A 264,171-nucleotide genomic window follows, 5' to 3' on the forward strand; every position below is an offset into this window, starting at 1 on the left:
TTTTGTAAGTAAAATAGCCAATGTAGGGCTACAGAGATAGTACAGGAGTTAAGACTCTTCCTGGGGGTATGGTGCTGCCAGCAGGTCAACCTCTACCTGCAGGGCAAGTGTATCAGAAGCCTGATGGTACCTTCAGGCTTTCTGATACCTCATTTTGCTGCTGTGCTTTTGGCCAGATCCCAATAACTTGGAACCAAGTTTACTAAGAAATTAAACCGCCAAAAATTAGGTATGTGGGAGATCTCAAAAGAAATCAAAGGCTGCAGATAATCTCAGACCCATGCAAGGCTGAAGAGACCCAGGTAAATCAGAGGGGGGCAGGTTAGTCTGATGCCCACCCAAGCAGAGCCCCTGTCAGCTGCTTGCTTCCACAATCCAAAATCTGCTACCATACCCGGTCTGACTCCACCATTTTAGGACAGACCTCACCAAGATATAATCTGTTGAAAATTCGGTTATGTGAGTTTTGTGACTGAAATCTCCAGGCTTTCTCAAGATTGGGATGGGCTAGCTTCCCCCACTTACCTGTACTTCCAGAAGCCTTGGGAGTCACAACCACACCCCCAAAGCTGCCACCCAGTTAAAAAGCTACTCCAGGGGCTGGAGAGATAGCACAGCGGGTAAGGCACACAGCCAACCCAGGTTTGATTCCCAGCATCCCATATGGTCCTCTGAGCACCGCCAGGAGTAACTGCTGAGTGCAGAGCCAGGAGTAAGCCCTGTGCATCACCAGGTATGACCCAAAAAGAAAAAAAAAAAAAGCTATTCCAACCTTACTGTCCTGATAAAAATACCGAATGCCCTGAACAAACCATGACCTCTTAGCACCAATGTTGCAAATCATAATGCACAAAAGGAAAAGGAGAGAAAGAGCAAGAAAGTGCCACCCATAGAGAGAGAGGTTGGGGGTGGGGCGTGTTGGGGGATGGTGGGGGGAAATAGGGGACATTGTTGGTGGGAAATGTACACTGGTGGAGTACTGGTGGGTGCTGTATCATTATATGACTGAAACCCAATTATGAACAGTTTTGTAATTGTTTATCTCACAGATATTCCATTTTAAAAACATTTTTAAAAGGAAATTGTGGAGTTCATGCACTCTCCAATCAGCTTAATCAATGACTAAATAAATAGCAGTATTCCTACATTTTATTTTATTTTTATTTATTTATTTATTTATTTTTGCTTTTTGGGTCATACCCGGCAATGCACAGGGGTTACTCCTGGCTCTGAGCTCAGGAATTACCCCTGGCGGTGCTCAGGGGACCATATGGGATGCTGGGAATCGAACCCGGGTTGGCTGCGCGCAAGGCAAAAGCCCTACCCGCAGTGCTATTGCTCCAGCCCCAGTATTCCTACATTTAAAAAAAAATAAATAAATAGGACTTCCTTAGGTCACTAGTTTGAATTTTCCCAATCAAAAAAATTAATCTAAGCACCTTTACATTCTTATGCTTTGCTTTTTACTTGGAGCATTTTGGCTTAATTATAATCATTTATAAATTTGTTATTTCCCTGAATAGACACCCATTCCTTGGAGCTATGTGCCATTTCCCTATTCCACCCTGGGTTCCTCATTCCCAAATGCAGAGCTGTATACAAAATAAATACTCCATGGATGTTTGCAGAGTGGAAGAATGAGTAAGCACTATAAGCACTGCACTATGACGACCACATATGGCAAATCAAGAGAAAATCTGTCTCAGGATTTTCCCCTCTACATAATAGTTGATAAATATTTGTTTTCAGTCCCAACTAAACTTATAATAGAATTGTTGCAAAAACTACTGACAGAAAGTAGGACCAACGTATGCTGTAACGCCTGCCTGTGTTTTCTGACTTAGATTTTGGCGGAAACTAGATAGTGGATCACTGTATCACTGTCATCCCGTTGTTCGTCCATTTACTCGAGCAGACACCAGTAACGTCTTTATTCATCCCAGCCCTGAGATTTTAACAGCCTCTCATTACTCATCCTTCCCAATGATTGGAAGCTGTTTCATGGTCAGGGGACTGAGACCCATTATAGTTACTGGTTTTGGCATATTGAATATGACACGGTAGCTTCCCAGGCTCTATCCGTGTGGGTGGGATACTCTCAGTTGCTTGCCAGGCTCTCCAAGAGGCATATATATAGATATATATTTCTCTCTATGATCTGTTGCCTGGGCTGGAGCAATAGCACAGCGGGTAGGGTGTTTGCCTTGCACGCAGCCGACATGGCCTACCCGAGTTCAATTCCTCCGCCCCTCTCGGAGAGCCCAGCAAGCTACCGAGAGTATCTTCCCTGCACGGCAAAGCCTGGCAAACTACCCGTGACATATTTGATATGCCAAACACAGTAACAAGTGTCGGCCCGCTCGAGCAAATTGATGAACAACGGGAGGAGAGTGACAGTGATCTCTTGCCTGCTGTCTGAAATCCATTAAACATGGTGTGGTAATTATGGACAAGAGTAGGAAGTGTTCCGTGATGTGTGGTCTGGAAAGTGGTCTGGAGCATGGCGGCGGTTGGGTAGTGGAGGCCGGCTGCCGGGGCTGGGTCCCTTGGGGTGGGGAGGGCTCTCGCCCGCCCCCCTCTGGGCACCCTGAGTGGAAACAGCCTGGCGTGGAGTCCAGATAGTGGATACTGTTACTATTATCATCAGACTATTATCAGGGGCCTGAGGGATAGTACAGGAAGTAGAGCACTTGCCTTGTGCCCAGAAACCCACGATTTGATCCCCAGCACCCATATGTTACCCCAGGACCAAAAACTAACAAAAATAATTAAGGTTTGCTCGAGCGGGCCCAGTAACGTCTCCATTGGAGACTTTGTTGTTACTGTGTCTGGCATATCGAATACTCTCGGTAGCTTGCCGGGCTCTCCGAGAGGGGCAGAGGAATCGAACTCAGGTCGGCCATGTTGGCCGCGTGTAAGGCGAACGCCCTACCCGCTGTGCTATCGCTCCAGCCCAGGTAAAGGCCCTCCCATTGATCGTCGATTTGCTCGAGCGGGCCCAGTAACGTCTCCATTGGAGACTTTGTTATTACTGTGTCTGGCATATTGAATACTCTCGGTAGCTTGCCGGGCTCTCCGAGAGACAAGCAAAAATAATTGAGGACAGGAATTTAGGCACTTGAGGCTGGAGCAGTAGCACAGCGGGTAGGGTGTTTGCCTTGCACTAGGCCAACCCCACCTGAGCACCGCCAGGAGTAATTCCTGAGTACATGAGCCAGGAGTAACGTCTGTGCATTGCTGGGTATAAGCCAAAAAGAAAAATAACAAAAGAAATTTAGTCACTTGCCTTGCATGTTGCCAGCCCCTTCTGAAGTCCCCAGCATCATATGTGGTCCCCTGAGCACAGTCCGGAGTCACATCTGAGCAGAGCCAGAAATAGACACCACTGCTGGGTTCACCAACTCCCATCCACAAAAGGAAAAATTGAAATATGCAGCTGGGAAGCGTGGGACATAGAGCCATAGTACTTCAGGTAGGGCTCTTGCCTTGCACTCACCAAACTGGGCTTATTCCCCATCACCCCATATGGTTCCCAGAATTCTGTCAGGAGTGATTCCTGAGCACATAATGAGGAGTCATCCCTGAGCACTGTTGGATGTAGCCCCAAAACAAACAAAATGTGGAGCCAGGGCACTAATTTAAAGGACTGGAACGTGTGTCTGGTGTGCACCGAGCCCCAGCTCAAACCCTGCACTCAGAACTTCCATAGCACCACCAGCCATAGCTCTGAGGAGGTCCAAAATCAAAAGGAAAATAAACGTGATTGAAATTTGCTGAGAATAGATCTTAAAGCTCTCACCCTACACTCAGAAAACATAAATATTTTGTGAGGTGATGGGTATATTAATTGCTTGTGCTGATCATTTCGTAGATACATCTATATGTACAGTCTTGTCAATTTTAGCTCAGTAAAACCAGGAAGAAAAATTAGAAAAAAATAGTTAAATTATCATGGAAGAAGCAAAATAATGGGCCCAAGTGATAGTACAGAGTGTAGGGAGCTTGCCTTGGACAAAGCCAACCAAGGTTTGATCCACACCCCATATGGTTCCCTCAAGCCACGCCAGGAGTAATCCCAGAGCACAAAGCCAGGAGTGAGCCCTGAGCACCACCAGGTGTGGCCCAAGAAGAAGAAAACCAAAAAAAAAGTAGGGTCCTCAGCAGTACCACTTCTAGGAATATATCCTGGAGATGCAAAAAAAGTATAGTAGAAATGACATCTGCACTTACAAGTTCATTACAGCACTGTTTACAATAGCCAATATCTGGAAAAAACCCGAGTGTCCAAGAACGGATGATTGGTTAAAGGAACTTTGGTATGGTACATCTACACAATGGAATACTATGCAATACTCTGCAGCTATTAAGAAAGATGAAGTCATGAAATTTTTATATTGGTGGATCAACATGGAGAGTATGAGTCAACATTAAGTGAAATGAGTCAGAAAGAGAGGGACAGACATAGAAAGATTGTACTCATTTGTGGAATATAAAGTAACAGAATGGGAAACTAACACCCAAGAATAGTAGGGATAAGTACCAGGAGGATTACTCCACCGCTTAGAAGCCGGCCTCACATGCTGGGGGAAAAGGCATCTCAGATAGAGAAGGGACCATCAAGTAAAGGGTGCTAGAAGAACCTGCTAGGGATGGGAGATGCAGGCTGAAAGTAGACTATATACTAAACATGATGGCCACTTAATACCTCTATTGCAAACCACAACATCCAGAGAGAGAGAGAGAGAGCAAAAAGGGAATGCCCTGCCACAGAGGCAGGGTTGGAGGGTTGGGTGGAGGGGACGGGGTGGGGATGGTGGGAGGGATGCTGGGACTATTGGTGATGGAAAATGGGCACTGGTGGAGGGATGAGTACTTGATCATTATATGATTGAAATGCAAGCATGAAAGTTTGTAAGCCTGTAACTGTACCTCACGGTGATTCAATCGATTCAATTTTTAAATAAAAAATTTAAAAATTTTAAAAATTAATAAATTAATTAATTTAAAAAGTAGGGTCCTAGGTCAAGGGAATAGCTCAAAGAACTCGTGCAGGAGACCAAATCTGGTTCCAGTGACTGCATGGTTCCCTAAGCACAGTTAGGTTCAACCACTGAGAACCAAGTCAGGAAGAATCATCCTGACTTGAATCATCCTGACTATGAATCATCAACTCCACACACACACACACACACACACACACACACACACACGAGAGATGCACAACACATACACACACGAGACAGCACATATCTCCCTATGTGCCAGGGAGATCACAGACTAGAGCGCATATGTGCCTAGCATCACAGACTCCAGATTCTTTCCTGGATACCACATAATCATCCTAAGTACTACAAGATACAATGCTAATGGCCACCAGCACCATGGGGGAGGGCTCCCCTGACACACATGCCCAATACCATAGAATCCTGGAATACAAAGGAATGATGGCATAGTCTAAGTACAGGTACCTTACAGTCTCTGGGACAAATATTCGGTGAAAAGTGAGTGCATGATATATTGTCACTACTATAAATATATAGGGAGAGAATGTTTGTGAGACAATTATGAGAGACAAATGCGTGTGTTTTATCACTTTCACTTGAAATATCTCTGAAAATATTTCAAGTATAAGTAATAAAACAAACTTACCATTGGGGTGGGAGTGATAGCACAGCGGGTAGGGCGTTTGCCTTGCACACAGCCAACCCGGGTTCGATCCCTGGCATCCCATTTGGTCCCCCAAGCACCGCCAGGAGTAATTCCTGAGTGCAAAGCCAGGAGTAACCCCTGAGCATTGCTGGGTGTGACCCAAAAAGCAAAAAAAAAAAAAAACTTACCACTAATTGTCTTTGAGAAAGGGTAACTAGAGGAAAGATGTTAGAAGACTTTTCACAATTGGTTTTTTGGTAATTTGTTTGTTTGGTTTTGGTTTTGGGTTCACATCCAAAACTGACTCTGTGCTCAGGGGTTACTCCTGGCAGTGTTCACGAGAACATATGGGATGTCAGGGCTTGAACCTGAGCCGACCATGTGTAAGGCAAATGCCCTACCCTCTGTACTATTGCTATTGCAACATTTGAACCAAAAGACTCCATTAACTGTTATTTGAAGATCATTTAAATAAAACAAAATATGGGGCTAGAGGATGGTGTATATGTGTGTGAATGTACATATAAATATGTATATGTATGTGTCTGTGTATCACTGTTATCCCGTTGTTCATCGATTTACTCAAGTGGGCGCCAGTAACTTCTCCATCCGTCTCAGCCCTGAGATTTTAGCAGCCTATCCTTATTCGTCTTTCCCAATGAAACTGCTGTATTGGAGGCTCTTTCAGGGTCAGGGGAATGAGACCCATTATTGTTACTGTTTTTGGCATATCAAATACGCCACAGGGAGCTTGCCAGACTCAGCCATGCAGGCAGGGTACTCTCGGTAACTTGCCGGGCACCCCAAGAGGCATATAGATATATTTCCCTCTATGATTTGTTGCCTACTGTCTGAGCCCCATCAACCCATCAAATATGGTGTGGTAATTATGGAAAATAGGTAGGGAGTGTCTTATGATGTGTTCAGGAATATGTTCACTCATATGTGAGACTCGGCCCGAGCGTGTGGAAAGCGGCCTGAAGTGTGGCAGCAGTTGAGTAGTGGAGGTCGGCTACCGGAGCTGGGTGCCTTGGGGCGGGAAGGGCTCTCACCCATCCCCCTTGGGGACCCCCAGTGAAAACAGCCTGACCTGGAGTCCAGATTAGGCATAACCCCTGAGCACTGCCAAGTATGTCCCCAAAACAAAAGAGAAGAACAAAATATCAAAATATGTGAAATTCTAGAGGGATTTGGTTTCTCTGTGCAACCAAGATATATGGGGTTAACTCCGTAGTTAGCTGCCACAATATTCTGTATGAGATCTGAGTAGCAAAACAGGCTGTCCTAGAGATAAGAATGAAGCTACAAGAGGAGAGATTGGAGAGATAGAGAGAAAATGTTGTCTGAGTTCCCAACAATTTGAATTCCTAGAGCCAGTTACATCCCTCACTTTGGCTTCTTTGTTTTGGGTCTTGAAGAAGATTGAATGCAGGACCTCATTTCCTCTTGGTTCCTTTGTTTCTAGGCTACACCTGGCAATGCCCTGGGACTTGGTGGTATTGGGGACCAAACCCCAGCCTCAGCTTGCAAAGCCTGTTCTCCATGCTGTCCTCAGATCCTTGAATGATTTTCCAACCCTCCCCTTAGTTTCTTTTTTGCTCATTTTTTGTTTGTTTGGTTTTGGTTTGGGGACTACACCCAGTGATGCTCAGGGGTTATTTCTGGCTCTACACTCAGGAATTATGCCTGGAGGTGCTCAAGGTACTATAATGAGATCCTAGGGATTGAACTAGGTAGGCCACTTAAAAGGCATGTTCAGTTTTTTGTTTGAAGACCACATCCAGCTGCACCCAGGGCTTGCTTCTGGTTCTGCATGCAGGATTTATGCCTGCAGAATTATTTGGTAACAGTGATTGAGCCCGGGTTCCATGCTTGCAAGAACCTTTCCCTTTTGGTTATTTTTGGGTTTGGGTTTGGGTTTTGTACTATTTGCTCTTTCCTTGGTTTCTTTATAGCATTCACTGATAAAAGGATTATGTTGAAACTGCCTGAACCTCAATCATGAATAACTTTGTAACTTTGTCATTCATGGTGATTCAATTAAAAAATTAAGGTAAAGGTAAAGGCCCTCCCGTTGATCGTCGATTTGCTCGAGCGGGCCCAGTAACGTCTCCATTGGAGACTTTGTTGTTACTGTGTCTGGCATATCGAATACTCTCGGTAGCTTGCCGGGCTCTCCGAGAGGGGCGGAGGAATCGAACTCGGGTCGGCCATGTTGGCCGCTTGTAAGGCGAACGCCCTACCCGCTGTGCTATCGCTCCAGCCCAAAAAATTAATTTTTTTAAAATAAGGGCTAAGAGATAATATAGCAGGTGGGGCACTTGCCTTGCACACAGCCAACCTAGGTTCAATTCTGGGCTTCCCGTATGTTCCCCCGAGCATTGCCCGGTGTAATTCTTGAGTGCATAGCCAGGAGTAACCCCTGAGCATTGCCAGGTGTGCGCCCCCCGCCCCCACCGAAGATAAATAAATAAAACACATGCATAGGGTTCTAAGAGTTGGTACAGCAGGAACGGGTCTTGCCTTACAAGCAGTTGGCCTGGGTTCACTCTCCAGTGCCACATGTAGTCTCCAGAGCACTACCAGGAGTGAGCTCTGTGTAAGAACCAGGAGTAAGCCCTAAGTATCGTCAGGTGCAGCCAAAATCAACACTCCCCCCAATAAGATAAAATAAAATTCACCGATAGAGATAGAGATAATAGGCTGAGCTCATGTTTTAACCCTAGCATTGAATGCTCCTCACCAAAACAGAGTGGGGAGCCACCCTTAAGCACCACTGGTGTCCCAAGGGAAAAAAATAATGAAATAGGGGATCAGAGATAAAGTGCAATGGGCAGAGTGCTTGCCTTGCACACAGCTGACCCAGGTTCAATCCACAGTATACCATATGGTCCCTTGAACCCCACTAGCAGTGATCCCTGAGCACAGAGCCAGGAATAAGCCCTGAGCAAGTCTAGGTGTGTCCCCCCCAAAAAGTAATTTACTAAAAAGTCTCCCCTCTTTTGGTTCTGTGTTAACTGAAGTTTTTTCCGTGTGTGTGTGTGTGTGTGTGTGTGTGTGTGTGTGTGTGTTTGAGCTATACTCAGTGATACCCAGGGGTTATTCCTGACTGCACTCAAGAATCATTCCTGGTGGGTTTGGAGGAGCACAGGGGATGCTGGAGATCAAACCCTGGTGGCCACACGCAAGGCAAGCACCTTACCTGCTGTACTCTCACTCTGGTCCCTGGAGTTGTTTTCTTTTCTTTTTTTTTCTTCTTTTTGGGTCACACCCGGCGATGCACAGGAGTTACTCCTGGTTCATGCACTCAGGAATTACTCCTGGTGGTGCTCGGGGGACCATATGGGTTGCTGGGAATCGAACCTAGGTCGACTGCGTGCAAGGCAAATGCCCTACCTGCTGTGCTGTTGCTCCAGCCCCAGGAGTTGTTTTCTGATACTGGCATTCAAAAGAGTTTATGACTATAGGCTTTCTTTTTTGTTTTTTTAGGCCCAACCTGGTGGTGCTCAGGTGCTCAGGAGTAACTCCTGGTTCTGCATTCAGGAATTATTCCTGGCAGGCTAATGGGACCATATGGGATCAAACCCAGGTCAGTCATGTGCAACGCAAATGCCTTACCTGCTGTACTCTCTCTCCAGCCTCTTAATCATACATTTAAAAGTAGCACTGTAGCACTGTCCTCCCATTGTACATCGATTTGCTTGAGCAGGCACCAGTAACATCTCCATTATGAGACTTGTTACTGTTTTTGGCATGTTGAATACGTCACAGGGAGCTTGCCAGGCTCTGCCGTACGGGCCGGATACTCTCGGTAGCTTGCCGGGCTCTTCAAGAGGGACAGAGGAATCGAACCCGGGCCGGCCTCGTGCAAGGCAAATGCCCTACCTGCTGTGCTATCACTCCAGAAAAAAAAAATCACTCATGTTGAGAAAGGGCAAGTGGAAAGGTCATTTACAGATATTCACCCTGATCTACAGTGATGCCTGCTCATGGAAAATAATATAAACTGGGCCCTAGGCCCAGCTGCACATTCCACTTAAGAGTCTTTCCTCTCGGCCCTGCTTCAGAACGGAGACAGTCGCCAACTTCTGTCTGCTGATGGCTGGCCGGAGACTCAGATTTCTAAATCTTGCTAATGCGGGTGGGGTTTGAAGGTTGTAGGATATTTTTTGGTTTGGACTGGTTTGTATTGAAGAGGAAAGGCATTTGGGAACAGAGAAAGAGCCCCAGTTCAGGGGTTAAGAGGTCTTGGGAGATAATCCTTGGAACATGCAAATAGAGGGTCCCTAGACCTTGGGATAGTTAACTCTTGGGGCTAGCCTCTCCGGAAGGCAGTGTCCGTTTTCCAATGTTATTAATAGAGTTCGCCTGCTATTTCTTTCCTATCATTCTCCCCAGTACTGAAAAGAGAGAAAATACTTAGTAAAATTCCACAGAGCCCCTAAATAGTATTTACAAAACAACATCTAGAATTGAACAGACAGATAGCAAATGACGTTAGATATATTCTGTTTGAGCATGATACTTATGCACATCTGGAGAAGTGCAGCATACGGTGTGCTTATCAACCTTCTCTATAGGGTGAATTTAAATGGGATGATGAAATTATCTCTGATATGAAATAAGCCAGAATGAGTACATATAAGTTTTAGCAAGAATGCAATTTATTTCTACCCTGGCAGTTCCACTGAAAAATTAAATAACATTATGCAAATACCAGGAGCTATTTTTTTCTCCATTCAAATAATTTTGTTATGCTTGTTTGGTGGTACTCAGGGTTTTCTCATGGATCTGAGCTCAGGAGTCACTCCTAGTGGAGCTCAGGGGACAACATGTGCCATGTGCGCCCAGGATTGAGCCTGGTACCCTCCCGCTGCACTACCATCAAGCCCTGTCAGTAATTGTCATCTTAGGTTCAGATATCAAAGACTAACAGGCCATGGAGAAGAACTAGGAATAAATTTGATAAGTCAGTCCTGCATTGAAAGCCATGCACAGTGATTTGGCAGAGAAGACTGATTCCTCTTCATTCAAAAGCTATTAAATAGATAAAATAGTGATGTGAGGTTTGGAACAAAAAATTGAAAAATTGCTCATACAGTGGGTAAAGCACTTACCTTGCATGCAATTGACCCCAGTTCAATCCTCAGCATCCCGTGTGGTTTCCACAGCCCTGCCTGGAGTGATCCCTGAGTGCAGAGCCAGGAGTAAGGCCGTAGCATCGCTAGATGTGGCCTCCAAACAAACCACAAACATTGATTCTATCCCTTCTGTATTATCTCTATGACCCTAGCTCTGCACTCTTTAGCATCCTTATTTTTCCTCTTTGCGCAGATATTATTTAGTCATTTATTTCTTTTGGGGAGAGGGGGCACACCAAATGGTGCCAGAGGCTACTCTAGACTGAATGCTTGACAGTCATTCTTCTCAGTGCTAAAGGAACCATATGGTTCCAGAGATAGAACCCAGCTGTTCTGCATGAATAGCATGTGCTCAGTCCTTTGTTTTTTGTTTTGTTTTATTTTGTTTTGTTTAATTTTTATTAGTGAAACGCCAGGAGGTACAGTTGTAGACTTAAAAGTTTTGTGCTTGGTTTTCAGTTATACAATGATCGAGTACCCATCCCTCCACTAGTACCCATTCTCCACCACCAATGATCCCAGTACCCCTCCCATCCCCCTATCCCCCCATCCCATCCCACCCCTGTTGCAGGGCATTCCCTTTTGTTCTCTCTCTCCTTTTGGGTGTTGTGGTTTGCAAAGGAGGCATTGAGTCGCAATCATGTTCGGTCTATAGTCTACTTTTAGCAAGCATCTCCCATCCTGGGAGGATTCTACCAACATCCTTAATTTGATGCTCCCTTCTGTATCTGATGTGCTCAGTCCTTTGAACTTAACTTAAAGAACTGGCCCTGAACTTAACTTAAAGAACTTTAATGTACACTTTTATCACTTTTCATTATTCCTCTCACCTATTTTTGAATGCAGAAAGCCCTGGTTGGTGACCCCAGGACCATCTAGAGCAATGTCCTAGCAGTGTGCTAGGAGTAATATCTGAGCACCTCTGGAAGTGGCACAAAACCAAAATCAAAAGGTCAACCTTTTTATTTATGTTTTATTTGGGAGGGTTAATATTTTATTTTATTTTTTATAAAAGTAGTTCACAATAAACTAGAGAAACAGCACAGCGGATAGGGCGTTTACCTTGCATGTGGCTGACCCAGGTTCGATTCCTCCGCCCTTCTTGGAGAGCCCAGAAAGCTACCGAGAGTATCCTGCCCGCACGGCAGAGCCTGGCAAGCTCCCCGTGGCGTATTCAACATGCCAAAAACAATAACAAGTCTCACAATGGAGGCGTTACTGGTGCCCACTTGAGCAAATCGATGAACAACAGGAGGACAATGACAGTTCACAATATTTGATTACATTTAATATTTGAATACTAATCCCACCACCATTACACATTCCCACCACCATATTTCGGATGTTTCCATCCTGAACCCCAACCCCTGTCCCAAAGCAAAACCAAAATAATTTATTTTGTACTGTTTGTTATCAATAAACCACTGAAAATAATCAAAAAAAGTTTCTTTAGAGGAAAGTGTGTGAAGATTGTGGTATTTCACCCAGGGGTCGTTAAGCCCTTGTATAAGAGATTAATAACATGCTAAAGGTTGAGCTTTGTGTGCTTATATATGATATATGGAGCGATAGCACAGCGGGTAGGGCGTTCGCCTTACAAGCGGCCAACATGGCCGACCCGAGTTCGATTCCTCCGCCCCTCTCGGAGAGCCCGGCAAGCTACCGAGAGTATTCAATATGCCAGACACAGTAACAACAAAGTCTCCAATGGAGACGTTACTGGGCCCGCTCGAGCAAATCGACGATCAACGGGAGGGCCTTTACCTTTATATATATTTTTATATATGTATATATGTAAAAATATGTTTCCCTCTAAGATTGCCTTCTACTTTAAACCCCATCAAATGTGGTATGCTACTCATGGAACATTAGTGGTGTGAAGTATAATCGTGGCCGAGCAGTCCAGGAATAGATTTCTTATGGTTGAGGCTCGGCCCGAACATGTGGAGAGCAGCATGAGCATGGTGATGGTTGAGTTCTGGAAGTTTTTGGCTACCTGGGCTGGGTCCTTGGGGTGGGGAGGGGAACTCACCTGCCCCTTTCCAGTTTTCCCTGAATGAAACAGCCTGGCGCAAGGTCTAGTGGCATGGTGCCAACCTTTTAAAAGACCAATAAAAGGATTAAATGAAACACTATGGATGAAATTTCTAAGTAAATGCAAGAGGCAGAAGTGCTTGATTAGTAGCCGGAGAGATTGTACAGTGGGTAGGGCACCTGCCATGCACCCAGCTGACCTGGGTTCAATTCCTAGCACCCAATATGGTTTCCCAACACTGTCAGGAGTGATCCCTGAGCACAGAGCCAGGAGTAAGCTCTGTGCACAGCTGGGTGTTGTCAAAATACACCCCCCCAAAACAATTTATAACATTTTCAGCACACATTACTTTTTGTTGCAGTGAACTCTGTACCGAAGAACATTACCTTGTGTTTTCATTAAATTCCAGAAATTTTTAAAAATTATCTATTTATATCTCACACAGCAGTAGGGCGTTTGCCTTGCACGCAGCCAACACGGCCGACCCGAGTTCGATTCCTCTGCCCCTCTTGGAGAGCCCGGCAAGCTACTGAGAGTATCTCACCCGCACGGCAGAGCCTGGCAAGCTACCCGTGATGTATTCGATATGCCAAACACAGTAACAACAAAGTCTCCAATGGAGACGTTACTGGGCCCACTCGAGCAAATTGATGAACAACGGGAGGACCATGACAGACAGTGACAGTATTTATTTCAATTTCATAAACTAAAAAGTTATATCAGGGGCTGGAGCAATAGCAGAGTAGGTAGGTAGGGTGTTTGCCTTGCATGCGGCTGATCCGGGTTCAATTCGCAGCATCCAAATGGTACCCCTAGCACTGCCAGGAATAATTCCTGAGGGCAGAACCAGGAATACCCCTGAGCATCACCGGGTATGACCTAAAAAGCAAAAAGAGAAGAAAAAAAAGAATGAAAGAAAGAAAGGAAAAAAAATTATAGCCAAGATAGGAAGATAGTACTCTAGTATAAGAGACTTACAAGCAGACACTTTCAATAACCCTGGTTTGCATCCCTGAGCTTGTATGGTCCCCCAAGCACTGCCAGGGGTCTCTCCTGAATAGAGTCAGGAATAACCCATGAGCAGAGCAGAGTAGGACCCGTCTATGCACAAATTTTAGCCCATCAGTTTCAATCCCCAGCATCACACAAAGTCCCCCAAACGCTACCCAGGCACAGACTCCAAGTCTCAATGACTCCTGAGCACAGAGCCTAGAACAGTTCCTGGGCACCTCCGGGTAAGACCCCCAGCTCCTCTCCCCTTCCCTGCCAATTACATACTTAAATTTCATTTGGAGTCCCAAATATCTCTAAGAGGAAATTTTGCCGTGTTCCTTTTATGACTCTTGCAAAGTGTACTGAAGCTGCCCAAGCCAAAGTAACATGCATCACCTTTGCTCTTTGTAGCCATCAATAGAAATTTCATTTCATTTTTTTTTCTTTTTGGGTTACACCCGACGATGCACAGGAATTACTCCTGGTGGTGCTCAGGGGATCATATGGGATGCTGGGGATCGAACCCGGGTCAGCCACGTACAAGGCAAATGCCCTATCCACTGTACTATAGCTCCAGCCCCAGAAATTTTATTTCTAACAGGGAGAATTTACAGCTCCTATTCAATCTATTTATTCTTGTTCTGCTTCCTTTTTGGTGGGGGTAGGGGGAGAGTGAACAGGAGGGGGGTTGGAGGGGGTAACACACCCTCAGTACTCCTGGGATCAAACTGGAGTGAGCTGCATGCAAGACCAGCATCTTAACCTCTCAACCTGTTACTGCTTTCTTCAAGTCTCTTTTACACGTTTCCCACAATATTTAAAAATAAAACATAGTATAGTGGGTAGGGCATTTGCCTGACATGCAGCAAATCCAGGTTCAATCCCCAGCACGTCATTTGATCTCCAAGGAGCACAGAGCCAGGAATAAGTCCTGAGCACTGTTAGATGTCACCCAAAATAAATAGATAGATTTGTTCATCGATTTGCTTGAGCAGGCCCAGTAACGTCTCCATTATGAGGCTTCTTGTTACTGTGTTTGGCATATTGAATACTCTCGGTAGCTTGCCAGGCTCTCCGAGAGGGGCAGAGGAATCAAACCTGGCTCGGCCGGGCTGGCTGCGCGCAAGGCAAACGCCCTACCGCTGTGCTATGATTATAAAACATTCCTGTTGGGTATGCTTCGAAAGGCTATTGAGAGTCTGGGAATATTCAATTTCTTCCATATAAATTAATGATAATATTAATTTATATTTTAAAACTTCCTTTTCAGGTTTTTGGGCCACACTTAGTGGTGTTCAGGGTTCACTCCCGAAGATGCTGGGGGACCATATGTGGTCCCAAGCACTGCTGTTTGGCTCCAAAGGCCCTGTGCACTACTGGGGAAGGAGACCCCCACACACACATACCAAAAAAAGAAAAAAAAAAGACAACCCAACTTAAAGGTGGGCGATGGGTTTGAGCAGACACGTCTTTAACATAAATACACAAACTGACAAAAAGCACAGAGAAAAACATGTTCAATCTCCATAACCAACAAATGTTTTTGTTGCTCTGAGGGCCAAGTAGCTCAAAAGCAACTGTGCCTCCCAGGGCTAGCCTATTCTTAGGAAACTCCGAGTAAATGACTTGCAGAGAGCATGGCTTTCACATGCAAACCACTTAATCCTACTTCTCATTTCCAAACACAGCTTCCTACACTCTAGGTCCTATCTTCTTTCAACTGTGGGTCAGGACCCCACAGAGCATTCCTAACTAAAGGAGAGACTGGCTGAGAGGGTGAAGTGAAAAATTTGACAAGAGGAAAAGCTTTTCACTTTCTTTCTTTAAAAAATTTAAGTAGCCAATTACATACTTAAACTTTATTTGGAGTCCCAAATAGTTTCTTTCTTTCTTTCTTTCTTCCTTTCTTTCTTTCTTTCTTTCTTTCTTTCTTTCTTTCTTTCTTTCTTTCTTTCTTTCCTTCTTTCTTTCTTTCTTTCCCATACTTGGAGGTGCTCAAGGCTTACTCCTGGCACTGAACTCAGGAATCACTCCTGGTGAGGTTTTGGGGACCATATGGGGTGTCAGGGATCTAACCCTGGTTGGCTGCATGTAAAGCAAGCGCCTTACCCACTACACCATCAATCTGGTGGGGAAAATTGGAAATGAGTTTCCTGAATGAGTTTGTAATGAATCAGAAGTGTTTCTAGCAGCTTTGGCTCCTGTTGCATTTCGTAAATAAGAAGTCCTGGAGGAGCTGGAGAGAGATGAATGGAAAGAAATCAATGTTTTGCTTGAAAGAGACCAGGGGCCCATCCTAGCACCGTGGGTTCTCCCTAAGCACTGCCAATCACAAGCCTTAGCACAGCTAGGTGTGACACCAAGACCCCCTACCTACCACCCCCCCAGAAAAGGAATCTCAAGTGAAAAAAGTTCAGAAGTCTGCTATGGGCTATTGTTTGTTTTCCTAAGAACCCTATGACCAGGTACCAGAGGCAGCCTCTGAAACCCCCAAACCTGAGGAAATTATTTAGCCTACCTAATCCTAAACCTCTTAGCTCGCTTGCCCTGCTCATTTGCAGAAGCCAGATCGGAGTGTGTACAGACACTAGATTTAGGGCTTCCCTCATGGCTCCCTCTAAGCGTGGCCATTCCCCTTTGAGAATCTGTGAGTATAATAGCTGTCTTTTCAGAGGCAATGTGGGCCAGGGATGTGCTTAGATTTTATGTATGTATTTATTTATTTATTTATTGCGGGGACCGGAGGGCGGGGGGTGGGGAGGTTGGTAGCATACCCAAAGATGCTCAGAATTTACTCCTGGCTCTGCACTCAGGAATTACTCTTGGTGGTGCTTAGGGCACCATAAGGGATACCGGAGATCTAATCTGGGTAAGTCAAGTGTAAAGCAAATGAATGCCCTTTCTGCTGTGCTATCACTCCAGGGGCCACCTTGAATTATTATTAATTAATTAATTAACTAATTAATTAATTTTGGCTTTTGGGCCACACTGACTATGCTCAGGGCCTTTCCTGGTGGGCTCAGGGGACTAAATGGGATGCCAGGGATCAAACTGGGAACAGTCATGGTGTTTTTACAAGATAAAAAAAAAATACAGGTATTTTCTTTACAAGGTAAAAAAAAAAACCTTGTTTTTACAAGATTAAAACACGCAGGGATGTAGCTTTGACATGGAGCATTTGTCTTGTATGTATGAGGCCATGAGTTCATCCACATGTTGCCCAAAATAAAGGGGGGAAAAAATCAAGTATCTGTAATCTAATCTGTAGATCTGGTCAGACCTGAATGACCACTCTCAATTAATAAACTATTTCTGGGGATAGTACAGCAGGCAAGGCATTTGCCTTGCTCCCAGCTGACCCAAATTTGATCCCCCACCACGTTTGGTTCCCAAGCTCTAGAAGGAACTATCCCTGAGTGCAGAACCAGGAGTAAGCCTGGAGCGCTGCTGGGTATGGCCCTCTCAGCAAAAAAAGGAAAAGAAAATGGCAGGGAAATGTCACTGGGAAAGCATAGGGTAGTCTGGTAATGAAGAACAAGGAAACCAGAGCTTGAAATGGGTGCTGTTTCACAGTCCCCAGTAGTAGTAGGTGCTGTCAGACCAGATCCCTCAGGAGCCTTAGCATCAAAGTGTTCTTAAGATTTTGCTTTCAGGGGCTGGAGCAACAGCACAGCAGGTAGGGTGTTTGCCTTGCACGCGGCCAACCCGGGTTAGATTCCCATATGGTCCACTAAGCACCGCCAGGATAATTCCTGAGTGCATGAGCCAGGAATAACCCCTGTGTATTGCCAGTTGTGACCCAAAAAGAAAAAGAAAAGATTTTGCTTTCAGAGCCAATTAGAGCCAAGACATTTGTATAATGGAAAGTTTCTCTTAGGGAGAGGTTGTCACACCCTCCTAACTGTAAGCCTCGGTTTAGTCAGTTAGAGCTTTTCCTAACCCTAGAGAATCCTTCTAAAAATTTTTGGGGAGGAGAGCTGGGGAAGGATTGGGCAAAGTCTCAAAGAAAAAACAATCTTGGACACCTTCATCAGAAGAGAAATTTGCATCAGAAATAAATTAAGAAGAGACAAAATATTTCTCTTGTGCAGGGAACCTGAACCACTAGCATCCTGGCTATTCAAAGACTGAGTTCACATTTGGGGGTTTGAGGTAGGATGTTCCCTCCAGGTGAGATCTTTGAGATAAGAATTTCACATTCATAAAATATATTAAGATTAATGCCAGGCCCCATGGTTTTCTTGTTAAAAGGAACCTATTTAACAAAAGAGGTTGGGTGGGGGAGGGTGGGGAGGAAAACTTAGCTGTTCCTCTACCCAAAGGAAAAGTTTGTTCCCCTTTAAAAGTTCCTGAGAGGGGCCAAAGAGATAATACAGCAAGTAGGGCACTTGCCTTGCACCTGGCTGGCCCAGATTTGATCTCTGGTATCTCTTATAGCACCCTGAGCACCACCAGGAGTGATTCCATTCCTAAGTGCAGAGCCAGGAGTAATCTCTGAGCATTGCCCGATGTGGCCCAGAAATAAACCAAAGAAAATGCCCCTCTCACCCACTCCCCAAATCTTTTGTTTTTGGGCCATACCTAGTGGTGCTCAGGACTTACTCCTGGCTCTGTGCTCAGGGGTAACTCCTGGCATGCTTGGGGGACCATGTGGGGTGCTGAGGATGGAACCCAGGTCGGCCACATGCAAGGCAAGAGCCCTATCCACTGTACTGTGTTTGCAGACCCAAATATTTTTTCTTTGTTTTGCTTTATTGGGTGGGGAGGACACCAAGCCTGTTCAGGGCTTATTTCTAGCTCTGTGTTCAGGGATCATCTCTCCTGGCAGTGCCTGGGGTGCTGGAGATGGGATGGGGGCAAGGCAAGGCAAGTACTAAGCCCTAAGTGCATAGCCAGAAGTAACCCCTGAGCATCACCAGATGTATTATCTCGCCCAGTATTATCTCTGCAGCCCGAGATTAAAACCCACTTTTGAAAAAACAACAAAACCTACTTATGAAAATAGAAAGTGCTGGGACCAGTGGGAGGTATAAAGTGCTTGGCTAGCATGTGCTAAGTCCTGAGCACAGGAATTACCACTGCATGGCTGCAGAGGAGCAAGCGCTGCTGGGTCTAGCTCATGGCCCAGGGTCCTCAAGCACTCTTCACACTTCTGAGTTGGGTCACTATAAAAATAAATTGTAAAGCCAAAGGGATAGCACAGCAGGTAAAGTACTTGCCTTGCATGCAGGCGATCCTCACTCTATCCTCAGCACCATATGTGGCCCCTAGCACTGCCAGGGGTCACTCCTGAGTACAGAGCCAAGAAAAACCACTCAGCACTGCCAGGTGTGACCCCAAAATACAACAAGCAAACACACAAAAAACAGAAGTACAATTTTTTTTCTTTTTGGGTCACACCTGGCGATGCACAGGGGTTACTCCTGGCTCATGCACTCAGGAATTACTCCTGGCAGTGCTTGGGGAACCATATGGGATGCTGGGAATCGAACCTGGGTTGGCTGCGTGCAAGGCAAATGCCTTACCCACTGTGCTATCACTCCAGCCCCTAGAAGTACAAATTTTAAAGAACAACAATAAATTGTCACAATAGTCCTAAGAAAGCTGTAAAAAAAAACAAGACAAGAGAAGGGCCCAAGCAATAGCACAATAACTGGGGCATTTGCTTTGCTCATGGCTGACCTGCATTTGATCCCCAGCATCCCATATAGTCCCCCAATTAAAGACAAGGTCACCAGAGAGATATGATAGGACAGCAGGGCAGGCTCTTGTCTTGCTTGCTGCTGATCTGGGTTCAAACCTATATGGTCCCCTAATCCCCTCCAGAAGTGATCCCTGAGCACAGAGCTAGGAGTAAGCCCTGAGTACCACCAAACGCAGCCCAAACAAAAGAACAAGAACCCAAGGCCTGCCAGAGTGTGAGCTGAGTTGGGGCGGGATCTGTGGGCTTTTTTCCGGGTGGTTTTTTCCACAGTTGGGCATTTTCAGCCATGCAAGGTCATCAGTTTTCCCTCAGCTCAGAGCAAGGAGGGAGAGTGATCCCTAAGGAGGTCCGGAGTTTGGACTTTGAACTTGGGGTTGGCCATGCAACACAATCTCAATTGTACTCACCTGAAGATTTGGTGTGTCTGATCTTTGAAGTCTAGACATTATAGGGAAAAAACGGGGCGGGGGCAGGGAAAGGAGTCCTGGAACTGGAGCGATAGTACAGTGGGTAGGGCATTTGCCATGCATGTGGTTGACCTGGGTTCGATCCCTGGCAATCCCTTGTAGTTCTCTGATCACTGCCAGGAGTAATTCCTGAGTGCAGAGTAACCCCGAGCACCATCGACCCCCAAAATTTCACAAACAAACAAACAAACAAACGAACAACAACAACAAAAAAACCCAGATTTTTTAGGTGCATTTGTTTTCTCTGATGGGATAGGGGTGGAATCCCTCTTCCAGAATGGGGCTTGCATAGGCGCTCAGGTGCACCCCAGCCAGGTGTGAGGGATGGCCCAGGAGCTGGCCCTGGGGAGCCAGTTCACTCCCCTGCAAGAGGCAGCAAATAGCACTCTAAAGTATACGGTTTTGTAGCTTCTTTTTTATCCCCCCTATGCAGACACTCCTACCCTGAAGCCAGTGTTTCTCTTGAGAAAATGTCAGGTGTGGGGAGGAATTTCAGCTGCCTGTTCCCAGGGGTCACAGCCTGAACTGCAGACCTCACCCTGGACAAGGAATCCTCCCAAGGCCTCTGGCAGCCCCAGCAGCAGAGGGTGGGGCATCTTCCCCTTCAGTCCGGGCACCCCAGCTGCTTGCCAGCTGTCTGGTGTCTGCAGTTGTTGGTGTCTATCTGCTTCCTCAGCTCCACTTCCTACTATCATGCCCCTCAAGAATCCCCCCACCACCCCCGCATTCTGGGGGAAAGGATCTGTTTGGCGCCTAGCCCAGCTCCAAGTCTGCACCTCCCTCCAAGCACCCACCTTCCTCCAAGCCCCAGCCTCCCGCCAAGTTTCAGCCTTCCTCCAAGCCTCACCCAACCTCCGGCCAAACCCCAGACTCCTGCCAATTCCAGCCTCCCTCTAAGCCCCAGCCTCCTGCCAAGTCCCAGCCTTCCTTCAAGGCCCAGCCTCTTCCAAGTCCCAGCCTCCTCCTAGTCCCAACCTCCTCCAAATCCCAGCCTCCTGCCAAGTCCCAGCCTTCCTCCAAGGCCCAGCCTCCTCCAAGCCCCAGCCTCTTCCAAGTTCCAGCCTCCTCCAAGTCCCAGCCTCCTGCCAAGTCCCAGCCTTCCTCCAAGCCCCAGCCTCCTCCAAGCCCCAGCCTCTTCCAAGTCCCAGCCTCCCACCAAGTCCCAGACTCCTCCAAGCCCCTGTCTCCTGCCAAGTCCCAGCCTCCCACCAAGTCCCAGCCTCCAGCCAAGTCCCAGTCTCCCTGATCAAGTCTCCCCAGTCCAGGGATCCTGCAGGCACTCTACAATCTTAGTTATTCCCATCTGCTCGACTATCTCCCACCAGCTATCTCTGCAATATAGGAGACTTCTCCTCCAGTCTTCTGGGGCCTTTGTGAAGGCTTTTAACTCACATTTTTGATCATTTCATTCAAAATGCGGAGGGGGTCAAGGAAGGGGCCCAAGAGCTGGAGCTCATGTGCTGCGCATGCAGGAAACCTGGGTTCCATCCTTGGCACCTCACGGTGCCCTGAACACTGCCCAGAGCAACCCCTGAGCACAAAAACAGTAAGTAAATCCTGACCACCACTAGGTGTGGCTTCAACACTAAAGCAGGATAGTACAGCGGGTAGGGTGTTTGCCTTGCATACGGCCGACCCGGGTTCGATTCCCAGCATCCCATATGGTCCCTGAGCACCACCAGGAGTAATTCCTGAGTGCAGAGCCAGGAGTAAGCCCTAAGATCTTGCAGTTTGGCCAAAAAAAGAAAAAAAACAAAAGATAACAAATACAGTGTGACATGAGACCCATCATCACCAGCTCTAACTTCAGACATCTCTGCTATCACCAGGCCTTCTAATCAGCCACATTTCCCCAGGATTCCCAGGATTCCTTCCATACTGCAGGGAGCCCAGCTCCTTGTTACCATAGCACATATTTGTGTCAAGGGCTTGTCTGATCACTCACTAGTTCTTAGGTTTAATGAGTCTAAGATGGGACAGGCCTGTCTTGTTTTTTTGGTTTTGGGGCCAAACAAAAATTTTGGTTCATTACCCATTGTCAGGTACATGATTCGTAAATGTTACCTACCATTTGATAGAGCTGCTTTTTGACTCTCTTGACTGTGTGCTCTGAGGATTAAGTTTTCATTTGAAGTCATCGCATTTGCCTATTTTTGCATTTCTTGTTTTCAGTGTCATAGTCAAGAGATCACTGCCAAGATTTGTGTCATAAAGCATTTCTCTCCAGACCCACATCTTACAAATTATCCATGATGAAAGTCCAGTCTTTGCCTTCCAAAGGATTGACAATTAGAACTTTGGTAAAAGACAGTAAAATTGCTAGAAAATGGAAGAAACAATCAACAACACAAGTTAACATTTTTTTTTATGAACGTAGGAGAACTACTATTTAGTCAGCCATTGATTAAGCTGATTGAAGTGGGCATGAACTCCACATTACTTTTTAAAAAAAAATTTTTAGGGGCTGGAGAGATAGCACAGCAGGTAGGGCGTTTGCTTTGCACACGGCCAACCCGGGTTGAATTCCCAGCATTCCATATGGTCCCCTGAGCACCACCAGTACTAACTCCTGAGTGCAGAGCCAGGAGTAACACCTGTGCATCGCCGGGTGTAACCCAAAAAGCAAAAAGAAAAATTTTTTTTTAAATTGAATATCTGTCAGGTAGACAACTACAAAGTTGTTCATAATTGGGTTTCAGTCATACAATGATCCAGCACCCATCTTTTTACCAGTGTACTTTTTTTTTCTTTTTTCTTTTTGGGTCACACCTGGCGATGCACAAGGGTTACTCCTGGCTCATGCACTCAGGAATCACTTCTGGCAGTGCTTGGGGGACCATATGGGATGCTGGGAATCAAACCTGGGTCAACAGCGTGCAAGGCAAATGCCCTACCCGCTGTGCTATGGCTCCAGCCCCACCAGTGTACCTTCCCCACCAACAATGTCCCGTTTCCCTCCCACCATCCCCCAACACCCCACCTCTCCCACCCCCAGCCTCCCTCTATGGGAGGCACTTTTTTGCTCTCTCTCTCTCCTTTTCCTTTTGTGCATTATGGTTTGCAATACAGATGCTAAGAGGTCATGGTGTTTGTTCAGGGCATTTGGTATTTTTATCAGAACGGGAAGGCTGGAGTAGTTTTTTAACTGGTGGCATCTTTGGGGTGTGGATGTGACTGGAGATTTCAGTCACAAAACCCGCATACCAGAATTTTCAACAGATATATCTCAGTGAGATCTGTCCTGAAACAATGGAGTCAGGCCAGGGGTATGGCTAGAATTTGGATTGTGGAAGCAAGAGGCTGCCAGGGTCTCTGCTTGAGTGGGTACCAGGCCAACACGACCCCCTCTGATTTATTCCAGTCTGTTCAGTCATGCACGGGTCCAAGATTAACTGCAGCTTTTGATCTCTTTCAAGATTTATGGGTCTCTGAAGCAAGATCGGCAGTAGAGTTTACATAGTGGAGCTGGAGTTGGTTTGTGGGGGTGACTGCCAGTGCTTCCAGGAATATTCCAGGAAGTTGGGGAAGGTAGCCCATCCCAACTCCAAGAAAGCCTGGAGATTTCAGTCACAAAATTCATAGTTGAATTTTCAGCAGATTATATCTTAGTGAGGTCCATCCTGAGATGGTGGAGTCAGGCCAGGGGTATAGCAGCAATTTTGGATTGTGGAAGCAAGCAGCTGCCGGGGCTCTGCTTGGGTGGGCATCAGATTAACCCACTACACCCCCTCCCCCGATTTACTCGGGTCTTTCAGCCATGCTTGGATCTGAGATTAACTGCAATCTTTTCTCTCTTTTGAGATTTATTTATGGGATCTCTAAACTAAGGCCAATAAATGGGCTCATATAGCTGAGCCAGAGGTGGTTTGTGGGCATGGCTCCCTCATACCTAATTTTGGCCATTTAGTTTCTTAGTAAACTTGGTCCCAAGTTTTTTGGGGTCTGGTCAAAAGCACAACAACAATTTTGGGGTTTCAGGAAGCCTGAGTGCACCAACAGGCTGCTGAAGCACTTGCCCTGCAGGTACAGGTTGACCTGCTGACAGTACATATCCCCACAAGTTAACATTCTTTTTTTTTTTTTTAATATGGAACACTTCAAGAATTTGTGTGTCATCCTTGCGCAGGGGCCATGCTAATCTTCTCTGTATCGTTCCAATTTTAGTATATGTGCTGCCGAAGCGAGCACTAACATTCTTAAGTGTATTATTTAAATTGAAATTTAATTGACAAAAGCCAATATTTCAATGATTACATCCCATCAATTATTTTGTCAAATTTCCACAAAAGGTTCTAAGTGTTTATTTGCAATTACCATGATTATCAAGACATAGAGGGGAATATTAATGCCGGAATTGACCATCACTAGCAGCACTTACTGAGGCTTTGAGTCCCATTCTTCTTTTTTTGGTTTTGGGGCCACATCCACTGATGCTCAGGAGTTACTTCTGGCTCTGCACTCAGGAATCACTCCTGGCAATGCTCAGGGGACCATATGAGATGCTGGGATTAAACCTGGGTCAGCTGCATGCAAGGCAAATGGCCTACCCATTGTGTCTCACTGACCCCTGAGTACCAGTCTTCTACATCATTCTCAAGAGTATAATATGCAAAGTAGGCTGAGATCAAGACATAATCACGTCTTTACTTAACCATGATGCCTCTTTGGCTGAGTATCTCAAATAGTTAAGATTTTGGACAAACATATATAACCTGAAAATGCCTTCACAGTGACTACCCTACAATGTTCCACTGCACAGTGGTCGGAGAACTGTCCACCATCCCCATAGATAGTTAACAAGAATCCAAAAGTATTTGTAGGCACAGGGAGATGGCTCAGTGACTAAGCCAGTTGCAAGCATGAAGCTTCAAGTTTGATCCCGATGCCTCCCACAGGTGACACCCCGGAAGCTCTGCTCTCTTCAGTCCTCTGCACACAAATGATTTCTGATCACATCACAGACAGGTGTGTCTAAACACTACAACCTGACCTCCAGGCCTCCAGTCAGCCCCACGGCCTAATGCTCCAGCAAGAGAGCCAAGTATGTGTACAATCCCCTCTCAGTCAGATAGCCAGTGCAAAGCACCAACAGAGAGAAGGGAAGAGAGAATCAAAGAACTGTTTCTATTTTATTTATTCAGTTTGTTTGGGGGCCACACCTAGCTCGGTTCAAGGCTGAATTACTCCCAGCAGGCTGCAGAGGGCCATACAGGGTTCAAACCTGGTCAGCCACATGTGAAGCAAGCACCTTACTGGCTATACTATCCTTCCAGCCCAAAGAATTATTTTTAAATACTCTCCTTGCATCATGGGGCTTCCAAGCAGCCTAAACACCTCCTCCTCCATCTCTTCACTGACAAAAGCCGTATAATTACTATGTGTTGGATGGTTTTCTGACTCTACCTTCTATGTAGGAGTGGGCGGTTACGGGCCCAAAGAATCTTTAGGATCTTTAATGTCGCCTCAAGGTTTTTGTGTTTTGTTTTTCTTTTTTGCAGTGCTGAGATGAGATGTAACTCCCCCCCCACCCCAACACACACACACACACACACACACACACACACACACACACACACACACACGAGTTCTACTGCTGAGCATAATCCTTGGCACTTGCTTCAGACTTCCAGATTGACAATAGAAAATCATCAGCAAAAGAATGGCAAGGAAATGCATGTAATTTCCTCATTTTACTGTAAGAAAAGCTGTGGAACAGACTATTAGGGAAGTGTCACCCTCAGCTTTTGCCCTTTGTCACATGAATCAATAAAGTTCTGGCACCTCAATCATATGGGTAGAAACTCAACTTGGACTCAAATTTGTATTTCTAGAATAGATCATCTCTTGCTATGATTGATCAGAAGAGCAGACGCTTGCATACCTATACTGTGAGCTCACAGCAAGCCAAACTTATCAGAAGGGGAGACTGGGGGACTTGTCTTGAAGTTTGCCGGGTTGCATGGCGCCAGCAAGGTCTGACCCAGGCACCACACATTGGCCCCGAGCCCTGAACATAGAGTCAGCAGTAAGCACTGTTCAAAACAAAACTAAAAGCAAGTTTGCATGGCAAGCAAGCTGCTTTGACTCAGATTGGGCATATTTATTTATAGTGGCTTATGGAGGAATCGCTGATGAAGAGATTGATACGCCCCACCCCCAGTCAGAATTAAAGCAAAGGAGGAAAATCACTCATAGAGGGTGTAAGTGGAAGGGTTGGTCCCCAAAACTCAGTAATAAAGATAACAATACTTAAATGTTGCAGCTGAAAATATTGGGTAAGGAGCTTGCCTATCCAGGTTCCATCCCTGGTACATCTGGTTCCCTGAGCAGCTCCAGGAGTGATTCCTGACCACAGAGCCAGGAACAAGCCTTGAGTACACCTGGGTGTGGCCCAACAACAAATATAATTTTAATGCAATATTAAAAAAATAATCTAAATAGGGGCAAACTCCTCATAATTTACCAAAAAAATGCAATTTTAAACAGTATGGTACAGCAGCTAAGGCACTTGCTCTTCTTGCTTCAGATGAGGCTCAATCCCGGCAATGCATCTGGTTCCCTGCACAGAGCCAGAAGCAGGCCCAAGCACAGCTGGGCACGGCCTAAAAAGCAAGAACATAAAAAACTGATACATACTTTTTTAAACAAACAGGATCATCGTAATAAAATTTCTCTCTTAATAGGCTAGGGAGAGCCTGGACCCACTGGCTCAGTCAAGAGCAGGAGCACACAGCAGCTTTAAGAAAACTCTTGGGGAAGGAGCGATTGCACAGTGGGTAGGGTGTTTGCTTTGTACGCAGCCAACCCAGGTTCGCATCCCATATGATCCCCTGAGCACCGCCAGGAGTAACTCCTGAGCATCGCTGGGTGTGACAGAAAGAAAGAAAGAAAGAAAGAAAGAAAGAAAGAAAGAAAGAAAGAAAGAAGGAAGGAAGGAAGGAAGGAAGGAAGGAAGGAAGGAAGGAAGGAAGGAAGGAAGAAAGGAAGGAAGAGGGAGGAAGGAAGGAAGGAAGGAAGAACTCTTGTGTGTAGAGAGAAAGTAAGAAGGATTTTACCTGCCACAGAGGCTGGGTAGGATGGGGTGGCAGATGGGACACTGGAAACAATGGTGGTGAAAATGTGCACTGGTGGAGGTATGTGTGCTCAAGCATAGTTTGACTAGTACGCACAGTGCAAGTTTGTAACTGTATCTCACGGTGATCCAAAAAAAAAAACTTCTTTAAAAAACAAAACAAAACAAACAAAAAAAAAACTCTTGTGTATATGTTTTCCCAGAAAGCTGAGATTGTGGCTCTCAAGGCAAATGCTCAATGTCACGTCCACAATCTTCAGGAAGAGGAGGGTAGCACCAATCCTGATAGGACGACTTTCTTTTGGAAGTCTCAACCCACCCCAACACGGAAGCAGAGCACAACCCCCAGGCCCGGCACCTGGGAAGACACAGGCAGCTAGTAATCAAGTGCAGACACGTCCGAACGGAGCTAGGCGGAGGCCCGCTCACCCCAGCGAGGCGGAGCACTGGAAACCGAGCACCCTGGCAGGTGGGAGGGGGGAAGGGGGTGCAGCACCCGGGCGCAGATAGCAGCGGAAGGAACCGCAGAAAGGCCTACCAGGCCCTCCCCCAAACCTCCCCGACTTCCACGCCTCCGGGATCTGGAAGAAGCCCCGCCCCACCAGGACAGGCCCGAAGCGGCGGGCAGGAGGCACGGAGGGGTGCGGCCCCCGAGGCCAGTCTAACCAGCTCCACCGGGGTCGTCCAGCGCCCCGCAGCGCCCGCAGCCAGCCTTAGCTAGCAGGAGATGGGGAAAACGCGTACCTTACGGACACGGGCCCGCATCCGCACCTGCGCCGGTTCCCGCATCCGCTCCCGCGCACGCACCGTCGCCGCCTGCAACCTGAGCCTGAAAAATAACCCCGCCCGCGCGCTGGCCAGGCCTGTCCGCCCAGCCCGAGTTCCAGTCCACCCGCAGGGCCGCGAGTTCTCTGAAAAAGTTCCCAACCCCCAACACACCCAGAGATCCCGGGATCTGTGAGAAGAGCTTCCAACGGGAAAGGCCAAGGTGGAAACAAACAAACAGAGGAGGAGCGGGTTTGGGGGTGTTGACACAACGAAAGGGGACTTTGCATTCAAGGAGAGCCAGAGGGAGGAGGATGAAAAGGGGTGGGGGTGGGGGAGGAAGAGAAAAGAGCTTTGGGGAAAGAAGAAAATGGGAGTGAAGAGGAAGATGAGAAAGTTAAAGGGTCCACGGAGCAGGTTCAGTAGAACTGAGAGAGAATCACGGGGAAACAATTATCAAGCACAAGAACTTTTTATTTGGCGGGGTGCAAACTCCGTGTTTACGGGGGTACTCTTTTTTTTTCTTTTTGGGTCACATCCAGCGATGCGTAGGGCTTACTCCCGGGTGCTGCACTCAGTAATTACCCCTGGCCATGCTCGGGGGACCATATGGGATGCTGGGAATCGAACCCGGGTCGCGCCGAGTGCAAGGCAAACCCCTACACGCTGTGCTATCACTCCAGCCCCCAGGGGGCACTACTACTCTTGGTAGTACTGGCAGATCATATGGGATGATGGGTATCCAACCCCAGCCAGCGCTTTACCCGCTTCCTATACCTCCAGTCCCAAGCACAAGAGTGCCTCACAGAATAAAAAGAATATGTTTCCACAGTGTTTTGATGGGTGGGGAGAGGCACACCAGCGATGCTCTGTGGTCACTTTTAGCGGTTGCAGGGAAACCAACCCAAGGAGTCCGGAGCTTAGCTTGCATTCCAGTGCTCCAGCTCGTCTGGTCATCTATCTCCCCCAAGGCTTTACTAACGGTTGAGGACTCCTCCTGACAGTGCTCCTGGCTCTGTGCTGAAGGCTTGCCATGGTGGAATGGTGGAGATGTGATGTTGGAGGACCATGAAGTGTCAAACACTGAACCTGGGAGACCTGAGCAATAGTACAGTGGGTGGGGCTGGAGCGATACCACAGCTGGTAGGGCGTTTGCCTTGCACACGGCTGACAGGGGTTTGATTCCCAGCATCCCATATGGTCACCCTATCACCACCAGGTAGCCTGCCAGGTTACTGAATGTAACCTGCCCACAAGGCAGAGTCTGGCAAACTCCCCGTGGTGTACCCAATATGTCAAATACCAGTAACAATGATGGGTCTCATTCTCCTAACCCTGAAAGAGCCTTGAATATGGCACTTTTTAAAATCTCAGGGCTAGGGCGAAGGAGACGACCTTACTGGTGCCTGCTCAAGGTAATCGACGAACAACAGGATGATCCTGATTGTGATTGCGATCATGATCACCACCAGGAGTAATTCCTGAGTACATGATTCAGGACTAACCCCTATGCATAGCCAGGTGTGACCCAAAAAGCAAAAAAAATAAAATAGTACAGTGGATAAGGAGTTTGCCTTGCATGGCCCACCTGGGTACCATATATGGTTCCCAAACATGGTCATGAGCAATTCCTGAGTTCAGAGCCAGGAGTAATCCCTGAGCATTGCTGGGTGTGACCCCCAAACAAAAAACTTCCAAAAAATAAATAAAAGGACTGAACCTGGGGGATGGAGTGATAGCATAGCGGGTAGGGCGTTTGCCTTGCACGCACCGACCCAAGTTCAATTTCCAGCATCCCATATGGTCCCCCGAGCACCACCAGGGGTAATTCCTGAGTGCATGAGCCAGGAGTAACCCCTGTGCATTGCTGGGTGTGACTCCCCCCCCCCAAAAAAAAGAATTGAACCTGGGCTGCTTCTTTGTTACCTTTTGGGTCTCATCCAGGGATGATCAGGGGTTACTCCTGGCTCTGCACTCAGAAAAGAGAGCAATTTAGGCCACTCCTGGCAGTACTCAGGGACTAGTCCTGAGCTCAAGGGTCACTCTTGGCAGTTTTCAGGGAACCATGTGTGGTGCCAGGAATCAAACCAGGATGTGCTACATGCAAGGCAAGTGCAAATCTATACTAAATCCCTGGCCCTTAACAATTTGGTATTTTGTTTGTCTTCCTTTGGAGCCACACCCAGCAGTGCTCAGTGCTCAGAACCACTGTATGTGGTGTGGTTCAAAATAAATAAACTTTAATTTAAAAAATTAAAGTTATCAGGGCCAGAGTGATAGTACAGTGGGTAGGGCGTTTGCCTTGTACGCAGCCGACTTGGGTTCAATTTCCAGCATCCCATATGGTCCCCTGAGCACCACCAGGTGTGATTCCTGAGTGCAAAGTCAGGCCACTCCTGGCAGTACTCAGGGTACTAGTACTATGCAAAGCCAGGAGTAACCCCTGTGTAATACTGGGTGTGACCCCAAAAGCAAAAAAAAAAAAAAAAGGTATCGCTCCAGCCCCTAAACAAAAAATAATTGAATAAATAAAATTTGGGAGCTGATTGTGGCAGGAAGGTGTAATGGTGATGGGATTGGTGTTGGAATATTGACTGCCTGTAACAAATCATTATGAACAACTTTGTTAACCACAGTGTTTGAATAAAGTGCAGGGTTAAAAAATTAAATATAGGGCTGGAGCAATAGCACAGCGGGTAGGGCGTTTGCCTTGCATGCGGCCAACCCGAGTTCGATTCCCAGCATCCCATATGGTTCTCTGAGCACCGCCAGGGGTGATCCCTGAGTGCAAAGCCAGAAGTAACCCCTGTGCATCGCCAGGTGTGACCCAAAAAAGCAAAAACAAAAAAAAATTTTAAACAATAAGTGAAAAATAAGAAATAAAATTTGGGGGCTAGAGAGATAGTACAGAGGGTAGGGTACTAGTTTTGCATGCCACTTCCATTTTCAGCTCTCCATATCCCATAAGGTCCCCCAAGCTCCACCAGGAGTGATCCCTGGGCACAAATCCAGGAATAAGTCCTAAATACTGTCAGGTGTGGCTGAAAAAACAATAAAATAAAATTTGGAAACCCAAGGGTCCAAAAGCACAATAAAGGAAAGTAATTTGCACCCCTATGTTCCTTACAGCACTATTCACAGTAACCAAAATCTGGAACTAACCCAATGTCCAAGAACAGATATTGAATAAAGAAACTATGATTTGGGGCCAGAGAGATAATACAGTAGAGAGTTTGCCTTGTACCCAGCCAACTCGAATTCAGTCCCTGGCACCCCAAATAGTCCCCTGAGATCTCCAGTAGTGATCCCTGAGTGCAGTGCTAGGAGTGGTCCAGAAACCAAAAAGAAAGAAAGAAAGAAAAAACTGAATGGTATAACACAATGGTATAACAAAAGATAAAGTGTAGCAATTTGCTACTAAGTGGTTGGAACTTCAGAATATCAGCTGACTAAAGTTAGTTAGAGGAGAGAAACAGACACAGACTGATCTCTCTCATATTCAGGATATAAAGAAACATAATAGTGGAATAACAAATGCCCAAAGGCAACAAATGAAGACGTGGTCTTCAGCAGAAAACATGCCATATGGGGGCTGTGGGGGTATAGAACAGGAAAGGAAGGGATGTGTTCAGCCAGGAGGAAGAGGGAGAGCTGAAAAGTTATAGATTTTTTTTTTTTTTTTTTGGTTTTTGGTCACACCCAGCGATGCACAGGGTTACTCCTGGCTCAGGCTCATGCACTCAGGACTTACTCCTGGCGGTGCTCAGGGGACCATATGGGAGGCTGGGAATGGAACCCAGGTGGGTCATATGCAAGGCAAATGCCCTACCCGCTGTACTATCGCTCCAGCCCCTCAAAGTTATAGAATTTTTTTTGGGGGGTGGGGAGGGTGTCACACCTGGTTGCTCAGGGGTTACTCTTGACTCTGTAACTCATTACTCCTGGCAGTGTTCAGGGGAGTATATGGGATGCTGGAAATCAAACTCAGGTCAACCACATGCAAGGCAAATGCCCTAACCATTGTATTATAGCTCCGGCCCCGCAAACTTATACATTAAAAAAATAAGTGCCTTTCAGAGAGTCACTATGGGTACGAGGATAACAAGATAGGGCATTGGTTGAAGGATTCTGGTGAAGAGATTGGTGTCAAAATATTGCATTCCTGAAACCCATTCATCAATAACTTTGTAATTCACGATGACTTAATTTACAAAAGAATAACCCCACACCACTAAAATATGGAGTCAGAGAAGTAGCTCAATGGCAGAGACCATGCTATATATATTTGTGAATCCCTGTGTTCCATCCCCAGCTGCAGTAACTAGATGAATGGATACAACGAAGTTTTTTATTTTTTCTTTTTGGGTCACACCCTGTGATGCACAGGGGTTACTCCTGGCTCTGCACTCCCTGGCGGTGCTCAGGGAACCATATGGGATGCAGAGAATTGAACCTGGGTTGGCTATGTGCAAGGCAAACACTCTACCTGCTGTGCTATCGCTCCAGCCCCAATACAACAAAGTTTAATGTTTAGCTTCAGTATATTTGGGCACGTATCCTATTATGATGTAGCACTGTAGCACTGTCCTCTCATTGTTCATTGATTTGCTCAAGTGGGCCCAGTAACGTCTCCATTGTGAGACTCGTCGTTACAGTGTTTGGCATATTGAATACGTCATGGGTAGCTTGCCAGGCTTTGCCGTGCTCTCTGAAAGGGGCAGAGGAATCGAACTTGGGTTGGTCAGGTCGCCTCATGCAAGGCAAACGCCCTACCGGCTGTTCTATCGCTCCAGCCCACTTGAACAAAATCTTCAAAATAAGGGTCAGAGAGATTGTACAAGGATTAAGGCACCCATATTGCAGGCAGCTGGCCCTGGGCCAATCCTTGGCCCTGCACCCGGTTCCCTGAACAAAGCTACAAGTGACTCCTGAGCAGAGTCAGAAGTAGCCCCTGAGCCTTGCTTGGTGGGGGTTGGAAGGTAAACCAGGTGTAGGTCCTGATGCACCCACCTCCCACGCCAACACTGCTGGGTGCTGGCCCCGATTTTAAAAAGAGAACCAAACTCTTCCCGCAGGTGATGGATTGCAAAGGAGTAAGCGCCCATTCACAATGGCTCTTTTAGAGCCAAGGGTCAAACCGAGTCTGGCTAATATCCGAGCAGACTAGCATTATACCTTCGGAGTACTCTTGCCCACTATTTTTCAACCTAAATCTAATCAAGCCTTTTAGCATCATTTACTCGTGTACCAAATTACCAAGAATTAAGGAACAGGCCAGGCTCATTTCTGAAACACGGGACATTCTCTGAAACTGGCCTGGTCGCCTGAGTTACGGGAACGGGGTCAGAAGGGTGGAAAGGTGGCTATGATTGAAAGGGAGGGAATATCTCAGAATATCTGACCCTGCAGGAATGCGGACTGGGCCACAGGACACACCTCTCAGCTGCAGGAATAGCACGATGGCTACAGAGTATCCTAATAAAAGAGATGCAGTGCTACAGCGCCAACTCCACGGGGCTCATATTTAGGAGCCCTGGCTTGGTTCTGCTCACTCCATGGTCCCCCAGCACCACTGGGAGCAACCACTGAGTACCGAGCCAGAAACTCTCTCAGCATCACTGGGCATAGGCCAGAAACCAAAGCAAATTTTCAAGTAAAATTTAACAGGGTGGGGCTGGAGTGATAGCACAGCGGGTAGGCAGTTTGCCTTGCACGCGGCCAAACTGGGTTCGATTCCCAGCGTTCCATATGCACCGCGCCGGGAGTAATTCCTGGGTGTATGAACCAGGAGTAACCACTGTACATTTCCAGGTGTGACCCAAAAAGCAGAAAAAAAAAATTAGAACAAGGGCCGAATAGATAGCACGGTGGGCAAGGCACACCTGGCCGGGGTTCGCTCCCCAGCATCGAATATGCCCCCCCCACCCCACCCCCCAGCCCCAGCAGGAGACATCCCTGAGCACAGACCCTGGAGAAAGCCCTGAGCACAGCCAGGCGTGGCCCCAAACAACAAAATAAGATAGAACAAAACAGAGAGGCCTGCTGAAATGCTTTGGGGTTAAGAGCCCTGACCCACAGCTGAACCTCCCGTGCCCGGGCTACGGCCAGACGCTTCCTATGTGCCCGATATTATCTCACTTCTGATAGCGTGGATGACATGGAGTTAAGGCAGAAGGGCAATGACTGTTGACTGGACAGATGGTGACCTAGTTGGGGTGACATTCCTTGGACCATAAGTCCGGATTTCTAAAACCATGTTGGAGAGGAACTTAGATTTTGGATGTATAAAAAATCGTCAACTAGAGCGAAATTTATGTATGTTTAGTACCGGGCCAGGAAGTGCAGCATTTGCCTGGCACAAGCCTGGTGCAAGTCCCTGACACTACGTATGGTCCCCTGGAGCACTGCCAGGGGCCACTCCCGAGCACAGAGTCTGGGGCTAACCCCCAAGCCCCCCCCGAAAGCGGCACAAAAGCAACAACAGCAAAATAGGTCAATGCGAAGAATTCTGTAAATGGTGAAAAAAATCACACTACAATGAGCGAACACCCTGACCGAGTTTGCCTGCAGTGGGTGGGCCGCTCACCCTGCCCACACCTGACCTGGTTCCATCTCCAGCCCGGTTCCCAGTACGAGACCCTGAGCACTGACAGGTGTGGCCCCAAACTCAGAGACCACCACCAGTACATTCCTTCGTTTCCTATTATGATATCTTTTTTTTTTTTTTCCCTCCTGGCTCTGCACTCAGGAATTACATTTGGCGGCGCTCAGGGGACCATATGGGAAGCTGGGAATCGAACCTGGGTCAGCCACGTGCAAGGCAAATGCCCTCGCTGTGCTATCGCTCCATCCCCTATAATACTGTCCTTTGCTGCTTTTATGTTGGTCACATCAGCAGTGCTCTGGGATCACTCCTGGCATTTCATGTGGACCCCTATCTGGTGCCAGGCTTCAAACCTTGCTCCTGCAGTTGCATGCTAGGCAAGCAGATTATCCTTTGTGACTCTAACTCCAATAGAGTCTTCTTTGCACCTGGTGTCAGGGTGCTGTCAGAGGAAATACTGCAGCAAGGAAGAGAGTTAACTTAGAGAACATCAGGTCTGGAACACTGGAGTCCATAAATGACAACCATGGATCTGGGGCACATCAGTGCAAATCCTACTGCGTGCTGCCTGTGGGGTGAGTGCGGAGCTGCAGCACCAGAGACATCCCCACAAAAAAGCGTTTTCCCCCTCTCCTGCTCAGCTCACCACACACAACCTTGCAGTTCCATGCCCAGACAGACCAGAACTCACAAAGATCTGCACTACCTCCTCCACAGTAAGGACGCTGAAGTCCTGCTCGCCTCTCCAGGGCAGCTTTCCAACTGCACCTGAGACTTAATCTTAGTGACTGAGGAACTGGTCCCTGTCACCTGGATTTTGCAGGAACCTGCTCTCAGGTGGAGATCATTCCCAGGAGCGAGGAGCCAGAGATAGGACAGCGGTAAGGCTGCCACCTGGCTGACACTGATTCGATCACTTATACCACATTGGGCCTCCCCGGAAAGATCTCTGAGCAGAGGAGTAAGCCTTGACCAGAGTCAGTGGAGCCTCAAAACAAACAAAAATAAATAAATAAACAAAATCTCCCAAACCAGAGGTAGGGAGGGGCCTGGGAGTTGGCTCTATGGACTGAAGCACCTGCTTTTTATTTTGGGGGGCTTATGTTTGATCCCTGGTACTGCATAGGCTCCAAGCAGCACCAGGATACAGCGGGTAGGGCATTTGCCTTACAGGCAGCCAAACTGAATTCAATCCTTGGCATCCCATATGGTCCTCCAAGCACTGCCAGAAGTAACTCCTGAGTGCTGAGCCAGGAGTAACTCCAGGGCACCGCCGGGTGTGACCCAAAAAGACAAATATAAATTTAAACATTAGTTAATTAATTAAAAATATTGAGGACATTGGGGCTGGAGAGATAGTACAGCAGATAAAGTGCTTGCCTTGCACATGTTCAACCCGGGCTCAATCCCTGGCATCCCATATGGTGCCCCTTGCACTGTCAGAAGTAATTCCTGAGTGCACAGCCAGGAATAACCCCTGAACATTGCAGGGTGTGTTCCCCTGCACCCCAAAAATTGAGGACAAAAAACAGTTCTGATAATGGACACAGGCTTCTTCAGAGAAGAAAGAGTCCTAAAAGGGAAAATAATAAATGTGTTATGGAGAATCATGGATCACGGGCGCCTGGGATGTAGCATATAGCAGCTGACTTTGACAAAGCTGTTTTTTTCCCAAGCTGCCCAGACTTGGAACTTTTGGTGCAGATAAGAGTCTGTTGCTGGATGGCTGGAATCAACAAGTGTGTGTGGGACGGAGGATTGGAAAGATAGACAAGAGACTAGTATGACAGTAATAGCTGGGAATGATCACACTGGACAAGAACTGAAAAGTAGGTAAAGAGATATTTCTGATAACCTTTAAAAGTAGATATTTAAAAGTAGGTAAAGAGATATTTCTGATAATCTTTCAGTTTCAATATTGCAAACCACAATGTCCGAAAGGAGAGAGAGAGAGAGAGAGAGAGAGAGAGACTGGGAGAGAGACAGAGACAGAAAGACAAGGCAGAGAGAGACAGAGACAAAGACAGCAACAGGAGAGAGAAAAAGAGGCAGGCAGGGGGCGGGGTGTGGGGGTGGGGGCAATGGGAGGGAACCTGAGGACATTGGTGCGGGGAAATGTACACTGGTGGAGGGATGGGTGTTGGAACACTGTATGACTGAAACCTAATCATGAACAGCTTTGTAAGGATCTATCTCACAGTGATTCAATAAAAAAAAGTTTAAAAATATTGAAAGAGTCTGTTGCCAGAGTGATTGCACATTATAGAGTGGGTAGGAAGCTTACCTTGCACGAAGTAGAACTGGGTTCGATCTTCAGCATCCCTTATGGTCCCCAGAGCACAGTCAGGAGTAATTTCTGAGTGCAGAGTCAGGAGTAACCCCTGAGCACCATTGGGTGTGGCCCAAAAAACTTAGCAAAAAAAGTTTGTTGCAAGGGCAGGAAAAAGAAAAGGAAAAAGATAGGAGTTCTTCATTCAGTGTCTTATCAAGCCCTTTGTTCCTGTTGAATTATTTTCCCTGGTAGGGTCTCAAGATGAGTCCTGGCCTTGAGCTTCTTGTTTTTGTTATTGGGCCACATTGTGTGATACTCAAGACTTACTCCTGATCTGGTACAAAGCAAGCTTCAAATTGTCTTTGGGGTGGGGGGTGGGGGCAGAATAATAGTACAGTGGGTACAGTGGGCAGGGTGTTTGCCTTGCACGTGGATGACCCAGGTTTGAGCCCAGATATCCCATAGGGTCCCCTGAACCCTGCCAGGTGTAATTCCTGAGTGCATAGCCAGGAATAACCCAAGCATTGCTGAATGCTACCCAAAAAGCAAAAACAAACAAATGAACAAACAAACAAAAAACCACATTGTTTTGGTTGGGAGTTTCCTACATTCATAAAGTTTATCTGGGACTGGAGAGATAATACAGCAAGTAAGGTATATTACCTTCCTTGCATGTGGCTGACCCACGTTCCATCCACGGCACCCCATATAGTCCCTCCAGCCCTGCCAGGAGAGGAGTGATCCCTGAGCCAAAGCCCAGAAGTAATCCTGAGTACATCTGGGTGCGGGGGGAAAAAATTTAATCTGGATGTTGTCACAGGGAAAGCCTTGGACTCTGATCATCCTTTCATATTCTTTCCCTTTGTTTTGTTTTGGGACCATAGCCAGTGGTGCTCAGGGCTTACTGCTGGCAGTGTTGTGGGGGGATGGAGGGAACATGCACCGCAGAGAGCGGCCAGGGATTGAACCTGAGTCAGTTGCTTGAAGGCCAGTGTCCTATCTACTTGCTGTACTATTTCTTCAGCCTTAGTTTTTATTTTGGCCACAGTTGGTGGTACTTGGAGACCTCTCCCATGCTTGGAGTCATTCCTAGCAGTGCTCACAAACCATGTGGGGCCAGTGATGAAGACTGGTTATGGAACCTGGCCTTCCACATGTAAAGCATGCACTCAGTTCTGTGAGCTGCTATCTCTACAGTCTCTTTTTTACACGCTTCTAATACCCCTAAGCCGCTGCACATCCTAAAATCAACCCTGTCTACCTTCAAGCTCTAAATATGTGTACACACAGCGGCGTTCTGAAAATTGGATGTTGACCTTTGAGATTCAGTAGCTAATTGGGAGCTTAGGCTGGGAAACTATTATCAAAGCCTCAAAGAAAATCAGTGAATTCGGGGCTGGAGAGATAGCACAGCGGGTAGGGCATTTGCCTTGCACGTGGCCGACCCAGGTTCAATTCCCAGCATTTCATATGGTTCCCTGAGCACTGCCAGGAGTAATTCCTGAGTGCAGAGCCAGGGGTACCCTTGAGCATCGGTCGGTGTGACCCAAGAAGCAAAAAACAAAACAAGAAAATCAGTGAATTCTAAATTTAAGTAAGCCAGGGTCAGGTGTTCAAGGAAATATGGGCTATGTTTGAGAAACCTGCAGGTGACTCTGGGTCCCAGAAACTAAAGTCATCCACCAATGGGCTTGAATGATAGTACAGTGGGTAGGCACTTGCCTTGCACATGGCCAACTCAGGTTTGATCCCTGGTATCACATATGGTCCCCTGACCATATGTTTAGTGATCTCTAAACTCAGAGAGCTGGAGTTAAATCCTGTGCACCAGGTATGGTCCAAAATCAACAACAACAACAAATTTTAAATAAAAACATCTACCAGAACTCTTAGTCTCATACAAAAACTGTTAAATGGTTTTAACAGAAACATCCTAAACGTTTGAAAAATTGCTTTGGTCCCTCTTGCCAGTGGGTTTGCTTTAGTTATTCATATTCCAGACAGAACTAAAAGCATCTGGTAACTGTCTTTCACATCTTTATTTTGTTTAGTGTAATACCTAAACCTTCAAAACAGGACATATAAAAATAAAATACAAGTGTATGAGGTACCATATTCTGTTTGTCCTAGTGAAGACTCAGTAGAAACAATGATTTCTTCAATTCCCTTTAGCCAACAAAATTAAAAATTCACTCTAAGGATATATAGAAATCACTTTTTTTTTTGGTTTTGTTCTGTTTGGGGGCCACATCCAGTGGTTCTTGGGGGTTACTCTTGACTCTAGACTCAGTGGTTCCTTCAGAGGACCACATGGGGTGGTGGGGATTGAACCTGGGTCAGCTATGTGAAGGGCAAATGTCCTACCCACTATACCATCTCTCTAGCCTCATTGAGTACCACTGGGTGTAGCCTCTAAAGTAAAACTAAATAAGCATTATAAGAGAATGCAGTAAATTCAACCAAGGTTGGATATACTATGGCCAGACCAGTAATGTGACCATTCCTTGTGTATGTTTCACCAGTCTTTCTGCCTCCTGTCTCAGGCTCTTCTTCACGCATGAAAATCTATTCAAATTTCAGCTCTCTCCTTCCAAGCTAATGTGAAATTTCTCACTTCCCTCATGAAACAGCTGCCCAAAGAACAATTGATTATAATGAGTCTATTTATATTTCCGTTATAAAATTTCTCTCTCTCTCTCTCTCTCTCTCTCTCTCTCTCTCTCTCTCACACACACACACACACACACACACACACACACTTTTCTCTTAAAAGCAATGTGTGCTTGTGTCCGTTAGGAGTCTATAACTGCAAGCAACACAACACAGATTTGGCTAATTTAAAGAAATAAAATATCAGAAGGACACTGGAGTCATTCCCTAAATGAAAGGACCTACCGAAGACTTGGTATTTGAAAAATGAAAGTGAATGCAGCCCCAGGAGCTGAGAACTAGGGACCAATCTTTCAGAGGCTGCCCCTTCCTATAGAAGCTCCCAGACTCCCAGCTACATTCCCAGCCCTGCCCCAGGCGCAGAGCAATCAGACATGATGCTCATTTTTCCGGGGAGGGAAAGGGTGAGAGTAATGTGCAGTTCTCAGAGAAGGAGCACTTGAAACCGATCTCAGTTAGGCTGCCAGCCAGATAAGAGATCTTCAGCCTGCACAAGTCAATAAATGTGTGAGAAAGGGTAACGGGCATGGAAGGCAAGGGACAGCAATGTGAATAAATCAGGGAAGGACACTGAGAACTTTGCTGTCCTGGGCTTAACAAGGCTCCAAGGAAGACTGGGAGTTAGGAGAATGGAGAGACAGTCTAGAATTGTTTGGAGGGTTTGTTTTGTTACGTTTTGTTTTTTGGGAGGTCACATACAGCAATACTCCTGGCTTACTCCTGGCTCTAAACTCAGGGATCACCCCTGGCAGAGATCCAGGGATCATATCTGGTGACGGGAATGAAGCCTAGGTTGGCCACGTGCAAGGCAAGCACCCTCCCAGTTATACTACGAACTGAGATAGTCTAGATGTTGTCCCATGTTGACTGATAAAAATGCATCCAACCAAAGCTTTGAGTGCATGCAGAAACCACTAAAATGTTGAAACTAAAATCAAGTGGCTTTGTTTAGCCTGAGAGGGTTTGAATGATTGAAACCCTTTTCAGGAAGACTTAAAATCCGTTACATGAATATGATGTAAAAGACATCAAAGGTACCCAAGGCTAGAGAGAGTTAGTATTGTGGGTTAGAATGCTTATCTTGCATTTGGCACACCCAGGTTTAAGCCCTACCACTACCTAAAGTTCCTGAGTCTGACCACGAGTAATCCCTGAGCACTTCCGGGAGTGACCCAAAAGCAAACATCTAAACAAAAAGAAGTCAGAAGAGTCTAGAAGCCTGGAGCACAGGGCGAGAATCATCTGGGTGAATACCAGGGAGACAAGCTAAGACTCCCAGCAGACTGTATGAGTGAGTGAGCCAGGGACGTTGTTGAACCAGGGATATTGCAGGCATCTCTCATGTCATGAAGAGAAGAGGGGAAAAGGAGACTGAGAGTTTTAGTGTTTACTAACACTAGACACTGTGCTATGAACACATTAGATAATTTAATCCTTAGAATAACCTTAGGAGATAGATATTATTGTTTATCTCTGTTTTACAGGAGAGGCAACACAGAACAGAAATGAAAGCTCGGGCTCTTTCTAGCTCAGGATAATACAACTTTATTTCCATTTTAAAAAATTTTGTAGTTGGGGGAGGGTTGGGGCAACACTCAGTGAAACTCAGGGGCTATTTCTGGTTCTGTGCTCATTTTTTTTTTAGTGTTTAATTTTTATAACATAACTGCTGCATTTGGAGATGTTCGTTCTGTTGAGAGTGAATGGCACGTCAGGAACAAGTCCATTTCTCATGAACATTGTTTTCATGAGATTCAGCTGCAGACCTTTCCACACTCACGGTCAAAGTTGGCCAGCATTTGTGCTGCTTGGCTGATGTTTGGTGTTATTAAAATAATGTCATCAGCAAAGCGGAGGTGGTGTAGTTGCCGACCATCTATCTTCACTCCCATTCCTTCCCATTCCAGTCGTCGCATGACATTCTTGAGGGTGGCACTGAAGAGTTTCGGTGAAATGGTATCACCCTGCCGAACCCCTCTCTTGACATCGATGATAACTTCTTTGTAGAATGGTGAGATCCTGGTAGTGAATTCATAATACAGCTCAAGAAGGATCCTGATGTATTGAGTTTAAACGCCCTGCTTGGCTCTCAACAGAACGAACATCTACAAATGCAGCAGTTATGTGTACCTAGGTCGAGAACTCAACATGACGAATGACCTGGCACCTGATTTGCACAAGAGGAAGAGAGCGGCATGGAACACCTTCAAGAATGTGAAGAAATAGCTATGAGGACGAAGAACCTTCGGCTCCAGGCACATCTCTTCGACTCCACCGTACTCCCTGCACTGACATACACCTCAGAGACCTGGACACTACGAAAAACAGAATGAGAACGCTATTTGGGTCTCCCAAAGAGGAATCAAAAGTCCTATGCTTGGAGTATCACAGTTCACTCAAGTGAAAGAAGGAATCCGAAGTTCCGACCTCCGTCGATGATCGAGAATCAGGGACAATGTCTCATTTGCCAACGCATCGAAAATCAGATGGGCTGGACATGTAATGAGATTTGGAGACTACCGCTGGACTAGACCCATTACCGACTGGATTACATGGGACATCAAAAGATTGTGTGGCCACCCACCTACGAGATAGTAAGACTTCTTCATCAAGACTCTGAATGACCCCGGGAGGGAAAGGGTGTTGCTCCCTTCCGCCCCCCCCCACCCCAAGCAAGGTGGTCACCGCCTCAGAGCTTATAGGAAAGCCAGGTATGAGCCGGCGGTGACGGGGCAACTGCAGTCTCATGGGAAGGGGAGTGGTACCGGCTTGTCCTTCACGCCCTACCATGGTCACGAGTTGCCCCCCATGAGCGGCTCTCCGGCACAGTCATTAACACCAGACGCACAGAAACCAATCTCATAATTATCTGGCTCTTTGCAGAAATCCAAAATCACGGCCACCTGACATTATATGATTCTCATAACCAGCTATAGAAAATAAAGTATTTCAAAATGCCAAAAAAAAAAAAAGATTCTGAATGAATGGTTTGAGGCTCTTTGTGTTCCTGGAGCAAGCAGATGCCATTGTGCTACACCAGCACGTGACAGGAACGAATGGAGACGTTACTGGTGCCCACTCGAGCAAATCAATGAGTAATGGGATGTCAAGTGATCAAGTTAATTTTAATTTTTTATTTATTTAATTAATTAATTTTGCTTTTTGGGTCACACCCGGCGATGCACAGGGGTTACTCCTGGCTCTGCACTCAGGAATTACCCTTGGCGATGCTCAGGGGACCATATGGGATGCTGGGAATAAACCCGGGTTGGTCACGTGTGAGGCAAACGCCCTACCTGCTGTGCTATCGCTCCAGCGCCCAAGTTAATTTTAATTTTTAATTTTTAATTTTTTTTTTTTTTTTTTTTTGCTTTTTGAGTCTCACTCGGCGATGTACAGAGGTTACTCCTGGCTCATGCACTCAGGAATTACCCCTGGCGGTGCTCAGGGGACCATATGGGATGCTGGGAATCGAACCCGGGTCAGCCGCATGCAAGGCAAATGCCCTACCCACTGTGCTATTGCTCCAGTCCCCAAGTTAATTTTTATAAGTAACTTTTTTTAAAAAAATTGAAACACCGTAAGAGCAGTTACAAAGTTTTCGGTTTAAGTCTCAGTCATACAATGATGAAACACCTGATCCTTCACCAATGTACATTTTCCACCACCAAAAACCCCAGTATCCCCCCATCCCATACCCTCCCCCTCCCTGTGTGGCAGGCGATTTCCATGTTACTCTCTATTTTGATTGCATTCAAAATTTTGACACCAAACCCACCGCTATTATTTGAGATTTTACCCCTATACTCAGATCTGCCAAAAAGGCAACATTAGTCAATTTGTTTCCTATTGCTGATTATGAATTGCATATGATGACACGTGGCCACGATTTTTGAATTCTGAGGTTTTAATAATTAAGTCTGGAGGGACTTCTGCCAAAAGCCGTTGTGTTCTGAGTTTTGTTTCTGAGTCTCTGGGATCATAGCCCATAAGCAGCTCAATCAGCAGTCAGAGGGCGTTTGTGGGCGGCACTTGGGGTCTCTAGGGGCGGGGGCGGCCCCTATCCCCTGAGGCCCCTCATTCAACTGAGTCTGTGCTCTTGAGTGACCCCTAGGAGTGCGGGGGCGGAGGGGGGGGTATTCTGTGGTGCTTGAGTTGGAATTTGAACCCTGGTTGCTGTCTACAAGGCAAGGCCTTACCCACTGTGCTTTCTCTCTGGCCCATGATGTGGCTATAGTTGAGAGAAAGACATCATGTATTTTACAATTTGGAGAGATGCATCCGGTGTCTGTGTGAAGGGAACTCAGGAAAGGAAGGGGAGCCTGGTGACAAGAGGTGAGCAGAGCAGGGTGAATGAAGATTGAAAGGAGGGAGGCCAATTTGGAGATTCTTGTGGTGGTCTAGGTAAGGGAGGCTTGAGAGCTAGAGAGATAACACAGAGGGTAGGGTACTTGCCTTGCACCAGCCAATCCAGGTTCAATCCCTGGCATCACATATGGTCCCCCAAGCACCACCAGGAATTATCTAAGTGTAGAATGAGGATTAAGCCCTGAGCACCACTGGATGTGACCCCCCATGAAAAAAATTATAAAGGACAGTTAGGATCAGAGATTAGGTGGTTGCAAAAAAGAATGGAAAATAGCTTAAAAATTTTTAAAGAAATAGAATTATCTATATTATGATCTTCCTATCCAGGACTGGAGTGATAACACAGAGGTAGGGCGTTTGCCTTGCACGCAGTCAACATGTCCGACCCGAGTTCGATTCCTCCACCCCTCTCGGAGAGCCTGGCAAGCTACTGAGAGTATCTCGCCTGCACGGCAAAGCCTGGCAAGCTGTCCGTGATGTATTCAATATGCCAAACACTGTAACAACAAGTCTCACGATGGAGACATTACTGGGCCCACTCGAGCAAATAGATGAACAACGGGAGGACCGTGCTCTCATGCTCCTATCCAGGCCTTGGGAGCAGGCCATGGAGATATTCTGTAGTGTGTGTGTTTTGTGTGTGGTATATGTGTATGCATATGTGTGTGGAGGCGTGTAGTGTGTGGAGTACATACATGTGTGTATGTGTGATAGTGTAGGGTGTGTGTATGTGTGTGGATACTGGTACATATCTGATCCATATGTATATGTGGTGGTATGATGTATGTGTGTGGTGTGTTTATGGGGTGGTGTGTGGGGTGATATGGATTGGAGCATATATGTATATATGGTGGTATGGTGTATGTGTGTATGGTGGGTTGTATGTGGTGTGTGTGATAGTGTGGGGGTTGTGATGGGTATATGTGGAGTGTATGCGTGTGTGATTGTGTATGTGTATTTATTGTGTGTGGTATATGTGTGTGGTGGTGTGGTGGGGTGTATGCGTGTGAGGTTGTGTGTGAGGTTGTGTTTGTGTATGGTTGTGTATGTGTGTGTTGTGTATATGGTAGTGACGTGTGTGTATGGTAGTAGTGTGTGTGGTGCTGGTGTGTGTGTTTATGTGTGTGTGTTGGGATTCCAGTCCTTGGTAACTTGGGCCAACTATAGTGAGGCATAAAAGAGATTTCTCATCTTCTTACATCCTAGAACACACACAATCAGGCAGGAAATGCAGAGGAAGTGGTGGGCACAACCTCTAACAATACAGGGGGACAGTCAGGGTGACAAGCCCTTGGAGACATACCCAGCTAAGCACGTGCTGAGCTTCTGGTGTCTTCCATCTTGCCACAGAGAACTATGAGCATGAGATATTTGTGCTTCAGCCCACGAGGATCCTTGGGAAGCAGGTAAAGGTCCTTCCGAAACAGACCGCTGACCCACAAAGAGCAAGTGGAGGGACTAGAGAGATAAGTTCAGGGGTTAAGGCACTTGCCTTGAATGAAGCCGCCTTCTGTTTGATCCGCAGCACTGCATAAGGTCCCCTGAGCCCTGATCACAGAGCCAGGAGTAATCCTCAGCATGCATGTGTGTTGTCTCAAACCCTCCCTCCCCTAAAAAAGCAGTTGTCGGACCAGAGAGATAGTAGAATGGATAGGGAACTTGTCTTGTATGAAGCAAGCCCTGATTGAATCCCTGGCACCCTATAAGGTCCTGTCAGAAGTGATCCTTGAGCATAAAGCCAGGAGTAAGCCCTGAATACAGTTGGGTGTGGCCTAAAAACAAAAACAATTCAAACAATTCAAAAACAAAAGCAATTCACCATTAAAAAGCAAATAGGTTATCTGGTTTCTCAGGCTTTAGATAAGCCCCTAACTTCTTTGGCTTTAACAAAAAGAAACTCTTGGGTGAAAATAAACCATCTCTTAACCACAAGCTAGAGGATCTTTCACTGGCATAGTAAAGTGAGTAAAGTAAAGGCCCTCCCGTTGTTCGTCGATTTGCTCGAGCGGGCCCAGTAGCGTCTCCATTGGAGACTTTGTTGTTACTGTGTCTGGCATATCGAATACGTCACGGGGAGCTTGCCAGGCTCTGCCGTGCGGGCGAGATACTCTCGGTAGCTTGCCGGGCTCTCCGAAAGGGGCGGAGGAATCGAACTCGGGTCGGCCATGTTGGCTGCGTGCAAGGCAAACGCCCTACCGCTGTGCTATCGCTCCAGCACAGCGGGTAGGGCGTTTGCCTTGCACGCTGCTGACCCGGGTTCGATTCACTGGCATACAGTGAGAAAAAAGCGATCAGTGTATTGGCACATTAGGAAAATATATTGGTGGTGGAGTGTATGTGTGCTGGAGCAATAATACAACAGGCAGGGTTCTTGCCTTGCACACAGCTGACCTGGGTTCAATCCCTAGCATCCATACAGTTTCCTGAGCTCATCAGGACTGATCCCTGGGTGTGGAGCCAGGAAAAACCCTGAGCATAGTTGGGTGTGGCCAAGAAACCAAGAGCCAAAATAAAGTAAAATATATTTTAAGACTTTTTTAACTCTGGAGAAGTCATGTTCTCTCTTGAACAAGTATCTCTCTCTTTCTTCTCATATTTCTCTAATTTCTTTCCATAAAATCATATATATATATCTGTTTAAGACGAGAGATATAGTAATATATACATATACAATACATATACATATAAATATTTTAAAACATTTTTTTAAGTCAGAGGGATAGTACAACAGCTAAGGCTTTTGCTTTGCTTTTGTTTTTTGTTGTTATTTTTGGAGATCTCATCTGGCTGTGCTCAGGGCTTCACTGTATCACAGTGATACAGTATCACTGTCATCCCGTTGTTCATCGATTTCCTCAAGCAGGCACCAGTAACATCTCCATTCCTCCTAACCCTGAAATTTTAGTAAGTTTTACATTGGAGGCTCTTTCAGGGTCAGGGGAATGAGACCCATCATAGTTACTGGATTTTGGCATATCGAATATGCCACGGGGAGCTTGCTAGACTCTGCCGTGCGGGCAGGCTACTCTTCGTAGCCTGCCGGGTTCTCCAAGAATGAGAACTAGAACTAGCAAATGTGGCCACGCGCTTCCGGGAGCTTGGTTTTATAGTCTCTGGGTCTTGGCCGTTAATGGAATTACACCGTGCTGGGGCCAGTTGGTGGGTGTAACGCCTAGCTACTGAAAGATGGGAGATCTGGGTGGAGGAGGCCCAGTCCCGATCTGAGCAGGCTTGGAGATCTCGTCTTCAGGTCCCACACACCTGGGTTCCTCTGCCGCTTCCTTCATGCATGAGGCTCGTGTGGAGAGTGGTCTTAAGCATGGCTGTGGCTGGTTCCAGAGGTCTTCAGCTGCCTGGGCTCTGCTCAGGGCTTACTCCTAGTATTTTGCTCAGGGATGACACCTGGTAGGCTCAGGGGACTATATGAGGTGCATGGTCAGCCGTGTGAAAGCAAAGTGCCTTATCTGATGTACTATTCTGCCAGCCCCAAGAGTTGTTGCTTGTCTTACGTGCAGTCAATCTGGGTTGGATTGCCAACATACTTTATGGTCCCCACCAAGAGTAATCTCTGAGCAAAGAACCAGGAGTAAGCTCTAAGTACAGATAGGTATGACACAAAAAGCAAAAAAAAAAAAAAGGGGCCAGGGGCCAGAGCAATAGCACAGCGGGTAGGGCGTTTGCCTTGCATGCAGCCAACATGGCCGACACAGGTTCGATTCCCAGCATTCCATATGGTCCCCCGAGCACCACCAGGAGCAATTCCTGAGTGCATGAGCCAGGAGTAACTCCTGAGCATCGTTGGGTGTGACCCAAAAAGCAAAAAAAAAAAAAAACAAAAACGGGGGCCAGAGTGATAGTACAGCGGGAAGCGCTCTTGCCTTGCATACAGTGGACCCCAGTTTGATCCCCAGCATCCCATATGGTCACTCAAACACCTCCACGAGTGATCCCTGAGTGCAGAGCCAGGAGAAACCTCTGGGCACCACTAGGTGGTCCAAAAACGAAACAAAACAAAACAGAATTCAAAAGGAAAATAAAGGAAAAGATTGTAGGCAGAAGAGAAAGAATGCACAAAATTCTATCTTGATTTGAAATGATTGCCTGCACAATATCCTACTACTCCATAATCAAGATGTACAGTGTAATTTTACCCTAGCCAAAAAGTGGAAAGTTGTGGATGTAAGGACTGGGGGAAAAAATACCAACAAAAAATGCTAAAATCAGCTATTATTCAAGATCTTGCAATCCACATTAAAATGTCTTCTCTCTCTCTCTCTCTCTCTCTCTCTCTCTCTCTCTCTCTCTCTCTCTCTCTCTCTTTCATTTTGGGTCACAACCGGCAATGCTCAGGGGTTACTCCTGGCTCTGCACTCAGGAGTTACTCCTGGCGGTGCTCGGGGAACCATATGGGATGCTGGGAATCGAGCCTGGGTCAGTAGCGTGTAAGGCAAACGCCCTACCTGCTGTGCTATCACTCCAGCCCTGTCTTCTCTTTTTTTCATCCATTAACTCTGGAAAATTCTGTGTAATTATCTCCAAATATTATATATTATTCTGGTCTCTGCTTCTGATTCAAATATATTATACATTCTTGCTATGTTCCATCTCTTCTTTGGGGGGAAGGGGGCAGACCTGGCTGAGCTCAGGGGTTACACCTGGCTGTGGCTTAAGAAGTACTCCTGGCAGTGCTCAAGGGACTATATAGGATGCTGGACATCAAACTGGGGTCGACCACTTTCAAGGCAATAACCCTACCTGCTGTACTATTTCTCCAGTCCCTTTTCAGTCTCTTATCGTTTTTTTTTAATTTATTTTTGTTTGTTCGTTTGTTGTGGGAGCTACTGCCAGTGATGCTCAGGGTCCATGCAGGGCCTAGATCGAACCCAGAGCCTCAAAAGTGTAACGTATGCACCACTCTTCTTAACTCGCATCCCTGGTCCTGTTCCTGGTGGGATCCATGGACTATATGGGATGCCCTGGATGGGATCTGGGGAAGCCAAATAAAAGGTAAACGGCCTACTCTCTGTATTGTCATGCCAGCTCCCATATATTCTATTCTACTAGTCTACTAGCAATATGTTCATTTTGCTAATATGCCACAATTAGCTTAACTAGTTGCCAGTTGATGAAAATTGAGGTTCTTTCCAGTTTTTCACAATATGATGATTAAAACTGCTATCAACATTTGTATAGGAGTCTTTGTGTGGGTATTGCTATAAATTTCTCATGGGCAAATACTTTGAAGTAGAATTGCTGGGCTGTATAATAAATGTATGTTTGCTCTTGTATTATCTGCCAAATTTTTTTTTCAATGTGGTTATTTGAAAACTACAAATTTGGACCATTCTAGTGAAATGGTATCTCATTGTGATTTTAATCATCCCCTTTTCCCTAATAGCTAGTGATATTGAGCATATATTTTGAGGGGGTTGGAGGGTGAGGGTTTGGACCACATCTAGTGCTTCTGACTCAATGCTCAGGGATCATTCCTGATGGTGCTCAGTGGACCCTATATGGTGTCAGAAATCAAAGCGAGTTCAGAGCATGCAAGACAGGTACCTTAACCCCTGTCCTATCTCTCCATATTTGCTATATATATATATTTTTTTTAAATCACTCTTACCTTATATTTTTTGGTGAGGGATATACCCAGTGGTGCTGTGGGCTACTGCTTGCAAGATGCTGGGGGACCATGTGGCATCAGGGATTAAAACCTGGGTTCCTGCATGCAAGCACACACACACCAGCCCATTGAGCTTATTCCTCCATCCTTTATTCAATGGTAACGGTTCTTAAGCAAATATTATTTTGGGGGGCATGGAGGGGCACATCTGGCTCTGTGCTCAGGTGGGCTCAGAGGACCATATGGGTGCCAGACACTGAACCCAGGTCAGCCCTGTGCAATGCTATTGCCTTACCCACTGTACTCTTGCTCCAGCCTCAAACACATTCTGTGGGGCTAGAGACATATTTCAACAGGCTGGAGCTCATGCTTTATTTCGTTTTTTTTTTTTTTTTTTTTTTTTTGCTTTTTGGGTCACACTTGGCGATGCCCAGAGGTTACTCCAGGCTCTGTACTTAGGAGTTACTCCGGGCGGTGCTCAGGGGACCATATGGGATGCTGGGAACCAAACCTGGGTTGGTTGCATGCAAGGCAAACGCCCTACCGGCTGTGCTATCTCTCCAGCCCCAGGAGCTCCTACTTTAAATGAAGAAGGTCCAGTTTTGATTCTTGGTGCTTCATAGTCCTCTGAGCACTGCTGGGAGCGACACCTGAGAACTAAGTTGGGAATAATTCCTGAGCACCACTGAGCATGGTGCCTGACCCTCAAATATATATACTCTAAGGGCAGGGGATGTGACGAAAGTGGTAGAGCACATGCCCTGCGTTGATTCCTAGTCCCCCCTGCAACAAGCCATACCCACCCAAAAAAAGAAATGCGTATACGTATATGTATATGTCTAATATATACATACATGGTCTAGATATACATTTTGGGGAGGTTTGGTTCAGGGGCTTCACTTGGTGTTGTTTAGGTGCTACCCCAGCTCTGTTGCCCAATGGTCTTGGCTGTGCAGTGCCAGGGATAGGATTTAAGCCATCTACAAACAGCCCATTGAGGGGGCTGGAGTAATAGCACAGCAGATAGGGCATTTGCCTTGCACGCAGCCAACCCGGGTTCGATTTCCAGCATCCCATATGGTCCCCTGAGCATTGCCAGGAGTAATTCCTGAGTGCAGAGCCAGGAGTAACTCCTGAACATTGCCGGTGTGACCCAAAAAACGCAAAAAAAAACCCCAGCCCATTGAAAGTGGGGTGGGGGAAAGAGAGAGAGAGAGAGAGAGAGAGAGAGAGAGAGAGAGAGAGAGAGAGAAAGAGAAAGAAAGAGAGAGAGAGAGAGAGAGAGAGAGAGAGGAGAGAAGAGGAGGTGTCTGCCATAGAGGCAGGCTGTAGGGCTGTGGGGGAGGGAGCTGAGGGGGGAGGGAAACTGGGAACATTGGTGGTGGGAAATTACACTAGTGGAGGGATGGGTGTTGGGACATTGTATGACTGAAACCCAGTCATGAACAGTTTTGTAATGCTCTATCTCACAGTGACTCAATTAAAAAGAGAGAGAGAGAGAGAGAGAGAGAGAGAGAGAGAGAGAAAGCAAAAAAACAAACCCAAAAAAAGACCACAATCTATTGACTGTTTGCCTCTGGCTCAAGATAACTCTGTATTTTAATTCTTTAAAATCAAATATACGGTTTACAATTATTTTCTCTCCATGTGTCATGGTTCCTTTATTTTGTTTATGGCGTTCTTCAAAGAGCAGACATTCATCCCCGCCCGCCCACCCTGCAGGTCACTGAGCAGGGGCTGCAGATACCCACTTGTAGTTGCCCAGCAGGAGGCCGTGGTTCATTCCCAGACCTGGCTGCTGAGCTCACACACTCCAGTTACGGTGCTTGCTGGGAGTCACACACACACACACACACACACACACACACACACACACACACACACACACGATTGCAGAGCTCAGAAATCTCACACACTTTAAGGCGACTTCAGGCACCTTGGTACGTGGGGTCATTCCAAGACCTAACTCAGAGCCAGTCAGAAGAACAGTCGTTAACCATTGAGCTACACCCCCAGATCCATTTATTATTGTTATTAATTTTGGCTTTGGAATCACACATGGAAGTGCTCAGGTCTCACAGATCACTCACGGTGGTGCAAGAGGTCATTTTTAGTGTCAGGGATCCAAATGGGGTCTTCAACAAGCAAGTCAAGAACCTTAATGTCTCGGGCCGGAGCGATAGCACAGCAGGTAGGGTGTTTGCCTTGCATGCGGCTGACCTGGGTTTGAGCCCTGGCATCCCATATGGTCCCCCAAGCACGCCAGGAGTAATTTTTGAGTGCAGAGCCAGGAGTGACCCCTGAGCATTGCTGGGTGTGACCCAAAAAGAAAAAAAAAAAAAAAGAAATTTAGTGTCTGTACTCCCTGGCCTTTCATTTATGATTTTTACCACTATAGCCATGTCCTTGGCCTACACATTACTTTTTTTTCTTTTTGGGTCACATCCGGCAATGCACAGGGGTTACTCCTGGCTCTGCACTCAGGAATTGCTCCTGGCAGTGCTCGGGGGACCATATGGAATACTGGGAATCGAATCCGACTAGGCCACGTGCAAGGCCCTACCCGCTGTGCTGTTGCTCCAGCCCTGGCCTGCACATTACTTTTGAAAATTCCTATTTTATCACCTTTTTCCTTTCATGGGCTGTGGGGTTTTTGGTCTGTGTCCTATATAAGTAATATTTTTCTAAGCCAACTATTTTCTTTTTGAAAAATTTAGCCTTAGCTATGTTTCATTTCAAATTAAAATTTTTATTGATATGAGGGAAGGTCTTGGTTATTCAACTGTTCAGAAACATTTGTTGAATCATTTCTGAAGCTGGGGAGATAGAACAGGGATTCAGCTGTGAATATTCTCTCTGTTCTGGTTTTGTAATAATCAGGACAGACTGAACATTCTCTATAATAATAAGACTATGCTTGTGTTCACAGACCTAGATCTTTATCCACCTAAGTCTGATCTTCGAAATGCTAGTGATAATTTAAAAGAGAAAGAGAGAGAAGAGGGGTTCAGACACTTGCCTTGCATGCGGCCTACCCCAGTAGAATAACTAGCACCACATATGGGTCACTCATGAGCAGTCAGGAACAGCCTCTGATCACCAGGGGTGTGTCCCCCCCACCCCCTACAAAGGACAGTACTATCCTTTCTTCCATTAAATCATGTTGGAAAGTTGACCACGTAAATATTGCTGCAGTGACCAGGGTTGCAGGCAGGAATGGCTGTGGTACTTGCATATTTGTAGCTGTGGTGCTCTCTGAGTCTTACACAGCAGGCTGTACATAGCACACCTGGCCACGGTGCTGGTGCTCACTGAGGTTTGTACTTCTTTAGTTTCACTGTTAGCACATGTGCTTTTTTTTTTACATGCATGCTCTCATTTATTTCTTTCAAAATCCCTCTAAAGTGGATATTATTTCTTAGTCTCCATTTTATATCTATTAAGCTGAACTTTTAAAAATATTTTAATTGAATCGTCAGATACAGTTACAAAGCTTTCAAGATTGAATTTCAGTCATACAATGTTCCAACACCCATCCTCTTCACCAGTGTACATATCAATATCCCCCCATCCCTCCTGCCACCCCCCTCCACCCAAGAGGCAGGCACTTCTCTCTCTCTCTCTCTCTCTCTCTCTCTCTCTCTCTCTCTTTCTCTCTCTCTCTCTCTCTCTCCTTCTCTCTCCCTCTTCTTTCGGGCATTATGGTTTGCAATACGGATACCATCATGTTTGTTCCTTTACTCACTTTCAGCACACATCTCTCATCTAGAGCAATCCCTCCAGCCTCATTGTCATCATGGTCCCTTCTCTATCCCAACTGCTCTCTCCCCCAACCCTTGAGACAGGTTTCCAACAGTGGACCATTTGTCCTGACCCTTGTTTCTGCTATCTTTGGGTGTCCTTTTACTGTCTCGTAATATGTTTTTTTTATATAGCCCACAAATTCTATGTCTGTCCTTCTTCTTCTGACTTATTACACTTAGCATGATACTCTCCATGTCCATCCATTTATAAGCAAATCTCATGACTTCATTTTTCTAACAACTGTATAGTATTCTACTGCGTAAATATACCATAGTTTCTTTTACCAGTTGTCTGTTCTTGGGCACTCAGGTTGTTTCCAGATTCTGGTTACTGTGAATAGAGCTGTGAACATACAAGTGCAGATGGCATTTCTGCTGTGTTGCACACGTGCTTGCAGGGAGTTGCACTCTCAGTTGAAGCACACAAGGGAGCTGTGGCTGTGCTTGCTATGGTGCTCTCTCTTACACACACACACACACACACACACACACACACATGCACGCATGCGCGCGCGCACACATACACATGCTAGAGACTGCATTCCTGGTAATGCACCTGTGCATCATTTTTAGTTTCAGTGGTCACCAGCGGTGGCAGCCCTTTTCTTGTGGTGCTTATACAAATACCTGGTAGGTAATCACTAGCAGTACTGAGGGATCTCAGACAGCAGAATTACTAGGATGGTGCTGTGTGCATGTGGGACACCAGAGATTTGAACTCATGACCATACATTTGTGAGGCAGGTGCCCTTAATCATTGTGTTACTCTTCCTGTCATAGACAAATATCTTTTGGGGGTGATGTGTGGGGAGGAGGAGGAATGCCTAGTGATGCTCAGGGCTTACTCCTGGCCCTGTGCTCAGCATTACTCCTGGCCGTACTCAGGGGACCAAATGGGAATCTGGTGATCAAACCTGGGTTTGCCCTATCCACTGTACTATTTCCCCAGCCTCTAGATGAACATCTTAGGGCAGTGTTCTAAGACAAAATGAAAAATTAAGGTCCAGCCTCAGAAGTTGCCATTGTCCATTCCTATACATTCGATGAATTATAAGGCATTGTTTAACACAGAATGTGAGTAGCCATTGTCCTTAGTTCCTAGGAGAGAAAAATCGACATCGCTGGTATTTACTGAGTTATGGAAATGTCTTTGTTCTTCATGAGCTGCTTGGATGACACCCTCGCCTGCAATCTAAGATAACATGAATCAGGATGAAGAAACTGCTCGCCAGAGAGACAAACTGTGATTAAGGGGTTAGGGCTATGCGTCAGCCCAGCCTCCAGGAAGGGGTTGGATACAGCTTTCCATCACGAAGTCTATGACTCATCACTTAGGCCTATGTAATGAAACCTCATAAAAACTCCAGACACAAAGCTGGGTCCAGCTTCCTGCTTAGTGAAAACATTTTATTAAGAAGCTGATGCACTCGAGTCTGGGTGGAAAAGGGCCAGAAGGCGTCAGAACACACCCCGCCCCCAAAACTGTACCCGCTGTGTCTCCTCATTTTCCCCCGACTGCCTCTTTTCTTCGTTTTCATTCCCGCAATGGCCAGAGGTCACACACGAGCCCGGATTGTGATGCTTGCGCACTGGGTTGAAGCATTTGCTAGGGATCACACATGTGGCTGCGAGGATGGCACATCTGGTTGTGGGGATCGCACATCTGACTGCAGTGTTCCCAGCGAGCCAGGGTCTCATTCCCTTTGTGAGATGCCTGCAGTTACTCTGGCTGCAGTGTCTGCCCAAGTGGGGCAGTCATTGTGACACTCATACACTCACTGACACGCTCTCATACACCTGGCCAGCGTCGATTGGAGATCACAGACCCTGTTGTGGTGCCAGGAGTTCCCGACAGAGCTGCCAGGACTACAGTAGGGGCATCTGGGCAGCACCAGGACTGAATTCTGACTTCACAGTTACCAGGAAGGCGCTTTTGCCCCTGACCAAGCCTGGGGCCCCTATGTCACTATGTTTGGTGGGTCTTGATTACAACAAAAACTCAAGCTTTGTAACAAAACTGTTCTTCAAAAGATACTGCTTACCTAAACTCCATTAGTCTTCAGAAAGAATTACTGAACCTAAGTGCCCCGGGGATTCCCCCCTGATTTGCATAGGGTGGACCAGAAGTGCAGGTGGTTGGCAGCTGCCAGTCCTGCTAGTGAGGGGGGCGGGGTGGGGCCCTGCCATGTGGATTCTGACAGAAACTCCAGATGGCTCCAGAGTAGCGGAGCAGGCCAGCCCATGCCAGAATACAGGGCAGCTGGGTGCGAGGGCGAGGAAATAGACTGGCTCCAGCAGCAGAAAGGGGTGTGGGCTTTGGGGGCGCGGGGCGAATGGGGGTGGTGACAGGACTCTGCAGCCTAGAAACAGTTACTTACATCTGCTGGTTGATGGCTGAACTCTTCCTCTAAAATCCCAACAAGAACAAAAGAATTGCAGGGCTACAGAGATAGTTCTGGGGTTACAGTGCTCACCTGGTCTGTAACTGACACTTGTTGGACCCCTAGTGCTGCATATGGTTCCTGAAGCTCCTTTAAGAGCGATTCCTGAGGGGCCTGGAGCGGTAGGGCATTTGCCTTGCATGTTGCCGACCCAGGTTCAATCCCCAGCATCCCATATGGTCACCCAAGCACTGCCAGGGGTAATTCCTGAGCTCAGAGTCAGGAGTAACCCCTGAGCATTGCTGGGTGTGACCCAAAAAGCCAAAAAAAAAAAAAGTGATTCCTGAGCACCAATTCATATGAATTTAAATTAAAGCAGAGAGGAATGTTAGAACGTTTGTGGAGTTCCAGGGTAGCTCAAAGGCTGGAGCACATGCTTTGCATTGGGAGCCCTGGCGCAGCCTCCCACACTGCAGGGTCCTTCAGGCACGTGGAGAGCGATTTCTGAGTCAGGAGTCACCCCTCTGTGCCTCTGCCCCAACATAATAAAATTAGAAATAACCCCCCCCAAAATGTTTGTTAAACATTATGTAGCACTTTTAGGTGTTTTATAGAGGTCTCTCCAAGCTTAGTTCACAATAGTACCAGAGAAGATAGCTCTTCTTATTGCTTACTATAGATGTGCCTGTGTTTAAGGTGAAGAGGCAAAGGCTGAGAGGAGAATCCTTCCTGTGGCATAGAAAGGGGCCAGAGAGATAGTACAGAGGGTAGGGCGCTTGCTGTGCATGCAGCTGACTCAGCATGAATTCCTCGGCATCTTATATGGTCCCCTGAGCCTGCCAGGAATGATCCCGGAGTCAGAAGTAAGCCCTGAGCACCACTGGGTATTGGTCCAAGAACAAAGAAGGTAGGAAGGAAGGAAGGAAGGAAGGAAGGAAGGAAGGAAGGAAGGAAGGAAGGAAGGAAGGAAGAAACAGATGTGGGGGGAGGGAGGGAATGAGGAAGGAAGGGAGGGAGGAAGGAAACTTTTTGAAAGAGTTGTAGAGAACAGTTAGAGATAACAGAAATGGGTAGCACTGGCTAAACTGTGGAAAGAATGCCCCAAAACAAACAAACAAAAAAGACAAGCTGGAGTTGCAGATTTCATAACTCAGGGGCTGACTTCTAGGAGGTTGTGATGGGGGTGTTGACTTTGAGCTAAAAAATAGGTATAAAATCAAGAAGAAATATAGCAGAAATAAAAAGGATGTAGAGTATGAAAAGCCTAGATGAATCCTCCCTGGAAAGAGGCCTCCTCTAAAAACAGCCAAAAATCCTTCAAAATAACTGTCATTGCCTGCCTACAGAAATATGAAAAATTCATCAGAAACTAATACTCAATACTGTAGAGAAGACTATTTCCATTTAAAAGTTCCACGCAGAAGGCTTGGAAGATCCTTGGCCCCACATGCCTCTCCCATGTAGTTCTGATGGGGGCCAAGCACTTCTGAGAAGGCCCCTAAAAAATAAATCTAGATTCAGAGATAAGGGGTAAGGCACTTGCCTTGCACATCATGACCCAGATTCTAACCCTGGCAACATATAAGGTACCTTGAGCACTGCCAGAGTTAAGCTTTGAGCACAGAGCAGGAGTAAGCCCTGAATACCACCAGGTGTAGCCATGAAACGAACAAAAATTAATGAATTAAAAAATAAATAACATTAAAACTGAAGAGATAATACAGCAGGTAGGGCACTGGCCTGTCTCATGGCTGACCTGGGTTTGATCCTTGGCACACCATGTGGTCTCCCAAGTAATCCCTGACTGCAGTCTGGATAACTCCTGAGCAACAATGAGTGTGGCCCAAAACAAACAAACAAACAAATAAAACTCGTCTCGCTGTGAGCAAAATTGGAGTGGTCAGAGTTGTGCATAGGAGCGGCAGCAACTTTCCAGAGTGGGTATCAGCTCGAAAGTTGTTTAAATGCTGGGCTGCTTCTGTGGCATATGCAGATGCCCTGAAATACCAGGAGCTAAGCAAACTCCAATTGGGCAGAGATGTAATAGTACAGAGGTTAAAGTGCTAGCCTTTGGACTGGAGCGATAGCACAGCAGGTAGGGTGTTTGCCTTGCACGGAGCCGGCCCAGGTTCGATTCCCAGCATCCCACATGGCCCCCCAGCACCGCCAGGATTGTAATTCCTGAGTGCATGAGCCAGGAGTAACGTGTGCATCACTGGGTGTGACCCAAAAAGAAAATAAATAAATAAGTAAATAAATAAAGTGCTAACCTTGCATGCTTCAATCCCCAGCACAGCCTATGGTCCCCCAGGCATTGCCAGGGGTCAGGGTGTGGCCCTGAGCCCTGTTGGGTGTGACCCAATACCCCCAACCCCACCCAAAAAAATAAAAAAAGCAAAAACAAGAGGTAAGTTAGTAGGGCCAGAGTGAGCGCACAGTTTAATCCTTGGCATCCTATATGATCCCCCAAGCCTACCAGGAGTGATCCCTGAGCAGCACCAGGTGTGGCCCTAAAACAAACAAACAAAAAGACAAGCTGCAGTTGCAGATTTCTGTAGCTCAGTTCCATCTTCTTTGGGGGAGGGCAGAGGGAAGGAAGGTGGGTTATACCCAGAGGTGCTCAGGGGCTACTCCAGTATCTGTGCTCAGAGACCACTGCTAGAGGTGTTCAGGGGACCATATGTGGTGCTAGATTGAACTCAGGGTGAGGGTGGGGCTTGCATACAAGAGAAGTATGCAAGCCAGACTAGCTTTTTTTCAGATATTCTCTTGGGAGAAATAGAAAAGGCACAAGAGAGTAATAGTACAGAGGGTAAGGCAAATTGCTTTGAACATGGCCAGCCCCTGTTCAATCCCTGGCATCCCACATGGTTCTCAAGTTCACCAGGAGTGATCCCTGAGTGCAAAGCCAGGAGTTACCCCTGAGCATCGTCAAATATGGCAAGGAAGGAAGGAAGGAAGGAGGGAGGGAGGGAGGGAGGGAGGGAGGGAGGGAGGGAAGGAAGGAAGGAAGGAAGGAAGGAAGGAAGGAAGGAAGGAAGGAAGGAAGGAAGAGAGTGAGGGAGGGAGGGAGGGAGGGAGGGAGGGAGGGAGGGAGGGAGGAAAAGGCACGAGAGAAAGAGAAAGTAGGAATAAAGACTCTTTGGCAGGGCATAAGGAGTCCTTACCTAGAGATTCCAGATTAATTTGAGAACTATAGACATACTCCGTACCCACTTTCAGATGTCAGCATGGACCCTTTTCTTCCAGGACATCATTCACTTCTGGCTACAGCTCACATATCAGATGTCGTTGCCCTGGCGCTCAGCCCTGGTGGCTGCTGTGTCTGTGTTGAATTACCTGACCCAGCTCTTCTTATCAGTAGACACTAGAGGGTGTCTACTGGGTCAACAAAAGGATAGGTCGGTACTGAACTTTCTACTGCACCTTTTTCAAATTTCAGTGCTCAGACTGGAGAAATAGTGCAGAGAATAAGGTGACTGTCTTGCACACAGCTGACCCTCACTCAATCCACAGCACTGCATGTGATCCCCTGAGCACTGCCAGCTGTGGCCCCTGAGCACTTCAATGTGTAGCTAAAAACACAAAAGAAAATAGGGGACTGAAGAGATAAGGTAGTACATCAGGTAGGGTACTTACCTTGCATGAGGCAGACCTGGGTTCAGTTTGTTGCACCCCATATGAACCCCATACATCTCCAGGAGTGATTCCTGAGCACAGAGCCAGGAGTTATACCTAAGCAGCACGAGGTGTGGCCCCAAAACAAAAACAAAACACCTAAGAGGGATCAGAGAGATCGTATGGAGAGTAGGTTTGTTTTGCGTGTGGCCAACCCAGCTTCAATCCCCAGCATCCCATACCGTCCCCCAAGCATTCAGCGTATTTGATGGCGGTGGGGTGGAGACACTCTGCAACTGTGCCCAGGGCTTACTCCTACCTCTGCTCTCAGGGATCACTCCTGGTGGGGCTCAGGGGTCCATATGTGGTTCTGGGGATCAAACCCAGGTCAGGCACATTCAAGACAAATGTCTCACCACTGTACTAATTCTCCAGATCCCAAAAGTGAAATTGGAGTCTGGGTCATTCTGGATTTTGTTGTCTGTCTCGTTTTGTTGTTTTAGAGCATATTCTTGCCTGCACATTGCAGACAGGTATCAAAAATACTGGACTAAAGATATCATATCTCTTATAAACAAGTATTTAGAGAAACTTTATTCATGAAGGTAAATGCTTGAAATGAACTCAGATGTTCATCAACAAACAAATGGAGAAATAAATTGTGATATATTCATTTTGGAAGGTTTGTTTTGAACCACATCTGGCGATGCTCAAGGATACCTCTGCGCTTAGCAATTAATCCTCACGGTGAGTGGGGGACTATCTTGGATGCTAGGGAATCAAACCCGGGTCAGCTGCGTGCAATACAAATACCCTACTTGTGTGATATGCCTTCGGCCCCTGTGATATATTCATTAATGAAACAATGTTTAGCAAGAATCAACTACTAACACACACAACAGCGGCTGGAGTGTTGTTACAGCAGATCTGGCACTTTGCCTTGTATGCAGCCCACTGGGTTCCATCTCTGGCACCACCTTTGGTCCCCTGATCCCTGCCAGGACTGATCCCTGAGCACAGAGCCAGGAGCAAGCCCTCAACACCGCTGGTTGTGGTCCAAAAGGCAAAAATGGGAGAAGGACTGGAGCATCCGTTGTAGGCAGAGACACAGGTTCTGTCCCCTGCTCTGCAGCTCTGCTCGCCACGCACTTGGCTACCAGGCGTGGCCTCATGCCAGCTTCCAGACACTGAGTCAGCCAGCCTGAGGACAAGTGTTGACAGAAGAGGCCACCAGCTTTCCTGACCAGGGCTTGAGGAGGCTACTAAAAGGTGGTGCATGGGGGCAGGCATGCAATAAATAAAAAGACTACACCCTGAAGCACCGAGTTCCACTCTTCTTTGAGCAAAGGCACGTCAAAGGTTATTACCACCTTTGCACTGCGAACTGACTATCTGGACCCTTGGCTTGGGCTTTTGCCTTCACTCCCTGCAGCATATACTTCTCACTGATTTGCAGGAACTTTTATTTTGCCTAGTATCATTCATCCACCCCCCAACGCCCTTCCTGCCCGCCCTTTGGTTTTTAGGCCACACCTGGCAATGCTCAGGTTTACTCCCGGCTCTGCTCTCAGGAATTAGTTCTGGCAGTGTTCAGTGACCATATGGGATGCCGGGGATTGAACCCCAGCCAGCTGCGTGCAAGGCAAGTGCCTAATCCACTGTCCAATCACTCCAGTCCCTTGCCTAGTACCATTCTTGAAAAGATAGTTGTCAAATAGTAAGTACTTTTCTAAAAATAATATTTCTATGTTAAACAACCAAATGATTAAGTCTCTCCATCCTTCCATACTCTCCAATTTTCCCAAATTTTGTCATCTTTGATCATCTTTGTTATTTATTTTTTTGAGGAGCCGCACTGGGTGATGCTCAAGAGTTACTCCTGGCTCTGCACTCAGGAATCAGTCCTGGTGGTGCTTGGAGGACCATATGGGATGCTGGGGATGGAACCTGGGTTGGCTGCATGTGAGACAAGTGCTCTACCCGCTGTACTATCTCTCCAGCTTGTCATCAACTTTTCATGACAACACTTTAGTTACATTATTTTCTAGAGTGAGAGTAAAATAGTATTTTCTTTTTTCCAATCTGGTTATTCGCTCTCCTCCCCCTGCCCTTATTATAAGTTCTTAGAAGCTTATTTTGGCTCCACCATTTGTTTTGGTAATGTCGTATACATTTTTAGAATTGTTCCCGCATTTGGGAAGCCCCCTCTCAAATTTCTTCCATGTGTACGGTTACAAAGCATCTGAAATCTGTGCAGTGACAGACCCTGAATATTCTGCACTGTAGGTATTCATGAACAGTTTGTAGGGGAGGGTTCCTGGAAGTATTCATACACTGCAACAAATGGCAGTAACTTGACTCTTCCCAAAAGTTATTGCAGACTCTTTAAATATATTCTACTAAATCCAAACTAAATCCAAGCCATATTCCATTTTCTCTTGGCTGATCCACCCTAATACTTAAGAACTCTAATGCCTTCCAACATGAAGGAAGTGCTATAGAGAGGGTCTTAGAAAGAAGCGAGACAATAGTTTTACTATTGTGTTTTGACATTTTGAAATTTTTCCCAAATCTCATGATGCCGCAGCTTGGTAAGTACCCTTGGGTACTTCCCAAAGGGCACTGCAACTCACACTTCACTTGCTCTGGTGGTGAATTCATCTCTGTTCTTTGACCTGACTGATTCATTGACATTGATGTAAGTCTTTTTTTTTTTTTTGAACACAGGGACTTGCATATGCTCTACCATTTAGTCACATCCCAGCCCCTACGTTTTAAAATTAGTTTGATGGTGGGCAGAGTAATAGCACAGTGGGTGGAGCATTTGCTTTGCACATGACCAACCCAGGTTCAATCCCAGCACCATATAGAGTCCTCCAAACCCTCCAGGAGTAATCCCTGAGCACAGTGCCAAGAATACAGTTTGAGCACCACTGGTGTGGCTCAAAAACAAAAACAAAAACAAATAAATCAATAATATTATTTTGATGGGACTGGGATAATAGCAGTGAGTAGGACACTTACTTGCACATGGCCAACCTGGGTTCAATTCCCAGCATCTCATGATTCCCCCAACACTCAGGTGATGAGTGTGATTCTTGTGTGCTAAGCCAGGAATAAACACTGAGCACTGTTGGGTGTGGCAAAAAAAACTAGAAAGCAATTTGTGTGCCAGAATGCCAGCTCATGGCTAGGAGCACGTACTAGGCCTGAAGGGGCCCCAGGTTTGATTCCTGACTTCGTATAGTCCCTGACCCAGTACTGCTGAGAGTGACACCTGAACAAAAAGCTGAGTGTAACCACTGAGAACTGCTGGGTGGAGTGCCCAATTAAAAAAAAAAAAAACATTTTCGGGGGGGGGAGAGAGAGAGAGAGAGAGAAAGAGAGAGAGAGAGAGAGAGAGAGAGAGAGAGAGAGAGAGAGAGAGAGAAAGCAGTGGATAAGGTGCTTTCCTTGTACATGGTCGACTTGAGTTTGATCCCTGGACCATATATGGTCCCCTAAGCCCTACCAGGAGTGATCCTCAAACACAGAGGAGTCAGGAGTAATCCTGAATATTGCTGAATTTGGCCCAGAAAAGCAAACAAAAATCATTTTCAGAAAACTTGTGTGAGTCTCTATTAACAAATAACATGTGGACCATTTTTTGTGTTTTTTTTTTTTGGGGGGGGGGGCTTGGGAGCCACACACAGTGGTGCTCAGGGTTTACTCCTGCTCTGCACTCAGGAATCACTCCTGGTGGGGCTCAGGGGACCATATGGGATGATGGTGATTAAATCCAGGTCAACCACATGCAAAGCAAGCACCTTAACCACTGTAGATAGTACAGTGGTTTGGCCCCCAACATATGGACCTTTAAGCTTGAAGATTAGACAGAAAGTCAACTCTTGCTAGTTTAATTTTGAATAGAAGTCAGTTTTTATCCAAATTTATTGATTTATTGGGAAATTAATGAACTTCTATTCTTTTTTTGGGGGGATGGTAATACCTGGCAATGCTCAGGGGTTACTCCTGGCTCTGCACTCAAGAATCACTCCCGGTGGAGTACAGGAGATCATATAGGTTGATGGGGATTGAACCTGGGTTGGCTGTGTGCAAGACAAATTCCCTATCTGCTGCACTATTTCTCCGGCCCTTTCTATTCTTTTTCTGTTACGGTTAAATTCATGTACTCATTTGTCTCCCCACCCCTTCCCTTCCCTTTCTTTTCTGAGGGTTGGTGGCACATTGGCACTGCTCAGGACTGCTCCTGGCTCTGTGCTCAGGGATCATTCTTGGTGGTGCTTGGGAGACCAAGGATCAAACCCAGTTGGCCACATGCAAGGCAAGCTTCCTCTCTGTTGTACAATCTCTCTAGCCCCTTCTTTTCCCTTTGAACCCTTCACCCTATCCTTTCTCCTACTCACCATTTTCACCTTCATCTCTGGCAATTGTTGATCCATTCTCTCTCCATGAACTGAATTTAGTTCAGGTTTCTCATACAGGAGAGCTTATATAATATTTATCTTTGTCTGACTTGTTTCACTTACTATATCTCGTTTAAGGCCCATCCTCATTGACACAAATAGCAGGATTAATATTTTATGACAACATAGTTTTCCATGCAGCACAATTTCTTCATCCATTCATCTGTCACCTGATGCTCCATGTTCTGTGCTCCGTCCTGTTGCTTTTCCACCTTGTTTATTTTATTATAAAAATTGCCCTCCTGGGCACAAGGCTGTATTTATCTTTTCCAGGGAGTATTTGTGATTTTGGTTTCTTCACCTCTCCTTCACTCTATTAATGTTTGTTGTGATGAGCAGGGGGGGTCATATTCTAGGGAATCCTCTGTGCACGTCTCATCCCTAAATGGGACTCAGTTGAAAGGTGCCTTAAGAATAAATACAGGGAGGGGCTGGAGAGATAGCACAGCGGGTAGGGCGTTTGCCTTGCACGCGGCCGACCCAGGTTTGATTCCCAGCATCCCATATGGTCCCCTGAGCACTGCCAGGAGCAATTCCTGAGTGTACAGCCAGAATAACCCCTGTGTATCACTGAGTGTGACCCCCCCCCCGCCACGAAAAAGAATAAATACAAATTGTTTTATTGAAATAAACTTGTATGTTACTGGGCCAATGGAATGTTGCTGAAAAACTTTCTCAAGCTCCCACTCTAAAACTTCACAAAATTTTAGTGCCTGTGAGCTAGGACAAGGGTTAAGCCCTTGCACACCACTGTCCCCGGTTCAATCCCCATATGGCCGGTGCAGTCCTCCAAGCAGTGCCCAAAGTGATCCCTGAGCACAGAAGACTGGGGTATGACCCAACCAATTCCTCATAAAAAATTAAAATAAACACCATAATAGAATTTAAAAATTCAGACTGATATATATCCTCAAATTTTAAAATAATTCAGTTACTGGATAATATAAAACCCTAGATCTTGCTTATGCAGGTTCAGGGTCAGATATAAAAAACAATTTATGTATTTACCTTACATTGCGATGCAAAATAAACAAGTTAAATATGATTTAGTAAATAATAGCAATGTTCATTGTAAGTAATTAAATATTAATTTACTATACAAAAATACAATACATTTTTTTAAATTTTTGGGGCCACACTCGGCTATGCTCTGAGGTACTCTTGGCTCTGTACTCAGGAATTGTTCCTGTCTGTGCTCAGGGGACCATACGGGACGTCAGGGTTCAAAGCTGGATCAGCTACATGCAAGGCCAGTTTCCTACCTGCTGTACCTCACTCAATCCTAAAATATAATACTTTAAATAATTAAAACAATTAACTATTTTGTTTGTTAGGGAGTGTTTTTGTTTTGATGTTGGAAATTGAACCTAGGGTCCACTCATGGAAGCATGAACACTGAAAGTCTCTGACTTCTTTTTTTTTAAATTCAGGGTGTACTTCTGGGCTCAGGGATCATGCCTGGCATGTCTCGGGAGCCACATGGGGTGCCAGGGATCAAACCACATGGGGTATCAGGGGTCAGCCACACAAAAGGCAAGTTCCCTACCCCTGTACTAATCACTCCAGTTTCCCAGCCCTGACTTTTTATTAAAACTTTTTTAAAGTCAGTGTGTAACATGTGAACATTTCTCTTGGGTTTGATATCAAGCCAATACATTTCAGGGTCAGCATAATTGAATACTGGGAAAGAAAAAGAGAGAAGTGCTTCTATAAATTTTTTAAAATAGTGGAAAAATCTTGTTCTACTCAGTCGCTGACCCTCATAACTCCCCTATCTGGATTGGAGTAAGAGATAATAGCAGGGCTGAAGTGATAGCACAATGGGTAGCACAATTTGCCTTGCATGCTGCCAACTCGGGTTCGATTCCCAGCATCCCATGTGGCCCCTGAGCACCGCCAGGAGTAATTCCTCAGTGCATAACCAGGAGTAACCCCTGTGCATCACCAGGTGTGACCCAAAAGGCAAAAAAAAAAAAAAAAAAGAGAGAGAGAGAGAGAGAGATGATAGCACTACAATAATTCTTTTTTTTTTTTGGCCTGCATCTTTTAGAGCCTAATGAACAGCCAGGTATGAGACTGCATTGATGTATCACATTGTGCTTCATGGGATGGGGGTGGAACCGGCCCTGCTCTCCTCCATGACAATGCACCGGGTTAGCACTACAATTCTAATATGACTGGTGTAGTTCATAAAATATCTTGTTCTTTTTATGTGTATAATTTGACCAACGTGCTGGTTCTTCTTTCAAAAAAAATTAAAAGTTATTGGGGGGAAAGAGTGCTGTCCCTCCACCTGCTCCTCCTAGGCGGCTCGGTGGCCACCATCTTCCAGAGGCCACTGGACACTTAATGTCCATGATCCCAGAGACTTAGAAACAAATCTCGAAACCCAACAACTTTTGGCAGAAATGCTTCCGGTCCCTGCAGTAGATTACCGGTGCTGGGCCACCCCAGGTGGAAATAGGTTTCATGTCTTGGTCTGTTCCCCCTGGCGTCCCGGTGGCCGTCATCCTCCAGAAGCCACTGGACAGTCAGGTTTGGGCCCACAGTGACGAGACAGTTGGGGTCTCACAGGATGGGGGTGGAGCCGGCCCTTTCCTCCCTATCCCAACTAGACCCCCAGTCACCGCCCCGCAAACGGCCTCTCTGGCTCCTGATCAACTGCTTACGGGCCATGATCCCAAAGACTTAGGAACAAATCTCGGAACCCAGCAGGTTTTGGCAGAAATCCCTCCAGATTTAATTGTTAAAATTTCAGAATTTCAAAATTGAGTGGCCACTACTGCAGTCATGCAACATCATATGTTATTCATAACCGGCAATAGAAAACAAATTGTCTACTCTTGCCTTTTTGGCAGATCTGAGTGTTGGGGTAAAATAAAAATGGTGGGTCTGGTGTCAAAATACTGAATGTAATCAAAGTAGAGAGAGAGTAACATGGAAATCATCTGCCCCACAGGTAGGGGGATGGTGTGGGATGTGGGTATACTGGGGTTTTTGGTGGTGAATAGTCACTGGAGAAGGTACGGGTGTTTCATTGTATGACCGAGACTTAAACCCAAAAGCTTTTTTTTTTTTTTTTTTTTTTTTTGCTTTTTGGGTCACACCCAGCGATGCACAGGGGTTACTCCTGGTTCATGCACTCAGGAATTGCTCCTAGCTGTGCTTGGGGGACCATATGGGATACTGGGAATCGAACCCAGGTTGGCCGCGTGCAAGGCAAATGCCCTACCCACTGTGCTATTACTCCAGCCCCAAACCCAAAAGCTTTGTAACTGCTCTCATGGTGATTCAATAAATAAAATTGAAAAATTGAAAAAAAAAAGTAAGGTGGAGTTCATGCCCAAATCAATCAGCCTAATCAGTGGCTGAATAAAAAGCAGTACTCTTATATTAAAAAAAAAATTAAGAGTTAAGATACAATTAATAGCATTATTTTTTTTCAGGTGTGCAATATAATGATACTCATTTGCATTTGCTTCCTTTCTCTTCATGTTAGCGTTCCCAGCAGTCAGTGGTCAGGGCTTCTCCCACCTAGTGCCCTGAGCTCCGTGCCTACCCCTTTCTGCCCGCAAAGAAAACAGAACCTTCCCTTAGCTTTCCCCTTTCTTTTCTCTTCCCTGCATGACACCTGCATTCTCCCTCACATACAATTTTGTCTCCCTGACCTAAGGCTGTGAACCATTCAGCTTATCCCACTTTAGATGGAAAAATCCTGTCACTGAAAGATACACAATCAGACTTTCACCTGCCAAGACCTCCCCTATGGATTCTAAAAGGGCTTCTGTTTATTGAATTCAATTACTCTGCTCACATACCCCTTCTATTTTCTCCAGGTATGTGGTAGATCCCAGCACACAGGGAGCAAAAAGATGTCTATTTTGTCACAGCAGCAGTGAGAGAATCAGGGAAGCAAATTAGGGTACAGAAATGTCGTTTCTAGGGCTAGAGGGTTAGTACAGGGGTTTAAGTCACTCACTTGCCTTGCCGTAGACTTAATCTTAGTCTCATTTCCAGCACCAAATGTCCCCCCTGCCCCACCCCCCGCCACCGTCCCTGACACTGCTGTAACAACCTCTGAGCACCAAGCACCAAGCCAGGAACAGCCCCTGAGCACTGCCAGGTATGGTTCAAAAACAAAAATAAATAAAATTAGAAAAATGAAATTTCTAGTAATTGTTTTCATTTTACAAAAACAAAATGAGTGCTATGGTAGAAATTTTAGCCTATGTATTCGATCTTTTTTTATTAAAATGCAAATAGAGGCTGGAAATAAAATATAGGAGGTAGGATGCTTGCCACGCATACGGCTGGCCTGGGTTGGATTTGTGGAACCTCATATAGTTTCTAAGCACTGACAAGAGTGATTCCCCAGTACAGAGCCAGCAGAAGCTCTGAGCACAACTGGGTGTGGCCCCAAGGCCCAATGATAATTTTTTAAACAAAGAAAGTAAATACTGTGTCAGATTTGGAGATTAGAGAAGTCAAAACTCTGAAATTACTTTTTTTTTTTTTTTGCTTTTTGGGTCACACCTGGCGATGCTCAGGGGTTACTCCTGGCTCATGCACCCAGGAATTACTCCTGGCGGTGCTCGGGGGACCATATGGGATGCTGGGAATCGAACCTGGGTCGGCCATGTTGGCTGAGTGCAAGGCAAACGCCCTACTCGCTGTGCTATTGCTCCAGCCCTGAAATTGCTTTAAAATAATTAAGTCTCTTGCTGATCAAGAGGATTTTTGTTTTATGTTTATTTTACAGGTTGCTGAGTACGCTGGGAACTCTGTGTGTGTGTGTGTGTGTGTGTGTGTGTGTGTGTGTGTGTGTGACTATAGAGAACTTTGCTTTAATACTTGACAGATAAAACTTCAGGGGAAATTTTGTTGATGTTTTTGTTTCTGGACCACACAGGCGGTACTCAGGGCTTATTCCTGGCTCTGCACTCAGGGATCACTCCTGGTGGGTTTGGCATGCTGGGGATCGAACCTGGGTTAGCCTTAAGCAAGGCAAATGCTCTACCTGCTGTACTATAAGAAGCTCTGAGTCAGGATGGGGGAAGGTTTTTTGAAGGTTATGCCTTGTCCACAACCCTGTGATGCTTACTTCTCTGGAAATAAATGTGATTGACTTCTCAATTCACTGATGGTAATTCCTCTAGATGACACTGCAGACTGTGGCCTTGCTCAGTGGGCCCCAGCTGACTGATGAGTAAGAAATGGTCATCTTGAAAGATGACCATAAACAAGCATAAACAAGCCATAAACAAGCAACATCACAGATAGTGGATCACTTGTATGTGAGTGACAGACAGGTCTAGGGAAAAGGGGGGTAAGTGAGATCTGTTGCCCTTGCCTCTTGGGATTGGTTTGTTTGTTTGGGTTTTGGGCCACATCTGGAGGGGCCCTGTGCTTAGAGCTACTTCCAGCACAGTGCTCAGGGTTTGCTCCCAAAGGAGGACATGTCTCATTTAATCTGACTAATTAGTTTCCTTTATTCCTTGCAACAAACAGAATCTATGTCAACAATGATGATGCTATTAACAAGAGTAGCCAGTCCTCAAGGAGGGTCCCTATAATGGTGGGATACAGCAACTATGTACATTAATACATTAAGTTTGAACACTGTAGCACTGTAGCACTGTCCTCCCGTTCATCGATTTGCTTGAGCTGGCTCAGTAAAGTCTCCATTGTGAGGCTTGCTGTTACTGTGTTTGGCATATGGAATATGACTCCAGGCTTTACCATGCGGGCGAGATACTCTCAGTAGCTTGCCGGGCTCTCTGAGAGGGGTGGAGGAATCGAACACAGGTTGGCCAGGTTGGCCGTGTGCAAGGCAAACGCCCTACCTGCTGTGCTATTGCACCAGCTGTAACCAAATTACCTAAACTATAATTTTAAAATGTAAGTACCTGGTCTTAATTAAGCATATGCAATGTGCCAGGCATTAAGGTTAACCACTTTTGAGATTTTGTCTCATTAGAGAACAAATATTGTCTGTCACAATATCTATTTAAAAATGTTACATATTTCCCAATTTTATGGGTTTTTTGTTTGTTTGTTTGTTTTTTGCTTTTTGGGTCACACCTGACGATGCCCAGGGGATACTTCTGGCTCTGCACTCAGGAATTACCCCTGGTGGTGCTCAGGGGTATGCTGGGATACTGAGATGCTGGAAATATGAGATGCTGGGAATTGAACCCAGGTCGACCGCGTGCAAGGCAAACACCCTACCTGCTGTGCTATTGCTCCAGCCCCAATATTTCCCAATTTTAAATATTTTAAAACCACCTTTCCTGAATAAACATTTCTCATGTTTGGAAAGTACATGGAAGTATGAATAGAGGAAAAACATTTTCCATGATCTCATTAATAAGACACAGTAATGGTTAACATTTCACCTAAGAAATGCTTCACTTTAGGTGCCAGAGAGATAGTACAGTAGTTAAAACATATGCATTAGAGAATCAACCAGGGTTCAGTCCCCAGCACCCCATAGGGTCCCCTGAGCACTGCCAGAGGGATCCCAGAGGGCAGAGCCAGGCATAAACCCTGAGCACAGCTGGCCATGGCCCCAAAACAAACAAACAAACTTTCAGTGATTGGATGGAGAGCTCTGTGGGCTGAGCACAGACCTGCAGGAGGCCAGAGTTCCATCCCCAGCACTCTGTGGTTCCCTGAGCAACTCCAGGAGTGACTCCTGAGCACAGAGCTGGGAGTAGCTATCAAGAACTGCCAGTTGTGGCCCACCCAAACTGACCATCAAAAAGAAAATTCCTCATTTCTTGCCACCACCCAATTCCATTATGTCTCCTAGAAGATTTCTTTTTCAAATCAGCAAGTTCAGATAGCACAGTTACATGAAAATATAGAATTAATATTATAATGGAAACAGAAAATTTGAAATTGTAAACTGAATTCAAGGATAATATCTGTTTATCTCTGCATTCTCGACATTGAATATAGAACCTCTAACATAGGAAGTGCTAAGTAAATCAGTATCTTGAAGCCCAATTTACAGAAAGTTTTTGGAGGGAGTCGGGGAGGCACATCTGATGGGAAGTTAATTAGACTCAGAGTTCAGGAATCATGGGCTAGAGAGAAAGTGCCATGGATAGGGTGCTTTTTCACTGGACATGGCAGACACGGGTTTGATTCCTTGCATCCAATATGGTCCCCCAAGCACCACCAAGAGGAATTCCTGAGTGCAGAGCCAGAAGTAAGCCCTGAGCATCACCAGATATGGCAAAAAAAAAAAAAAAAAGTTTCAGGGGCTAGAGAGATAGTACAGTGGGTAGGATGCTTGCTTCGCATGCAGACCTGGGTTCAATTTTCAGCATCCCATATGGTCCCCCAAGCACTGCCAGGAGTGATCCCTGAGTGCAGAGGTAGGAGTTATCCCTGAGCATTGCTGGGTATGGCCATCAAAAACAAAACAGAGCTTTTTTGCTCGGACCCGTGCTGCTGGCAGGATGGGTAAGTGTCGTGGCTGCATACCGCCTGGAAGCTCCGCAGCCACCAGCGGGATCAGAAGTGGCATGACAAGCAGTACAAGAAGGCGCACTTGGGCACGGAGCTGAAGGCCAACCCATTCGGGGGTGCCTCCCATGCCAAGGCGATCGTGTTGGAGAAAGTTGGTGTTGAGGCTAAACAGCCAAATTCTGTTATTAGGAAGTGTGTCCGAGTTCAGCTGATCAAGAATGGCAAAAAAATCACAGCCTTTATACCCAATCACGGCTGCTTGAATTTCATTGAGGAAAACGAAGAAGTTCTGGTTGCTGGATTTGGTCGCAAAGGGCATGCTGTTGGTGACATTTCTGGAGTCCGCTTCAAGGTTGTCAAAGTAGCCAACGTGTCTCTTTTGGCCTTATACAAAGGCAAGAAGGAAAAACCAAGATCATAAGTTTTTATGATGAAAGCACAGTAGTAATAAATTTTCATATACTCATAAAAAATAGAATAAAACAAAAACCCAGATTCGGAGCTCAAGAATTGAATCAGGGCCTCATACTTGCCAAGCACATGCTCAACCACCACCAAGTCACATCCTTGGCTCCCTCACGTCCCCATCCCCCCCCCTTTTTTTTAATGTTTTGAGGCTATATCCAGCCATTCTCTGGATACCAAATATTGTGAGGAGGATCAAAATAGGATTAGTTACATGCAAAGCAAACATTTTACCCTCTGAACTTTCTCTTAGGTTCCTTTAAAAAAAAAATGGGGCCACACCTGGAGCCTCAACAAGGGTTCTTTGTTTTATTTTTTATTTTTTTTTTTAATTTTATTTATTTATTTATTTATTTTCTTTTTGGATCACATCCAGCGATGCACAGGGGTTACTCCTGGCTCTGCACTCAGGAATTACCCCTGGCAGGGGACCATATGCGATGCTGGAAATTGAACCCAGGTCAGCCGCATGCAAGGCAAACACCCTACCCGCTGTGCTATTGCTCCAGCCCTTGTTTTATTTTTTTATTTTGATTTTTTGCAGTGCTAAGAATCCAGCCTTGGATTCTTATTCGAGTAAGATCAGACCATTTCCAGAGGTGCTCAGGGACTCTCTCTCTCTCTCTCTCTCTCTCTCTCTCTCTCTCTCTCTGTCGTTGTAGTGAAGATTCTAGTAAGCCTCTTCCATTGTATATCAATAGAAAAGAACAGTAGGGCTTTTGCCTTGTGCCTGGTGAGCCAGGTTCGATTCCTCCGCCCCTCTCGGAGAGCCCAGCAAGCTACCGAGTATATCTCGCCCCCACGGCAAGGCCTGGCAAGCTACCCATGACATAATCGATATGCCAAACACAGTGACAACAAGTCTCAAAATGGAGACATTACTGGGCCCACTCGAGCAAATCAATGTGTTTGGCTTAGTTACCTCTGATTCTATACCTACACTTTTGTGAGTTTAAAATATCTTTCAGATTGACAACCCAGAGGCATCAAAGATTCTCCATTAGATTTCACTACACCATAGTTTCAGAAGCTCGAAAAGAGAAATGACATGTTCTAGAAATATTTCCAACAGCATTAAAGGAACTCTCTGTCTCTCTCTCCCTCTCTGGAGGGGGGAGGGGGCCCACACCCACCGGTACTCAGAGCTGACTCTTGATTCTGCACTCAGGGGTCATTTGTGAAAGAGAGTTCAACAGGTAGGGTGCTTGCCTTGCACATACAATGTGGGTTGCCGTTTGTGGTAGCTCAGGGATCCAATCTCCGTGGGCTGCACGACAGTCAAGCAAGTACCTATTTACTATTCCTCCAGTCCATGTTTTTCTAAGTTTCAATTTGTAAAAGAATCAGTTGATAGGAAACTGTTAGTCCTTGAAAATTATGATAAATATCAGGTGTGATCACGGTCACGGTCCTCCCATTGTTCATCGATTTGCTCGAGGGGGCCCAGTAACGTCACGCCCTACCCGCTGTGCTGTCACTCCAGCCCATGTTAGGTGTGATAAGAAGGTAAAAATAGCTTAAATTTCCAACAGATTTCAGCTTCATTTTCTGTAGCTTCTGGCCAGATACACACACACACACACACACACACACACACTCCTTCACCCCTCTCGGAGAGCCCGGCAAGCTACCGAGAGTATCTCGCCCGCACGGCAGAGCCTGGCAAGATCCCCGTGACGTATTCGATATGCCAAACACAGTAACAACATGTCTCATGATGGAGACATTACTGGGCCCGCTCGAGCAAATCGATGAACAACGGGAGGACAGTGACAGTGACAGTGATGTATGTGTGTGTGTATAAACATATACACACACATACATATGTATATATAAATATGTATGTATGTATATACATACCCATAAATTAATTTTGAGAAGTTTTTCTCAAACAGCATTATTCTAGGTAGCGCACATTCCAAGAACTATTCAGTTTCTGGAATTACTTGGAAAAATTCAGAAGGCAAAAGTTGCGCAAATTCTTGGCACATTCCTCGGACAAGTCAGATAGTGTGGCTACCAGTTCCAACATGGTTACATTTCCAGTTCAACCAGAAATTTGAAGTTCAGCTACTTCTTACAATCTGCCAGAGCTATTATAATATTTGATTATTATAGTAGAAAATATTGCACTTATAAAAATTCTTAGTTAATAAAATGAATCTAAAAATAACTTGATTATTAGACAAGCAGGTTTTGAATGTAGTTTATTCAATTTTGACAACCTCAGAATACATATTCTCAATTCCCAAAATACTTTTAAAATTACAGTTTTGTCCTTTTTTGTATTTGCCCTGACAAATTCTGAGCCAAGTTTGGTAGAATTGTCTGCCAACCTCTAGCTCCATTTTTACAATTACTCCATTGTAGCTGTGTAATTATTATTTTTTATTTCTTTTTAATTTTATTTTTATTTTTTTCTTTTTGGGTCACACCCAGCAATTCACAGGGGTTACTCTTGGCTCTTGACTCAGGCATTACTCCTGGCGGTGCTCAGGGGACCATATGGGATGCTAGGAATCAAACCTGGGTCGGTCGTGTGCAAGGCAAACACCCTACCTGCTGTGCTCTCGCTCCAGCCCTTATTTCTTTTTTATTTTTTGGTTTGGGTCACACCTGGCAATGCTCAGGATTACTCCTGGCTCTGCACACAGAAATCACTCCTGCTGGTGCCCAGGGGACCATATGGGATGCCAGCATGGAACCCAGGTCAGCTGCATGCAAGGAAAATTCCCTACCTACTGTACTATCTCTCAACCCGATCTGAGTTATTATTTACATTTGTGATAAGAATGAGAAAAATAAAAAACTGAAAATACAAATTTTTGTGGGGGGAGGGAGATTTTGGTCACACTTTGCAGATGCTCCGGGCTTACTCATAGCTCTGAACTCAGGGATCACTTCTGGCAGTACTTGGGGACGATATGTGGTGCTAGAGATTAAACCCAGGTTGGCCAAATGCAAGGCCAGGGTCTTATCTGCAGTACTATCACTCCAGCCCTGAAAATACAGATTTTAGACATCAGTTGAGGCTAACAAACAATTGAAAAATATACAGAAATTGGAGTGGAGGATAAATCAACACATTGAGTGCATGCTTTACCCACTGATCTTTCCTGCCCTGGTTTATAAACGTCTGTGTGTCCTCTCCAGACACAGTAACAACAAAGTCTCCAATGGAGACGTTACTGGGCCCGCTCGAGCAAATCGACGATCAACGGGAGGGCCTTTACTTTACTTTACTTTACTAGGTTCAAAAACAAAAGTGATGAAATTTTTGTGGCAGAGGGAAAATGCTTTTGTCCTCTTATTGCTAACTATTCCACTTTATGATACATTTTGCATATTGTAAAATAAATTTAATATAGCTGGTTATTGGACTGGAGCGATAGCACAGCCAGTAGGGTTGCACACGGCTGACCCGGGATTGATTCCTCCGTCCCTCTCAAAGAGGCCGGCAAGCTACCGAAAGTATCATGCCCGTACAGCAAAGCCTGGCAAGCTCCCCATGGCATATTCAATATATCAAAAACAGTAACAACAAGTCTCACAATGGAGACGTTACTGGTGCCCACTTGAACAAATCGATAAACAAGGAAAAGACAGTGCCACAGTGCTACAGCTGGTTATTCAGTTTTTAGGGCTGTTGTAAGATATTAGGGTAAATATGATGGCTTGGAACAGAAACTGACTTGGGGATATGACTCAAAGATTTGGAATACGTGAGTTGCATGTGAAAGCCTTGGTACCACGTGGTCCCCCAATCCCTACCAGGAGTGACTCCAGAGTACAGAACCACCAGAGTACAGAGTACACACTGCTCGGTGTGACCCCCAAATAAAAACAAAACTCCCAGTACTTAATCTCTTACTGCTCTGGAGGCCAGAAATCAACAACAGAATCAAGGCATCAGTAGGACCATGCTACTATAGCCTCAAACCTTTTGCCTCTTACCCAGTTTCTGGGGCTTACTGGCATCCCCAGCGTTCTGTGGCTTGAGGCTGCATCCCTCAGTTTCTGTCATCTGACTTTTTCCTTGTGTGTTTAGTCCTAGTCTTTTCTGAAGAAAACCTATCACTAGATTCAGGGCCCAACCTAAAATCCAGTATGACTTCATTTTAACTCCCCTGCAAGATGACCCTACTTCTGGGGACCAGAGAAATGGTTTAGCTAGTGGGGTGTTTGCCTTGCACCCAACTGGCCTGGGTTTGATCCCCTCCAGGAGTGATCCCCGAGTACAAAGGGAGGAATAAGCTCTGAGCACTGCCAGATGTGGCCCCAAAACAGAAACCAAGAAACAAACCAGAAAAACCTCCTTCTAAGTTGGATCACATCATTTTGAAGTTCCACGTAAACATGAATTTGGGGTTCTCTGACCCAGTCAAGCCCAGCTGATGGTTTGTGGTTAAGGTTTCGTAAAGTCAAATTGTTAAGTCTAAAGAAGGTTATATTAAGTTGTCAAAGACCTGAAGTGGATTCAAATGAGCTCACGTGAAAGCATTTTGCTGGAAGGAAACAATTTGAATGTGGAACTGAACAATCAAAACCAAAATTAGGGCAGTTCAGGTTTCTTTATTAAACAGGAATGTAGAAAGTTAAAGAACTTTACTCTTGGGACCAGGGATGTGGCACAAGCAGGGCCCTCACAACAATACAAGACTATAAATATATATTCTTTTTTTGTAGTGAAGCAGAATATCCCCTTCCCTTTCCTTCCCTCCCCTCCCTTCTCTTCCCCCTCCTCGCCCTCCCTTTCCCTTTCCCTTCCCTTCCCCTTCTTTTCCCTCCCTTCCCCTCCCATTCCCTTCTTTCTCATCCCTTCCTATTCCTTCCCCTCCCCACCCCACCCCTCCCCACCCCTGCCCTCCCCTCCCCTTCCCTTCCCTTCCCTTCCCTTCCCTTCCCTTCCCTTCCCTTCCCTTCCCTTCCCTTCCCTTCCCTCCCCTTCCCTTCCCCTTCTTTTCCCTCCCTTCCCCTCCCATTCCCTTCTTTCTCATCCCTTCCTATTCCTTCCCCTCCCCACCCCACCCCACCCCTCCCCACCCCTCCCCTCTCCTTCCCTTCCCTTCCCTTCCCTTTCCCTTTCCCTTCCCTTCTTTTCCCTCCCTTCCCCTCCCATTCCCTTCTTTCCCCCCCCTTCCCTTCCCCTTCCCCTTCCCCTTCCCCCTTCCCTTCCCTTCCCTTCCCTTCCCTTCCCTTCCCTTCCCTTCCCTTCCCTTCACATCAACATGGGTGAATACTCCAGGTGGCTTGAGTAGAGAACTTGCCTTGCATACACATGTGAGGGCCTAAGTTTGATCCACAACACTACACACACACACACACACACACACACACACACACACACCACAAAAATGATTCTTGGAGCCAAAGAGATGGTACAGGAGGTTAAGGCTCTTACATTGCATGCAGCTATATTGGCTGCAATCCTGGTTTGAACCCTCAGTTCCAGAAGTGAGGTGTAACCCATTCTCAAAAACAAAAAAGACGACTCTTTAAAGGGACTGGGAAAGGGGGGTATGATGCCGCCAGCAGGTTAATCTGTACCTGTGAGGTGAGTGCATCAGCAGCCTGATGGCACCGTCAGACTTTCAGATACCCCTAAATTACTGCTGTGCCTTTGGCCAGACCCCAAAAACTTGGGGCAAAGCTTACCAAGAAGTAAACGGCCAAAAGTTAGGTATGTCGGAAACACACCCACAAACCACCTCCAGCCCAACTATATAATTGGAGGCATGGCCTCTCTGGTTTCTGAGAGAACTGCTTTAATGGCCATGATCCCAGAGACTCAGAAAGGAATCTTGGAACCCAAAGGCTTTTGGCAGAAATGCATCCTGTTCCTGCAGTAGGTTACTGGCGCTGGGCCACTCCAGGTGGGAATAGGTTTTGTGCCTTGGCCTGTTCCCCCTGGTAGCCCGGTGACCATCATCCTCCAGAGGCCACTGGACAGTCAGGTTTGGGCCTGCAGTGACGAGACACATGGGGCCTCACCAGATGGTGGAGGAACTGGCCCTTTCCTCCCCATCCCAACGAGACCCCGAGTTGCCACCTACAAACGGCCTCTATGGCTCCTGATCAAGCTGCTTAAGGGCCATGCCGCTGCCTCAGAGCTTATTGGAAAGCCAGGTATGGCCGGCAGTGATGGGGCAACTGCAGTCTCATGGGAAGTGGGGCGGTACTGGCTCATCCTTCATACCCTACTAAGGTCACGAGTTGCCCCCCACGAGCAGCTCTCCGGCACAGCCATAACACCAGATGCACAGAAACTAATCTCGTAACTATCTGGCTTTTTGCAGAAATCTAAAATCATTATATGATTCTCATAACCAACTATAGAAAACAAAGTATTTCACAATGCCTTTTCAGCAATTCTGATTGTTGGGGGGAAATACTGAACAATAATGGTGCATCTTTTGTCAAAATAATGAATGTAATCAATGTGGAGAAGAGCTAAGTCGAAATTATCTGCCTCACAGGCATTGGGAAGGGTGGGCGGGGGGTATATTGGGGTTCTTGGTGGTGAAAAATGAGTACTGGTGAAGGGAGAGGTGTTTGATCATTGTATGACTAAGACTTAAACCTAAAAGCTTAGTAACTTTTCCCACAGTTATTCAATAGATAAATATAAGAAGAAAAATAAATAAATAAAATTATGAAAAAAAAATAGTAAGTTGGAGTTCATGCCCAATTCAATAAGCTTATCAGTGGCTGAATAAATAGCAGTATTCCTACACACAAAAAAATAAAGGGACTGGAAAGATGACTTTTTTTTTTAATGTGTGGGACCATACCTGGCAGCACTCAGGAGTCACTCCCAGAGGTACTCAGGGGCCCACGTTATGGTACAAGGTCAAACCTAGTCCACCTGCAGACAAAACTCACACACCAGCCCTGGCTCACCTCAATTATATTTATTTTGACCTTGTAATTTAAGTTGAGAGAGGTGTGCTTGAATATTAAGGTATTGGAATTCATATAAAGTTTATTTCTAGGACATATAAGCTAATCATTACTACCATGGTCCCTGTAGGCCAGAATGATTCTGGCTTCTTATTTTTGTCTTTATTAGTCATTAATGAAATTAATTTTGTTTACTACAGATAGACATTATTAACCAATGCCTAAATATATTTAAGTTTTGCTAATTAAAGGTAAAGATGCCAATAATAATCTGGAAATACACTAACATTAATTAAATCGTGTTTTTTCTTGCTTTATTTTTCCAGTTGTCAAGTTACTCTGACATAGTGTTTCCTTTTTTCTGTAATCAAACATGGATGATTCATGTTTGTAATTTGTGTGCTGATCATCAGGAAAAAACAAATAGAAATCACAGTGAGATATCACCTTACACCTGCCAGAATGATTATTATCAAAAAGGCAAAAATTCACCAATGTTGTTGATGAGGTAGAGAAAGAGACCCCTTGAGCTCTGTTAGTGGGACTGTAAAATGGGGCAGCCTCTGTGGAAAACAGCAGAAATAGCTAAAAAAAAATTAATAAGTAGAACTAACAAAATATCTCACTTCAATGTGGAATATCAATCAATCTATTTATCTATGAATCAAACCAAGCTATCGACACAGAGTACAGACTGGTGGTCACTAGAGGTGGCGTGGGGGAAAATGAATGGGGGAAGTTGAATGTCACACATTTCCAGTCATAAAATAAATAACCTGTAAGGGATAATGTACAGCCTGGGAACTATAATTAATAATACTGCAATGTATGTTTGATTTATTGTTTGTTTGGGGGCCACACACAGCAGTGCTCAGGGCTTACTCCTGGCTCTGCACTCAGAGATCACTCTTAGCAATGCTTGGGGACCATATGGGGTGCAGGGGATCAAACCCAAGTCAGTTGCCTGCAAGACAAGCACCCTGTCACTGTCCTCTCTCTCTGGCACCCCCACTGGCCTCTCTGGCACTCTCTCTCTGGCACAGTTGACAATAGAGTAGATCTTCCTTTTTATGGTGGTGCTGGGGAGAGTGTACATCTTACTTTTTTTGGGGGGGTGGTTAGGGGAGTACATCTTAAATGTTCTCATGAGAATACAAAATTAGGAGCTGGAAAGGTACCTGGTTCAATCTCCAGCATCCTATATGGGCCCCCGAGCACCACCAGGAGTGATTCCAAAGTGCAGAGCAAGAAGTAATCACTAAGCATCGGAGCATGTGGCGCAGGGGATAAAAATGAAGAAGAAAAAAAAAGAAAGAGTACAAAATTAGGAGTTGGAGAAATGGCTCAAAGGGCCTGAAGTCAGGGCTGCATCGGGGAGCTCTGGGTTCAAGCTCCAGTAATGAAGGATCCCTGTGAGCACTGCCTACTCTCTACAGAGGAAAATAAAGAACTCCTACCGCAACGATAATTGGAAATGATCACTCAGGACAAGATCTGAGTACTGAAAGGAGGTAAAGTGATACACGTGATAACATCTCAGTACCAGTACTGCAACCACAGAACCTAAAAAGGAAAAAGAGAGGGAGAGAGAGAAGTGTCTGCCACAGACCCACGCTGGGGTTGGGGAGAGCAGGAGGAAAACTGGGGACACTGGTGGAGGGAAGCATACACTAGGGAAGGGAAGGGTGTGGGAACATTATCAAGCTGAAACCCAATCATGAACAACTTTGTAACTGTGCATCTCAAGGTGATTCCATTAAAAAGAAAGAAAGGGGGAAAGAATTGAGAAGAAAGAGTACAAAATTTGTAACTAAGTGTGGTAATAGATATTATCTAGACCTGTTGTGATCATTCTGCAATACATCAAGTAGTGAATTATTGTTCACCTGAAATTAATATGCTGCTGTATATTAATTTTATCCCATTACAGAATAATTTGCACGTCTGGTGAGGTAGACCAAAGGTTGGAGAGCCCACCTGGCATGCACAGGCCCTGGGCTTCATCCCCATCACTGTATGGTCTCTTGAGCAACACAGGATACAGCCCTGGTGATTCCCCCATGATTACTGAGGAGGGACCCCACCATACCTTCAAAATGATTCAGTCTAGAGTTAACGATATAGTTACCTTTCTTTCTTTCTTTCTTTCTTTCTTTCTTTCTTTCTTTCTCTTTCCTTTCTTTCTTTTCTCCTTCCTTCCTTCCTCCTCTTCTTCTTTCTTTCTTTCTTTCTTTCCTTTCTTTCTTTTCTTCTCCCTTCCTTCCTTCCTTCCTTCCTTCCTTCCTTCCTCTTCTTTCTTTCTTTCTTTCTTTCTTTCTTTCTTTCCTTCCTTCTTTCTTTCCTTCTTTCTTTCTTTCTTTCTTTCTTTCTTTCTTTCTTTCTTTCTCTCTCTCTCTTTCTTTCTTTCTTTCTCTCTCCTTCCTTCCTTCCTTCCTTCCTTCCTTCCTTCCTTCCTTCCTTCCTTCCTTTCCCTCCTTCCCACCCTCCCTCCCTCCCTCCCTCCCTCCCCCTCTCTCTCTTTCTTTCTTGGAAATATGTCACTTGAGAGGGCTGGGGGATAGGACAGGGAGGGAGCAATGACTAGTGGAGCGAAACGTTCAGCAAGAAAGAAGAGGAGGTACTGAAAGGTGGTAAAGCATCGTGCATGAAACCCTATCAGCAACTGAACCACAGAGAAAAACTTACTGAAAAAAAAAAAGTGCCTTGGGCGGGAGAGATAATGCTATGGGTAGAGCATTGGCCATGCAGGTCTGGGGTTCAACTCCTGGCATCCCATATGATCCCCTGAGCCTGCCAGGAGTGATTCCTGAGTGCAGAACCAGGAATAACCCCTGAGCACCACTAGGTGTGGCCCCCAAACAAAAAACCAAAAAAGTGAAACAAACAAAAAGTGCTTCTCTTAGAAGCTGAACTGGTGGGTGGGCGGCAAATGGCAGGGGAGGGGCATTGGTGGTTGGAAGTGGATACTGGCCGGGATAAGGTGTTGAAACTTTGTATGCTATAAAGCTTTCATGAATAACTTTGTAATCTCACTGGTAAATAAACAACAACAACAAAAGACAGAAAAAACAATAATGAAACAAAATTTTTTTAAACATCTTAAGACTTGGGCCAGAGCAATAGCTCCATGGGTTGGTGTAGATGCTTCTCATTCATAAAGCCCCAGGTTCAATCCCTGGCACTGGATGGTCTCCTGAACACTGTCAGGAGCAAGCTCTGAGCACAGAGCCAGGAGTAGTTCTTAAGCTCTGCTGATGTGACTGAAATCAAAATAACAAATAAACATCTATGTTTTATTTGACTCTATTGTTACTTTGGTTTTATTTTGGGTTGGGGCTCCCCTTGGGCCTGCACACCCCCACCCCAGGCCATGCTCAGGGGTTACTCCTGGCTCTGCACTCATGAGTTACTCCTGGCAGTGCTCAGGGAACCACATGAGATGCTGCGGATTGAACTGTGGTTCTGCCCTGATCCCTGGTCCAGTGCATGGCAAACACCCCATCCACTATACTATCATTTCAGCCTCTTGTATTAATTTTTTGCCACATCTAGCTGTGCTTGGGCCTCTGAGCTCAGGGATCACTTCTCGTGGGCTCTGGGGAATATATGGCATGCCAGAGATCAAACTTGGGTCAGCTGCCTGTAAGTGCCCTATTCACTGTACTATTGTTCTAGCTCTCTATTATTACTTTTTCTTCCCCTCCCTTCCTTTCCTGGGGGACCCAGGGCTTGCATACATGTTAGTGGTGTTCATACACCACAGGAGCACGGTTCCCACTCAGCAACGTTGGAGGTGCCTGTGCTCAAACCGGCGGATTCACAGAAGCAAGGCAGGCAGGCACTCTAGCTGAGCAACCTGTCCAATATACATATACTTCGGGAGTGACAGTTTGGCCCATGCCCAGCAGCACTCAGGAGCTACTCCTGTGTTTAGAGGTTGCCTCAGGCAGTGTTCAAGAGATCAGAGGTGGCAGGAATCAAACCAGGGTCAGCAGCAGCAGTGGTTGGGGTTCTTCCAGGCTCTGGGCTTGGGGGTCGTTCCTGCTGGTGCTAGTGTATCTAGGGCTCTTAATGGAGGTTGGCAATAAGCAGAGCACACCTTAACTCCTGTTTTCTCTCTCCAGCACAATGTGTTTGGTTTGGGGGCTACACCAGGTATACTAGGGGCTTACTAGTACAGTGCTCAGTGCTCAGGGATTACTCCTGACAGGGCTCAAGGGATAATATAGCGTGCTGGGGATAGAACCTGGGTCAACTGTGTGCAAGGCAAGTACCCTACCCACTGTAATAGCTCTCCAGCCCCCAATGCATATTTTAAAAATGATTCCACAGCCAGACCTTTTAGCAGGAACACAATTTCTCTTCTAACTTCTTTTTCTGCAAACTACTACAAATTGTGGACTCCAGTACTGCACTCTGCAATGCAGGAGCCAATAACTTCCTGTATCTGTTTAGATTTTTCATCTTAACTCAAGTAATTAAAGTTGGATTAACAATTCAGTTCCAGGGCTGGGGAGATAGCTCAATGGGCTGGGGCACATGCTTGGAATGCCGGGGGCCTGTCTTGGATCCCTGGCACTCCCAGGAACGACCTCGGGAATCCCTGGCACTACCCTTGAACACCAAGTCAGGTGTAGTCTCGGAGCACTGCTGGGTGCAGTCCAAAAACGAGAGAGAGAGAGAGAGAGAGAGAGAGACATAGAGACAGAGACAGAGAGAGGAGGGAGAAAGAGGGAGAGAAAGAGGGAGAGAGAGATTTGGTCAATTTTATAGTTTGGAAGACAATGTTAAATGGATTTTTGTCTTCTACTTTTAATGTTCAATAACAAAGCACTGATTTGGGCCCAAATTCTAGCAACTTAGCAACTAGGGTTTGTTAGATTAGAAGACCATCATTCCCTTGCATAATATTTTAAAAATAATTCCAGGAATGCAGTATCTTTATATTTTTGAGAATAAGGATAAAGAATGAATATCAAGAAATATTTTAAAATTTACCCCCAAAATTCAGGTATTTTAAACTATGGAAGAGATCAGTGTCAGGAGCTGAATGCTATTTCCTATTATCCTATTCTTTCCTCCAACTTTGTCTTCTGAAATTACGTAGGTTTGAATCTTGAGAATCATTTTCTTCTATTGCTTACATTAAATTTGCTCCTATGTCTTTATATGGGGTTCTTCTTCCGATGAAAAGATCGTTTTTTTGAGGGGCAGGTGGGTTCTCTTTAAAACGTTTTTTAAAATTGCATTTTTCATTTCCACAGGAACCATTTGCCTAATTCTGTAAAAAACGTTTCCTTCTGGGTCTCAACCTGAGACCCCCGCCCCCAAGACTGCAGATTTGGAAGTAGAACCCACTCCCCTCCAAACCTAGGTTTCAGCCCATACTTGGGGAACTCTGAGCGTCCAAAGCGATCTGCATATTTTCCAGCTTTGAGAATATTAATTTTCGAGATCTAAAAGGAGGGGGGGCAAACAAACTCCAGCGGCTGAGTTACAGGACGCGGAGCAGCCCACGTTGTGCCACGCTCCAAAACTTTCCCTCCGTCTGCAGGATCTCCAGTCCCCGGAGAGGAAATCAGAGAAATGGTCACCAATGAACCATCTTTCAGCCAGTGCCGTCCACGTCCCCGCGGGATGCAGAGCCTCCCGAAGTCACCGGGCGGCCTCGGCACTTGCGAGCCTTCCCAGGGACCCCCGCCACGCTTCCCGCCACGCCGGCTCCTCCTCCCCCTCCTCGTCCACCAAGCTCCTCCTCCACCTCCTCCTCCTCCTCCTCCTCCGGCCTTTTTTGGGTCGAGTCCTCCCGGAGGCGTCGCGCGCCGCAGCTCTTGGCGCCAACCGGGTGGCGGCGCTGTGGGGCCCGAGGGAGGCGGAGGCTCGGCGGGCGAAGGAAGGGGAGGGCGCTCGGCGCGCTCCCTGCTCTCGCGTGCTCTCGCTCGGCTCGCGTGACCGGCCGCGGTGTGCGCGAGGCGCCGGCTCCCGAGGGGCACGGACGGCCGGGCGCGCGCGCGCCGCTCTGAGGGGGCGACCCGGGGCCGGCTCGGCGGGGCCGGCCTGCGCGGGGCGCGGGCGGCGGCGGCGGCGGCGGCGGCGGCGGCGGCGGCGGCGCGGGCGGCGGGCGGGCGGGCCGCGGTGGGGGTGGTTCCGGGCGCACACACGCGCTCCCGCGCCCGGAGCGGCGGCGGCGGCGGCGGCGGCGGCGGCGCCGAGGAGGCTGCTCTTCCGCGGCCGGACGGAGAGCGGCAGTGTCTCCCCGCCCGGCGCGCTCGCCCCGCGTCTCCCCCCGAGGCGCGACTGCTCCTCCTCGGCTCCGCCGGCCCCAGGCGCTCCGGGGCGGGCGGCGGCGGCGGCGGCGGCGGGACCCGCGGAGCCGCTTTGTGTGGCAGCCCGCGAGGGCGGCGGCGGCGGCGGCGGCAGCGGCGGCGCAACCACCTGACAGAAGCCCGGCGGCCGGCGCCCCTTCCGCCCGCATGAGGAGGAGGTAAAGGCGGCGGCGGCGGCGGCGGGAGGGACGGAAGGGGCGCCGGAGCGGGGCGGGGGGGGCGCGGGCCCGAGGCCCGGCGGGGCCGGCTGGCTGGCCGGCCGGCCGGGGGGTGCCGGGCAGGCCGCGCGCGGGGGCCGCCCAGGGCCGCGGGGAGGCCGCCGGGGTCCCCCCCTTGGAGCGAAGTTGAAGGAACAAAATGTGAAGTGCGGAGCCGCGTCAGCCGCTTCCTGCCGCGGGCGCGGGGCTGCGGGGCGGCCCGTGGGGGCCGGCGCGCGCGCGGGCCGGGGCCGCGGGGGGCGCGACGTGCGGGCGCTCGAGCCCCCGGCGCGGGCGGCGGGGGGCTGCCGGGGGTTGGCGCGGCGCGGCGCGGCGGGTCCCGGCGGGGTCCCGAGTTGTGCGGCCTAAAGCCGAGCCCTCCTCTAGGCCTCGCGGCTGCCTGCCTGCCTGCCTGCCCCGGAGGGGCACGGGCCGGGAGGGAGGGCGGCGGGGGACGCCTCCCGCGGGGGGCCGAGCCCACCCAACTTGGGGCCCGGGCCCCCGGGGAGCGAGATCTCATTGTGAGCGGCCGACGGGGCAACTCCGGGCGCTGCTCGGGCGGGCAGGGGGTGCGGGTGCGGGTGGGGGTGGGGGGACGATTCGGGACCCGCGCCCGGGGTGGGGGGCAGCCTCCCCGCTGCCCGCCCCGCCCTCCTCCTTCCCTCCCCTGGCCACCCCGGACCTCGCCCGAGCCCAGGGCCCCTGACCAACTCGAGGTGTTTTTTTTTTTTTTGAAAATGGAAAAAGAGGTTACAAAGTCGCCCCTTGGCCGCTGAACTTTTGTTTTCTGACCGATAGAGGCCGGTAGAGGACCGTGGAAGAAAAGTTGTCCCCCAGGATGGACTTCACCGCGCAGCCCAAGCCTGCCACTGCCCTCTGCGGCGTCGTGAGCGCCGACGGCAAGATCGCCTACCCTCCCGGGGTGAAGGAGATCACCGACAAGATCACCACGGATGAGATGATCAAGCGGCTGAAGGTAAAGCCGCGCCGCGGCCAGAGTCGCCCGTGTCCTGTCGCTCCCTCCCGGGCCTTGGAGCCTAGTTTCCAGCCTAGGTCGGGTGGTGGTTGTGAAGATAGTTTTATTTGGGGGAGGGGGGAGAGAGAAAAAATCTGATTTTATTGCTCTTGCCAGCTAGGCAGCATGAATGCAAGGCGAGTAAGTGCTCTGTGGCCCCGAACCCATGCCCCCCACCTTTGTTCTCACTTTCACACCGCCCCACCCCCCTAAAAAGTGCTTGGTTTGGAGTCAGGTTCTTCACTATGAGGAGAAATGAAAAGTGTGTCGGCCCTTGATGGGTTTCAGATGTCTGGGGGTGCCTTTATTCTGTTAACAGGTTTAAGGTTTGGTTTGGTTTGGTTTTTCTAGGGATAAAGGAATGCTAGTTAACAGTGGCTCACGGCTTTGAATGATAATTTGCCTAGGAAGCTCCCTGTTTCATTGTTTTGTTTGTATCTGTGCTCTCATGGCAGGCTTGGTGGCCCTGGGAAAACTTAATGCCTTGCTGCGATGGAACTGTGGGTCACCCCTAGAGAGGACAGGCACCCTTGTCCTCTCACCCAAGTTTCTCGTTTTTCTTTTTGTTTAGCTTTTGGGCCACACCCAGCAGTTTTCAGGGCTCCTGGTGGAGCTTGGGGGATCCTTTGTGCTGCCAGGGATTGAACTCTGGTTCTCAGATTCCCTACCTGCTGTCCTATATCTCCAGTTCCCAGTTTTCTTTCTTTGATAAACTTTTGAGGAGATTCATTTAAGCACCAAAGATATATTTAATATTCAGAAATTCAAATAAGTATGTATCATAGTTAAACTGACAGAAGAACTTTTAAAAGATTCTGCTTGACTAAATGACAACTCTGTTTATATTTTGGCTTTGGGGCCACACCCAGCTGTGCTCAAGGCTCACTTTTGGTTCTGTGCATAGGGGTTACTTCTGGCAAGCTCAGGGACCATATAGGGGTGCTGGGGATCAAACCTGGATCAGCCACATGAAACACAAGTGCTCTACTTGCTGTACCGTCATATCTCACAGGTCCTAATGACAACTCTTTAAAAGATATCTCTTTTAGAAGTGTTAGTTTGGGCCCAGGAAGATAGCTCAAAGCACTAGAATGCATATTTTGCATGCCACAGGGCAGCCCTTAATCTCAGACACCACTTGGTCCCCCAAGCATGTCTGGGTATAGTGCAAAAACAAAAAAGGGGTGGGGATAGAGCTTACTTGGTTTAAGCTTGGTGGTCTTAAGGTCAAGATTGCTTCCATGGCATGGATTTAGTTGTTTTTGTATTTTGGTCATAGTCAGCAATGCTTAGGGGTTACTCCTGGTTCTGTATCAAGAGTTACTCCTTGCAGTGCTGGGGGAATCAAACCCAGGTGTGTGTGCATGACAAATGCCCTACTTGCTGTACTATTGCTCAGACCCCAACATGGATGTAGTTTTTAGTCAGAACCTTAACAGGTATTATTCCTAAGGGATCAAATACAGTGATTCTCAACCAACTCCCCTTTTGGGGGGTTTGGGCCACACTTGGCATTCCTCAGCCTTACTCCTGGCAATGCTCTGAGGACCATAAGGGATGCTGGGTATCAAATCTGAGATGGCTGTGTGCAAGGCAAGAACTCTACCCACTGTACTAGCATTCTGGCCCTTAACTTATTTCAGCTTGTGGCCCTGTACCGACTTTGTGGGCCCCCTTCCTACTGGTTGATCCCCTTGGTAGTCTTGGTGCTATCATTTCCCATTCCCTGTTTTTCGATTTTACCTGAAGCCCACTTGGAATACTGTGGGGATTCATTGTTGATTGGCTCCTGGTTGAGAAGTGCCAATCTAGATGAAAGATTATTGAAGTAGTGCTATCATCATGGCAATAGAGTTAAGGGAAGGATCTGAAAGACTTTAGAGAATCACACAGTGTCAGCATGTTTCTACATTGGGCATTTTACAGTTTGGTAAGATCTGTTGTTAGAGTATGATCTTGTTACTTTGCTCTTAAAGATTGTTTTTATTTCATTGTACTGGGAACGGAACTCAGAGCTTCATTCATGAAGACCTACACTCTACCTATGCACAAAATTCCTAGTCTGAATTTGTTTTCTGAGTTTGATATTGCCTCTAGTAAATGTTTTAAGTGTTGCAATTGTTTACTCAGTGTTTAAAATGTTTCTTTAGTATTTGGAGGGGGGAGTTGGGGCACACCCTTCAGCTCTCAACAATTACTCCTGGCTGGGTGTGGGGGGCTCTTTGGGACCTGGGGAGAATTGAACCTGGGTCTGCTCTTTGCAAGGCAGACACTTTACCAGTTGTACTATCATTTTCTTTAGTCTTTACATCTAATTAGGTTCCCCAACTTGTTGTCTCTTTGGAAGAAGTAAGACATAAAGCTTACCTTGAAACTAAAGCTAGGTGATTGATACTTAGTGCTCTGTTGAAGGTTTTGAGGTACTGAAAAATTGCAAAACTGGGAAGTAAGATACTTAAAGGTCTTTATGTTTTGTTTCCTTTTGTCTTGTGCCACCCCAGTTGTGCTCAGGGTTTACTCCTGTGTTCAGGGATCACTCCTTGTAATGCTCAGGGGACCATATAAGATGCAAGGGATAGAACACAGGTCAGCTGCATATACCCCACCCACTATATTCTCTGCCCCAGATAATATATTTTTTTAAAATTTTTATTAGTGAAACACCATGGCGTACAGTTGTAGACTTACAAATTTTTGTGCTTGGGTTTCAGTTATACAATGATCAAGTACCCATCCCTCCATCAGTGCCCATTCTCCACCACCACTGATCCCAGTATCCCTCCCACCTCCTATCCCTCCCCATCCCACCCTGCCTCTGTGGCAGGGCATTCCCTTTTGCTCTCTCTCTCCTTTTGGGTGCTGTGGTTTGCAAAAGAGGCATTGAGTGGCAATCATATTTGGTCTATAGTCTATTTTCAGCGTGCGTCTCCCACCCCGGGAGGATCCTCCCAGCACCCTTTATTTGGTGCTCCCTTCTCTATGCCCCAGGTAATAATATTTCAAAAAATAAGAATGAGAGGACTAGATATACTACAGTGGATAAAGCTTTGCCTATGGCCTGCCCTACTTTAGTCTCTGGTACCCCATATAGTTCCCTGTGCACTACCAAGAGTAAGACCTGTTGGGTTTGCAGAGATAGAATAAAGGACTGGAGCTCATGGTGTGTCTATGGAACTGTGGTTTCTCTCTGATACCATATCAGCTAAGTTGTACATTGGTTGGGAGGCCCAGTCAAGTATTAATATTATAATTGTTTGCTTGAATATCAGAAATACTTAACTATAATTAATTCTAATATGAGCACTGGCTAAAATATCCATTTGTTATGAGTTAAAATTAGTATCAACTTTTGCTTCTGTCAGGGTTTTTTTTTTTTCCTTCTTTTTGACTGTGGGGTTTGTAATATTGGAGAGTGAACCCTGGGTCTAATATATATGAAGTATGGCTTATATTAATAGCTACATACCCAGTCATGCCAGTGGAAGATTTTGTTAGGGCCATATCTGGCATTGCTCAGGACTTAATCCTGGCTCTGAGTTCAGGGTGCTGGGATTGAACCAGGTTTAGAAATTTGGGAGGCAATTGCTTTAAACTCTCTGTCCTGAATTCTGAGCATTTTTATTTCTCTTGTCTGTCTACTTGGTACTTTTTTTAGGGACCCCTGTATGATTAAGTTATTTTTAGATTTTGGACCACACCTGATGTTACTTAGGCTTATTCCTGACTCTTTGCTCAAGAATCACTCCTGGCTGTACTCTGGGAACTCTATGGGTTCCAGGGATAAAACCCAAGTCAACTGTAGGCAAGGCAAACTCCCACCTGCAGTACTTTTATGTTCCTCTAATTAAATTATTGGTTTCATTGGAAGCCTAGGTTTTCAGTACCATTTTACTGTTTTTTAATTTTTCATAACTTTTGTGTTACTGGTAAGTTTTGTAAATTCAGTTGTTTCATTATCATTATAACATAGTAGCAACTTCCATATGTCATATAAATACAAATGAGATTAAAAGTCAGGTAAGGGAGCTAGAGTGGTGGCACTGTGGGTAAGGCACCTGCTTTGCATGTGGCCAACCTAGGCTTGATTTCCTGTACCCTATATGGTTCCCTGAGCATTGCCAGGGCTGATTCCTGAGCACTGCTTGGTTTTGCCCCCAAACTAAAATAAAAGATAGGTTTGTTCTTGGGGTTGGAGAGATAGTAAAGTGGATAGGGCATTTGCCTTGTATGCAGCGGGTGGCGTACTCAGCTTAGAGGCCTTCAAGGCCACACACCAGGCAATGCTGAAGGACCCTGTCTGCTGGCAATTGAACTGGGATTGTCTGTTCCCACCTACTCCCTTTAGAAGTTGTTGAGATAATCAGAGATCACACATGCTTGGTTTCAGTGCTTGTCTATGGCCACTTTAGAAGTGCACACTGGGGGTTGTTCACTTGTTTGCTATGCTTATACGTATACTTGGTTTCACCGTGTTGGATATCTCACTGTGATGAGAGCTAGGCAGTATAGCACTTGGCATGTGGGGCATTGCAGGTCTCAGCTCAGGTCTTCAAGGTGCTCTGCAACTGACTGCATTCCTGGGCCCTTTTCCTATCCTTATTTTAAAAAAAGTTTTCAGTATTCTCTCAAGCTGTGCTCAGGAGATCCAGGGGCCACACCTAGCAATAATATTTGAAAACTCAATCTAGGTTGTTCTATCTAGGTAGTTCGGCGTTAGCCTGTATATTGGTGCTGGGGTTCCCTAGGGCCACACTTGGTACTTGTATTTTTAAAGCAGTGTTGTTTGGTAGGGGTGAGAGGGGTGTGTCACACCTGACAGAAACTAGTTGTAATGGTCCTCAGGGAAATCATATGGGGATTGAATTGGCATCTGCTGCACGCAAGACAGCTGTTTAATGCTTGTACTACTTCTCTGGCCTTTGAAGTGTTATTTTATAGGAATTCTATAAAATGGTTTTATCTCATTTTATTGTTCTAAGATTTTTTTGTTGTTTTTTCTTTTTGGGTCACACCCAGCAATGCACAAGGATTACTTCTGGCTCGTGCACTCAGGAATTATTCCTGGCAGTGCTCGGGGGACCAGGTGGGATGCTGGGAATCGAACCCGGGTCGGCCGTGTGCAAGGCAAATGCCCTACCCGCTATGCTGTTGCTCCAGCCCAATCATTTTAAGATTTAAGTTGAACATTTTTCCACAAGTATACTATTCAAGTAGTATTGTATAGTTCCTTTTGCATCATTTTAGAAGATGCATAATGTCATTTTGTCTTAATGTTTATGTTAACGTCTATCGCTTGATTACAGTTGGCCAACCTCTGAAGTATGTTTCTTCCCTACTACCCCTTTGCAGTTTAATGTGACTTTGACTTTCAAGTTTATAAAAATAATTGTTCTCCCAACAATTCCTAGCATTCACATTGATGTTTATTATATGTTGATTCTTTTTTGTGGTGGTGGTGCTATTTTGGGAAACTTGGGATATACTGGATCTGTGCTCAGTAGTCACCCCTGGACAGTGTGGTATCAGGATTCAGATGAGGGTCATTGGGATGCAACACAAGTACCTTATTCCTCTACTTTCTGGCCCTTACTTATTCTGAGGGCTTTTTTCCTCTCCTCTTGCCACACCCAGTGGTGCTCAAGGCTTTCTCCTGACTTTGCACTTAGGTATTACTTCAGCCAGCACTCACGGAACTCTCTAGGATGCTGGGAATCGAGTCCAGGTCTGCCAAAGGCAAAGCAGGTGCCTTGTTTGATATTTTTTTGGGTCACACCTGACTATGCTCAGGGCTCACTGCTGACTCTGTGCTCAGGGATTACAATCCCTATGAGTGCTTGGGGAATCATAAGTGGACTGAAGCATAGAATGTTATTTTTACCACAGGTAAGTCAAGAACCCCACTCAGTGTACTATCACTCTGGCTCCCTTTTTCTTATTTCTGTCATTCCTTCTACACATATTCACAGATACTCTGTAGAGAACATCCTGCCTTATGACCCCATTTAAAAATAGACTCGTGTATTTTTTATTCAAGTGATTATAGCTATTTAGTCTTTCCAGTTTTTAATACTGAAATTGTTCAAATGGAGGACCTAGGACGTAGCTCAGTAGTAGAGCACTTATAGGTCCTTGGACTTCAGTATCCTTTTGAAACATACGGTGTCTTTTTAACATGTCTCATTTAGTCTTTGAGCTACTTTGGTTTCAGGTACAAGATGTACCTTGGACTGAGGGATAACTTAAAAGGCTATTGGCATACTTTGCCATTCCCATGCCCAGGATTGAGCCCTGAGCACTACCAAGAGTGATTCCCGAGCAGTTTACCATCAATAATAGCTTGAGTACTGCTGGATGTAAGCCTCTCCTCTCCTTCAGCCCCACTATGCGATATTTTTTCTTCACCTTGTGCTTCCTTGCCCCAAATTTGTATAAATCTTTTTTCTTTTTTTACCAAAGACTTCTTTTTCCATATTAGAAGGTAGTGGTAATTAAAAACCAGATCTGGGATCACATTACTACTAGGCCTTATTTGGGAAATAAAGCGCATGCGCACGCGCGCGTGTGTGTGTGTGTGTGTGTGTGTGTGTGTGTGTGTGTTTTGTTTTGGTGGGAGGGCCATGCCTGGTAGTACACAGAAGCTACTTCCTGCTGTTATTAGCTCAGGGATCACACCTAGTAATACTTACAGGAACGTGTAGTGTTAGATTGGATCCAAGACTTCTACATGCATAATATGCACTTTAGTCCTTTCAGCCATCTTCCTATTCAGTATTTAATTAAATTTTGTCCCCTCCCTCTGTTGTTGCTATGTTGAGGGTTGCACACATGACTTGTAGTTGTGCTTGCTGAGGGTCACACATCAGATTGCCGTATTTGCATACTCTGAGATGCTTTCCTAGTTTTGCACTTATTTATTTGCTGCACTTGTGTTTACTTGCTGGGGTTCATGGTTGTTAGTTGAGGCACACCAGTTATGGTTGTGGAAATTGCTGAACTTGCTGAAGTGCACGTACCTGTGCTTACTAGAGATTACTCTTTCTGGCCTTGGAGTATGTACATTTTTATTGTTTATTGGGAGAGCGGGGCATACCCTTTTGTCGTGCTTATACACACACTTGACACTGTGTGACTGAATATTACTTGTGGCACTAGGTATAAAAGACAGTGTAACTGCCAGGAGTATAACTTAAGCACATGTGGGGACTCTGGGCTTTGTGACCATACAATTGCAAGGGACGCTCTCAGAGCCCTTGCACTATTTCTGTGGGCTCCCAAATATACTTGGAATGAGTTTGTGCTGATACCCTTGAAATCTAACACTAAAGTCTTCTCTAAATCGCCTCCATTCCATATTTATATCATTCTTTTCTTGTAATATACATCCTGTTTTCCATTAATATCAATTTACTCCTATTATAGACCCAAAATAAATAGAGAGCTATACCAATTCCTTATTTTGATGGTTTCTTTCTTTGTCATTAAGGTTATGTGTTGTATTTCATGTTGTTCGGTAGCTGAAATTTTATCTGAGGGGTTATGTTGACCATTTCATATACAGTTGATTTATATTTTGGGGGTGAAGCTAGCCACTCCCAGACTAATGCTTGGGGCACCATACTGTGTCAGGGATCAAATCCAGGCCTTCTGCATATAGAATATGTTTTCAGCTCATTGAGCTGTCTCTGGCCCAACGACTGGTTTATTTCTGTTTGTTTGGCTTTTATTTTTGCGGGGGGGGGGGGGTCACATCCTGAGGTTTTCAGGACTTACTCTTGCCTCTGCCCTCAGGGACCACTCCTGGTGGGACTTAGTGGACCATATGAGGTTCCAGGGATCCAACCTAGATCAGCTGTATGAAGGTCAAGCACCTTACCAAACTGTACTATCTTTGTGGCACTCTGTTTGTATTCTATTTCATGTTGTATGTGTTGCGTGTATATGTATATACTGTTTTTACTGTTAAGTGCAGTTGCTGATTTTTATTGTAGTTACCAGTTGTCAGTAGTGTTAATGTTTATGGTTTTAATGTACAGTTACCACACCTTATCACCACCAAAGTGCCCAGTAAACGCTCAACACCAATAGTATTTTGGTGGGAATTTCTTGGAAAGGGTGTTAAAAAATTACAAAAAGTAACCATATTAACCATTTTAAAGTTTATGGTGCAGCAGTGTTGACTATTCACATTATTAGAGAACAGATCTGTAGAACTTGTTCATCTTAGGAAACACTAAACAGCTTTATATTTCACTTCTTTCCCCTCCTCACGACCTCCACACCCCGGCAAACACTAATCTATTTTATGTTTATAAGAGTTTGAGTACTTTAGACATTTCATAGTAATGATACAGTATTTGTCATTTTGTGGCTAACTTAGCATAAAGCCTTTTATTCGTGTTTTAGCATGTGATAGAATTTCCTTTTTAAAGGCTATATAGTATTTTGTTAGAGTTAGAAACTATAGTGGATGTTCCTATATATAGTTTAGGTGAAAGTGTCAAAATAGCCTAATGTATGTATGTCTCAAAATGTGCCTATGGCTTTTTATGACATTCTTTTATCAGTTCATCTGTTAATAGATATTTTGGTTGGTTTTACTCAACCATAAAGCTGCATATGGTTGTGTGTATACATGTCTTTTTCAATTCTGTTTTCAGTTCTTTTGGATATGTGCCCAGAAGTCTCATTGCTAGATCAAATGTAGCTGTTCTATTTTTAACCTTAGGAACCTCCATACTATTTGTCATTTTAGCTGTATTTTACCTTATCAGTGCATGGCTTTTTGGAGGGTGGTGTTGGAGACCACACCTGGCAGTCTTCAGGGCTTACTCCTGGCTCTGAACTCAGGTATCACTCCTGGTGGGCTCAGGGAGCCATATGGGGTGCCAAGAATTGAACCCAGGTCAGCTGCCTGCAAGGCAAATGCCCTACCAATTGTACTATTACTCCAGCTTTTTTCTGTGTCTTTTGTTTGTATATTGTTTTGGGGCCACATCAGGTGGCACAAGGGGTTGCTCATAGAAGTGCTGGCTTATCGAGTTCTGTTAATGATAAGGGACTGGTTGTAGGCCTCCTACATGCACTCCATTCAGCCCGTTGAACATCTTTCTAGTCTTGTTTCTGTTCTTTTGATGTGTGCAAATCTCATTGTTCGTGTTACCTTGTTTTGATTTTCAATTCCCTGATAAGTGGTGGAGCATTTTCATATACCTCTTTCGTATTCCCTCCCTCCCTCCCTACCTCCCTCTCTCCCTTCTTTCCTTCCTTCCTTCCTTGTTTTGAAGCCACACTTGGTTGTACTCTTGGCTTTGTGTTCAGCCATCAGACCTGGGTCTGCCACATGCAAGGCAAACATCTTATCTACTATATTATCTCTTTGTTTCCTCATAAACTTTTTCATATACACATACTTATTATGTATTTTCTTTGAGAGACTATTTGTTCAGCTTCTCTTCATTTTTTTTAACTTAAACACTGTGATTTACAGAGTTGTTTAAAATACAATTTTTTGGCATTCAGTATTCCCTCCATTATTGTCCCAACGTCCCAAAGCCTACCTCCTTGGTAGGCACAAAATAATTTATTTTATATTGCTTGTTACAAAAAATGGTAAGTGGAATTATCAAAATAATTCAGTAAAAGTATGTTGAAATTGTTATATCTCACAGTGGGGTTATTAAAGGCATTTCCTGATGATTTACTGAGCTCTTTGTTTTTAGTTGAGTCTTCTGTGTTGTTTCTCTTACTGAGTTTAGTTGGCTTCTGTGCTATATTCCCATAGAAGTTGCTGTGCTCTTACTGAACCATCAGTATTGTGGGATTTGGGGGTGTTGCAATGCTACATAAGTATGCTCCAAGAGCTTCAGGATCTGTAGAACAGGGATAGTTCTTGGCCTGCGCCCTCCCAGGGGACCCCAGAGTTTTTTCTTTTCCTTTCTTCTTTTTTTTTTTTTAATTGAATCACCATGAGAACAGTTACAAAGCGTTCAAGTTTAAGTCTCAGTCATACAATGATCAAACATCCATCCCTTTACCAGTGCACATGTACCACCACCAAAAACTCCAGTATACCGCCCAGTATACCTACCCCTCCCCCTGCCTGTGTGGCAGATGATTTCCACTTTACTCTCTTTCTACTTTGGTTACATTCAGTTTTTTGACAGAAGACCCACCATTATTATTTGGAATTTTCCCGCAACAATCAGACCTGCTGAAAAGGCGGCATTAGATAATTGGTTTTCTATTGCTGATAATGAAGAGCATATGATGTCCAGAGGTATTTCTGCCAAAAGCTGCTGGGTTCCGAGATTGGTTTGTGTGCCTTTGGGATCATGGCCATTCAGGAGCCATAGGAGCCGGTCATGGGCGTCAACTCGAGGGCTCATCAAGGCGTGGAGAGGGGCCCGTTTCACCCCCCATTCTGAGAGGCCCTGCGTGTCTCATCACTGCAGACTCGCACCTCTGTCCAATAGGCTCTGAAAGATGGCGGTCACCACGCTTCTGCTGAGGGGAAACGGTGGAAGGGACAACGCCCTTTCCCACCAGAGGTGGCACGGGGCTGTAGCTTAATTCACAGTCCAGAAGCATTTCTGCCTAAAGCTGCTAGGTTCCGAGATTGGTTTGTGTGCCTCTGGGATCATGGCAGTTCAGGAACTGGAGGAGCCATCGTGGGCGGCAACTCGGGACCCAAGTTTTCAGCCCGAAGACCTGTGTGCCTATGAGTTTCATCAGCGTTGCTTAACATCTCTTCCAAGATTAGTCATGAAATAGTGAAATTTTTATGGCAGTGATAGTGAAATTTTTATGGCAGTGACGATGGAGCGTGGGCATGGCTGATGGGGATCCAGCAGGGCAGGGACTCCGAGCACCTTCTCCCAAGGGTGCCCCAGAAATTTCAGCCTTCAGATAGTGTGCACGTGAGTTTCATTGACTTGACATTTCTTTGGAAATTAGTCATGAAGCTGGGCTAGAAAGAAGCTGGGCCATTTACATAGTGGTAAATCTAGTTTTCTTTGGATGCGGTTATTTTTATTGTTTTTTAAATTTTGTAAGTGTTTTGCAAACTTTGGGAATTGGTTGTCAGATTGAATCTTTTCTCCTACTCAGTAGTATATCTCTCCAGTTTTGGTCTCCAAGCATTTTCAGTAACATGTCATTCCAGAAGTAATCACTGTTATGTGATGCAATTGATGTGGGACTTCTGAATCATCAAAAATGAACTGTTTGTGTTGCTTTATTACTTATCACTTTATTTTTGTTTTTCTCCAAATTGATAGTGCTTGAAATATATAATGGTAATTAAATTTCAATTAACAAATTGCCCTATTTTCTATCCACTGAGATTACTTTCCTCGCTACCCCCAGGATTTTCCCTTTGTTCATCTCTGTGTTTTCTTCTGTGGTTTTCTTTGAATTTACCTCATTTTGGTTCTCTGAATTTCTTGGCTATCTTGCTCAATTTTATTGTATTGACCTGGGCTCCACCAGTAATCTTCAGCTATTTCTCATTTTTCATTCTCTTTTGTTGATAGTGTTACAGTTTGATAGTTCTCATTTCTCTGCTGAAATTTCCCATTTTTAATGGTTATATTCCACATTTCCCACTATATTAAAAGATACAAAAAGTGTTCATCATACTTCTTCCTGGTTCAGGGGTGGGGCACACCCAGCAATGCTTATGGCTTAGTTCTGGCTCTGTGCTCAGAGATTGCTATCCCCTGATGCTGTTCTGGGGATAGATGAGATCTGTGTGCATCAAGTGCTTTACCTTTACACTATTTCTCAGGTCACTTGAATTTAAAAAATTTTCCTTCACAGGCTGTAGTGATAGTACAGTGGGTTGGGTGTTCACCTTGCATGAGACCAACCCGGGTTTGATCCCCGGCATCCCATATGGTCCCCTGAGCACCAACAGGAGTAATTCCTGAGTGCAGAGCCAGGAAGGAGTAGCCCTGTGCATCTCCGGGTGTGCCCAAAAAAAGTCCCCCAAATTTTTTTTATTTTCCCTCTCTTTCTCTATTGATGCTTCTGTCAAGGGTGAGAGACTTAATGAAGGTGTTTGCCAAGTGTCAAGCTGCTTTATATATGTGCATACACATAACAGAGAGCTTGCATTCATTTTTTCCCCTTTTTTCAGTGTTCCGGTACATTCTAGTTATAGTGCTCCCTCCTTGATGTAATGCTTGCACATCCTTTTTTTCCTTACTTACATTGGGGTACAGCATTAGTTGTGTGATTGAAAATGGTTTGTGACACTGGGGATTTCAGATGCTGCCAGTATCATGCTTGACAAATGATTGAATGCACAGGCAGTTTTATCCACTAAGCTATCTCTAGACACATCACTCATCCATATTTTTTAAAAAATAAAAGCAAGGTGTATTTTTTTTTAAAGTATGCTTTACCTCTATAAATATTTAAGCACAGGTATCATTAAAGTTCACTGTTTCCATTCTGTGTAAAGAAGGATAAAATTTACACGCTGAGGACTAGAGATAGTGCAGGGTACAGGGGTTAAGTATTCATTACCTCTCTTGCTGTCTTATCTCTCTAGCCTCCTGTATGCTGATTTAAAACAGATTATTCATACATTATCTAATTCTTACTGTACAGAACATTTATTCTTCTGAAGGTCTCTCATGTACCCTTTTACTTAATCCTTTCCTCTATATCACCCCCTAGAGAGGCAAGAGTTTCACTTTTTTTGGGTTGATTTTTGTTTTTTGTTACCTTCTGGCAGACTCAGGCACAGGGGACCGTATGGGGTGCCAGGGATCTATCCTTTCTTTGTTGGCTATATGCAAGGCAAACAACTATCTCTCCAGCCCCAAATTTATACTTTCTAAACCTAAGTTTTGTTTCTTTATAAGTTTTATTTGTTTCATATTAGAATCATGCGTTACTGTGTGTTTTTTTGTTTGTTTGTTTCGATTTTTGGGTCAGACCTGGCAGTTTACAGGGATTACTCCTGGCTCTGCACTCAGGAATTACCCTTGGCAGCGCGCAGGGAACCATATGGGATGCTGGGAATTGAACCTGGGTCGCCCACATGTAAGGCAAACGCCCCACCTGCTGTGCTATCGCTCCAGCCCCATTACTGTGTACTTTGTGAAAGCCCTTTTCATTACATTATGTTTTTGAGATTTATCCATGTTCTGTATATTACTTTTCACCTTTTACTAGTATTACTAGTCTATGACTAATTTGCCTTGTTATTTTTGTATTGATAGAAATTTGGACACTTTGGTCTGCTGTGAATAAGGGTTTGCAGGACCCGGACTGCTTAAACTTGATTGATTATTTTGTCTTTGTTTAGTACAATTTTGTGTGTGTGTGGGGGGGGGGGGAGCTGGCCATACCAACTTTACTTGGAGCTTATGTACTAGCTCTTTGATCCAGAATCACTCGTGGGTGAACTTGGGGAAAATAATACCTGGGATCAAACTTGGATTGTTTTTGCGTGGAAGATAAGTGCCTTCCCCACTGTACTATATCTCAGTTGTACTCTCCAGCTTTGACTCCTGAACTTGAATTGCATGAATGCTGCTAGTACCCAATTTGGTTTTGAATCAAGTTTTGCTGGTTGTAGCTCAGAAACTTTTTATTACTGCCAGATTTTTTTGTGAATCCCGTTAGTTATACAACCCCATATAGGGTCACAACACACTGTTTAAGAAGCTTTTGTATAGACATTGGAGCTGAAGCAATAGTGCGGCAGCAGGTGGGGTGTTTGCCTTCCATGAGCCCAACCCGGCTTCAATTCCTGGAATCCCATATGGTCTCCAGAGCTTGCCAGGAGTGATTCCTAGTTCAGAGCCAGGAGTAGTCCCTGAGCAGTGCTGGCTGTGACTCAAAACCTCCCCCCAAAGTTGTGCTTAGCTATGGACAATCCTGTACAAGTCTTATTTCAGACAAAAGCCTTAATATCCAAGACACAGTACTGGGTTGTGCCCATAACTACACAGTAGGCCTTATCCTTCTTGTACTTTGTGTGTGGTCCCTCTGTGTTGAACTTCTGTTTTTATTTTAACTGTTTATGGTTTGTGTGCCACATGGCTATGTACTCCAGGCTTACTCCTGGCAGGTGTCAGGTAGCCTATGGGGCACCTGAGAACAAACCTGGGCAAGCCACATGCAAGACGGAGTGCTTACCTATTGTGCTATCTCTCTGGCAACCCCCATGTTAAGTTTTTTCAAAAGTTCTTTTAAAAAATTTTTAATGCTCTTTAAGATTTTATAAAGCTCTCTGACCAGTATTGAACTTTTTCCCTTTTTTTTTTTAATGTTTGGTGTCCCCCAACAGTGCTCTGGAACTCATTGTAGCTCAGAGATCATTCCTGGTCATTCTGGGGATTGGACTGGGATGTGTCCCATGCAAGGCAAGTGACTTAATCCTGTATTACTATCTCCATGGCTCCTGTTTTGAACTTTTTTACAGTTCATTTAAATTTTGCCATTAGGGAGTTAAAGGTTTTTCACTCTCCTCCTATACTTGCCCCACACTATGAAATGACTTAAAAACATATGAACAGCCAAATTGAGTTACAGTTGAAATACAGTAGATTGCATGTATTTAAAATATGCAATACAATACAATCATGTATTTAGTTTTGTAATCACTTCCTAGCTTAGAGCTTCAAAATCCCTTGGACTATCCTTAGTGATGGGAGAATATTTGTTTTGCTAATAGGATGCTAATAGGATGATTTTGGCCTGGCACATAGGTAAGTTTACCATGCTGGCTAATAACCAGAAAGTCCAAGAATGTGATTTGGGATTGGAATTTTCAGTTATCTGACCTCCTGTGGTTGGGGGGAAGGATGCTAGCCATTGAGTTATCTTATGGCAATGAAACAGTTATTTGTGCTCGCACAATAAAGCCACAATAAACCTCCAGATACTTAGGTTCAGAAGGAACTTTCCGGTTTCTAAACACATTAATGTACTGTCAGAATGGTTTTTCAAATTCCATGGAAGTTCTTCATCTCCTTTTCCTCTAGCCTCTTGAAAACCTTCACCTATAATCACTAAACCTATAGGTTGATGAGTGCTGTGAGTCATTCCAACAAATTAAAACTGAGGAAATTATAGGAAGATCTAAAGTTATATTGGTCTGCTTGGTGTAATGGCCCTTCATACTTGTGGATGGCATGTGAAGTAGGAGTTTTATGAAAAATCTTGCCTTTGACTTGCAGGCTCTGTACTCTCTCCAGCCCCTCAGTTAACCCTTTTAAAAATAATGAGAGAAGGATTGAAAGAAGATATGTCATGCTGAAGCAAATTATAAGAACTTTAAAAATGTAAGAACAAATAAAAATATAGTAGCAGTCAGGGCTGGAGCGATAGCACAGCGGGTTGGGGTTGCCTTGCACACGGCCAACCCACATTCAATTCCCAGCATCCCATACGGTCCCTGAAGTACTGCCAGGAGTAATTCCTGAGTGCAGAGCCAGGAGTAACCCCTGTGCATTGCCAGGTGTGATCCAAAAAAAGGCAAAATTTATATAAAGTAGCCGTATTTCAAAAAAGTGGACTTTAGACAAGTGGTAGTATCAGGATAAAGATACTTCATAATGATAATGGCCTAAGAAAATACCAGTGCTAAATACATATATATATTTAGTAACAACTTTCTACATATGAACTGACAATTAAAAAAAGGAAAATGAAATCTATAGTTACATGTGGAAATTTTAATGGTTCTCAGTGGTTGAGTAACATGTAGATAGAAATGAGAGTGGCCTTAAAGATACCACTAAATTTGACCTAATTGATTTTTCTTTTTATTAAAATTTTTTTTAATAGTGAGACATCATGAGGTACAGTTGCAGACTTATAAATTTTTGTGCTTGGGTTTCAATTATACAATGATCAAATACCCATCCCTCCACCGGTGCCCATTTCCCACCCCCCATCCCCCCAATTGATATTTATAGGTTAATCCATTGAATAACAGCAGAAAAATAATCTCCGCCCATCCAGTGTGTGGTTCCTGGGATTGAAACCCAGGTTCTCATATGTTAGGCATGTGTTCTTTTCTTGAGCCAGATACCTGGTCCCAGAAATGCTAATTGCTTTATTTTAGGGTTTTTGACCACACCTGGTATTGCTGTTAGGTTTCTCTTAGCTAAGAGGTCACTTGCATGTGCTCCAGCCCTTTGAGTTTTTCCCCTGTGCTCAGAAATGGAAATTCTGATTTTATTTTATTTATTTTTTTTCATTTTGGGTCACACCATACGATGCACAGGGTTACTCCTGGCTCTGCACTCAGGAATTACTCCTGGCGGTGCTCAGGGGACTATATGGATGCTGAGGTTCTAACCCGTGTCAGTCACGTTCAAGGCAAATACCCTACACTCTGTACTGTTGCTCCAGCCCCGAAATGGAAATTATTTTCAAATGCACATGACTCATTCATGTGGTGGATCATCAGATAAATCTCTCTCTCTCTCTCTCTCTCTTTTTTTTTTCGCTTTTTGGGTCACACCCAGCGATGCAGAGGGGTTACTCCTGGCTCTGCACTCAGGAATTACTCCTGGTAGTCCTCAGGGGACCATATGGGATGCTGGGAATCGAACCCGGGTAGGCCACGTGCAAGGCAAATGCCCTACCTGCTGTGCTATCGCTCCAGTGCCAAATCTCATATTTTAAATTAATATTTTATATACATAGGAATGATATAATTTTAGGGAAATTAATGAAGATTAATACAAAAGATACTCAGGAAATATCTGGAAATTTATTTGGAATTTGTTCATATTCCTTTCAGCTCATCTTCCTTTCTTATTTATTTTACAAATTTTATTTTAGATGACACGGTTTGGGATACTTTTAATGGCAGGGTTTCAAGCACAAAAAACGTTCCAGAACCACACCCTCTACCAGAATTTCTCCTTCCATTGTTCCAAATGTTTCCCCATTTTCTCCCCCCTCAGATCCCAATTACCCCATAATAAGTTTCCTACAGTAACCAATTATTAGTTTCTGTTACCTTTGGGCATTTATTTTCCTTATTGTATCCCAGATATGGAAAGATCATACTGTTATCTATCCCTCGCCTTTGTTTTTATTTTTTTTTCTTTGTGATTTTTGATTTGGGGGTTAGGGGGCGGTTATTGGTGGTTTGGGTCACACCCAGCAGTGGTCAAGGCTTCTTATGGCTCTGTAGGCAGGAATCAACCCTGGTGGTGCTCAGGGATACCAGGGATCATACCTAGATCAACTGTGTGCAAGGCAAGCACCCTCCCTCCCCACTCTACTGCCCGCCAGATCCAATCATGTAACAGCAAATTGCATGACTTTGGTTTTTCTTATAGCTGAGTAGTATTCCACTTCATGTATATATACCACAGCTTATTTATCCAATCATCTCTTCTTTATACTCCAGATTTTGACTATTGTGATTAGTGCTGCTCATTTAGAGTAGAGGCGGTCACACCCAGTTGTGCACAGGGATCATTCTTTGTGGGGAGGCATGTACGGAACTGAGGATTGAGCCTAGGTCAGCCCTGGTAAGGCAAGTGCTTTACCCAGTATACTATCCAGCCCAGAAAATATTTTTATGTAATGGGGGGGAGCGGAGGGCTGGGTGCCATGTCACACCTGGGAATACTCAGGGGTTACTTCTGACTCTGTGCTCAGGGATCACTCCTCGCTGCCTTAAGCATGGGATGCCAGGGATTGGACCCGAGTCAGCTGCATGCAGCAAACACCCTATCTGCTGTGCTATCCCTTTGGCCTCCAAAAATATCTTTAAATTAATGAAAATAGAAAAGCTTGTACACTATCGCTCAAGCAGACTTAATGGAAAATTTATTCTGATAATCTTTTGGATGGTTAAATTAGAAAAGTTTTACCTTTACTGTTAAGCGTCTCTCCTCTTAGAAAAAGAATAACAAATTAGATGCTAAAGAAAGTGGAAAGGAGGCTGGAACAATAACACAGTGGGTAGGGCGATTGCCCTGCACATGGCCGACCCAGGTTCGATTCCCAGCATCCCATATGTTCTCCGAGCACCGCCAGGAGTAATTCCTGAGTGTATGAGCCAACACCTGAGCACTGCCGGGTGTGACCCAAAAAGCAAAAAAAAGAAAAAGTAGAAAGAAGAATCTAATAAAAAGATAAGAGTGTGGTATCTGGGGCTAGAGTGATAGTACATCCAGTAGGGTGATTGCCTTGCATGTGGCCAACACAGGTTTGATCCCCGGCATCCCATATGGTTCCCCCAGCACCAGCAGGAGTAATTCCTGAGTGCAGAGCCAGGAGTAACCCCTGAGCATTGCTGGGTGTGACCCAAAAAGCCAAAAAAAAATAATAATAATGTGATACCTTAGGGATAGATAAGAATGTAGTAAAGTGGCCCATATGCTTGCCTTGCACTTGGTCTACCTCAGTTCCATCTCTGGCATCCTATAAGATCTCCTGCGCCCCACCAGGAGTGGTCCCATAAGACAGTGAGGAGCAAGTAATGCCAAAAGTTGGTTCTTTGAGGAGATCAATACTTGACAGGTTACTTGTTAAATCGGGTTTTTTTGGGTTTTTTTTTTTTTTTTTTTTTGCAAATGCCCTACTCCCTGTGCTATTGCTCCAGCCCCTAAATCAGCCCTAAATCAGGTTTCTTAATAGAGAAAAATTTTTCTGTTACTGCTTCCATCCTGATATTTGTGAGTTGTCCTGCACATATGGGACTGTACCAGGGATCAGACTTTCAAGTCAGGCACTTTCCTTTGGATAAATTTATTTTGGTGTAGGATAATAATCCTGCCTTATAGTACTTGGAAACAGACATGTAGAACCTGGAATTAAATTGGTGTGGACCTCAAGCATGGCAAGTGTCTTAATACCCTGTATTCTCTCTCCAGCCCAAACCTCTAATTTATTTATTTTTTGTATTTATTTTTCAGCATCTATAGTTTCTTCCCACTCTTCAGTACTCCCTGGGATTGTGACACAAGGCATATAACCTCTAAGCTCACAGCATTGCTTTTCCATAAACTTAGATGATAATAATACCTGTCTCTTATAAACTTTGTCTTGAGGAAATGAAATAATGCATGTAGAGTACTTGCATGTAATGAGTTCTGGGTCAATGTTAATCATTCTTTCTACTATTACTATTGTTTATACCCAATGTAAACAATACATTGGGTCAATGTTAATCATTCTACTATTACTATTGTTTTTTTAAACTATTGCTATTAATCCGAGTAGAAGGACTTCTCGGATTTCTTCAGTAGCCACGTCCACCTGCCCACATATCAAATTCCACAGGATGGATATGTCCCCAACGTTCTCCCCTTCCAAAATCTGACATGCCATTTCGTCGGTAAAGAAGCAAACAGCATCCGGCCCAGACAAGGTCAGACCGAACACCTGAAGAACCTGCCATCAGTACTCATCAATACACTGGCTCAGCCCTTCACACACTACCTGTCAGAATGCAAGGTTCCGTCCCAATGGAAAATCAGCAGGACCGTTCTACTGTACAAGAAGGGAGACATCCAACACATTGGCAACTATAGCCTAATCTGCCTATTGTCTATTGTCTACAAGCTGTTCCCTTGAGTCATCCTGAATAGGATTGGCAGAACACTAGATGAATGACAGCCATGTGAGCAACCTGGGTTCTGAAAAGGATTTAGCACGATTGACCGTATCCACACAGTAGCTACCAAGCTCATTGAGGTTTTTCGGGAGTTCAAGATGCCGCTCTGTCTAATGTTCATTTATTTAAAGAAGGCCTTTGATTCTGTTGAGACTGAAGCAGTCATCAAAGCCCTAGCCAAACAGGGTGTTCAAACTCAATACATCCGAATCCTCCGTGAGCTGTATTACAGAATCACTACCAGGATCTCACCATTCTACAAGAAAGTGATCATCAACATAAAAAGAGGGGTTCAGCAGGGAGATACCATTTCACCAAAATTCTTCAGTGCCACCCTTGAGAAAGCCATGTGACGACTGGAATGGGAAGAAATGGGAGTGAAGATAGGCGGTCAGCAGCTACACCACCTCCGCTTTGCTGCTGATACCATTCTAATAACACCAAACATTAGCAAAGCAGCACAAATACTGGCTGACTTTGACCATGAGTGTGGAAAGGTCCGACTGCAGCTGAATCTCACCAAGACAATGTTCATGAAAAACGGACTTGTTCCTGAAGTTCCATTTGCTCTCAACGGAACAAACATCTCCGAATGTAGCAGCTATGTGTACCTAGGTTGAGAACGCAACATGACGAATGACCTGGCACCTGAGCTGCACAGGAGGAAGAGAGCGGCATAGTATGCCTTCAAGAGTATCGAAGAAATATCACGGTCACGGTCCTCCCGTTGTTCATCGATTTGCTCGAGCGGGCCTAGTAATGTCTCTGTCATGAGACTTGTTGTTACTGTGTTTGGCATATTGAGTACGTCACAGATAGCTTGCCAGGCTCTGCCGTGTGGGCGAGATACACTCGGTAGCTTGCCGGGCTCTCCGAGAGGGGCGGAGGAATCGAACCCGGGTCGGCCATGTTGGCTGCGTGCAAGGCAAATGCTGTACCCGCTGTGCTATTGCTCCAGCCCCATCGAAGAAATAGCTAAGAGAATGAAGAACCTCCGGTTCTGGGCACATTCAACAGCACTGTTCTTCCTGCATTAACATACGCCTCAGAGACCTGGGCCCTACAAAAACAGGACAAGAACACTATTCAGGTCCCCAAAAGAGAAATGAAAGAGCTATGCTTGGAGTATCGTGCTTCACTCAAGTGAGAGAAGGAATTCGGAATTCCGACCTCTGTCGACGATCGGGAATCAGGGACGCTGTCTCGTTTGCCAAGGCATCAAAAATCAGATGGGCTGGACACGTTATGCAATTTGAAAATGACCACTGGACTAGAGCCATTACATATTGGATTCCACAGGATGTCAAAAGAATGCATGGCCGCCCACCTATGAGATGGTCAGACTTCTTTGTCAAGACCCTGAACGAACGGTTTGAGGCTCTTTGTGTTCCTGGAGTGAGCAGATGCCATTGGCTACACTAGCATGCAACAGTGATGAATGGAGATGTTACTGGCACCCGCCCAAGCAACTCATGAGTAACGGGATGTCAAGTGATCAAGTGATTGCTATTAATGCTTCTCTTCCACTTTACAAATATTTTATGTATCCAACTATGGACTGTAAGCTACTTTGGTTTTCCTTTCCCATTCTTTCAAAGCAAGAAATTCTAATGCAAATAGATAATTTGCCATAGGACATTAAATGACAATTCCCAAGAAGAAAAGTTATCAGATGACTCATTGACTTTTTAAATTCTCATAAGTATATAATAAATTCAGGTAAACGAAGTAAGAAGAGATTGATCTACAGAAAGGCAGTAGTATTTATAAAGAGCACAGTCCACAAAGGGATTCTGATCTGCTTAAGACCAGAGCAATAAGGCTCTATTTCTAAACATATCAGTTGATGCCTTAGTTGTGAGAATTTGGTGTTGATTTTTAAAAAAAGTGGAGGGGCTAGAGCGATAGCTCAGCAGGTGGGGCATTTATTTGCCTTGCACACAGCCGACCCTGGTTTAATTCCCAGCATCCCATATGGTCCCCTGAGCACCGCCAGGAGTAATTCCTGAGTGCAGAGCCAGGAGGAACCCCTGTAGCTGGGTGTGACCCAAAAAAGAGGGAAAAAAAGTGGAAAGATCGTAAAAATGCTTTAATTCAGGCTTCTAGAAATAGGTTTGCAGAAGACTTCGTATAGTTGGCCCACTAGGCAGCTTCTTCTTGTGCCCTAATCAGAAAGTTAGAAATCAGAGAGCTATTTTGGAACTCTTAACTAGGATTACTCTGTTTTAACTATAATCCAGTGATCAGGAAGTTCCCATTGCCATAGCAATTTGCTTCTGAGTTTCACATATACAGTAGCATAATACTAGCGCAAGATAGATTGATCATTTTTCATCCTCACAAAGCTAATGCTGCACGCACACAGAATGCTTGTATTCCATTTCTGCCAACCCAAACCAGCTGAAACAGCAACAAAACCAGTTCCACATTTCCACCTTCCTAAACTTGAATCAGAGCATCTGATTATCTTACAACCTTATTATGAGTTACTGAAGATGCAGTTTTTGTATTTATTCTCATAATTCTTTTAGTTGTGTGGTTCTATCTATTGGTATCATTTGGGGTTACTCTTTTCTTATTTATTTATTTACTTATTTTAATTGGATCACCGTGAGATAGTTACAAAGCTTTCATGATTGAGTTTTAGTCGTACCATGATCGAACACCCATGCCTCCACCAGTGTACATTTTCTACCACCGATGTCCTCAGTTTCCTCCCGCCAACCCCACCTCATCCCACCCCCTGCCTCTGTAGCAGATAATTTCCTTCTTACTCTATTTTTTGGCATTATGTTTTGCAGTACAGATACTGAGAGGCCATCATGTTTGGTCCTTTGTCTACTTTCAGCAAATATCTCCCATCACGAGCGATCCCTCCAACCATCATTGATTTAGTAATGCCTTCTCTATCATTTGGGGTTATTCTTGAAGCTCAATGTAGCTGATAATTCAGAGAGGGCTCTAAATTCTCTTATATATAGTGTCTCTGTATGGTGACTCATCTTCAGAGTTACTCTACACATGGTCTGTTTGTCATATCCTGGTATTACTGATAGGATGACAGCTAAGTTCCTGTGGGGAGTATTTCAGGCACTCCACATGCTCACTTTTATTCCTACACTGATTGTGCCTAATAGTTTATTATGGCAGTGACTGTATGTCTCTTGAGGTCAGTTAATAAGAGATTCTTTCTTAGCACTTGCCCTTTTAGATCTCTTACTTGGAGAGAATGTTAGCTGTTATTTAATAAGGGTTCAGCAGTAGTTTTAGAAGGTAATAGTGACTGAGGCCAAAAGCAAGGCCAACATTTTACCAAGCATGTGAATGAGCTACCTGTGAAGCACATCCTCTAGACCCAATCACAGTGACATTGTATATGTGTGCATATATGATTTTTGCCAAGGATTGACTCCTGGGAGTCTGTACATGTGAATCATGGTCGCCATCTTCTGTCCATCTGGCCTCTTTCAGATAACTTGAACCTTGAAGTGGGGACTGAAAAGTTGTCTGACATGCTGTCAACTCTGTTGATCCCCTGCACCATATGTGGTTCCTTCCTTGGTATTGCCCAACACCCCCCACCCCCATCATTAAATAAAACTGACAGGCTCCCACCTTGTAAGAAAGTTCAAGTTAAAATTCTTTGTTGTCCTCAGGAACTGGAAGAGAGACCTCTGTGTGTGTGTGTGTGTGTGTGTGTGTGTGTGTGTGTGTGTGTGTGTGTGTTCAGGGGGGAAGTATTGTGTAGCATTGGATTCAGAGGGGTTGACCCAATGGCTTAATAGCAGTCTCAGAGAATCTAGGGAAGAAATGGGCAGTATTGCCAAAGTTCTGGTTTCTAGTTCAGAGTTTTAAGCTGCACTTTTGAATTTGCAAAGTAAATGCAACTGAGCAGAGAAATCTACAGGTGTCTGTGAATGGGTAAGAAGATGGAGAGCTTAATAAGAGATTTGATAAAGTGTAAAAGTAAGTAGTAGTGCTTAGGAAAATATTTGTAAAAGTAAGCAGTAATGCTTAGGAGAATGTTCAGAAGCTTTGATTTAAGGGAATAAAATTTTAAAAGATCAAAAAAGAAAGGTTACTGCAGATGACCTACTAATCTTAACCAAAGTTAACCCATTCTACTGTTGTTCTGGCCCCATGGAATCTTTTTTTTTTTTTCTCTTTTTGGGTCACACCCAGCGATGCACAGGGCTTACTCCTGGCGTTGCTCAGGGGACCATATGGGATGCTGAGAATTGTACCCGGGTTGATTGCATGCAAGGCAAACACCCTACCCGCTGTGCTATCTCTCCAGCTCCCGCCATGGAATCATTTTAATCTAAATCTAAGTGGCTATTATAATGATAACAATATAGAAAATTGGTGATGTTATGAATTTAGTTGTGTTTAGGAGACTAAGAACTTAACATTTGGCTTTAAATTTTGTGTTTTAATGTTGAACCTGGTGGTACACAGGGTAACTTCTGTCTTTGCTGGGCATTGAACCTCTTAGCATACAAAATATGCATTCTACCCTGTTGAGCTGCATTTTCTATTTAAGAACTTTGGTTTCTTTTTTTTTTCTGGGTCACACCCGGAAATGCTCAGGGATTACTTCTTGCTCTGCACTCAGGAATTACTCCTGGCGGTGTTCAGGGGACCATATGGGGTGCTGGGAATCGAACCAGGTCAGCTGCATGCAAGGCAAACGCCATACCCCATTGTGCTATCACTCCAGCCCCAGAACTTTGGTTTCTTAAACAGGAAATCAAAAAATAGGACATTTTTTGGTTTGAGTCACACCCACTGTTTGTGGGAGCATGGTATACCAAGTATTAAACCCAGAATTACTACATACAAAGCATGTGCTCCTGCACTAAGACCAAGCACTTTTTTTTAACATGATCTAGAATTTTTTTTTTCTTTTTGGGTCACACCCGGCGATGCTCAGGGGTTACTCCTGGCTCATACACGCAGGAATTACTCCTGGCGGTGCTCGGGGGACCATATGGGATGCTGGGAATCTAACCTGGATCAGCCATGTTGGCTGCATGCAAGGCAAAGGCCCTACCTGCTCTGCTATCGCTCCAGCCCCATGATCTAGAATTTAAATGATGAGAATCTTGAGAGATTTTAAATAAGTAATGATAATCTTGAGCTCTTAATATCTGGTATTAATAAGATTGTGTGTCTATCTATGAGTTCGATATCTTCCCACTTTTTTTTTTAAGTACTAGGAGTTGATTCAGTTTCTCTTCAATATATTTTCACAGATGGTAGTAAAAACTTTTATGGACATGGATCAGGATTCAGAAGATGAAAAACAACAGTATCTCCCACTAGCCTTGCATCTTGCATCTGAATTTTTCCTCAGGAATCCCAATAAAGATGTCCGTCTCCTTGTAGCGTGTTGTTTGGCTGATATATTTCGAATCTATGCTCCAGAAGCTCCATATACTTCCCATGATAAACTTAAGGTAAATTCTGTCTTTATAAAAATTTGTTTACTTTTGTTTAGCTTATCATCTGGAACATATATTTCATGTTATTGTTATCATTGTAAATAAGATCTTAAGTTGCAAAACAAACTGATTTATTTCACAAATACATTGAGTATTTTGGGGAAAGACATGAGGCCGTGAAAGGTACAGATCAAAACTTTTAAAAACTCAGATGACTGAATTAAAGAGATAAATAGTACATTAGGAACATGTACAAAACAATGTCATTTGACTATTTTCCCTGCATGACATTTTCTAAACACAAAACTAAATGCTCAACTTAGTGGTTTTCTTTTTGTTCAAACTGAAAAGTTTCTTTTTTAAAAAAGTTGATTTCAGGGACTGAAGCGGTAGCACAGAGGGTAGGGTGCTTGCCTTACATACAGCCGACCCGGGTTCGATTCCCAGCATCCATATGGTCCCCTGAGCACCATCAGGAGTAATTCCTGAGTGCGGAGCCAGGAGTAACCGCTGTGCATTGCCAGGTGTGACCCAAAAAGAAAAAAAAATTGATTTCAATCTGGTTTTATATTTTTAGTAATTTTTTCTTTTCAAGTTGAAATCTTTTGAATTGCATTGTTATTTGTTTTGGGGCCATACATGATAGTGCTCAGGGCTTATTCCTGACTCTGCTCAGGGATCCCTCCTGGCAGTATTTGAGGGACCACATATGGTACTAGGGATCAGATCCACGTCTGCTGCATTTAAGGCAAACTCCTTACCTGCTACTATATCTTCAACCCCTGAACTGTTTATTTTTAAATCATTCTGAAATATATCCATGTCAGTAGTATTTGGGGAAAGCTTATTAAGAAGTGGAGTGCTTGTAATGAAAGTACAGCCCTTCTAAGTAGTCTATTAATGGTTTGTTCTCCACTACTTAGTGCTCACATCAGATTCAAAACTAGGCACTGGAAATGACTGCTTATTTTAAGGATATAGTAATGAACTCATAATCAGGTCCTTAAAATAACTTTAATTGTCATAAATTAAGGTGACTGTGAGTAGAAGTGTTATAAGATTTAGTTATCTCAGAATAAGGGAATATAAAGATTGTGGCAGTAATTTTTTATTATGGTATAATTTTGTGATTTGTTCTTTTCTAAGTATTGTAAGTAATGAATGAACTAAGTTACTTTCAATTCATTTGGCTAAAGGAGAATTTTTTATAGTTTGTACTGGATTAGTATATTGTGAAAGAGTCATAAGTGTTTGTGGTTAATAATATTTTATCTCTGTCTTCCACAGGACATATTTTTGTTTATTACCAGACAATTAAAAGGTTTAGAGGATACAAAGAGCCCACAATTTAATAGATACTTTTATTTATTGGAGGTAAGATTTTTTCCCCTTTAATAAATACACACTATTGCACAGTATTTTTTATTTTATGTTGTATATATTACAGAGTATAATATGGAGAAGATCCTTTATTATATACTTTCATAATGTACAATGAGTCTTTTAAGCTTTTTTTTATATTTAAAAGGAAGATACAATCTTTTAATTGCTTCTCTTAGCCTAAAAATATGAAGTTTTAACTTGAAAAATGTTGCAATATTTGATCTTACATTTTTTGTTTTTGGGATTGGGGATGGACATATTCTACTATGTTCAAGACTTACTCCCAGCTCTGCTCAGGGATCACTCCTGTCATGGCTTAAGGGAATATATGTGGTGCTGAGGATTGAATTTACAAAGCAAGTACCTTTATCTCTCCAGCCCCTTTTATATTATTTGAAACTTAATTTTTATTTACATCTTTTTTTTTCCTGCTTTTTGGGTCACACCCGGCGGTGCTCAGGGGTTACTCCTGGCTTTGCATTCAGGAATAACTCCTGGCAGTGCTCAGGGGACTATATGGGATGCTGGGATTTGAACCCAGGTTGGCCGCGTGCAAGGAAAACGCCCTACCCGCTGTGCTATCACTCCAGCCTCGAAACTTGATTTTTATCTTGCTAATTTTATCTTTTCATAATCCAAAAAGGAATTAAATTGCAAATACCTCTACCAGTTTCTCACAGTGTTTTTTTTTTTCTTCCCTGTTGTGATCAAATTTATAACTTTACCCATGCAAGGCATGCACTCAACTACTCAACCACTAAGCCACATCCCCAGCCCTCTTAGTATCTTTCAATTATCGAAGAGGTACATCATGTATTTTGTGAAGGTCAAAGTGAATGAAAAACCATTGTCATTTTCTTTTTTGTTTTGTTTTGGTTTGGCTTTTGTTTTTTGTTTTGGGGCCACACCCAGCAATGCTCAGAGATTACTCCTGACTCTATACCCTTGCACTCAGGATTCACTCCTGGTGATGGCTTGGGATACAGGATGACAGGGATCAAACCCACATTGGCTATGTGCTAGGCAAGCGCCCTCCTTACCCACTGTACTATCTCTCCTCTGCTGGAAATGTCATTTTATTTATTTAATTAACTAAGTTTTCTGTCTGCAATACTCAGGAGTAACTCCTGGCTCTGCACTCAGGAATTACTACTGTTGGTGCTCAGGTGACAGTATAGAGTGCCAGTGATTGAATCTGAGTCGGTTGCTTGCAAGGCTAACCTCCTACCCACTGTACTCTATCTCTGGTCCTCACAATTGTAATTTTCTGTTGTGCCTTTGTGGACTTTAAACTTCTCATTCTAAAAATTAAGTTAAAATTACAATTTTAATGATGAATTTACTTCTTTGTATGTATGTGTGAATGTAGTGTATGTGTAAATAATTATTTTTATTTGTTTAAAGAATTTAGCTTGGGTTAAATCATATAACATCTGCTTTGAATTGGAAGATTGCAATGAAATTTTTATTCAGCTTTTTAGAACTCTCTTCTCAGTGATCAAGTAAGTTAATTTTTAAGCATCAGTCTTTTTTTTTGCTATGTATATTGAAGTGTCATGAATTATATAGCAAGATGTTTTAGAACTTTAAAAAAAATGTTTTCCTTAGATTATATAAAGAACTGAAATTCTATGCCTAAACTCTGTCTTTGCCCATTTGATACCACTTAAATTATGATAGCAGCTATATTCTTTGACCCTTAGAAAGCAAATGTTATCAGACCTTAAATAACAATTTACAAATGTACAAGCTGAAATTCTAAATTTTATTAAGTAGCATTCATGGACGCTAAAAGGCACCGACTTTTATACTTTCTCATTTTATTTTTAAATTAATTAATTTACTTATTTTGGTTTATGGGGCCACACCTCGCAGTTCTCAGGGCTCACTCCTGCCTTTGGTCACAGGGATTTGGTGCTAGGAGACCATAAGTTGTGCCAGGGATTGAACCCAGGTTGGCCGTGTACAATGCTAATGCCTGCCCGCTGTATTACCGCTCTGGCCTGTAAACCACATTTTTTGATGTGAGGTATAATCTATAACATTGTTATTTACATTATATACTTGCCAAGTTATCTCATAAAATTTCTTTTTTCATTTTATTTTTGGGCCACACTTGGCTATGCTCTGGGATCATTTCTAGCAGTAACTCAGGGGACAATATAGGGTGCTGGGGACCGAATTTAGATCATTCTCATGCAAGCACCCTACTAACTGCACTATCCTTGTAGCCCCTCTCAAATATTAATTTTTTAGTGACCTTATTAATAAAGGATAAATTAAATTTAATATATTGATACAAATTTTATGTATTTCTACTTTATTGAAGAGCAGCATTATTTCAATATATGATTCTGGTCACATTTCCTGTATCCAATACAAATGGCTTTGTTTTGAGAACTAATTTTATAGGATAAGTTTGCAGACATTTTAAAATTTTTTTTCCTTCGGTCTGGAGCAATAAGAGAGCGGGTAGGACATTTGCCTTGCACACGGCCAACCCAGGTTCAATTCCCAGCATTCCATATGGTCCCCCGAGCACTGACAAGAGTAATTCCTCAGTGCAGAGCCAGGAATAACCCCTGTGCATCGCAGGGTGTGACCCAAAAAGAAGAAAAAGTTTCTTTTTTTTCCTTGCCCTGTATCCTTCTCAGTGCTTTTAGAAACACTGCTGCATTTTTTTTTCTGTCTTATGTTAATTTTTTTGAAGGGTAGGGTCAGCTGCTTTGTATTTCTAATTCTAATGAAAAAAATTTTATGATACTTGGTTTTGATTATATAAGATGTCTATTATTTTGTACTCAGGGATCACCCCTGGCTAAGCTCAGTGTCCCGTGTTGGGGTACAGGGATAGAGTCTGGGTCTGCCATATGCAAGGCAAGTGCCCTGCCTGCTGTAGTATCTCTTTGGCCCCCAGGAAGCATTTCTGAAACCTCATTCTTTAACTATATTGATTTTATTATCATTTTGTTATTTGTTTGACTTTTGTGAGATGAGGATGTTGTTTTTAGAGTTTTCTAATTGTAAATTCTTGTATACAGCCAACCTTCCACAGGTCAGTTAAAGCCCGATACCATTTGATCTCCCAAGCACTGTGGGGTGTGACCTGAAGGTTCTTGTGTATTGCCTGGTTCCATACCACAGTACTGCCTGAACTGCAGCACATTCTTAGTCTGTAACATTAAACCCAGCTGCTACTAGTCAGAATCACCAGGAAGACTCTCCTGCCACCCATCGGCTCCTGAGAACTGTCACTGTCACTGTCCTCCCGTTGTCATCGATTTGCTCGAGCAGGCCCAGTAACGTCTCCATTGGAGACTTTGTTGTTACTGTGTTTGGTATATTGAATACATCACGGGTAGCTTGCCAGGCTCTGCCGTGCAGGCAAGATACTCTCGGTAACTTGCCGGGCTCTCCGAGAAGGGCGGAGGAATCGAACTTGGGTCGGCCATGTTGGCTGCATGTTCGACAAATGCCCTACCACTGTGCTATCGCTCCAGCCCACTCCTGAGCACTGATTTTTAAATTTTATTTATTTTGCTCTTATTTGGGATTATACCTGGTCATACTCCAGGGGTTACTGCTGGCGCTGCACTGAGGAATCAGTCCAGGGGGTGCTTCAGAAGTGACACGGGATGCTGGGGATTGAACCCAGGTCAACTGCATGCAAAGCAAACACCCTACCTGTTGTACTATTGTTCTAGTTTGCTCAGAAAAAATTTTTAAACAAAGGAAATGTCAGTAGTATAAAAAACTTCTTAATTTCATTCATTGTTGTACATTTGTTTCCTTTTTTTTTTTTAAGCTTTCCTTGAGATATGTAAGCAAAAAGATCGTTCTTTGAACTTTACAGTTTATTTGGTCTTTGACTCTTATAAGGCCTACATTTATTTTAGTGATTGTTTTGTAAGTTTTGGAAAAAGCATAATGTCCTAAAGCTTTTATAATGAAAACAAATAGAGCAGCTGACAATTCTATACCAGAATTGGCATGATTCCCTCAAGAGAAAATCCTCTTACATCTCAGATATTTGTTTTCAAAACTGAATGCTGTAATTTTCTTTAGTAAGCCTAATTTTTTTCCCTTTTTTCTGCCCCCCCCTGCCTTTTTTTTTAAAGCAATAGCCACAATAAGAAGGTACAAATGCACATGCTAGACTTGATGAGTTCTATCATCATGGAAGGTGATGGAGTGTCTCAAGAATTATTGGATTCCATTCTTATTAATCTCATCCCTGCACATAAGGTCTGTATGGTACGAAGATACTAAATATTTAAAGGTATCTACATGCTTCACTTATGAAATACTTCACATGAAAAGAATTATGTTTTGCCATAATTGATCTTTTTAAATAATTCTCTTTTTTTTGCTTTTCTGGTTTTTTGTTTTGTTTTGTTTTTTTGGGTTTTTTTTCTTTTTTTTGCTTTTTTTGGGTCACACCTGGCATTGCACAGGGGTTAGTCCTGGCTCTGCACTCAGAAATTACTCCTGGCAGTGCTCAGGGGACCATATGGGATGCTGGAGATTGAACTCAGGTCAGCCGCATGCAGGGCAAATGCCCTACCTGCTGTATTATCACTCTGGCCCAGAAGATTTGATTTTAAAAGTCTTCCTACAGCCCTTTTTTGACCCTTAATTACATAGTGCATTGAGAGTCTTGGAGGGAACAATATTCAACATTTTTAAATTATGAAAATTTTACCTCAAACACCTTGATTACTACTTCTCAGCTAATTAAACAAGGAAATATTAAGAATAGTGGATTAGAGGAGAGTGTGGGTGTCGTTTGTATTTAGGATACATAGATATAATTGCTTGAATCACAGTATCACATGGTCCTCCCATTGTTCATCTATTTGCTCGAGCGGGCCCAGTAACGTCTCCATCATGAGACTTGTTACTGTGTTTGGCATATTGAGTACGTCACGGGTAGCTTGCCAGGCTCTCCGAGAGGGGTGGAGGAATCGAACTTGAGTCGGCCATGTTGGCTATGTGCAAGGCAAATGCCTTAGGTATCCATTCAGTGTGATAAAAACAGCTTAATAGAGAATTGGACTTTTTTTGTAGACAAAAATTTATTTTAGTTTTTGATTTCTCATTTACAACTTCTGCATTTTAGAAACAAGGATATCGTATAATACATGAAATGAATTGTTACCTTTTTGGGTGCCATTTTGTAGACTATCATGGTATAACAGCACTATAATACATTCACTAATTCATTTATAACTTTGCGTATTTTTGTTTTTCAGAACTTAAATAAACAATCCTTTGACCTCGCAAAAGTCCTATTGAAAAGGACAGTTCAGACTATTGAGGCATGCATTGCCAATGTATGTATTTCTACCTGTATTATGTAATTGCCTAATTTCTAATTTATTGTATTAGTATATTAGAACCTTTTATATGTTGGTTTAACTTACTGGTAAAGTTTTATCTATTTAGAGCAAATTTATGGAAAAAATGATAGTTTGATCCATTATATAATCAAATACAAAATTCCTTTTTTGGGGTGGTTAGGGTTTGGAACATATTTATGAGATAATCTGGATCTGTGCTCAAGGGACACTTCTGGTAGTACTCGGAGACAGCAAAGTTTTTCTCTTCATCCTCCAATGCCCTATAGTCATTTCCTGAATTACCAGTACAGGTATATATATTTTTGGTTCTTTTGAGAGTGCTACCAAAAACACCATTAGTGAAAGGAAAGAAGTAATGGACAGTGCACATGAGACTCACTTGTTGTTGAACTTGAGATAGGTTATAGATTCAGAATTTTAGAATTAAAACTGATGATAATCTCAAGGAAAACTAAGACACAACCACGACGAAGCAGTTAAGGCACAACCACGAGGAGGCAGTTGGAATTTGACCACTGCACAAAAGCAGATATGTTAGTAAAGGCATGGGGGAAGAAAGATAACTGAAAAAGTGAATATCTGAAGGTACTAGCATCAGAAATTAAAGGGAGGTTTACTAAATATTCAAAGGAATTCATAAGCTCTGGCAAGAACACTTTACAACTTATGCCATGAAAATAGAGAGCCTAGAAAAATGGCAAGACTGAATCAGTAGAATACAGTGTCTAAATAAAAAAGACTTGGAACTTTCCAGCTCCCACTTTTACATACACAAATCAAAACAATAATTATGTCTCCCCCAGTCAAAAGACAACCCAATTGAATTTACTAATGAGTTCTTCCAAACCTTTAGAGACCTTCTTATCCTTTTAAAAAGGCCCCTTCTAGATAGTCTAGCAGTAATTTTTCTAAGCAGGAATTATTCTGAACTAAGAGGGCAGAATTACTCTTTAAATTACATTTTTTTATAAAGTTGTTCACAATAATTATATTCAGCATTTCAACACCAATCACACCACCATTATTTTGAATTTTCCACCACCACTCAAGCCTGTCCCACAGACAGATGCTAGATAATTTATTTTGTATTGCTTGTTAAGAATAGCATTTTGCAGCTGCACGGTCCTGGAATTCTAATATTTTAAATAATTGGTGTCCGGAGACATCTCTGCAGCCAGCTGATTGGGTCAGAGATTCATTTGTGAGTCTCTGGACCGTGGCCATGCTCTTAAATGGCACCCGGAGGCAGTTCATGGGTGTGACAGCCAGGACTGAAAGGGCGAGAGAAGGAGCCATCCTCCCCCAATCCCTTGAGGCCTGGAGTTTTCAGTCACAGAGTGACTGAAATGGGTGACTAAAATCCTGATGCCTACATGGGTCAGGATTGAACCCTGTATTTAGTTTACTCCTGGCTCTTCACTCAGGAATTACTCCTGGCGGTGCCCAGGTGACCGTATGGGATGCTGAGAATCGAATCCGGTTCAGCTACATGCAAGGCAAAACACCCTACCCGCTGTGCTATCACTCCAGCCCTTGATTATTGTTGTTTTAAGAATTACTTTAAATACTCCTTGTTATTAAACATGGAAAAATAAGATTCTGGCTTAAATTTGATTTCGTTCCAAGGAAATTTGTCTATACAGTTCTAATAGATTACATAATTTATCTAAATTGTTTTCATTTTAGCAAGCATTATAATACATTATAGTAATACTCTTAATTTGAAAAAGCTTAATTCTTTTTTCTTTTATCTCTACATTTATGACTAAATGTTATTTAAAGATGTCCTTCCTTCTACCATCCTCTCCTCTTTTTATCGCCTCTCCTCACTTCCCGTCCTCTGTTCCCTCTCTCCCTCTCTGTCCCTTCTCTGTCCCTTTATTTTTTAGCTTTGTTGTATAGCTAAGTTACATCTCCAATTTGTAAGAAGTTTATTTTTTTTACTATTTTGATAATTTATATATTAATAATTGAAAGATCTGTTTCATTCCCTTCAGTGCTATATGTTATGTCTGTATGGTAGTTTATTAAAAATTATCCAAGTTTCTAATTTAAGTAAACTTTATTTTTTAATGTCTGATAGTTTTTCAATCAAGTCCTGGTGCTCGGAAAGTCATCAGTGAGTGATTTGTCAGAACACGTATTTGATCTGATTCAGGAACTTTTTGCTATAGATCCTCATTTGTTATTGTCTGTCATGCCACAGCTTGAATTCAAACTGAAGGTAAGAATGAGTATAAATTGTAAGCCCTTAATTTTGAGGAAAAATGTCATGTAATTTTTCTCTAACCATAAAAGAGTAAGTTCAAATAATGGTGCATCTTTTGTCAAAATGATGTAATCATTGTAGAGAAGATTTAAGTAGAAATCATCTGCCTCACAGGCATTGGGTAGGGTGGGGGTATATATTGGGGTTCTTGGTGGTGAAAAATGAGTACTGGTGAAGGGAAAGGTGTTTGATCATTGTATGACCGAGTCTTAAACCTGAAAGCTTAGTAACTTTTCCCACAGTGATTCAGTAAATAAATATAAGATGAAAAAAGAAAAGCAAGGTGGATTTTATGCACAATTTAATCAGCTAATCAGTGGCTGAATAAATAGCAGTACTCCTACATAAAAAAAAAGTAAGTTCAGGTAACCTATTATTAAGTTATATATTGAAAATTACTTAAATAAAGCTATCCCATGTGAATTTGCATTGCAGAATTGTAATCTGCACATGTTCTTAATATCTGATATATACAGATAATAGATTAAAAATGGAGTAATTCCAGGAGCTTATAATGCGTTTTCATTATTATGCATGTTGGTATTTATTAATGTGTACATATGTCTTGTGAACATTAGAAGTTTCGACCGAACTGCTCAGAGGTTTTTGTTTTGTTTTTTGGGCCACATCCCAGTTATGCTTAGTACTTATTCCTGGCCTTGCATTCAGAAGTTGCTTATGATGATGCTCAGTGGGGAGGGGTGCATATAGGATGCTGGAGATTGAACCTGGGTCAGACAAATGCAGGGCAAACACCTTGCCCACTATACTACCACTCTGGCCTGCTCAAAATTTCTTGATTATAATATAACTCATGTGTTGAGGACCAGAATTTTGCATTCTAGATTGGGAGTAAATTATTTAATGACCAATTCAGCAAGGGATCCATAACTTCTTTTAAAAAGAAAAATTAAATAAAAAGAAATGAGACCAGAGTGATAGGACAGTGGATAGGGCATTTGCCTTGCATGCATTAGGCCTCGGTTTGATCACCAATTCCACAAATGGTCCCCCAACCCAGCAGGAGTGGCTCCTGAGTGCTGCTAGACGTGACCCAAAAACAAAAACATAAAAGGGGTGAGATAGTAGAGTAAGGTTCTTGCCTTACATGCAGATGTGGCCTACCTGGCACATACGATCCCCTGATCCCAGCCTGGAGTAAGCCTTGAGCATAGCAAGGTGTGCATTCCTCCATCCCAAAAACAAAAAGTTATTTTTAAAAAATGCACTTGCTTTGGTTGTAGTAAAACTTTTCAGAGCATTGAGTAAATTACTTTCAAATAGTAATAGACAGTAACTATTTTGGCTAGAACTTAGGTGAAATAAAAATATAGGCGACTTCATTCTTTTTGGTTTTGTTTTGGGACCATATTCACATGATGCTCAGGATTACTCCTGGCAGTTCTTGGGGGTCATATGATATACTGTGGATCAAACCCAGGTCAGCACATGAAAGGAAAGCATCCTGCCCCCTGTACTCTATCTCCAGTCCCAACTTAAAATTACCTTTTGTTATTTAAAAATGAAGATTTTCTACTTTTTACCCATTCTTGGTAAATATGAATGTAAATTTTATATAGTTACCTATAATGTTTACATTTGAATGATGTACTAACTAATAAAGAGATTTTAATTTGGATACGTTAATAATATTGCTGTAAATCAGAGAATCTATTTTGCTACAAAGTAAAATTAACTGCCACTATATAATTATGTTACAACTTTACTGAGTATATTTAAATTAAGCTGAGGCTGAATTTAACAACTTGGCATTTGTTAACAGTGAAAATGTTACATCTTTTGAAATACTAAGTAAAATTTCTTTATCAGGGGCTGGAGCCATAGCACAGTGGGTAGGGCATTTGCCTTGCACACAGCCAACATAGCCAACCCGGGTTCGATTCCCAGCATCCCATATGGTCCCCCAAGCACCGCCAGGAGTAATTCCTGAGTGCATGAGCCAGGAGTAACCCCTGATATCGCCTGGTGTGACCCAAAAAGCAAAAAAAAAAAAAAATTCTTTTTCAGTGCTTGACATTTCAGGAGTAAATTGATTTTTCTTTTAAAAAAATGAATCAGATTGGTCGATTAGTTAGGCTTAGTAAAAGGCAACACTCACTAATCTATATTGTAATTGAGAAGAATTTGGTCAGAATGGTTTTTTATAATTGTACCAATTTTGCCCACAGAACACCTATTTCTGCGAGTTCGGGCTTTCATAAGTAAAAGATTATATTCCACAATCTTGATCTTCTTGGGTTTTATTTTATTTCTGTTTTGTTTTTTAATTTACTCTTTCCCATTAATGTTTATTTGGTTTCTGGTATTTCTTTATTAAAAATTGTGTATTAACATTGGCTGGACGGGTCATTGCAGTCACTTTTAGTAATTGCCTTTATTTGTTTTGGTGAATGTGGGATTTTTCAAAGGTTTCATATACTAAATTGGGAATATTACTTAGTGTAATGCACTGTCTGATGTTGTAAGATTATGTCCCAGGGATTAATACCCAATTATGGGGGGAAAAAAACATTTTTCCATACAGCGTATGGTTTCATAATAAATTTTATATTAATACATGACATCATGAGTTAAAACTGGAACAGAATTTGTTTATATATTTTTCTTTTTGGGTTACGCTCGGCAATGCACAGGGGTTCCTCCTGGCTCTGCACTCAGGAATTACTCCTGATGGTGCTCGGGGGAACATATAGAATGGTTGGAATCAAACCTGTGTCAGCTGAGTGCAAGGCAAACGCCCTTCCTGCTGTGTTATCGCTCCAGCCCCTGGGACAGAATTTTTGCTCTTTTAGGTAACACCTGACAATGCACAGGGGTTACTCCTGGCTCTGCTCCTGGCGGTGTTCAGGGGACCATATGGGATGCTGGGAATCGAACCCAGGTCTGTCTCGTGCAAAATGCCTTATCCACTGTGCTATTGCTCCAGCCCCTGGAAAGGAACTTCTATAGTGTGAATTAAGTAGCACTGTAACACTGTCCTCCCATTGTTCATTAATTTGCTCGAGCAGACCCAGTAATGTCTCCATCATGAAACATGTTGTTACTGTGTTTAGCATATCGAATATGTCACAGGTAGCTTGCCACGCTTTGCTGTGCGGGCGAGATACTTTTTTGGTAGCGTGCCAGGCTCCCTAAGAGTGGCAGAGGAATCGAACTCGGGTCAGCCGTGTGCAAGGCGAACACCTCACCCGCTGTGCTATCACTCCAGGCCATGGTGTATATTGGATATAAAAAATTAGATGCTCTAAGCAAGGGATTTAGCTCTGCAGTAGTAGACCTGGGTTCACTTCCCAGCACCATGGAAAAGGGGAAGGAGGAAGAGCAGAGAGCAAATAAAAAAGAATTAGAAAACTTTATTAGAAAACATTTTACAGTTATTTATTGATTGTTTTTATTTCTTTAAGACTACATATGGCAGGACTCAGGCTCAGGGCTTATTCTTGTCTCTATACTCAGGGATCACTCCTGGCAGGGATCAGGACCTCGTGGGGTGACGGGAATCAAACCCAGGTCTTGCCTTGTATGCTGCTGACCTGTATTATCTCTCCATTCCAATTATTCTGTTTTTGTGGTGTTTGGCTTATCTGACATATTAGGTCTTCTTAAGATTGTTTCTATAAATGAGTTTTTTTGAAGCATGACATTCAGTATTGTTTTTTCCAGTCAAAAAAGTTTTATATTCTTAAGTGGAACTTCACATATCAGAATCTTAATTTGTGGGTTTTTTTTTTTTTAATGTTGAAGTCTCAATTGCTCAAAAGATTTGTCCTGAGAGAAACTTACAAAGGTGACAGTTATTTGACCACAGGATTTTTTCCTTGGATTCTTGGGAATTGAATGATTTTTTTTTTTCCTCTTTGGGTCATACCCGGAGATGCACAGGGGTTACTCCTGCGCTCAGGAATTACCCCTGGCGGTGCTCAGGTAGCCATATGGGATGCTGGGAATCGAACCCGGGTCGGCTGCGTGCAAGGCAAACGCCCTACCCATTGTGCTATTGCTCCAGCCCCTAGAATGACTATCTTTTGCTTATTCTATAATTTTGATTTTATCAAGCACTGATGTATGCTTAAATTTTCAGTTGGGAGAGTGTGAAATACGAGAGAATCTGATGATATGATGTGGAATCAGATTAATTTCTGTATAATTAGAGCATTTGATAAAGTTCTCATCATTGCAATTAAAAATACAGAAATATAGAGCTATTCAGTTTTGTAACATGTCACCATTTTCATAATCTGATACATACATATCTTTAGTTTATTTTCTTTTTTCTTCACAGAGCAATGATGGAGAAGAACGATTAGCTGTTGTTCGACTTTTAGCTAAATTGTTTGGTTCTAAAGATTCTGATTTAGCAACTCAGAATCGTCCACTTTGGCAGTGTTTTCTTGGACGGTAAGAGAATATAAAATTTTGTGTATTCTGATGTATGTTTTAGAGGTCAATTTAGTTTGTTTTGTTAATTAAAAGCAAATATAGAAAAACATTGATTTTCTGTAGTATCTTTTATTTATAAGAAAATACCTATTTTCTTATCCAAGGAAAATAAGTTATGACATTTTCACATGAATAAAGCTTAAAACTTACGTGTGTTTGTGTTTAAAATAATGCTGTTGTCTTTAGGCCCATTTTCTTGGGCACCTTGGATTCCTCTCTTCCACATCCCACATTCGATCCAGCAGTCAGTCTTAATACTCTTCAAAATTCATCCAGAATAGGACCACCTCTTGTCATTGCCACCACCACCATCCTCATCCACGTCACTATCATCTTCTACCTGGATTATCAACATAGGCTCCTTTCTGTTCTCCCTCCCCTCTCCTTCCAACCCCCACCTCACCCCCAGTCTTCCACATAGCAATCAAAATGTAAGCTTCATATGTCACCCAATAAAATAAAGTAAAGCTATTAGATAGATGGTAGAGAGCACTATGAGAAAGCTGCTAACCTCAAGGTTTATAAATAATTTATGACTGGTACTATCCATGCAGTGTTTTGATTTGGAACATATATCAGTCACTGTTGTTTATCTCTTAGGTTTATAAATTACCTAAATGTATCTAAAGACCTAACCTGTGCTTTTAATGTTTTCTCACAAAATTTGGTTGTTGGGTTATGACATCTGTGAAATTTGATGAAATCCCCTCATATTGTATTTACATGTTTCTTTGATTTATATTGATTGAAAAGTTGAGTTTTAATTATTTGAGATAACATTTGAGTTTTGTGAGTGCTTTGATTCAACTGTTACATAAAGTGGAATAAAATTTTCTTCGTGTAAATTCAGTGTTGCTATCCTCAAAATAGTGCTAAGTTAAATACTCAAATGTAACTGATCTGAGAAATAGATTGTCATGATAACTGAAGTTACTTGCTCAAAACAGGCCATTTTGAAAATCTCAGTAGAACCAAATTACTTGAATTTGTAAAATTTTAGATGGTGAAGCTTTTATTTATACTTGCCAGTTTTCAGGGTAGTGAGTCCGTATATATTGATATTAGCAGTGGCATTGAGTTATTTATAAAAGCAATCATTAGAGACTTTTCTGTGATCATAAATCTGATTCACAGATTTAAATTATTAGTAGTTTTTGGTTTATTCTCTATTTAGCATTAGTATGTTATTTGCTTGATTATAAATAGGGACATCTTTAATTTTTTAGAGTTTTATGAAAAATTCAAGTTTTATAGCATGATTATTTTTATATAATAAGGAAAAAAGGCATAAAGATGATTTAGACCATATTAAGTAATTTTAGGGCATATTAAGTAATTTCTACCTAATGGTTTTTAATTTAAAAATCATTTAAAGTAATAAACTTTTTTTTAAAAAATTTAATATTTAGGCCACACCTGGGTGCTATATGGGATGCTGGGGCATCAACCCCGGGTCAGCTGCATTCGCTGCAAGTTCCCTACCTGCTGTACTATCTTTCCAGCCCTTAAAATTACTTAACATGTCTTAATTGCATTTAAAATCTCCATGAGGTGTTTTGTATTTATGAAATCTTTACAATATCATAGGCCCTTTTTTTTAAAAAATCTGCTGCACTTGAGTTTTGTTTTGAAAAGATTTAAGGACTTAAAACTGTGCTTAATATATAAGCTATTATAAGCTCAAAATTGTACCGTTTTTGGCATATCACTATGGTCAAAATAATGTAGACTTACATCCAAAAGTTCTTACAACCTCTCAATCCTGACATTGCTTTGTGACCATCTACAGCCACTGATATCTTGGCAGCCACTGATATGCTGTTACTGTAAATTGTTGCTTTTCTTTCAATTTCACGTAAATAAAAGCATACAGTATGCCGCACAATATAGTAGACCTATATAAAAGCATTTTAAATACAAGTTGATGCTAATCTTATACGAAACCATTTTCTTTTAAGACTGTTACATACATTTATGTACTTTTCTTGAAACTTCTTTCCTCATAAATTTTTTTAGTAAAATTTATGCATTTGGAGGGGCTGGAGAGATGATAATACAGAGGGAACAACACTTCTCTACATGTGGCCAATCAGGCTAATCAGGGTTGAATTCCTAGCCCCCAGTAAAGTCCCCTGAACCAACCAGGAATGATACTTGAGTTACAGGTCCAGGACCAGGCCTGAAAACCCACGGGTTATGGCTCCCAAACCCTGTCTCCCCAGATGTGCATTTTTAATATGCCTTCTTTGATTTGTCACAGAATTTTAAGCTTTCAAATTTTTATTTCTACAAGGAAGCTAGTTTGGATTGAGGGATAATGTTTACTTACAATAAATGAATTCTACTTTTAAATTAAGTATCTTGGGAACGGTCTAGTTCTCGCTCTCAGAGAACCCAGCAGGCTACCGAGAGTATCCTGCCCCCACGGCAGCGTCTGACAAGCTCCCCGTGGCATATTCAATATGCCAAAACCCAGTAATCATGATGGGTCTCATTCCCTTGACCCTGAAAGAGCCTCCAATGTGGCACTTGCTAAAATCTCAGGACGAGGACAAATGGAGATGGTACTGGTGCCTACTCAAGCAGATTGATGAACAATTTGATGTGAGTGATACAGTGATCTTGGGGACTAGAGAGATAGTATAGTAGGTTCGGTGCTTGTGTTGCATGTGGTCAACCCGAGTTCAATCGCTGGTATTCCATATGATTCACAGAGCCCTACCAGGAGTTACCCTAGGTGCAGGGCAAGGCATAGCCCATAAGCATCTGTGGGTGTGGCCCAAGAGCCAAAATAAATGCGTAAACTAGGTATCTTTTTGTTGTTGTTGCTTCAAAACGTATCATTTGTGAGAACATTTTCTAACTGGATAACTGTTGTTGTTTACATAGTTAAGATATACGTTATTTGAAAAGTTTGTCTTACAACTAACATTTAGCAATTTTCCTATGTAGATTTAATGACATTCATGTTCCTGTGAGATTAGAAAGTGTGAAATTTGCAAGTCACTGTTTAATGAATCACCCAGATTTAGCAAAGGATCTCACAGGTAAGCTATGTCAGTTATTAAGAATATTGGGCTGGAGCGATAGCAGAGTGGATAGGGCGTTTGCTTTGCGCACAGCTCACCCAGGTTTGATTCCCAGCATCCCATATGGTCCCCTGAGCACCGCCAGGAGTAACTCCTGAGTGCATGAACCAGGAGTAGCCCCTGTGCCTAGCCGGGTGTGACCCAAAAAGCAAAAAAATGAAAATAAGAGAGGGAATATTAATCTGGGGAGACTGGATAGGTCATAGAGCAGGTAGAATACTACTAGTCTTGCAGATTCTGACCCAGGTTCGATCACTAGCATCCTCTATGGTCCCTCAAGTACTGCCAGGAGTTCTTCCTAATTCCTGAGTGCAGAGCCAGGAATAATTGCCTGAGCATCACCTTTTGTAACCCAAAAACTAAAAAGAAGAAGGCGGCTATTAATTTGAGCACTGGAGAGGTAGCTCCATGGAATAAACAGAAACTACATGTAGAAGATTCACCAGCACCACATGGAACCCTGAACACAGTCCTTCTGGAAATAGTCCAAAAACAAAAGAAAGTGATGTACTCAGCTTCATTCTTAACTTCAGTGTTGAAAAAGTTTTAAATCTAGTCCTATCTTAGGTCCATCAGATACTAGCATTAGGTTTTATGTTTAGATAGTCGAAATTACATTTAAAGCATTCATTAAAATCTTTTGGAATTTGGAGCCAGAGAGATAGTACAATGGATAGGATGCTTGCCTTGTATATTGCCAACCCAGCATCCCATTTGGTCCCTTGAGTACTTCAAGGTGTGGTTCCAAACACCCCCCCCCAAAAAAAAAATTTAAAAAACAATGAAATTCCTTAAGATTATTATTTGAGAGCTGGAGTGATAGCCCACCTGGTAAGGTGTTTACTTTGCACACAGCTGACCCGAGATTGATTACCAGCGTCCCATATGGTCCACAGAGTACAGAGCCAGGAGTAAACCCTTAGCATCGCAGGGTGAGACCCCAAAACAGAAAAGAAAAGATTATTATTTGAGGAAGTAGATGCTGATGATAATTCGGTTTGAGCAATAATTATATCTGTGATAAATAATAGTGATTTATATAATAGTAATGAAAAAAGTGATACTCTTCTGGATGAGACTAGAATTTCTAATTCTTGTATATAAAACATTTAAATTTACTTATAAAAATGTTAACAAGGTGGTGCTTGCTAAAAAGGAAATGTTTTTATTTTCTTTGTATTATAATTATTGAGGGTGTTTTGAAAAAGGTCATTGCGCATTTTAGTTTTTTGGTTCTTTTTGTGCTCCTGAGGATCAGGAGCTAAACTCATAAGTCATATGGTCTACCAGTGAGCCACATGCTGGATCCATTTTTTTTTAATATAAATTGTGTAAGTTGTGGATTTGTATCTATCAAATAATTAACTATAAGTATTTACCATTTTTCTTTTAAATATTTTGAGACTTAAATTCTATATATAAACATTGTAATTTGACTTTCCTGGAATAATTGATACAACTATATTATTAAGACGTGACTCTACTATATGAGCGTACTGCAGTTTATTTGTGATTTTGTAGGATGTTTTTGTGTCAGAAATGACACATTTTATTATTTTTTTCTGTATTCACTAGAAGCTTAAAGCTTTAGTCTTTTCTACATATGTTACATAATATTTAGCTAGTTATTTTTTCATTACAGAATATTTGAAAGTTAGATCACATGATCCAGAAGAAGCTATTCGTCATGATGTTATTGTTACTATAATAACAGCTGCCAAAAGAGATCTTACGTTAGTTAATGATCAACTCCTGGGCTTTGTAAGAGAAAGAACTCTGGATAAACGGGTAAAATCTGTGTAATTTTAGTCTTTGTACTTTGCTTGATAGATGGCAGTGATTTGCATTAAATAATTTCCAAAGTGACATAGATATTTGATGATAAAGCAGTTCGTTTTTTTGAAAAACTTTGTTGACTTAATCATGTGGAAGTGTAATTGTACAAATTAGTAAAGGCATGCCAGTATTTGTAGATTAATATAGGAAAGTTTATCCAGTAAACTTACTATTTTATAGTGGTGGGTAAGAAAAGAAACTGTACATTTTGCTCAGCTTTATATAAAAGAAATTCTATCTTCATGGTGAAAGAAAATGAAGCTGCAGAGCTGGACAAAGGACAAACTTGCTCATGTAGTTTATCCTATAAACTTTTTATTTTCTAGTGGCGGGTAAGAAAAGAAGCTATGATGGGTCTGGCTCAGCTTTATAAGAAATATTGTCTTCATGGTGAAGCAGGAAAGGAAGCTGCAGAGAAAGTGAGCTGGATAAAGGACAAACTTTTGCATATTTATTATCAGAATAGCATTGATGACAAGTGAGTCTACTATGTTGATATAAATATTTGATTTTTAATAAAATTTCTTTCCAAAATCATTCTCCATATTATACAGGTTATATAAGAATCTAATGAGAATTTTTGTAGCATAATTAATAATAGTGCAGTAGACATGGGTTTTGAAATGAATAACACCAAAAACCAAGTGTCCATTCTGTTCATTAGTAGAATTGTTGTTTTTTTAGCAGGTCTAAAATACTCTGAAAAATTCTATTCATTGGACTTATTTGGATACAAATCTCACTAATTAGTGACTGGCTCTGTGTATGTTTTTATTCATAATACGAAATAACAAGTTGGTTTAGTAAAGAGGATGTTTTAATACTAGTAAGTATTATAGAGTATGGAAAGGAAAACGGTAAAATATATATAGGAAAAGTCAAATTTTACTGGCAAGTCAGTGTAAAAAGCTTGACCCTAATTTTACTATATGACGGTGTCAGAGCTCAGATGAACTCCTATACTTAGGAAATTAATATTGTATGTGTTTTGAGAATTCTTTATTCAGATCATAGCTTGATATTTAATGGTAAGTAGTTTGCTATAACTTATAACTGATGAAGAGTAAGTAGGGCAATCTAGTACTGCTGTTTAAGCATCACATATATCACTTTAAGAACAGATATTTCAAATGGGGGGATGGGCTCCTGCCATAGAGGTAGGCAGGGGAAGGGAGATGGGAGGAAACCTGGGGACACTGGTACTGGAAAATGTACACTGGTGAGGGATGGGTGTTAGAATGCTGTATGACTGAAATCCAGTCATGAACAGCTTTCTAAGGGTCTATCACAGTGATTCAATTAAAAGGTTGCTTTTTTTTTAAATAGATGATTCATATTGGAAAAAAATGTAAAGCCACAGATAGCAACTCTAGATCAAAATTCAAAAGTATCTATACTTTCAAGAAATGGAGCAAGTATTCTTACTATATACTGCTCTTTTCCACTGTATTTATAAGCAGGTTGTACCATTGATTTGCCTAAGCATGAGGTAGTTCACGATCACAACGATCACGACCATCCTGTTGTTCGTCGATTGCCTCGAGCAGGCCCCAGTAACGTCTCCTTCGTCCTAGCCCTGAGATTTTTTTAAAAGTGCTATATTAAAAGCTCTTCTAGGGTTGGGAGAATGAGACCCATCATTGTTACTGGTATTTGGCATATTGGGTACACCACGGGGAGTTTGCCAGACTCTGCCGTGTGGGCAGGTTGCATTCGGTAGCCTGCCAGGTTGTCCATGAGGTAGTTAAAATACAAAATAGCTGTTGCTTCAAAAGTGATAAAAGGTTTTTATTAATTGAAGTCTTTTTGTTTTATAGACTATTAGTAGAGAAAATCTTTGCTCAATATCTTGTTCCCCATAACCTGGAAACTGAAGAGAGAATGAAGTGCTTATATTATTTATATGCTAGTCTGGATCCAAATGCAGTCAAGTAAGTTTTTTTCTTCTCCTATTGGGCCATATACAGTGCCACTCAGGGCTTAATCTTAAATCTTGCCCAGGCGTCACTTTAGGGAGTGTTCAGGGAAGTCATGCAGTATCAAGAGTTGAGCCTGTGTTGGCCTAGTGCAAAGCAGTCACCATTATCTCTGCACCATCTCTCTGGCCCGTAAGTTACTTTTTAGTGAAGTATGGTTCAAATGCTGGCCAACTTCGACCATGAGTGTGGAGAGGTCGGACTGTAGCTAAATCTCACCAAGACAGTGTTCATGAAAAACGAACATCTCCAAATGCAGCAGCTATGTGTACCTGGGTCAAGAACTCAACGTGAGGAACGACTTGGTACCAGAAATGCACAGGAGGAAGAGCGAGGCCTTCAAGAGCCTCAGAGAAGTTGTTAAGAGGTTGAAGAACCTCCGGCTCCTGGCACATCTATGCGACTCCACCGTTCTTCCTGCACTAAAATATGCCTCGGAGACCTGGGGCCTACAAAAACAGGAAAAGAACGCTATTCGGATCATCCAAAGAGGAATCAAAGGAGCTATGCTTGGAGTATCACTCTTCACTCAATGAGAAAAGGAATTCGGAGTTCCGACCTCTGTCAACGATCAAAGATCAGGGACGCTGCCTCATTTGCCAAGATGTTGAAAATCAGATGGGCTGGACACGTAATCTAGTCTACCACTGGACTAGAGTCATTACTTACTGGATTCCACGGGACGTCGAAAGAATGTCTGGCCATCTACCTACAGGATCGTTGGACTTCTTTGTCAATACCCTGGTCAAACAGTTTGATGCTATTCGTGTTCCTGGAGTGAGCAGACACCATTGGGGCTACATTAGCACCAACAGGGTGAAATGAAGCTGGTACCTGTTCGAGCAAATCGACGAACAGGATGACAAGTGACAAGTGATGGTTAAAATAGTATTGATGCTTTTGATGTACAAAGTTATTGATCTGTAGGGAATTCCTCATGAAATGATTATTTAGATTGTTTCTAGAAGGTTTTCTAGAACTTTTTTATCTTAAAATTTTTTGAGGTTTTTACATTTTCTAGTTGAATCAGGAACTTAAAGTACTTATAAAATAAAAAAGATTCATGACTTAAGTTCAGAAAAGTTAAAGCAAAAATAATTCTGTTAGACATATTTGACAGGTGAATCAGTTACATGGTTTCATGAGTTCAAATTATCCTTTTTTTTTTCTTTTTTCTTTTTCTTTAATGCCTTTTGGATCACACCTGGCAATGCTCAGGGGTTATTCCTCACACTGCATTCAAGAATTACTCCTGTTGGTGCTCGGGAGACCATATGGGATGCCAGGGATAGAACCCAGGTCAGCTACATGCAAGGCAAACACCCTCCCTGCTGTACTACCACTCCAAACCCAATCATCAAATGTTCTTAATAGATTTTTTTCCCCTCAAGTTTAGTCATTTAATTTTTTTTTTCTTTCTTTTCTTTTTGCCACACTCAAGTCTTAACTCTTGGCTGTGCACTCAGGGACCACTCTTGGTGGACTCAGGGAACCTTATGGTGTGCAGAGGGTTAGACTCAGATCTAAAACATGCAAGGCAAGCATCATAACCTGCTTGCTGTACTCTAATTTTTTTCTAGTATTACATATACTTTTTTAGATTCTTTTTTCAATTTAATTTTGTCTGTTACTTCCTTGTTAGACTTAGATTCTACATTTTAAGCTGAAGTTCCACAGAGGTATCCTCATGAAGCACATGTCCTTGATAAATTATTAGCAAGCTCTGGCCATCTTCTTACTATTTGGAGGAACTTTGTGTGTGGTCCACTTTTGGCAGTACCAGGGTACCAAGTGGTGACAGTAATTAAACCTTTGATTCCTACATCCTTTGGATGTATTGTATTTCAACTTTTTAAACCATTTCCATGAAAACTGTTCCCAAGAAGCTTTGTGGGGTGTTTTGTTATGTTTTTAAATTGGTTTTGGCTTTTGTTTTTGGGTCACACCAGGCAGTGCTCGGGAGTTATTTGGTAGTGCCTGGAGGAACATATGGGGTGCCAGGGATCAAACCCAGGTTGGTTGCTTGCAAGGCAAATGCCCTGTCTGTTGTACTTTGCTCCAGCCACTGCCATAACATTTTAGGTAGCACTGTAGCACTGCACTGTCCTCCCGTTGTTCATATATTTGCTCGAGTGGGCAACAAATTGTGAGACTTTTTACTGTTTTTGGCTTATCGAATACATCACGGGTAGTTTGCCAGACTTTGCCGTGCGGGCAAGATACTCTTGGTAGCTTGCTGGTCTCTCCGAGAGAGGCAGAGGAATCAAACTTGGGTCTGCCACGTACAAGGCAGATGGCCCACCCGCTGCGCTATCGCTCCAGCCCAACATTTTAGGTAGTAAAACGTTTTTAGGTAGCGGCCTTTTAGTAGTAGTAACTTCTGGCCAGACGTTTGGTTCTCTGGTTTTATTTCCAAATAATTGACAGACTGCTCAAAGAAACACAAATTTCTGAATTGCTCTGGGTTTTTGTAACGTGTAAAGAGAAGAGTGCCTGTTTTTAATAGAGGAGTCAAGAATAAACAGTTAAAATTTGGCCATTGAAGTCAAATCTTTTCTTTTAAAAGATTGTACATGAATATTATCTCTCTATATCTTACATATCCCTTAGTCTGGCATTAAAATGAAGATCTTCCTGATCTAATTCTTTTTTGTGTGTTTTGTTTGCTTTCTAGGGATCACTTCTAGAAGTACTCAGGGTCCACTAGAACCACACATTGCAGTGCTAGGGAATGTAAGGATTAGATAGTGCATGGTATCAACCCAGGGCCTCTCACATGTTTGATGTGAGCTTAGCTATCTATACTGTATTTTCATTTCCCATGTTCTGATCCTTCCTTTCTTCGTTTTGTTCAGGGCTAACTCCAGGCTCTGCACTTAGGATCAATCCTGGGTTAATTTCATGCAAGACAAACACCTTAACTGCTGTAAAATCTCTAATCCCTTTTTGTTATTGTTTTTGCACACAGCAGTGATGATGAGGGGTTATTCTTGGCTCTGTACTCAGGAAATACTTCCAGCATTGCTCAGGGGGAATATACGGAATTCTGGGAATTGAACCAGGGTCATTCACATGAAAGGCAAGCACACGACCCACTATACTATCTCCTCGGCCCTTCTGGTCCCTTTTCTATAGTATATTATGACTTTCTGATGATCCCCACACTCATTAGCTGTCTCAGCCTATAATTGTTTTAATTTGCTAGGTATACCTTGTACTTTGACATTTCATCTTTCAGTTCTTTTCTTTCAGTCCTTTTAGTTTCTGGTTAATATTTAATTGATTCGTCTAAGCATCTCAGATATTTTCACTAATAAGCTGGGTTTTTTTTTTTTTTAGATAGTGCAATAGTACAACATATAGGGTACTTGCTTCGCATGTAGCCAACCCAGGTTCCGTCTCCAGCATCCCATAAGGTGTGCACCACCTCCTGAGTGCAGAGCCAGGAGTAGTCTCTGAGCATTTCGAGTGTAGCCCAAAAGCAAAGCAAAACAAGAAACTTTGGTTGAGGGGTGAGGTAAGGACGCTGGTTACCTGGTGGTATTCAGGGTTTACTTACTGCTCTGTGCCCAGGCATCACTCTTGTGGTGCCAGGAATTGAACCATTCCTTCTGGGCTTGTCTCTTTTGTCCATCTTATAAGACGCTTTATATTTACCATATTAGACTAAATTATTTTCTAGTAAACTTTCTGGTTCTTTTAATTTGATTGAAGAGTATAAGAATCATATCTTACAATAATTGGAAAAGTTAGAGAATTGAGAAGTGTTACTTTTTTATATTCTTGATTTGCAGAGCCCTCAATGAAATGTGGAAGTGTCAGAACATGCTTAGAAGTCATGTACGGGAACTATTGGATTTGCACAAGCAGCCTACAGTAGGTTCACCTTTAGTTTTGATTAAGTAAATGTCATTTTGTTAAATTCAGAAATTTTGTAGTTAGAGTAAAGTAAGGCAAGCAAAAAGTAACTCAGTAACTCAGTTCATATTTTCTAAATGAGTTAAATAAAATTTTTGTTAAGGTAAAGGTAAAGGCCCTCCCGTTGATCGTCGATTTGCTCGAGCGGGCCCAGTAACGTCTCCATTGGAGACTTTGTTGTTACTGTGTCTGGCATATCAAATACACTCGGTAGCTTGCCGGGCTCTCCGAGAGGGGCGGAGGAATCGAACTCGGGTCGGCCATGTTGGCCGCTTGTAAGGCGAACGCCCTACCCGCTGTGCTATCGCTGTTATCAGTCTATTTCCTTTGCAAACAAATTCAAATGCTAGCATGAGCAGACTAATTATTTTATCAAATATTTTAAGAATTTATACTTAGTTTATCGGTTTTTAGATAATATTCAAGATGTTAGAATTTTTTTCACTACTTGATTTTTCAGTATAGAAATCTAGTCAGCATTAATTTAGGCATTAGATAAAGATGTCAAAATAGAAGGAATTCTTTAAGTATAGAAGCGTTTTATACAGTGTGTAAAAGAATCTTGAGTAATCTCTTAATATACTTCTAAATGAATTTCCTTAGTATTTTTAAGAAATGACCCACAAAATATTTAGTAGAACTCTATTTAGGAGAAAATGTCCTCTGGGCTCAAGCAGTAGTACAAAGGATAGAGTGCTTGTCTTGGATATCCCAACCTACTGCATAGAGCAAGAGTGAGCCCAGAGCTTTGCCAGGTGTGGCCCAAAAACAAAATACAAAAAAAAAATTAATCTTATTTGAGTGCCAGAGCAATAGTACAGCTGGTCGGATGATCACCTTGCATGTTACTGACCCAGGTTCAATCCCCAACATCCCATATGATTAAGGGCTGCCAGAGGTGATCCCTGAGCTCAGAGCCAAGAGCAAGCCTTGAGCTCAGCCACACCTCCCCCCCTCAAACCCCCCCCCCAATAAAATAAAAATAGTTTTATTTGGTATTTGATTTCACAATTTTTTTGGAGGGTTTCTTCCAAGTTCAGTGGGCCCCAACGATAACTACTGACAATAATCAGTAAACAGGGCTAGGAGTTCAAAGTTATGATAAGTGGATGGCTTATCTGTTGGCTCTCTGTTTCTTTGCTTTTGTATTTTATTTTGTTAATGTATCATTATATAAATGTTCTTTTTTTTGTTTTGTTTTAAATTTCAGTCAGAGGCTAACTGTTCTGCCATGTTTGGAAAACTGATGACCATAGCAAGTGAGTAAGTTTATTCATTCTGTGGATAAATACAAATGCAGACAAATCCTTTACCATGTATACTATCAGTTTTATAGTAAGTAAGGAAAATAACCCCTTTTACCATGATGGTGCCCTTCTGGCAGTGCCTGAGGGTTGCTTCAATAGGTGATTGTGGAACCATTTCTTGCTGGGGATTGATCACAGGGTGCTTTAATGCAACTCCTATTTTTTGTTGCATTTTTCCTTTATCATACTGCACCAAATAATCTTTTCCTTACTAATTTTATTTCTAAGACTCTTACTTTTTTTTTTTAATTTTTATTAGACACCATGAGGTACAGTTGTAGACTTACAAATTTTTGTGCTTGGGCTTCAATTATACAATGATCAAATACCCATCCCTCCACCAGTGCCCATTTCCAACCACCACGGATCCCAGTATCCCTCCCACCCCCACCCCCCTCATCCCCCTCATCCCCTCCATCCCCCCCTGCCTCTGTGGCAGGGCATTCCCTTTTGTTCTCTCTCTCCTATTGGGTGTTGTGGTTTGCAAAAGAGGCAATGGGTGGCAATCATGTTTGGTAAGACTCTTACTTTTTTATGATTCCTTTTATTTCTATTTTGGGACCATACCTGGCCTTATTCATGGGCTTCTCTCAGGTTAGTGCTCAGGGGTCACTTTGGTGGTACTTTGGAAACCAGTGCAGTGCCAGGGATTGAACCTCAGTCTCCTGCATTTAAAGTCTTTGTTCCAGCCTTTTGAACTAACTCCTCTGAATTACTCTTTTCCTAGTAATTAATTGTCTTCTTAGGAGCTAAGTTGATTGCATTTTGTTGTCTCAGCATTATTTTTAAGATAATCTTTTTTTTAATGTTCATTTGTTTTTCATTTTATAGAAAATTTACCTGACCCTGGAAAAGCACAAGATTTTGTGAAGAAATTTAACCAGGTTCTTGGTGATGACGAGAAACTGAGGTCTCAATTGGAATTATTAATCAGTCCAACTTGTTCCTGCAAACAAGCAGATGTTTGTGTGGTTAGTTCTCATTTGTTTTGCTAGCTTTGCTTTTAGAAACTTAGATTTATACTTCTCTTTATTAAAATACTGTTCAGCAAGACTCCAACAGAAAAACTAATACAGAAACATTGAGTTCTAATAAGTGAGCAAGATAAAATACTTTTTTATATGCATTTTAAGATATTTTCATTTGAAATCATGCAGTATGTAACATTTTTATTATTGACTGCATTTTTTCCTCATTGTTTCTCAATGATTACTGCTTTATTTGCTTTATTCGATGGTATGGGTATACTGCTTATTTTCATTCATTAAAGTAAGTAAAGGCCCTCCCGTTGATCATCGATTTGCTCGAGCGGGCCCAGTAACGTCTCCATTGGAGATTTTGTTGTTACTGTGTTTGGCATATCGAATACGTCACGGGGAGCTTGCCAGGCTCTGCCGTGCAGGCGAGATACTCTTGGTAGCTTGCCGGGCTCTCAGGAATCGAACTCGGGTCGGCCATGTTGGCTGCGTGCAAGGCAAACGCCCTACCGCTGTGCTATCGCTCCAGCCCATTTTCGTTCATTAGCCTGGTTGATTTTTTTTCTTTCCATGTGGGTTTTTAGTTTGTTTGTTTTTGGGGGGGCTGGCTATTATGAATTAGATTTCCATGAATGTGTATGGTTTTGGATCTAGTTAAACACAACTCTTTGAGCTGCAAACTATTCAAAGGTAGCCAACTAAGGTTTTCTCATTATTACCCATAGGTTTGTTGTCCTTTATACAATCACCTATTTTAACTTTTTTGGTCTTTGCTTGTTTTTGTTTTTGAACACACCAGCAGTGCTCGGGGGTTACACCTGGTTCTGCACTCATGATCACTCCTGACAGAGCAGGACTGAGGGACCATATGGGACGCTGGGAATTGAATCCAGGTTGGGCATAAGTAAGGCAAATTCCTTACCCACTGTACTGTCATTTCAGCCCCATTAAAGTTAACTATTTTAAACATAGAGCATTAATTGACCTGTTCATCCCTGCACTGCACATGTTCACCTGTTCCTTACCCCTTACCCCATCCAGTCCGCTAATGCACCGCCAACAGCAACTCCTAAACCAGAGTCAAGAATAGCCCCTTGAGCACTGCTGGGTGTAGGGACCCCCCTCTCTCCAAAACGAGAAAGGTTGAAATAAACTCTTTCTGCAGTTTCATCGGGAAATTAGAAAATGAGAAGTACAGGTATGTAATTAATCCACTTTCTCTTCTCTAGAAGCCATGTTTTGCAGCCTGTGTCCAATATATACCTTAACCATGTTACAAAGTCTGAAAAGATTTTCTTTTATTAGTTTTGAATCTTTAATAATTTTGATGTCTACAATAGTGTTTTTCTTGAAAAATAACAGCGAACACTGCTTACAGCAAAACTTTTTCTTTTTCTAGAGAGAAATAGCTCGAAAACTTGCCAATCCTAAGCAACCAACAAATCCTTTTCTAGAGATGGTCAAATTTCTGCTGGAAAGAATTGCACCTGTGCATATTGATTCCGAAGCCATAAGGTAATCCAGGAAATATGTTCTCTGAGAAACAGAAAATACTATAAAACTTGTGAGATAGATATATGTATGTTTGGTTTTGGTTTTGGTTGCAGTTGTTTTGGTATTGTGATCACATCTTTTGGTGCTCATGGATTATTTCTTGCTCTGTGCTCAGGAATCACTACTTCTAATATTCAGGGGGTAAAATCAAACCCAGATTGGCTGCATGCAAGGCAGATGCCCCACCCACTGTACTTCCCTACCTACTCTACTGTCTCTATCCCTTGAGTAGTTGGTTGGATTTGATTTTTGTTTTTGTTTTGGGAATTTTTTTTTCTGGTTTGGGGCCTTTTGAGTCACATCCAGCGGTGCTCAGGGTTATTTCCTGGCTCTGCACACAGGAATTATTTTTGGCTGTGCATGAACGGATCAAATGGGATGCCAGGGATTGAACCCAGGTCAGTGGTGTGCAAGGCAAATGCCTAACTCACTATATTATAACTCTGGCTTTCTTGAGATTTATTTGGTGTGTTTTCCCCCACCTCCTTTATTTTTTTTGAGGGGGGGTAAGAGGACCACATCTAGTAGTGCTCAGGGCTTACTCCTGTCTCTGCACCCAGGGATCACTTCTGCATGGTTTGGTGATTGAACTTTGGTTGACTACCCAAAAGGGAAATATCTTATTCATTATACTATCTCCATCTTCTGAATTACACTTTATTTGGGGCAGGGACCCAACACCTGGCTGTGCACAAAGCTTACTCTTTGGCAAGACTTGGGAGATATATGTGGTCCCATGAATCCTTACCCACTTGTATTTCACTCTGTCCCTTGAAGTACACATTTTAAATAGATGAATTGTATCGAATATAAATTATATTTCGAGCTAATGTTTATATGCATTGTAAGTTTTAAAGTTATTCTTATAATACTAAAGGGCAAATTAAAATAAATAATGGGGGGCTGGTACAGTAGTATAACAGTTTTGCCTTGCAGATGGCTGCCCCAGGTTTGATCCCCAGTATCCCTTATAGTCCTCTTTGCACCACCAGGAGTAATTCCTGAGTATCGCCAGGTATAACCCAAAAAGCCACCCCAAAAAATAAGTTATTAATAGGATTTTGATTTTAGAGACTGGCATCATGTTTCTTTTATATTTAGTTTTTTGATTTTATGTAATTAAGTTTGAATGTAATAATTGGAGTCGTAGAAAGATAGTAAGTGGATAACCTTTTTTGCATTGCTCATGCCCAACTCCAGTATCGCATAATGCCCTCTGAGCCTGGCTCAGAATGATTGCTGAGCACAGAACGAGGAGAAAACTCCAAGCATTGGCGGGTGTGGCCTATAGAAACAAGAAAACAAACAAATGCAATAATTTTTTTTTCCCTTTTTGGGTCACACCCAGCAATACATCAGGGTTACTCCTGGCTCTGCCCTAAGGAATTACTCCTGGCAGTGGTCAGGGGACCATATGGGGTGCTGGGAATCGAACCCGGGTTGGCTGCATGCAAGGCAAACGCCCTACCCACTGTGCTATCGCTCCAGCCCCAAAATGCAATAATTTTTAATATACATACATAACACCTAAGGAAAAACTAAACCTGAAATTCTTAGGATAAGTTTTTATTCTTTGAGTGCTTGCTATGACTGTAACAGATTTAAGGTATTAATCTTCCAAATAAGTTTTTGTTTCAGATTACTTATGAAGCAATAAATCTCAATGCAAATATCACAGATGTTTTTACCTAAAGTAATACCATGTTGCTGTGTATTCAGATTTTTATAAACCAAGTAATTTGTGGTGATGGCTATATCTGGAAAACTTATTCTTTTAGGCAATAAGCATTGACTGTGAATGTAGAATAAAGATAGAATATGTAGAGCATATTAATATGAAAATAATACAAATATTTAATACTTCTTAAACTTACTGATTCAGTAATTAATTGCATTATTAATTAAATCTCTTTCCCCTGCCTTTGCTCTTTGTTTTTAATTTGCTTATTTATCAATTGCCATCCTACTGTTTTTCTGCAGAAATAGATGGAAAAAAGAGATATGTAATCTCTTTATGTGTGAAAATTATTTACTAAAGCATATTCCTAGCATTTGTGTACTCTAATTTGAAAGTTATTTGTCTGTTGCTACTTTTAAATATTGACTTCAGAGGGTGAACGTAAATTGAAAATAATCTCAGCTGTCAAGTAGAGCAGTGTAGCACTGTCCTCCCATTGTTCATCAATTTGCTCGAGTGAGACCAGTAACTTCTCCATAATGGGACTTGTTGGCATATTGAATACGTCACGAGGAGCTTGCCAGGCTTTGCCGTGCGGGTGAGATACTCTCGGTAGCTTGCCGAGCTCTCCAAGAGGGGCGGAGGAATCGAACCCGGCTCAGCCGGGCCGGCTGTGCACAAGGCAAACACATTCCCCGCTGTACTATCACTCCAGCCCCAAAATACGAAATTTCATGGGGAAACTATTGCTTCAGAAATTTGAATCTTGTGTTTTGAGTCTTTATATATTTTGTCACAGTGCAGTTAGAGTACAGGAAATATTACTCTGGTAGTGCTACTAACTTAGATTTTCTTGTTTTACTAGTGCACTCGTAAAATTGATGAATAAATCAATAGAGGGGACTGCAGATGACGAAGAGGAGGGTGTAAGTCCAGATACAGCTATTCGTTCTGGGCTTGAACTTCTTAAGGTAATTTGAAAATATTTTGTTACTTTAATTCCCTTACCTTTCAGACAACCTGCAGCTAAGGTATTAGAACTGTTCACAGGAAGTGTTTCATGACAACACCAGTCTGATTAGGAAAATTTTACTATTAACTGGTGCCCCAAAATTGAGCAATTTACAAAAACTGTTGAGGCAAAGCTTTGGATAGGATATGTCTTAGTGTAGGGAACACTGCAACAGCATCAGATAGTAATTCTTGTTGTTGTTTTTTTTTTCCTTAAATTTTTATTAGTACAACACCATGAGGTACAGTTGTAGACTTACAAATTTTTCTGCTTGGGTTTCAGTTATACAATGATCAAATTCAAATACCCATCCCTCCACCAGTGCCCATTCTCCACCACCACAGATCACTGACCCCAGTATCCCTCCCACCCCCCATCCCCCCATTCCACCCTACCTCTGAGGTCGGGCATCTCTCTCCTTTTGAGTGCTGTGGTTTGCAAAAGAGACATTGAGTGGCAGTCATGTTTGGTCTGTAGTCTACTCTCATCACGCAATCAGATAGTAATTCTTACCATATTTTACTGGTTGTTGAAAGTCTAGTCTGACTCCAGGAATAAATTCTTTTGTATTGTGGTAGGTAAAAAATAGAGAGGCCTGGAGTGATAGTACAGCAGGGAGGGCATTTGCTTGCATGTGGATGACTCAGGTTTGATCCCCAGCATCCCACATGGTCCCCTGAGCACCGCCAGGAGTGATCCCTGAGTACAAAGCTAAGAGTAACCCCTGATCATCGCCAGGTCTGACCCAAAAAGTCAAAATAAATAAAAATTAAAAAGAGCTTTACTTCAGTGGAATAAAGAGAAAAAAACTTAAGATCAAGAGCAGTTGATATCAGGGCGAGGAAGACATTTCACAGTTGAAAACTGCCACAGGTATGTGGGGGCGGAGGGCAGTTAGGATAGAGAAGGGTCCACTATAACAATAACATTTGGAAATGATCGCTCTAGACAAGAACTGAGTGTTGAAAGTAGGTGAAGGGATTATACATGTTAACTTTTCAGTGCCTTTGCGAACCATAATGTCCAAAAGGAAATGGGTGGGGGAAGAAAAAAGTGCCTGGCATAGAGACAGGCAGGGCATCTGGGTGCAGGCGGGTAACTGGGGACATCTCCACTGCCATCTGTCACTCTAGCCCCACTATTATGACCTTTTATGACAGATTTTTTTTTTTTCTGTTTCAGTCACAGCAATGCTCAGATGTTAATTCCTGGCTCTGCACTCAGGAATTACTCCTGGCAGTGCTCAGACGACCATATGGGTTGCTGGGGATCGAACCCACATCAGCTATGTGCAAGGCAAATGCTCTCCCCACTATACTATCATTCCGGCCTTTTTGTGACAGATTTCACTTAAAATTTTATCTTTTCTTGAAACCAGATAGAGTACAGAGGTTAAGGTGCTTTTCTTTGAAGAAGCTGACCCGTTTGATCCCAAGCACCACATAGTGGTCAGTTCTTCTAGCACCCTCAAGAATAATTCCTATGGTGACTTGAACGATAGCATAACGGATAGGGTGTTTGCCTTGCACACAGCCAATCCGAGTTCGATTCCCAGCATCCCATATGGTCCCCTGAGCACCACTGGGAGTAATTCCTGAATGCATAAACCAGGAGTAATCCCTGTGCATTGCTGGGTGTGTTCCAGTAAAACTAAACAAATAGAATAATTCCTAAGGCACATATGCTGCTCAAACCCATGTGCTGCTTGCGCCCATGTGGTCAAACACATGTGGTACTCGAGCACATGTATTGCCTGTATCTCCCCTCTTGAGACTTTTCCTGTCTAATGCTGAGATATAGACTTTTCCTGTCTAATGCTGATTATAGGGGCTCTCTCTGCCCTTGGAGAAGCTGCATTCTTCCTTGAATGCATCTCTCTCTCTCCCCCCACCCTCCCTCTCCCTCTCTCTTCCTCCCTCTTCCTCCCCCTTCTCTCTTTCTCCTCTCTCCACCTCCCTCCCTCTCTTTCCCCACCTTTCTCTCCCTCCCCTTTTCTCCCTCCTCACCTTCAGAAACAATTCCTAAGCCAGGAGTAACTCCTGAGCACCCCCCGATTGTGGCTTTAGGCCCAAAATTAAATTTTAGTGTAAATTTAATTAAACAAAATTTGCTTAGAAAACATGAGGAGAGAACAGGAGAGTACATGTTTAATATAGAACGTGGGCTTCTCCAGAATGGAAAAAGTCTGTTTTTAAAAACTTTGCAGTTTCTCGGGGTCCAGCAGGACCACAGTTGGCAGTGCTCAGGTTACCATATGGTGCTGGGGATAAAACCCAGGATCTCATTCATGCTAGGCATGTACCCCTCCACTTGTACTATATTCCTCTTGAAATGTTTTGGAAGAGTGGAAAGATAGCACAGCAGGTAAAGTACTTGCCTTGCACACAGCTGATCCCAGTTCAGTCCTTGGTGTCCCATGTAGTTCCCCTGATTGCTGCCAGATGTGGCCCAAAAGCAAATAAATTGAAGGGGTAGAGTAGCTAACTCTAGATAATTGCATGCTTCAAATGTGTGAAATCCAGGTTCATTTCTGAGCACAACCAGAGGTGACCCTCAAAATAAGAAAAATTCTTAGGATCTTGTCAGTGAATTAAAGCTGTGTTAGCATTTTGTTCATATCACAGTATTGCTTTGCACAGATAAGCCATTTCTACATTCTCATTGTCAGAATAGGTTGAAACGTAAAATAGACAATACAGCAAGGTCTGTATTCTCAACGAATTAAATCTACTGCAGAGTATTTCTATTGATACTGTCTTATTTGGATAACTAACACTAAGCCATAGCTAAATGTAAGAGAAGCTACTAGATAAGTATAGCATTTTCTGTAACTTATGCAGCCTCACACTTAAGTATTTATAGTAGAAAGGATCCCCCGTCCATAACCTGCAGGGTCTGTATAACTTTTAGGGCACTTTCCTTGTACACTCTGCTAAACTGATCTCCAGAATTTCATATGGTCCCCAGAAACTGCCAGGAGTGAGCCCAGGGCACAGACGGATGTGGCCCAAAAAAACAAACCAAAAAATGAAGAAATAGTTCTAGTTTTTAATGGATTAAAGTCATTGTCTGTACTTCTAAGAAATGTCTATTCCTCCAGGTTCTGTCTTTCACACATCCTACCTCGTTCCACTCTGCAGAGACATATGAGTCCCTGTTACAGTGCCTCAGAATGGAAGATGACAAGGTAGCAGAAGCTGCTATACAAATTTTCAGAAATACAGGCCACAAGATCGAAACCGACCTACCCCAGATACGATCGTGAGTATATATTTTCTCATGTATGTCAAAGATTTGCACATGGGTTCGTTGTTTGTTTCAATTGAAAAAAAATAATGGAAAGGAAAATCAATTTTTATTTAGAAACTTTTTTTTTTTTTTTTTTTTTTTTTTTGCTTTTTGGGTCACACTCGGCAATGCATAGGGGTTACTCCTACCTAGCTCTGCATTCAGAGATTACTCCTGGCAGTGCTCAGGAGACCATATGGCTTGCTGGGAATCGAACCCAGGTTGGCCACATGCAAGGCAAACGCCCTACTCTCTGTACTATTGCTGCAGCCCCTCTGCCTTATACTTTTTATATATATATATAGATATGTGTCTGTGTGTATAGATATATATAGAGATAGATATCTATACTCACACACACACATCCCCAGATAAAACTTCGTTTGTGCCAAAATGATATTAAAATGTTAGTCAACAGAAGATAGGATAATTTAGAATTGGTCATTTAATGTATTTTATCTGTATTTTCCATATCTAGTATATTGTTCCTTTTTGCTCCGGATATTTTTGGTGGAAGGCAGCCACACTCAGCAAGATCAGGGCTTACTACTGACTCTACTCAGGAATTAACTCCTGGTTGGCTCAGGGAACTGTATGAATTCAGGAAATCAAATGTGGTCGGCCGAGTATAAGGCAAATACCCTAACCTGGTATACTGTTGTTCTAGTCCCTCCAAATGGGTTTTTAATTCAATAACAATTAACTATTACTTTCAAATCACACCAAATAATGGGTTATAATTAAGAATTGTGCTTTATAAAAATTTTGTTAGTAGACCAGAGAGATAGTTCAGTAGAATGAGCACAGTTTTGATTGTAGGAGGTTTATATTTGTTCCCTAGCACCATACATGTGTCGTTTCCCCCCCTCCCCCCCACTGCAATACATAACCACTGGCAGTGACCACTAAGCATCTGTTCTCAAGTTATTCTGGGCACTACCAGGTTGTTGGCAGTGATAATTTTATTGGTTTTTTTTTCTCCACTCTTTTTTTGTTTTTTGTTTTGTTGAGCTTTAAGGTTGAGTTTTTGTTTTTGTTTTGGGGTCATACCTGGTTATGCTCCTGGTTTGCTGTACCCAGGAGTGTTCCCTGGCATTGATCATGGATCATGGTAGGGATTCAGCTCAGGGTCATCCACATGCAAGGCAAGCAAGTGCCTTACCTCCCATTCTGTTTTTGCTGTTCTATCTTTCCATTCAGAAGAGTAAATTATCTCTGTAGGCCTATGGTTAAGTGATAGAGCACTTATCTTGCCTATGTGAGAGCTTAGATTATATTTTTGTGTGCAGGGTTTTACCAAGGTGTAAGTAAGTGCTTTAGTATTGTCTGTCTCTATAGTTCTAGTGGTATTTTATTTCAGATACTATAACAGGTAGGACACCTCTCTTGCATATAGCCAATTTGGGTTTCATCCTCAGCACTCCATATGGTCTCCCAACCACTTCTAGGAGTGAGCTTTGAGGACTGCTGAATGTGGCTTAAGATCCCACAACCACCCCACCACCACCCCGCACACACACACACACCCCCAAAAAAGTATATATTTTTATCATAATGTGTAGAAGCAATAGACTTAATGCTCAACCAGTGAAGTCTATTTCTGCATGAAAATTCATAGTTTCATAACTACACCGACAATTAAAGTCATTTGTGGATATCAAATACTGATATATGTTTTTATCTCTTCACTTGACATGCTTGGCTGGGTTGTTTTTACATTTTGTGTGTGACCAGGGATTAAATTCAGGACCTTCTACATGGAAGGCATGTGTGAGGTATTATTCTTTTTCTTTGTTTGATACTGGTTTTTGGAAACAGAGCCTGAAGTATGCCCTGAGCTCAGAAACATGAAATGGAAGCAGGGAAGGAAAGAGAGAAAAAAAGAATTGAATTGAATTGGGGGGCTGGAGAGATAGCACAGCGAGTACGGTGTTTGCCTTGCACACGGCTGACCCGGGTTCGATTCCCAGTATTTCATATGGTCCCCTGAGCACTGCCAGGAGTAACTCCTGAGTGCAGAGCCAGGGGTAACTCGTGTGCATCGCCAGGTGTGACCCAAAAAGCAAAAAGAAAAAGAATTGAATTGGTCAAGAGACAATACAACAGGCAGGGTACTAGCCTTGGATACTGACAACCCAGGTTCGTTACCTGGCACCACATAGTGTCTATCACATACCACCAGGAGTATTCTCTGGGCACAGAGCTAGAAGCAAGCAATGAGATTGCCTGGTGTGACAAAAGAAGGGGTGGCGCGGGGGTGGGAAGACTACAAAGGAAATGGAAATCAGAAATACCTACTGTGATATACCATGTTTCTTAGTAAATTATGTTGGAGAAGTTTTAGTAAGAAATGGTGACATTTAGGGACTGAAGTGATAGTACAGCGGGTAGGGTATTTGCCTTGCACATGGCCGAGCTGGGTTCGATTCCCAGCATTCCATATGGTCACCTGAGCACCGCCAGGAGTAACCCCTGTACATCGCTGGGTGTGACCCAAAAAGCAAAAAAAAAAAAGAGAGAGTGTTGGTGACATTTATTTCCCCATATTCAATACATAGTACCAGGGGCTGAAACAGTAGTACAGCAGGTTGGGCAAAGTGTAGTGACATGTAAATAAAATTGTATACTTGTAACATTTTTCTTAAAGCATTGTATTTTTTGGATTATACTTAATGTTTTGGAAATACAGTAGGGGTTGGAGCGATAGTACAGCGCCTAGGGCGTTTGCTTTGCACGAGGCCAACCTGGGTTCGATTCCCAGCATCCCATATGGCCCCGCAGCACCACTAGCAGTATTTCCTGAATGCATGAGCCAGGAGTAACCCCTGTGAAAAGCCATGTGTGACCCAGAAAGAAAAAAGAAAAAATACAGTTAAAAAAAAAGTCAGCAAATTTAAGAATTACTTATGGTTTGTGCAATTTTTCTGATTAAAGTCTTTTTCTTTTTGACAGGACCTTAATACCCATTTTACATCAGAAAGCGAAAAGAGGTACTCCACATCAAGCAAAACAGGCCGTTCACTGTATACATGCCATTTTCACTAATAAGGAAGTTCAGCTTGCACAGATTTTTGAGGTATATATAACTTATAAAATGTGTTTTTAATCTGATTGAAATAAAAGCTAGATTTTGTTTTAACTGTTAATACTACCCTACTACATAAATTTCATGTGGGCATAAATTCTTTTTTAGTATTACATTCCCAGCATTTAGATGAGGTTGTTTTCAAACACTTTATAGTTCAGGATTATTGAGTTGTGTTATTTTTGAACACTATAATTTTAACCTTAATGGTTCAGTAATCCATTTATCATCACAGATCACCTGATTTTAACACCATACACTCTTACCTGGAAATTATTCCTGGTTGGCTTTTATTTACCAAGCTATTCCTGTTACTATAGGTTCTATGTGTAGGAAATGGTTCAGAAGGCTATAGTGTGTTGCTTTGCATGTAAATAAAACTCATATACCATCCTTAGCACTAATGATTCTCTGAGCACCAACCAGTATTACACCAGCATTAGTGGATATTATCATCCATTCACATTTTTGATACATGTGGACAGAACCTAGTAATCCTTGTTTTTTAAATAGGAGACACCCCAACAGTGGTAGAAGCAGGGAAGCTAGTAGTGATGCTTTTCCCCACCATTTGGATCAGATAGATGATTTAGGGATCATTAGGTCCACACTCTTTAGTGCACAGGAAAAGGTGATATTCTGGGGGCTCAAACTCAGATCCTCACACACGGTAGGCATGAGCTATGTCCTCAGCCTGTTAATTCCTATTTTTGTTTTTCTTGTCTAGGGACTTTCAAAACACTCCACGAAATAAGATATCAGTGATCTAGTTTTTGATTGAAAATAACAGTTTAGGGGCTGGAGCAATAGCACAGTGGGTAGGGCGTTTGCCTTGCACACGGCCGACCTGGGTTCGATCCCCGGCATCCCATATGATCCCCCAAGCACTGCCAGGAATAATCCCTGAGCATCGCTGGGTGTGACCCCAAAAGAAAAAAATAAATAAAAATAACAGTTTAATGCATTAGTCTTTTTATTTCTACCTTTTGTATAAGCATAATGAGTTCTTTTTCTTTTGTGTTTTTGCTATTATTTTGTTGTTGTTGTTAAATTTTAGTAGGGAAATAATTATTTTCTAATAGTGTGTTACTTTTGATGACATTATTGAAACTAAATTTTTTTTTTTTGCTTTGAATGGACATTTACTTTCTCCATAGAATGTGTAGATACCTATAAAATAAAATGCTTGTTTTTATTGTTTTTATTTTTATAGCCACTTAGTAGGAGTCTGAATGCTGATGTACCAGAACAACTTATAACTCCATTGGTTTCATTGGGTCATATTTCTATGTTAGCACCTGATCAGTTTGCTTCCCCAATGAAGTCTGTAGTAGCAAATTTTATTGTGAAAGATCTTCTAATGAATGACAGGGTAAGTGTCTCATTTAAATAAATTCAGAATCATAAATTTAATAATTTGTATAAGAAGCATTTCTGATTCATTTTTTGTGATTTCATATTCTGTATTACTTTCTTACTTCTTTTTCTCATATTTTCAAACTACACCCTGACTTCTCTGGCCTGGAGCGATAGCACAGCGGGTAGGGCGTTTGCCTTGCACGCAGCCAACATGGCCGACCCGAGTTCGATTCCTCCGCCCCTCTTGGAGAGCCTGGCAAGCTACCGAGAGTATTTGATATGCCAGACACAGTAACAACAAAGTCTCCAATGGTGACGTTACTGGGCCCGCTCGAGCAAATCGATGATCAACGGGAGGGCCTTTTACTTTTACACCCTGACTTCTCTAGAAATTAATATTTAAGAAATAAGATAATGGAGAGAAGCAATAGATGATGTGACCTGAAAACTCTAACACAGATAATATTATCTTAACCCTTGAAGGACAATTTACTGGAGCAGTAGAATTTTATGAATGTTCGTAAAACTATGGAATGGTATTTCACGTTTTAAAATATAATGACATTTCACTCTTGACATCAAATTAGCGCACTGACTTACTGACTGAAACCAAGTAGCTCGAAAGGGCTTCCTAAGTGATTTCTGAAACGGACCTCTGGTTAAGTATTCCATTTAGGAGCTATAGAGATAGTACAGCAGTAAAAGTGCTTGCCTTGAATACAGCTGATCTGGGTTCGATTCCCAGCATCCCATATGGTTCCCCAGGCATCACCAAGTGTCACCCAAAAGAAAGAAAAAAATTTTTTTCTTATTTATTTTTAAAGCTAATCTTGACTAATTTAGACCAAGTATGGAGCTCATTCGTAGAGCATTTATGAGAACTTGGTTCCATCTTTGGCACTACAAAAAGGGGGGAAAACGGGACAGAGCGACAGTACAGCGTATAGAACATTTGTCTTACACACATTCAATCCCAGTTTCTATCCCCAGCATTCCATACCCCGACCACTCCAGGAGTAAACCCTGAGCATCACCGGGTGTGACAGAAAAAGCCAAAAAAAAAAAAATGGAATCACTACATTATCAGTTGAACCTGAATTGAATAGCTTTTGAGTAATCAGTCTTTTAGTCTTTTACTGGATCATTATGGATGACTTTAAGGGCAGCAAGCACTAAGTCATCCAACTTATTTCTAATTCTACATGGTCTTATGTTTTTTGAGCCTGTAATATTTGAAACTTAAATGATTCTTGCTTATGGCGTCTGAGACGTGATACAATTGGGAGGATGTTTCCTTGCACGTAGCTAACCCAGGTCAGTCCTGCACACCACACCCCCAAGTTCTGCTGGTGTGGACCAGAAACCAAATACCAAAGACATTGATGAGTCAGAGAGATAGCTGAATGGGTTGGAGCATATGCCTGGCATACACAAGGCCCCAGATACGTTCGCTGGCACAGCATGGCATCTTAAGTGTAGCTATGTATCCCTGGTGGCCTCCTTCCACGACTTTTTTCTGTACTCATTTGTGATGTTCTTTGTGCCATTTATAGATATGGATAAGGAAAATATGTAAGATTTACTGCATCTCTAAGATTACTTTTTTGTGTTTCTTTGATTTTTTGGGTCACGCCTGGCAATGCCAGGGATTACTCCTGACTCCACTCAAAAATTACTCCTGATGGTGCTTTGGGGACCATATGGGATGCTGAGGATTAAACCTGGGTCAGCTGCATGCAAAGCAATCACCGTATCTGCTATACTATGGCTCTGGCCCTTCTTAGATGGCTCTTAGATTTGTGGCTTGGTTGTTGAGAAAAATTAGTCTTATGAAGTGTGCAATTCATTTAACTGTATATTCACAGTGTTTCATTGCCATTGCTATCATATATTTCTACGACTTTATCTCCTCAGATATAAACCATAACCATCTAATAATGGACCCCTGAGTTTTTCCCACCTTTAGACTATTATAAATAATGCTGATAGGAACATTTCAGATCCTTCTTTCAAATTTCATGTGTATGTGCCTAAAAGTGAAATAGCTGGATCACGTCATTTTGTTGAAATTTTTAAGTGCTTCCAAACTTTTTCGTATAGCTATACTATTTACATTTTTACCGTTGGTATACAAGGCTTGAGATTTCTTCACTTAAGTGGTGGATTAGTATTGCAGGGACCATACAGTTTTGGGGATGGAAACCAGGGCTCTTTTATCTAATGTTCGGATTTTATTTTCCTGTGCTCATTTTCATCTTATTTAGATAATCAAACTCCTGTGCTCAGAACAAGGTAGTATAGCAAGTAGGGTGCTTGTCTTGCACCTGGCCAACCCAGGTTTGGTTCCCGGGCACCCCATATGGTTCCCTGAGCATAGATGGGTATGTTTCTCCCCTCCCCCTTGTCTCCCAAAAAATAATAAGGAATCTCCTTTGTCTTTTGGATGTTTCTGGTTTTCGAAAACACAGCAATGCTCAGGGGACATATTTGACTAAGTGCTTAAGAGCCACCTCGAGTGACGCTCAGGAGTCTTAAGTGCCCAGACCTACGTTCCAGACATGCACTCAGCCTTTTGAGCTTTTCTAAAACCCCCAAACCTTAAACCTTTCCATATGATAATGCAGTAATGTTCCATCTTCATACTTTTTTCTTTATAAATACGTATGTATGTGGTTTTTCCATCTCAATTTTGGCAGAACTCTTTTCCCAGTAATTGGTTTTTTAACCTTCTTCAAAATGAATTATTTGTTTGTGTTTTCTGGATTTTCAGTTAGTCCATATGTCTATAATGTAAACAGTACTAGCCACACAGTTTTTATAATAGAGTAGAAGTGTAATAGAAGTTTAGTACAAGTAGAGTAGAATTTTTAAAACTTGGAACTTTGATTTCTCTTTTGTTCTTTTCTGAACTCTACATTGTGACTTTCCTATATATTTACTAGAGCACTTGCTTTTTATGTAAAACACAATATGTAAGACTTTTAAATTGTTTTTAAATGTTTGTTTCATTCTAGTCAACAGGTGAGAAGAATGGAAAATTATGGTCTCCAGATGAAGAAGTTTCCCCTGAAGTACTAGCAAAGGTAAGTTTATATAGGTTCTAATAAGTTATTTTTAATTAATAAACATTGAGAGATACCTTTTAATAAACATTAATTTAACCCGTTATTAAGTCAAAAGTTATCTTCAAAGAAATGTAGTTTCTCGTTGTTACAAGTATGGGTTGACATTATCTGTGGACCTTACCGGGTTTAACTTAGAAAAAATAGATGCCAACACTTTGGTAATGTCTGGGAGATATAAACTATACCTTATTAAAGCTTATTTAATGTCTTGAAGTTTAAATAAGAGGTCATAATATCTTCCTTGATATTTTGCTCTTTGTAGCTTCGTAGTCATATATAACAATTTTGTTTTTCGGTTTGTTAACAAACATAGTAATACCTTTAGCTACTACTTTAATGTGTGTCAACAAACTTTTTAGTGTAAGCTAAAAGTATAACAAGTAATTACAGAGTTTCCTATCATTTTGGTTTTTTGTTTAAATAAAAGTTGTCATTTGAATTTTTTTTTTCAGTATAGTTTTTCAGGGATCAAAGAAACAGTCTAGGGGTTAAGAGTCTTGCTTGACATGCTGCTGACCCTGGTTCTTTACCTAGAACTCCATACCTGGTTCTTTATCTGGAATTCCATATATTCACTTAAGTAGCACCTATGCCTTACCAGGGTGATTCAGATCCTACTCCCTTCCCCCAAAAAGGTTTGTTTGTTTGTAAAAATTACAATTTGTTTGTAAAAAAAATACAATTACAAACAATCCAGAACCTATCCGAATAGATGCTTTTAATATAATCTAGGTAGCTTTAAAATGTGTTGTTTTAACTACAAATAAGTATTGAGGGTATTACAAAATTGGTTACAGGCCACTGCGATAAAACAAGGAAATAATTTTTTTCTTCCTAGTGCATATATGTTCTTTCCATTATGTTGTTGACTTGAAGTGTGTAGTAGCATAAATAGTGTGTCCCTTTTTAAAAAAAAAAAAACTTTGAAAGTTTATGGGTCAGAGAAATAGCTCTGTGGACTCGCTTTCAATCCCAACACTAAATGACCCACCCACCAACACTGCTCTATATGTGCCTTACCCCCACTCCCTCAAAAAAAAAAACTTTAAAAATTGTAAAAAGAAGTACTCCCATCTGAAACTGAGTCATAGCTTTATGCTGATAAAGGGGTTTGCATCACTCTATTTGGCTGTGACTTATGAATGTGGTGGCTGCTGAAGGCCATGGCTAGTATATGATTGTTGTAGTATTTTACCCATAGCAGAGCCTCTTTCGAATTTAAAGGTAGTTCTGTCTAGCCCTCTAATTTTACCTCTGAGGTAAAAGAATATATCCCCATATATGTTTTCAAATATTTTTTTTATTTTAATGTAGGAGTATTGCTATTTATTCGGCCATTGATTAGGCTGATTGAATTGGACACAAACTCCACCTTTTTTTTCTTTATTTATTGAATCACTATGAGAGCAGTTATAAAGCTTTTGGGTTTAAGTCTTGGTCGTGCAATGCAACACCTGTCCCGTGCCCATTTTCCACCACCAAAAGCCCCAGTATACCCACACCCTCCCCCTACCTGTGGGGCATATGATTTCCACATTACTCTCTCTCTACTTTGATTACATTCAATATTTCGACACCAGATCCACCATTATTATTTGGAATTTTACCCCAACACTCAGATCTGCCAAAAAGGCAACCATAGGCAGTTTTTTTTTTCTATTGCTGGTTATGAATAACATATGATGTTGCGCAGCCGCACTGGTGGCCGTGCAGTTTTGGAATTCGAAATTTTAACAATTAAGTCTGGAGGGATTGCCAAAACCTGCTGGGTTCCGAGATTTGTTCCTGAGTCTCTGGGATCATGGCCATTAAACAGCTTGATCAGGAGCCAGAGAGTTAGTTTGTGGGCTGGGGTCTCTTTGGGGCGGGGATGAAAGGGTCGGCTCCACCCCCATCCCATGAGGCCCCATGTGTCTTGTCACTGCGGGCCCAAACCTTATGTCCAATGGCTTCTGGAGGATGGCAGCCACTGAGCCGACAGGGGGAACAGGCCAAGGCACAAAACCTGTTCCCCCTGGGGTGGCCTGGCGCCGATAACCTACTGCAGAGACCAGGCACATTTCTGCCAAAAGCTGCTGGGTTCTGAGATTTGTTTCTGAGTCTCCGGGGTGATGGCTATTAAGCAGTTTGATCAGGAACCAGAGAAGCCTTGCCTTCCAATTATATAGCTGAGCTGGAGGTGGTTTGTGGGTGTGTCTCCCACATACCTAACTTTTGGCCTTTTACTTTCTTGGTAAACTTGGCCCCAGTTGTTGGGGTCTGGCCAAAGGGACAGCAGCAATTTTGGGGTATCTAGAAGTCTGAAGGCACCATCAGGCTGCTGATGCGCTCGCTTCAGAGATTGACCTGCTGGCAGCACCATACCCAAGTTTTCAAATAATTTTTGTGTGCAAAAGTTTCAAATGTGAAATGCCAGTTCAGGAACTGGAACTTGAGTAAGATATCTATCATGATTAAGTCTTCATTTTTTTAGAAATAATATTTTGAGGGCCAAAGTGATGGTACAGAGGCTAGGGCATTTGCTTTGAATGCAGCCAACCTGGGTTCCATCCCTAGCATTCCATATGGTCCCCTGAGCATTGCCAGGTGTAACCCAAAAAAAGAAAGGAGGAAGAAAAATACTTTGGGGGAAGCCAGATATACAGTGCAGCAGGTAATGTGCCTTACATGTAGCCTAGTCCCAGTCTATCCCCAGCAACAAGCAAGAATACTTTCCTGGGGCTGGAGTACAGCAAGTAAGGCACTTGCATATGGCTGACCCAGGTTTGATCCTGGCACCACAGAGTCATCCTGGACTGTAGGGCCAGAACAAGACTTGAGTACTGCCAGGTGTGGCCCAAAAAAGAACTTTCTTCATATAGTTATTTGCATGGCATCTACACACCACTCTACCACCATTGGCTCCTCAAAGAGTTTTAAATTATCATTAATACATATAGGACAGTAAATATTAATTAATGGTAATTACCCTAGAGATCAGTAAAACATGTCTATTGTCAGTTAACTATCCTTACCTAATTAATATAAATTAATCTTCCCTTTAATTAGAATTTTAAGTTGCTTTCTTCTTTTAGCATGTTAATATTTTATAGGTACAAGCAATTAAGCTTCTGGTAAGGTGGCTGTTGGGTATGAAAAACAACCAGTCTAAATCTGCCAATTCAACCCTTCGATTATTATCAGCAATGTTGGTGAGTGAAGGTGACCTGACAGAGCAAAAGAGGATCAGGTAAGTTTTCTTCCTTTCCATTGGTTTTAGCTCGGGTGGGAGAGAACTTCACAGATTGAGACCCATGCTTCGCTTTTATTTGATCTCCACATGGTCCCTCAAGCCTGGATTAGCTTCTGAGCACCACCAATAGGCAACAACAGCAGCATTCAAAAAATACAGCAGATTAAGAAAAAGTGGGCAAAAGACCGTTTTTAGCCCAAAATTCTTTAGAGCTTATATAAGAATTACTTAGCTGACTAATATACTCAGTGTTCTTTCGCTATGTGTTTGCCTCAGTACTTAGTAACTTAGTTTTGGTTTAGGCAAGGATGGTATATTTTTAGTAGTAATCATTAGAGTAATGTTACAATGTTTAGTTTTAACATTTCAGTATTTAATTCAATTAGGATAGTTTTGTTTTATCTGTGAAAGGGAGCAGACAGCAGGCAGAAAACTCGCCTCCGTAGTAAGCTCTAAGCACCAGCATGTGTGGACCACCCCACCCCACCTCTCAAAAATCGGCATCTTTCTCTTCCTTTTAACATGAAAATAAAATCCTGTGTTTTACATACCTTTGTTCTTGGCTTGGAGGGGGGGGATATTTTGTTGTTGTTTGGCTTTTTGGATTATACCCGGCAATGTTCAGGCGTTACTCCTGGCTCTGTGCTCTGGAATTACTCCTGGCGGTGCTTGGGGAACCATATGGGATGCTGAGGATCCAATCCGGGTTGGCCACATGCAAGGCAAATGCCCTACCCGCTGTACTATCTCTCTGACCTAAATCTTTGTTGTTTAATAGTTTTGGTTTACTAAGATAAATTCTGCTTATGATGCATTACTACTCTAAAATTTATTCTATAGGACAGATTTAATTATCTGTATTTTATTTATTGAGAACTTTTACAGTTCTATTTGTTGCGGGAGTGCTGGGGCCCAGTGGCAGTGTTCAGGGGGGCATCTTTCCTTTGAATTTCCTTTGGATTTTAATAATAAATACAAATGTTCTGGTGCAAATCCTAAATGCTGGTCCTTCTTAATCAGACATGGACATTGTTAAATTAGATTTCTGTTTCATATTTATATATGTACTATATAAAGGATTGTAGGGGTTCTGGATATAGTTCAGTGATAGAGTACATGCTGTGCATATTTTAGGCCATGAAGTTGTTCCCTGGTGCCATGGTTTTTTTTGTTTGCTTGTTTTGTTTTGTTTTGTTTTTTGGGTTTTAGTTCATTGGTGTTTTTTGTTGTTGTTGTTGTTATTGTTTTTACGATAAATATGTATTTCTCTTAAAATTGGGAAATTACCTGATTCTGACATAAGGTTGAGCATAACTGAATGTGAGGGATGAACTTAATAAAGGATAATCACAATCTTTAGAGCCTTTTCCCCTTTAATGACTTCATGGACCTTCCTGTATTTGCACAGAAGTCATAATAAATTCCTTGTCCTAAAAAGGTTCAGTCTTTTTCAGTGAATGATAATGGTCATAGGAAATGTTTATTTCTCTTTTTGTTCATAGTAAGTCTGATATGTCTCGCTTGCGATTAGCTGCTGGTAGTGCCATAATGAAGCTTGCTCAGGAACCTTGTTACCATGAGATCATAACCCCAGAACAGTTTCAGCTCTGTGCACTTGTTATCAACGTAAGTAACAGTTCATTCTTGGTGATTTTTTTTCACTTTCAAAGTTGAGTATATTTACATCTAATAGGTATAGATCCAGTACTCTGAGTTTGTGCACCAAAGCTTCTACTATCTAAATTCTCCAAGTCTTTATTACACATTCCCCCCAAGATAGCTAAAATAGCTTTAAATCAAAACATACTCCAAATACTTAAACTACTCTTCTTTAAATATTTGCCCTTTTCAGAGCCTGAGAGATACTACAGCAGCTAGGGCACTTGCCTTGCATGCGGCTGACCCAGGTTCCATCCCCAGCCTCCCATATGGTCCCCTCTAACACCGCCAGGAGCTAGCATTGAGCACCACTGAGTGTGACCAAAATCCTAAAAAAAAAACCCATTTTTAAAATTTCAACTAAGCCTGGTTTGAGTATTTTTGTTTTGTGCTACTATAGGATGAGTGCTACCAAGTAAGACAGATATTCGCTCAGAAGCTTCATAAGGCACTTGTGAAGTTACTTCTCCCATTGGAGTATATGGCGATCTTTGCCTTATGTGCCAAAGATCCTGTGAAAGAGAGAAGAGCACATGCAAGACAGTGCTTGCTGAAAAATATCAGTATACGCAGAGAGTACATTAAACAAAATCCCATGGCTACTGGTAAGTAAGCTTGAAAGTTCACAGTGTGGGGCTAAGGATATAGCTCAGCTGCAGAGCACTTGTGTTGCATGTATAGTGGCTTGGCCTCTAGCAGCACTGCATCTTAAGGCTTAGCTGAGAATCCTCATGAGGGACCTTGGGCCCCCTGAACACTGCTTGGAAATGCTCACCTCCCCCCATCCTCCCCACCTGAAATTCTGGTTTCTGACACTATAATGCACAAAACAGGATGATTGCTGTTATTTGGTTTTGTTGTTTTTTAAGATCCTTACATATCTAGGCATGCACTCTCTATGCAGGAACCACGTTTATCCCCTGCCGATCAGAAAGATGATTTGATTTGAACACATTGTTCAAATGTCATAAGCAAAGAATTATTTTCTATTTTGTTAGAACCTGCTCTTTGATCTTTAGGGGTGAGGGTTTGGTGTTGGGCCTCACCCAGGTCCGGGGTTAATGACAGCTCTGCTCAGGAACAACCCCTGGCAGTGCTCGGCAAACCGTATGCAGTACCAGTGTTAGCATAGAAGACAATGTATTAACTCCTTTTCTACCTTTTTGGCCTCACTGTGTAGTTTTAACTTACCCTTTTATGGAACCAGTAATGTGATATGGCCAAGTAGTAGAGCACATGCCTAGCGTGTACAAAACATAAATTCAATCCCATGTATCTTGTCCCCAGTGCCCCGGTACCACTGGCTGTGGCCCTATTAAGATATTATTCTCCTACCCACATGTCCAACCATTCGTATGGTCCCCCCAGCATCACCAGGTGTAATTCTTGAGTCCAGAGCCAGGAGTAAGCCCTGAGCATCTCCAGGTGTTACCCCCCAAATTATATATATATACACACACACATACACACACATTTGTTTTCAAGTGGGTGACCCAGTGTAGATCCCTGGCATCCCGTATTATCTTTCAGCCTGCCAAGAGTGGTTCCTGAGTGCTGGGCTTGACCGAGAAGCAAAAACCATAAAAGGATAACTTATGTCCAAAGACCCTTAAGAAATTGAGTCCATGCGCCAGAGAATTAGCACATACCTTGCATTCTATAAATCTTGGTTTGAATACCCAGCACTCTATATGGTCTACTGAGTATCTCTTAAGCACACAAGTAGGAATGAACCTAAGAACCCCCCCCCCCCCCTTTTGGCCCAAGCTGCCCAATCCCCAGAAAAACCTAGCCCTGTAAGACACTGGGTTCATTACTTGGCATTACAAATTAAATAAAACCTAAAAGAGCAAAACAGTAAAATAGAAATAGCAGAAATATTTCAATTTCCGGGGCTGGAGGGATAGTACGTACATTTGCCTTGCACACGGCTCATCCAGGTTCAATCCCCAGCATCCTCTATGGTCCCCCAAGCACTGCCAGGACTTATTCCTGAGCACAGGAGTAATCACTGAGCATCACTGGGTGTGACCCAAAAAGAAAAGATATTTCAGTTTCATTTATGTATCATGCTACATCTAAGAGTTAATGTAGGAAAAAGGGATTCTTAAATATAGAATTCAAACAGTTTTATAAAAAGCTATTATGACTGTTAATTATAATTTTTTTACTTTAGAGAAATTACTTTCACTATTGCCTGAATATGTAGTTCCATATATGATTCACCTACTAGCCCATGATCCAGATTTTACAAGATCACAAGATGTTGATCAACTTCGTGATATTAAAGAGTAAGTCATGTTAATTAAGAATCGTAAAATTATTTTTAAAAATTCTTTTTTTAAATGTTTTTTCTTTTTAATATTCTTTGTTTTTTCATTTATCGTAAGTAAAGATGAAATGTAACAAAATAATTCTTATTTCAGCACTACTTTTAATTGTTCTGTTTATTTGTTTGCTAGCGTTTCTGCATGTTTCTGAGTCTTTGGAACCGATTGGTTTTTTGTTTTTGTTTTTGCTTTTGGGGGGGGGGTCACACCCGGCAGTGCACAGGAGTTACTCCTGACTCTGCACTCAGGAATTACTCCTGGTGGTGCTTGAGGGACTGTAATGGAATGCTGGGGATCAAACCCAGGTTCACCTTGTGCAAGGCAAACGCCCTACCCGTTGTGTTACAGCTCTAGTTCCTTTTTTGGGGGGGTCACACCCAGCATTGCACAGTGGTCACCTCTGGCTCGTGGACTCAGGAATTAACTCCTGCCAGTGCTCAGGGGACCATATGAGATGCTGGGAATCAAACCCGGGGTCCACCACATGCAAGGCAAGCAAACACCCTACCCACTGTGCCATCACTCCAGCCCCTATTTTAAATTTTTATGTTGCTATTTTTGTTTATATTAAGGTAGACTTCAACAAAATCCATGGAGTGAAAATTTTCTTCCATAAAAGCTAAGTTCAGGGCAAGGGCATATGCTGTGCATGTGGGATGCTCAGAAGATTGCCAACACTGTGACTCCTCTAAGCACTGTCAGCTTTGTAGCCCAGAACCAAATGTTACCCGTTTTTTTTTTTATTATTATGGCTGAGTATTAAATGCCAGACCACCTCTGTGATTATTGAATGTCTGTAGAAATAGTTATGAAATTATCAAACATTTTCGTATTAGCTATCTTCAATATTGGAGCTTTTTCAGTCTGTATTTATTTGAGTTGCATGTTATTAACAGAATAGTCCTTTTTTCCCCCTGTATTTCACTTTTAATACTATCAGACAGCACAGTTTTCCAGGAAGATATTATTCCATTATTCCATTGACTTGAAGTACCTTTAACCAAAAAAAAAAACCAAACAGTACTTTTTCCCATTGCCACTTAGGTTCTTTTATTAATAAATACACGTACCACTTAGGTGCCTATGGTTCATGCTTGAAGTTTTAATGACGAAGAATGAAAACAATAGCCATGCCTTTATGAAGAAGATGGCAGAGAATATCAAATTAACAAAAGATGCCCAATCTCCTGATGAATCCAAGACAAATGAAGTAAGATATTTAGGCCAGTGGGTATTCATATATTCCCAGAGCGGGGGGATGGGGGAGTGTTTAGCTTTTGTCCCAGTGTTTTTTTTTCTCATTTAATTATATTTAGAAATAATGGAGTTTCTCTTCCTAACCCTTGTTTTCTCTTAAACATGTATCTGATTCTGCTCTCCCCTCATACCTCTCTAAATTTCTTTCAACAAAAGCTATTTTGCTTCACTGGGGGGGGGGGGGGGGGATAAAAGAAATATTGATAAAACACTTATAGGTAGTAGTTCTTATACATTCCATTTCCATGGAATTCTGTTTGAGCCATGTTTAATATTCGGAAAAGGCATTTAAAGTTTTACAAAGCAGAGGGTAAGAATGATAAAAAAAAATTACAATTGTTGGTTTTGTTTTGAATTTTGGGGCCACACCTGTCAGTGCTCAGTGCTTCCTCCTGGCTTTGCTCAGGGATCACAACTGACAGACTCAGGATCTCATGGGGTATGGGGATCAAATTGAGGTCAACAACATGCAAGGCAAGGTCCAAACCCACTACTGTCTCTTCAGCCCATTTGTTTTTAATGCATATTTGGTATTTATGTAATTTAAGGAAAATACTTTTTTCCCTGGAGACTACATTAAAGACAGATGTGCAGTGTTCAAGGAACAAATACTAACTATTTATCCATTTTTGTTGTTTTGTTGACTCTTTGGATCATACCCAGCGATGCACAGGGGTTACTCCTGGCTTTGCACTCAGGAATTACTGCTGGCAGTGCTTGGGGCATCATACGGATGCTGGGAATCGAACCCGTGCTGGCAAATGCCCTACCCACTATACTATCATTCCAACCCCTAGCCTTTATTTCTTTTGTTTGTTTGTTTTTTTCAATCCTTTATTTTTTTTTTTAGCTGACCACAATATTTGCTAATGGTTTATCAAAAGAAACAGTTTTAGTCCAGATATGTTGTAGCACTACACTGTAGCAGTGTCCTCCCTAATAGATTTGCTCAGCTGGCACCAGTAACTTCTCCATTGTGAGACTTGTTACTGTTTCTGGCATATGGAGTATGCCACAGGGAGCTTGCCAGACTCTGCCATGTAGGCAGGATACTCTTGGTAGCTTGCCGGGCTCTCTGAGGGGGGCAGAGGAATCAAACCCCAGTTGGCCATGTGCAAGGCAAACACCCTATCCACTGTGCTCTCGCTCCAGCCCCAGATACATCGTATTAATGGTAGTTAGAGTCAGTACCTTAAATAACTCCCTTTGCCAGTGGAAAAGTTGAGAAATTTTTGCACACGTTGGACCAGGATTTGATCCCTGGCATTCTACATGGTCCCCCAAGTATCTTCAGAAGTGATCCCTGAGTGCAGAGCCAGGAGTAATCCCTGAACACTGCTAGGTGTGGCCCCCAAAACAGTAGCTTCTCGCATTGCCTCAAAAATTTTTCTGTATATGCCTTCCTTTCTGGTTCAACAACAGAAACTTAGGGGAAACAATAACTCCCAGGGATCCAGTGACTGTACCAACAATATGAAATCTCAGGCAATAACTAGAAAAACGTGCATCTAAGCTTTCATCAAAGCTTTAGAAGCCATAGTAGTTCTCAACACGAGTATCCAACAGACTAAAGAAAGAATGCCTTATATCCATGTTTTAGTTTAGTTAATGCATTGGGTAGAAATACTTACTTGTGATTGTTTTACAGTACTGAAAGTTGCATGTGATTTTCCCCTCCCTAGAAACTTTATACAGTATGTGATGTGGCTCTGTGTGTTATAAACAGCAAAAGTGCTTTGTGCAATGCAGATTCACCAAAGGATCCAGTCCTTCCAATGAAATTTTTCACACAACCTGAAAAGGTAATTTACTTCCTATCCCTTTTTTTTTCCACACTAGTTTATATTTCAGTTTGCATTCAAAGCTCTGCTTTTAGGTGGTTTGTTGTTGTTGTTGTTGTTGTTGTTGTTGTTGTTTTCCCCGCTCTGGAGTGAAAGCTGATTTCTCTGGTTTGGTTTGGTTTGGTTTGGTTTGGTTTGGTTTGGTTTGGGCACCATGCTTGGCAATGTTCAGGGGTTACTCCTGGATGTGCTCAAGGGACCCTGTGAGATGCCAGGAATTGAATTCAATCAGCTGCATACAAAGCAAGCTCCCTATCTATTGTGCTATCTCTCCAGCCCCATTGTGTTCTCTCCAGATCATGTATTTCTCTCTTTCTTTAAATAAGAGCTGTTTTGCTCCTCCCCCCCTCAAAAAAATAAATAAAGCTCTCCTTTGATGTAGTTTATTACAAAATTTGAAGGGTCCAGAGTAATAATACAGCGGGGACAGCCTTGCACACAGTCCGGGTTTGTTCCCTGGCATCCCATATGGTCCCCAAGCACTGTCAGGAGCAGTTCCTGAAGGCACAGCCAGGGGTGACCCCTGAGCACCTCCAGGTGTGACCCAAAAAGAAAAAAATAATAAATTCGAATTGAAGGGGCATAGAAATAACTCTGTGCTAAGTCCGTGCTTTGCATACAGGCCTTAGTTCAATCCCTAGCACTATATGCTATCCTAAGTACCCCAGGTGTGAGCCAAAGACCAAAATATAATTACAGCTGGTAGAGCGCTCAACCTTGCACAGTGACAGCCAGGGTTTGATCCTGGCCCTCTGTATGGTCCTCTAAGAACTGCTGGGTATAACCAGAAAACTAAGTAATTATCAGTTATTTTAGGAATTGCTGTATAGGTTTACACAAATATGATTTATTCTAAGGCACAGTACTAGAAAAGTCTTGTTCAAAAAATAATACATGTTCTCTTAATTGTTCTTTTAATAGGACTTCTGTAATGATAAGAGCTATATCTCAGAAGAAACAAGAGTACTTCTACTAACAGGAAAGGTATTGTGTACTTTCTGGAATAATCTTGAGATTGTCTTTGTGTTTATTACAATTGTTCTTTGAAATAATCTTATATTTTATAGTTCTCAAGTTTGAAGGATCATATTGTGATCTAGAAATTTCTAGACTATTTTTTTAGTTTATTTTTAGGAGATTTTAGTATTGACATCTTACACTGTGTTTTAAGGGTGCTTATTTTTAATTAACCAGTAAAGAATAAATATTGTGTTGTGAATTACTGGAAGTAATACTGTTTATCACTATAACCAAATGATTTTTTCATTATTATTTCTAGTAAAATGTTTTACTTTGCAAAGTGATAATTGCTTGACTTGGGCTAAATTAGTGTCACATTTATCTAAATTTGTTACAATAATTGAGTTTTAATTCTTTACTGTAACGTATGAAATAAGTAGGTATATGTAATTTTAGCCAAAACCTGCTGGAGTCCTCGGTGCAGTAAACAAGCCTTTATCAGCAACGGGAAGGAAGCCATATGTCAGAAGCACTGGACCTGAGACTGGAAGCAATGTCAGTGTGAATTCAGAATTGAACCCGTCAACTGGAAATCGAACAAGGCAATGTTTTTCTCCGGTCTTATTCTTTCACTCTTGTTTTTCATTTTTGGTCCACACCAGGCAGTGCTCAGTGATTATTCCTGGTGGGGCTCGGGAGACCATATGGGGTGCGCCCTGGCTATACTACATCCCCAGCCTTCATCTTGTTTATTGTTGTACTGAGACCTCAGTAGGTGGTTCTTAGAGGACCATATAGTGCTAGATATGAAACTTGGGCCCCTAACAAGCAAAACATGTGCTCCAGCACTTTCAGCAACCTTTGCTGCATTCTCTCTCTCTCTCTCTCTCTCTCTCTCTCTCTCTCTCGCTCTCTCCAGAGAGAGAGAGAGACACGGGGGGGGGGCAGAGAGCAAGAAAGCGAGCGATAGCACAGCACTGGGGCGTTTGCCTTGCACGCAGCCAGCCCAGCCCAGCCGGTTTTGATTCCTTCTCCCCTCTCGGGGAGCCCGGCAAGCTACTGAGAGTATCTCGCCTGCACGGCAGAGCCTGGCAAGCTACCCGTGATGTGTTCAATATGCCAAACACAGTAACAACAAGTCTCAAAATGGAGACGTTACTGGGCCCACTCGAGCAAATCGATGAACAACGGGAGGACAATGTGACAGTGTAATATATATATATATATATATATGCTGGAGCAATAGCACAGTGAGTAGGGTGTTTGCCTTGCATGTGGCTGACCTGGGTTTGATTCATCCATCCCTCTCGGAGAGCCCAGCAAATTACTGAGAATATCCCGCCCGCTTGGCAGAGCCTGGCAAGCTCCCCATGCCATATTCGATATCCCAAAAACAGTAACAACAAGTCTCACAATGGAGACGTTAGTGGTGCCCACTCAAGCAATCAATGAGCAACAGGAGGACAGTGCTGCAGTGCTATATACACACGCACACACAATTTTTGCTTTTTTGGGTCACACCCAGTGATGCTCAGGAGTTACTCCTGGTTCTGTACTCAGGAATTACCCCTGGCGGTGCTCGGGGACCATATGGGATGCTGGGAATCGAACCCGGGTTGGCCGCATGCAAGGCCCTACCCACTGTGCTATCACTCCAGTCCCCCCCACACACAATTTTATGATTATTTTTATAGGTATCACATCTAGTAGTGCTGGAGTCCTGGTGATATTCAGCCCAGCAAGTCTGATCAAGTGCATTTCACGTGTAAAAATATTCTGCATTTAATATTTAGATGTTTTATTCTTTTTTCATCAGCTTTTTAGGAAAAATCCCTGCTAATTGTATTTCAAGTAAAATGCCAGTGGTGGTGGGGCCAGAGCCATAATTCAGTGAATAGTGCACTTTACTTGCATGTGGCCAACCTATGTTCAATTCTTGGCACCTATATGGACCACTGAACCCGCCAGGAGAAAGCCTTGTTTTGGAGGGTTTTTTGTTTGTTTGGTATGGTTTTTGTTTTTTTACATGGGACCCCAAATTACAAAATAAGCACACATAGAATGTCTGTGGTTTGAAAAGATGGTTGGCCTCAGACAGCTGTGTCCTTCACGCGCAATCCCCTCATTGTATGGATTAAGGGCAATGGAGAGGAATCTGGGGGTATGCTATAAGAGAGGACAGAAAGACAGTACAGCCATTCAAGAATGCTGCCTTGGATGGTGCTGGCCCAGATTGAATTCTAGACTTAGCCCTCATTTAGCACAGCCGGGTATGCACAAAAGTAAAGATGGGTAGTGGGCTGGGGCACCTGTATGTTGTCCGCATATACTGTCAGGAGTAACTTCCAAACACCACTCTGGGGATGGTCCTTATCAACGACCCTGCAAAATAAGCCAAGGAAAATTACACAGACTGAAACAATTATTATATATATATATGGTAAAAGGCCCTCCCGTTGATCATCGATTTGCTCGAGCGGGCCCAGTAACGTCTCCATTGGAGACTTTGTTGTTACTGTGTTTGGCATATCGAATACGTCACGGGGAGCTTGCCAGGCTATATATATATATATATATATATATATATATATATACACACACACACTATATATTCTATATACTATATTCTAGCTGATGAAATAAGCTTAGGGAAAGTGCCTCCTATCGAGGGAGGCTGGGGTTGGTGGGGTGGTGGGGATGATGAGGGAAGCAGGAGACATTGATGGAAGGAAATGTACCCAGGCGGAGGGATGGGTGTGGATCATTGTATGACTGATGCCTAATTATAAACAGCTTTGTCATGGTCTGTTTTATGGATTTTTTTTTTTTTATGTGGAGGGCTGGAGCTATAGTACAGGGCATTTGCCTTGCACCTGGCCAACCTGGGTTCGATCCTCAGCATCTCATATGGTCCCCCGAGCACCACCAGGAGTAATTCCTGAGTACAGAGGCAGGAGTAATCCCTGTGCATCGCCGGGTATTACCCCAAAAAAGAAAAAAAAGGAATGTGGAGTTTATGCCCATTTCAATTAGCTTAATCAATGCCTGAATAAATAGTAGTATGTCTACATTTAAAAATGATTTAATGAGGCTGGAGCGATGGCATAGCAGGTAGGGCGTTTTCTTTGCACACGGCCAACCCAGGTTTGATTCTCAGCATCCCATATAGTCCCCCGAGCACCGCCAGGAGTAATGCCTGAGTGCATGAACCAGGAGTAACCCCTGTGCATCGCCGGGTGTGACCCAAAACACCCCCAAAAAAGAATTAATTATGGGGATAAGAGAAATAAGAATCTTTAGAATAATTTTGTTTCTTGACAATATTTCTAATTAAGTAGCTTTCTATCTGTCTTAGTATGGTTATGTGAAAATCAGTAATGTCATACTAGAACAGTAGTTCAGTGTTACTGAAAAACTAAATTTTGCAGTACTTTGTTGAATTCGGTTTGTTTCTGTGCTGGCCTGATACATTGCTAGAGTAAAATTTGTATTGTGTTGAAAGTAAATGATTTATTTTTCTTCAACAGGGAGCAGAGTTCAGAAACAGCTGAAACTGGAGTTAGTGAAAATGAAGAAAACCCTGTTAGAATTATTTCTGTCACACCTGTGAAAAATACTGACCCAGTAAAAAATAAGGTAAATTTAAAATTTAAGAAGTGGCAGTTTGTCCATCAAGTTTCATCGTGGGGTAAGAAACTGAGTCAGCAGATTAGTGTAAACTGTTTTATTATACAGTAGTTCTGGACTGCTGGATGTGACCCAAAAGGTGGTATTTGGGGGAAGAAAAGGATGAATAAAGTTGAGGGCTAGAGCAAGAGTACAGCAGGTAGGTCACTTGCCTTACACATGGACCGTCCGTGTTCAATCCCCACCACTCCATATAGTCCCCCAGGTACCTAGGAGTGATCCCTAAGCACAACTGGGTGTAGCTCAAAAACAAACTCCACAAAGGGCCCTTTTTTTTTTTTTCAGGCTAGGGAGATATTGCAGAGCTTAAGTTTCTTGCTGCCTTGCATGCATGCAGCCAACCTGGATTCCATCCCTGGCTCTCCATAGGAGCCTTGAGCACCACCACCTGTGTCCCCAAAAACATAAAATAAGCATATTTACTAAGTTACACTGTGTTCTGGGCTCTGTGGTAGGCCTCTCCAGTATTGCCTTGGCCCTCAGAGGATTGAAATAAACAGTTAAAAAGTTCTGGGATCAGAGGATTATTACACAGTTTAGAAGCCAGCCTCACTTGCTGATAGAGAAGGAACCACCAAGTAAAGGATGCTAGGAGGGCCCTCTTGGGATAGGAGATGCGGGCTGAAAGCAGACTATCGACCGAATAATTCCTCCATTGCAAACCACAACACCCAAAAGGAAATGCCCTGGCACAGAGGTGGGGTGGGATGGAGGGGATGGGGCGGTGGTAGTGGGAGGGATGCTGGGACCATTGATGGTGGAAAATGGGCACTGGTCACTGGTGGAGAGATGAGTACTCGACCATTGTATGACTGAAACAAATCATGAAAGTTTGTAAGATTGTAACTGTACCTCACAGTGATTCACTAATAAAATACAGTTCTGGGATCCCAGATGCTCTAAATTCTATTTTTAGGCCACAGAGACGGCACATGTAGGTTGTCTAGGTATTGAACCCCAGCACCAGACTGACCCCAGAGCACTTCCAGGTCTTGCCTTAAATCTTTCTTTAGGATCGTTAACCTTTATAGAATTTATGTTTAGGGCCTGAGCAATAATACAGCGGATAGGGCGTTTCTCTTGCATGCAGCCAACCCCAGTTCGATCCCCGGCATCCCATATCTTCCTCCGAGCCTTCTAGACTAAATGATCTGCGCTAAGTGCAGAGCCAGGTATCAGGTGTGGCCCAACAAAACATTTTTGTTTATGACTTTATTTTATGCTTTTTTAGGAAATTAATTCGGATCAGTCTTCCCAGGGCAACATCAGCAGTGACCGTGGAAAGAAAAGAACAGTAACAGCGGCTGGTGCAGAGAATATCCAACAAAAAACAGATGACAAAGCTGATGAATCAGGACCACCTACGCCTTCAAAACCCAGGAGAGGACGTCGACCGAAGTCTGAATCTCAGGGCAATGCAACCAAAAATGATGATACAAATAAACCTCTTAGCAAGGGAAGAAAGAGAGGAGCAGTCAGTCAGGAAAGCCCAGGCGGATTGGAAGCAGGTAATGCCAAAGCACCCAAACTGCAAGATGCCACCAAAAAGGCAGCACCAGCGGAGCGACAGATAGACCTCCAAAGGTAATGATGGCCTTTTGAACTTGAGTTATGCTAATCACTTCCCAGATAGCTAAAGCATTCCAAACTGAGAAGCATCCCTAGCTTCCTTAAGAAGGTTAATTCTGGGGCTGGAGTGATAACATAGCGGATGGGGCGTTTGTCTTGCTCTCGGCCAACCCAGGTTCGATTCCCAGCATCCCATATGGTCCCCTGAGCACCGCCAGGAGTAACCCCTGTGCATCGCCAGGTGTGACCCAAAAAGCAAAAAAAAAAAAAAAAAAAAAGCAAAAGCAGTAGGGGTCGGTAGATAGTACAGCACTAAGGGTGCATGACCCAAAAAGGAAAAAAAAAGGTTAATTCTTGGGCCTAGAGGAACAGTACAGCAGTAGGGCTTTTTTCATGCATCCTTTCATGCATCCTAAAAATGAAGATTAATTCCTGTTGTTCAAACAAAATGTTGCTGGAGCAGTAGTACAGTGGTTGGACAATGACTAGCACATGTACAACCCATGTTCAATCCACAGGACCCCATTTGGTCCCCTTACGCCTGTCAGGAGTGAGTAAAGCTCTGAGCACTATTTAATATGGCCAACATAAAATGTTGCAGAATGCCTGATAAGTTGGTAGTGTGTTATACAGAATGTAATATCCTGTGCTCGTTTCATAGTCTCACTGATGTTTGAAGGTTAAATTAGATACTCAGTAGAATAGATCACACATTCTGCATACATTTCATACAAAAGCCAAACAATAATTTTAAATAATTAAGCAGCTCTGTTAAGTGCTATCATTTCCCTCCAATTCTGAAGAGGGAAAAAAAAGGCATAGAGAGTTTCAGTAGTCTTTATTTCATACAGCTAATTTTTAGAACTATTAATAAAAAAATTGCTTTATTCAGGGGACTGAGAAATAACTCAAAAGTCTGGAGGGCAGACTGCGAGCAGAAGGGATCTAGACCACTGCCAGGAACAACCCTCCCACCCCCACCCCCTAGCTGTTACTTCCTGTGGCCCCAAAGACCAACAACAAAAAAAAATAACTTGGGACTTTGGGAGAAATTAGACTTCAGAAAATTAGCTTGTAGGGGCTGGAGCAATAGCACAGCGGGTAGGGCGTTTGCCTTGCATGCAGCCAACCCGGGTTCAATTCCCAGCATCCCATATGGTCCCCTGAGCACTGCCAGGGGTGATTTCTGAGTGCAGAGCCAGGAGTAACCTCTGTGCATCGTTGGGTGTGACCCAGAAAGCAAAAAAAAGAAAATTAGCTTGTAAAATAATTTTCCCTTGTTTGAATTAATTTGTCTTTCTCGGCAAGTTTAATGAAGTGAAAGAATATTAAAGTTATAGACTTTTTTTGTTTTTTCTTCATGTGAGGAATTTCTGATACCTTGTGTGTTCTGAAGTTTCACTTAGATTTATATTCAAGTAACTCCTAGGTGTGTATGCTTTTGTGTTCAACAATTACTTATTAGTTTGATGTGAATTTCAATGACAAGTAAATTGCTGTTAAAATAATATGAAATTTTTCAGAAGCCAAGTGCTCGGAAGTGATGGCGATTCACTTTGGGACATAGAATCAAGTCCCGGAAATTCTTCCAGTGATTTGGACCTTTTAAGTCTGTGAGAGCAGCCAGGAAGATACTGACGACTCAGAGCTAGTAAAGGGAAGCTTCAAAGGTGCCACAGGCAGATGTGGAGGAGTCTTTGATAACATTTTAATTAAGCCTGTCTTGTATAATTAAACAGATTAATAGTTTCTGTAAGAATCTTAATTACTTAGCTTCTTTTTAAAACTTTGTTATCTTTATAAAATGTGTAATGTGGTATTCAATTTTAAGAATAAAGCCCCCTTTTTTTTCCCTATGATTAAAATGATTGATGAGACAGTTTTAACACTGATGAGGCTAAATACAAATGTCGAAAACAAGGGCCAGAGTAATAGTATAGCAGGTAAAGTGTTTACCTTCATACAGCTAACCTGCATTCAATTCCCAGCTGGGTTCAGTTCCCAGCATCCCAAAAAGTCCCCGGAGCACAGAACCAGAAATAAGCTCAGAACACTGCTTGGTGTGGCCCCAACCACAATACCACCACCACCACCCCCCAAATGTATAACAAAACACAATGACAGGACACAGGACAGATAGGTAGCTCAATGGACTGAACACACACTTTGCATACAGGAGTCCAGTTTTATCCCAAACATCACATGCTTCAAGCTCTAAGCACCACCCCATGTGACCCAAAACCAAAAAAATTCAGAATGACATGCCAGGTGACATTAATTAATTGCCATTAAATTAATTGCATATAGACCAGAATGTACCAGAAGCAAAAGAGAACACATAGACAAGGTCAGACGCCAGTCTGCTCCATTCCTCCCCACCTAGCCTCTTTTTTCCCCACTATGAGTTCTTCTACCTCCCAGAGAGATGTGAGGTGTTTATAAAGTGTTACAAATTATGCTTGTTTCAGATTAATAGCTTATATTGTTTTACACAAATGGGCACTGGAGAACAGCACTTACTGAAAATAAAACTTCTTTGATACCTTATTTTACAATGGTGTAAAGAACGATTTCTTACACCAAAATCTTAGGTAAAAATGTGGAGGGGGAATCCAAGTGCTAGATAGTGACTGTGGAAATGCGATGACCTTGCCTGGTTTGCTTTCCTGTTTACATTTTTCTAACTTTGCTTTCCTTTTCTTCTATCCCCAAGGTAAAAAGAAAACTCGTTCTAAAGGGAGGAAATGAAGGCCAAACAGAAGCAGTCTCAAGCTTCTACAGAAATTTGGATTCACAATGTCCCTGAACTGAAAATGAAGTGAACTTCGGAACACACACTTTCTGCCTTGAAAGCTGAAGGAAATGCTTACTTCTTTTCCATGACCACAGTACTTGGATGGGAGTGTACAGCAGAAACTCTTAAGAGAGGCTAAAAGCAACTCTTTTCTACCCTACCCCCCTCCCCAGACTTTTCTTCTGAAAAGTCAATAATTAAGCAAATTGCTTAACACTTGGTTCCAGTTACCACATATCTGGAGTTGAAAGGCATAATCCACAATTGATTCCATGCTGCAGTTTTTATTTTTGAAGAAAGTATAATAGGATGTCCTTACACTGACACTGAGTTTTTATCCGTTCTAGAGCCAGGAGTTCCCATGTTACACAGGAAAAAAAGGAGAGAAAAAAAGATGTCTACTGAATTAAATTTTTAGAGAGATCAGATTAAGTATTTCTTTGTTTTTCCTTTTGGAAACTTTTATGTATAATTCTGCCTGCCTACTTTTCTGCAAAAATGAGATGTACAGATTTCAGTTCCCTGCTATGAAAAGTGATGTGGCGATTTTACAAATGTTGCTTTCTGATTTTTATCAGAGTGAGAAAATAATGAAATTAATATTGATTTCGTATCACTTCATATTTTGATTTTCCCTCCATTTTAGTTTAATATAATTTGCAATAAATGTACATATGATTGTTTGTTTCATAAAGCATATCACTTTGAAATGGTTTTTACTCTGTGATCATGTTGGAATACTTGGAATTTTAAAGGAGTAGAGACTGTCCAGCATTTGGTTTTATAATGTTTTGTCAACCAGATTTTTATTGATGTACAAAACAATCCTTTTTTTTTTTTTTTTTTTTTTTTTTTTAGTTAGAGTTTGGCAGCTTTGTAAGGAGAGTCGGAGGTATTCAGGACCGCTATCAATCCTCAGCATTGTGCTATTGGGAAATAAGTGTTTTGCTTTTGTTTGCCAGTCTGGGCTCAGTTTTTGTTTATTTTAGAAGTGAACTGTTGCATCAATATATTACTTCTTGGCATTGTTCAGCATAGGTAATGTGTACACTTTGTGTGTGCACATAATCATATTTAAGTTTTTACATAAAATAAATGCTTCTAGATGTCATATGGTAGTCTTTTAATCTTTTTATCATACTATGTTTTGTTGTGGATTTTTTTTACGTGAAAGGGCTATTAAAGAACATGATTACAGTCAACTCTCGTTATCTATAGTAGTGGCTATCCTTGCCACAGATTTCAAAATTTTTCAGTAACCATTATCTTAAAATGATTAAGACAGAACCCAGGAGAGAGAGCTTAAAAGGCTAGCACATTGAATAGGCCCAGCTGTAACCCCCAAACAAGGAAATGAAAGGCCTATTTTAAGAATTGCTCCAGGAAGGTTGAAAATTGTCTTTTTTTCACAGTTACAGACTACTCCCATCCCTGGTTTAGGCTCTCCCAATGCCCTAGTTGAATGTGCTTATTCAATTTGCTATGAAAAAGTGTGGGTTGGTAGACAAAAACATTATAACTGCACTATAACTTGATCTTAACAGGCTAGGATCTGCATGAGAAATAAAACCAAGCTCTGTTCCAAGTAGATAATTGAATCTGACGTTGCTGGTGAGAGTCACTTATCTTGTCCTAGATAATGAAGAGTTGACTATATTGATTCTGAATGAAAGCTGGGTATTCTTTTAAATATGAACACACATTTAGGTTTCATGATGGTTAGGGAACATGGATCCCAATGGGAGGAAACTATTTTTTAAAGGGGCAGAAAAAACCCTGCCATTCTGTGTTGCCTCTTTCTACCCCTTTTGAAGGAAAGTATAAGAAACTGACTGCCTCCACCGTGCTGAAAAAGGAGTATCTATGCATGAGCATCTGGAGTCCCTCACACAATCAGTGGGTGTGTTTCATTTAGGAAGATTTTAATGTCCTCATCGCCTCAGACAACTTGATTCTTGAGGCCACCAAGTAGGAACATCAGTAGGAACTGTCTTTCTGAATTCCTTTTGACTAAATACTTAGCCTCACGGTTCACTGGATTCCCAGGTTATATCCTACTTAATAGTTGTAGCAGAATCATTTGCATCAGTTAGTGGCTGCTTAGGTCTTTTGAGGAGAAGAGTTAGCTGAACAAGGCCCACCACAGTTTGGTGGCCCTGGATGCCAGTGTGTGGCACTAGGGCAGGCAGAGAGGATAGGTTAAGCTGATGTGGAGGGACTTCTTTAAAAGGAATTTTTCAGTTTTCCTTTGAAAAAGGAAAACCGGAAAATCCCTTCGGAATTTGGTATTCACATCTCAGAGAAATACAACACAAAGTGCAGACTTATATTTGAGAATTAATGTTAACCCTTTGTGTCTAGTTTAAAGCTTCTTGTATTTGTCTAAAACTACAAGCCAGAATTTTGTATCTCCTTTGATAAAAAGTGTGTATAATGTAAAGTAGTTTTGCATATTCTTGTGCTGCACATGGGCTGAATTTTTAAAAAAAATTTTTTAAAGACTTGAAGCAGAACCTTGTAATTTGTGTAAATGACAAGTGTAAAATCCTACCATAAAATGCTAAAACTTGCATTGTTTGAAATAAAACCAAGAAATGCAGCATTATATAGTAGTGTGGACCCCTGAATATTCATGTACCCCTGGTATGTTGCAGGCTGATATCTTTGCACATTTTCTGTTTTTATTCTGGAGTCTTTATATCTTCCCTCAGACGTCAAATGCTAATCATAGTTAAGCCACCTTCATACTCTGTAGCTGCACATGACAGAGGAGGAGCAAATATAAAATGAATTTTGAGCCAAATATATATTTGCCTTTAAGCTATACCCAGTGATGCTCAGGGTTTCCTTCTGGCTCTGGACTCAGGGATTACTCCTGACGGTACTCAGAGAGTTATAAGTGGTTCTGGGGATTGAGCCCACGTCAGCTGCGTGCACAGCTCTGCTCCTCAAGCACATTATTTTAACTGGGGATCTTAAAGTTAACTTCCATGCTTAACTACCCTTGGATACATTGGAGGGGGAGGGGGGCGCGTTTATTTTGTGGGACTGTTTTGCCTGCTTTAGTGTTTTTGGTGGCTCGGGATTTAACTCAAGGCAGGCACTTTGCTATATCCCAGCAGAATACATTGATTTTCAGCAAAATTTGAACATGCACCTTGCTCTGACCCCTAAAATGCACAGTTGATTTTGAAATACTTTGGAGACATGGTACAGGGCTTAAAGCACTGGCTAGCCTTTAGATACTGACCCTCTGGATACTGTCAGGAGTGGCACTCTGCCTGTGCAGTGCCAGGTTTGACCCACAGATAAACGAGCAATCGGATGACAACTGTATGAAGAATAAGGTGGACACAGTTACTGAACAAGCTATAGTGCTTTTATAAAACCTTAGTGGTTTGACCACTCTTCACCAATTTAGATTATTGAGACTAGTGTGTCAGACCAGAGAGACAGTACATTCTACAGTGCTTGCCATGCATGCAGCCAGCCCAAGGTCAGTCCGCACCATCCCATATGGTCCCCTGAACCCCACGAGGAGTAACTCTGAGTACCGCTGTGTGTGGCCTCCCAAAAAAGAATGTGTCTTTGCTATTCGTGTAAACCAAATAGAAGCTAGTGGAGACCAGCAAATGGTCAGACAACTTGGTAGCCTGACTAGATAGTGTTGCCTACAAGAAGTTAAAAATCTACAGAGCCAGGAAATTGACCCAGAGCTGGACTTTTCCTTTTGGTGTGGAGAGCTGGGGGTGAGACACTCAAATCTGGCAGCATTCAAAAGTTACCCCTTGACAGTGCTCAGAGCCAGTCGTCGTCAGTGCAGTGCATGCAATACAAGCACCTTAAATCCTGTGTGATCTTTTGGGGGCAGGGGTGCGGAGGGGATGGGAACCATTCCCAGCAAAGCTTAGAAAATAAATACTCCTGGCTCTGAGTCTAGAAATCACCCTCGTGGTGCTCAGGGGATCCTGTGGAATATCAGGGATCAAACCCGGGTCAGCCACATGCAAAGCAAACCCACTGTTCTGGCCCCCTATGTTATCTCTTGCCCAGGTCTGGAACCTGGGTCAGACTAGTTATCAAATTTGGGGTCTTAAGATCTATCACTGAAGCATCTCCCACCCACTTCTCATTTTCTAGTCATTCTATAGAGCCAGAGAGTGTTGTAGAGATAATACAGGGTGTGCAAGACATGTGCCCGGGTTAAAACTCCACCACCCCATACGATCCCCTGAGCTCCAGGGAAGACAGCAGTTGGAGGAAAACATTTATGACTTGAGTTTTACTCAGCCATACCAGAGATTGGGGCACGATGAAGAGATGGTTTGTCAGTTGAGATGATTTCATATAGTTGAAAGTGTATCATTTGGCAGATAACCTCTGTCTTGTACTTGGCAGATAACTCTTTGCAGGGGGTAGGGGAACACCCAACTATGCTCATGGCTTACTCCTGGTTCTGTGCTCAGGGATCCCTTCTGATGGGACCCATATGAGGTGCCAGGAAACAAGCTATGAACAAGGCAAATACCTGCTGTATCTTCTGTACTGGAGACAATACTTACCTGAACTGTCTCCAGTCCCAGATACTGAACTTTTTGTTTTGGGCCACACCCAGGGATGTTCAGAGGCTGTAAGTAAAATAACTCAAGCGTGTTAGTTGAGTATTCAGTGATCGCTTCCCTTTTGGGACTGGGTCTTGTAACTGGCATAGTGCAGACACGCTCATAGTCTTAACAGTACAACAGCAATGCTTTGAGTCTCCTGTTAGAGCAGAAATAAAAGTCATTAAAATGTGTTGGTTTGGGTTTTGGGGTCACAGACGCTCAAGAGCTACTCCTGTCTGCACATGGAGGGGACATGTCTCAGCACTACTGGGGACCGAACCTAGGCCTCCCATATGCGAAGCGTGCAACCAATCCCTTGAACTGTCTCCCCAGCCTTACTCTTCTAGTTTTTGTTTTCATTTCTTTTTTTACCATTTTTATTGAGGTTCCAGGATTTTCAGTGCTGTTGATATTATTTTCCATGCATTCATCATCCCAGTAACACACCCACTAGCCCAAACAAAATCAGTTCTATAGACACACTCTTAGGGGTCTTCTTACTTTATTTATGGATGGAGAATTAGACCCTTTCACGAAGAGGTTTTTGGTCAATAAGACTTGCAGAGAGAAAGAACTGTTCCACTCAGATTGGCGCTGGGCACTTGGCCCAAGGGTGCACAGAGACTGTCCCTGACTTCCTTTCTCAGCCTTTCCCGCTGCTTCCTGGCAGCACCTTCTCTCAGGAAGCTGACACTACAAAAACATGAGTCTTCCTCTGCTGGTATACCACCTGTATCTTCTTTGTGCACGTTCTGTTCTTTGTTTTGGTTTCAGGCCAGCATTACTCCTGGCTCTGCGCGCAGAAATCACTCCTAGCGGGGTCGGGGATGCCTGGGTTCGAACCTGGGTCACCTGCATATAAAGCAAATGCCCTTCCAGCTGTACTATCTCTCTGAACGCACCATTCACTTTTTTTTTTTTTTTATATAGGAGTACTGCTATTTATTCAGCCACTGATTAGCTGATTGATTTGGGCATGAACTCCACCTTTTGTTTTTTTTCATAGTTTTATTTTTCCTCTTATATTTATTTATTGAATCACTGTGGGAAAAGTTACTAAGCTTTCAGGTTTAAGTCTCCGTCGTACAATGATCAAACACCTCTCCCTTCACCAGTACTCATTTTTCACCACCAAGAACCCCAATATACCCCCCTCCCAACCATCCCAGTGCCTGTGAGGCAGACGATTTCTACTTAACTCTTCTCTACATTGATTACATTCATTATTTCAACAAAAGATGCACCATTATTGTTTAGAATCGCCCCCCCCCCCCACCCAACAATCAGAATTTCTGAAAAGGCATTGTGAAATACTTTGTTTTCTATAGCTGGTTATGAGAACTATATAATGATTTTGGATTTCTGCAAAGAGCCAGATAATAACGAAATTGGTGTCTGTATGTCTGGTGTTATGGCTGTACCGGAGAGCCACTCGTGGGGGACAACTCAGCTCGGTAGGGAATGAAGGACGAGCCAGTAAGCCCTGAGGCGGTGGCCACCTTGCTGCTGGGGTGCGGGGGAGGCGGAAGGGAGCAACACCCTCTTCCTCCAGAGGGAGGCATGGCGCTGTATTTTAACGCATGGTCCATTCACTTTTCTGCCACAAGCTGCCAGGCTCTGGACTAAGTCCTTTTGCCTCTGGGGCTGTGGCCATGCCCGTAGAGTTGCTTGTGGGGGGCAACTAGTGACCTCGGTAGGGCGTGAAGGACGACCGTTCACTTTCAAGAACCTGGCATCACTGGCTTACAACCTTGTGAGTCTGTGTAGTGACTTGGGTCATCACCCCATGGTGGAGATTAGGAGGCAAGGTAGCTTCGCTGCGCATCAGAGTGCTCAGTGACCTCCACTGTCGATAGCAGAACAAGTCTTGAATGACGTGGACCACTGAGACATGTTTAGTGCAAGTAACAGCTAGTCATACCACTATTTCAGGAAGGCTTTAGCACAAGGAAACCCTCAAAAAGAAGGTGGCGGCTGGAGCGATAGTACAGTGGATAGGGTGTTTGCCTTGCACGCAGCCAACCCGGGTTTTCAATCCCCAGCATCCCATATGGTCCCCCACGCACCACCAAGAGTAATTCCTGAGTGCAAAGCCAGGAGTAATTGCTGAGTGCAGAGCCAGGAATAACCCCTATGCATCACCGAGTGTGACCCAAAAAGCTAAAAGAAAAAAAAACTGTCAAGTTGGAGAGATAGCTAATGAGCTGGGGCGCATGCTTAGCCTGCTGGAGCCGCAGATTTGATCCTCAGCACTGCATGGTCACCAGAACAGCACCATAGTCCTGGCCTTGGGCTCGGAGGACCATATGCAGTGTAGGGAATTTGAACCAGAATCAGTTGCATGCAAGGCAAACCCATTACTTCCTAAACACTCTGGTCCTCATTTGAAAATGCTTCAAGCTCTTGTTTTCTTAGTTATGTTTTATTATATGTGAATATTAACCTATTCTTCTAAAGGTGCAATAAATTCTTCAACATCACAAACTAGATTTTATGTGTATATTGCCAGGGGCTGAAGCACACTTTGTTTTGTTGGGGTTTTTTTGTTTGTTTGTTTTGGGGCCACACCCAGTGAAAGTCAGGTCTCTGCACTCAGGAAATATAGTTGGCGATGCTCAGGGGACCGTAGTACATGACCTTATGCTTGGGTGCCAGGGATCGAGACAGGCCACGTGCAAGGTACACACTCTATAAACAGTACTATCACTCTCACACTTTGAATTATAGCCCCACACAATGTTTTTTCAGCTACCTTAGCTATTTGTTTCTGTTGAAACTTCTCAAAAACAAAAAAAATTTTTTGCTTTTTGGGTTACACCCAGCGATGCTCAGGGGTTACTCCTGGCTCTGCACTCAGGAATTTCTCTTGGCAGTGCTTGGATGGCTGCATGCAAGGTAAATGCCCTTTTTGCCGTACTATCACTCTGGCCCTGCTTCTCAAAATTTAATCTTACTGTGACTGGAGTGATAGCACAGTGATAGCAGAGTACTTGCCTTGCATCCCTTGTATATGGGATTCCCAGCATCCATATAGTCCCCTGAGCACCACCAGGAGCAATTCCTGAGTGCAGAGCCAGGAGTAACCCCTGTGCATCACTGGGTGTGACCCCCTCCCCCCAAAAAAAATAGAAAATTTAATCTTATTTTTGTTATATGGTTGAGTCAGACACAGAGAGATCTACTAACTCTACTATCTATAATTTATTAACTGTCAAAATATTTTCATTACAATAATCATGCAGGGTGAGGATTGAGTAACTCTCATTTCATTTAATTCCCATCTTTAGTTTTTTTAATTTCTTTTGGATTTGGGGTCAGCCCAGGGCTTACTCCTAGCTCTGTGCTCAGGGATCACTCCTGGTGGCGCTTAGGGGACCATATGGGGTGGTGGGGATTGAATCTTGGCAGGTAGGTGCTAGACCAAGCACCCTGCTCACTGTGCATTCACTCTGAAGCACCCCACACACACTTGTTGTTTTTAAGGACTATTGCTTCACACATTCAAACTCCACATTTCAGCAAGCCTCTTGCTTTTTCCACATGCAGCATTAGTGGTTATAAACTAAAACATTCATCTGGTTTGTACTTTGTGGGACAGAACTCTCACTCTTTGTGGAGTTTATCCTGACTTTCATTGCTATCAGCTTACATACCATTTCCTTACGTCGTGGTCTGAGGAGAAGAAGCAATGAATGTGCCAACCTACTTACGCTTTAAATCAGAAGTCAGTATTGAATACTGAAAAGGAAAAAAAATAGTTTGTAAATATCCTCATAAAGGTAACTATTAAGAAAAAGGATACTGGGCCAAAGAGAAAACTCAACAGGCCAAGCACATAGTTTTCAAGAAGGAGGCCCTGATATGATTTCCAGTCCCCTGAGCACTGCTTGCAGGGACCCAGGAGCACAGAGCTGGGAGTAACTAACTCTCAAGCACCAATGGGTCAGACAGACCCCCTTAAAAAAAGCCCCCCGTGGGGGCTGGAGCAATACCACAGCGGGTAGGGCATTTGCCTTGCGCGCGGCCAACCCAGGTTCAATTCCCAGCATCCCATACGGTTCCCTGAGCACCACCAGGAGTCATTCCTGAGTGCAGAGCCAGGATTAAGCCCTGCGCATGACTGGGTGTGACCCAAAAAGGGGAAAAAAGCCCCCATCCACAAAGACACAGAGAGAGAGAGAGCTCCCCACACACAGAGAGAGATTGAGATTGAGAGAGAGAGAGAGAGAGAGAATTTTAAAGTAGGAACACAAATTTGGGGATTGTAGATAGAGTACAGCAGATAAAGCACTTGCCTTACTTGTGTCTAATCTGGGTTTGATCACAAACACCTCCTATGGCCTCCCAAGAACCACCAGGGTAATTCCTGAGCACAGAGCCAGGAGTAACCCTCTGAGCATCTCTGGCTGTGGCCCCAAAACAAAAACAAAATAATGTTTTGTTTGTTTGGGGACCACACTCGGCAGTGCTCAGGGGTTCCTCCTGGCTCTGCACTCAGGAATTATTCCTGGTGGGCTCGGGGAACTGTATGGATGCTGGGGATTGAACCCGGTTGGCTGTGTGCATGCCAGCAAAGTGCTTCTCCTTTCGTTGCATTTCCACCCATCTCAATGTAAAATTTCACACGAAATGTGTCCAAAAATGCATACTCTCTTTTTGATCATCTTCTGAACTATATACTTACTTTTTACCCATGTTTTGTTTTTGGCTTGAGTGGACTATACAAGGTGCCAGGCATTGAACCTGGGGTTGGTTGACCACAAACAGCCCTTGTTCTATCTTCGCAGCCTTCTTCTGGACCATTTCATCCTTCCGAGCAGTTAACAGAATTACTTGGGAGTTTGTGTTCTGGATTTGTCTTTACATCCCCAAACCATCAGTGGCTCTGTTATTACTTTTGCCTTACATTACTTACCACTTCATACTAGTAGAGTCTATCAGGGTATTCAGAGAAAATAACATTACAAGACAATTATAGGGACCTGAATATAGGGGCCAGAGTACAGTGGGAAGAGCATTTGCCTTGCAGACAGCCAACCCAGGTTCGATCCCTGGCATCCCATATGGTCCCCCAATACCTCAAGCACCCAGGAGTAATTACTGAGTACAGAGCCAGGAGAAACCCCTGTGCATCGTGAGGAGGAGGCGGTGGCGGCGGCGGCGGCGGCGGCGGCGGCGGCGGAGGAGGAGGAGGAGGAGGAGGAGGAGGAGGAGGAGGAGGAGGAGGAGGAGGAGGAGAAGGAGGAGGAGAAGGAGGAGGAGAAGGAGGAGGACAAGGACAAGGACAAGGAGGAGGAGGAGGACGGATGAGGATTAGGTGGACAAGGAAGACGAGGAGGAGGAGGAGGAGGAGGAGGAAAATCTGAATATATGAAACTATCTGATTCACCTTCCATGCTAAGAACAGTAGTAATGGGGTAGAATAAAGTGGTTTCCCAGGGCCAGAGTAAGAGCACCCTACCCGCCGTGCTCCAGTCCGTGTTTTTTCTTTTCTTTTTTTTAGGGGGCCACACCTGACTGTGCTCTGGGCAGGGCTCAGGGGTCTGTATTTGGTGCTGTGTGCAAGGCATGCTCCCTGCCTACTGTACTATCGCTCCAGACCCCTTAGAAAAGATAAAAGATGGAGTGAGGAGAGGCAGAGTGGGAGTGCAGGGATAGGTGCCTGCCTTGCATGCAGCTCACCTGGTTTGGTCCCTGGAACCCCATATGGTCCCCTGAGCACTGCCAGGAGTGATCCCTGAAAACAGAGCCTGGAGTAAGTCTTGAACATCACTGAGTGTGATCCCAAAATCTTAAATAAATATTACATCCAGGAGTTAGCAAAAGCTGAAGAGCATATTTGGATGCAAACAGGTTCAACAGGTGAAGGGCAAGCTCTGTAGGTTCGATCTGGGTTTGATCCCTAGTAGTGCCTGATGCCCAAAGCACTGAGTTCCCGAGTACTGTGAAATATGGCCTAATAAACGGAGAAGTATTGGGGGCAGGAGAGATAGTATAGCGGGTAGGGAGCTTGCCTTGCCTGCAGCTGACCCTGACTTGATCCCTGGCACCCCACCATCCCAGAGGCATAGGTCCCAAGAGCACCATTAGCAGTAATTTCTGAGTGCAGAGCCAGGAGTTACCCCTTAGCACCGCTGGGTGTGACCCAAAAATCAAAAGAAAAAAAAAAAGAAAAAAGTATTAATCTACAAAGTAACTGGTAAATTGGGGATTTGATAATTCAATGGAATGAGCACATACTTTGCCCATAGGAGGCTGAACTTCGATCTGATCCCTGGCACTGCACAGTCCCTAAGCATGAAACCAGGAGTTGTCCCTGAGCCTTGCTGAACGTGGCTCAAAAAGCGAACTGGAAAAGCAGCAGTTGAGAGCAAGGACAGAAGTTAAGGCTGCCATCCTGAACAAAGCAAAAACTAGTAACAAAGAATTGTTTGTTTCAAAGTACTCAGGGATCACTTCTGGTAGTCTTGAGAACCATATGCAGTGCTGGTGCATGAACCCACATCTGCTGCGTGCAAGGGAAGTGTCCCACCAAAGCATTGTTTAGGAATTAGGTATTGGGTGCAGTCTGCATATGGATGTCTCCAACAAAGATACGTCTTGTCTACTTTTCCTTTCATAATTTTTTTCTTTTGTGTGTGGGGGGTGGGGTGGGGCACATGGGGGACACAGCCAAACAGTACTCAATGACCATATGCAATGCCTGGGATTAAACCAGGGCTGGCCACATGCATGGAACAAGCCTTACACCCTCTATAATCTCTGAGCTTTAAGAATCCATTTTATCTTTTCTTACCACACCTAGTGGGCTTGCTCCTGGCTCTGCACTTTCGGTAACTGCTGGTGGGGCTCAGGGCGTGCTGGAGATCAGACCTAGGTAAGTCACGTGTAAGGCAAATACCCAATATCCTGGTCTAGCTATCTTGCCCATCTTCTCTTTATCTGAGTCTCAAAGCAGTTTTTACTACAGTGCAGTCAGTCCTCACCTGTGCATCTGTTGCCCAAAGTCACACTACGTACACAATGCTTTTGTGTTATGCTAATGGCTGTCCTTGAACCTAAACTCTATTACTGTCAAAATAATGATCAAGAAAAAACAGGAAGTTGGGACTGGAGTTATAGTACAGCAGTTAGGGTGCTTGCCTTGCACAGGGAAGACCCGAGCTTGAAACCAGCACCCCGTAGTACTCAGAGCTGCCATTAGTCCAGGGTTCGGAACCAGGAGTAAGACCCGAGCATTACTGGCTGTGACTCAAACTCAAAGCTCAAGAAAAAATAAAAATAAAAAGCAGGAAGTCAAGGACCTGGAGTATCATGACAGAGCACCTGCTTCACAGGTGTGAGGCCCCAGAGCCCAGCACAATACCCCAGTCTAAATACATTAAGTCTAGGGACTGGAGCGATAGTACAGCGGGTAGGGCATTTGCCTTGCACGCGGCTGACCCGGGTTCGATCCCTGGCATGCACTTAGGAATTACTCCTGGCGGAGCTCAGAGGACCATATGGGATGCTGGGAATCGAACCCGGGTCGGCCGCGTGCAAAGCACACACCCTACCTGCTGTGCTATCACTCCAGCCCCAGAGAAAGTCTTTTTGACATGACCTGTCAGAGCACTTGAAGAATCTGAAAGCAGCTTGCACTATATATAGAATTATGCAACTAAGAACTAAAGTAATGCTCCGTGGGAGTTTTTTTTTTTTCTTCTTTTTTGCCTTCCAAGAACTCAAAGGGCACAAGGACTCCTTGGCCAGGCAAGACTTGGCCATCTAAGCCAGTGGATGCTGAAGGGTGACAAGCACTTGTTCCTGTGTCTGTGGTACTGGGAAGGACCATGATGACCTGGGCAGCACTAGGCGACGTGCTGGGTTCTGGATTTGGGTTATAGTTAACCTGGCGGTGGTCAGGAGGCCCTATGCAGCACTTGGCTTGTACAACCCTACCTGCAGGATCTGGTGCTACGGTATCTCATTGAAAGACTATTTACAATAGGAAGAGAAGGATGGAAAAGTTGTTTGAGGGCATTTTTACTCAATGTAAATGGGGGTGAGGGGGCATGAACATCATAATGTGGACACGTATGTAGGTGCAAGAAGATAAAAAGAGCACTTAATAAAAAGAGCACTTAATACCGAGACCTGGAGTGGCTGACAGCTAATTCTGAGTGCCCGAGACAGCTTCATTATTTGAAAAAAGTAGCATAAGCTCTATCTATGCAATATTAATGTAGGCAGGGATAACCAAGGACAGCACCCTTTAGCCTCCCACAATAGCACTTTTTCAGACTTTTTTCGAACAGATTTACTTTCAGCATGCTAAACCTTGAATACCTAACCAAACAATATTTTTACTTTCAAATAACTTTAATCAGGATTAAACAATTTCAGCTTGTTTCTAAACGACTTGCCTAAAATAGTTTGTTTCCTTGCTTAAATGCTCATCTTTAACATAGAGTAACCAGAAAGAAAATATAAACCATTTTAAGGGGAAAACACGCATGCATTTATTTTTAAGAATTCCCAGTAAGGGGGGAAAAAAAATTCAACATCTTTAAAAATGTGTTTATTTTTTAAAAAAATCAGTTGTGTACAAAAGTGTTTTTTAGTTTTTAATTCTCAAGACAATACCCTACCCTCCACCCGCAGCCCACCCTGTTTCAACGGTCTTTCTGGAAACCCACCCATTTTCCCCTTACAGGAAGTTAACGGCTCAGAATAGACCCTCCTACAGAATTTGTCATCACTAACAGATTGTTTAGAATAGAGATCTAGAGAAGCTAACAAGCAAGGTCCTTTCTCAGTGAGGTTCATGAGAATCCCTAGAATGGCAGTAGACTTCCAGCAGACACCACAGCAAAGCACCATCCATTGCTGAAAGCTGAAAAATAGATATTTTCAATAGTATTTCATTTTCTATCGGAAAAGTCTTTAAATTACATTAAATAAGTCTCTTCCCCCCAAAAAGAAATAGTCTAGCTTTTATTATGATGCCTGTAAAAGTAGCTAACAGCAAGCACACAAGGGTCATTGGACAGAACAGTGCAATCTGCAGCCACTCACCCCCTTGAGCCTAATGGATAAAACGGGGCCACACTTCATTAGCAGCATGGCCGGAGTCATCAAGCAGACGACACATTCACAACTGACATTTAGGTGAGGACCACAGGCAGATGAGGAACAGATCAGTCCAACCAAGCAGTAATGGAACAAATGGGCCCAGGGAGAAACTGGTATCCCCGACCCTCTGCCACAATACTTTGAACCATATTGCAACAGTGCGAACAGAACAGGTGACACACTATGCAGACACTGCACAAGATTCAGACGTGGGGAAAAGGCTATTTACTACTGAATACTTCAAGTTGTCTTCTTCCCCGGTCACAGTAAATAGCTGATGTCAAGCACTGATTTTGAACTGGCACTAACAATGGAAATGCCAAAAAATTGAATCAATGGTTTGTACCCTGGAATTAAAATTTCTCGAACTAGAAAATAGTGATCAATACATCATTAAGTAAAAATCTGTGAAATCAAGTTAACTGTAAACAGACGGCTTCCTTTTTCACACCCAAATGTTGTTTCCATCTATGTACAAAAAAGGTATACCCGGCTCGAACTCTTCCCTTCCTGAATTTTAAATCTTTAAATTGTCTTATACTGTGTAACTACAAGGATTATAGGAACATTTGCATACTCCTATTATAAAGTTTTTAAAAGCTCAAGTCAGGCGTACACTTAAAGCAAGACCTGCTTTTCACATTGATAAACTTATTAGCAGCTTAGTAAACAAATAATCTGAAATGCTGCATTCTGTAGTGCATAAATAAGTAATATCCACTTAACGGCCAATTCTTTTTCATACTTAAAAGACTATTTTGCATAGTTTTAAATGCCACCAACAATCACATGTGAAAGTCTTCTCCCAAAAGGAAAAAAGTTGCCTTTCATTTCATGTATGATTCTCCTGAAAATCAAAATATTCAAAAGAAAAAATTCAAAAAAAAATTGAATTCAAACATCAACATTTCCCTTGAGTGTGTTTAAATCATAGTTATACTTTCAAACATTTGAAGGGGTTAATTCAGATCATCTATTCAGTACCAAGTTCCTCACATATTTTACATACCAATTACTGTACACTTATTTGGGTTGAAAATTGCTATTTTGTAATGAAACACTATACAACTAGTTATTTGTTCTTTTAAAAGTCAGGCACATATTCAGCAAAGAAATGGCATAATAAAATGCGCATTGACCTTAAACAAATAGGTCGCCTGCCCTAAAAGCTATCATAGTATGTTTTTTCCCCAACATTAATTTCTGAAGGCTTTTAAATGACAAATTGCAAAAATTTCTACCAGGGTTACCTTTTCCCTGTGTACCTGAAATTTTAGTGTTCTTTTTAGAAGCAGAGTTAAGACCACAGGAAAATAGTCTATTGCCTTGATCTCTATGCTGAGGAAAATAAATGTAAATGTAAAGTGGAAAAAAAAAAGCTCAGGTGCTAGGAATGTAACTCAGTGGTAGAGCACAGACTGGCATGCATGAAGGCTCTGATCTGATCCATGGCACCCCACAGAAACGAGCACACACAAACAATGGTCAACAGCAAAAAACCCAGGAAGACAGTAGGAAAAGTGCCAGGAAAGGAGAGGGAACGTCACATTAAACATAAATGAGGTAAATTTTTGGAATGAAAATGCTTCCTGGAGAACCTCTCCACAAATGGTATGCTATGATTTCCTGGGCCCTGGGCATGCTGAGAGCTCTGCTTTCTCCACGCACATCAGGTCAGAGGGAAGCAAGGGCAGCCTCCGCGGGAAGTCACCATGCTGGACCGCTAGCAGAAAGCCTCTACGTTCTCCTCTCCTTTGTCTGAACAGAGGACAATTAAATATACCCTGGCAATGCAGGCCAACAGTAAACTGGGAGGATGTGTTTGATATCTGAAATAATTCAAACATGACTAAAATCACCAAGCTTCCCTTCACTAAAAAAATTCTAACAATGAAACAAACTGTCCACATGTTCACACAATCCCACCTTACTTCAAAATATAAAGTACATGGTTTCAGCTATTTAAAATAAATAAAATCTTGATTCCTTTGGCATCTTTAGAAAGTAACTAAACTACAACAATTAAGGGAGGTGATTGTATAAAGAAATTTATGCTTAAGGAAACATACAGGGCAAAAAAACATAGCGACTTGCGCTTAGTTTGCAATTATACAACTACAAGAGTTTACTGTCGATCAGGAAAGCCTTACAAGGTTCTTGAAGAATCTTCACATCTTTAATATTACAGTATTATTTAATAATGGTCCTTTTATTGCTTCTAAGATTATTGAGAAGTCAAATGAAACTATGCTGAATTAATGATTTTAAAATGGTTCTCCAACACATATGATAATAACTTAGGATAAATAACACTCGAGGAAAGCAAACCTCTTATGACGACTTTCAATATACAGCCTTGCTTTAATTCATTCTGATTCCATTACATTTTTATTATTTTCTATTGGTCCTGAAACTTCACTAAGAACTGTTTCTGTGTATGGAACTGTCTGCATAAATCCATTTCAACCTTCATAAAATGGTCACATTAGTGTTTGAGCTTGCAAAACTAATAATTTTCAAACTTTTGAACTCAGAATGAAATGTAACTTTAATATGAATAGAAAGTCTGACTATATACAAGAAAAGGTAAAGTTTTCAATTTTCATATCAGAAACATCATAAAGAAAGCTAGATTTTATAACACACTTCTATTCCTATGTGCATCTGAAGTATGTACAGTAAAACACCAACACAGCTTTCATGAATCGGTAGGGTAAGTGCAAGTGTGACTTTAGAAGTATTTGATAAGTAGTCTCAGCCAAAATTAGGCTAAAAACTGCTATAGTCAATTTCTTCCTTTAATGATCTCAAAAAAAAAATCTGTTTGAGTACAGATGTCAAATTTGCCAAGGAACTAAGTTGGATTTTTTTCATTACATCTGGAAATACTGTAACATTCAGTATTCACTGCTTTTGCTAGAGAAAATTGGTAGCTCCATTTTCACAATCTTACTTAAGCTTTCCAAGTAGAGAATCGTGACAAAAATATTTTACATGGACAACCTAACAGTGGAGCAAGGACTAGGGCCCTCCACTGTATCTTCACTGTATGAAGAATAGAGAAAACTGCTCTTGGAATATCAGCTGTGTGGTGAGGGGGGGAACAGATATGGTTTCCCAGTCTGCTGACAGGGACAAAGGCTCTGAATAGGTCACCACATTCAATTCTGAATAAATTTTATATGTTAGAATTCTCAAATGCTTAAAATGGTGGTCTTTTCAGCTACCCATCCTAAGTCAAGTACAAGCATGCAAGTCAATTCACAGGCACAGAGATCCATGGTAGAAACAGTAGGTAGCTGGGATGCAACACCACAGTCGGAATGGCCCTGACACACTCAAAATATTGTCTTAATTATTCAACGAAGTCCTGAAGCAAACTCTTGCTAGTCTTGGTACACTGCTAAACACTAAAGTAGCATGTTTTTTCCATGGTTTTAGCTTAGCTGAAAGAATTTTTACACTATCAAGAAAAAAAATTAAAGTATTTCCCCTTTTTAAATTTACACAGACGTTTAATTAGCTTTATTTACATAGCAGGGATTTTTTTTTTCAGTCTCCAATGGTGCCTAGATAACATCATTAGGCAAGAATGCCAGTTTAAAAGAAATCTATGCAGAATCCTAAAAATAACAGATGGTGATTCGCCTCAAGAAGGGGCAAGCTTGACTCTATCAGCAGCGCTGTGCCTCAGTTACTGAGAAGCAGTTCTGTTGCAGTCTCTACATCCCAGGACTTTGAAGACAAGGCCACTATTACCGCATTCTGTGGAGAAGGAAGAAAATCAAATCAAAATGTTTGAGTAAATACTGAACTACTATAATGTTGAGAATTCATTAAAAAAAACACCCAAACCAAAAAAACCCCAGCAAGTTCATCAAAACTAGATTTAAATTTCCTGAACTGGGGTCAGAGTACAGAGTACAGCGGGTAGGGCATTTGCCTTGCACGGGCGCAGCTGACCTGGGTTCAATCCCCGGCATCTCGTATGTTCTCCTGAGCACCGCCAGGAAAAATTCCTGAGTGCAGAGCCAGGAATAACCCCTAGGCATCGCTGGGTGTGACCCAAAAAGCAAGGGAAAAAAAAAAAATCCTGAACTTCATCAGTAATTTATAATAAATCACGTTATTATAAAATCAACATGCACTTATGTACTTACCCTATCAAAGCCCATAGCACATAAATTTTCTATTTTTTTTGTATATTCTGGACTAGAAACTGGTGCTCCAGCGTACACATGCGCCCAGAGTCGAGCTGTCTGTTTGAACATTTCAGGGTTTTGTTTGTACTATAAGGAGGAAAATAAAATTGATTAATGATAGTACTAACAATATTAAATATTATTAGACAATTAACTTAAGTTCCTAAAAATCTGGTTTCCTAAACAAAACTAATTCAAAATAAATTGTTAAAATGTGGCTGTTTGGGGGCTGGAGTGATAGCACAGCGGGTAGGGCGTTTGCCTTCCACGCGGCCGACCCAGGTTCAATTCCCAGCATCCCATATGGTCCCCTGAGCACCGCCAGGAGTAACCCTTGAGCATTGCCAGGTGTGACCCCAAAAAAAAAAAAAAAAAGTGGCTGTTTTACCTAAAAGGAGAGAGAGAACAAATGGGAATGCTCTGCCACACAGGCAGAGTGGGGAGGGGGGATGGGGGTGGGAGGGATACCAAGATTAGTGGTGGTGGAGAAGGGGCACTGGTGGAGGGATGGGTACTTGATGATTGTATAACTGAAACCAAGCACAAAAATTTTTAAGTCTACAACTGTACCTCATGGTGTTTCACAAAAAAAAAAAAAAAAGCTGTTTTTCATGCAGATTATGTCACTTAATACTGCTTAAACTGAAACTATGATTTACAAGTTGTGTTGATAAAAGAAAGGAAGATAAATCCATGGGCTCGATCTTCAGCAGGAAACTGGTCACGCCGGAGGGGTGAGGGGGGGACTGGGGGGGTAGTGGCAGTCATACGCACGAAACTATCAGTACAGTACTATAAACCACAGGGCTGAAGTGGGTGCGGGAAGGGGTGCCTTCAGGCTGGGGGATGGCAGGAAAACTTGGGACACTGGTGGAGGGAAGCGGACATGGGTGAAGGAATTGGTGTTGGAACAAAGTATGCCTGAAACTCAATCGTGAACAAAAGAAAAAGGAAACCATTTTAAAATTGCGTTTCAGCAGACGTATTTGCTCCTGTATTAATAAAGTCCTAAATTACTAAAGATGACAGTCATGTAGATAGGCCTGGCTATCTTGGGGCGAGGGAGATAGCTCAAAGGGCTGGAGCACATGCTCTGCATGCAGGAGACCTGGCCGGACGCCTCAGCATCACCACGGGAGGCCCCCCAACCCCGCCCCCTGGCCACAAAGCAGTCATCTTACTTGATTTGCTACCACTGCATCTTGAGGATCATCTGGTTCTGCAGCTGCCAACAGTGCTTGCAATGACAATAATACCGTGCGCAGAGTCATTGCTGCTGCCCTGATGTTTGAAAAAAAAAAATTAAAATAAGTTAAGAAAGCTCTATATGAGAACAACAAAGTGGACATTTTCTACATGAAAACATGCCATTAAACAAAGATCACGAAGTTTGGACCAAAAAGCTAGTGCAGCAGGTAGGGCACTTTCCTTGCAAGCAGCAGACCAGGTTTGGAATCTCTCACACCTCATCACGACCAAGTCCCACCAGCAGTGCTCCCCATGGCGCCCATTCTTTATTTATAGACTTTTAATACACTTACAGTATTACGTGGGGTTCTGGGCCATACCCAGGAGTGTTCATGGGATGTTAACATAGTGCTGACTTTTAAACCTGAGTAGATCACATGCCAGGCATGTGCCTTACCTGCTAGACTCTCTTTGGCACTAAAATTCATTATTTTAAAAGGTGGATCAGGAATACAGACTGGTGGTAACAGCTGTAAATATGTGAAACCATATTTTTGGGGGGTGGGGAGGGGGAACACACACAGTGGTGCTCAGGGCTTACTTCTGGCTCTGCACTCATGGATCACTCCTAGTAGGTTCAGGGGAATGACATGGGGCGCTGGGACTAACCCAGCGGGTCGTGTGCAAGGCTAATAATGCCCTACACTGTACAATCACTCTGGCCCTGTGAAACTTTCCTTTGTGACACTTTTAAGCAAATAACCATTCACTTTCAAACTTGACAGGTACTGTTACAACACATTACAATTTTATTACGAAAGGCTATTTAGGGGTTGGAGCAATAGCACAGCGGGTAGGGCGTTTGCCTTGCACGCGGCCAACGTGAGCTCGATTCCCAGCATCCCATTTGGTCCCCTGAGCACCGTCATGTGTAATTCCTGAGTGCAGAGCCAGGAATAACCCCCGTGCATTCCTGGGTGTGACCCCCCCCAAAAAAAGCTATTTATTCTTCAAAACCATTAAACTAAAAGTGGCCTTAAATTCATAGTAGTTTTTTATTCCTTAAATTCATAGTAGTTTTTATTCCTAATCTATACTTTTAGATATGATAAAAGAACTAGGTGGGGGAGGGAAGAGAATGTAGTTAGAACACTTTAAAAACTAGGGGAATTCGGGGCTGGAGAGATAGCATAGCGGGTAGGGCGTTTGCCTTGCACGCGGCCGACCCGGGTTCGATTCCCAGCATCCCACATGGTCCCCTGAGCACTGCCAGGAGTAATTCCTGAGTGCAGAGCCAGGAGTCACCCCTGTGCATTGCCGGGTGTGACCCAAAAAGCAAAAAAAAAAAAAAAAAAAAAAACCAGGGGAATTCCTCAAATAGTACGAGAAGGAAAGTCCTTCAAGGCTAACACAGTAAAGTGATACGGTCCTCTGCCAGAAACGATCCCTGAGCACAGAGAAAGCCCTGAAAACAGCTGGGTGGTCCAAAAACCAAACAACCAACCCCTCCCCCCCCCCCAAAGGTGAGACTGTAACCCATCCATGGATCCTATCTGGAGTAATAGCAGAACAATCATGTTAAAAGGCAAATAATGGTTGCTAAACTTCAGCCCTGGGACTGGATGGTTCTCAGTCCAGAATGAAAAGAACTGGGCTTGCTACGGAGTCCATGTTCTCGCATGCCTATCTCCACAATAAAAACCCTGCATCAAATACAAGTCCCCTCTTTCTTCACCTCTCACTTCTCTCCAGGCAAGCTATTTTGCATCACAATTGCTGGGCCACACCCGGCACAGCTCAGGCCTTACTCCTTGAAGCACCTGGGAGGCTGGCAAGGCAAAAGTCCTACCTGCTGTATCATCTGTCCAGATGGAAATGCTAAATTCTGGTTTTTTTGTTTGTTGGTTTTGTTTTTTGGGTCACACCTGCTGATTTTCAGGGGTTACTCCTGGCTCTGCACTCAGGAATCACTCCTGGTGGTGCTCGAGGGACCATATGGAAAGCCAGGGATCGAACCCAGGTTGGCTGTGTTGAAGACTCTGTACTATTGCTCCAGACCAAAAAGCCTAATTCTGAAAAAGGTGGCTGGGAAAATAGAAATTACATTTCTAAATTGAGGTTCAAAATGCTTGAAAAGCTTATACAAGCTACTTTCAACTAATAACTGTTAAATCCTTAGAATGAACAGTATCTTTTTAGACACAACCCAAAAAATAAAAATAAATTCTAGGGTGGAAGAGACAGCACAGCGGGTAGGGCATTTGCCTTGCATGCAGTCAACCAAAGTTTGATCCCCGGCATCCTTGTGATCCAGACTCCCACCAGGAGTGGTTCCTCAGCAGACAGGACTAAAAAAAATAACTGAACAAATTCCACAGGGGACCTCGAGGTAGCCAGTGGTAGAGCAGCTGCTATGCGAGAGTGAGGCCCGTGCTCTCTGCTCCCAGTAACACCAGGAAGAAGTGTTGTTTTTCAAAATAAAAAATATTATGGGAATAATTTTACGAAGTTCACATTCAGTGATTTTGATGTTTGTCCATGCTCTGCCATTATCATAAAACAAGAACCTTCCTCTTAGATGTTCTCGCTGCTGCCAACAGACACCCAGCAGTGGTGCTTGCTGGGGTTACATGCCAGACGTAATGCTACCACACTTAGTCACAAGAAACCCCAAAGCCTGAATCTGCTAAGATGTGGGGCTTGCACACATGCTCTGAGCACTCTTAGCTGAGACACAAAGATATGGTTGTGGGACTTGCTGGGGTCTCTGCTCACACACATTTTTTCAGTTGTCGAGTTGGCTGAGGGTTCACATACTATTGATCTATTGCACTGGGGATCATAAGCAGAAGAGCTGCCAGGTTCAAAAAGTACAGTTACAGCCGCCAGCACAGCTTTCTCTATTATGATTTTGCTTACATAGAGTGAGAAAGTTTAATTAAAAATTAGGCCAACTAGGCTGGAGCAATAGCACAGTGGGTAGGGTGTTTGCCTTGTACGCAGAAAACCCGGGTTCAATTCCCAGCATCCCATATGGTTCCCTGAGCACCACCACGAGTAATTCCTGAGTGCTTAAGCCAGGAGGAACCCTGTGCAATACCGGGTATGACACCCACTCCCCCCCCCCCCCCCCCCGCCAAAAAGGCCAAGTTTGGTATACCAGGTGGGGCGTTTTCCATGAGGTTTTGTGCATACAAGACACACACTGAAGAAAGGGTCAGCAAAACCCTCCATGATATTGAAGCTAACGGTATCTTCAAAGATAAAACACCACTGACCACTCAAGTGGTAGCAAAGGAAAAAAAAATGGAACTACATTAAACTAAGAAGCCCCTGCACTTCAAAAGAAAGTGACCAGGATACAAACACAGCCCATAGAATGGGAAAGGATATTTACCCAATACCCTTTTGATAAGGGGTTAATATCAAAAATATACAAGGCACCAGTTGAACTCTACAAGAAAAATCCAATCTCATCAGAAAACGGGGAGATGAAATGAAAACTTTCTCAAAGAAATTTGAATGGTCAAAAGCACGTGAAAAAATGCCCTTCATCATTAATCAGGGAGATGCAGATCAAAACAACAACGAGATATCATCTCACACCAGAGACTAGCACACACCCAAAAGAACAAAAGCTACCAGTGTTGGTGTGGATGTGGGGAGAAGGTGACTCTCCTTCACTGCTGGTGTGAATGCTGACTGGTTCAGCCTCCTCAGAAAACAATATGGACGTTTCTCAAAAAAACTAGAATTCAGCTCCCATTTGACACAGCAATACCGCTTCTAGGAATACACACTGGAGCCAAAAAACACACAGCAGAAACACCATCTGCACTATGCTCACTGCAGCATTTCACCGGGCCAGAATCTGGAAACAACCTGAGTGCCCAGGAACAGATGAATGGATAAAGAAGCTATGACACATCTACACAAAGAAATACTATGCTGCCGTCAGGAAAATGAAATCATGAAATTTGCCTATAAATGGACGGACATGGAATATCATACTGAGTGAAATGAGTCAGAAGGAAAGGGGCAGATACAGAATGACTGCGTTCATTTGTGGTATTTTAAAAAATATGTAGTAGAAAAATAATATCCATGGACAGGAAAAACAGGGGTTAGGCGGACTGGTCGGGCTGGAGCGATAGCAGAGCGGACAGGGTGTTTGCCTTGCACGCGGCCAACCCAACCGGCCCAGGTTTGATTCCTCTGCCCCTCTTGCAGAGCCCGGCAAGCTCCCTGTGGCGTATTTGACATGCCAAACACAGTAACAAGTCTCACAATGGAGACATTACTGGGCCCGCTTGAGCAAACTGATGAACAATGGGAGGATAGTGACAGTGACAGTGACAGGAAGGCTGGTCAATGGTTTCAATTAACCACAAGCTTGTGTGGGGCTGAGGGTAGGTAAGACAGAGAAGAGACCAATATGACAATAATAGCTGGGGATGATCATGCTGGACAGGACCTGATGGTTAAAAGTAGGTAAGGGGATTTTCTTGAAAACCTTTCAGTAACAATTATTGCAAACCACAATGCCCAAAAGAGAAGACAAAGAGACAAGAGAGAGAAGTGGCTGCCGTAGAGGCAGGCAGGGGTAAAGGGTGGAGAGTGATGGGAAAGAACCTGGGGACACTGGTGCTGGGAAATGTACATTGGTGGAGGAATGAAATCCAATCATAAATAGCTTTGTAAGGGTCTATATCACAGTGATTCAATAAAAGGTTTAAAAAAGAAAGACACACATACTTGCAAGGCCCTGTATATTCCTCCAGGCCTTTTCCTTTTTTTTTTTTGGTGGTGGTATACAAGGACCAGAATTTCTGGGCATGAACTGGAAAAATAGCTGAAAGGGTTGGAGCACATGACTTTGCATGCACAAACCTCTGGTTCAGTATCTGACATCACCAAGAGTGACTCCTGAGCACCACGTCAATAGCAGTCACTGAGCACTGGTTGGTATGAAACAAAAACCATGAAATAAACCACAAATATGCTAAGAGATTAACATCAAAAGACCAGAGAGAGATAGTACATTGGGTAATGTGCTTTCCTTGCACAAGACCGACCCAGGCTCGACCCCCAGCATCCCATACAGTTCCCCATGCATCACCAGGAATAACTCCCAAGAGCAGAGCCAGAAACCACCCCTATGCATCACTGGATATGCTTCTCCCCCTCCACCCCCCCCCCCCCGATTAACATAGAGAACTAAAACAAAACCAATTTAAAAGGGGTGGGGTTGCAGAGAGATGTACAAAATGAGACATGTGCGTTGTATCCCTGGTTCATACCAGGCACCACGCAGTCCCTCCAAGTATTGTGTGTCACGAGGAGGGGCCTCCAGGACCCTTGAGAACTGCATGCCAAGTCCCTGCCAACCCCCAAAATAAAGGGAAACCAGAAAGAGCTAAGGGGAACGAGTGCAAGTTTTGTGTCAGGAGACCAGTTTTTTGATCCCCAGCACCACCAGGTATGCCACCAGGTACACCATCCACCCCCACCCCCGAAGGAGCAGAACAAACATTTATTTAGGGGCTAGAGCAATAGCATAGCAGGTAGGGCGTTTGCCTTCACGTGGCCAACCGGGATTCAATTCCCAGCATTCCATATGGATTAACCCCTGAGCATCACAAGGCATGACCCCCCCCCAAAACCCCAACAATAAAAAAAAAACATTTCTTGAAAGTGTTGCCCTTGGGGCTGGAGCAACAGCACAGCAGGTAGGGCATTTGCCTTGCACGCAGCCGACCTGGGTTCGATTCCCAGCATCCCATATGGTCCCCCCAAGCACCGCCAGGAGTTATTCCTGAGTGCAAAGCCAGGAGTAAACCCTGAGCAGGTGTGACCCAAAAAGAAAAAAAAAAAGAAAGCGTTGCCCTAAAGCAGAGTCAGGAAGAAGCCCTGAGCATGGCTGTGGCCCAAAACATACTCCTCCCCCAAATGAAAGCATGTAAATCAAATGACGAGTTACTGCCCCTTAAAATAATTACCATCCAGAAAACACATACCTCACATGCTTCTCTCCATGTTCCTTTGCATGCCTACTTCCACTCTGGAGAACCCTCTGGTGTCTTTCAAACATTCCCTTATTACTTTCTAAATAGAGTGAGCCCTGAGCATCACTGGGCAAGCCCCCCAACTAAGAAACCATGCTACTACACAATGAGAAAGTTTAACTAAAAATTAGGCAAAGTAGGGCCAGAGCAGGTAGGGCATTTGCCTTGGACGAGACCAACCCAGGTTCCATCTTCAGCACTCCATATGGTCCCTCAAGTACTGCCAAAAGAAATTATTGGGTGCAGAGCCAGGAGGAAGCATTGCCCAGTGACCCAAAAGGCAAACAACAATAACAAAAACACTGGGGAGGGGGGTGTTAAGAGATTAGTAATAAGAGACCAGGGATTGGAGAAATATCAGAGGGTAGGGCACTTCCCTTGCACACAGGCGATCTGGGTTTGATCCCTGCATTCACAGTACATTAGGAGTAACTTCTGATTGCTCATGAGGGATTATACACCCAGGGTCTTGTACTGAATCAAATATAGTTGACGATATAAACTGACTCGTTTGTCCTCAACAGCTCTCTTAAGGAAGTATGAGCTACTTTTTTCAGACACAGTGAAGTGGGCTAGACCAACAGTCCAGTCGGGGGAGTGCTCTGCACACAGTTGACCTGGGCTCAATCCCCAGCATCCCATATGCTCCATAGAGCACTGCCAGGAGTAATTCCTGAGTGTAGACCCAGTAGAAACCCCAGAGAATTTATTGAGTGTGCACCCCGCCCCGACCCCCAACACAAGCCAACTGGCAGATCCAATACTTAAACCTGCGCAAGTGTTAATACACTAGGTTTGGGGGTTGGAGAGATAGTACAGCAAGTAGGGTGTTTGCCTTGCATGCAGCCGACCTGGGTTTGATCACCGGCATCCCATATGGTTCCCCAAGCACTGCCACGAGGGATTACTGACTGCAGAGCCAGGAGTAACCCCTGAGCATCGCTGGCTGTGACCCAAAAAGCCAAACAAACAAAACACTAGGTCAGGGACCCAAGAGATAGTACAATGGGCAGGCATCTGCCTTATATACAGCAGAACCAGGTTCAACACAAGCTCCTTACACGGTCCAAAGCCCACTAGGAGTAATTCATGAGCACTGCCATCAACCACACAAAACACAACAACAACCACAAAACACCAGGCTAAAATAAAATCAGACTAAATATATAGAAGGACCATAAAGTAGTATACATGTTAAAGATGTATAAAAAATTTATTTTATTTTCAGTTGGGCCATACCTGGCAGTGTTCAGAACCATATGGGCTGCCAGGGATCCAACCTGGGTCAGCTGCTTAAAAGATTAGCACACCACCCACTGTATTATTATTCCCCCCCACCTGCCCCTATAACTTTTATAATTGAGAACACCACTCAACTTTTTTTGACCATAACCAGAAATCCTCAGGAGTGTTGCTTGGGGGAATCATATGGGATGCAGTGGATTGAACCCAAACCCAGTGGATTGAACTGTACAAACTACCTACTGTACTGTTGCTCCGGCAGTCAACAAAACTTTTAATACTTCTTTGTCTCTATCTCAGTAAAAACAGATCTGATTATTCAAACACTTGAGCATCCATGATTATCCCTCTGAGAATAATGTATTGTTTCAAACTAGCAGTGACCCCGTAGCCCAGAAGGTCACTAGTTATGTTACAGTCTGAGTTGCAACATATTTTCAGTTATCTACTTAAAACCAGTTCTTGGGACTGGAGCAATAGCACAGCGAGTAGGGTGTTTGCCTTGCACGCGGCCAACCCAGGTTTGATTCCCAGCATCCCATAAGGTCCCCTGAGCACCGCCAGGGGTAATTCCTGATTGCAGAATCAGGAGTAACCCCTGTGCTTCGCCGGGTGTGACCAAAAAAAAAACCCTCAAAATACAACAACAACAATAACAACCAAAAAACAAACTTGAAGCCAATTCTAAAACAGTTGCCTAAAAACTATAATGCAATGCGTGCTTGTATATTGAGATTCACATGTTAAATAACTACATAGATCTTAAAATTCATGTATTAGAGAAGTCAAAATCTCTTACCATTGATCTTTCAGGATATCCAAGCAAATAGCGCCTGTGACGGAACTAATATTAGGATGCCATATTTTAGTGATAAACCGGACCTAGAAAACAAAGCACAGTTAAGACAACAGAAAAAGCAACTGAACAAAACAAACCATGTAGTTTATAAAAAAACTGTAGGAGAGTAAAATCCTCTTATTAAAAAAAAAGTTCACACTTAGAGGACTTTACCTAGGTGAAAGGAGCAACATAAAAGACAAGCATTCAGGAAGCAGAATGTTGTCACTGACATACTATCTTCTCAAAATGGCCTCTGCACCCCTCCTCCCCAACAGGAATGGAAATTCCTTTAGGCAAACAAAGAAATATAGAAAAGTGAAACATTTTTCTTTCTTTTCTTGTACCCAGGAGGTACATAAATCTTTCAGATGAAATCCACAGCAGGCTGTGCATGTTTGAAGGTGCTGTGAGCACGGGTAGAGGGAGTGCATGGCTTAGCCATACGTGACTATACTCAAGATCGAAAGATGCTGTCAGGCAAGCATCTTACCACCTGTACTCTCTTCAGCCTCCTAGGTTAGGTCTGAAGGAAAAGCTAAGGAAAACCAATTAATGGAAGTAACGGCAATAAGCAGTAGTTAAAAAAAGAGGAGAGGGGGAGAGGCAGAGAGGGGAGGGGGAGAGAGAAAGAGAGAGAGGGAGAGGGAGAGACAGAGAGAGAGAGAGAGACATCAAACCCAGGATATCATGCGTTCAAGGCAAGACCTCAACCATTGAGTCACACCCCCAGTTCAAGTTACTTCCTAAAAATAATTCAGCAATTACTGAAGGCTGACTATCATACATATCATACCTAGATATTTAAGCTTAAGAATTTCAGAAATTTATCCAAAATTGTGGGTCAGAGAAATAGTACAAAGGTTGTTAGCTTAACTCATGGCTGTGGCTGACACTGGTTCAAATTGGGTACTGCAGTTGATTCCCAGGGCACTGTCAGGTGTGACCCCAAAGAGCTGCTAAGTTTGCCCCCTAAAATCAACAACCCCTCCACACAAAAGGAGAAATTTATCCAAAATCGGTAACTCATTATAGCATTAAAAACTCATCAATTTGATTTCAGATTTTGCATTTGTAGAGTCGCCTCACTATTCGTCAAAATAAGTAAGGCTTTCCAAATTAAACAAAAAATCTTCTTCCCTAATAGTAAACCCAAATCCTTTATACACCCATTGTAGCAAGTTCCTTTCCACCCTTTTCCTCTCCCTTCCCTGTGTGACTTGTTTTTGCTTTTAGAGTAAACAGGAGATGCTCAGGTGTTACCACCAGCTTGGCACTCAGGAATTAATTCCTGGCATTGCTCAGGGGACCATATGGGATGCCAGGAATGGAACCTGGGTCAGCCACATCCTACCTGCTGAACTATCCTTCCAGCCTATCCCTCTGTTACTGAGATGGCTGGAGGTTAAACATGCTTCTGTGGTGTTCAAACACTTGTCCCACATTCTTTTTGATTTTTTTGTGGGTCACACCCACGGTTCAAGCATGTATCAGCTCTGACCCACTATCTCTCTGGAAAGGTATTTTTTTTGCTGGGGGAGTGGGAAGTGGGGGCTGTTTGAGCCACACCCAGCTATGTTCCTGGTTCTGTACTCAGAATTATTCCTGGCAATATTCAAGGGACCATATGGGATTCCAGGGATCAAACCCAAGTGGGCCACATGCAAAGAATGTCCTGTAGTATGGCTAGGGCCACCGCAAAATGGGTATTTTTAAGTTTCCTCTGCCTAAATCTTGAGATCCCATTTCCACCCCATATCATGTGAATAGCTTATCAAACAAAAAAATCTTTGGGGCTCTGGTTTGTGACTCTGGTGAAGTATATGCCTCATATATATTGAGGCCCAGAGTTTGATATCAATCTTTGGTGCCAAAAAATAAAGTTGTGTTGCCTTAAGGCCTTCACACATGCTTGTTCTCGATGTTATCATTATTTTTTGGAAGGGTGGGTAGGGGCTCAGGGAGGCCCACACTCACTGGAACTCATGAGATCATATGCATCGCAAGGGATTGAACCAGGGCTGCAGTGAAAGTTTTGGCATACAAAGCAAGTCTTGCCCGATCTCAATGCCTCCTTATCCAGACTCCCCCCTTTTTTTCCCCTTTTTGGGTCACACCTGGCAATGCACAGGGAGTAATGCTGGCTCTGCACTCAGGAATTACTCCTGGTGGTGCTCGGGGGATGCTGGGAATCAAACTCGGGTTGGCCGCGTGCAAGGCAAACACCCTACCTGCTGCGCTATCGCTCCAGCCCCTAACTCCTACTTTTATCTATCCCCACTGAATCTCTCACTATCCTGCATTCTAGTGTTGCTCACACATCTATAATCATCTTTGTCTCGCTGTCCTAAAACATGCCCTATTTCCTGCCTGCTAGAGCACCTCCAATATTTAAGGTAACTCACACCTAATGAATGTGAAATTAACATTATGACAAACTTGTTTCAGAGAGCAAACTCTCTCTAAAACAGTGGGGGTAAAATGAAAAAGGCATATAAAGTGTATATATAATAAACACTTCTCCGTAACAGAGTAACTGTTCGTATTTGGGGCCGGAGTGATAGTACAGAAAGTAGGGCACTCGCCTTGCAAGCAGCCAGCCTAAATGTAATCCCCAGGATCCCATATGGGTCCCTGAGCAGCATCAAGAGTAATTCCTGAGTGAAGAACTGAGCATCGCTAGGTGTGGTCCCAAAACAAAAATGAAAAGGCATAATTTTGAATAAATAAGGGAAAGTATAGCATTGTTATTCTAAAACAAAAATTGATTCAATTATGTATTGTACATATTTATATAATAGAGACAACAAATGGCTGTGCCCAATTTAGTTCTGATAATGCTAAAGGAACCGTATGTGGGGCCAGGGATTAAACCCAGGTCAGCTGCGTGCAAGGGAAGAATCAAACTCACTATATTTCTTCAAACTTCTTTCCGATTTCTAGGTTTTAAATCAATACTTGAAGATGTTATATTTTTGAGTTAGGAATGCGATCGAAGGATCTGAGCTATATCCTGCTATTTATTCACCTTTTTTCCGCCCCCCCCGCCCCCCCACGCTCTTGGGTCACACCCAGCGATGCACAGGGAATCCTGGCTTTGCACTCAGGAATTTCTCCTGGTGGTGCTCGGGGGACCATTTGGGATGCTGGGAATCAAACCCAGGTCGGCCGCGTGAAGGCAAATGCCCTACCTGTGTACTATCCCTCTAACCCCTATTTATTCACTTTGGAAGGGTGGTTTCAGCAACGCCCAGCAGTGCTCAAGGGCAGATCATAAGTGGTGCTGGGGTCACAGTAGCTGCAGCACATGCACATCAAGTGCCTAACCTCCTGTACCATTTCCAGTCCCATGTATTGCTTTTGTCTGTCTGTGGGTAACAACTGGCAATGTCCGGTTGTTATTTCTTGCTCTGTGCTCAGGAATCATTCTGTGATAGTAATCAGGGGAACCACATAGTATGCAGGTCAGCCACAAGGAAGCCAAACGCCCTAGCCACTGTATTACTGCTCTGGCCACTACATTGCTTTTAAAAACGAACTTTAATACATGATCATTCTATTTTAAAAATGTATTAAGAGGGTACTGGAGCAGTAATACAGCGGGTAGGGCCTTTCCCATGAGCCAGGAGTAACCCCTGTCCATCCGCGCTGTGACCCAAAATCTGGGTCAACTGCATGCAAGGGAAATGCCCTAGCTGCTGCACTATTACACCAACACCCACCCCAAAACAATCATTTTAAAACAAAAATCAGTGTTTATTTCACAAATTATAAATAATTTTGGAAAATTTGCTGCGCTTAAAATTTCTTCTTTTTTAAGTATTAGGGGCTGGAATGATATACAGAAGGGTGAAGTGCTTGCCTTGCACAGAGCTGATGCCCTTGTTTCAATCTCCAGCACCAGATGTGGTCCCATGAGCGCCATCAAGAGTGATACCTGAAGGGCTGGAGCAATAGCACAGCAGGTAGGGCATTTGCCTTGCACACGGTCAACCTGGGTTCTATTCCCAGCATCCCATATGGTCCCCTGAGCACTGCCAGGGGTAATTCCTAAGTGCAGAGCCAGGAGTAACCCATGTGCATCGCCAGGTGTGACCCAAAAAGTCAAAAATCCAAAAAATAAATAAATAAAAGAGTGATACCTGAGTGCAGAACTAGGAGTGAGCCTTGAGCACCAACGGTGTGCTTCCAATAGTTTTAATATGAGGGCTCTGTGTGCCAGAGATTACCAGTACCTCCCTGAAGACAGTGGTGGGGAATTAAACAAGGAATCAATAATATACAAGGCATATATATGCCTTAAACCCTATACTATCACCCTGGCCCCGATTTTCTTTTCAGTTTAGGCATATAATAGTGACAGCATTTATAATTTTGATGTACAATGTTACTACCTTTTATCCATTCAACTTTTTATTCCTGCTGGTACTGGGAATTAAACCCAGATCTCACACTTGCAAGGCCATGGCTTTATAGCAGAGCTACATTCCTAACTCACTGAACCACTTCTTACCTTTCATTACAATCTACATTTAGAAATAAACAACTGAAGAGCTGAATCAATGGCACAGTGGGTACGGCACTTGTGGGTTCTAAATAAAAAACACACTTAGATTTAGCCATCTCATGTTTTATATTCAGATTCCATGGATTAGAGAACTATGATATTTGCTAGTGACAATTCAAATCCCTATTGGCAAAAACAAAACTTTATTAATATCAACATCCACGAATTTCCTAATAGTAACTTTGGGAAGCACTCAAAGAAAAAACAAAAACCGTAACACGAACATGAGAGGGTACAGTGGGTAAATTGTCTGCCTTGCAAGAATCTGACAAGGGTCCAATCTCAGGACTCCACATGGTCCCCGAGCCAGCCAGGAGTGATCCCTAAGCAGAGAGCCAGAGGAAGCCCTGAGCACAGGTGGGTATGCACCCCTCCTCACCAAAAATATTAACACTAACTACTCAGTGTTATCAGGTGGAAATATACTATATTTGGTTATATACAACGGGAGCCCATTGCTCATGTTTTCTCCTCCTACAGAATGCACCCTCTATTCACTCATAAACAGATGTGCCTCTATTCACTCATAAAGAGATGTGATTTCTTAGTACTGGGAGATTTCACTGGGAATTACTTTTCCAACTTGGAACTTAAGAATATTGCATGTCAAACCAGTATTAACTTGTTTGCTATACAAGGTGGTAGTTTAAACATGCATACCTAAAATATGATAAAAACAAAATTTTAAAACCCAACCTCTAAAACAGAGCTGGTAGGGGAAAAGGCAGCTCAGATAGAGAAGGGAACACCAAATAAAGGGTGTTGGGAGGTTCCTCTCAGGATGGGAAATGCGTGATGAGAGTAGATCATAGTCCAAACAAGATTGACACTCAATGTCTCTTTTGCAAACCACAGCACTCAAAAGAGAGGTAACAAAAGGGAATGTCCTGCCACAGTGGTAGGGTAGGATGGGGGGGGGGGGGCGGGGGGAGGGATACTGGGACTGGTGGTGGTGGAGAATGGGCACTGGTGGAGGGATGGGTATTCGATCATTGTATAACTGAAACCCAAGCACAAAAATTTGTATGTCTACAACTGTACCTCATGGTGTTTCACTAATAAAAATTTAAGGAGAAAAAAAAAACAGCTGGAAAAGGGCTAGCGAGAGTGAAGAGACTAGAGGGCCTGCCTGGCATGTGTCTGACCCACGTTCAATTCCCAGCACCCTGTACGTCTATCCAAGCACTGCCAAGAGCAATCCCTTAGTGCAGAGCCAGGAGCAAGCCCTCAGCACTGCCGGTATGACCCAAAACCAAAAGAACACAGCTAGACAAAACAATAAAGAGTTTTCTTCTTTTTTTTCTTTTGAGGTCAAACCCAGTGATGCTCAGGGGTTACTCTTGGCTCTGCACCGAGGAATTACTCCTGACGGTGCTGGGGACCACATGGGATGCCAGGTATCGAACCTGGGTCGACCAAAAGAAAGGCAAACGCCGTATCCGCTGGTCTATCGCTCCAGCCCTCTACTCTTTCTTAAGTAGGCTTTTTACTGGTCGTTGGGTCACATCTGAATTCATCTCAAGTGCCATGCCTGTCTCTGTGCTCAGTGCACTAGGCCAGGTGTTCCTGGAGGACCATATACAGCCCCAGATTTGAACGAGGGTTGCTGGCCAGAGGCACTTTCTAGGCAAATGCCTTAAACTTTAAACTATGTCTCCAGTCTAAAGGTTTTGGGGTTTTTTTGGTCTCTGTGTATTAAGGTTTGGGTTATTCTTAGTGGTTTTTGATACTGTTCCTAAGCTCTGGACTCAAGTCAATTACGCATGTGATACCTGGGATCCATTAAAAGTAGGCCACATGCAATCTAAGTTCCTTAGTCCTTGTATTCTCTTTCTCTCGCCATTTTTAATCTTGCACAAATTTTACCGCACGAGAATATTTCCTTTCCTTATTTTATACCATACGGGCTGGAGCGACAGCACAGCAGGTACGGCGTTTGCCTTGCACGTGGCCAACACGGGTTCGATTCCCCTGCCCATCTTGGAGAGCAAGCTACTGAGATTATTCCGTCCGCACAGCAAAGCCTGGCAAGCTCCCTGTGACATATTCGATATGCCAAAAACAGTAACAACGAGTCTCACAATGGAGATGTTACTGGTGCCCGCTCAAGCAAATTGATGAACAGGAGGACAGTGCTACAGTGCAGTGCTACTTTATACCATACGGCTTAAACTTAAATTTGAGCCTATAATATTAAATTCAACTGAACACAATCCATCAAATTTGTAATTATTCCTCATTCTTTGTATTTACTATTCAGCAAATATTCACATCAAAAGGTAAATATCTAATACAAACTTAGCATACACTAATAAATACTCCAAAAAGTCAACACCAAAAAAGAGTACAACTCTTCCTATTGATGAGGGGCTATGATGGGCCACACCCAAATACTCTAATGCTGCTCCTGACTCTGTGCTGAGGGGACCATGAATACTTGGGACAGGAAACATGCAAGGAAATCGCCATAACTTCTGTACTATAATCTAATGCAAAGTGTCACTTTTTTAAAACAATTTATTAAATGTTAACTATAATTGGTGAAGACAAGGAGATTTGGAGTGAATGAAGGAACCTTTCTAAACCTTGAAGTTTTTTTGTTTTGTTTTTGCTTTGGGGGCCATATCAGGGCTTACTCCTGGCTCTGCACTGAGATCATTCCTGGAGGGCCTTTGGGGAACATAGGGGATGCTGGAGATTGAACCTGAGTTGGTCACATGCAAGACAAGTGCCCTACTTGCTGTACTATGACTCCAGCTCCAAACTTTCTAAATCTTAGAACTAGAATGGTAGAATGGGACAGCAGCAGCTGGAAGAGAAGTATGAGATAGCAACAAATATATTGGACCTCTTTGATAGTCTACAAGTATTAAAAAAAAAAGCTTCAAGGACAAAATAAAGAATGAAATACCTAAAACAGAGTCAGAACTATACAATCATTTTAAAATTATGTCCTGGAAGATGGTGGTAATGGCTGCAGAATATTATGTTCCTAATGCTCCTGAACCGTATTTTAGGAATGGTTGAGATAGTTCATGTGCATACACAGAACATATACAACTCCAGTCATATGCTTTTCACAGAATATAGAAAATCCAAACTAGTAGGTAATCCAGTCACCTTAGAACCTTCATATCCTATCCCATCGCCCCTGCCCCATGCAAGATTGAACCTAGAGCCTCTCTCGTGAGCCCTATCACCAAGCTACATCCTTTTGGCCAACCACGTCTATTTTTGGGGGGATTTTTTCTTTCTTTTCTTTCTGAGTCACACCTGGTGATGCACAGGGGTTACTCCTGACTCTGAACTCAGGAATTACCCCTGGCAGTGCTCAGGGGACCATATGGGATGCTGGGAATCGAATCTGGGTTGACTGCGTGCAAGGCAAAGGCCCTACCCGCTGTGCTATTGTTCCAGCCCCTAACCACATCTATTCTTAAAAAGAGAACCATGGACCAGCAGTACAGTGGGTAGGGTACTTGCCTTGCACACGCCCAACCAAGGTTGATTCCAGGCATACCATATGGACCCATGTGCATTGCCGGGAGTGGTCCAAACCATCTCCCAATAATAAAGAAACTAATTTAATTTAATTGAAAAAGAGAACCATATGGTGGAGAAACAGTAGAGGAGTGAAGACTCTTGCCTTGCACGTGGCTCACACCAGCACTATACGGTCTATGGATCATCAATGGGAATGACACACCCCCACCTCCAATAGAGATTAAGGAGTAGCCCGACATCCCCTTCCCCTCAAAGAGAGATATAATAGGAGTCAGAAGATACTAAAGGGTGGGTGCACGCTTTGCATACAGGAGCTCCAAGTTCGGTACCCAGCAGCACATTTATCCCTGAAGAGTGAACAGACAGAAGACGGGCTTTTGAGCACTGTCCCATGTTTTCCCCTCCCACCCGAATTCCCTGCAAAAATGATTCAACTGATTGAATCAACTTTGAACCATTTGGTAAAGTAAAAAAGTAAAGGCCCTCCCACTGATCATCGATTTGCTCAAGCGGGCCCAGTAACGAGCCATTGGAGACTTTGTTGTTACTGTGTCTGGCATATCGAATACGTCACGGGGAGCCTGCCAGGCTCTGCCGTGCGGGCGAGATACTCTCGGTAGCTTGCCGGATTCTCCGAGAGGGGCGGAGGAATCGAACTCGGGTCGGCCATGTTTACCATTTGGTAAAAACCACTATCATAGATTCAAAGAACAGTCAACTCTTACTTAGGACACAGAGAAAATGCAAAGGTATATAAAATATAATTCCTAATCTTGGGGATTGAGAGAGAATACAGTGGGTAAGGTGCTTGCCTTGCTCACGGCTTACCCTGGTTAGATCCTCAGCGCTCCATATGGTCCCTGAGCACAACTAGGAATAATCTCAAAGCTTAGAGGCAGGAGTAAAGCCCTGAGCACCATGACGTGTCACCCAAGAACCAAAGTGGGTAGGGCCTGGAAGATGGTGGCTTACCTTGAAAGTGAATGAACCAGGTTCAATCTCTGGCACCCTTATGGTACCCTGAGCCTGTCATTGCATGACCCAAGTGCAGAGTCAGGAGAATGCTCTGATAAACACCATATATGGCACCCAAACCTAAATTAAGTCATTAACTCAGGAGCACCAGAAGGACACATACCACCCAATTATGTATGATACACTAACTGGTACTGTGTACTATATAAATTATGTAAAATGTTAACAATAAAGGGAGAGAAAAACTAGTAAGTGTAGTTTACCTAGAACCTCAAAAGAAAGCTAGATTTTTAAATTAGAGGGACAAGGATTCAAATGAAATTAATAGAATGGGACCAGAGGGAGTATACAGGGGGTAAGGTGTACTTGTCTTACAGGCGGCTTGCCCCCTTCAACTCCCTGGCATCATGCGTGGCCCAAAGTCCAAAAAATGAAATGAAAATCTAAAAACAAAAATGAGGCCGCTGGAGAGAGTACAGGGGGCAAAAGCACATGTCTTGTACATGGCCAAACTGGGTTTAATCCCCAGCACCACAAATGGTCCCCTGAACACTGCGAAGAGTGATCCCGAGTGCAGAGCAGCCAAGAATAAAAAACTTTGGGCATCGCCAGTGTCACACACACACACAAAATAAAAATGTTTACAATACCTTAGGGGGATTAAATGGATATGTTTCTGGAATTTTAATCTCCAGTTGATATCTTCCTCCTGAAAAATGGAAAAACACAAAGTTAAGAAAGCGGCTCATCTCAAATATTTAAAGCAGTATACAGCAAAAGAAATTTTGAAAAACTGTAGTACTTCACATTTAATTACAACAAATTTAAATTGAAATTAAGGGGAAATTCTAAATACACTAAATACAAAAAGAGAAATACTAAAAACACTAAAGTTTTTTAAGGGCTAAAAAATATCCATTTTATGCAACTGTGTTAGTTTATCAACAAACAATAGAACAAGAGATACATGAATATAAAAGTCAAAGATTTCAATGTGATAAGCAGTGTAGATTACACCTATTTATGAATTCTCTAAACTGCTCTTGTAAGAGATGATAAATAATTTTAAAAAATCAAAGAAAATAAAGAAGGATGCAGGGGTAATAAAAGCAAAGATGGTAGAGAACAGATATAAAAAGTTTTGTTACAAACTAAAAATAGATATTTCTCTCAAATGTAAAGATGCCCCCAACTTTTGAAATGTGCCCTATATTGTCAACACTTCTTGCTAAAATAAGATAAAAAAAAATTCAACAAGAAGCAGGAGTAACAACAAAATTATTTAGGAATATGTAAAACGCAATATCTTAGAGAGTTCTAAGTATTTATGAACAAAAGGCAAACCATCAGGCTTGGTGCTAAAATTGATCTATTTCCCCAGTTTACCTAGTGTCTGTCCTATAACTGGAGGAGAGCAGTCCCTCAGGAAACTAATGGGGGAAGCCTTACATTGAATGAAAGTCTGTGTCAGAATTCTAACTCTTAGGAAAACTTCCATTTAATTTTACCAATACCCACTACTCCAAAATACAGCATATAAAACTATTACTTAAATATTTAATATAAGAAACTATATCCAATTTGGGAAATACCTAGAACAATCAAGGAATGAATTAAAAGGCTGGCTAAGTGAATACTAAAGCTGACTGTTGTGTATATAAAGTGTTCATTATACTACTTGTCTTCTTTATCTGTAGCCTACATTTTACACACACACACACACACACACACACACACACAGATAAAGGGCCAATAGATAGGCCAATGGGCAGAGTACATATGTCGTATAAAAGAGGGTTTGAGCCCCAATATAACCTGCTTCTCCTGAGCATACCTGGGGGTGATTCCTGATACACTGTAGGTTGTGGCCTCAAACTAAAGAATAAAGTAAAAACTATGCTAGAGTTGACAACTTCAATATTCACACTCAACTAAGAACATTGTGGATTCTCAGGGCTGGCGCTATAGTACAGCGGGTAGGGCGTTTGCCTTGCAAGCGGCCGGCCCAGGTTCAATTCCCAGCATCCCATATGGTCCCCTGAGCACTGCCAGGAATAATTCCTGATTGCAGAACCAGGAGTAGCCCGTGTGCATCACCGGGTGTGACACCACACCCCCCCCCCAAAAAAAACACAAAAAACCAAAAACAAAATCTGTTAAAAAAAAATAATAATAAGTTGTCCGCTCTTCTCAGCTTCCTTTCAAAAAAATAATTGGGATTCTCTCAAATACACCTTCTCCATGGTTATGCACAGGTGACTAAATCTGGGAGAAAAAATAGCAAATCATTGGAGTCTCTAATAACCTTTTTTGGTTCAATTCTCTTTATGATTGTTTTTTTTTTCAGCACGTGAGAAGAAACTGTGGGCCTCATACTCACACTAGCAAATGCAAAGTGCTTTAGTACTAGCTACACTCCTCCAATAATTTCTCTTTCTTATTTTTTGCCTCTCTACTAATTCTTTTTAATAGAGTTCCAATGAGGAATACCAGAAATGAACCAAATGCCTGAATCACAGGTATATGCAAAAAATATATAAAGGAAATTAGTCAATGCAAAAGGAATAAAGGAAGACACAGAGTACTAAAGAGATTTTGTGAATATACACGTCTACATTCAGTTATAAATGCTACACTTCAAAATAAGTTTAACGAAATTGTTCTGAGTATTAGTTATCTTCTCCTTCATCTTTGTTTTTTGGGGGAAGAAACTGAATATCTGGTATCTTTTAACTTCTCATATTAAGTTTTTCATTCTTGAATGCGCAAAACAAGCACAGGAGCAGTAGTGAGAACCCAGTTATTAAACTCATAATTGCTGTAAATGTTGTAACAATTCATTTGGGGGGTGGGGGAGTAGAATATGTGGGGGCCAAAGCAATAGTATGGTGAGTAGGGCGTTTTCCTTGCATGTGGCCGACCCAGGTTTGATCCCCAGCATCCCATATGGTCCACCAGCACCACCAGGAGTAATTCCTGAGTGCATCGTTGGGTGTGACCCAAAAAACAAACAAAAAAAGTGGGATGTGAGGCCAGAGATAATACAGCAGTTGCCTTTGCATGTGTGGACCCAGATTCAGTCCCCAACACCTAATATGGTTCCCTGAATGTAGATAACTACCAGTGATCTCTGAGCCAGGAGTTAATTTCTGAGCACAGTCAACTGTGGCCCAGAACTTAAAAAGTGGGATGCAATTATGTGATGCTTTTTTTTTTTTGGGGGGGGAGCGGCGGAAGTGGCAAGGGGGTAGTGGGATCTTCAAGTTGTATTCAGGAGGCCTGGGGGCCCAATGGTAATCTCGGCCAACCAAGATGGCAGCTTAATGCAACAATGAGGATAAAATGCGGTTTAGGTCTCCGTTCCAGAGATTCCTGGAAACCACTCAGAACCTCTAAGGGCTGCACCTAGTGAAGCTTAGGGGACTACCTGAGTCCTTGAATTAAACCTAGGTTAACCTAACTTCTGCAATATTTCTTAACACTGAAACATTACACACACACACACACACACACACACAAACACACACACAACAAGGGTACCAATACAACTTTTTTAAAAGTTGTGACAACTAGGTGGTGAAATATGATGAACCCTAGTGCAAAGAGCACTGTCCATCTCTTTTTATTTGCCATGCTAGGGACTGAACCTGGGACTTCATATGTGAATATTTGCATTTTACCTGAGTTATATTTGTGACCTCAAATCCTATTTCTACTCTAATGCCGATTAATATCCTAGTTCATGTATTGCATTTCAATAAATACTGTTATTAACCACAACACTTGTTGGATACATTAATAGCAAAAACACTAAGGGGAGCTATAATCAGTATGTTGTTTATATTATAGTAACTCATTGTAAAATATTTCCCAAAAAAAAATAAGCACAACTGATCACTAATCAACAGAATTGGGAAGTGAACAGAAGAGAGACAGGACTATAGGACGATAATGGAGAAATGGTGAAACTGTAGTAAAAAGACTGGTATAGTCTACAACTATAAGTAGCAATCCTGAGTAGAGTTGGGATGTGGCACAAAATAGACAAAGAACAACTCTATATACACATGGGCAATGACTCTTTAAATAAAAAAACTAATTTTGGGTGAGGCGACATTCACAGTGGTATTTTAGGGACCACTTCTAGTGATACTCAGGGACAATATGTGGTACCAGATTCAAACTGGGGTCAGCTACATGCAAAACAAGTGCCTTAACCTCTGTATTTGTCTCTGGTTCTAAAAGATAATTGGGTGAGGTGGGGTGTGCTACATCCAGAGAAGTTCAGGGTTACTCCTGGCTATGCGCTCAAGAATCATTCCTAGCTGTGCTTGGAGGACTTTATGGGATGCCAGGGACTGAATCTGGGTCAGCCACATGCAAGGCAAGAGCCTGACCTATTATAGTATCTCTCCAGCCCCTCTAAAACATAATTATTATAGGGGGGAAAAAAACAACTAAAAAATAAACTATTCCTTTACCACTGAGTTATTCAAGTAAAAAAATTTCATTTATACAACTGTACAATGGCCATGCACAGCCACCTTTCCATGGGTATGCTACCTTTCAATTTTCGGTACATAAAATAGCTGTCTTGTTACATACTGGTATAAATTATCTAATGTTCTACATGGATAATTTTACCCTCACTATTTTTTAAGAAAAATTTTTAATTGGCAAGAACTCTGAAATAAACATTATCAAAATACTCCATTCTCATATATATTTTAAGTACGGAAGTCTATATGCTGGAATGGTGCTTATCCTAAATAACTATAAACAATTTCTCTTAAAAACTGAAGGGCCACAAAGATAGTAGAGCAAGTTGAATGTTTGCCTTGCACACTGCCAATCCAAGAACCTCTTAACAGTCCTGACCACCACAGGGTATGGGCCGAAAAATAAAACTAAAACAAAAATCAACAATCGACTCCCTCCCAACAACCAACATGCACATTGTATGCAACTTTAATAATTAAAAAAAAAAAGTAACGTAATCTGTCTCAAGTATAGCGCCTGAAAACCTATAAAAACTAACCAAACAGTACTCATAGAAGCAGCAGAAAATGAACAAACTTGTTTCTAATTACTAAAGAATTATGGTCTAATTTAAAATTAATTATTAACTATGTGAAATAGCATTACACGAAAGCACATAAGACCTCATCTGACATATATAAGGTACTCCCTAAGTATTATTTTTTTTTCTTTTAAGGGCCACCCAGGCTCAGCAGTGCTTAAGTACTCCAGAAAACATATCCCACAACCACAGATGCCGGGGATGAAGGCAATGTGTATATTGCAGCGCCACAGAAAGAATTTAAGGCTACCACTTGAGTTAGACCCTAGCCCTATTAGAATTTTAAAACATGGTTCACGTGGACCATAAAACAAAAAATAAAATAATTAAAAATCTGTCTTTTCTTTGGGCCACACCCAGCTGTGCTCAGGGATCACTTTTGATGGGCTCAGGATAACATATAAAGTGCTGGGAATAAAACATGGGTCAGTTGCACCTTGCCGGCTTTACTATCTCTTTGGCACCTAATTTAAAATTTAGCAAGAGTTGATGGAGAATATTTAAAGGACTGAAGCACATGCTTTGTATGCAGGAGGACTGGGTACAATCTCTGGACCTTCATGGTCACCAGAGCAATACTGGATATATCCCAAAAGATCAAAAAGTAAAATAAATTATGTTGGGAAATGCTAAGGATATCATGGGATCTAAAACTTTTTGAATAAAAAATAAAAATATTCAGGCTGGAGTTGCAGCTCAGTGTTAAAACACTTGCCTTGTATATTTCTAAGAAGATCATGCATTCAATCCCTGGCACTGCAGGGGGAAAAAAAAGAAAATATTCTAGAATAATGGATTTTTCTGAAAAATATTTTGGTGATTGTTCATTAGAAAACTACAGGGCCAGGGCTGGAGTGATAGTACAGCGGGGAGGGTGTTTGCTTCGCACATGCCGACCCAGATTCAATCCTCAGCATCCCATATGGTCTTCCGAGTACAACCTGTAGTTAACTCCCAAATGCAGAGCCAAGAAGAACTCGAGCATTGCTGGGTGTGATCCTTTCCCCCCAAACATATCTATAGGGCCAGGAAACAGCTCCAATGGTTGGAGCTCCAGGTTCAGTCCCCAGTACTACATGGTCCCCCAAGCACAACAAAGCTGATTTTTGTCCCCAAACCAAAAAAAAAAAAAAAGATAGGAATACTAGATTCAAAGTAAATATAACCATATAATCCTGTCTAATGTTTAATCAATCCTGATTTGTTCGAGAGCAGGAAAAAATAAAAAGCATAGAATTTTAAGTCAGGACAATGAAAACTTAAATTCCAGCAATATCAACCACATATTTTGACTTCTGACAACTTCAGTTTAAATGTCTTCATCTATGAAATAGTATTAACTGTACTTACCTCATATTGTTGTAAGCATTGAATGAAAAATACATGTAAAGCTCTAATAAGAACTCAAATACTATTACCACAAAAATGTATTATTATTTATACTAAATACCTGAATGTCTAGTTTATGCAAAAATATAATTCATGCTACATAGCCCAAGCTTGCACTAATCTTATTAGTCATTTGCCTACTAATTTGCCTACTAAGGTTTCTCTCTATATCTTACCACCCGATTCCATAGTCTAAAGTAGCTACAGACTTAAGTTTGTGAAAATGAAGTTCAATAAAGCTACCTGCTTTCTTATTTGTACAGATCAGAATGACCAAAGTCTTCCTCAATTAAAAAAAAATATATGTATTGGGGCTGGAGCAATAGCACAGCGGGTAGGATGTTTGCCTTGCACGCGGCCAACCTGGGTTCGATTCCCAGCATCCCATATGGTCCCCTGAGCACCGCCAGGGATAATTCCTGAGCGCAGAGCCAGGAGTTACCCCTGTGCATTGCCAGGTGCAACCCAAAAAGCAAAATAAATAAACAAATAAAATAAATTAAAAAATGTATTTGGAACAGACTACAAAAAGTTATAAGTGAATGATTACTAAATGTTAGGGTAAAGGAACTTGCATATATGTGTGTATATGTTATATATATATGCACATTTTATCAGTCATATTTAAGGCAAGGCTTACTGTAAATAAAGTGAAAGTTAACTAAGCCTATAGTCCACAGAAGTTAGAGGTTTAATATGCAGGATATTCAATATTACTGAACACTAATCTGTATAACCTGTAACTTGGCTCTACTACATCTATTAAGAGGAAAAATCATCTGTATTAGTCTAGTAAGTATGTAAATTATTTAAATATTGCTATATAAACAGAATCAAATGAAGTAATCTTACATTAAATTTATAGATGCTTTAAGATTATTTTGATTTAATGTTTCAGACAAGTTCTAATATGCACAATATTTTGATACAGAAAAAAGTACTTGCCTTCATATGGTGTGTCTGGAGGTCCTGCTATTTCTCCTCTTAATTCTGTAAAATTCTCATCTACAAGATCTACTTTAATTTGATTTTTGCTCGTCTTAAAAATAAACAGAAAATAAATGTTAGTTATATCAGCAAGAAAAAAACCTACTTTGAAAGTATTATCTATTAAAAAATGTTAAGACCCCTCTTTTATAAACTTGCTCTAGTAAGAATAATATTTGTGTTTTTCTGGGACTTAGCTTTTAAGAATAGTTAAAACAAAAACTAACGACCTTTAACTTAAATCTTTTAAGTAACCACAAAGAACAATTATGCAATGACTTGGTGACTACAGATGAATGTTTAGGGGGAAAAAGCAGACATCTATATTATATTTGCTAATTACTGTATGTTAAGTACCAAAAAAATTATTTGTTTAGAGGCAAACACTAAAACAGCAGACACCCAGGCTGTATGAATTTTATCCAAATAAACAGAAAACTAAGGGTTCATTAAAAGCCGTTTATGATAATAAGTTATAATCACAAAAATGTGACTTGTTTAGGTTAAATGAAATACTACACTATCCAACAAGTTGGTGAAAATTCTAAACATCAACTTCCCTTTCCTTGAAAATTAATGAAAACAAAAAATAATGCTCACTAGAATCTTCTAATCCTCTTCCACTTCAATGACAACTACTTCAAAATAGTTTATTTTCAATTTGTCTGTAACTATTTTGCACTTCACAACAGATTTATTCTCAATATTCTTTTACATCTACGGTACCACTTTAATATTATAATAACCGGCAACAGTCAAGTCAGTGGTTGTGTTAACTGATTTTAAAAATCCTTTAATGGACCAGGAGTAGTAACCCAACCATCACAGGGTGTAACATGCCCCCCAAAAGCGGGGTGAATGGCACCTCATTCAAATTAAAAAATACCCAACTACAGGGGCTGGAGCAATAGCACAGCAGGCAGGGCGTTTGCCTTGCACGCAGCCCTATACGGTCCCTCAAGCACCGCCAGGAGTTATTCCTGAGTGCATGAACCAGGAATAACTCCTGTGCATCGCCGGGTGTGACCCAAAAAGCAAAAAAAAAAACCAACTACAAATAGGCTCTCTACATTTCAAATGTTCACTAGTTATCATACTGATCTGTAGTCCTAATACAATAAACCCTCATCAATTTTTAAGAAAGCAAATCTTTTAAGTATAAGATTTTCAGTTAATGGGTAGGATTTCCTATTCTTGCATTGTGCCTGGCATCGCCTTGATCTAGAATTTCACATTCTCACCTAAAACACACAAGTATTCCTATGAAAGGCTGGAGAGATAACACAATGGACTGGAGCCCAGGCTTTTCATGCAGGAGGTCTGGGTTCAATCCAGTATCTCTGGGAGTGACATCACCATCCCTCCGCCCCCCCACCCCCCCCTCACGGTGGGGGTTTGGGAAGACCATGAACACTGGCTGCAGGTGTGGGCAAGAAAACAAAATTTCAGAAGTGAATATTTGATTTTTAATCTACTTTCTTAAACTTCCTTCCTGGATGAAAGACTAAGAATTACTATCTTTAAAATCTTCAGTTTCTGCTAATGCAACAGAAGATACCATTTAATTACTTTTCTACACTAATAGTTTCAGTACAGAACATTAAGTATAGAAACAATGTATAACTTAAAAGGCAAATTTTAAGGACATCAAGATGCCTAAGCTTGAAGATATATGCTTCTTGAGCCCATGTGCCCCCCACCATCTCCTCTCTTGAGAGGTGGACTTTCATGTTTTCCTGTCTATCACTGGAATGTGTGTAGGGATTCCCTCCACCCTTGGAGAAGCCTGGGTTCTCTCTTGAACAAGTTACTCTCCACTCTCTTCCACCTTCTCTTCCTCCTTCCCTACAAAACCTCCAAATAAATGTTTTACTTAAAAAACAAAACAAACAAAAAAAACAACCCTGAGCTTAACTTTTAACACCACCGTAAGGTTTTTGTATATTAAAACACAGTAGTTTCAGGAAGAGACAGTACAACAGGTAAGGCGCTTGCCTTGAGCATGGTTGACCTGGTTTGATTCCCGGCATCTAATGTGGCCTATGTCTGCCAAAAGTGATCCCTGAGTGCAAAGCCAGGAGTAAGTCCTGAGCACCACAGGAGTAGTTCAAAAACAAACAAAAAACCCCCAGCTCACTACAGTTTCATAAACTTCTTACCCATTTTGTACTGAATTAATGTTGATATTTTCTTATTATTTAAGATTTTATTTTTGGGAGATTATATACGATGAGAAACTTCACTCTTTGCCCTAAAATAATCATTACAAATCTTAGTATTTGTGGTAAAAATAAAATCTTCTATTTTATCAAGAGTAAAATGGTCTCCTATGCACAGGAATTAATGTTAAAATGAAAATCAGATACATCAGATTTCCTAGACTAACTTAAGCTACACAGATATATGAAGTATACACTTTCATTTCACCCCTAAAATTTTGTAAAACAGACAAGGAAGTGAATCTGAAAATGATCATTGCTTTCCAACTTCTCTTTATTCCGTAATAGCCTTGACAAAAGAAGTAACCCTAATTATCAGGATATTAATGTTCATGGCTAAACAAAAGCTGTAGGAAGAGGAGAAACAAATTAGAAAAGTTACCTTCTAGTGGCTGCAATAGTACAAGAAGGTAGGGCACTTGCCTTGCACACAGCCAATTTGGGTATGATCCATGGCACCATGGCACAACATATAATCCCAAATCCATCACTCCTGATGGGACTTGGGGGATTATACACTCTGATCCCTGAGCATAAAGCCAGGATAAAATAAAAACAAAAAAAACAACTACCTTCCAAGGATTGGAAGTGCTATGGACAGGGCGGCGCTCGTCTTGCAAGCATGCGAACTACCCAGGTTCAATTCCCAGCCCTCCATAAGACTCCCTGAGAGCTGCCAGTGATCCCTGCACAGTGCCACAGTCCCTGAACAGCCCGAAAACAAACAAAACAAGTTACATTACCCTCTAGAATGCTCCCCAATTGTCAGCATGGTAAAACATTACATAATTGCTAATTTTTGTACCAGTTTTTGTTCATAAAGCCTCAAGTAATTCACCAAAACAAATGAGACTTTTTATGGGCCAGATAGTACTGTGGGTAGTGTGTGTGCCTTGCATGTGGCTAACTCAGGTTTGATACCCAGCATCTCGTATAGTCCTCCAACACTGACATGAGTAACTGCTGATTGTTAGAGCCAGGAGTAACCTGAGTATCACTGGGTGTGGTCCAAAAACAAAATTTAAAAAAAAAAAAAGGTGTGTGTATATGTCTTTTTCCATGCACAGAAGACAGTGAGCATGGTGCTTTTCCTTGCACACAGCTGATTCCAGACATGCCATCTCCCCTGAGCATAGAACAAGGTTAAGCACTGCTGGGTGAGGCCCCCCAGCAAATTAAAACAAAACACAACAAAACAGGAGGGGTCTATTTTACATTCTAGACAAAGGACACTATATAAGTAAAATATACTAAGTTAGCACAAGAAAATATGAAGTAGCACAGTGAATCAAATAGTTCTAAATAAAGTCCAGAGCGGGGTAGTTATTTGCATATTACTAGAGGTAAAGAAAAAGGTTCCCAAATTCTCCCATCACATAACAATAATCTTTTGTAATTCCACCACAATTTAATTCAAACATTTAGTTATTCCACAATTCCAAATCCCAATCCTAAATTCTCCACATATTAAAAAACCTCAGTATAAGACTGGAGAGATGTAGAGAGGATAAGGCTGACCCTGCATCTGGCAGACCCAGATTTGATTCCCAGAATCTCGTGTGGTCCCCTGTGCACCACCATTAGTGATTCCTGAGTGCAGAGCCATCAGATCCAGGAGTAACCCCTGAGCATCACCAGGCGTGGCCCCCAAACAACCACTACGAACATGACCATGACCATGACCACGACCACCACACCACCACCACCACCACACACTGAAACAAAAAACCCCAAAACCAAAACACCCCAACTTAAAATTTAAGAATAGACAGAAAACAGCAAGAAAAGACAAAATTTAAAAAAAGGCATGACTTTTGGAGTCAGATTTGAGTGGAATCTTGGTTCTGCACTTTTATGTATTAACAATATGAATTTAGAAGGATCAGTTAACTCCTCTAAATTTTTTATTGAATAAAATGATAGCTTAATTTTTTTAAAAAAATTTACGAGATGGGAGGGGGTGGCGGGACTCCCAATAGCGCTCAAGGGTTACTTCTTGAGTCTATGTTTAGGAATTAATTGATAGCGGTGCTCCAGTGACCATGTCGATTCGGAGGATCAAACCTAGGTCAGCCGCGTGCCTTACTCACTGTACTATCTCTCTGGTCCTACTGACAAAATGAGAGCACACCTCCCAAACACAAATCTTCAGGATATAAGTGGCATAGCTTCCCTTCTTGATACCTTTGATGAGGACACAGTACAGGGGTAAGGCCCTTGCCTCATATGGTCTACCGATTCCACTAGGAGTGATCCCAAAGCACAGAGTCAGGAGTAAGCCCTGAGCACCACCAGGTGTGGACAAAATACAGCAAAAAAACTGCAAAGTGCCTTTGTATATATTTTCTTCTAATTTAGCTAAATATACTGTGGGGGGTCCTTGATAGCCAGTTTTCCTACTGTATACATTTGGTTCCAATGCACAATGCAACTGTAATGCCTAAGAGAGAAAGAGATGAATAGAAGCTGCAAGTCAGGGGCCCAAGCAATGCAAGCAGTACTCAAGGGAGCCTAGAGCATTCCTGGAGATATTCAAGAAGCAACAGAACCCAACCATGTGGTCTGGGGATCAACAGGGCCACAAAGAACAATTCTGGGACCAAACCAGTATCACAAAAGGGTGCCATTTCCCAGGCCCACAAAATGAGCAAATTTTAAAAACTTTTTCCTTATTCACTATGAGACAGACCCTTACAAAGCTGTTCATGATAGGATTTCAGTCATACAGTATTCCAATACCCATCCCTCCACCGGTGTACATCTCCCAGCACAGGTGTCCCCACCCATAATCCCCCATCCTCCACTCCTTGTTTGCCTCTATGGTAGATGCTTTTCGTCTCTCTCAAATGAGCAATTTTTAAAGTTAAAATTTATTTATATAACTATCCATACAAAGATACAATGCTCAAACACTTTATATATGGTAATAAACATGACCATTACTGGCAAATGAGCCAACAAAAGTGCAGAATTATAAAAAATCCTAGGGGCTAGAAAGCTAGTAACAGTGAGAGTAAGGTTGTTGCTTTGAATGCAGAAGACCTAGGTTGGATCACCCATTGCCCCCACAGGTCCCTAAAGCCCCACCAGGAGTGAGTGCAGAATCAGAAGTCCTGAGCACATTCAGGAGGGGTCAAAAAAAGCAAACAGAAAAATAAAGACGACCCTATTAAATTTTCAAGGACAACTCTTCTGATGAATTAGTATTAACATCAAATTCTTTCGACTAAGCCCTGAGATCTACTTATACCAGGAAGCAATCTCAAGTTTAATAAACAAACCTAAGTCCCTGCTCACTTGAAGCTTACATTCAGCTTACATTCTAGTGGGAGAAAATGATAAAGATTTTATCATATAAGTACTAAATGCAAAGTATACTGCTGTTTAATCTGCTTATAATGTATAAGCAATGTGATTTTAAGTTCTTTAACCTCTTTCTGTTTTATTCTGTCAACAACAAAAGTTTTCACTTAAATAGTAACTTCATGGGCCAGAGAAAGCATACCAGGATTGAAGGCACTTGCCATGACATCAGGGTCAGCTGTGGGTTGATTCCCTGAAACAGCATAGCCCACAGCAAGCAACCCAGAGCACATGGTTGGGGACAGACCATGCCATTTCTCCCTCCCAGAAAGCAGCGCAGCTCAAGAGACCAGAGAATAGCTCCTCCATTTGTGGCAATGACATGTTATAATACACATTTTACTTTCTAGGGCCAGAGAGAGAGCTCAGAGGTTGAGTGTTATACAGAAGTCCCCACACCCCATTACGCCACTCCCCCTCCAAGCCTGCCTGGAGTGATCCCTGAACAAAGAGCCAGGAGTACAGGAGTAAGCCTGAGCACAGCTGAATGATGCCCAAACAACAACAAAAATTTTAGCTAAATACAATAATGGCACTTTAGGCAGTTTGTTGCAAAGTGACTAAATACAGAGTAAAAGAACAAGGGAGTCAGATTAAACAGAGTCACAATAAACAATGAAAAACATTCAAAACTGTGCCAAAACAATTTTGGGTAAATAACAGAACCTGGTTGTAGTGGTGGGAAATGTCCAGAGAGAGATTAAAGCACACTGAGGAAGGTTAGGAATCCAGTGAGTGATCAGAAAGCTCCAACTGTGTGCTTTGAATGCAGCAGGTCTGGCTCACCCTGCCCCCCAACCACAAGGTCCCCTGAGAACAGTTGGGTGTAGCGCAAAAGCGAAAAATAAAAGGGGAGCAGAGGGTCCTAGATTAATGAGGTGAAGGAATGTGAAGGAGAGGTAAATCTTAGAGAGCCTAGTTATACTGTGTTACTAAAAACCCTGTAATCTTGAGGTAACAAGAATCACTTTTATAGTTTTTGTTTTTCACTAATACAATAAAAACTAAAAACATTCAAAGGGCAAGGAGACAGTTTAAAAACTCTGGCCTCAGTAAAGAAAAGGGGGGGGCTGGAGCGATAGCACAGTGAGCAGGGCGTTTGCCTTGCATGCGGCCAACCCGGGTTCAATTCCCAGTATCCTATAGGGTCCCCTGAGCACCACCAGGAGTAACTCCTGAGTGCAGAGCCAGGAGTAACCCCTGTGCATCGCCGGGTGTGACCCAAAAAGTAAAAAAATAAAATAAAATAGTCTGGTCTCAGGGTCCAGAGAGAGAGATTCGGTAAGGGATTTGCCTTGCACACCTCAGTCCTGGGCCCAATCCCTGACAGCTTAGCTGGTGTGGTCCCCTGAAATCTCCAGGACTGATCCCGGAGGACAGCTGGATAATACCAGGAATCAAAAACATAACACAAAACCTCACTTCTCCAAGCTGAAGAACAAGACAAAACAAATAAATAAATAAATAAATAAATAAAGAGGACAGCTTGGTATCAGTGTTACGGGGGTGGGGGGGGGAAATTACTTTAAAAAGAGAATAGCTAATGTTGGTGAGAGAATGATAATGATGACTAATACTTACATAATACCTGTAAGCAATATTCTAACACTTAAAAATTCGCTCAACCATCCTAACAATCTTGTTTTTATCAACAGAAAAAATGACACAAAAAGCAAAGCTGGATTACAAAATACAACTACTGAAGTGCACAAGAGATAGTACAGAAGCTAGCCTTGTAAACGGTCAAGCCAGGTTTGATCCCCCAGGAATACATATAATCCCCCAAGCACTTCTGAGCATGATTAGAACCCCCCCCCCACACACACACAAAAAAAATGACACCTGAGACAAACAAATACTCTACTTCATTGACTCAAATATACCATCAATTAATAGGGCACCCTGACATGTCACTAAGAATAGAATTTACACAGTAATATTTTATCGCTTAGAATTTTTAGAATTCTATTTTAAACTCAAAGACACATTTTTAGGGGGCCCTGCAAAACCAAGTATTTTCGAGGTTACCCCGAAGATGCTCAGGGGCCTCCAGCAGCTGCACTCAGCATGTCAGGGAGACCATGTGGTACCAGGGATAAAACTGGACTGGGCATATGCAAGACAACTGCCTTAAACTTTACTATTCTATCTTTCAGGGTCATTACAAAACTTTTAGAAGGCCAATAAATTGAAGAACAGCCAAGACTTTGTAAACTGAGGCTATGTAACTGGATAGTTCATGAATACCAAGGGAATGGAGACCATGAGGTAACTTCCAGATTTTGTCTATGAAGGAAAAGAGGAAAGCAGAGGAAGAAAGAGGTTGGTTTTCTTTGTAACACAGCCACTGAACAGTAAGTACATTACTCTGTTTTGCAATGCCAGGACCAAACCCAGAGGCTCACATGTGCAAGGCAAGTAACTCTAGTGCTGGGTTATATCCCTATTCTCAAAACGCCGTATTTAAATTTTAACAGGATAGAGATGATAGCAAAGAATAGGTGAAATTCAGAATAGAAGGATAAATAACTGGCCTTAGGTAAGAGAGTAAGATACACAGTTTTCCAACCTACAATGTGTGCTGCTATTTCAGTCTTCAAGAATTAAGCTTTTTTTTTTTCTTTTTGGGTCACACCTGATGATGCTCAGGGGTTACTCCTGGCTCATGCACTCAGGAATTACTCCTGGTGGTGCTCAGAGGACCATACAGGATGCTGGGAATCAAACCCGGGTCCACCGCATGCAAGGCAAATGCCCTACCCACTGTGCTATCACTCCACCTTCAAGTTTAATTAAGCTTTAAGGAGCTGAAGATATAGCTCAACTGGCTGTGCACACTTTTTTTTTTGCATACAGGTAGCCTGAATTTGATCCCTACAGCACTGTATCATGTCCTAAACCTGAGAGAAATCGGCCCAAGCCAGATATAGTCACCATCACCAGATGTGACCCACTAAAATCCTCGATCAAATTTTTGTTTTTGAGTCACAGCAGGTGGTGCTCAGGAGTCCTGAGGACCAAGAGCTGCTTGGAATTGAATTCAACTCCAATGTCTGCATGCAAGATATATACTCAGTCAAATGTACAATCTCTCCAGCCATGATCAAGCATTTTAAAGGTTTCAGGTGTGGCAAAAAGAGAAATTTCTTGACAAACTTTCCCCTGTGGAATATGATTCCTGAGTGTGGAGTCAGGAGTAACCCCTTAGCACCACTGGGTGTGGGAGGGAGGGACGAACTAATGCTGGGAGTGACCCAGAACATCTAGCTAGAATAGCACCTAAGTATTGCCTAGTGTGGTCTCAACATAAGCAAGCCTTTAAGTTAGTCCAAAGAGCTCAAAGGAAATAAAATGAGGTCATCAATAGTCACTCTTCTTGGAGTTGAAAACAGTTTCAATCCCTATCATTGCATAGTCCTCAGAGCACTGCAAGAAGTGACTCCCAAGTACAAAGTTGAGAGTAGGACCAAGGACTGGTAGGTGTGACGAAAAACTCATCTAACCTACAGCTAAAAAAAAAAAGCTTAATCTTTTGCCAGGTAACTATACTGTCCAGTTACATCTTATCAAGATTTCTGAAAAACACTATGAGCAAAGAGATAGTTCAAGGGACTGTAGCACATGCATAGCATAGAGAGGCCAAGGGTTTGATTACTGGACCTCATGGTCCTCCAAGAACCACCAGAGTGATTCTGGTAGTCCCATGAGTCCTGTTTGGGAGAAAGCCCCAAATTTTAAAATATAATATATATATACTATAAATATACTAAAAGATAAAGAGGCTGGAGAGACAGTATAGCTGGTAAGGCACTTGCCTTGCAAGCAGCCAACCCAAGTTCAATTTGTGGTACCCCAGGTGGTGCCCAAAACCAACAGGAGTGATCTCTTAGGACAGAGCCAGGATTAAGTCTGGAGTACAGAAAAAAGGATGTCTACATTTCCAATAAATATAAACAGACTATAAGCTACCATGGTCATAAACTTGGTTTTGTCATTACCGATCATGTATATCTTTTCCAAAATACATTTCAAATCCTCCTATTCCCGATCTTAGATCAAGTTCAATTCAGCACTCAAAAGATCTGTGTGCCGAAAGCAAATAAAGGAAAACACGATAACCTCTCTATACTGCAAACCATAATGCACAAAAGGAGACAGAGAAAGAAGGAAAGTGCCTGTCACAGAGAGAAGCTGAGTGGGGGTTCAATGGCGGGAATATTGGTGGTGGGAAATGTACACTGGTGGAGGGATGGGTGTTGGAACATTGTATGACTGAAACCCAATCAGGAATAGACTTGTAACTGTATATTTCACGATGATTCGATCAAAAATAAAAACTCCACACCCTCAAAAAAAATCAATTTGGCACTCCAAACCAGCATTAGCTGGCTCCACTAAAACATCACCACTCTCCCTCATCACCAATCACCTTCAATTTTCTAATTTCCTTCTTAAACAAGTCTAGATTCCATAGATAGCCATTATAAGCATTCCCTCCTCGCAAAGCATTCCTGATAAACTTGATGCTTTTCTTTTTCTTGACTGTTTTTCAGTGCCAGGTATTAAACCTAGGTGCTCAAACATGCAAAAGCAAATGTTCTACTGCTAAGCTACATCACAGGCCAACCTTGATCCTGTCTTGGTTAATAGCATCCCTAAGGCAGAGCTCTAAAGCTAAACCCAACAGAAACAATGAAACTGAAACACAATTTTCTATGTCTGAAGCCTCACTTCTTTATCTGGCCTCCTATTCCCATATAGAACACAAATCTAAATGAAAAATTAACACCTATGAAATCTATTAACACCTACTGTTTCATTAGAAATAACACCTACAACTTTAGATCCTACTAAATATTAATCATTCTACTTATACTAGAAATACCACTCTATGTTCTCAAGAACTTTGTACCTTCAATTATTCCTCCTCTCATGTGTAAAATAAATTTCTCTCATTAACATATAGATTCTAGTATCTACTTTTGTTGCGGGAAAGGCACACCGGGTGATGTTCAGGGGACCATATGTGGTCCTGGGGACCAAACGGGCCAGTCATATGCAAGGCAAGCCCTTATCCACTGTACAATCTCTCCAGACCATGTAGTAGAACTTTAAAATTATTACCGAAGTCATATTCTTCCCCCACTCCCCTCTTCACTGGAAAGGAAGAATCAAAGCAAAAATCCCTCTGAAAAAATTGCAGAGGGATCGGAGCAATAGCACAGCAGGTAGGGCATTTGCCTTGCACGCAACCAGGCAACCAGGTTCAATCCCCCACATCCCACATGGTCCCCCAAGCACTTCCAGGAGTGATTCCTGAGTGCAAAGCCAGGACTAAGTCCTGTGCATCTCTGGGTGTAACCCAAAAAGCAAAGTTGCAGAGACCAAAGTCATAGTACAATGAGTAGGATGCTCCCTTTCTTTGCACAGTCCAACCTGGGTTTCATCCCTGGCAAGCCATATGGTTCCACCAAATCTTCCAGTCAAGTGATCCCTAAACACAGAGCCAGGACTAAGCCTTGAGCACTGCCAAGTCCAACCCCCAAACAAAAAACCAACCAAAAGAGGTTGCACAAAGCTGCCAATTTCTCATTCACTTTCTCTTAGCAACCTAACTAAATCAAACAGGTATCTTTTCTCTTCTTACTTGAAACTCATAAAACATAACAGAAAAAAAAAATTCCCTGACCTCTCATCAACTAAGAGGAGGTCGTGATTTAACCCTAGATTACAGCAAATGCCGTGATTTAACCCTAGATTACAGCAAATGCCGAAGACAAGAACACAGCAAGAAGGACTGTTGCCTCGCACACAGTAGACCCAGGTTCGATCCTAGCACCATACATGGTACCCTTGCACTCAGGGATCCTTCTGGAGTGGGCTTGGGTGTGGGGTGGTACCTGCAGTGCTGGAGTGATCCCAAAACGCAGAGCCAAGAGTGATCCTTGAGCACTATCAGGTGTAGCCCCAAATTAAAAAAGTTTAAGATATACCAAAACAAGCACACTATTCTGTAGAGTCATCTGCATCCAAGCTCGGGTCAGGGTGCGAAATCTCTCTCTCTCTAGTCTTCAGGCTATGGAATACTGTCCCTCAATAAAATGATTTTCGTTCATTTTAAGGAGGGGTGATGTGGAGGATGGACCTAAGGAGATATTTCACAAGGCAAAAATACAAAGAGGTCAAGCTCAATCTCTAGAAATGCATGATTCCCCCAGCACCATCAGGTTTGACTGAAATAAATTACCACTAAAATGAACTTGTCAAAATGCTGTTCAAATGGGTAATGGACTCAGGTGGCATCTCTCTTTTCCATTCTGAAATTCAGATGCTGCTGGACTTCTGAGAAACATTATAAGAGTTTACAGAGATAAAGGTCAAATTCCAAAGAAAGGTAACTTAAAAGTAAAATTTACTTAACACTGTAAAACCCGTAACAGTGACTCTGGGCTATTTGAGCCAGGGTTTTCCGTTTAAACCATTGCTACTATTTCTTCTAATCAATCCAAATTCAACCCCTTATTCCTAAATCCTTTTTCAGGGCATTTTTCACAAGCAGCAAACATCTTTCAAAAACATTCTGGGGACCAGAGCAATAATACACAGGGTAGGCTGCTTGCTTTGCATGCGCTGGCACCCCAGATGGTCCTCCAAGTCTACCATGAGTGACCTCTGATCACAGAGCCAGGACTTGGGGAATCCCAGTGGTTCTTGAGGGCTATGTCTGGTTGCACTAGGGTCAACCCCAGTTGTTTTCAGGAGGTAATTCAGTGCCAGGGAGAAACCCAGGACCTCAGCATGTAAAGCTGTGCTTGAGCTCCCTAAGCTACTCCCTACTTTGAGATTTTGTCTTCTGGAGTTCCCATTTACATTTCAACATCTCTCCAGTGTTACACTCCAGTAACCTCTCTGTTTGGTTGCTTAAACACAGCAAATTTGCTCCTACTTTTGGGCCTTTACGTAAGTATTTGATCTGGAATGTTTTCCTAGAAACAAGACTTTCAGATCTCAATGAAAATTTCAAATTCAAGAAAAGGCCTTATCTGAACACCCATCTGAAACAACCAATTATTAGCATCAGTGAGTTCCATGGGGCTGAAGCACAGCCTTATAACAGGAGGCTTGTGTTTACCCCTCAAGCACCAACAGAAGCAAGCCCTGGGAGTGGAGTTATGGTAGCACTTGAACACGGCAGAGTTTGGTCCCAGGTATAGAATAGAAAAAGCCCTCAAATATTTATTCAATTAGGACTGGAGCAATAGTACAACAGGCAGGGTGCTTGCTCTGCATGCAGAAGACTGCAGTTCAACCCCCCAAACCCCATGATACCCTGAGCCCTGCAAAGGGTGATCCCTGAGCAGAGTTAGGAGTAAGCAATGAGCACCACCAGGTGTGGCAAGAAAAAATTGTATTAAATTTTTGGTGTTAACGGTACAGAGATGGATGGTTATAATGACCACCCCTGAGATGCTAAAAATCAAGTAGTATAAGCCCAATTCTTATGACTAAAAAAAGATTGAAAATTATATTTGGGGGACAGGGCTAATTTTTTTATTGTTTTGGGGTTTATTGTTATTGTTTGGGGCCATACCTGGTGATGCTCAGGGCTTATTCCTAGCTCTGTGCTCAGAAATCACTTCTGGTAGGGCTCGGAGGACATACAGGATACCAGGGAAAGAACACGGGTTGTCCATTCACTGTATGATCGCTCTGACCCCAGTGAAGGATAATTTGAAGAGCTTAAGAATACTTCTAGCTCAATCATGAAAAGTCTGTAACTATCTCACAGTGATTCAATTTAAAAAAGAAAGAAAAAAATACTTCTAGCATGAATAAGCAAGGCCACAGTTTAATGCCCACATTGTATGGTCCAACAGGGCAGTGAGTCATTATCCCTACCCCCTCCCTGCCAAGCATCCAGTGCTGCCAGAGAGACTCCAACTAAATGTGGGTTAAAAGCAACAGAAATTGTTTTCAAAACTTCAAATGTGTATAAATATAAAACAAAGTTCCAAAATACAGATTTTTGGGGGGGGGGGTTCACAATTCAGTGATGCTCAGGGGTTACTCCCGACTCGACTTTCAGGATTACTTCTGGCAGTGCTCAGGAGACCTTAATAGGATGCTGGGGGTTAAACCTGGGTGGGCATGTATAAGATGAACATTCTACCTGCTGTACTGCTGCTCCGACCCCCCATTTATATATTTTTAAAAGTTCATAAACACGCCAGAGAGCACAGGGTTAAGGCACTATGGTAGTGTCTTATTTACCTTTTATTCTGATGACCCTGGTTTGGTTCCCAGCATAGCACATTGTCCCCCAGTTATCACAGGAATAATCCCTGAGCAGAGCCAGGAGCACTGCTAGGTGCACCTTCCTCCTACCTCTTGTACTGTCTCTTGTACTCAAGAAATAGCTCAAAAGGTTAAAGGCATTCTTTGCATACAGAAGACCTTGCCCCAGCATCCGTGGTCCTCCATGTACAATCAAATGTCCAAAAGACGGTATCAATCCAGAAACAGGTGGGAAAACAGCTCAGATCAAGGTGAATGATTCCAATGCATTCAAGAAAGTTTGAGCCTTTACACTGTATGCCCCCTACCAAAGAACTACCAGGTGTAGCTCCAAACGTCCCTTAGCACTACCTGATCCTAGCACTGAATGTTCTATCAGATGACCAAGTAATAACAGTGGCTCAGGGACACAAACACTGATTGGAAACCCCACCCATTCACCCAATAAAGGAAAAAGAACTCAAAAAGAAAAATTTTCCCCCACTAGGGATCATATAGGAGAGCATTCAGGATAGCCTCAGTGATTAAGGCAGGTGAGCACCAAGTTTTAATCTGTGTGTGTGTGTGTGTGTGTGTGTGTGTGTGTTTTGGAGTCACAGTCATGGTGCTCAGGGCTTACTCTTGGCTCTGCACTCAGGGATCACTCCTCGTGGGCTCAGGGGACTGTATGTGGTGCCGGAGATCAAACCCGGGTGGAGCCTTGGTCAAGGCAAGCACCCTACCTGCTGTACTAGAACACCAGACCCAAGTCTTTATTCTATTCATAACAAATTTGCTCGCTTATCTCCGTTCCTTTGCTGAACTGCTCTTTCAAGTTCACGTTTCCTCTTGTTGTTTGTTTTGGGGCCGCTGCAGGTAGTACTCAGGGAGCCAGATGGCGTACCAGAGATTGAACCCAGGTCAGCTGCTGCACTCAAGACAAATGCTCTACCTGCTGAACTATAGCTCACGTTTCCCTCTTGAAATTTCTTTCCTCTCTCCTTCTTTGTTCAATAAAATCTTGGTGAGGCTGGAAAGATAGTACAATGGTAGGGCCTTGCACAAGGTGAACCTAGGCTCAATAAATGAATAAAATAAAATGAATATAAAAACCATCTTGCCTAGGGACCAGAAAGACAGTACAGTGGACATGGAATTTGCTTTACATGAGGCAGACCCAGGCTCAATCCTTGGCATCCCATATGGTCTCCTGAAACCACCAAGAGTAAGCCCTGAGTATGGGAAGGGGAAGGAGAGAAGGGGATGGGGGGAGGGAGGGAGGGAGGGAGGGAGATTATTTAGAAAACGAAAAAAGTGTACAGGTAAGGCGCTTGCCTGACAGCCAAGCTGGGTTCAATCCCTGAAACATCTGGTCCACTAAGCACCAATAGGAGTACAGGAATATGCCCCAAGAAAAGCCATTTGTGGTCCCAAATGACACCACCAATAAACTGTAAATAGAGGTCCCTGAGATCCTGAAATGGGAAAGTTAAAATATAAAGCAACAAAGAAAAAAATAATCCCTTCCTACCTTATCAGTTTTTGACTTGGACATTGTATCACCCCAATTCAAGACTTAACTACATTATCAACACACAGAACAGAGAAATCCAGCTTCCTCAGGGGTATGGTGCCGCCAGCAGGTCAATCTGTACCTGTGAGGCGAGTGCATCAGCAGCCTCATGGCGCCTGCAGACTTCCAGATACCCCAAAATTGCTGCTGTGCCTTTGGCCAGACCCCAAAAACTTGGGGCAAAGTTTACCAAGAAAGTAAACGGCCAAAAGTTAGGTATGTGGGAAACATACCCACAAACCACCTCTGGCTCAGCTATATAATTGGAGGCAAGGCCTCTTTGGTTCCTGATTGAACTGCTTAATGGACATGATCCCAGAGACTCAGAAACGAATCTCAGAACCCAGTGGCTTTAGGTAGAAATGCGTCTGGTCTCTGCAGTAGGCTACCGGTGCTGGGCCAACCCAGGTGGGAATAGGTTTCGTGCCTTGGCCTATTCCCCCTGGCGGCCCAGTGGCCGCCATCTGTCTGAGGCCACTGGATAGTCACATTTGGGCCCCCAGTGACGAGACACACAGAGCCTCACGGGATGAGAGTGGAGCCGGGCTTGTCCTCCCCACCCCAACGAGACCCCAAGTCATCGCCCACGAATGGCCTCTCTGGCTCCTGATCAAGCTGCTTAACGGCCATGATCCCAGAGACTCAGAAACAAATCTCAAAACCCAGTGGCGTTTGGCAGAAATGCATCCGGACTCCACAGTACGTTACTGTTGCCAGGCCACCCCAGGGAGGAAAGGGTGTTGTCCCTCCACCTGCTCTCTCTTGGCAACTTGGTGGCTGTCATCCTCCAGAGGCCATTGGACAGTCAGGCGTGGGCCCGCAGTGACGAAACTTGTTGGGTCTCACGGGATGGGGAGGGGAGGTGGAGCCGGGCCTGTCCTCCCCACCCTAATGAGACCCCAAGTCATCGCCCACGAATGGCCTCTCTGACTCCTCATGAAGCTGCTCAACGGCCTTGATCCCAGAGACTCAGAAACAAATCTCGAAACCCAGCGGCTTTTGTCAGAAATGTGTCCGGACCCCGCAGTAGGTTACTGTCACCGGGCCACCCCCAGGGGGGAATGGGTGCTGTCCCTCCGCCTGCTCCCTCTTGGTGACTTGGTGGCTGTCATCCTCCAGAGGCCATTGGACAGTCAGGCTTGGGCCCGCAGTGACGAAACTTGAGTCTCACGGGATGGGGGAGGGAGGTGGAGCCGGGCCTGTCTTCCCCACCCCAATGAGACCCCAAGTCATCGCCCACGAATGGCCTCTTTGGCTCCTCATCAAACTGCTCAACGGCCATGATCCCAGAGACTCAGGAGCAGATCTCTAAACCCAGTGGCTTTTGGCAGAAATCCCTCCAGATTTAAGTGTTAAAATTTCAGAATTTCAAAACCACATGGCCCTACTGCAGCCACACGACATCATATGTTATTCATAACCAGCAATAGAACACAAATTGTCTGTTGTTGCCTTTTCAGCAGATCTGAGTGTTGAGGTAAAATCTTAAATAATGGTGGGTCTGGTGTCAAAATAGTGAATGTGATCAAAGTAGAGGGAGAGTAATGTAGAAATCATCTGCCCCACAGGCAGGGGGAGGGTGTGGGATGGGGATATACTGGGGTTGTTGGGGTGGAGAATGGGCACTGGTGAAGGTACGGGTGTTTCATTGTATGACTGAGACTTAGACCCAAAAGCTTTGTAACTGCTCTCACGGTGATTCAATAAATAAAATTATAAAAAATGAAAAAAAAAGTAAAGTGGAGTTCATTCAATCAGCTAATCAGTGGCTGAATAAATAGCAGTACTCCTACAAACAAAAAAAAAAAAGAAAGAAATCCAGCTTCCTCTGAAGGTCATCTTTATCAACAGAACTTCCAGTTCCAAAAGTAAGATAAAAGGAGGTTGGGGATGAGCCTAGGAAAATTCTTAAATTCGGGGCCAAAAGATAGTACAGCGTGTAGGTCATTTGCCTTGCATACCACCAACACAGCCACCTAGGTTTGATCCCTAGCATTCTGTATAGTCCCCAGAGAACTGCCAGGAGTAATTAATTTCTGAACACTGAGCCAGGAGTAACCCCTGACCATCGCTGGGCGTGGCCCCCTCAAAATATCTACCTCCGCAAATTCAACTGTTTTTCAGGCAATGTGCAAACCAATGGAGAATTTAAAATCAATACAATAGGTCACTTCCCTCAATGACTCACATAGTTCCTATGGGCATATGGAGATAAAGCACACCTAAGTAAACACCTAAGGTTATAATCAAAGCTTGACCAAGCTCAAAGACATAAAGATGTTTACATATAGTCACCTGAAATCTCAGTCAAGGAACTAATGATCCAGTAATATCAGCCTTAGATGTAGGAAGGACTTACATGTGCACCAGCAAGAAAATAACAATGTATCATTAGCAACTATATACAATTCTCCCTCCCTCCCTCCCTCTCATCACACCACCCCACCCCACCCCACCAGGAATTTGAGAAAACTAAGCACAAATGAAAAGAATATTATGAGAGCGAGCCAGAGAGATGATTTACTGGGATGGAGCATGTGCTTTATAAGTGGAAATCTCAGGTCCAATCCCAGCATCACATGGTACCGAGCATCCTGTTGGGAAAGGTTCATGAGCAACCCTGGATGCCCACCCCTTGCAAAAAAAAAAAAAAAAGTATGAGACAACATCCATACACAATTAATTGTGTGTGTCAATCCTAAATAGGATGGTTCACAAGAAACAAAAATTTTTTGTTTTCCGCTTTTGGTTTTTGGGCCAACCCAGCGGTGCTTAGGGTTACTAAGCACAAGGGATAATATGGGTGCTGGTATCAAATCGGATCAGACTATATGCAAGGTAATTGCCCTACCCACTGACCTATCCCTCCAGTCCTGAAACAAAGAATTTTTGGTTTTTGGTTTTTTGCTTTTTGGCTCACACCCCAAGATGCACAAGGGTTACTCCTGGTTCATGCACTCAGGAATTACTCCTGGCCGTGCTTGGGGGACCATATAGGATTCTGGGAATTGAATCCGGGTCGGGTCACATGAAAGGCAAACGCCCTACCCACTGTGCTATCACTGCAGCCCCAAAAACAAAGAATTTTTAAAAGGGCTAAATAGGGGTCTGAGAGATAACAGAGGGTAGGGCGCCTGCCTTGTACACAGCCAACCAGAGTTCAATCCCTGGAATCCTATATGGTCTTCCAAGCAATGCCAGGAGTAATTTCTGAGGGCAGAGCCCGAAGTCACTTCTGAGAGCATAGGATATGGCCCCAAACAAAACAAAAGGCTAGGCCCCTTTGTTTTTGTTTTGTTTTACTAGTCCCACACAAGTTTAAGCATCAGAAAAATTCATACACAGACTAAAATCATTAACCAGTAACACAGACCTGCCGTCCTACACCTATACAATCTGTACTTTCAGCAGAAACTCAATTAAATGTGAATTTCTGGGAGGTAAATTTAAATATCTACAATAATTCAGGTATCATGCAAGATGCTAAAGAGATGAAAAAAATCCTCAAAGAGTTTTAACTATCTAGGAGATGCAGAAAAAAAGTATATACTTTATTTGTAATGTAATAACCATTTTAAATAAAATCCTGTAATGATACTGGAGAACAAAAGTAAATTGAGATTCAAGAATAGCTTATGGGCTCAAAGAAATAATACAACGGGTAAGGTGCTTGCCTTGCACACAGCAGACCAAGATTCAATCCCCAGCACCCCATATGGTCCCAAGCCTACAGGATGATCCCTGAGCACAAATCAAGAAACTCTGAGCATCACTTGGTGTGACCTCCACTCAAAAAAATGTAACAGCTTATCTTGGGGACTGAGAAATAGTACAAAGGTTAAGCCACAAGCAAAGTATGTGCTAGGACAATTGTTTCAATCCCAGCACCTCAAATAATGACCCCTGAGCATCTTCAGAAATAGTCCTTACAGAGCAGTCAGGTCTGGATGCTGACCATTGCTGGTGGCTGGGTGTGCCCCCCACCCCCACTCAAAAATAACAGTGTACTGGAACATTTTGAGACAGCATACTTAAGGGGCCTAAGTAGGATAAAGAGTAGGGTGATGCTTTACTTGTAGCAAATCCAAGTTTGATCCCTGGCATCCCATATGGTCCCCAGAGCCCCATGAGGAATGATTCCTGAGTGCAGAGCACTGAGCACTGCCAAGTGTGGCCCCCTCCCCCAGTAATATATTTGGAGGATAGAATGTCTTACATATAGGCATCCCAGGGACAGTCCCCTAGGAGTAGCCATCCCAGCACCACCAGGAGTGGCTGCCCCTGCCAAATTAAATCGGGAGATTTGGGAGATAACTCAAAAGGTTAGAGTACATGCCTAGCATGCATGAAGCCCCAAGAATGATCCTCAGCACTACATGCCCCCACCCTGAAACACAGATGTGGCCCTGGTGGCCTCAAGTACCAATGGGTTTAAACAGCAGAACATCTACGGGTTCAAGCATGAACCATACTGAAGCCAGTGCTGCAGTTTATGTTAATTAAGTCACATCAAGTGTGAGACAACACTGGTAAGTGCAAGCATGATCACGTTAAAACATCCTCCCAGAGTAAAATGTATCCCAGGGGGCAATCCTTAAGCCTTCTGAAGATCCTAAAAACTAACCCAAAAGCCAGGAATATAGGCCAGTGACGAATACATGCCTTGCATGTAGAAGGACCTGGCTTCAATTCCCGTGATCATTACCCACACAAAAATCAAAAAAGTGAAACCCTAGGCCAGAAGATATCTCAAAAGGTTGTAAAACATGCTCTGCATGTGGGAACACTAAGTTCAATCCTCAGCATCACAAAAATGTTAACTCCCTCTCTGCTAAATAAAATTAAATCCAGTGGTATGCCATGCCACCAAGGCAGCTAAGAAAGAGAGGCGCAGAGACTATTTTAAATATACAGTCCAGGGCTGAAGCACTAGTACAGCTGGTAGGGTGTTTGCCTTGCACTCAGCTGACCCAGGTTCGATTCCCAGCATCCCATATGGTCCTCTAAGCACCACCAGGAGGAACTCCTGAGTACAGAGCCAGGAGTAACCCCTGAGCATTGCCATGTGACTCAAAATGCAAAACAAACAAACAACAAAAAACAAACAAAAAGCAGTCCATCCGTGATATGAAAATCCAACCAACTAGGATCAACTAGAAGTGCAAAAGTGCATGCCCCTCCATAAAGTAACGCAAAAAAGTCAGATTAAGCTGCTTGAACACATTTGGCAGAACCAAGCTTGATTCCTGGCATCACCATGTGTGATGCCTGAGCACAAACCCAGGAGTAAATACTGAACATTACCAATGTGGCTCAAGAGTGACAGGGGCTGAAGCAACAGAACAATGGGGAGGGCGTTTGCCTTGCATTTGGCCAACTCGAGTTCGACCCCCAGTATCCCATATGGTCCTCCGAGAACCACCAGGAGTAATTCCTGAGTACAGAACCAGAAGTAGCCCCTAAGCATTGCCGGGTGTGACCCAGAACAGCCAAAAATGCGAAAAAAAAAAAAGTAGAGAGAAAAGTGATGTCTGAGCACAAAGCCAGAAGTAAACCTGAACACTCACTGAGGCTCCTAAACTGACCCAAATGAATGAAGCTTACTCATTTTAGAAAGGAGATGTTTCAACAATTAAGGAATGAGGAACTGTTAACTGGTAATTTGACTCTTAGGAGTAGACCAATTGCTTGAATATGTGAGCATGGATTTGCACTGACAAACTACTAAAAACCTCTAATGTGAAGCTGGAGAGGTAGTACAGAAGAGGTGGCATTTGCCTTGCATGCTGCTGAGCTGGGTTCTATCCCTGGCAGCCCCTACCCCCCTGAATCCTGCCAGGAACGATCCCTGAGCACAGATCCTAGAGTAAAATGAGCATTGCCCATGCCTCCCCCCCAAAAAAAAAATTGATATATCTACACACACTGACACACACAGACACATACACAGAGACACACACACTTATAGTGTGCATAGCTACGAAGATACCTCAAAGGGCTAAAATACATTATTTTGCAAGCTGGAGGCCTGGGATCAATCTTTGACACTCCAAGCACTCTCAGGAAAGACCTCCAATCACTATATCAGAAAAAAAAAGGTCCCATCAGGTATGGCTCAAATACAAAGAATTCCTACAAACCAGGAAAGACACAACTCAAGGAGCTGGTGTGCAAGCTTTACCATGGCCCACCTGAGCACCACATGGCCTTCCCTCCACCCAAACCCCAGCATGGCTAGAGTGAACCCTGAGCTATGATCTGATATTGGTTCCCCAAGATATGCGTGTGTGTGTGAGATAGTACAGCGCAGGGTAGGGTTCCTGCACAGTGTGCAACTGACCCAAATCGATCTCAGGACCCGAGTCCACTAGCAGCAATGCCTGAGGTGCCATGCCAGAAGCCCTGAGCACCCTGGGTGTCTGTCTGTCTGTCTCTCTCTCTCTCTCTCATACACACACGCACAAAGCTTAACCCATTTTTCTAAGATGCTATTAATAGACCTTTTGACAATTACCGTAAAAAGGGGCTGGAAAGATAATACAGCAGGTAAGGAACTTGCCTTGCACGCAGCAGGCCTGGGTTTAATCCCCCACATCCCATATGGTCCCCAGAGCCCACCAGGAGTAATTCAAGGTGAAAAGCAAGGACGACCCCCTGAGCACTTCCAGGTGGGGCACCCCTCCCAAAAAAAAAAAAAACAAAATATTGTGAAGTATGTTTTGAAAACCTTCAAAGTAAATGAAATAAACATTATTAGAAATCAGAAAGGTGATTGGAAAAAGGGTCACTTATGATACCGGTAACTGTATGGTATGATGCTAGTATTCTACTGTAACAACTATGACAGTTTCTTGACCTGAGTTAAATCAAGTGGCACCTGACACATTATACATACATATAGGGGAGCAGCCACACCCAGTGATGCTGGGGGACAATGCCTTGCCCTAGATCCCAAGCCTCTGGCAAACAAAACATACTTCCTGCTGAGCCATATGCATTTTACTTTGATATGAAATAAGGTGTTTCCTTTAATGTGGAATAAGGTGAAAAAGCTTATAAAGTTGCTAACTCCACAACTGTTATTTATATGTAAACATGTTTTCTCCTGATTTTGTTAATTTCAGGTTTCTAGTTCCAATTCAAGTGATCTGAAAATAAAATTTAAAAATTTAAAACAACAAAAATAAAAGGGAGCCAAAGCAATAGTATGGCGGGTAGGGTGTTTGCCTTGCATGCAGGCGACCTGGATTCTATCCCTGGCATCCCATAGGGTCCCCCTCAGCACCACCAGGAGTAATTCCTGAGTGCAGAGCCAGGAGTAACCCTTGAGCATCTGTGGGTGTGACCCAAAAAACAGGATGGGGGAGGGGGGAGGGAGGGAGAGGGAGAGAGAGAGAGAGAGAGAGAGAGAGAGAGAGATTATTTACTTACAAATTACAGGATCCCTACAATTCCTCTGAGTCTTTCCTTTGGAACCTAGGTCAAGAACCACCTTCCACATACATCCTTAGAATTCCCATTGCATTTATTTACTTTCTGCATCTAGCATTTTTATGTATCTCCAACCCATAAGTCTACAGGGACTGTGCTCATTAATTGGATACAGTTTCATCTTCACTAAGACTATAATACTCTTTAGGGGCCTAAGAGATACAATAGGTAGGAGGCTTCCCTTACATGGCAGTCTTAGGTTTGATCCCTAGTACCCCATATGGTCCTCTGAGCATTGCCAGGAGGGATTCTTGAGCACAGAGCTAAGAGTAACCACTGAGCATTGCCGGGTGTGGCCGCCCCTCCCCCCAAAATAAAATGGACATCATGGGGGAAACTCTGAGATACCTCTAAATCTGTCGGTGGGTACAGACTTCATAAGAGCAAAATAAATGCACCTCCAAACAGTACTCTAAGTTTTGATTTTCTTTTACCCAACCAAGTTTTCCTTGCTCAATTCACACACAAAATCTCATAAGGCACACAATTTAAATTACACAAAACTACGACGGAAACTATAAAAACAAACCACTTTCCTACTATAAAAAAATATATGCAAGCCACTCACATTTTGGTTCATTTGTAGACCTGAAGAGAGGTGGAAGGTCTGGAGCAAGCAGGGGAGGCCAGAGAGTGTGAAAAATCTCTGCCCCAACATCCCATGAGCACCACACCACCAGGTGTGGTACCCCACACTTCGCGCACACAAAATTTTTTTGGTTTTAACAGTTCTTTTTTTGCTTTTTTGGGTCATGCCCAGGGATGCTAAGGTATTATTCCTGACTTGCACTCAGGAATTAGTCCTGGTGATGTTTAGGGGATCATATGGCCATATGGTATGCAGAGGATTGAACCCAGGTCAACCACATGCAAAGCAAACACCTTACCAACCGGACTTTGCTCTTACAAGTTCTGTATAAAATAACCTAGATCAAATTGGATCAATTACATAAAATTGAAATGGCAATACAAAAATCTATTTAATTGCTTAAGGAAAATTTACACAACAGATTTCATTAAATTAATTGGTTACCGTCATGGAGTCAAATATCCCCTATGAAAACCCTACAAAATGTTAGCAAACTGCAGCTACAATATGTGATCAATCACTTGAGCTATATTCCTGACCAGCCCTGTAATATTTATTTTAATAATCTAACAAATTAGATTGTATTTAAACCCATTAGCCTGTAATGCAAATCAGGTTCAATTACTTTAATAATGACAAGCATGCCAAGGAGTTGGAGATAAAGTAAGTACAGTGGGTAGGGCACTGCCCTTGTTCACAGCTCAATCAAACTCAGGTTTGATTCCTGAGACCACAGATGGTTTATGGTCCCCAGAGCCCCACCAGAAGAGATCCCAAAGCACAGGGCCAGGAGCATGCCCTGAGCACAGCTGGGTGTGGCTCAAAAAAACAAGAAAAAAGCATGGCTATCTTTAGGAAGCCACAACTATAAGGTATCATATAAACAAACAGATTCAGATCCAAATCTCAAAACTGTTTGTAGACAAATAATTTAATATCTCCAAATCCCAATTTTCTCATCTAAGAAACAGATATCTCATTCAAAGACCTCTCCTCTGTTTTTTTGTTTTTTTTTTGGGGGGGGATGCATACCCAGCAGTGCTCAGGGATTACTTCTGGCTCTGTGCTCAGGGACCAAGCCTGGATAGCTGTGTGCAAGGTAAGTGCACTAGCAGCTATACTGTCTCTCCAGCCCCATCAAAGACCTATTTTCAAGAATTAACAATAATGTATAAATACATTAGTAGCCACTCTACTAATGATGTTGTGTTATTAGTAATAATGGTTAACAATTTTTCAATAGTATTATAGAAAACATATTTACTAGAGATAGTACTACTCTTTACTAACATACAGACTATAGCCTTACTATGTTTCATCAAAACCAAAAATTCATTTGTGGATTCTGACTCCAAATAACTACCAACTCAAATTAAATAAATTTTCAATTCCTGGCAAAATTGAAATATTTAAGACTGGCTCAGGTTGGGGGAGAAGAGATGTGGCTCAGTGATGAAACACAAGCCTCCTAGCATGGAAGGTTCTGGGTTTAGATCCCCAGGCTCCATTATCCCTCATTTCCCCCAAGTCCAACTGGTTCAAGTTTAAAAATTAGTATCTGACAGATTTCCAGACAGTCTGAAGGGACAAAAGCAGCAAACAATGGGGCTGGAGTGAGTATAGTAAGGTGCTTGCCTTGCTTGCCAACCAGTACCACCCGTCGTGGTACTCAGAACCTGGGAACTCAGAACCAAGAGTAAGTCCTGAGCATTGCTGGGTGTGCCCCCAGACAGACAGACACACACACACCAGCCCACAGTGCTGCAACTATTTTAATAAATTACATATCTATGATATTCAAAATTCAAAGGGATACTGCACATCCTTGGACCTAGACACCTAATCCCCTACACAAAAGCACTCAATTTTATCAATGGGGGGGGGGGTGTAAATGGGTTGGGTTACCAATTCCTGGCTGCACTCAGGGTTTACTCCTAGCTCGGTGCTCTGAGACTACTCCTGGCAGGCAGGCTCAGGGAACTTTATGGGGTGTCCAGGGTTGAATCAGGTTGGCTGTGTGCAAGGCAGAGTATCTGCTGTACTCCCACTCCAGCCCCTCACCCTTACGCACAATCATAATCATAATGGGTCACCACTCCACCTCTGCAGTTTCCAAGCACCTTTCACTTTCACATCAATTTATCTTGGAGACTACATTTTAATTAACAACACATTCCAAGAATGACCACTTGTGACTTCTTTTGGCCAGAATTCAGAAAACACCAACTAGCTTTACAAGGCCACACACAAAGAGATGTCCTTCAATCAACCAGCACTCTTATTAAACAACAGAACAGTAGATAAACTCTGATATTTGCATAGATGGCAACTTAAAAACCTCCATTTGTACCCACAGGCCCAAAAAAATCTTTCACTGAGTTGGAATAATCAACATAATCCACTAACAGAATTGAGCCCACTAAAATGTTAAAGATTATAATCAAATTTAAATTATCTAGCTCTTCTAACTCTTTCCTGTATTGTTCTTTACAATTCTCCTCCAGATTTATAAAGGTAGTATTAAAAAAATCTTGTCTGTACTTCCTGTTTCCTTACTGACAGAACTTGAACCTTTTAATCATAATTTTTTTAAAAAAATAAAAGCAGCACTATTCTAACAATATCATTATTTGAGCAATACAAGTTTTAAGTTTCAAGTATCAAAAATATCGCAATCGAGCCAGAGTGATAGTACAGAGAACAGCACATCTGCCTTACACATGGCCAACAGCTCAATCCCTGGCGTGACATAATGATCCCTGAGCCCACCAGGAGCAATTCCTGAGCACAAAGGCAGGAGTAAGTCCTGGCACAACCAGATGTGGGCCAAAAACAAAAATGAAAAATTGTTTAAGATCAAGGTAAAAGTCATGTAGAGACCATTAAATCATAAAAACAAAGAATTGTTTTACATATTAGCTTTCAGTAATGAGTCGGGGGGGCGGGTGCTGGGGCTCATTTCTAGGGATACCAAAAGGAGTGTCTGGATCAAACCAGGGACAGCAGTATGCAAGGCATGCGCCCTCCTGCTGCACCATCTCTCTGGGCCCTACTCATCTAAAGCTGTCATCTTGGCTGGCTGCTGGCAACAATACTAGGAATAATGTTTTGTTAGGAATATATGTCTGCTCTCCTGGAATACATTTTGAGATTAAAATTAGAATCATTGTTGCACAGTGTATCGGTAAGGACATTTATGACTGACTCTTTCTGCACTGTACCATAAAAACACCAAGTCATCCTTGCATTCAGTGTTTTTGGCACTGAACAAATAAGAGGCAAGAGTTCATACACATGCTCTGTAAAACTGACCATCACAGATTTTTATATGAAATATACCTGCTACTATTTGTCTTTTTTTAAAAATACTTAAGGAATGATTTCGGCTTCATGGTTGGCTGAAAAGGTAACACTATAAATTAAGTAGTTACCAGACTTGTTTCAATTACTCATCACATACCTAGAATGCTGATTTCACAAATCACTGAGATGATCAAAGTACCAACACACAAGAGAAAAACAGCAGTGACACATCCAGTCATGGTCTGTCCCATGCAAAACATTCAATATTGCATTTTAATTCTTTTGTGTTAAAAGAACCAGAAAAAAACATAATCCTATGGATCCGGGATACCAAAAAATCATATTGATACTTGCCTCATTTTGAGTCTTAATTAGGAGCACATTTTGGGATGGGGTGGGGAGGGTAGAAATCCTAGCCAACACTCATAGTCATCTAAGTGCTCACGGAGTATTTAGAGTAATTTGAGAACCAACCCTCCCCCCAATAAATAATTAAAAAAAAATATGCCCCTTAAAATCATTGCAGGCAGATCTGGGGGATCACGAGCACACAACTCCCTTCCTTTAGGGAGCCCTGACAACGTATTCTCCCGAGGAAAGCCCACTTTTTTTTTTGAAATGGGGCTGTTTTTCCAAAGTAACCAGCAAGCCAAGGAGCAGAGGCATCATAATGAAGTTTCCAGGCGCAACCCCGCAGGCACCGAGCATTGTCTAGGGGGGGTGGGGGTGGGGGGGTGTTGGAAAGACACGCTCCGATCTGCACCTCGTTCTAAGGACGGGGAATTAAAACTGCCCAGACCAGACCCTTACACGGTCACTTCCAACCTTGCCTGGCTGAGAAGAGCCCGGTGACCCCCCCACCCCCCCACCCCCCCGTCCGTCAGACCCCCACCCCACCCCCACCAACTCGCCCTTTACCTGGAGGATTGGGGGGGGGGGGGAACCAGCTCGTGGGCAGAAAATAAAAAGGCGGCCTAGCTAGCTAGCGCCCAGGGCTGGCTGGGGGGCGCACGGGAGCGGGGGGCGTGGGGGGGGGGGGGAGTCTGGAATTCATTTCCGATCCGGCGCCCCGCTCGGCCGAGTGTCGCCCGCGGCGGGGCCCTGCCCTGCCCTGCCCGTCCGAGAGCAGGGGCGCCCCAGCCCGCCCCGACCACCCCCCACCCCGGGTTCCCCGGCCCGGCGCCCCCGCCTCGGACGGGGACCGGAACCGCCAAGTGCGGGGCCTGGGCCGCCGCGGCCTCCTCCGGATCCGGTTCCACCTTCCCCTTCCCCCACCCGCCGGCTCCGCGGGCGGCCCGGCCGCGCCCGGGGGCGACCCCCACCGCCCGCCCGCCCGCCCGGGCCCGGGACGCGAGGGAGGGGGCGGACGCGGGGACGGGGCGGGGGGCGTCCGCGGCTCGGCGCTGACCTCCTCGCTCTTCAGCACCTCCTTGAACTCGCGCTTGATTCGCTGCACCGCGATGTTGGCCATGTCTCCGCCCGCAGCCGATTCGTACCCGCCTCCTCCGCCACCGCTACGACCCCCGCCGCCGCCGCCGCCGCCGCCGCCTCTTCCTCCACCGCTTCCTCCCTCGGCGAGTCGCCCCCGAGCCCGCGAACGCTGCCACCGCCACCACCCTCAAGCCGCCGCCGCCGCCGCCGCCGCCGCCGCGCTCGCCTCGCTGTGGAATCACCTCCGCGCCCGGCCACCAAAATGGCGGCGGGTCCGCGCATGCGCAGCGCCGGCCGGCCGGTCGGGCGCGCAGCCGCCGCGCGCAGCCCCGCGCACACGCCCGGGCGCGAGCTCGCGCCGCGCCGCGCCGACCGCGGGCTCCCGGCGCTCCGCGGGGGGCGGGGGGAAGGGGGCGGGAGAGGGGCGTGGCCTCGACGGCGCCGCCCTCGCACCCGCGCGGCTGGAGCGGGCGGGGGAGGGGCGGGGTGCGGCGCCCGGGCCCTGGCTCGAGTTCGAGCCCGCGCGCAGCCCCACGCGGGGCTGCGAGCTCCCTCCTGACTCCGCCAGCCCCGGAACTCACGAGCGTCGTGTACACGCTCCAGGAAAACTCCCCTCCCCCGCCCCCCCCCCCCCAGCCGTAGGCCAGAGCAGTAAGGAGCCCAAAAATTAAAAAAAAAAAAATGCGCGGCTTTTGTTCTCAGGCCGGGTTCTGGCTGTGGCCCCGGTCCCTACGGTCAGGGCGGGTCGCTGCAGGGCGTCTAGACTTTTGCAGCCTAGGTGGAGTGCTGGGTCGCTGCGAGGCTTCTTGGACGCGGGATGGCCCTGCGGGGAGCTGACCCCGGCGGGCCCACCGGCCCGATTTGCTGACCTCTCTCGGGCCTATAATGAATTCCCCAGGACTGCCTGGAACTAAACACCGAGGTTTTGAAACCAGGGGCCTCCCCAGAGAGCACGCGCGCGCACACACACGCACACATACATACGATTGCTGGGGACTCATCTCCCCCGGGGCCTCCCCAGAGAGCGCGCGCGCGCGCGCGCACACACACACACACACTCGATTGCTGGAGGACCCATCTGCCCCAGGGGTCACACACAATTGCAGGGGGACCCATCTCAGACACACACACACACACACACACACACACACACGATTGCTGGGGGGGGGGGGGGAGGACCCATCTCCCCGGGGGGTCCCGAGGAGAATCAACAATTGCTTTTCTGAGCTCCCGATGGCGCTGCCCAGGGCCCCGGGAAGGAGAACCGCTCCACGACTAAGTAGTCTGATGGAAATGGTTTGCAGGTCGTGACAATCCGTGAAGACTGCGGACATGAGTCGTGGAGCTGCAGGGTAGGCAGCTTTATTTCAAAAGCCTGGGGCTGGCCCTGGTATTTTATTCACTTGGAAAATACTAAGTAAAAGGTAAACTCGAGTGTTGCAACTGGAGAGTGAGTTTCAAAAGCCCTCTTGAAAGAGGTCGTAAAATAAAGCGCTTGTGAATGGAACTTTTTGGAATAGGAGTTTATTTGGAAATTTATGTTTCCTGCAGCTGGAGAGAATACAACGGGTGCAGCGCTTGCTTTGGACGTGACTGACCCGTGTTCGATCCCCAGCATCCCATATCGACCCTCAGGACCCCCCCCCCGCCCCCCAGAAGCTCGCTCCTGAGCACAGCCAGGTGTGGCCCAAAAATAAATTTAAAACATTTATATTCCCGGGTCGGAGAGATAGTACAGGGGTTAAGGCGTGTGCCACTCAGCCAACCTGGTTGACCCTCCAAAGAGTCCTCTGAGCTCCTCCAGGAGTCTTCCTGAGCACAGCAGGTGTGCCACCCCCCCCCAATAAAATAATTATATTTCATATGTACTCCAATACAGCAGTAGACATTTTTCACAAATTAGAAACAATTATCAAAAGTGGGGGGGGGTGTGGATGTGGAGCAATAGCACAGCCGGTAGGGTGTTTGCCTTGAATGCAGCCGACCTGGATTCGATTCCCAGCATCCCAGCATCCCTGAGCACCGCCAAGAGTGATTCCTGAGTGCAAAGCCAGGAGTAATCCCTGCCTGAGCATCGACGGGTGTGACCCAAAAATGCAAAAAAAAAAAAAGTGTGGTGTGGCAACAAAAAGGGAAGTAAGCACGGGAAGTAAGCCATTCGGCACATGGCAAAAAGGGAATTTCAGTCTTAAAAATCAAGAGGGGATTTTTATTTGTGGGGGCGAGGCGCACATCTGGGATTCAGAGGTTGTTTTCCAGCCCTTTGTGTTACCTTACCTCTAAGAAAAGATTTGGGCAGGAGGGGGTCTCACACAGGGGTAAGGCCCTCCCGTTGATCGTCGATTTGCTCGAGCGGGCCCAGTAACGTCTCCATTGGAGACTTTGTTGTTACTGTGTCTGGTATATCGAATACCCTCGGTAGCTTGCCGGGCTCTCCGAGAGGGGCGGAGGAATCGAACTCGGGTTGGCCATGTTGGCCGCGTGTAAGGCGAACGCCCTACTGCTGTGCTAGCGCTCCGGTGCTCAGGGATAATCCCTGGTGGTGCTCCAGGAACCACGCCCATGCAGGAGACCTCACGGGGTCAGCAGCTTGCAAAGCGAAGCACCTTACCTGCTACACTACTCTAGGGTTCCGGGAAGGATCCCCTAACCCACTTCCAGCCCCGCATCTCCACACCATCTGTCTTCTCCAACTTAGGTTTCAGATCTGAAAAATAAGGAAATGAGATGAGATGATCTTCCCAGTTTTTAAGAGTTCAAAATTCTAGTACATTATCTCCAAAAAGGTCCCTATGTGGCTAAGTACACTAATATAATTTTAGGAAAAAAAACATTGGTGGTGATGGGAAACATACACTGGTGAAGGGATGGTCATTGGAACATTGTATGACTGAACTCAATCATGAACAACTTAGTATCTCACAGTGATTTCAATTAAAAAATAAAGTAAACCAAAACCAAAAATTACCTTCCAGCAGAGCCCCCTAGTGGTCTTAAAAGGAACCAACGACATAATGTGAGTCATGGAACAGTGGATTATTGGCGTCCTACAAGTGATACAGTGCTCTGTGTATTTGTTTCAATACATTTAAAAATAACTAAAGAGTATACCTTGTATTTATTGCCTTCATTCAATCCCCAGTCTGAAAATTGAAACAGTATCAAGGAGGGGGTGAGAGGGGGAGGGTTCGCTGAAAGCATGGACCATTAAGTAGAAAGGATCCTAGGGTTTGGCAATTTGGCGCTTTTATTTTTTTGGAGCGGGGGTGGGGGAAGGGAGAGTGTGGGGTGGGGTCACACCCAAACCAGCTTGTTCAAGGCTAACCCCTGGGTTCAGGGATCACTCCTGGCAGAGTTCAAGAGGGCCAAATGGGTCTCTGAACAGGAACACTGATTGTCCACATGCAAGGCAGATATCCAACCCATTATACTATTGCTAAGGCCCCAGGGTTTGGCGTTTTAAATTGGCCCATACCTGGCAATGCTCAGGGCTTATACTTCCTGGTGAGATTCAGGAGGGGACTGAACCCAGGTTGGCCATGAGCAAGACAAGCATCCTACTCCAGCCCTGAGTTCAGAGATTTTTAAATGCATGTACGCTTAAAGGTGGACATGAAATTGTACTTTTAGGAAGTCATTCTGTAGATGTTCTAGTGCCTCCTCACTGCTCACACTGTGAGATGTTCTGGCAAAGGAGTGATAACTGAAAATTCAAAATCAGGGGCTCTAGCCATATTACAATGGGTAAGGTGACCAAGTTGCACCCACCAACATCAAGATAAAAGTTAGGATCTCATGCTGCAAGGTATATGCAACCCAAGTAAGCTGGGTGGAGTGTTGAGGCCACACCTGACAGTGCTCAGGACTTAATATTGACTCTATATTCAGGGGTCACTCCTGGCCATGTGGAGCCTAAGAGATGGTACAGTAGGTAAGATGCAGCCTTGAACATTGCAGCCTGCCCTGATTTTTGTCCCCAGCACCATCATAGTCTCATGAAACCACCAGGAGTGGTGGAGTAAGCCAGGAGTAAGCCCTGGACACAGCCAGGTGTGGCCCAGAAAACAAAAACGAATTCCGAGACTGAGAGATAGTATAGTGTGTAGGGCGCTTGCTTTGAAGGCAGCCAGTCCAGGTTCTATCAAAGCAGCCCATACCCATATGGTTTCTGAACTCTGCTGAGTGCAGCACAAAAAACAAATATATACATGGATATATATGGCAAAAATAGTACTCTGCCAACCCCTGGTAATAATTCCAACATTGATGGTAATAATTTTATTTATATTTTTGCTTTTGGGTCATACTCAGCATTGTTCAGTACTTACCATAAGATCTGTACTCCTGGTGGGCCATATATGAGGCAAGCACCCTGCCCTCGTACTATCCCAAAGGTTTAGTAGATCCTGATAGTACATTTACTATTCTCTGTATTCACATTTTATGCTGTTCTAAATATATAACAAAAATTCCTTGGGGCTGGAGCAATACCACAGCGGGCAGGGCGTTTACCTTGCACGCATCCGACCCGGATTCGATTCTCAGCATCCCATATGGTCCCCCAAGCACCACCAGGAGTAATTCCTGAGTGCAGAGCCAGTAGCAACCCCTGAGTGTTGCTGGGTGTGACCCCCCAAAAAAAAATTCCTAAAGTCCTTTCCTGACCTTGTCTTTTGCCAGCTTTATTGTTTTTTTTTTTTTCATGTATTTTTTTTTCTTTTTGGGCCACATCTGGCGATACTCAGGTGACACTCAGGGTCACAACTGGTTCTGTACTCACTAATCACTCCTGGCAATGCTTGGGGGACCATATGGAATGCTGGGGATCCAACCCGGGTAGGCCTCATTCAAGGCAAGCACCATATCACTGCAGTATCTCTCACCCTTATGCCAGTTTTTTGAGACTTTTCACCTCCATCTCACTATACTTAGTCTGGCCAAACCTCTTGTTTATTTATTTTTGGTTTGGGGGATACACTTCCGGCGGTCAGGGCTTATTCCTGCTCTGAACTCTGGGATCATTCCTGGAGCAAATGGGGAGACCATGTCAGGTGACAGAGATCAAACCCGGGATGCCTGGGTGCAAGGCAAGCACCCTACATGCTGTGTTATGCTCTGGCCTCTTTTATTCCAAATTTAGAAAATAGCTTGGATCCCTCTCCATTGTGCCTTCTAGAGTATCTGCAGCATAGAACGGAAAGCGGGATGGTGGTAGTAATGATTTGGTTTTTGATTTGTTTGCTTGGGGTTGGGGTGGGGGCACTGTTAGTTGGTGGGTAATACCTGACAGTGCTCAGAATTTACTCCTGGCTCTATGCTCAGTAAATCACTCCTGACAGTGCTGAGGGAACTATATGTAGTGCGAAGATTCAACCCAATTTGGCAGCTTGCAAGACAAGGGCCTTACCTTGTGAACTACCTCTGGGGCCTCATTTGGGATTTGGGGGCTTCTCGTGGCGGTCCCTGGGATTGAACCAGGATTCACTACAAGCATGCCTTAAGCACTGTACTATCTCTCCTGTCCATGAGCATAGTTTCCTTAAGCGAATCTTTTCTAGGGAAAGAACGACAGGTTTCTAGTCTATGTGTCGGGTGGGACTAGAATTTCCTGTTTCACATTCAGCACATCAGGAACCTTCCCCGTAGACTGCCCTCTGCTGACCTTCACATCTGTTTTTGCTCAGCTGGCGAACTCCTTCCCATTAACCCAGAGTTCAAGTGGATACTCTTTCCCACTAGTCCGGAGTTCTCTATTTTAGAACCTAGAATCACGGGGTCCTCATTGCAAACATCCTATTTCACCAAAAACCAAAACCCACTTTCTAAAATTCCTTCCTTTGGTCAGTTCTACAACTATAAGCTGGCTAACATGGAAACTTCCTGCTAATTAAGAGGCACATCTACGGGGTGAGAGATAGCTCAATGGGTAGGGGGCTTGCTTTACATGCGGCTGACCAGGTTGGATCCCTGGAACCCCATATAGGCCCGTGAGCACCATCGGGAGTAATTCCTGAATGCAGAGTCAGGAGTAATCCTGGAGCACTGCCTGGTGTGGCCCCAAAACAAAACCAAAAACTTGCACAATTAGCTTCTAACTGCTCTGCCAGTTATATTCATTATTTGTCATTGTTTAACAAATTTAGATTTGTCAAACAACTTACACACTTCATTAAGTTGGCCGGGAAACTCTTCATTTACATCTTTACCTTTTTTCTTTCTTTTTTTTTCTGAGGAGAGACAGGCCTGCTGGTATTTTCTTGATTTCATCCCTTACACTGTTGATGGTCTTTCCATAATCTCACCGTGACCTTTGGAGTCCACCCTTCTCTGCATGGGGCAAGGGAGTCAGATTCCTGCATAAGAACGGTACCTCCCGTTTTCCTCTCTGAGGAGTTTGGGATTTGCATGCCAAAGGAAAGCAGTCTTTATGCCCTGGGCTACATTTCAGGACTGCATAACCTCTCTCTCTCTCTCTCTCTCTCTCTCTCTCTCTCTCTCTCTCTCTCCTCTCTCCCTCTTATTCTCTCTTCTCCCTCTCTCTCTTTCCTCTCTCTCTCCTCTCTCTCTCTCTTTCCTCTCCCTTTTTCTCTTTCCTCTCTCTTTCCTCTCCCTCTCTCTCTTTCCTTTCTCTCTATCCTCTCTCTTTGTCTCTCTCTGTCGTTGGGTTAACACCCAGAGGTGTTCAGAATTTACTCCTGGTCCTCAGGGATCACTCCTGGCAGGATTTGGGGGACCTTATTGACGTGCTGGGGATTGAACCTGGAGTTTGCATGAAACTTGCTCATGCAAGGCAAGCACCATACCTCTATACTATCACTCTGGCCTTCTTCTTCCATTTTATTATTTCCAAAAGTACATTACCTTGGTGCCCCCCAGTCTATCAGCCTGCAATACCTAGATGAAGAAAAATACACTTAAATAGCACCTGATAATTATATTCTACAATTTCATATATTTAATTAAAGACACTACATTCTCCTATTACCCAACAGAAAAGCACAGGAAAACACTGAGGTAAGATAATAATAATAATTAAAGCATCAAATATTTCTCAAGAAATAGGTAGATGATGAATATTACTAGTAAATACACTTTTTCCCCCTTTCCTTCCCTTTTTTGTTCTTGTTACAATGTCCCAGATTGCACACATCATTCATTCCTGGAGCTTTTGCTCACATATTTCCCCCCTTTGTTTTTGGATGACACCCAGCAGTGCTCAGGGCTTGCTGCTGGTTCATAGTTGTTCCCTGTCATGACTGGGGACCCTGAGGTTTTGGGAATCAAATCCGGGTTTCCTTCACAGTGCTTGCAAGGAAAGTACCCTACCCACTATACTATTTCTCTGGCCCTGTTTTTGGCTTTTTCTTTTTAAAGAGCAAAACAGAAACTGTGCTCCATTGCTCAGAAACTATAACATGATGTTGCAGGAAAAAAGGAAAGATACTACATTACTAATAGAATTTTTCACTGAGGGCATTATTATTTTTTCCCCCATCCATTGTCTCTGAGAAGGAAAACAAATCTTATATCTTAACATTGATTTGAATTTTCCTGAATGTTTCTATTAAAAAAACATGTTTTGGGGCCAGAATGTTTAAATACAGTGGGACGGGCCAGTCAAGGGTCAACACCCAGCATCCCTAACCATATCTCATGGTGAACCAATAAAATTTTTAAAACTTAAAAAAAAAACTACTCAGTATCCTATATGGTCTCCCGAATATCAGGAATGATTCCTAAGTGCAGAGCCAGCAGTAGGCCCTGAACATCGCCAGGTGTGACCTGAACCAAAAAAGCAAAATCAAGTTTGCCTCAGTTTTGTATGCTCTTGGATAGCCAGCATGAAATTCTCTGTAAAGCAAGTGGTTAAATTCCATGTGCAATTGCTTTATTTCCTCAATTTAGATCAAGTGATACAGGGCTTCGGCATTTCAGCCTCTCTGTTCTGACCTTCCTATACTCTCTCAATAAGTAGGAAATTTTGTTCATTTTGGTGAGCCTTCAAGAACACCAGAAACATGTCCTCTCTACCCTTTGCATTAGATCAGGACTCTGAATAAGCCCCTGCCTTGAAGATGCTCACAGAGCATCAGCACAAAGGGGAAAAGGGAAGCGGGGGCACTCTTCATGTGGTCAGGAAGGTAGCACAGGACCATGACAGAGTAGCACCCACCAGACAGGAAATGAGGAAGACATGCAGGCAAGAGACAGGTAAAAAGCACGTGCACAGAGAAAAAATACCTGCCTCCATCTGTGCCTGTGAGTGCAGACATGGTTGTGCTAAGTGTTCTAGCGCTGTGGATATGCGAGTGCCCAGGCAGTGACATCAGATGTGCCGAGTACTTTGGGGGAGATGTGGGTTTTGTGGCTACATCCAGCTACACTCAAGACTTACTCTTATGTGGGGTACTGAGGATCAAACCCTGACTACCTTGTGCAAGGCAAGCGCCTTCCCCACTACATTATCTTTCTAGCCCATGGATTTTTTTTTACCTTTTTGGGTTACACCCAGCAATGCTCAGAGGTTACTCCTGGCTTTGCACTCAGGAATTACTCCTGGCATATGGGATGCCGGGAATCAAACCCGGGTCGGCTGCGTGCAAGGCAAACACCTTACCCATTGAGTTATCGCTCCAGCCTCTCTAGCTCATGGATATTTTTGTTTGTTTGTTTGTTTGTTTGTTTTTGCTTTTTGGGTCACACCCGGCCCGATGCTCAGTAATTATTCCTGGCGGTGCTCAGGGGACCATATGGGATGCTGGGAATCGGACCCGGGTCGGCTGCGTGCAAGGCAAATGCCCTACCTGCTGTGCTATCACTCCAGCCCCTGTTTTGTTTGTTTTGGGGTCACATCCAGTAGTGCTCAGGAATCATTCCTGACGGGGTTTGGGGGACTATGCAGGGTGCTCACGTGAAAGGCAAGTGTCCTCCCTCCCTACTATCTCTTTAGTAGCTTTATCCCTGATTTTCTTGGCTCTTCAGGGTCCCAGATATCATAAATTTTCAGTCTTCATTGTTTTCAGGGTGTTTAACATCTACAACATATGAACTCCTATTTATTTATTTATTTATTTACATTTTTGGCTTTTTGGGGTCACACCTGGCGATGCTCAGGGGTTACTCCTGTCTCTGCACTCAGGAATTACACTTAGTGGTGCTTGGAGTTCCTTATGAAAGCTGGTAGTTGAACCCAGGTCGGCCATGTGCAAGGCAAATTCCCTCCCCACTGTGCTATCACTATGGCCCCAACATATTAACTCTTGTGACAAAAACATACATGTATTTCATGCTCAAAAGGTAAAGGTAAAGGTAAAGGCCCTCCCGTTGATCGTCGATTTGCTCGAGCGGGCCCAGTAACGTCTCCATTGGAGACTTTGTTGTTACTGTGTCTGGCATATCGAATACTCTCGGTAGCTTGCCGGGCTCTCCGAGAGGGGCGGAGGAATCGAACTTGGGTCGGCCATGTTGGCCGCTTGTGAGGTGAACGCCCTACCCGCTGTGCTATCGCTAAAACAGGTATAATTTCAAAGAAGTGGTCTCTGCATAAAAGAAGGTTCTTTTACCAGAAGGGACTTATTTTGTAACTTTATAGCTCAGAACTTTTATACATCACACTTACACTGTCCATTTTCCTATCTCAGTAAAAAACAGTTTTTATACAAAAAGACAGGGGCCAGAGAGGTTGTATGGTAGATACGTTGTTGCTTCTCTTGCATGTGACTGGTCTGAGTTTGGTTCTCAGTACCCCATGAGCCTCTCCAGGAGTGATACATGAGCACAGCTGGATGTGTCCTCCTCCATAAAAAAGGAAATGCATTTTGTTTGTTTGGGAGCCATACCTGGCGGTGCTCAGAGATTATTCCTGGTTCTGTGCTCAGGGATCATTCCTGGTGTTGCTCAGGGAACCATATGGGAAGCTGAGGATCAAGCCCAGGTCTGCCATATGCGAGGCAAATGCTCTACCAGCTCTACCATAATATTTATGCTCCGAGCCCACATTTTATTTAATTTTAATTTTTTGGTTTTGGAGACACCCCTGTAAGTACTCAGGGTTTAACCTTGGCTCTGTCAGGGATCATTCCTGGTGGGACTCAGAATGTAGATGTGAGGTGTGGGGGATTGAACCAGAATTGTCAGCGTACAAGTCAAGCATCCTACCTGCTGCACTATCGCTTCAGCCCCAGGTCCATATTTTATTGTTTTTATTGTCATTGAAGTCACATGGCTTGCAATAGCGTTAATATTTATGCCTTAGGCTTGCGGTATTATTGCCCCACAGCCACAACCAGAAAGTTTCTTTCATTCTATCACTGTACCTAGATTTCCTCGTATCTGCCCCTCCCTGATTATCCTCCCCTCTCCTGACTGCTGGGTCAGAGTCTAACCATTTCTTTCTTCCTTCCTTCTTTTTCTTTCTTTCTTTCTTTCTTTCTTTCTTTCTTTCTTTCTTTCTTTCTTTTATTGGATCACCATGAGATACAGTTACAAAGCTTTCATGTTTGAGTTTCAATCACACAATGATCAAACACCCATCCCTCCACCAGTGCACATTCTCCACCACCAATGTCCCCAGTATACACCCGTTCCCTCCTTTCCAACCCTCCCCCCTTCCCCCATGGCAGATAATTTCCTCCATACTCTCTCTCTACTTTTGGGCATCGTAACCATCTCATTTCATTTGTCACTGTTTAGTCCCTAATCCCTGATTTTGTTTCTTTATATTCCCACATGAGTGAGATCATCCAGTATTTGGCATTTGTCTTTCTCCTTCTGACTTATTTTGCTCTATGTGCCCTGCCATCCCCATTCCATTCACATGGAAGCCAAAACGCACGATTTCATCTTTTCTTGGAATCGAATAGTGTTCAATTGTGTCTACAGACCACAGTTTCTTCGTGGACTCATCTGTCGTTGGGCATTGAAGGGCTCTTTCCTGAGCTTGGCTGTTGTAAATATGAACACAGGCATGCATATGTATTTTTGAATTAGTATTTTTGTGTTCTTCAGATAGATGCTAAGGAGTATAATTGCTGGATTTATATGGTAGCTCTATGTTAATTTTTCACTCTATTTTAATTTTTTTTTCTTTTTGGGTCACACCCGGCGATGCTCAGGGGTTACTCCTGGCTCATGCACTCAGGAATTACTCCTGGCGGTGCTTGGGGGACCATATGGGATGCTGGGAATCGAACCCGGGTCGACCATGTTGGCTGCGTGCAAGGCAAACGCCCTACCCGCTGTGCTATCGCTCCAGCCCCTCTATTTTAATTTTGAGTAGGCTCCATACTGTTTTCCACAGAGCTGAAGAACTTCATAATCCCACCAACAGTGAATAGGTACACATCTTTCTGTTTCTTTTGTGTGTGTGTGTGTGTGTGTGTGTGTGTGTGTGTGTGGCATGGTGGATTAAACCCACGTGTCAAGACTGTAGGGTGTGCACTTTGCCAGGGAGCCCAGTGATGAGCCCCAGAGTGATCAATAAATTCCCTCCTTTAACACATGTGCCAATATATCTGCAAATCTAAACAAAGGCTTTCTGATGAAGCCTTCAAAGTGTCAAGCACTAGATATGAGAAACTGTCTCTGATTGTCCCTGCCCAGAGAATCTTCATTGGATTTTAATTTTGAATTCAACTGTTAATTGTCCTCTGGGTCAGTTTCACTAACAACAAAGAAACACTTTTCCTGGGGCTGGAGTAATAGCAAAGCAGGTATGGCGTTTGCCTTTCAGGTGGCAGATCCAGGTTTGATTCTCAGCATCCCATATGGTCCCCTGAGCACCGCCAGGGGTCATTTCTGAGTACAGAGCCAGGAGTGACCCCTGTGCATTGCCTGGTGTGACCCAAAAAGCAAAATAAATAAATAAATAAAAAGAAAAGAAAGAAATGGACACTTTTCCTTTATATTTGTGGAGAGTACTCCTGCAGAGAGTGATCTCCCAAAGTTCTTAACATCTCCAACAAATAATGAAGCCTGACATACAAAGTAACAAAGTACAAAGTGAATGGAAGGAGCGTTTATTTGCAAGAGAAAGAACCCACTGCAAAGCAGATACTCAACCTCCCACCTGCCCATTGCAGTGCCCTGAGTATTGGGGACATACTTCAGGGTGTTTTTACTATTACTATGGCCTGGGGAGGGGGGGCTGTTTAGGCTGTGTTCTGTTGGTGTTGCGGCTGGGGTCTCCTGGCACATTTTGGTAGATTAAGTGGCTTGTGCATTCAATGCTGAGACCAAGCCTACGAATCGCAGATGAAATTTTATGTTGAGAGTGTTCAGCTCCTGGCAGTAAGAGACATCTGGGCTAACACCGGGCCTCTTCTCAGGGTCCTTGTTCCCTACTTACCTGCCTAGTTGTGACAGTTGACTCTCTTCCCACCATGACTGGGTCATGGGTGTGAAGTCATGTAGTTCTAGTTTGTTCTGGGTGTGGCAGGGGAGGTGGTGGGAAGGAGATTAACATTTGAATGGACAGATTCAGTCAAACAGGACACAAGCTTCCTCCTTTCTGGCCCCCTCAAAGCGCTTCCCCCTCTGGAGTGAGCAATGTAGGTGATTCTCATCTAGTCAACGGCTTGACTGGAATGGAAAGATTATGTTGTCCTCAAGCAACTACTCTGTGGTAGGGGTAGGGCTGCATCTTCCTGCTGGCCCTGCAGTGCTGGGGTCCCAGGTGCCACTAAGGGATCCAACAAGGACCAGCTGTAGACAAGGCAAGGGCCTTGCTTTCTGTACTATTACTTGATTGTCAAATACTAGAATTTTTCCTTCCTTAAGCTCAGACTAAAACAGATGCTTTGTTTTTTGGGCCACACCCAGGGATGCTCAGGGCTTACTCATGTTCCTGTGCTCAGGAAGAACTCCTGGTGGTGCTTGGGGAACCATCTGAGATGCGGGGGACCAAACCCGGATTGGCTATGTCGGAGGCAAGCGCCCTACCCACTGTCCTATCACTCTGCCCCCACTTCATGGGTCTTAAACTGGCCAGCCTTCAGACCAGAATTCAAATTTTGATACTTTTGGGTGTTGTGGTTTGCAGGAGAGGTATTAAGTGGCCATCATGTTCAGTCTATACAACCCAAGAGGAGAAAGAGAACAAAAGGAAATGCCCTGCCATAAAGGCGGGATAGAGTTGAGGGGACAGAGTGGGAGGGATGCTGGGACCATTTGTGGTGGAAAATGGGCACTGGTGGAGGGATGGGTACTCGACCATTTTATGACTGAAACACAAACACGGAAGTTTATAAGTCTGTAACTGTACCCCCACGGTGATTCACTTAAAAAAACCAATCAAATACAGATATATATATATATATATTTATACATATATAGATATAGATAGACAGATAGTTATATTCTTCTGGTTCTCATGCCTTTCTGGACATGAGATAGAATGGGCCCAGAAAGAATCCTCACACACAATGCTCAAGGGTCTCTAGCTTGCTTATAATTCCCCTGGCAAATCTTGGGATTTGTCAGCCTCCATAATTGCATTAGCTAACTATGTACAATGTCTCTAGGTCTGGAGAGACAAGGGTAATAGAGCATAAAGACTTTTGCCTTGTATGCAGCCAACCCAGTTTGATCCCTAGCACTGCATATGATCCTTGGGGGCATAGACAGAAGTGATCCTTGAGCACTGTGTCAGGAGTTAGTCCTGAGCACCATCACATGAGGCCCCCAAATCAAATGACCTTTGGTTTTGTGTTTGGACCATACCTGGCAATGCTCAGAAGTTGCTCCTGGCTCTGCACTCAGGAATTACTCCTGAATGCTCAGGGTACTCAGAGTCCATATTAGATGCTGGTGATCAAACCAGATCAGCCATGTGCAAGGCAAACACTTTACCTGTGGTACTATTGCTCTGACCCATCCATATCTCTCCTTATAAACAAAACAGGGGTCAGAGCATTGTCCCCTGAGCAGCACCAGGAGATATCTCTGAGTATAGAGCCCTAAGTAACTCTGGGTGTGGCCCAAAACCAAACAAACAAAAAAGGAATTATTGGTTGGACTGTCCCCAGTACCTAGGTGGTACTTGAAAACCTGGATGACTGAATAATCTAAAGGGCCAGACACCAGAAGATAATCATCTTAGCATCCTAACCTGTTTTACTGGCTCATCTCCATTAAACTCAATCAAGAAAAGCTGACCTACCCACCCCAACATTGTTAAAAAGGTATAAAAGAGAAAAGTTGCTGCCACTCTCTGAAATCCTTCAGAAGACCCCTCCCATAGTCTGGGAGCTTCCTGCCTTCTTTCCCCTTTCTCTTGCCATAAAGTCTTTTTCTTTCTTTCTTTTTTTTTTTTAATTTGGCCATTCCCTTTCCTGTCCCTTGCTTTCAGTCATAACTGCTCAAGGACAAGAACCTGAGTGCCCGGCCATGTGGACTCTGCTTCTCCTGATCTCCCAAGTAAATTTGTTTTACTTCACTATTCATTTCCTCCTGAAATTCTTTCCTGAGAGGGAAGGCTATGGACCTAGAAAAACCTGGGTAAGATCCCGGTAATTTTCCCTTCCTGCAAAGAGCAATTCCTCACTCCTGGGTAGAGAAATCTAGTGTCAGGGATCATTTCCCATGGGGACAGGCAGAAGTGGAATCCACGGGAAGTTTTGATGTTAGTGGACCACACAGATGGCTCACGTGAGTAGGGGAGGAGAGAAAGATGGCCACCTCCCATTTCGCCTCTGCCACCCAGGACCCGCTGGGAAGACTAGGACTAATAAAGTCGGCCATGAGCCCCTGCTCAGTAGGGCCTGAGCCCTGTCAAGCCCCACCAGGTCAGGCCACACCTGAAGTCCGCTTGGTCCACTTGGTCTGCCAGAACTCAGGAGTGAGGATTTGCTCTTTGCAGGAAAGGAAAGGCCAGGGTGTTTGGGGTTCTTGTCTTGCATTGCAGAAAAGAAGAAAAGAATTTCAGGAGTAGACGAGGGGAGATGTGGGCGACACATGTGCTCGGCCACATGGGCACAAGCACCAGATAGGCTGGGGTAGCATATGTGTGCGCTGCGCTCCCTTTGGTCAAGGTGGTTTTTTTTTTTTTTTTTGTGCTTTTTGGGTCACACCTGGCGATGCACAGGGGTTACTCCTGGCTCAGCACTCAGGAATTACTCCTGGCGGTGCTCAGGGGACCATATGGGTTGCTGGGAATCGAACTTGGGTTTGGCCGCGTCCAAGGCAAATGCCCTTCCAGCTGTGCTATTGCTCCAGCCCATGGTCAAGGTGTTTTTCTGTAGGGTTTCTCCAACCTGCCCCCACGTGGAGCTTCTACCTAGATAAGAGTCTATTGCTGAGTGGGTAGAATTGGGTGTGGCCTTTGAACCTCCTCTCCTTGACCTTTGGTCCTGCTGGATCTTCTCTGGGCTGAATCACTGAAGTTAATCTGATTAAGGGAGCGGTCCAGAGTATTCCAGGGATTTCCTTCATGGGGTGGGGTCCAATCTCCTCTGGGTCTGCTGCTGAAGGTCTTTTTTCTGGTCTTGCTTTCTGTATCCACAAACTGGGTCAGTCTTAGAACTTTCCTTCCCAGAAATTTCATTGCATGGGGGAGGGGAACGCCTTCCCTAACCTACGTTCGACGACTGCCATCTCCTGGGGCTGGTGAGACCTGAGGTGTGCGCCCAACAGTTTCTCAGACTCTCATCAGTCCTGCGTTTCCCAGGCCCTGTCCCGGGTGGCTGAGCCCGCCAGAGCAGGAAGCTGGGGACTCTCTTTCTCAGAGCTCCCACTCTCCTGCCTCATTCTTCACTGATGGAGGCGGGGTGGGTGGTAGAGGGGTGGTGATGTCTGTCTGTGTTATGTTTCCCACAAGCAACAAAAACATTGATGCTGGTTAGATGGTCAGATTAGACATTTTCTTTTCTTTCTTTCTATTTATTTATTTATTTTTGCTTTTTGGGTCACACCTAGCGATGCACAGATGTTACTCGTGGCTCTGCACTCAGGGAATTACTCCTGGCAGGGCTCAGGGGACCATACGGGATGCTGGGAATCGAACCCAGGTCGACCGTGTGCAAGGCAAATGCCCTATCCACTGTGCTATTGCGCCAGTCCAAGATTAGATATTTTCTTCCTGACCCACTCTCCGTTTTTATTCCCGCTTACTTTCCCAGCCAGCCCTCTTGCTCCATTCTGAGTATAAGATGGTTTGAAAAGGGGTATAACACCACTATTTCCTTATATTGCAAGTACCTGAATAAGACTTTAAATTTTATTTAGTTGTTGGTTTTGGGGCCACACTCAGCAGGGTTCAGGGCCATGCTTCTGGCACTGTACTCAGAATCACTCCTGGCAGAGTTCAAGGGTCAGTACGGGATGCCAGGGATCGACGTGGCATTTAGTGGGATGACCACACGGAAAGCAAGCACTCGACCTGTGGTACTGTTGTGCTCAAGGCCCAAGCCTTTTTAATTTTAGATTTATTATTATTTAGTTTAGATTTATTACTATTTGTTATTATTTTGCTTTAGGGCCACCCTCAGCGCTGCTCAGGAATGATTCTTGACTCTGTGATCAGGAGTGATCCTTGGCGGTGCTGGGAAATTACTATGTGGAGCTGGGAATTAGAAATAGGGTCACAGCCATTGTGATTAAACGCAAGGTAAGTGCTTCACTTCCTAATTACTTCCAGCCCCTTCTCTTTTTGGGGGAAAGGGACCTTGGGGCCATAGTCAGTGATACTCAGTGCTTACTCCTGGCTCTGTGCTCAGGGATCACTGCTGACAGTGCTCAAAGGACCATAAGCAGTGCTGGGGATTGAACCAGGGTCTGTCACAGGCAATGCAAGGCTCTGACCCCTGTACTATTTCTTCCACACCCTTTTGTTTTGAGGAAATACCTGGCTGTGATCAGGGGATTACTCCTGGCAGGGCTTGGGACCACATGAGGTACCAGGGATCTTGTATAGTGACAGGCAGGCCATGTACAAGGCAAGTACTCTCACCTTTATACTATCTCTCCAGCCTTCTTCCACACCCTTATAGCAAACTTTTAGTGGGCTTGGCAACAAAATGAATCATATATTTTAATTTTAAAAATTGAGTCATGGGGTAGGAGAGATAGTATAGCGGGTAGGGCACTTGCCTTGCTGTGGCTGACCCAGGTTCCATCCCCGTCCTCCCATATGGTTCCCTGAGCACTGCCAAGAGTGGTTCCTGACCCAGGACCCAGGAGTGAGCAGTGTTGGATGTGGTTCCCAAACCAACCAACCAAAAAATAAAATAAATGTATTCTTAGTGATGTATCCTCTGAGTTGGTGATAGATGCCAGTTGATATACTGGGAAATACATTAGTAGAATATGTTTGGTCTTGGAGTTGTCATCCACTAGCTGTCATCTATTAAATAATATATCCTCATTCTAGCTTTCAACTCCCTAAAGCAGCGATAATCATGCTATGCATGTCCTGAGTAAATATGACCCAAAACTACAAAAGGTTTTCAGGAATGGAAATGGGTGTGATTACAGGATGGTTGCACAAACACTAGAAGGCACTATTTCTCTACAGACGCAGGAAAGGGCTGTGGCCTACATTTCCTGTACCTTAAACTTCTATTCTTGCCTTATCTCTCTTCAAGCATGAAAAGTGCGGTCCCACAATTTCCAAAATACACAAGTCTACAACGCATAAAGTGGTGTAAAGAGAAAGGAAAAGAATGAGATAAAGGACACAGTGAAAATTATAAATCCAGTTGAAGACAGAAAAAAGCTGCACAAGGTGATAAAGGAGAAAAGGGATAATGAGAAGGAAATTAGGACAAAGCAAGCTTCTTCTGTGCGACATAATGGATGGAAACGATTTTCCATGCCTTTGCTCTTTGTTGCATTACCTTGAAAAATGCTCATTTCTAATGAGCCAGCAGCTCTCTGATCTCTGCTGGTGCCTGCTTGTTTCTAGGCCTCTCGACTCCCACCTTTCTTTCTTTCGTTTATTTATTTTTGGCTTTTGGAGTCACACCAGCGATGCTCAGAGATTGGCTCAGGGCCAAACCCTGGTTGGCCGCATGCGAGGCAAATGCCCTACCAGCTGTATTATCGTGCTGGCCCCACCACTCACCTTTCTTTTTTTCTTTCTTTTTGATTTGGGGCCACACCAGTGGCTCTGTGCTCAGGCATCACTCCTGATAATGATCAGGGGACCATCTGTAGTGGTGGTGCCGGGGATTGAGTTGGGGTGGACCATGTATAAGGCCTTATATACACACAGCCGCCACCCCTCCCTGGCACCAAGAATGCCATTTTGATAGTACTGGCTAGTAGAAAGGAAATTTAATTTATGGACCACAGAGCTAGTATAGTGGGTAAGGTGTTTTTCTTGCACAGAGATGAGCTGAAGTGATCCCCAGCACCCTATATGGTCTCCTGAGCCCCGCCAGGAGGGATCCCTGAGTGCAGAGCCAGAAATAAGTCCTGAGCACATCTGAGTGTGGTACACACACACAAATACATACACACACATAAATTATGATGACGTTTGATTTACAAGTTTCTCCAGTTCCATTTGCCGGAAATCCTATTCTTCTCTGTTCTCCTCTCCAAACAAACTTCTGTCTTGTGTTTTGTATGTTTTGTGTGCTTTGTGTGTGTGTGTGTGTGTGTGTGTGTGTGTGTGCATGTGTGTTTGTGTTTGGGGGCTCCTAGCAGTACTCCAGGGACTGGAGAGATAGTAAAGACAGCAACGTGTTTGCCTTGCATATGGCCAACCCGAGTTTAATTCCCAACATCCCATATGGTCCCCCAAGTATCTGTAGGAGTAATTCCTGAGCTCAGAGCCAGGAGTAACCTCTGAGCATCACCAGGTATCACCCCAAAACAAAACAAAACAAAAAGCAAAAATAAAAAAGCAAAGCATATATTCTAGTGCCAGTCCTTTGAACCATCTCCCTGAGCCCTTGAGTTATTTATCAGCACTGTAGCACTGTCCTCGAGCAAATCGATGAACAATGGGAGGACAGTGCAGTGCAGGTGCAAAGTTCTTGAGAACATGGAGAGTGGTATTCCTAGTATAAGTCACTGTCACTGTCACTGTCCTCCCATTGTTCATCGATTTGCTCAAGCGGGCCCAGTAATGCCTCCATTGTGAGACTTGTTGTTACTGTGTTTGGCATATTGAATATGTCACGGGTAGCTTGCCAGGCTTTGCCGTGTGGCGAGATACTCTTGGTAGCTTGCCTGGCTCTCCGAGATGGGTGGAGGAATCGAACCTGGGCTGACCAGGTCGGTTGCATGCAAGGTAAATGCCCTACCTACTGTGCTATCGAGTTATTTATTATTATAATATATATATATATATATATATATATATATATATAATGACCCACACCTTGTGGGTATAAAAGCAGGTCCTCTCTCCCTATGGGAGTCTGGGTATCTGTCTTTCCTCAGTTTCCAATGCCTCACTTAAGGCTCCTGCTCAAGACTAACCCAGTTCTTGAGCTTTATGCTCATTTAAACCATTTATTGGCCAGAAGTGTGGACGGGATTCATAGAACAGTGTTGCCTGCCTTTGGAGCTAGTGTGTAATGGATGTGGCAGAGATAGCCACTAAATTTGTTGTAATGACTCCAGCAGGTGGAAATGTGATTCCAGGGCACAAAAAAAGTAGATCTGGCCCTGGCAGACATTTGCACTGATGTTGGTCTGAGGTCTTGGGAGAACTTGAGATCATTTTTGGTTGGCAGCATATATGACCAGAAAAGCGGAGCTAGGTGGGAAAGTGATATTCAAGTGTCAAGATTGAGTGACAGGAAAAAGTGAGTAGTGACCAGAGAGTCTGATATTTATGAGACCTTATTCAAAGTTTTTTTTTTCTTTTTATTTTTTGGTCACACCTGGCAATGCACAGGGGTTACTGGGAATTGAACCTGGGTCAGCCACATGCAAGGCAAATGCCCTACCCACTGTGCTATAGCTCCAGCCCTACAGAAAAGTTTCTTTGTGACCATGGGATAAGTGTTTCAAAAGGAACTCATTCTTTCCTTTGCTTCTCTCCAACTCAGTATTGCTATTCGTAGGCAAATGTTTGTCTTGTTGTTGAAATGTTGAAATGTTGAAATGTTTCCTTTTCTTTCTCACACTGTCCATTGAAGAATCTTGTAGGGGTTCAGAG

The 264,171-nt window shown here is 43.4% G+C and overlaps 2 protein-coding genes, 2 non-coding genes and 1 pseudogene across 7 annotated transcripts; 3 read left to right on the top strand and 2 right to left on the bottom strand.

The window, feature by feature from the left end:
• Positions 1–24,070: 24,070 nt before the first annotated feature.
• Positions 24,071–24,177, bottom strand: LOC130034038 (U6 spliceosomal RNA). Its single transcript, XR_008794039.1, has one exon. It is a non-coding gene; the product is annotated as a U6 spliceosomal RNA (small nuclear RNA).
• Positions 24,178–52,204: 28,027 nt separating this feature from the next.
• On the top strand, positions 52,205–52,343 carry LOC130034053 (small nucleolar RNA SNORA72). The gene has a single exon (XR_008794050.1). It is a non-coding gene; the product is annotated as a small nucleolar RNA SNORA72 (small nucleolar RNA).
• Positions 52,344–71,097: 18,754 nt separating this feature from the next.
• Positions 71,098–71,589, top strand: LOC130033998 (40S ribosomal protein S23-like; annotated as a pseudogene).
• A 13,061-nt stretch (positions 71,590–84,650) lies between these two features.
• Positions 84,651–173,174, top strand: PDS5A (PDS5 cohesin associated factor A). Of its 3 annotated transcripts, none has more exons than XM_056125554.1 (33): positions 84,651–84,956; positions 85,794–85,971; positions 110,869–111,072; positions 112,345–112,431; positions 113,845–113,942; positions 116,559–116,685; positions 117,693–117,773; positions 119,884–120,024; positions 124,373–124,488; positions 127,483–127,577; positions 129,262–129,407; positions 129,782–129,933; positions 131,273–131,386; positions 135,226–135,307; positions 136,560–136,608; positions 137,488–137,627; positions 139,033–139,148; positions 141,731–141,836; positions 144,978–145,138; positions 148,118–148,241; positions 149,464–149,622; positions 152,624–152,692; positions 155,827–155,963; positions 157,469–157,592; positions 158,026–158,230; positions 159,802–159,916; positions 161,033–161,165; positions 162,895–163,014; positions 163,975–164,037; positions 164,470–164,615; positions 167,541–167,649; positions 168,932–169,284; positions 171,983–173,174. In XM_056125554.1, exons 2-33 carry the CDS (start codon positions 85,834–85,836, stop codon positions 171,984–171,986), a joined length of 4,014 nt encoding a protein of 1,337 aa, XP_055981529.1. In that variant the 5' UTR covers positions 84,651–84,956; positions 85,794–85,833; the 3' UTR covers positions 171,987–173,174. The 3 variants fall into 3 exon arrangements, with proteins under 3 accessions (XP_055981529.1, XP_055981528.1, XP_055981530.1); XM_056125553.1 differs by lacking the exon at positions 171,983–173,174 and adding an exon at positions 170,793–170,886; XM_056125555.1 differs by lacking the exon at positions 171,983–173,174 and having other exon boundaries at positions 168,932–169,288.
• Positions 173,175–185,143: 11,969 nt separating this feature from the next.
• Positions 185,144–244,296, bottom strand: UBE2K (ubiquitin conjugating enzyme E2 K). Of its 2 annotated transcripts, XM_056125557.1 has the most exons (7): positions 244,039–244,296; positions 215,777–215,870; positions 209,013–209,071; positions 199,278–199,360; positions 191,165–191,264; positions 189,942–190,070; positions 185,144–189,546 (listed from the first exon to the last, which is right to left on the bottom strand). In XM_056125557.1, the coding sequence occupies exons 1-7, from the start codon at positions 244,099–244,101 to the stop codon at positions 189,472–189,474; spliced, it is 603 nt and encodes a 200-aa protein (XP_055981532.1). In that variant the 5' UTR covers positions 244,102–244,296; the 3' UTR covers positions 185,144–189,471. The 2 variants fall into 2 exon arrangements, with proteins under 2 accessions (XP_055981532.1, XP_055981533.1); XM_056125558.1 differs by lacking the exon at positions 215,777–215,870 and having other exon boundaries at positions 244,039–244,295.
• Between the last annotated feature and the right edge of the window lie 19,875 nt (positions 244,297–264,171).

Source organism: Sorex fumeus, unplaced genomic scaffold (assembly GCF_029834395.1).
Source record: "Sorex fumeus unplaced genomic scaffold, SorFum_2.1 ptg000055l, whole genome shotgun sequence".
In the NCBI taxonomy this organism is placed as follows: domain Eukaryota; kingdom Metazoa; phylum Chordata; class Mammalia; order Eulipotyphla; family Soricidae; genus Sorex; species Sorex fumeus.

What these genes read in the sequence shown, in the direction of transcription:
- PDS5A (XM_056125553.1), top strand. Translation starts at nt 85,834, where the DNA reads ATGGACTTCACCGCGCAGCCCAAGCCTGCCACTGCCCTCTGCGGCGTC. An exon ending in ACAGAGCAAAAGAGGATCAG is followed by an intron (nt 155,964 to 157,468) that starts GTAAGTTTTCTT and finishes TTTTGTTCATAG; the next exon opens with TAAGTCTGATATGTCTCGCT. An exon ending in TCAACTGGAAATCGAACAAG is followed by an intron (nt 164,616 to 167,540) that starts GCAATGTTTTTC and finishes TTTCTTCAACAG; the next exon opens with GGAGCAGAGTTCAGAAACAG.
- UBE2K (XM_056125557.1), bottom strand. Translation starts at nt 244,101, where the DNA reads ATGGCCAACATCGCGGTGCAGCGAATCAAGCGCGAGTTCAAGGAGGTG. An exon ending in ATGCAGTGGTAGCAAATCAA is followed by an intron (nt 190,071 to 191,164) that starts GTAAGATGACTG and finishes TCCTCCTTATAG; the next exon opens with TACAAACAAAACCCTGAAAT. An exon ending in GTGCTATGGGCTTTGATAGG is followed by an intron (nt 189,547 to 189,941) that starts GTAAGTACATAA and finishes CCTTCTCCACAG; the next exon opens with AATGCGGTAATAGTGGCCTT.